We start from the raw sequence: 288,358 nt of genomic DNA on the forward strand, positions 1-288,358 counted from the left end.
GTTATAAAGAGGATTTCGTTATATGCAGGTTCGGCACGAAAATTTAAAAAAGAAACGCTTACCGTATTTCATCATCATCATCATCATCAGCCTATATTTTATGTCCACTGCAGAACGTAGGCCTCTCCCTGCGATCTCCAATTACCCCTGTCTTGCGCTAGCGTATTGCAACTTGCGCCTGCAAATTTCCTAACTTCATCATCCCATCTGGTTTTCTGCCGACCTCGACTGCGCTTCCCTTCTCTTGGTATCCATTCTGTAACTCTAATGGTCCACCGGTTATTCATCCTACGCATTACATGGCCTGCCCAGCTCCATTTTTTCTGCTTAACGTCAACTAGAATATCGGCTATCCCCGTTCGTACTCTGATCCACACCGCTCTCTTCCTGTCTCTTAACGTTAGTCCTAAGATGTTTCGTTCCATCGCTCTTTGTGCGGTCCTTAACTTGTTCTCGAGCTTCTTTGTTAACCTCCAAGTTTCTGCCCTATATGTTAGCACCGGTAGAATGCAATGATTGTACACTTTTCTTTTCAACGACAGTGGTAAGCTCCCAGTCAGGATTTGGTAATGCCTGCCGTATGCACTCCAACCCAATTTTATTCTTCTGTAAATTTCTTTCTCATGATCAGGATCCCCTGTGAGTAATTGACCTAGACAAACATACTGCTTTACAGATTCTAGAGGCTGACTGGCGATCCTGAATTCTTGTTCCCTTGCCAGGCTATTGAACATTATCTTTGTCTTCTGCATATTCATTTTCAACCCATTTCTTACACTTTCTCAATTAAGGTCCTCAATCATTTCTTGTAATTTGTCTCCATTGTTGCTGAATAGGACAATGTCATCTGCAAACCGAAGGTTGCTGAGATATTCGCCGTTGATCCTCACTCCTAAGCCTTCCCAGTCTAAGAGCTTGAATACTTCTTCTAAGCATGCTGTGAATAGCATTGGAGAGATTGTGTCTCCTTGCCTGACCCCTTTCATGATAGGTAACTTTCTGCTTTTCTTGTGGAGAGCCAAGGTAGCTGTGGAATCCTTGTAGATGTTTGCTAAGATATTCACGTATGCCTCCTGTACTCCTTGATTACGCAATGCCTCTATCACTGCTGGTATCTCTACTGAATCAAATGCTTTTTCATAATCTATGAAAGCCATGTAGAGAGGTTGATTGTACTCCGCAGATTTCTCGATTACCTGATTTATGACATGGATATGATCCATCGTAGAATATCCCTTCCTGAAGCCAGCCTCTTCTCATGGTTGGCTGAAGTCAAGTGTTGCCCTGATTCTATTGGAAATTATCTTGGTGAATATTTTATACAATACTGAAAGCAAGCTAATGGGTCTATAATTCTTCAGTTCTTTAACGTCTCCCTTCTTATGGATTAGTATAATGTTGGCGTTCTTCCAGCTCTCTGGTACACATGAAGTTGTGAGGCATTGGGTATAAAGGGCCGCAAGCTTTTCAAGCATGATATGTCCTCCATATTTGATTAAATGTACTGTTATTTCATCTTCTCCAGCAGCTTTTGCACTGGTCATGTCTTTGAAGGCCCTTCTAACTTCAGCGCTAGTTATAGAAGGAGCCTCTGTATCCGGTTCATCACTATTTTGAATGAAAGTAGCTTGGCTGTTTTGGGCACTGTACAGGTCAGTATAGAATTCTTCAGCTGCTTTTACTATGTTATCCAAATTGCTGATGATATTACTATGCTTATCTTTCAGTGCATACATCTTGCCGTGTCCTATGCCAAGCTTTCGTCTTAGTCATTTAATGCTGCGTTCATATTTTACGGCTTCCTCAATCTTTCCCACGTTATAATTTTGAATATCCCTTACTTTTTTCTTGTTGATTAGTTTTGACAGTTCAGCGAATTCTATCTGATCTCTTGAGTTGGACATTACCGTATTTACTCGATTCTAAGTCATCCTCAATTGTAACGCGCACCAGTTTTCCGTTTTCGTCGAAGCCCTCATCCTTGGAATGTCACACCAGGTACCGGATGCGTGGATGCGTGTCGTTTCGCACAAGCGCGAGGCATCGGAAACGAAGAGCGAGCATCACTAGGGCGTCGTAACGTCGTATAGTGTTACAGTAGAACCCCACTGTTATGTTCCCGAGGGCTGTGTTTTCCCAGCTGTTACGTAGTTTTCGGCCGGTCCCCCTCATCCCGCGCCGGCCCGAGCGGCCATTTTGACTTTTCATGTCGCGTGGCTTGGTGGCTTGACGATGGCATTGGCAGCCCAAAGTGTCGGGGGCGACAACTATAAGGTATTTTCGGTTTGCGCCAGCAAAAGTATGGCCTTTGAGATCCATATTTGCTATATAAAGATGGTGTCTATGACGCGTTGTGGCCCTAAAATTGGTTTTCGCTCATAGATATTGTTACGGGGAGTATTAAATTAACCGTAAACGGCTAGCGCTTGCCTAGTCAAGACTGCACAGAGCGCACAGGTTCCAGCAGGTTTCAGTCCGACAAGAGAGCCTCTGACCCAGCCCCACTACAATGTCTTTGTCTTTGCTATTGCTCGTGACATTATCCCCGGCCGATGAAGCACTGTCCCGGTGCTTGTTGGGATCAAAATGGATTGTCACAGTTGTAAAGTTTGAGGCGGGAAACATGTACGATGTCACTTCGCGGCGCGGCAGTCGATGAGGTGGATGCCATGGGAGATATCTCATAGGTGACAGGAGTCACCTGGCGCAGCACGCAGTAGGGTCCGACGTACCACGACAATATTCCGTATAATGTCCAAGGGCGATAACGCAGTCGCCGCGTGCCGTGTGCTGTATGTGCGAGTGAAATCGTGCGAGGGGAGCTGACGACCGCGTGTAAATCTCGCGCGCGCAAGAAAAGCAGGGAGGAAGCGCGCCTTCCTCCGTTGCGCTCGAGGCAGCGGCGAGGGAGCGAGGGTGGGGGGATAGCGGGGCCGTGTTCTACTGTACTCTGGCATCAACTGCGTACTGCGCGGCGGCGTGCGGCCGTATCTTGAAAACGATCTGCGTTGGGGCAGAGTCTAGCAGTGTAGGTGCGTCGGCGGGTCGTAGCTATGTGCGTGTTGTGTGTTCTCGGCGTTCAGTTTACGTTGAAGCGATAGACAACATCACAGGACGAAGGTCACTTCGCTCGCTTCTCGAGAAGCGCTTCCACACACATCCAGCGTTTGACAGCGTGTTTCCGCGCTCATCGAGTGTGATGTGTCACAGCGTGTGATTGCTAGTTCGTCGTCGTCGTCAGTATGTGGGCCCTGGTCTCCCACTTGGCAGGCCGGATGGTCTTATTGGCTTGCAGCGTCTAATGAATTTAACGGCTCACTCGCTCTTTGTAGGCATCATGAGTGCAGTCGATGAGACGGATAACTCTCCGTAGAAGATCTTAGTCAAAACACCCTTTTTTGTGTCTGTTTAGCCCAGCTCTGATGACCATGATACACCACTGTGCCATGGGTGAACTTCTTTCGGAGCTTTGTTTTAAACAAGTTCACGGGGCTGAGCTATTCAGCTTCAGCATTCTAGTCCAGTTACGGTACAGCATGAGACGGGGAAGTCTGCTTGAGGGGGTCTTCACCAGAACAGTCATGATAATCATTTATTTCATACCAGGAATTCTGTGTCATTGATGCCTTTACTACAGTCGTGATGCTGGTTTATTCGCTTTCTATGATGCCAATTCTTGTACAAGGCGAGGCTATGCACGGTTTAGTTTCGGATAAGCTGCTCACCTAAATATCCAGTCGAATATGCTAAAAAATGCAGTCCGCTAAAGGTTAGCTTAAGTTCCGCTAAAACGTCCGCCAACGCATACTTAACCATTAAAAAGGACATAGAACCCACTACATCTAGCCGATAATCCTCTAAGATGGCACTGGTTGCAGCGTGCCGTTGAAAGCAGTATGTGCTAATCATTTGGCTATCGAACAACTCTTTCGTTGCACAGTTTGTCCAAAAACAGACTCGAAGAATGGTTGTGTCTGTGCATGAGTTTTAGAGGGGACAGCAGGCTGTATTCATAGCGTTGCTTTTCAACTCAGCAGTCATCCTATGTCGTTCTCTCTCTTGCAGAAAAAGGAGGGAGCAAATGAGGAAGAGCATATTCAGTAATGTTTCATATGAGCGAACTACATTGCAGCAGCCAGGTACAGATGCCAATAACATCCTGGTCATGTCTCAAATAGAAAAAAAGGCAAGCTACTCATGAATGTGAACATAGTGCAGTCCTTTTGAAAACGAAATCAACATGTTAGCCGGGCTGTCGGCACTACAGTCATTCACAAATCAGGTAAAAAAACACTCCGAGGGCTACCTTCCATTTTTTTTATTGCGATAGCAATTATATGGACACTCCAAAGCAGATTTCTGCCGTCGGCGTCGCCGTCGCCGTGAGGTTCCGTATGACGTCAATGGAGATGAAATCGTCGCCGCGCGCCGCCGAACGCTGTATGTGCAAGTGAAAGGGCGCGAGGGACTCGCGCTTTCACGGGGAGTGAACGCACGGCGGAGAACAAACGCGCGTTCTGTGCCGTGCTCCCTTAAGGGCTGCAGAAGTAGGCGTCTCTTTCCTCCTTTACAATCACCATATATGTAGAACAAACGCGCCTTCTTCTGAGGCACGAAAGGCCGCGGGAGGGGGGAGGGCAGGGAAGGGAGGCGACGTTTAGCTGCGGCACCAAGTGCCTATTTATATCAGAGGCTCCGGCAACAGTCACCAACGCCGCACGCATTTTGTGCGAACGCGGGCAAAACGCCGATGGCGTCGACAACAGTGCTGTGTGTTGCCGGTGCTGCTGCATGTCCAAGTTTGAACAGCGGATAAAACTACTATCCTTACTCCGTATAGCTCTCTACTAAGTTGCTATCGCAATTGATGCTTCGCCTTTCGGGTGAAACTGCGACAACTTTTTAACCTTGCGAGGACTCAAACGTGTTTATGGCCATAGCCTCTTGTTTCTTTCTGCAATAAACACAAAAATATAGCATGTAGAAATGAGCTATTCTTGGCAAAAGTATTATTAAAAAATGTCACAGTTTCGCCCTAAGGGCGAAGCAATGAATGCGATAGCAACACAGCAATGTCATACGAAGTAAGGTGAGCGGCTTTGGTAGCAACAACACGCAGAACTGTTGTCGACGCCATCGGCGTTTTGCCCGCGTTAGCTCAAAATGCGTGCGGCGTTGGTGACTGTTGCTGGAGCCTCTCATATAAATAGGCACTTGGTGCCGCAGCTAAACGTCGCGTCCCTTCCTTCCCCCTCCCCCACGGCCTCTCGCGCGTCTGAAGAAGGCGCGTTTGCTCTACATATATGGTGATTGTAAAGGAGGAAAGAGACGCCTACTTCTGCAGCCCTTAAGGAAGCACGGCGCAGAACGCGCGTTTGTTCTCCGCCGTGCGTTCACTCCCCGTGAAAGAGCGCGTCCCTCGCGCCCTTTCACTCGCACATACAGCGTTCGGCGGCGCGCGGCCACGATTTCATCTCCATTGACGTCATACGGAACCTCACGGCGACGGCGACGGCGACGGCGACGGCGACGGCGACGCCGACGGCGACGGCGACGCCGACGGCAGAAATCTGCTTTTGAGTGTCCATATAATTGCTATCGCAATAAAATTTCTGCTAAGTTTAGCCCTTGCTTATGAGTTGAAGGTCTAGTAAGTGGTGTGGGAAATATGGAGAAAATGTGCATGTACTTGTTAAGCATCTGTGACATCTGCTATTACATCTTTGACATCATTTATCATGTGTGTAGTGTGCAATGGCATCGCACCTGGTTACAACAGCGCAATCATCTAAGGTCTCATGTTTGAAAGCAATTGCTTAGATTGCAACTGGAGAAAATCGGAAAATGCAACCTTACCATTTAATGTCTCTTCTGCAGAATCCACTTTTCGGTTATGGTTAATGAGAATCGTAGAGAATGGCCTTGTCAGAAAGAAAATGGCATTGTCAAAAGCTGACTTAAATGCATTTTGTTATATTGGAGGCCGTCGTTCTAATATTGAACTAGTATTTACTTGCAGCAATGAGCCATGTGGCCAATACCTTTAGTATAACGTGAGGAGAAGCTAGGGACTGGGAAATTACCGGCGGAAGAGAAATTGATATACTTGTAATGTAAAGAAACAGAAAGGCAATGGTGTATATATTAGCGAGCAGACATGAATAAAGTATAGCCTAGTTAAAATTAAAAGGAACGCGTGTGGTTGGGCAGACCATTTAATGCATAGATTAGATATGTTGTCTATTGGTCACAGAATTGATGCCAAGTGAAGTTAGAGGCATACGTGCACACGGTCCCAAATTTTGGATAAAGCTTGTAAATTTGGGCTTGTTCTACGATTTGACTGTTTCAACAGTTTTACAAAAATAACGTAATGTTTGATCAGTTGGTTGATCCGACGGGAATGTGTTGGCATTGACCTTTCGCCAGCCTCAGCACGACTTTCCGTATCGCTCGTTGATGCCACTGCATCAGTTTTAAACTGTATTCAGACACGTGCTTCACAATACTTCTGAACCTGTTGAAGTGCAACGTCGCTAGCCACCTGTATTCCTATTGGTTCCTGTCCCTCCTTCACAGACCCTCTCTCCTCCTCTCCACTTGTGAGGTCACTCATTTTCCTCCTTTTCTCCACTCTTTTCTCTTCTCGCACACCACGAGCTGACCGATGGATGCAGGCGTGTTCTTGTACGCATTTGCGTCCTAGTCCTGATGTATTAAAATTAAGTGTGTTAGCACAAAAAAAAACTGCTTTTTGGTTTTTATCCATACTCTTGGAAGACATCTGATTGTAAAGTGACACCAGAGAGGCACCTGCTTCCAGCAAGTTTATTCAGACAAGTTCCTGGAGGATGCAAAATCGGCAACAGCAAAGTTAATGAAAAAAGTCGCTGTGATCTAAAAGCTAATGTTTTTCTATTTCGTTTTTGCTATTCTGTGTTTGCTACTGCTGCTGTTGTTTGTGGGCCGAGTATAAAGTTAAATAATCATCTATAAACTGCATATGCACATATTCCGCAAAAGGTGTGTGCTCAAGGAATACCTTTTTAAAAAATGCCCATTATATTCCCTCTTCTGTTGTGTCCGTGGGGATGCTACAACTTTTTGTTTTTATTTCACGGGTTGGCAGTAGCAGCTGGAAAAAGATTACCATCGTCTGTCAGGGTTAGGGAATCTGCAGGTAAATTATGGAGCCAGCTGACACACTGCGGGGTAATATGAGATCACTAGATGCGGCTTTTATTGTGCAGTGGGCATAATAGGCTGCTGATGATGATGATGACGTGACAAATCTTTTCCCCCTGTCCAGCTGTACAACTTTGGTGAGACGGTGTCCATCGTCATGTGGACCGGCACGTGGCGGCAGCGCAGCTACTACGACAAGATCGCAGCCAACCGCAAGCGGGGTCTCCACACACTCTGCCTGCTTGGTAAGAAGAGTTCTGCCTGTTCAGAACTGCAAGCCACACTAAACTACTGTGCGGTATTCTTGTCGTTGCTTATTAGCTGTCGAGGGCATGCGGTCACAGGCTCGATTCCCAGCCATAGTGGCCACATTTCAATGAAGGACGAGATGGAAGAACGCTGGTGCACCTAATTTAGATGCACGTTAACCAAGCACCAATTTGATAGAATCAATATGGAGGATCCTCCACTGCAGCATCCCTCATAACCCACTGTGCACCATTCCTAAATAGTTACTCTATTTGCAAGCGGTGACCAGCATTTCCTGGGAGGATTTTTGACAGGGTGCCGACCTAGCGTAAGGCAGCCTAATGGCTACTCACTGAAGCCTTGAGCTGTGCTCAGGCTGCTATGCAGAATCACGCGACCCCTAGCAGCTATGAACGCTGTTTAACAGACGTCTTCGTCAGTTCTGCTGCTCTTGAACAAATCTATAGGTCTCAAATGAAACTGCACACAAAATCCACACTCATACTTCATGCAGAAATGCTCTCTTAATGCACTCAAAACCACAATGCCAGGTAAACCTGCTGAAGAATATGCCTTAGCACATCTGATACCCTAAAACACGCTGGATCTATGCTACGCTATGCCGTGTTGTCATGATCCGGCTGGATATGGTGACAACATTGCCATTGTCACCAAGATGGTAGCTAGTGCCATCCAGTAGCAGCTTGCAGAAATTAACCAGCATGTGGACGTGACCTCTCAGATGGCAGCAGTTGCACAGTTGCCAAAGCGTGACGTTTTAACGAGCATTTTTTTAGAATTTCACACTGTAAAGCGGGAGTGCATATCTTGCATGTGAGCGGACGTTTCAGGAGGAAATGCAGCAGTTGCAGCACCTTTCCTCAACAGTTGGAAACCCCACAATTTACAAACTGTTCAAGAGCAGTAAGGTAGGCTTTATGGGAGCTGACTATCCAAGGCACATTTGAGAAATTGAGGCTACCCTTTTTCTCATACAGTTCAGTTCCGCCACAACAAAATGTATGGCGCACTCGAAAAAATTCGTTGTAAACTTCACAAGAAAATAGCTAACCTGAACGGTAGACCGTAGAAACTTTTATTTCCAAAATTCAAGCAATGTCGACTGCTTCTATGTTATTGCTAGGAGCATCATGTCATGATTTTCACGTTCGGCGAATGCTGTATTTACTCGATTCTAACGCGCTCCCGTTTTCCGTGAGTGAAAAAAAAAGAAAATCCTTTACAGAACTGCGCACCTCATGCTTTCATACAGAAATACAACTATTCCTCATTTGGAAAAAACAAAGATTTACTCCTGGTGCACTGAAGTTGGGATGAATAAAAAAAAGGCTGTTTCACCCGAAAGGCGAAGCATTGATTGAGATAGCAAATTAGTAGAAAGCTATGCGAAGTAAGGATGACAGTTTTATTGGCCATATAAACTTGGAAACATTCGCTTCCTAACTAAGTTAACAAACACGGTGTCACGTGCGCACGAGCAAACATGAATGAGTCTTGCTTGTTGACCGCGGAAACTCGCTGTCAAGACTGGAGTGACGAAGCGCGGCAAGAGAATTGACCTTCGTGCTAACACGCCTCTTGCTTCAATGCGAACTATAAGTGGCGAAAAGACAGCGTGCGGCTGACTCACTTGTCGCATCTCGCTTTCAAGATAGGGCCAAGTCGATTGTATTGCTGATGTGAATCGTCGCAGAATACGTCCTGCTTTGGTCCACTGAAACCCTTCCGCGTTGCTTTGCTGGTAAAAACCTTCTCCTTCGGTTGGTGCCAGTCTCGCACGCAAGTTTTGGATTCTCCGAACGCTCGTGATGCAGCCCGATTTATGTCCGTCTCCGCACACATGATAACTTTTCTTTTAGATGTGGCATCATGATGAACTCGGCACTTCATGCTGATAGAGCAAACGCAGAAAACGGGAAGACGGGACAGTAGACTAATGCCTAAGCACACATACTGCAGCACATGCAGAAAGTTACGGCAGCTAGGCTCGAACCGCGTATGAGACGGCCATTTTAAAATGCTAATGGCTATATGGTAACGCAGATTTAGGGTTGTACTCGATTCTAACGCACACATAATTTTTGGACCTGTTTTATCGGAAAAAAAGTGCGCATTAGATTCGAGTAAATATGGTAGTTGCATGGCGATGTCGTCATGCACAGCCACGCAGTTTCTCACGACGTCGAACGCATCCGGTTCGCGTGCTGTGGCCAGTGGAGGCTGCAAGTTCAGTGCTTCGCCTTCATCTCACTGTCCCTCGTTGTGGACACTTTTTATAATTTCCTCATCACTCAGTTTTTAGAGGGCGATCACATCGATGTCAGCATCAATGAAATCTTCCAGCTCGACACCGGTTAGCACATTTCCGGCATCTTGAAGGGCCGCTCACGACACAATTGCCTCTGCCTGCCGATGCACTGCTTCGTTGCAGTCGGCAGGATCCCCTCGGCAAAGTCGGCGTCTGCGTCTACGAGCTTGAAGCCCTCATGCGTGTAACAGTTGGCGATGATTGGACATCCGGTTGCAGCCCGTGTAGCAGCCATCATCTGCAGTGCCATGTACAGGTCCAATTTTGTTTCTCAACCGGTCTCCACGTTCAGTAGGAGAAGCTGTATCCCTCGCTGACGGTCGACCCACTTCATGCTTCTTATTACACCTTGGTCAGTTGGCTGGACTGTAGAAGTGCAATTGGGCGGAAAGTACAGTGCAGTCTACTTATAACAATGCCACATATAATGGTATATCGTTTATAACGATGAGACATCGTAATAGTGTCAACACATACATTAGACTATTAGAACAAAATGAGAAACAAGCCCAATCCTTGACTTAGGTGTCTACTAGTGGCACTCGCACCTCGGCATTGGTGTACTCTGTTGTAAGGTGGGAAATTGAATTCGGAGGAGCGACCGAACGTAACTGGCGGGAAACCGCCTTGACAGAGGAGTGGGTGAAGGAGCGAAGGAGGGCGTGACATGTAGCCTCCTAGCGGACGGCGGACGAAGCGCACCTTACATGCCCCTTCGTCGCTGACGTGAGAGCATGTTACGAACGCCTGCGCGCAGCTGGCGTGCATGCATGAGCGAGCGACGGAGCAGGTGCCCACCGGGAGAGAAGTGAGAGAGAGAGGGGGGTGACGTCACCCCTCCTTTGATATTGATTCTTTTTGATATTGTTATAAGTGGACTGCATTGTACTTAGCTCCACATTTGCGAGCTTCGCATCCGGAATATGACGAGTGGAGAAATTGTCCTGCAACAAGCACACCCGCCGGCCCTGCCTCCCCATGTCGCAATCAAATTCTACGACCCATTCCACAAAAAAAGTCCGCGTCATCCAAGATCGGCTGTGGACCACATATTTTACGGGAAGGCTCCTATTGCCTTTGAAGGAAGGGAGGTTGCACTCATCTCGATAGCCAGCAGTGGGTGCTTGTCCGATCTATCCGCGTTGGCACAGAGCAGCATGGTCATGTGCTTTTCACTGTGTTTTCCATCATGACAACGCTGACCTTTCATCTCGAGGGTTTTCGACGGCAGCATCTCAACAAAAAATGTTTGTCTCGCCAGCTGCCCTTGGTGTCCTTGTTTGTTGGCTTCTTATGATATGACTAATAAAAAAGTTGTCGCAGTTTCACCCGAAAGGCGAAGCATCAATTGCGATAGCAACTTAGTAGAGAGCTTTACGGAGTAAGGATAGTAGTTTTATCCGCTGTTCAAACTTGGACATGCAGCAGCACCGGCAACACACAGCACTGTTGTCGACGCCGTCGGCGTTTTGCCCGCGTTCGCACAAAATGCGTGCGGCGTTGGTGACTGTTGCCGGAGCCTCTGATATAAATAGGCACTTGGTGCCGCAGCTAAACGTCGCCTCCCTTCCCTGCCCTCCCCCTTCCCGCGGCCTTTCGTGCCTCAGAAGAAGGCGCGTTTGCTCTACATATATGGTGATTGTAAAGGAGGAAAGAGACGCCTACTTCTGCAGCCCTTAAGGGAGCACGGCACAGAACGCGCGTTTGTTCTCCGCCGTGCGTTCACTCCCCGTGAAAGCGCGCGTCCCTCGCGCCCTTTCACTTGCACATACAGCGTTCGGCGGCGCGCGGCGACGATTTCATCTCCATTGACGTCATACGGAACCTCACGGCGACGGCGACGGCGACGGCGACGCCGACGGCAGAAATCTGCTTTGGAGTGTCCATATAATTGCTATCGCAATAAAATCTTAGCCTTGTAGATGTTACACATGGTGTAGTCCTTCATCAACGATGAAATGTTTGTTGACATTCAGGCGGATGCACTGCCCGTGTCTGCTGATGCCGACGTGTTTCGTAGAAAGTCTGTCGGATCGTGCCTTGCGCGCTGTGTGCTTTAGGTGCGAGTGAAAATGTGCGAGGGTGAGGAGAGAAAGATGGTGGCGTGATGAGCACAGTCGCGGGAGCAAGGGGAAGCCCAATTTTTTTGGCTTGTTCAATAATTTGGGCCCTAGCCAGAGCATCACTGCTCAGTACATAGACCAAACATATACGGTATAGACCACTTATAACGTAACCGTTTATAGTGCAGGACCGGATATAGTACGGTCTTTTCAAACTCCCGTTAATTATCCCATAGAACTCCATGTATACGCATACCGCTTACATACAGTGCAGCCGCGTGAGACGAAATACTGGTTATAATGCAGCTTCCGCGGGAAAATCTCACCAACACGGGCGTCAGCGAGCAACAAGGTGCGTGCTCTCGGCCGACGTGTGCATTATTCAATGCAATCAAACTCTCGTTAATTCGGACTTATTTGGCCGCACATCAGTTAATTCGGACTACTTTCGGAGCTCAAGGAGCGCCGCAAATGTGCGACGCAAAAGAGCAAGAACGGCGCTATCGTCCAACCGAAACGAAGCGGCGGAGTCTGCATCGCCACGGCCATCAGTTGAAAACGTACGTGAATGACAGCAACGCCGGTACACTTCGAGCCTATTTGTGTCTTTAAAGCCTCTATGCTTGCGTTTACCGCTGCGCATAACACCGCGTTGGCCACGGGCTTTCGTAACTGCGTGGTCGACATCCACGATCGCGTCGATAGCGGCCGCGGTTTTCTCCGCAGCAGTTGTGGCGAACAGTAGTTTCATTTTTACTCGGTACGCGCGCGCGTCGGCCGCGTGCCAAAAAAACTGCGTGGTCGCTATCGATGATCGCATAGATAGCGACCGCGGTTTCGACTGCAGTTGCAGCGAATGGTAGTTAATTCGTCCAGACTTGGTGCGTGCGTCGGGCGCGTGCCTTCAGCACCGCAAAGTCGCCGTTCATAATCGCGTCGATAGCGGTCACGGTTTTTTCCGCAGTGGTTGCGGCAAACTGTTGTTTCGTTTTGACTAGGTGCAAGGCTGTCGAACTTAAAGAGTCCCGGCTACATCGCGATTATGTTTTCGCCAGCTTACTGACGAAAACGTAATTGCGATGTGCGCGTGATTGTACAAAGCGTGTCTACATGCTTGGCCTACATGTTTTGCATACGTGGAGGGCTTTAAAATCGTTGTTTTGGTTATGGTGCGGTACCGCTTATAGTGCAGATATTCGAGACTCCGGCGACTTACGTTATAAGCGGTCTACACTGTAATGAAAATAAAAATTTTGTGCCCTCAATAATGATTATTTTCTGACTAAGCTTCATTAATATTGTGACGGGGCGTCAAATAGATAAAAGAGGGACAGTATTTATATACAGGCACTGTTGGCAGAGATGGCCAAGATGGCTGAACACGCGCAGCGTTCCCCGGCGATCGTCGTCTTCCTCAATGCAAGGAGGCGGCCTGTAACATCTAACCACCCGGCGGGCTGAGCGCCGTCTCAGCGCAGACTAATTACACGAGGAGGCGACGGAAACGTACGGCTTCAGTCGGGAGACATGCACAACGTCACGAGATGGCAGGGTAGATGGTGGAGAACTGTTCAGTGGGGTGATTTCATAGCTCACGTCACTAAGTTGCAGTAAAACCTTATAAGGTCCGGTGTAACGCGATAACAGCTTTTCGGAGAGACCGACGTGACGAGAAGAAGTCGAGAGAAGCACAAGAGATCCCGGAGAAAAGCAGAGGTGCCGGTGGCTGCGGTCGTAACGGTCCTTTTGGCGTAATTGTGAGTCGGATAGTTGCTCATGAGCTATCTGACGTGCCAGATGGGCTCGCGCGGCAGCATCGTAGGCATACTCTGTGGTATGTTGTAGAACAGCAGGTAGGAGCGTGTCAAAAGGCAATGCAGGGTGGTGGCCATACAGGAGGTAAAATGGCGAAAAACCGGCGGTGTCGTGACAGGAGGAGTTGTACGCGAACGTGACGTATGGCAAAGCGCTGTCCCAATCGCAATGATCCTCAGACACGTACATCAACAGCATATCGGTTAAGGTGCGGTTCAGCCTTTCGGTGAGCCCATTGGTCTGCAGGTAGTACGCAGTAGTGAGCTTGTGCTCTACAGAACAGGATCGAAGGAGGTCATCGACAACTTTTGACAAGAAGTAGCGGCCTCGGTCTGTGAGCTGTTGCCGAGGAGCACCATGACGAAGGATGACGTCATAAGGGAGGCAATCGGCGATATCAGTGGCTCAACTAATCGGCAAAGCTCGCGTCATGGAAAAAAAACGCGTAGCGTAGTCAATCGCAACTGCGATCCACTTGTTCCCTGAAGCAGACGAAGGAAATCGACCGCGGAGGTCGAGACCGACATGGTAGAATGGCTCCTGGATTATGGTAATAGGATGCAGAAGGCCTGCAGGCAAGCCTGAGGGCCGTTTACGTCGCTGACAAAGGTCACACGCAGCAACGTAGCGTCGAACAGATAGGTACAGACCAGGCCAGAAAAACCGGAGCCGCACGCGATCGTATGTGCGGGATATGCCAAGATGGCCAGCGGTCGGAGCATCGTGGAGTTCTTGGAGAACAGTAGCACGAAGATGCTTGAGGAGAACAAGCAGAAGCTCTGGGCCGTCGGGAGTGGTACCGTATAGTGCGGAATATAGGTCGAGGTTTTTTCCAAAAAATGTTACTAAAAAGTCACCCCTCGACTTATATACCGGTCCTTGGCACAATCGCAATTGTCGTGTGGCAACATGTGGGAGCCGCGGACCTTTTGGCATCCGCATCGTTATCGCCTCCATCTTGACCGACGCCCGACGCTGTTTGACCGACGCCATCTTCTCTTTTTGGTCTTTATTCTATGGTGCAGCTATCGTTCTTGGAATTGATTTCACGACCACCTACAGAATGAGTACTAGTACTCGACGTCAGTTCACCGTGGCGTTCAAAATGAAAGTGATTGAATACGCGGAAGCTAACGGAAACATGTCTGCGCAGCGGCACTTCGGCGTTTCCGAAAAAAGCGTCCGATACTGGCGGACGCAAAAAGGCAAGTTATCTACGTGCAACGCTCGGAAGACTTTCTTTCGCGGGCGCCGCGCGGTGCACCCTGAACTTGAAGATAAGGTGGCGGATTTCGTCCACGCACATCGCGCCAGATCCTTGCCAGTGACTTCGGAACTGATACGCATCAACGCGATCGAGCTTGCCTATGAATCAGGCCTAACGCGAGAGCAGTTCAAGCGCTCCATCTACTGGGTTCACAGTTCGCCAGTGCACATCTATCTGTCAGAAGCTGCCGGAGGCATACGAGGACAAGCTGGATGAATTCCAGCGCTATGTCATCTGTCTCCGGCAGCAGCATGGCTACATGCTTGGACAGATAGGCAACGCCGATGAAATGCTGGTATGGTTCGACATGCCGTCGTCCACCACAGTGTGCGAACGTGGCGCAAAGGAAGTGAAACTGCTTTCGACGGGGAACGAGCATTCGCGCTTCACAGTGATGTTTGCCTGCACTGCTGACAGCAGAAAGCTGCCCCCCCCCTTTATAATATTCAAGAGGAAGATGTTGCCGAAAAAGGCATTCCCACGGGACGTTGTCGTTCGTGTGAACGAAAAGGGATATATGGACGAGACTCTCATGGTCAACTGGATACAAACGGTGTGGAATTGGCGGCCCGGTGCACTCCTGCGGTGTCGGAACATGCTCATTTTGGATGCGTTTCGCGGGCACTTGACCGCAGGTGTGAAGCAGGTGCTCCACGAAGGGAGGACGGAGTTCGCCGTCATTCCGGGAGGCATGACCTAAACGCTTCAGCTGCTCGACGTCGTGTTCAATAAGCCCTTTAAAGACCGGGTTCGTGAACTCTATAACCAGTGGATAGCCGGCGACAACCCCAAAACCCCAACCGGCCGGCTGGGCAGGCCGCCCCTCGCCACTGTGGCCACATGGGTGTCGCAGGCTTGGCGCTCGCCCGACGATATGGTGGTGACGGCATTAAAAAAATGCTGCATCAGCAACTCTTTGGACGGCACCGCGGACGACATGTTGTGGGACGCAGATAGTAACAAGCAGTCGTCTTCAGACGAGAGTGCAGACAGCTCCAGCGAACGAGCAGTGACGGTACACGCGGACGGTGCCATGAATAAAACGGAAGTTTTGTGCCTAATAATTTGTATGTCGACTTTTTTGCTTCAAGGTAAGGGGGTCAACCTATATTCCGCCTCGGCCTATATTTCGCACTATACGGTACTACGACGGTAAAGAATATCGTCGTGAAGCTCAAACAGACGAAGTGATGGGTCGGGTTGACGAGAATGGAGGCGGCCAATGATAGATCGTAACATGTCGTCGCTTTGCTGTTCAGCGCATATGTTGGCCAGATCTGCAATAGCCATGACGAAGTCACCGGTAACACGTTCGGCGGTGTCGGGAGGGTCGACTGGGTAGCGGGATAAACAGTCAGTATCTTGGTGCATCCGGCCATATTTGTAGCGCATGTCAAAGGTGTACTCCTGTAGTTGTAATGTCCAGCGGTGAAGCCTTCCTGTAGGATCCTTCAGCGACGAGAGCCAGCAAAGGGCATGGTGGCCCGTGACAACGGAGACAAGTTCGGCCGTACATATAAGGGCGGAATTTTGCCACAGCCCAGACCAAAGCCAGGCGTTTACGCTCAGTTATCGAATAATTCCGCTCCGACGACGAGAGAAGGCGGCTGGTGTAGGCAATGAAACGGTCCTGGTCGTTCTGGCGTTGGGCGAGTACTGCACCTATGCCGTGGCCACTAGTGTTGGTGCGAACTTCTGTAGGGGCCGACGGGTCATAATGCGCCAAAATGGGCGGTGAAGTCAGTAAACTCACAAGGGGGGTGAATGCGGCAGCTTGTGCACGACCCCAGGAAAAAGATGTCCTTCTTGAGTAGGTCAGTAAGGGGCCGGGCAATGTCGGCAAAATTCCTGACAAAGCGGCGGCAGTAGGAACACAAGCCGACAAAGCTCAGTACATCGCTAACTGAGCGAGAAACAGGAAAGTCTCGGACGGCACGCACCTTGTCGGGGTCAGGTTGGACACCGCTAGCACTAACAAGGTGACCGAGAACGGTGATGTGACACCGAGCGAAACGACACTAGGAGGAGTTAATTTGTAGGTCAGCGCGCCGAAACACATCAAGAATGGCCGACAGGCGGGCTAGGTAGTCCTCAAAAGTAGGCGAAAAGACAATCACATCATCTAGATAGCACATACACGTAGACCACTTATAGCCCCGAAGGAGAGAATCCATCATTCGCTCGAAGGTCACAGGCGCATTACACAATCCAAAAGGCATAACCTTGAATTGGTAAAGTCCATCTGGTGTGACGAACGGAGTCTTTTCATGGTCCATGGCATCAACGGTAATCTGCCAGTATCCGTAGCGTAGGTCGATGGAGGAAAAGTACGTGGTGCAGTGGAGGCAGTCCAAGGCGTCATCGATTCGGGGCAGGGGGTAGACGTCTTTGCGTATGATCTTGTTCAAGTGTCGGTAGTCCACACAAAAGCGCCAGCTGCCATCTTTCTTTTTTACTAGCACCACAGGGGACGCCCACGGACTGGAAGAAGGTTCGATAACGCCTTTTGTGAGCATTTTGTCAACCTCGCTTTGGACCACACGACGTTTGGCGAGGGAGACATGATATGGACGGCGACGAATAGGGCTCACATTCCCTGTGTCGATGCGATGTTGGACAACAGACGTTTGGCTCAGAGAAGGATCGTCGAAGTCGAAAGTGTCGTGGTAAGACTCGAGGAGGCGGCGAAGGTCAGTAGCTTGATCAGGAAGGAAGGTCATCAGGGATCATTCCGACAAAGACATCGTGCGGCGAACTGCTTGCGGTGCAAAGGTAGGACGAACTGGAGGGACTGGGGGGATCTAACACGCAAATTTTGCATTCTTCGGCAGCAGTGATGGGGGTGAGTGACATGCCTGCAGGAATCAGTTGAGGAGAGGCGCTGAAGTTTAAAATAGGAATGGCGATGGGGTTGCCGGTGACAGTCACGAGGGTGTTAGGCACGGCGACGTTCTTCGCGAGCAGAAGGTCTGTTACCGGGGATAGCGCGTAATTGCCATCAGCGACAGGAGGGGTCGAGACCATGGCGACATACATGGCGGCTTGCGGGGGCATGCGCACATAGTCGAGAGAGCAGAGAGGGGCCGAAAGCGTGGTTGGGGCATCGGCTACGTGAGGTAGTTCTAGCTGCAGGAGGCCAGTTGCACAGTCAATTAGGGCAGAATGAGTTGCGAGAAAGTCCAGACCAAGAATAACGTTGTACGGACATTGTTCAAGAATGGCAAATAAAACAGTAGTTGAGTGACTGGCGATTGTGACGCGGGTGGTGCACATGCCAAGGATGGTGGGAGTTCCTCCATCGGCCACTCTTACAATGTGGGAAACAGCAGGTGTGACACCTTTAGGCAACGGCGAAGACCAGAGCTCATGACAGAAATATAAGCTCCAGTGTCGACAAGTGCAGAAATCATCACGCCATCAACGTCTACGTCCAACACACAGCATCGAGTCGGCAGAGTAACTAGAGGGTTTTGGGGCAGAGTCGTAGATGCAGCGTTACCTGCGGGCGCTGCATCGTTTAGTTTTCCAGAGTGAAGGAGCCAAAGGTTGCTCAGCGATGGGGCGCGTCTAGGTGGCGGGGAGCGGGAAGACGGACGGCGGTACGGTTGCAAACGCGACTGGTGACCTCTAGGTCACGGCGAGCGGCTGGACCATGTCGTGGCAGCGTCGGGATTGTAGGGGTGTGCCGCAGGATAGTGGCTCAAAAGGGCTGCGATCAAGGCGGGCATGGCCAAAGGATGGAGTACGTGGCGGGAACGACCAGCGGTCGTGACAGTAGTGAGCAACGTGCCCGACACGGCGGCAGTTAAAGTAGATAGGCCGATCGTCTTCAGTTCGCCAATCAGCAGGGTTTCGAAATCGTGGAGCGAACCGTGGATACCGAGGGAACGATATCGGGGCCCCGGAAGCAGATGTAGGGCTGACAACGGCGCCAACAGCGGGAACCCCGAGATTCGCGAGTTTGTTTCGCACGATGGCTTGGACGAGTGAAACCGCTGGTGTGCTCAAGTCGCCGGCGTTAGAGCTCGTAAAGAGGCTAGTGGGAGCCATTGCCTCAATTTCACGGCGGACAATCCTCGTCAATTCGGCCGACTGCGGCGAAAGGTTAGATTGCGGCCACTCTTCACAACAAGACGTTGCAGCATTGTTGGGAAGCCTGGCGAATGGTCGTTGAATACGGCGGCTCTTAGCCTGCTCGAAGCGCTGACTCTCCTCGATCATGGCATCAACGGTAGCACAATTTCTGCACACGAGCAGATTGAATGCGTTGTCCGCTATCCCTTTCAGGACGTGGCCAATCTTGTCAGACTCTGGCATGTTACTGTCAGCTTTACGGCACAGCGCCAGCACATCCTGTATGTACGACAAATATGATTCCGTGGACATCTGGGCGTGAGTTGACAGCTGTTGCTTCGCAGCGATTTTCCGACTGGAGTCCTGACCGAACAGGTCACGGAGCTTTGGTTTGAATGTATCCCAGCTCCCAAAGTCGGCCTTGTGATTGTCATACCACAACTTAGTCGTTCCACTAAGATAAAACACGACATTGGCCAGCATGACTATCAGGTCCCAGTGGTTGGAGTCGTTCACACGTTCGTATAGTGTGAGCCATTTCTCAACGTCGATACCATCGGTGTCGTTGAACGTTCCAGGGTCTCGAGGTTGGACCACTACAATCGATGTCTGCGGCGCAGAAGCAGATTCCGGTTGGTGTGCCATGGTGGTCGCACCGCAGCGTCGACTGCTTCGGAGCTCCGTCGTCTGGCGAGAATAGCTAGCACCTCGCACCAATGTGTGACGAGGCGTCAAATAGATAAGAGGGACAATATTTATATACAGGGACTGTTGGCAGATATAGCCAAGATGGCTGAACACGTGCAGCGTTTCCCGGCGATCGTCGTCTTCTTACTTAATGCAAGGAGGCAGCCCGTAACAATATTTGTTTTTTAGTGGTACAGATTATTTTCCTGCGGCTATAGAGTCGACTCCTGTTATTACAATGTTCATGGCAACCACATAAAACTTCAAATTAGATGAACTACCAATTAGTTTGCAAAAAGCAAAAATAACGGCAATTTTACTAGTCTCAAAGCTGACAGTTCTTTAGAAAAAATAATCTGTCATTTTGGTTTGCTTCTGCTTGTTGAATCTAGCTGCGGAAAGAAAGTTTTACAAGCAGTAGACGTGTCGAAGTGCTGCTTCTTCAGTGTTATTTTCAACAAAAGACCGTTGTGCGAGACCAAGGCCCACAGCTACATCGGTAGCCCCGGTTGTGGCTCGTTTTCAACATCGTCGTTGACGTCGCTTTCATTGTTGGAATCATGGGGTCATATAATCTGCACAATTTGCTGCCCACGCTGACATACTCTTCAAAACGGGCGGCACCGAGAGTGGCGACAGAACTACTGTTGTCGAGCTCGCTTGTATGTGCTTCCTCTGGTGGACAAGAAGCATCCCCTGAAGAAGTTGCCGCCATGAAACCGCAAGCCCCGAAGCAGTTGGCAGCGGTTTCTTCTTTCACGAGACCCCAAGCTTGTGCTAGCATGTTGATGGCACTGAGTAAACTCGCCTCATCCTGTGAGAAGTTGTCCATGCACAAATTCATGTGCTAGAGGAGATGCTTCCTGTACAGGTCCTTAGCATTTTTCATTTTACCCTGGTCCATGGGCTGCAACAGTGATGTTGTGTTTGCAGGCAAGTATGCTAGACGGATAGCACTCAAGGCTCGTACAGTCATCTGGGCACTGCACTGATCCACAAGAAACAGCACCTTGCGGTTTGATGACACGAACTTGCGATTCAGTTTCGGGATCTAATATCTGAAAAGTTCGGATGTCATCAATGCCTTTCTGTTCGATGCATAATCCACAGGAAATGTCTTCACGCCTTTAAAACATCTTGGCTTAGTGGCCTCCCTGATCACAAGCAGGCGACACCGTTGATTGGCATTCATGTTTGTCACGATCATAAATGACACACTTTCTTTGCTCCGTTTGCCCCAGTGCATTCGTCGTCTTTGAATGTCAGTCTTCTCTGGTCATCATCATCATCATCAGCGTATATTTATGTCCACTGCAGGACGAAGGCCCCTCCCTGTGACCTCCAATTACCCCTGTCTTGCGCTAGCCGATTCCAACTTGCGCCTGCAGATTTCCTAACTTCATTATCTCACCTAGTTTTCTGCCATCCTCGACTGCGCTTCCCTTCTCTTGGTATCCATTCTGTAACTCTAATGGTCCACCGGTTATCCATCCTACACATTGATGATGATGATGATTTATTGGCATCCCCTTTGAAACGGGGCGGTGACAAATAGTCACCTAGCCTGCTTGATTTAATCAGGTATACTATACATGTTGTTTATCTAGCATTGTTGTATACCTCTCATTATTCTTTTTCTTTTTCAGAAGTTTACCTTGTACCTGTACCTATAACTTTAAGAGATCAGGTCGTATCCGTCTTTTCCCTGCTTTTTTTCCACCAGTACTCTAATCGTCTCTTATCTCTATGGCTGATCTGTTGATGTTTCCTTCCACTTTAAACCCAAGCGCTTCTGGGAGTTGCACGTTACCTACGGTTCTCGCTGGGTGGATCCCGTCGCATTCCATTAGGATGTACTGAGTGGTCTCTGGATCTCTACTGCAGCATACACATGCCTCATCTAGTTCCGAATATTTGCTCCGGTATGTTTTGGTCCTTAGGCAACTGGCTCGAGCCTCAAATAGCAAGGCACTGCCCTTTGTGTTAACGTGCAGATTTTCCCTTGCCCAGCTCCATTTTTTTCCTCTTTAATATCAACTAGAATATCGGCTATCCCCATTTGTTCTCTGATCTACACTGCTCTCTTCCCGTCTCTTAACGTTAGGTCCAAAATTTCTCGTTTCATTGCTATTTGTACTTGTTCTTGGGATCCTTTGTTAACCTCGAAGTTTATGCCCCATATGTTAGCACCGGTAGAATTTTCTTTTCAACGACAGTGGTAAGCTCCCAGTTGGGATTCGCCGATGCTTGCCGTGTGCACTCCAACCCAATTTCATTCTTCTGTAGTCTTCTCTGGTAGCAGCCGATAAAATAAGTGCAGTCTTGTCTGTGGTAGAAATGTCTACTGGCTGATGGTCAGTCAGGTACCCACAAACCTTTTCTGCTTTCCATGTCACACATGTTTCCTGTTTGAATGACACCTTTTCTCCACGCACACTTTAAATCAGGTCATACGATGATGTTTGAAGTGTGCCAGCCATCCATTAGAAGACACAAAGTCGTGGATCCCCAACATTGCTGCAAGTGTTAAGGCTATTGCCGCAGTGACCTCACTGCTGAGAAGGAACTCTGTTGCTCCGTGCTTCTCTGATCCAAAGCGGCAGCACCTTCTCTAACTCCGGGTAGGTGCCGGTGCGCATTTGCTTCCCCGACATCTTGCATTTGTCATTCTCAAGAGCATCCAATATCGAGTGCTTATTCTTGATGAAATTCGAGAGCATGTTAGGCTTAATGGACTACTTTCGCGCGATGTCTTGCTTGGCGGTGCCTCCCTTGTCAACATCTTTCAAGACCTCGACTGTCGTCGCCAGGTCAAGCTTGCAGTAGGAGCCGTGAGTTGCCAATATTAAACGTCGTGACTACACTCAGAATCAGAAGTGTGGGAAAACCTGCAGAATAAACCCAACGCGTGGCTGACACACACTCTACAAAAGATGAAGAAAGAGATGAGCTGACGCGCCAGCGTTGACTGAACAGTCTTGTCGTTTCATGAGCTATGGTGCTGCGGTCAGCTGCGATGGCGACAACACCAGTGTGGTACAGAAAGCTTTTTTGGCACTGTGTATTTTAATATGGGCAATTGTCAAATTATGGTCGCCTCGACGCTCTACATTGAAAAGTAACACCTAATTACCCGATATTATGGGCTTTAACTTAGAATTATCGAGGAACTTTTTCTACAGGATTGCATGCAAAACTAGCGAGACCACTTCTTCGTTTCCAATTAATTGAAAATACCAATTAAGTGACTTCAAATTATCGGGAGTTGAATTTAGTGCCCATAACTGTGGCTGCAGGAGTGCCAGTTCACAACGTCCTACAAAACTCAGTCTGTGCAAGTTATTTTAATTTTAAAGCACCATCTTTTTATTTTGATTTTTTATCAAATTTGAGTATTTTCTTGGCCCTGACACTAATATTTTTATTATTATTAGTTTGAAGCCTGGCAAGTCTGTGCATTGTTGAGGACCCTAAATATATATTTTTTTAAAGCTGTCCAATGCAAATTTCCCATGGTCCCCGATAATGCTTTTCTGTTTCTTTGATGTTCCGGCTGTGGCGTGGTGTTTGAACTTTTCGGGGTTGGGAAACATCATGAAGCTGACTGGAGAATGGGTGTAAAATGTTGCCTGACGATACGGTGAGGCTGCCACCAGTATTGTCACAGGCAAAGAAGGTGAGACCCGCTGTGGCAACCCATTGGCTGTGGCATCGCGCTGCTTAGCTCAAGGTTGCAAACTCGATCCTGGCCGCATTTCAATTGAGGCACAATGCAAAAATACTCGTGTACTGTGCAATGGGTGTACATTGAATATCCTCTGGTAGTCAAAATGACTCCTGAACCCCGCCCCCTACTACAACAAGCCTCATAATCAGATAGTGATTTTGGCGCGTAGAACCCTAGCATTTAGGTAATTAATGAAATATTTTAAATTTCCATACGATTCAAAATTGGTTGTAGCACAGATGGCAGGTGCTCTCAAGCTGTGAATCTTGCTGATATTCTTGAAGAGAGGATCATGCAATTCTTACATTCTACTGGTATTAACATATCGGGCTGAGACTTGGGAACCCTCCTAAGTCTCAGCCCGAAAGAAGCTTGAGCTATGGACTGTGCAGTGAGTGATGGAATGGAAAACGGCCAGCGTAATGTTGGGAGACAGGGATGACAAGAGCGTGGGTAGGTGATAATCTAGTTGACATTGCAAGGAATGAATAGAGTTGGGCTGGGCACGTTATGTGTTGAGTCAAATGCAATTGTCAGCGATTTATTAGAGTTCCAGAATGAATGCCAAAAAAGGGAAGTGCAGTCAAGAAGCATAGAGAAATTTGGAGTCTGACAGGACTAGGGAATTTACAGGCATAATTTGGAGTTAGCTGGTGCAAGATAGGGATAATTTGACGTCCTCCTCATCCTCCAGCAAACATAAAATGGGCTGATCAGAAAGATGACGAATAAACATTGTTTTGTTGAGCTGGTTTGTACTGAAGCAACGTCGCTGCACAGACCAAAACACTGCATCTAAGGCTGGCAAGGAAACGCCAAAGTACCTTTTCAGATGTGATCGCAATTGCCTTCTTGCCTACTTTGAGCAGGTTCCTCTTGGTTTTTTGTTGTCTTTGTTGTTTTTCCTTGCATCTTTTTCGTTTGCCTCAGCGTAAACGAAACTGCACCACCTGTTTAATGAGTATGCCAAACTTCTAGCACGGCAACAGTTTGGGTGAGCTGTTTTGGATTCATTATCAAATGAAACTGCAGGAAACAACAAAGGAGTAAGGGAAAGCTAGTGCACAAGAATGATGGCTTGCTGATCAAGATTTACTTGACACAAGTGAACGCATACCATATATGCAAGCGGGTTGTCTAGTTTCAGCTGCAGAGATATAATTGAAACAACATAACAACAAAGGAAAAGTACACGTCAAAGCACCAGTCTGCAATTTCAAGGTCACTGTTTAGAGCAATGAGCAGTGTAAGCAAATAATTTTCTACGCATTTGGGTTAGGGTGGCAGTTTGAACAAGGTGGCATTCTGTAACATTTCGTTGGCATTAGCACAACTTAGAATGAGTGAAACAAAGAATGAACTAGAGGCGGGGGGTGCATTGTAACTAGGGCTGCCCCTGTCTTCTATTTTTTTGTCATATTTTTGTTTTCTATCACTAAGAGAGTTGCACTAATCTCATCAGAATAGTTTTGATGTTTTTTTTTCTTGTTTTGTTTCATCATTTGGCTAGAAGTAAAAAGTGCTTCTAGGACTTAATAAGTCAGTAATTGCTCCTGTTAGCATCCCAACAGTTTCAACAAAATTGTGAGTCTTGGCATGCTGCAGTACCAAGGTCTCTCTTAGCAATCTTTAGTGACCCTGTCCTGTGAAGCTCAAGCTTGTGCTTTAGGATGATTGCATCGCCTGATGTTAATTCTCTCAATTGCATTTGCCTTCCCTTGGCACCTGTTTAGCTGCTCTGACAGATTGCAGGTTATCAGCTGCACGCATTGCAAGCCCTACCAAACCATCTTTATCTTTACTAGAATGTCAACTACCTGCATTTGTTCTCTAAGCCTAGCTGTCAGGAAGAAAGCGCTTTCAGCATAGTTTCACGCATTGAGTAAAAGTGTATAGATGTAAACCTCTTTCTAACGAACCTCCATATTACGAATTACTGGATATAACAAAGTTTTTCTATACCCTGCCGTTATCCCATAGAAGCAAATCTATGTGAGACCTCTACATAACGAAGTGGCACCCCTCGAAGGGACCCCCTTGAAATGACGAATTTTCCTCGCCGACACAACCTAGAGATTTCGCCCCAAATTTTGTCATTTTTGCGCGAGCAGCAACCGGAAGCACCTTCTCTGCCGCGACGGAATGCGAAGTGGCGGTGTCGCACTTGGCGCGGCGACTGTGATGACTGTGTAAATTCACGGCGACTGTGAGGCGAGAGCGAGCGCACGTGTGCGTGCATGCGAGTGCGCACGAGGCGGGCCTGCATCTCTCGACCCGGCGATGTTGCCACCGTGGGCGTGACCTTTCCCCCTCCCTTTATTTAAACCTGATCCCGCCGCTTGCTGCAGGTGGCCTAGCCTGCCAAGCCGGCACTCTCCTTGTACAGTTGATGTTGCCGAAGGAAACAAAAAAAAAGTTTATTTTTTTTTTCAACATGCTGGCAGCGCCACTCTTTGGTTACTGCGCAAGTCTCTGCGCTTCACTTCACTAACCAGACACTAGATGACATTATACGACGCTACGACGCCACCGTGTCGCTCGCTCTTCGTTTCGGACGCCTCGCGCTTGTTCGAAACGGGACGGGTCCACACATCCAGTACCTGGTGTGACATTCCAAGGATGAGTGCTTCGATGAATAAACGCAAGTTATTGACTTTCGAGGACAAAATGGCCATCTTGGACGCCGTTTTTGGAGGCCAAAAAAAAAGAAGGATGTTGCCAAATTTGGCATCCCAGCTATTCAATATGGGCGCCTCCTACGCGCTTCGAGCCTAGCTCCCGTAGCTTTGACCATGTGCTGTAGTACGTGTGCTTAGGCATTGGTCTACCAATTTAGTTAAACACCGAATGTTTACAAGTTTATACGGCCGATAAACCTACTATCCTTACTTCGTATAGGTGTCTGCTAATTTGCTGTTGCATACGATGCTTTTCCTTTCGGGAAAAACTGGGACTTTTTTGTTCATCGCAACTTTTGTGTATTGGGAGTAACTGTTGAGCGATAGTTGTATTTCTGTATGAAAGCATGAGGTGCGCGGTACTGTAAAGGGTTTTTTTCCCTTTCTTTTGGTCACGGAAAACGGGTGCGCGCTACAATCTAGGGCGCGTCAGAATTGAGTAAATACGGTAAGCGTTTCTTTTTCGAATTTTCTAGTCGAACCTGCATATAATGAAATCCTCTTTATAACAAAGTTTTTCGGGAATTTGTCAATTTATTTATATCCAGGTTTGACTGTACTTTTGAGTGTCAGCTGAAGAACAGCAGTGCCGGTGTTGGAATCTTGCCTCACTCAACGTTGGATCTTGATCCATTATGAATTTTGTGAAAAACATTTGTATGCATTGGTGATGCATGCTTGGCACTCTGTGGTTTCCTTGCAGATATCAAGATGAAAGATAAGTCGCTAGATAACCTCATCAAGTGAGTGCAGCCCACCTGTCATCCCTCCTCTCGTGTGTCATAGGGTGACTGCAAAGGGCGACGTGACACTTGTGACAGTGACAGTGTTTCTGTTAAAGACAGTTGAGCCTCTTTGTAGCCAAGTCGCATGCGACATAAAATTATGTTCATTAAACGGCAGGCTTCTATTAAGACAAAGCTTTTGCCCGGGAACTTCTATTATATGGGAACAAAGAAATCGTTTTTCTCTGCAACGACTGCACTGAATTTGATGAGGCTTGTGTTGAAAAGACGAAGTTAGAATCTAGTGACTATACGAAGGAGATTATTTATTAAGGCTGTGAATATTTTAAGAAACATTTAGGAAAGTCGCAAATATCTCAACTATGAAGTTCACACCTGTGTTAACTAAACAAAGAAAAGTTATACAACGATTCTGTAAACTGCACCTAATACCATCACAGTACGGCTAAAATGAACAAAATTGATGTATTATACAACACTCTGAGTTGTACCGCTGAGTTGTACTGCTAATTTGAGCTGGACTTCTGTGAAACCCTCGTAAAAATTGTAATGAATTTCATGTAAGCTGAAAGTCCCTATATATCAAGTTTCACTGCTTTAGGTTCTCGAACAGATGCAGTTTGCAAAACTGCGATATGTGTTTCTAGTGCCGAGTTAAAAATTTGTCATCTTCATGCTTCTACTTTTGTTTACACTTGCCAATATTTGCAATTTCTGTGAAAAAATAAAATTAGCCTTCCTACAGCCCGCTAGAATTAAACTTTCTCTCTCAAATGCAGCAAACTTCATTTGCATCCGTTGAGCTGTTGTCTGATAAAAGCATTGCTGCATTTTACATGTATTTGAACAGGTAAATTGTAGCTAGTCCCGAGCTAAAGCTGTATGTGCAATTTATACAGATAGCTTTTGTGAGATGTGGAATGGAGTTGTGCATAGAATTTTCTATACATTACCTGCTTGGTTCGATTGCAGCCAGGTATTTTAGATTGGTAGTTCTCCTCTGTCTGTGCTTTCAAAAGAAAGCGAATTCTTTCACCAAACTTGTTTCTTGTCCGCTATTCCTAATCTAATCCGACAAATGGTCCTTGCTGCCTGTCATTCAGTGTTGGCCAAAAACATTGAGCCAGAAACTGTACTCAAACCAAAAGTTGTGAAGAGAGAGAAAGAGAGAAGTAACATTTATTTCCGGCAATCAATTAACACCACAAAAGATGGTCTTCCTCCGCAGTGCCTCTATCCGTCGGCCGGGATACCGAAGGACTCAGTCGCAGCTAGAGCGTGAAAAAATTCATATTTTTTAGTATTTTACTGTAAGAAACAAACGTCCATTTAGGGACTTTTTGAAAACTTTGCCAACCAACTTCGTTTCGTAACCGCAGGTTTTAAATGGCAATAATTAATGCAACCAGTGCCGCTATTCTGATTATCCTGCTGGCTTGAAACATGCTCTCACTCCAAGTCTCGGGCAGCTGTAACTAGCCATAGTCATTTGTGTTAGGCTGCATGGTGTGTGGTGGTTTTGCTTCTGTTCTGTTGTATGCTTTGCCACAGTAGGGCTAACTGCTTTGATAATTGCTACCAAACTACCTGCTGTTCAGTGCCATGATTTCTTTTAATGGATTCGTTGTTGTCAGCAATGGCGCCGATCGCTTCGAAGTGTGGAAAACACTATCAATGGTTGCGGGTGTGTTTGTATTACCACTGAAATTACATTTGAGAGAGTTGCCAATTCTGACAATGAGCTCGACCTCTGAGTGGTAATAACCAACGATGATATTGTTTTTCAAGTGACAGCAGATTCGGATGACTTGGACATCAAAAATGAGGAGCCAGCACCTGCGCTGCTGATGAACTCTGAATTCGCATGTTAAAGATAAAACAAAGCAATACACTGGACGGAGAGCAAGATGAGACGACACGACGGCTGACTTGTAACTGAACATGCACTTGAATGTTGTATACAGTTGCTAGGCTTTCCCAGTGTATGTGTGTGCATGTGGGCGGGTTTTTCAGTGTGCGTATGTGCATGTGCATTTGTGCACAGGGTGTAAGCAATGCATAGAGTTTCCTCAGCAATTATACATTTACTCGAGTTGGAGAAGCTTTAGAGTGCACTAGATCATCTGGCAAATTTTGCTCCATAGAGATCGTAGGAGACAGCTAAGCCAGGAAGCTCTTGTTCTTCACTGGTAACCCATCTGGGATGCATCGCGGATTAGTTACAAAGGTGTGCGAATATTTGGAACTTTTGTATAATCAATCGAATAGTGCGGTATTTGATCCGGTGTTCGAATCGAATAGTCACTATTTTGTGAATGCGAAGGTTTGTCTAATACTTTTCCAATATTTCTAAATGTCAGCTGCGCCCAAATAAACATACAATTTGAGCAAATTAAAGTACGGTAAATTTTGACCACCGCGGGCATATTATAGACATGAAACGTGAGAACTTGCATAGTGCAGCCGGCTACGTTGCTTAGGTAGCTATACTTTATAGGCTATACAGGGATCATTCGCACTCTCCGAAGAGCCATGTGCCTGCGAAGAAACTACTTGTTTGCTTCTAATGCTCCATTTGCCCTTTTAACAAACAACGCTTCATGGCGTACTTGCTAACTTTAAGAATACTAAGATGCGTACATTGTTTCATAATAATTGTGATAACGGCTGTTCAGTATTCAAAAACTATTTGATGTTCAGCTTGCTTCCGGCACCATTTCGGTTTGGTCTCCAAAATCGTATCCACACAACCCTAGTTAGTTAGGAAGGCAGCCTGCAGTGCATAACATAGCCAACATGTTAGTGCAATCACAATCTGCTGAGGGTAAAATAAATGGCAAAGACATGTGCATTGCTCACTGTCTGCCCAGGGGCCGGGACATCTACGAGCCCCCACGCTTCATGACAGTCGCAGAAGCAGCCGCCCAGTTGCTCGAATACTCCAAGTCAAGAAATCTGAAGGGTTTCCTGCGTCAGAGTTGGGTGAGTTCATGTTATCTTCTGAGGTGGTTAATTACTGTAGTTTATCACGTATAACCCGCTCCAAAAATTCAAAAAATTGAACAGTACTGTCGGGGTGCAGATTCTATGCGAATTTCGCCTTAAGGTCGGCTTTATGGCACCGTGCGCCACCGTGCCGTCAGGCCGCAGCTCAAGGCAGCATGGCACGCCCTGTTGTGAAGCCACACCTCAAGGTTCTCCACCATTCAAAGTTTCCTTATCTCCTAGGGAACCCCACCTTTCCCCTCCCCTGGGTGTTGAGGCTCCCTTCTCCTTTTGTTCAGGGTCGCCATATTGCGTTTGGTAGTTAGCAAATAGTGCAAGCGGCGCCGGCGAACTGTAACGCAGCTCATGATGAGCTGCTCTCAACGGATGTCCATTACAGCGTAGCAGAAACTGAAGATTAACAGCATTGCTGAGGATGGGAGGGGGGGGACCGATTTTCTTGCTGAACATACGACGTGGACGAGTCGTGTATCCGCGAATGGAGACTGTTATTGTAGAGATGTGAGCGTCGTTGTGTGCTGTTAATACTGCAATTTATGCACATTGTTTGGACTTGGCGTTGGCTGACGGTTCCATTTCACCGTAGTCAACCACCAGTTGCGGCTCGTGTCCGAGCGGTCATTACGAGTTTTCCTAGCTGGTGATGTACCATAGTGCCGGGTGATCAGGAGGTCTGGGGCCGGCGTACAAGAGATGCAAAAAGGGGTTTATTTACAGCATTTACATTTTGAGAGTTTTCAATGTACGAGCACGAACGAGCATACTTGCAGCACTCAAGGTCCGATTTTTAAGCCCTTACTTTTCCCCCTTTCTCTCATAGGGGAACTCACTGTTGTTCTCGTCCAATCACAATCACTGAAACGTTGGTGAAATCCTGCCCCTGATGTTGCACCGTTTCACCTGTTTACGCCTCCAAGGTTGCGCAACCGCCCCCACATACGGGCAATCGCCTAGCAACTTGGGAACCTCAACTGTGATCTGTTCCCCCGGAAATTCTTGCTGTTGGCCCCTTGCAAGAATGAAGGGGCTTTTCATGAAGATCAGCTTGACAGAGAGATGGGCCTTCACGCTAGATAGCGTTTCCACGAAGGGCGGCGTTGTCGTCGTCTGAAGTGAGCTTTTTTGTTTGACTGTCATGGTCTATACCGTGACGCAAAAGAGAGACAATGTCATTTAACGACGCACGAGATCGATCACTCAGAATTCGTCTCGCCCATCAGCTCTGAGCTGTCGGAGAGCCGAAGGTACGAAACGTAATGGCATGTTCATTAGTCTCAGGAGACGCTGGTCAAGTCGTCAGCGCCCCGGCCTCGCAAGGCACCGAAGTGGCCTGCTACTTCTTGCAAACTTACGAGAAGATTGTGACTTGCAGGTCGCGCTCAGCCGAGCTTGCTGGTGTGAGCATTTTGGTCAGCCAGTCACAACAAATGGTCGCGCGACCTCCTCAAGTTGCCGGTGTGATTGAGCCTTAAGACCTCAGAGGAGCCGTGTCGCTGCAATTGGTAGCAATGCACATTTTTAAATTTTTTTAGTGAATTGGACACTTCACGTGGAGTGCTTAAATCTGTATCTTAATGACGAGAAGGACCTACGCTAGTGATTCAGTATGTTTGTACGCAATCGTCGAAATCATTTCAGGGTCCCTTTAAATGTTGTTTTCATCAGTTTGGTTGCTTTTGATTCAATATCGTGCCACGCACAATTGTTCGCACAGTGCCCGAAGGGAATATGCTTGGAGGTTATCTTTTCTTGAGCCCACACTAGATCCCGCTGGGAGAGGTTACCTTTGGTGAAGCCTTCCGTCTGTCTGCTGTCACCCCAAGCGTACAGATACCGTTTACTTCTGAGCAGCCTTCTAGATGGCCTGGATGCCTCTTGAACTGTTGTGTTCTGTGGCATATCAAAGTGCAGTGGCATTTCTCCAGCATTGTCAATTTGCGAGAACACGAAGATCTTACTACATTCTTATCGCGAACTTATGAAAATTCAGAATTCCATCCTCATTGTCATCATCCTCCTCCTCTAAAGAGGAAGACCAGACCATAATGTATGGCTCACACATTTCTGGTTATCCCCTTTTGCGCACTCATGAGTTGAAGCACCGTTGTAAGCGGCATCACTCCGCAAAAGCCATGTAGGCAACAACAATCACGTTCTTTTATTCAAGGTAACGGTGACTGTAAGTTGCTGAAGCGATCGTATGGGTGAATAACGTATTTGCACGAAAATAACATAAGCGTTTGTTTTTTCCAAAATTCTCGCGTTCAAAACTCTCCTCGCACCATATTCGGGTTCGTGACCCGAATATAACACATTTTTTTTTCTTTTTTTTTCTTTTTCGTCCAAATATTTCGTCCTTAGAACGTGACTCACACTGTTTTCGGGTCTGTGATGCGATATAGCGGGGTTTTTTCTGATCTGTGCTTTAAACTGCAATGACTGCACGTAGGAAGGCACTGTGGTGCCGATGCCCATGCGCATCGCAGTCAACACTGGCGCCGCTAGAGCATGCTGCGGCCATCACATTATGTCACGGCAGCAATTCAAAACCATGGAAAAAAACTACCCAAAACAGCTTCGCTCTTCGTTATGCTCTCATGAATTTCATCGTGCTTACACTCCCGCATTGCACAAGTCACTAAGCCAGAACAGGAGAACTCTGTATGCTGCTTCATTTAAGAGACAGGTGATTCTGTTGTCCGAAGAGAGGGGGAATTCAAGTGTGTCGTGGCATCTCGGACTGAGCGGATGAACAGTTGAAGGCTGGAGGAAGTACCGTGATTGCATCTTTGAAGCCGCACCTACTCGGAAAGCATTCCGTAAACCCAAGAATGGCCGTTACCCAACAATCGAGAAGGACCTGACAGAATTCGTTCGCGAACATTGCAGCCAGTTTCTGCCTGTGCACGCTGAACTCATGCAGCTCATGCAAGAGAGCTTTCACGTGAGGCCGGCATGCCTCGCAACACATTTAAGGCCAGTCGCTCCTGGGTACAGAAGTTTATGTGTCGCGCCAGATTCTTGTTTCGCCTATCTGCCTGAAGCTCCCGGCCGAGTATGAGGAAAACCTACTGGAGTTTCAACGCTATGTTATTAAGATGCGTAGGGATCGCAACTGCCCCATAGGCCAGATAGGAAATGTGTAAGAGATGCCAATCTTTTTGGACATTCCAGGCGGCTACGTTGTTGATAACCGCGGTACCGAGGAGGTATGTGTTTGCGCAAGGGGCAACGAGGAGACCTGAGTAATGGTACTGCCCGACGGGCGTAAGCTGCCGCCATTCTTTATATTCAAAGAGAGACTCTCCCCAAAAACTAAGCTTTCCCGCCCCGGACGCACATCAGGTGCAATGATAAAGGTTGGATAGACACATCATGATGATGAATGGCTCCGTGTTGTGAGGCGAAGGACGCGCTCGCTAGGGCCAACACCGACCTCATTGTTATTCCTGGAGGCGTGATGTCGTAGCTTCAGTTATTAGACGTCTGTATAAACAAACCGTTCAAAGATCTTGTACGAAAGGAATACAAGCAGTGGCTTGCAGACAACAATCGTCAACTGATGCCATTGGGTCGCATCAAGTGAGCGTCAGTCTGCGAAGTCGCGAGATGGATCAGCATTTAGTGGGAGGCTTCGCAATCTTCGATAGTGTGGCGGGCATTCCTCAAGTGCTGCCTATCGAATAATCTTGATGGCACGGATGACGACGCTGTTCTTGCCGAGAGTGACAAATACGTGAGCAGTGACGACGAGTAATTGTGCATGCACTTATTTCCCATTATTTTCCAACGGCTGCAATGATAAAGAAAGCCCTGCGGGCATCTACTTTTCTTTTGCTGTTTCTAATTGTATCCCTTTGGGTTATAGTCGTAATATAGTTTTTTTTTTCTTTTTCGTAGAGACTGAAAGTACTACTGCCCTCTCGTTATATTCGCGGTCACGTTATTTATGTGCAAATATGGTGCTCTTATGCTTGCGAGGCGAGACTTCGGACACGCTAGATGACCACATGAGATCACTAAAGCAGTAAATGTTTTTTCATTTTTTATTTTTTCTTTGTGCTGACACACATGTTAAAAGAATGAAGGGCATTTGCTGCAGATGCAGGAACAGAGCACTTGAGAAATTGGACATTGTCTTCATATGGTTGACCCCAGGTGCAAGTGATGATTGGCATAAGGGCTGCCCAAGCCCGAAGTCTCCAGAGAGACACTTCCTCTACCTGAGGATAGATGAACAATTAAGTTGTCACCGCATGAAGCATTTCTTGGTTTGCTCCCCCCTTTTTCTGTGGTTTTCTCTGGTGGAATTCGGAATGACGTAAGACTGTGCAAAGAAGTTGTAGCTCTTGTCGAAGCCTGTCCATGTCACCGATCTTGCTTTGAGGGTGAACGATGCACTCATGGTGCAAATGCAGAAGCATGCCAAGACCTCCGACCCATGCCGTTGCGAAGAATGCAGTTGGCGTTTTTTGGGCCTGTGTGATGCTGTGAGAAGGCTATGTATGTGAAAACACCACAACAAACTCAATAAAATGGAGTGCGTGCAGCTCCTGAGCAGCTTCCAATCTTGTCGTGCACTCACATGCACATTTACCTTTCACAATGATCTTGCAAGTCAATGTTGCAGTGTTGTTGGCATCGCAAAAAAAGAGTTCATAAATAAGATTTTTTTTCCTTCATAAAATTGTCATTTTTGAGTGTAGCGCTTGTGTCGTCCTCTTTGCCCGGGCCTTGTCCCGCTTTTATGCAAGTCTACACAAGCACTTGTGTTGTATAGCCATCTTCTCTAGTGCCTTGCTTCACAAAGCTGCACCTTATCATCATACAAAGTCGCGTAGCAGTCTATCTTTCACAATTATGCCTGCCCATTGTTACAATTATGAGTAGATTGTCCCAATGCTAATTGCAACGTAACTTTTTTTTGCTAAATTAGTTATAAATGAACAACGTATACCATTGAGGCAACTTTGGGAAAGCTGAAGGGCTGGTCTGATTTTTTTATTAACAGAATTTTAAATGCGTTTGGTCAGACTACATATACAACTGGTGGTCAGTGGATGTGACGCATATCCCAGCTCCTCCGAGTGGCAGTGGTGACATTTTTTCAGTTTTGGTATAACAGAATTGAGTTTTTGAAGCCTTTTGTGATGCATCGGGACTCGTATTTCAATCGTAAAATTTTGCGCTGAAGCTGCTCGTATCTACACTGTCTCTAAAACTAGACTTTTTACGTGGTCTGAGATTTTCTTGGAACTAGCCTTATTAAGAGCTGCTTTGCAGTAATACTACTACCAATGGTGCTATTGCTAGGGTAGTACTGTTCTAAAAAAAATTCTGAGCATCTTCACGTGTGTCACCTTTTGGTAGACACCTAAACTTCCTCCGAAAAAAAGCAGCATATTTACTTTTCTTTTTTCTGAGATTTGCTGTGTGTTGCATTTCCGTTGCATTCTTCATTTCAGCCTACAATGAAGACAGTGCCTGCGTCGGTTTGGCTCGCGTTGGCATGGAAACGCAGCAGATCACATGCTGTTCACTGAAAGACATGTCAAGCTGTGACTTGGGAAGCCCCCTGCACAGCTTGGTGATTCCTGGGAAACTTCATCCGATGGAAATCGACATGCTGAGGCTCTTTGCGACCAATCGGACTTGGTTCGACACTGTCTGCAAAGGTGGAAGCTGATATATGGGCTGCGAGTAAATATGTGATCTCTCGAGAATTTCTCTTGTCATTGATTTTGCTGATGTTGTCCAAGAAACGTTGGGCTCTGTGCACTACCACACTATGAAAAAATTTCCGCCATCTTTTGTCCGAACACTAACTGTCAGTCATCACGTGTGCCTTTCCTCTCTTTAGCACAGTGTGCCCTGTGCTGTGGGGTATGAAAGGCATGTGTGCATCAACATGACAGCGTTCTTGACAGGAAAGTTGCAAGGGCAGATTGTTAAATAAAATGCATGCTAGATAGAAGGCGATTATTTCTTTGTGGCAAGATAAGCCTCCCACCTCCGAAAACAAAAATGTGTTATTGGAAAAACAGTATGTGTTAACCGTTTGCAGGACAGCAAATATTTTATACAACACTACTGAAATTTCTTGTGTAGTATAAGTAAATGAGGTCCATAATAGTTTACAGCAAATTTCACTTCTCTACGCCAAGCTGCCAATTTAAATAAAGTGGTATGTATTTGTCCAACTGCCACTAAATGGTCTTTCAAAAAAGTGGAATGCATATTACCCATTGACCCTCTAGGGTCCTTCCTCCCTTGCGAGCCACAACTCTTCGAAATTTTTTGTGTGGTATAAGCAAATGGGGTGCTTAGAAGTAGTTTGCAACCATTTTCACTTATGTAGAAGTAGTTTATTTTTAAAAGTGGCACGTATATAATTCCCACATCGATTAATTTGTTACGGAACATGTAGGACCCAATAAAAAAACGTTTTTCCCGTATGTCTTACGGTGTTATTGGATATAGAAGTTATGGGGAATACCTTGTTCTTTTTCCAGTGGGACGTTATTCGTGGCACCTGCTAAATTATGACTGCAGTAGTCACACATAGCTGTTACTGAGCTGTAATAGTTGGAGCAAACGCTTACACTATAGACCCGACAGGTCCATTCTACCGTCTGTCAGCCTGAAACGCAAGCCACATCGATTGAGGTGTATAGAGAAGGTGCCGTTATTTTTCTTTTTTTGTACTGACTGTGGAGCCTTGAAACTAGATGTGAGTTCATTACGTGCAATGTCAAAGGTCCGTAGAATAAAAGAAAATCTTGATGACTTGAAAGTTTTTAATTAGTTCATTCGGTAAGTAAAAGACACAGAATTTTTTTTCACTTAACAAGTGAACTGTTTTGATATTTTCTAATTAGTAGCTGAATATTTACATCAGAACAATAATGTATGCAACCTGATAGGGTTTCATTCACAGATTGCCGTATTTCAGTGCCGTGTTGTGATAGCAACTGTGATGTCAGTGCTTCTATTGTTTGATTGATATTTTCACGTTCCGTTGCTGAACAAAACGGAAACAGAACAAAAAGGAATATGAATATATACAACGATTTCTAGCTGAAGGATGATAACATTTTTAGGAGTCAATAAATTGGCATTACTGTTGCAGGAAAAACTATCGGGACTGGTCACCAAATGTTTCAGTGGAATGTCAAAAATGTAGTGCTTTAACAAAATAAGCCGCAGCTGTAGACATTATTAACGTACTGTGTTAATTAAGCAACCTGAGTCCATGAGCATGGAAACAGCAAATGATATCCTGGCTAGACGCATCGTGTTAAACGTTCAAAACGTGGATTTTTTTCAGCTCCTTACTGAATGGTGTGAGCATAATTCAGGTGCAGTCAAACTGCCATAGCGCCTGCTGGCCAGCGATGATTTTATAAATAAAACATTGCCTACGTTTTACACTAAATTTTTACAACAGGTGTATTAGAGTCAATCAATAGTGCAGCAATCGAGAATCACAACTGTAGGCAAAACTGTTAAATGCGTGCGACACTTAGCACTTTTGACAAAAATTTAGGTACCTCTTCAATGCGTTGACACGAAGGGTATTCTGTGATCAGTTGTCTTTGAGTACTTTATTGGGATAGCAGTTATACGGGCGCTAGTGCCGCGTTTTTCTATCGCCGTCGTGGCCGCCGTGCCGTTACGGTAATGTATTGCGTAACCTCCAGGTAAGCGGCCCTGACCTTTAGGTCCTTGTTGCGTGCGTTGATGATTTGTAAAGAAAATTTAGAAGCTACCTCTACTAAATGGCACACTCCGGTTATCCTGCTATCAGGACAGCCGCACATGGCAAATGCATGTGAACACATCGAGTTCAGGATTCTCTGGCAAAAAAAAGGCCGCAACATTGCATGCCTATACGGAAATACTTTGTCGTTACTTCTTGGTCACAGGAGCCGTTCTAGGACCAATAAGTGATGAGTAGATACCGGATTTTAGGCAAATGCCTTTTTTGTTCATTGGGCTCCTATCGCCACACTTTGATATATGAGCACGAATTAGAGGTGAAGAAGGGCGTTTGTAGTGTTTTATAGTGCCTATAAATGCCTATTTTGGCGTTTGTGCCTAAATGCCTATAAATTCCTATAAATGCCTATTTTCATTATCGGCGCCTGTATAAACACTATTTAGCCTCAAGTTTCGCTTTTGAGTGCAGTTAGAGACCGTTATTCATGTTACCGGGCAACATTGACTGTTCAGAACTCTATGGGGTTCAACCTAGTCCTTTAGTTCAACTAACTCCCGGAAAACAACTGCTAGCAGCATTGAAATGGGACGCGCCGGCCAGCATACGCCACCGTGCTGACATTGCGCGAGCGGTTAGCGAATGCAAAACCGCGGAGAGCCCTCAGGGGAAAGGAGAGTGAAGAGCAAAAGAAGAAACGTGTGATGTGCACGCGGCTTTTGTTATGTTTGTAATTTACTTTTTAAGGTGTTCACCACCGTCGGGCGTTCCTTCTCAGCATATGAGATCATCCTCAGTGACTAGAGGCACAATTTTGCATCCAAAAATCTGGAGATGGTGGTAGTTTGCTATTGTTTCCACAATCCTCACAGTGATTCTTAGCCTACGTTCTGCTTACTCTCCAAACAGATTTCTTCAAACGTGCACTTCAAATGGGCGGAAGTGTATTTGGCAGTGTTGGGACGTCTTGCCTGTACAATTCGGATAATGTCATTGTATATGAGAAAATTGCGAAGAGTTGTACCTAACAGTCCTCATGTAATAACATGCTAATTTCTTAATAAATCATAGTCTCTCTTGCATTTGTTATTGGTCTGTTTTTGTTGTGTCTTAATTTAATTGTGCCAGGCAGACATAAAGTATCGCTTTTTTTAATCAGTATTCCCAGCTTTCAAGTATTCTTTTTCGTGCCTATTTCACTATATGCGACGCTCGAGTACAGTGGCCATTGAACATGAATATATGCAGTGTGCTTATTGAATTAAGCCAATTGATCGTCATTAGTTCAGCAGTCTTATGGAACAATTGCACGGCTATGTTCAACTGTTGGCGCCTTTGTGCCATCGTAGACAATAACATTTCTTGTTTTCCTATCGTAGATATAAGCCACACACGTCTTCGTTTGAAATTATTTGCATTTATGTAAAAATTTATTGTGCCTATATTTACGACGTTGGAGGCCTAAAACATTGTTTTTCCTGCCTATTTTGGCGCCTGAAACGCACTTTTTTAATGCCTAAAATCCGGCCTCTAGTGATGAGCTTACCTCATTTGCTTGACTGCATATCGAATATTGCTCTTCAACCTACACAAAGATTACTGCACTACGTTCTTCCACGCCTAACATATCCATTCACATTGGGACTAACTAATACCGGGAAATGCACTGCTGGTCTTCGGTAGAACTGCATGGATGTCCGTAAGAAGATGATGGGCTTTGGTACTGGACACGCTTTGGGGTTTTTGTACCCACCCATTGCAAGAAAAGTCCTGCAAATTTTGAATCTTCGAAGAGCACTACGAGATATTCAAAATAACGCCCCATCTATCCACTTTCCGCAAATTGCCGTCTGCCTTCTTGGAAATAGCTTGGCAAAACAAAACTGCAGGTTTGACAACATAGCGACACACGCAACTGCTGCTTTCACCCGCATTCTGTAGTGTCCTACCACTGCTGTTCGCTGCTAAAGTAAAACAAGCGATCTGTGGCAACGTCATCAACAATCTAATGTTTTTTTTTCGCTAGTGGGCACAACAAAATGAGCGAATCAAATCAAACCCGCATACTAAACAGTGTTACGTTGACGACGACGACCATGATGAACGCACTAACGGTTGAGATAGACATGGCCCATGTGCCCTACTCCCAAGTTGACGACTCTTCAACTCGCACAATGCTGTTTAATTGCGTGTTCATTTCGGCCACCCTCGTCTGCTGCATTAAAGGTCTGGAGATATTGAGCTGATAAGCACAGTGCATAAAAATTTGGAGGACACTTAAGCTTCGCCTTTAAGAGTGGAACGCAATAGCATTCAAACATCTCCAAGTATTTGTCAGGCTTCCCGGCAATTACAGCTTTCTTTTTTCTCCACCTTCCCCTCTGCACGCCGCTACCGTTTTACGCTGCCGAGGAGGCGAGCGCCATCTAGATGGCGTTTGCGCAAGTAACCTACTCAGGCGTGCCTCTGTTGGTATGGTAGAAATGCTGGAAAAGTGGTTTGTGTTTGTTTACTCGTCACAGAATTATGTTTTCTCGTACATTAAAATTACAACCCGACACCATCATGTCTGTAGGTTCTAGTGAAGTCGTAATTTACGATTTTTCTGACGGATTTTACTTTGATAAATTCAATTCTGCTCACTAATGCCTCTGCGCCACGCGGAGGGCCTGCGTGGTCAGGGTGGTTCGGGATGATATTCTCCGCCACCGACTCCGGCGCTTACGCCGACACCGACACCGACGTCGGATTTTCTGGGACACGGGGCCCTAACGCTGTCGCGTTAAAATGCGCGCTCACGATCGTGTCTGCTAAGAGTTACATCGCCACGCGCTGCGGAAGAAGAGCTGAAATTTCAAACTAAACGGTGTTTGCCCTTCTCTTCGCGCGTGGTGGTGGTGAAAAACATTTATTGGGCTATATTTTTTATGTATTTATTTATTTTTACATACTGCAGCCCTGTTAGGGCTATGGCAGGAGTGGGGAATTATACAGTTGTAGAGCGTACACAAATTGCAAATATAAGCAGCACGAAGCAAGAACAAACAACACAAAAGATAAATCAACAACAGTCAAGCTTGAGCAAGAAATCGTCCAGAGGAAGGGAGCGAATGGCACCAGGCAGAGAGTTCCAATAATCAATGGTTAAAGGAAAAAAGCTATATTTAAACGCATCTGTTCGTGACCGATAAGGTACAATATTAAGATGGTGATATCTCCTAGATGAGGAAGGTTCCACAAATTTTATGTATTTGCTAAGGCAAGAATTGTTCGATGAGTTAATTAGTGAATGCAATAGCTTTAGGGATTCTATGTTGCAACGGGTGCTGAGAGTTGTTAGATTTAACTCTGAAAGTTTAGAAGACGAAGAAAAGTTGCTGTCATAACGACGGTAGATAAACCGGATAGCTTTTTTCTGGACCATTTCCAATTTCATGGTGTCTGATTTCTTATGCGGATTCCATACCACACAAGCATACTCCATAAGTGGCCGGATAACTGATTTGTAAGCGACTACTTTAGTATTTAAAGGAGCTGTGCGCAAAGTACGCCGTAAGTAGCCCAGCTTCTTAAGTGCTTTGTTGCAAATATAATTTATATGATGAGACCAAGACATGTTATTAGTAAAATAAAGACCCAGGTATTTATATTCGAACACTCTTTCCAGTGCGCAACCGTTAAATGCATAAGAAAATGTGGATGGAAACAAACGCCTACAGAATGACATGTACACGGATTTCTTGAAATTTATAGTCATTTGCCAGGTTTTACACCGTTGGCAGAAATAGTCAAAAGAATCATTCAGAAGAATATGATCTTTAGGTGAGTTTATAGTTTGATAAAGCACGCAGTCGTCTGCGTATAAGCGTATGTTGACAGGTATGCTGGAAGGTAAATCATTAATATACAGCAAAAAGAGTAAGGGTCCCAGGACAGAACCCTGCGGCAAACCGGAAGTTACGTCAACAGCGGCAGAGTTGGTGCTCCTGAAACGAACGCTTTGTGAACGGTCACTGAGAAAACTAGTGATCCAGTTAACAAGAGAGGAATTGTTAAATATCGAGTCAAGCTTGTATAAAAGTTTGGAGTGGGTAACTGTACCAAAAGCTTTTGAGAGGTCGATAAAGATAGAATCAATTTGGTAACCTAAATCAAGTGTACTGACAATGTCGTGACTAAATTCTATCAACTGAGTAATAGTACTGTAACCACGCCGAAAACCGTGTTGAAAGTTAGATAAAATATTGTTATTAGCAAGGTAGTCAGAAATATGCCTGTGTAGTATGTGCTCCAACATTTTGCAGGAGTACGATGTTAGAGAGATCGGCCTGTAATTTGACAGACACTGTTTGTCGCCAGATTTATATAACGGAATAACTATTGCTGTTTTCCACAACGAAGGAACTGTGCTAGTTGATAGTGATTTCTTGAATATAAGCGTTAGGTAGCGACAACACCAAAGAGAATAACGACGCAGAAAAGTATTGGGAATCCCATCTGGGCCGCAGCTCTTTTTCATGTCAAGGTTCAAGATCATGTTAAGAACACCTTCCTCAGAGACAAAGGCATCTTCAATAGGAGGATACACATCACTGCTGTAAGGAGGAGTTTCGAGGTTGTCTGTCGCGAAAACAGATTGAAAATGCGCGTTAAATGCGGTGGCGATTACCTTAGGATCACTAGAGGACACATTGTTAACCATAAAAGTATTGCTAGAACTTACGTTAGGAAAAATTGCGGTCCAGAATTTTCTAGGGTTACTGTGCAATAAGTTAGTTAAGGTAACATTATAGTAAAAATCGCTGGCTTTCTTTGCCTTGGTGCTATATTCATCCTTAAGAAGAAGAAACTGTGCTGTAGCATGGATGTCACCCGCACGCTTTAGGCGTCGCAGTCCGGAAATGCGGCGGGACATGTGAAGTAATTCTCTAGTCATCCAAGGGACCGTTGGGTTTTGTTTCTTAGTTTTCAGAGGAACAAAGCTTCGGATGCACCTGAGGACAATGTCTTGAAAAAACGAGACTAATGCATTAACATCGCAGGACGCGTTAAGTTGTTTGAACTGCTCGAAAGAATTACATAACACATCAGTAATTGAGTCATCATCAGCCCGATTGAAATCGTGAAAAGTAGTATAAATATAATTAGACGCAGGGACACTTAAGGAAATTGACACTAGTACAGCTTTGTGATCCGACAGACCATCTACTACTTCACACTCATACTGGTCATCAGGAAAACACGCACTGACGAACACAAGGTCCAAAACGGCTGCCCCTCGGGTACTGCAATCGATCTGCTTGATACCAAATGAAAGTGAAAGGTCGACAAGCTCTTTGCACAATAGGACATCGTGACCGGATACGGATAAGCTTGGCCATGTTATACCAGGAGCATTGAAGTCGCCCATTAATATAACATTAGCAGAAGAAGCATTATGTGCGTTCATGAAATTGCTTAACGTATGAAGATCTGTAGCGGCTGATCCAGGAGGGCGATAGAAAACACCAATTAAAAGAGTTTTCTTATGAAGGTCTCAAGCTCACGAGGCCCCTCAAGCACAGAGAAGTTGAGGTCAGACCTCAGAAACAATGCGACACCACCGCCTCTTCTTCCATCTTTACGATCGCTCCAAACTACATTAAAACCGGGTGGAGATAATTCAGAGTCACAGATTTCGTCATCTAGCTACGTTTCAGTGACTCTGACAATATGAGGCGAGTAAGTAGTGGTTAAGGATACGAAATCAGAAAACTTATTTATTAAACTTCTGGCATTAGTATTCAAAAGCCGAAGGTTGTCGTGAGAATCTTGGAAAAGTCAGTGTGAACCAGCTCGTTTAACAGTTGAGTGACTCTTTGAAGAAGTAGTAGAAGTATTTATCAAGGTTTTTGTACTGACGTCCCAGGTGTATTTCACATTGTCAATGAAGGCATGATCATAGCGCAAACGGACTATGTGACCATTATTCCTGTAGGAAGTGGTAGCTTCCCACAGACTTTTTCTGATAGAGCGTATGCAAGCGGAGAAATCTTCAGCTATGTGAGTATCAGTGCCTTTCAGTCTAAATGCATTCTTAGGAACAACCAATTTGGTGCGGTAGTCCAGAAGCTTAATGATGATGGGGCGCGGTCGATCACCATTCCTTTTACCTATCCTATGACAGCGCTCGATTGGGGGGCATTCAATTTTAAGCTGTCCTGTAAATAATTGTGAGACCTGACTTAGCAAAGCTTCGTTAGTTTCTTCTGCCAGTTGAGAAACTCCATGCAAAATAAGATTATTTCTACGTGACCGGTTATCGAGATCATCGTTCCAAGACAAAAGTTTGTTTACTGTATCATTCAATGATTGGATTTCAACACGGGTAGCACTATCACTCGATGTACTAATTTGAGAAGCGGAAGACAAGGACTCAAGATCGCATACACGTTTTTCAAGTGCATCAAAGCGAGAGTTAACTGTATGTTGAAACTGCTTAATGTCGCTTATATCTTGTGCCATTCTATTTTGTCCTTCAAGCAGCTTAGCAAGCATATTGGCTATGTTAGGATCTACACCGACAGAAGCCATATCGTCAGATTTGCCGTCCGAAGATCCAGAGTATGTTAGGTCTGCAGTACAAGTACCTCTAGAACGAGTGGCCTTTTCGGAGTTATCTTTACAAGGTTTAGGAGGGCCTGGATTCAACTCAACGTCACCGCTCAGAAGCAGTGTGCTGAAGCAATACATGACATAAGAGTGCAAAGAAATAAGCGAAAAACCATGACCATGTGGGCGAGGAAACAACAGCAGACAACAATCATCTGAGCGAACAGTGGTAGCTTCTTCAAGATAACATACCTGCGCAAAAAGCAGAGTGCGGATGAGCATACTGTCGTCACTGCTGTTGCCTCGCCCACTGAAGCCAGAAGCGGATGGTGCGGGTTTTATATCCTGGCTCGAAGATGTCACGGGACCATGCTGACCGGTATCAGAAACATCCAGAACAATGTCATCGATGACGTAGGCATACGGATCGCTTGGAGCGCAAGTAGACAAGCCATGACTATCGTCCACCAGGGAGATAGGGCTGTCCAGGCGCAAGCAGAAGCTGTCCACGTGCTGAACGCGTTTCCGTGAAGCTTGTAGGCCAGCTTGTAGGTCCACATCCAGCGCAGCGCAGTAGATGGCTCGATCAGCAAGGCAGAGGAAAGACTGTGCAAAAAGCAGAGTGCGGATGAGCATACTGTCGTCACTGCTGTTGCCTCGCCCACTCAGAGAGGTACTCAGAGAGGTACTCAGAGAGGTATATACAAAGAGGTACTCGGGGAGAGGCCCCTAGTAGGTCTCGCCCCCTTCCAATACTGGGCGGAGTCCCTCATTCCGGGACCCCATTGGCCTTGACCACTGCGCATGTCCGCCGAACTAGGGCTTGTTGGGCCGATAGTTCCGGCAGTCGAGCAGGGCCCTCTCCCAGTCCTCTCGGGTAGGGGGAGGGGGGAAAGGGTGGAGAGGAGGATTTTGCCTGCATGCCGAAACCATTTGTAAGGTGTCGGCCACCTCCCTACAGAATGAGCAGCGACCGTCAAAAGAAGGATCAAAGTGCTTGAGAACTGCCGGGCGCAGCAGGGTGTTTGTAAAGAGACTAAGGAGAGTTCGTTCTCAAGCTTTAACCAGTCCCTACATAGGAATCTGGTAGCATAGGCGTATCTACCAGGGGGGAGTGGAGGGGCAAAGTATGCCATTTGCCCCCCCCCCCCCCCCACACTTTCGAAAGCGGGTACTTTCGGCTACACACTGGAAAGTCCCACAAAACAACAGCTGAAGCTAAATTTTATTTCTTAATAGAGTCACCACGTTAATAATGCCTTTCTTTATTACGTATCCCCGGTTTGGGCAGCGAGTATTGTGCTTCCTCGTGACACGCTGTAGCGGATGACGTGCGAGATTCGCCATACACGCTTGCATTGCGCAGAAGTCCTGGCGCTGGACAGTTCCCGCAGTTACAAATTACCGCCTAACCATACTTGAAAATTAAAAAAAAAAACAATCGGCTTCATATATTTAAACTTCAAGCGAGGGGAGAGGTCCGGATAAAGTATTTTAATCAGCTGCGCCCAACGATGGGTGTGCCTTACTGCATGAAATGGTTGGATTATTAAATGCTGAAACTACTTAATATCAATCCAGAGAAAGTATACGTAGCGTTGCAGTATAAATATATATCTTATCACCATGAAAAATCTAATCAAACCACTTACAGGTCTAACTGCCAAATTTCTTTGTGTTATCACGACTTATCGTATATTTATTTATTTGTTCATTTATTCATGATATCTCAAAGGTCTCAGAACGGGACATTACATGAAGGGTGGGTATGTAGAAAAATGGCGGGACAGGTTAGCTGGCGTGACTTGAAAGGTAGTCTTCAATATCAGTTTTGAAACGGGAAATGTCGGTGATGAGGGCGATGTCAGAAGGAAGGGTATTCCATTCTCGGGCTGTGTGCAGAAAAAAATAACGTTGATACCTAGTGGAATGGGCGTGTGGTAGATACACAACATTTGGATGCGTATAGCGAGAGAAACGATGCTCTGGAATGATGATTTGGTTATACCTGCGGGCCGCGAATGAAAGAACCTAACAAATAAAAAAAAGACGGAGCATTTTTGCGGCGGGAAGTGGGCGAGGGAAGACACAACCGGGATTTTAAGGCTCAGATACTTGTATTAGAGGAGTAGTATCAGAGGGAATGAACCTGGCAGCGCGGTTCTGAACCGATTCAAGGGAATTAATCATATTAATCTGGTAGTTGTCTGACATATTCTAGCTTAGAACGGATTAGGATTTTATATGCAAGTTCATTTATTCATTATACCTCAAAGGTACCAGAACGGGACATTACATGAGGGTCTGCGAGGTGGTATGTTCGTGAAAGTGACCTCGGTCGAACGTGCAGAGCCATTTCAGTGCCAATAGAACACTTAACTGAATTTTTTGTAAAGACCTGTATCATTTCTGCTTTTATTGATTTCATTTTCAGGACGTTTCTGAATAAGGGCCACCCTACTACTTGTTTCCCGGCAGGAGCGAGAAAAGTAGATGTTCTATATTTTGAAGAAATGAAGATCATCTTATTGTGACGCATTCCGAAAACTTGAACTGTGGTGGTTGCTTACGTACTCGAAAAACTGCTACTGAATACTGGCTTTCCCCCAGTTTTTATGCTTTATACACGGTATTTAGTTGTTGATCCCGGTATCCTCAGTAAACTATGCGGGGCACGGTGTTAATATTTATTCGAAGTGCGAAACAATATCCTGAGCGACGAGCGTTAATCTTTTTTTCTGTGTAGGTTCATTGCAAGCCTTTGTGTTCCAGGGTGCCACACAGCCGCTTTCCCTAACTCTTAAAATAATTGCATGAGATTTAGACTTGAAATTCCATGAAAATAGGGAGAATTTTAAGCGCAATGCGTTGCGAAAATCTCACTTTCCTGCTTTAAATGCAAGTTTTGTGGATAATTACTAAACCCCTGTTTTCCCATTTGTTCCCGTGCACCTTACGGGATGCGTATGGGTTGCCTAATTCTCCGGTTTCCCCGGTGAGCTAAACAAGGCATCTTGTTTATATCTGGGGATAATGAAATTTTCTGACGAAGTAAGATGGTGTATTGATGAATTACTGTTTTTTTTAAATTTCCAGCAAGAATTGATTGAAAGCATTAAATGGGGACAAGGATTAAAACAGAGCACTAATATAAGGGTAACTTTTCAAAGTAAGCGATGTAAATGCAGGAAACTGAAACATATATTGCAACTGTTGGAAAAAAAAAACAGCTTTACTAAAAATCGGGTTGTAGTTCGCCAAGTACGCACACCTCTGCCGTCTTATTATTTTTAGTATTGACAGTAATTTATGTTGATTGTACTTTGATCGTTCTGTATAACTTCTACAGTACCATAACCTTAACTAGCGATACATTTACGCTGTAGACTTAAACACGTACCACGTAAAATTATTTGTTTAATTAGTAAAATTGACGGCAACAAATGTGCGTTTTTTTTGTGAGCTGCACTGCTGCTACTGGGTCCGATCAGGGACCTCTGGGCACTCAATGCCATTTGTCCCTGCATCACATATAGATTTCGTAGCGACAAGAAATAAATGCAAATTAAAATAAATTTTCGGGCCTGGATGGTTCACCATGTGTTATTAAGAAATAGATCTACTGTTATCTCTCCCCATATATATATATATATATATATATATGGAGAGAGAGAGAGAGTTAGATCTGCGGTTTGCCCCCTCCCCCCCCCCACTTGAGCAATAGTTGGTACGCCTCTGCCGGGTAGCGCTGGTGTTTGGCACGATAGTGCTCAGTAATCTCTTTAAACGAAATAAGAGGGCTGTAATCTGGCTTCAAGTCCTCCCAAGTAACGCCTGGTGTCCGGGAAGTGAGTGCACGGGCTGCTTCATGGGCGGCTCCGTTACCTGGCATGCCTTGGTGGCGGGCGCCGCGTTCCAAGACGGGGGTGGGGGATGACATATATGAGCAAGTGCACCTAGGTACAGGTATATGCTGTGACGTCGCTCACAGTGACACGTGACACTTCGACAATTAGTCGAGGCAACAGCAGTTAATAAGGAGAAATCCTTCTATGTCTCATAGTGAGATCTCCGTTTCAAGGCCGGTTCAACACCGTGTCGTCGTCACGAAATGGTCCTCTTAGGATAAGAGGCGATAATGCGCACAAAACCGCGATTAAAGGTGGAAGAATCGTTAAGCAAGTGAACAGAAGTGATAATGAGTATACAGAGAGGTGAATGAGGTGAATTAAGGGTGAATTAATGGTGTAATAAAGGGGTTTAGTTGGGTAATAGGAGTCAAATGAAAGGTAAGGATGAGATAGAGTGAGCTAACGAGACAAACGCAACAGCTCGCGCGCGCCACCGTCAACGGAAATGCGCAGCTGAGGGGAAAAAAAAAACGAAAAAAACGGAAAGAAAACAAGGCGGGGCCTGTGACGTACGTGTCACGTGATCCTCCAGCTCCGGTATGGGAGAACGCAGGGAAGGAATTTCGCTTGCGGAGGCTAGGCGGGGCAAGTGGAGAAAGTGTCCTTGTTGGCGGTGACGCTCGCCTTCTGAAACCATAGGGTCGCAACACTGAAATATTTAGATCTCGGCTATTATTGGAGCCAATTTGAAAAATTTTTGCGGTAGAACACTCCGAAGAGGGCACGGAACAAATCTCAGCGCATAACCAAGATTTGATATGTGGCTTGGTGAGGGGCCTTTTGAGCAGTCGTTTTGGGACGCTGCGCTAGTGGGTGCCGTTGCCAAGATGGTAGCGAGAGTCGGCGTTGACAGCAGTGGCGCACCGAAGGGGGGGGGGGGAGGTTTCGGGGGTTGTAACCCCCCCCCCCCCCTGAGGCCGACTTAACCTCCCTCTTTTGTTTAACCCCTTTGCTTTCTTTGCGCATTTGAGTACTGCAACTAAGATGTAAGACGCCCAATCGTCTGCACACTCACAAAAAGCGCATTTTGTGACAATTTCCCATGAAGAAATTGAAATTAGTGCTATTTAGATGGTATTGGCAAACTGTCAACCCCCCCCCCCCCCCCCCCCCCCCTGGCAGAGATCCTGGGTACGCTACTGGTTGACAGGTCACTCCGCATTTTCTATATCTCCTATTCATTCCTTCCAGGTAAGGACATGCAGCACGCTTGTTCTTTACACTAACACCGTCTGTCTCTTGTCGATGGTTTTGCCGTGGTCTTGTCTGTTGACGCAATACGTTGCTGAAGTGATGAAGCACAGTCATTAGGTAAACGACAAATAGCGCATGCCAATTGTTGAACCTATGTCAGACAGACAGACATGAACTTTATTTGGTCCTGAGGAACTACGTGGGGAACCCCTGTGGGAAGTCCGTAGCAGTTGCTGGCCGCGTCCACGTAGGCGCAAGAAGACCGTGGTCCTCTGCCCTTTCGCAGGCCCTCTGGACAGCCTGGAGTTGAACTGAGAGTACTCCGCTTTTAAGGGCATTGTCCCAGTCTGCTTCTTTGTTGAACGGTGTGTTACGTAACGCAGGGCATTGCCAGAGCATGTGAGCCAATGTACAGAAATGCACACGACAATCTGGACAGTGTGGTTCTATATTTGGGGCGATGAGACTTAGAAAGCCCCTCGAAGGAAAGAACGCTGTTTGCAGCTATCTTCCGCCCTAACTGGTAGTGAGAAACTATTTTGTGGAAAGTAAGTAATGGGTTGGTGTACCTAATTTTGTCCGGCCCCCCCAAAAGTTTCCATACCGCCGCGGCGGGTAAGATCTCGCGCACGGTTATGAGGAAGCTCATTGGGGTTTGGGAGATTTATAAGAATATGGGGACCCATGTGGGCCGGAGAAACCACATAATGGAGTGAAAACCAGTAACCACCCTATTTCTGAGGATGGCCGCAGCCTCCCGGGAGACCGAACCCGACGCATAGGTATGTATGGCCGCACGAGAGTCTGTGTATGTATTGGGACGCGCAGGGTCCCTCATTGCCAAAGCTATGGCTATCTGTTCTGCTACATGGATGGAGATCTGACGGACAGAAGCCGCGTTGATAAGTTTACCGTTCGTGTCAACTACTGCCAAAACAAAGTTGCTGGTCTGTTGACACTGGGCCGCAGCTACGAATGCTGCCAAGCTTGGGCTATATGCTACTGTCTTTAAAATAGCCCGGGCGCGAGCCTTGCGTCGCCCAACGTGGGTGACCATACCCATACTGTGGGTGACCATTCCAAGGAAAAGGACTAACAGCGAATGACGCCCTGATTGTTTCCGAGAGTGATGTCTCGTGGTCGTTAATTAAGCTTGGAGCTAAGTTGACTGAGTCTAGTAAACGTCTTCCGGCTTTGGATGCTGTTCTTTGGGCCTCTATCACCTCCGAGACGGTATTGTACATGCCCAGCTGCATAAGCTTCTCAGTACGAGTGGTGACTGGTAATCCCAGTACTCTTTTAATGCTCTTGCGCATGAGCGTGTCTATTTTGTTCCTTTCTGACCTCTTAGTCCAATGTAAGGCAGATGCCACGTAAATGATGTGGCTCATCACGAACGTGTGATATATCCTGAGAATATTGTCCTCTCTGAGTCCCCCTTTTCGATTTGAGACTCTAGAGATGAGCCGGAGCATACTTTCCGTTTTGGGGGTGATGTGTGGTTTGGAGGTATTTGCATTACAGCCTCTGGCGTCCAGTAACATGCCCAATATCCTGATCGAGCTGACTCGAAACCTATGTCAGCGTTCTCGTTTTTGACAGACCGCGTAAAGGGAGCAGAAGTGTTGCCGGTGCATGACGATGCATCGGAAACGATGGGTGCAGCCATAACCTGATACGTTTGAATACGACCTATTTCTGCGTTTGCACCTCTGCGCGATTGATAATTATTTGGCAGCATTTTTAATGGCGATTCTAATGCACGGAAGCGCCTAATCGCGTGGCACCTTTTGTAATCTCGCGCACTTTTGTTGCTGCATGAAAGAAATTCAAGCGAGAGCAACTGTTTTCACGAAAGCTCTTTGGATATTAGCCAGCAATTATGCTTGAAGCTCTTGACAACGCTGCATTAACGGACACACTAAAAGTAGCATCGTGAAGTCGCATAGGTGGCATCAACACTAAAGTACCTAAAAGTACCAACCATTTCACCAGTGCCATTCTTTCATGCGCATTCCTGCAGATCTGTTTCTACGGGTATCGTTTCACATGACGGGAAGGTGGGCAAGGATATTGCAGTTTGAAAAAAAAAGTAATCTATCTTCACCTGAGAAGTATCGTCCCTTCTATCTTACAAGTGTATTTTCGAAATTATTACAACACATTCTGTATTCCACCTTGCATTCACACCTTGTAACCGGCACAAGAAGCGTATGTTGGAAAACCAAACAAAGCAGCACGGACAAATGAGGGCCTATGCGGACACCTATGTCTAGCACTACGCCGGGCAAAGCGGTCGTGGTGCTAAATAGCGCATGTATGCAAAATGTAAAAAAAGAAAAGGTTCGAAAAGCCAGAGGAACTCGTACTTATCAACGTATATTCACTAGTTTACTCAACAACGGTTATTAGAACAATGAAGTGTTTCTATTCCGGTCTTCGTTTTAAACGTTGTTGAATAAAACCAGTGCAAAGAAGTTGACTTGTATATTAAAATTTACTTAGAACTCCCTCATAGCCATAGCCAAAATAGCCTAGGACAGAGTCTCATTGGTCATGTTTGGCGAGTTTTGCCTTAGAGGAAGGATGAAAATTAGCCGCGCATTTTCGTGCTTCTGAAAATGACGCAAAAGCGCATAAGTATAGCTCAGTCAGTTAGTACGAACATGGTTATAAAAATGTTATTGGCAACTTTAACATTGGTGTCGTGAAGAAATGCAGTCTTTCGGCATCTTTACATCAAACACGGCACCTATTTTTTACAAGTTGTATAAGGTTTCATATAATGTGGGCACTTCGGAATCGGGGCAAAAAATCTTTGGACAACAAAGTATGAACATGCTGACGGCTTCTGCGAACATATTTATGCAAGAGAAATTTGCTCATTCTGGCAGCGGAAGCAAAGACCGACAGTCGTGACTAATGCCAATATGTAAACCCAGGTCCTAAAACGGTTACGCTTACTGCCTGGTTCCTTGACGGCATTTCCGTGGCTGTCGCCTGGCTGCATGCGTAATCGCTGCCTGCTTGAAATTACCCACTCTCACGTGCAACACCCCTCGAGCATCTGACGTCACCCATTTTCTTTGACTGTGCATTAGAATCTTTCCGTGGAAGATCAAACGTCTTTCGAATTGCAGCCATATCAGCCCTGTGATGCCTCAGCTGCCGGGACTGTGATTGGGCTGCACCACAGGAGCATCGTCCTCAAAAGGTGTCCTCGGACGCCTACTGCGCTCATTTGGCAGCAGCAGGAAATGCCGACAGTTGTGCGTGCCGCCAATTTGTTAACACAAGTTAGTGAAAGAACCTAGCGGTTTTTGTGCGTTGTGCTATTGTTATTATTTAATGCTGCTGCCTGCACTGAGCTATGTCATAATTCTGCTCTGCTGTAAACATTCCCAATTTTTCTAAGCTGCAGAAGGACCCTTGGAAGGTAATGAAGGATTGGTGAACGACAGAAACAGGCGGAGGTATGTTGGCAACGAAAAAATTTGAAATTTGATATAATTGAAGAATTAGCTCAAAATACCAATGATTTAAAAATAATAAAGGTAACTTGCGGTCACATTGAGTTTTATGTAATTTACCCCCCCCCCCCTCCCCAAGTTTCCATTGGAGGGGGGCGGGCGGTAAATTACATGCCCTGTTCCGTACGAGCATTGCTCCCGTACGAGCATAAACCTTACGTAAAACTTACATTGAATTTCGAATTAAATTGCATAAATTACAAGCATTCTTAGACTTAATGGTTGGATTAATATTGCTACGTTACGGGGGGACGCTTTGAACTGAAGGAAGACGTGAGTTCGGACTGTCATCTCCTCGGTCCCTATGCCTCTCGCATTCATCATTTTCATTAATAAACGCATCTCACCTTAACAGCATTGGTGGAGGTGGTGGATAACGAAGAGGAATCCAGGATGAACGATTACTGAAGCGCAACATCTGGAACTACGCCGAAGCCACCGGCTGGCCGCCCTACCACCGCTTTCAATGGAGGCGATTCCTGACGGCGACAACACGCAGTCTTCGCTTGGCGCTACGTGGCAAGATCACATGGCGCCACGAACCTTCTCCGGAAAGATCGGAGAAGACGTTGAAGAGTGGCTGAACCACTACAGTCGGGTACGTGAGTCGATACAACCGTTGGGATTTGGACACCCGGCTGACTAACGTGCCACTGCTTCTAGAAGGCACGGCGCTCGTGTGGTTTGAAAACCACGAAGAAACTCTAGCCATATGGGAAGACTTCGTGGATGAAATAAAGCGCTGCTTTGGGGACCTATCTCTGAAGAAGAATCGCGCTGAGCATACTTTGATTCAGCTTGCTCAAGTGCCTGGCAAGACTTGCACAATTTACACTGAGGAAATCTTGAAACTGTGCAAGTGTGTAGACCCTCGCTTGAAAGAAGAAGACAAGGTCGGACATCTTCTGAAAGGGATTTCCGAGGTCGTTTACAACTTCCTCATAGGAAAGGACACCTTGGAGTCTGTAGCCGACGTGATCAAACAGTGGCGCACGTTTGAGACTATGAATGCTAGGCGCATTACACCTAAGTTTTGTAGACTCGCCAATGTCACCACCGTTGCGAGTGTTGACGTCGGTCCTATACCTTCCTGCGATCTCGCGTGAATGATAAGACAAATCATACGCGAAGAATTTGATCGACGTGAAGCTGTCGCTGTGACAAGGGCACGTGTCAGCGATGCCTATTTGCCTTACGACGCAAGGTGTGCGTCCGTTCATGCCACGGTATACGATGACATGCCCCGCTCAAGAACACCGGAACGACCAACCTATGACTTGCATCGTGGCGATGGCCTGCAGAACGCCTTGAACCAACCACATACCATGGTGTAATCATGGCACGATCATCACGAATACACGGAGTGTAGTGGAAGGTTTCGTGATGTGCGTGAAGCACCTGTGTGCTTCCAGTGCAGTGTCCGTGGACACGTGGCTCGATTCTGCCCCTGAGCGCCGCCGCGTACAACCACGGTTTTACGAGAAACCGCCGGCGTCTCCTCGACGGAGCAGTCGGCGGGGTAGTGCTCGCTGGACACGGGACACGTACTTCGGAAACAGCTTCCAACAGAAATCGCGTGGTGATACGTTCGTTCGCAACAACTTCGACAGAACTCCCTCAGCGACTCGCTCGCCTCCGTACGAAGCTTGACGCCCCCAACTGCACGCCAGCGCCGTTCTCCATCTCCTGGTAACCGTGTCACTTCCCCACCACCGGGAAACTAGGTGGTGCGGCCGATGAGGTCGCCGAACATTTGTCACTACACACAGGCATGCTTACACCAGTTCATATGATGCAGAACGAGGTTCACGTCCTCGTAGACGGACTTCATACGATGGCTGTAATAGACACTGGAGCAGCTGTTTCAGTTATGAGTTTAAACTTTAAATCACGGCTAGGACACCAAGTGGTGTTTTGCTGGAACAACTGTGCCGCATTTCGTGCAGTGAGTGGGGAGTCGCTGTACCGTGTCGGGGTGTGTGTTGTGAGTGTAGCTTTAGGTCACTGAGTGTCCAAGCTGGAATTTGCTGTTGGGACTAGCTCCACACACAACGTAATCTTAGGGATCGATTTTATGCCAGAGTGCGGTGCCACTGCAGATTGCGGCGCTGGTGAAATTATGTTATCTGCTTTCACTGGGGGGTCTCCGCGCTGTCAAGGAACCCTCGCCGTCACCGACGATATTTTCTTGCCGCCCCACTCGATGAAGAAAGTTCCCGTTGATACCCCTGCTGTAGACGCTGGAACGTTTGAAATCCATGTGGAGCCGGTCCCCCTCAACTGCGCCAAGGAAAATGTACTCGTGCCGCATTGCGCCCTTTCTATTACCGATGGGCGATCCTCATTATGGGTGCTGAATTGTTCTAGTGAGCCTGTCGTGCTACCCAGCGGTATGTGGCTCGCCGTGTTCGAATAAAATGCGTGCAGTTGTATTGCAGCCCTAAGCGACGAGACAGTAGACCACATTGCAGTTACCCTACAGAGGCTAAGTTTCCGAGTACGGCAAACAAGTCGTTGCCGTCAGAGAAGCGCCGCGCCTTGGTCCACGTCCTGGCAAAGCATGCCGCAGTCTTTGATTTTGCGCAGAGCGAGGAACAATTTCACGTGCCAGAGTCACGTACTCGTCACGTGATTGACACGGGATCCGCTCATCCTATCCGGCAGAAACCGTACCGCGTCTCACCTGCAGAGCGCAAAATCATTGCGCAACGTGTGGAATAAATGCTAAATAAGTTCATTCAGGAGTCATGCAGCCCTTGGGCTGCACCTGTGATCCTGCTAAGGAAGAAAGATGGTTTTGAGAGATTCTGTGTGGATTACCGATGTCTCAACTCTATCACAAAAAATGACGTATACCCGCTTCCCAGGATCGATGACATAATTGACTGCTTGCACTCTGCCTCGTATTTCTCCTCCGTGGATCTAAGGTCTGGTTATTGGCAAATTCCCATGCATTCGGATGACAAGGCGAAAACGGCCTTTATAACCCCAAACGGTCTGTTTGAATTCATTGTAATGCTGTTTGGCATGTGTCACGCCCCAGCCACGTTTGCGCAGTTCACGGATGCTATTCTGCGTGCACAGACGTGGGGAATTCGTGCATGTTATCTTGATGACGTTGTAATTTTTGGCAGTACATTTGACGAGCACAATCGCCATCTTGTCATCGTTCTTACATCTCTTAAGAGAGCTTCGCTCACCTTAAATTCTAATAAGTGTCACTTCGGCAACCGTGAGACTCTGGTTCTTGGTCACTTTGTCGACAAGCACGGCGTTCGGCCTGACCCTCAAAAGGTAGCTGCAGTTAGCAGCTTCAAACAACCGCAGTCACGACGAGAGTTACGAAGTTTCTTGGGCTTGTGCTCGTACTTCCGTCGCTTCGTGCCTAAGTTTGCCGATCTGGCTTACCTCCTGATATGTCTACTCAACAAGGAAGTGCCTTTTCAATGGTCAGCAGAAAGCGAGTTATCGTTTAAGCAGCTCAAGTTTGTACTAACTTCAGGGTCCGTACTTCGGCCACTATGACCCATCTGCTGCCACCGAAGTACGCACCAACGCCAGTGGTGTAGGCTTCGGGGCCATCTTGGTTCAACAGCATGACACCATAGAGCATGTGGTCGCATATGCCAGTCGTTGTTAAAGCAAACCTGAGTGCAACTGTACGGTGACGGAGCAAGAATGTCTCGCAGTCGTCTTCGCCGTCCACAAGTTTCGCCCCTATATCTACTGACGCCGATTCTCAATTGTCACCGACCATCACTCGTTAGGTTGGCTCACCGGACAACGCGACCCACCCGGCCGCCTTGCTCGTTGGGCCATACGATTACAAGAATATGACTTTGAATTGTTATAAGAGCGGTCGTCGTCACGCTGACGCTGATTGTTTATCACGGATTCCCCTTCCGACGACCGAATGTGACGCAGACAATTTCGATGAATATCTAGCAGCTGTTCACTCTCTATTTCCCGTCCTTACCACCTTTCGCACGGATCAACGCAGCGACAGCAGTCTGGCTCCTCTATTTCTCTCCGAAACGAATGGTCAACGCCGTTTCGTTGTAAAGGATGGCATTCTTTACAAGCATCTGGGTAGGGCGCCCGTTTGCTTCTAGTCGTGCCGACAAGCTTGCGCCGTGAAGTGCTCTAAGCAATGGGATTTTGCAGGACGCTTCAGCGCGCACAAAAAGGCTTCTTCTCACTGAAGATGCGCAAAAGTGTAGCAGTGCACGTTGCGTGCTTTGAATTGTGTCAACGCTACAAGCGTCCAACTAGCGGCCCTCCAGGGCTTCTGCATCCCATCGAGCACCCTGCTTCAGCGTTTGAGGCAGTTGGTGTTGACCTGCTCGGCCCTTTGCCGCGATCAACGACAAACGACCGGTGGATTATAGTATGCGTCGATCACCTGGCACGCTATGCATAAAATACGGCAATTCGTGTGGCAATGGCTGCTGAAGTTTCACACTTCATGCTGTCATTCGTCATATTACGCCATGGATCTCCTCGTGCTTTCAGTGATCATGGCCGGCTATTTATTGCCGATGTGGTTGAAGAGCTTCTCCGCATTTCTACGGCTCATTTTCGTCACGCCACCCCGTACTATCCGCAGACTAGCGGTTTAACTGAACGGACCAACAGAACTCTCATAAACATGCTTGCCATGTATGTGATTCCGCTCACAAAACTTGGGACACTGTGTTACCTTTCATAATTTTCGCATACAATACCACAAAACACGAGACCACCGGATACAGCCCACTTTATCTCTTACACTCTAAAAAAAATTGGGGCAGCTTCATACTAGAGTGGTGCGAAGTCTCAGAAAACAGACTCCGCACCACTTGAGAAGTCTGTTTTTGCGAGGTTATGCTTCGAGACTCGACCACGTTTTGCGCAAGATCGCCCCGGAATCATCGACAGCCCAAGGAGCAACGAACACTCTGTCATTAAAGTATATTGACGCTTCTGGACGCTTAAATACTTTTGCTTGGTTTCGCGGGCTCGTAACTCCGCATCTTCTGCTAATCGCCGACGTTTGGCCGCAGCTTCGGCGGCGCGATACTCGGGATCGGATCGAAGTCGTCTAACTCGCTCTCGAGTAGCGGCGCGGCGGCTTTCGCGCTGCGCTTCCTCTTATTCGGGAGGGATGCCCTTCTTCGGCCGCCCCTTCTTCGCGGCGATGTGCTCGGCGCGGAGACGGCGGGGCTTTTGTGTTGCCGCGGTGGCGACGCGGAACTATATTGTTACCCAGCTAGTACAAGCTAAAATAATACTCAAGAATGTGTACCAACTGACCCAGATCGCTACTCTACTTCTATGGCTGCTTGCCGGTTCTAAGTTTCGCAATTCAAGGTACACGAAGGTTCTTGGCCTGCTGGTACGTGTGAAGGCTGACACCGGGCTCCCTTGCATATGTCCGACACTGCGACACCCAAGGAGGTTTAAAAAAGATGCTGGAGTGGCAGCCCCCGCAGTTTCTTAGCAGCAGAGGTGAAGCCATAGTTTGCTTATACTTCTACTCTGAATGAGGGCCGTAACAGCTGAAATCGGCCCAGAGCTCACGTACGTTTGGTCAGTTATTGTAAATGCTAGGCTAATTTGAAATTAAAAGCTCGGAGTTTTCGCTCAAAATGTTTACTTTGGCTGCTTATTAACATCATGATATGCATCAAATTTGTAAGAAGTTAAGGCTTTCTTCTGAAACCAGTGACAGATAGAAAGACGTCGACCGATATCTGCACGGCCAAATTAACCATCTTAAAACAGCACGGAGTGGGAAGAAAGCGTTTCGTTATTCCGCACTATTTCCTAACGTTATAGCTTGCCTATGGTAAGATGGTGGCGGTCCAGCGTCACTTTTGAGACGGCAGCTCCACTCCAGGATTTTTTTAAACCTCCTTGGAGACACCGAGCAGTAGCCTACCATTTCGGACGCCTTCAAAGGCAACCATTACCTATTATACTGCTTTCAAGTGTTTTCAATTAGACACTCGAAGCGGGAAAACATCCCTACTTAATCAGAACCGCAGTGCAGGTGGGACTTCAAACTTTCGATTTCAGCTCGCTTCGGCGCTTCCGATGGAGACAATGCGGCCGCTGTGTCCACGTGGTCCCTCATATACGTCGCGCCGACGGTGGCGCGAGCTTTTCCAGTGGTGGAGCTCGTCCCCAATAGTACAACACTCGCAGAGCAGAACTCGAAGGACCGCTCAGATGCGTTCAATTGGACATTATTGCTTTTGCATTCAAAACTAATAAGAATGGCTTATGTGTTGGATTTCCCCCCGAAATACTTTTGCGAAAACTAAGCATGTGATTCAATTGCTTATCAACAGAAAGTATATTGAAGTCGACGAAACGTCAAGAGAAAGACAGCATCATTTGTACAACTTTTGTAAGGATAGGCCACACACAATTAACTGCGCCATAGTAGAGAAATACTGTAAAAATCCACGACGTCTCGGCAAACTTGTTTCGGAACTGCTGGCGAACGTCGCCACTCACCTTTTTTCGCTTCTTTTATGCCTTGCGAAGCTTCCTGTCAAGATAAGGCGGTGGCTGTTTTGCCGTTGCAGTAGCGTAACCTAAATGCAGGAATCCCTAATAATCCTGCTTTGCATCCCCTTAAAAACTCGCATTGCGAAGGAAATACGTTGCAAATAAAATACGCACACTCGCATTACAAATGAAACTGAAAAAGCTTTGAAGATGAAATACGCACACGGGAACACACAGACCACGGGTTTTCTACTGGCGAGCAAGCACATCACCATGAAGATTACAGTCGTGCGAGGTGGAAGCTGAGCTGCTCCTGCGCTTCAAGTACGTTGTGGTCGTATGACGCGCGTGGCAGCCCTCTGCTCAAGTGCAGTTCTACCATCAAATAGGACGCGGCAGGGAGGTTTGAGCACTTCGCTGTGGAAGTTAGAATGTTTATTTATGGTTATCGTATTTATTTATCTCGTGTTAGCATGTCAGGATGCTTAGTTTGTTAGCATATTTATCGATGCCGCATTTCGATGGGGGCGAAATGCGAAAAAACCCGTGTACTTGGATTTAGGTGCACGTTAAAGAACCCCAGGTGGTCCAAATTTCCGGAGTCCCCCACTACGGTGTGCCTCATAATCAGATCGTGGTTTTGGCACGTGAAACCCCATAATTAGATTTTTTTGCGTGATATTGAATATACGCTTCGTATTTAAGAATCCTAACGCATTTGCGCAAATTCCTTACGAGAAAACGCACCCATCTGGCACAGCATGAGGAGAGAAGGTCACCTGGCAAAGGTTAAGCGCGACAACCCCTCAACATCCAAACAGTCGTTTTTGACAACAGCCTTCAAGGACGACAGGACGAACGCTTTCAACGTAGACTTGCGCGAGGCCCTAGTGGCGTCAATTTTTCCTTGGGTCAAGATTGAAAATCCCGTATTGAAACAATTCCTACAGGAAGATTCCAACCACAACGTGCCGTCTGAGTCTACGTTGTGGAAGAACTACCTCCGGCCTTTTTATGAAGAAACATTAGGGAGAATCAGAGAAGAGCTTGGCGATTCCTGCATTTGGATTTCCGTAGACGAAACAACAGACGTTAAGGGGAGCTTTGTCGCTCACTTTCCAGCTGGGAAGCTTGCAGCACACGAGAACACAAGGGCTTTCCTTGTGTGTTCGAAGCCTTTGGAGGGAACAAATGGGGAGTCTATAAGTTACTTTGTAAACGAATCCTTGAAAGTTCTGTACCCTGCAGGAGTCGAGGACATCAAGGTTCTGTTGCTCTACACAGACGCCGCAGCCTACAGGCACAAGGCTGCTCTTCGGCTGAAGACCGTCTACCCGCAGATGGTGCATGTGGCATATGCCTAGCGCATGCCCTCCACCGTGTTTGGGAAGAACTGAGGAAGCACTTCAGTGACGTCAACGAGCTTATTGCTCCGGCCAACGCCGTCTTCCTGAAGGCACTAATCGCGTGCCTTCATTCAAGGAGAAGTTACCGGACGTACCCCTTCCGCCAGAGCCTATCATCACACGTTGGGGAACATGGCTAGAAGCTGTTGAGTGTTACAACTGCTACTTTTCGGACATCAAGATCGTGATTAACATCTTTTCAGGTGACGATAGTGCGGCAGTCAGGAAGGCTCAAGCTGTCCTCTCTGTGGATAGCCTCCAAGGAGGCCTCTCGTGCTTGTGCGCCAACTTCAGGTTTCTTGCAAGCACTATATCAAGAAACTGGAAAGTTTTGGAGAAACTCTAATTCCGAACGTTGTGCTAATTCTCCATGTAAGGTAACGAATCGGCGCCGTTGCTGAAGGACGTAGCCGAAAAGGCACGTGCAAAGTTACAATCGGCATTGTACAAGAACGAGGAATTTTCTGTCCTTAAGAAGTTTCAAGACTCCTTGCTGGTGAGCACTCTAGGATCCCAGTGTCAGTTAAGTCACTGAATGTTCTCAAGTACAACTACGCTCCAATAACATGTGTCGATGTCGAGCATTCCTTCTCAACGTACAAGTTCACTCTCAGTGACAAGAGGCACAAATTTGAATTTAAAAATCTGAAGATTATTGTAGTTTGCTATCGTTTCCACAATTTTCACAGTGATTCTAAGACTACGTTCTGCGTCCTCTCCAAACAGATTTCTTCTGACATGTGCACTTCAAATGGGCGGAAGTGCATTTTGCAGTGTTGGGACGTCTTGCCAGTACAATTCGGACAATGTCATTGTATTTGAGAAAATTGCCAGAGTTGTCGTCTCTCTTGCATTTATTATTTGTCTGTTTTTATTGTGTCTTAATTGAATTACGTCAGGAAGACATAAGTAGTGCTTTTTTTAATCAGTATTCCCACCTTTTAAGTACTTTTTTTTTCATGCCTGTTTCACTATATGCGACGCTTGACTACGCGGCAGTGGCCATTGGACATGAATATGAGCAGCGTGTTTGTGGAATAAAGCCAATTGATCGTCCTTAGTCCATACATTTTAGGGGGCAATTGCACGGGTATGTTACACTGTTGGCGCCTTTGTGCCGTCATGAACAATAAATTTTTTTTTCCTGTCGTAGATACAGATCACGCACGTCTTCGTTTGATATTATTTGCATTTATGTAAAAATTTATAGCGGCTCTATTTACGACGTTGGAGGCCTAAAACGTTGCTTTACCTGCCTATATTTGGCACCTAAAACGCACTTTCTTAATGCCTTAAAATCCGGCTTCTTATCATGAGCATGACTCAGAAAAAATGGCAGTGACTCAGCTAAAATAGTGTCACGTAGTAGTGACGCTGAAGAAACAGTCGTAAAACTGTGTACAACGAAACTGGTTGTTTATTGGGCGAACCTGTGCCCACAAAAGCCAGGTACACTCAAAGCACAACGATAGCGGCGAACACAGTCGGCGATCGTCGAAAATCTCATCAGCGGCGAAACGCGTCGGCTTTTATACCTGAGTCATCGAAGGCTCTAGATTAATCCCTGATGCCCGCGTGTCTTCCAAAAAGTTCTAGACAATTCGCCTCAGTCATGCAATCAGATAACAGAAGTGTCGGTGAAAACAGGCAATGGAAAGAAGCATCGATAACGTTCTAGAAACTTCCGATACAGGCGCGTCCTGCGCCGAGCGATAACGTTTAACATTTGTTAGCCGGTGGAAAGCGGCCACCGGTGAAAGATAAACATGTATACGTGTCAATACCCTCCCCTTAAAAAGCATCGTCCCGATGCTACAAACAAATGTGAAAGCGTAAGCAAAACTACGCGTAATAAAGAAAAAAAAATAAAGTAACAAAGTACCTAAGTTCGTCAGCGGGCGTAGAAAGGCTTAAGACGCACCACATGGATGACTTCGGGTCGTGCGCGGCGCCGCTGTGATTGCGAAATGCCGTCTGGCACGACCTCATAGTCCAGTGCGCCAATACGTCGGATGATCTTATATGGTCCGAAATAGCGACGTAAGAGTTTCTCGCTAAGTCCTCGTCGGCGTATCGGAGTCCAGACCCAAACACGGTCTCCGGGCTGGTACTCGACGTAGCGTCGTCGAAGATTGTAGTGTCGGCTGTCGGTTCTCTGCTGGTTCTTGATGCGCAGGCGGGCGAGCTGTCGACCTTCTTCGGCACGCTGCAAATAGGTGGCAACGTCGAGATTTTCTTCGTCAGCGACGTCTGGTAGCATGGCGTCAAGCGTCGTTGCCGGGTTCCTTCCGTAGACCAGTTTGAACGGCGCCATGTGCGTCGTTTCTTGCACGGCCGTGTTGTATGCGAAGGTCACGTACGGAAGGATGGCATCCCACGTCTTGTGTTCGACGTCGACGTACATTGCCAGCATGTCGGCGATGGTCTTATTTAGGCGCTCGGTGAGGCCATTCGTCTGCGGGTGGTAGGCGGTGGTGCGGCGATGGCTTGTCTGGCTGTATCGCAGGATGGCTTGAGTTAGTTCAGCCGTGAAGGCCGTACCTCTGTCGGTGATGAGGACTTCCGGGGCACCGTGACGCAGGAGGATGTTCTCAACGAAGAATCGGGCTACCTCGTCGGCACTGCCTTTGGGCAAGGCTTTTGTTTCGGCGTAGCGGGTGAGGTAGTCTGTAGCTACGATGATCCATTTATTCCCGGACGTCGACGTCGGAAAAGGCCCTAGTAAGTCCATCCCGATCTGCTGGAACGGTCGGCGAGGTGGCTCGATCGGCTGTAGAAGTCCGGCTGGCCTTGTCGGCGGTGTTTTGCGTCGCTGACAGTCTCGGCATGTCCTTACGTAATGGGCGACGTCAGCAGAGAGGCGAGGCCAGTAGTATTTTTCTTGTATCCTCGCGAGAGTGCGGGAAAAACCGAGATGTCCAGCCGTTGGGTCGTCATGGAGAGCTTGCAGAACCTCTGGACGCAATGCTGAGGGTACCACGAGGAGGTAGTTGGCTCGGAGAGGCGAGAAGTTCTTCTTTAGGAGAATGTTGTTTTGCAAGAAGAACGACGCCAATCCTCGCCTGAACGCCTTCGGCACAATGACGGTCTTGCCTTCCAGGTAGTCTACAAGGCTCCTTAGTTCCGGGTCGGCTCGCTGTTGTTCGGCGAATTCGTCGGCACTAATGGGTCCCAAGAAAGTGTCGTCATCCTGGTCGTCTTGTGGCGGCGGTTCGACGGGGGCGCGAGACAAGCAATCGGCGTCAGCGTGCTTTCGCCCGGATTTGTAAACGACGGTGATGTCGAATGCTTGAAGTCTCAGGCTCCATCGTGCGAGGCGACCTGAAGGATCCTTCAAGTTAGCTAGCCAACACAAGGCGTGGTGGTCGCTTACAACTTTAAAGGGCCTGCCATAGAGGTAGGGGCGAAACTTTGATGTAGCCCAGATGATGGCGAGGCACTCCTTTTCTGTTGTGGAATAATTTGCTTCCGCCTTCGATAGCGACCGGCTAGCGTAACTTACAACCCTTTCTAGTCCGTCAGTCCTCTGCACAAGCACGGCGCCGAGTCCTACGCTGCTTGCGTCGGTGTGGACTTCGGTATCGGCATTTTCGTCGAAATGCGCAAGTATTGGCGGCGATTGCAGGCGTCGCTTCAGTTCTTCAAATGCTTCGACTTGCGGCGTCTCCCACTTGAACTCGACGTCGGCCTTCGTGAGATACGTCAGTGGCTCAGCGATCCGTGAAAAATTCTTGACGAAGCGCCTGTAATAGGCGCACAGTTCAAGAAATCTACGCACTGCCTTCTTGTCAGCGGGCGGAGGAAAGTTGGAGATGGCCGCAGTTTTCTGAGGGTCGGGGCGCACTCCAGACTTGTTGATGACGTGGCCCAAAAACAAGAGCTCCTCATATGCGAAGCGGCACTTTTCTGGCTTCAACGTGAGTCCGGAGGTCTTGATTGCTTGAAGAACTGTTTCAAGGCGCCGGAGGTGTTCCTCGAAGCTTGAGGCAAACACAACGACGTCGTCCAAATAGGCGAGGCAAGTCTGCCACTTCAAGCCTGCCAGTACTGTATCCATGACACGTTGGAAAGTGGCAGGCGCCGAGCAAAGACCAAACGGCATGACCTTGAACTCGAACAGTCCGTCTGGTGTTATAAACGCCGTCTTCTCCCGGTCCCTCTCGTCGACTTCGATTTGCCAGTAGCCGGTTTTGAGGTCCATCGACGAAAAATACTTTGCGTTGTAGAGTCGATCCAAGGCGTCGTCAATCCCTGGGATGGGGTATACGTCCTTCTTCGTGATTTTGTTGAGGTGACGATAATCGACGCAGAAACGTAGGGTTCCATCCTTCTTCTTCACTAACACCACGGGGGACGCCCACGGACTCTTGGACGGCTGGATGATGTCATCGCGTAGCATTTCGTCGACTTGTTGCCTTATGGCCTCGCGTTCGCGCGCCGAAACTCGGTACGGGCTCTGACGGAGTGGCCGGACATTTTCGTCGGTTATGATGCGGTGCTTGGCGACAGGGGTTTGTCGAACTTTTGACGACGACGAGAAGCAGTCCTCGTATTGCAGGAGCAGAGCCTTTAGTTGTTCTTTCTTGTGCCTGGGAAGGTTCTGATTGACGTCGAAAGTTGGTTCAGGTACTATAGTCGTCGTTGCAGGTGCACTGGAATCCGTGAAGGCGAAAACACTGCTGGCTCGTACTATTTCGTCGATGTAGGCGACCGTGGTGCCTTTGTTAATGCGCTTGTATTCGGGGCTGAAGTTCGTGAGCATCACCCTTGCTTTCCCTGCACGTAGCTCAGCTATGCCTCTAGCGACGCAAATTTCACGGTCGAGCAGTAAGTGATGATCGCCCTCGATGACGCCCTCCATGTCTGCAGGCACTTCGGTACCGACGGAAATCATTACGCTGGAGGGAGGCGGAACGGTGACTTGTTCTTCAAGCACATTCAAGGCATGGTAACTTATGCTTGTATCCGGTGGTATCGCGTTGTGCGTTGAAAGCGTTATCGACTTGGACCTTAAGTCGATGACTGCACCGTGTTGATTTAGAAAGTCCATGCCTAGGATGACATCCCTGGAGCAGTGCTGCAGGATTACGAAGCTCGCCGGGTAAGTGCGGTTGTTTACCGTGACTCGCGCTGTGCAGATTCCAGTCGGCGTTATCAGGTGGCCTCCCGCTGTCCGGATATCGGGTCCTTGCCAGGCTGTTTTCACCTTCTTCAACTTGGCGGCGAACGGGCCACTGAAGACGGAATAGTCGGCTCCAGTGTCGACGAGAGCGGTGACGTTATGGCCATCGATGAGCACGTCTAGATCGGTAGACCGGCGTCTGGCGTTGCGGTTAATTCGTGGCGTCGGATCACGGCTGCGTCGGCTTGCTCTGCTGCTGCTACGTCGCGTCGGAAGGTCTTCTTTCGGCGGCGAAGTGCTGTCAAGGCTGTTGCTAGGCGGCGTGCTGATATCTCGTCGTGATGAATCGCGAATCGTCGTCGTCGGCGGCGTTGGAGGATCTTCGGCATTGCGTCGTACAGCAACCGCACCTCCATCGGTTGCTGCCTTTAGTTTCCCGGGTAATGGCTGGGAGATCGGCCCCGGGTGGGACCGTTGTACTGACGGCGATGCGGCGAGATGTAGCGGCCTGGTGACGGCGAGCGTGAGGATCGTCGTGGTTGCCACTGGGCTCCGGCGAGGTAGTCGGCGATGTCACGCGGTCGTTGACCTCGATCGGGACGCGGCGCGTTGACGGAGAACCCTCGTAGGCCCATTTCGCGGTATGGGCATCGGCGGTAGACATGGGCGGCTTCCCTGCAGTGATAGCAGAGCGGGCGGTGGTCGGGGGCGCGCCAAATGTCCGTCTTCCTCTGGTAGCTGCGCTGGGCGACGGGCGGGCGTGCTGGCGGCGGCGGCGGTGGACGACGGAACTGCGGCGTTACGGGGCCCTGGCGCGAGCGCGGAGGGGGCCCTTGACGACGGGCGACGGCGGCGTAGGTCAGCGCTTCCGGCTGGGTTTGCGGCGATTGTGGCTGCACATCGGGAACTCCAAGTGAGCGCTTAACTTCGTGTTTGACGACGTCGGCGATAGATGCCACGTGAGGCTGCGACCCGGGAAAGAGCTTCTGCAGCTCCTCGCGGACGACTGCTCGGATGGTCTCGCGCAGGTCGTCGGCGCCTAGTGCTTGAGCATCGGCGTAGTTGGTCAGGGCACGGCGGTTGTATTGCCTGGCGCGCATTTCAAGCGTCTTCTCGATCGTTGTGGCCTTGGAAAGAAATTCGGCGACACTCTTGGGCGGGTTGCGCATCAATCCGGCGAATATTTGCTCGTTGACACCCCGCATCAAGAACCGAACTTTCTTTTCCTCAGACATATCGGGGTCGGCGTGGCGGAAGAGGCGAGTCATCTCCTCCGTGAAGATTGCGATGTTCTCGTTCGGCAATTGCACATTGGTTTCTAATAAAACTTCAGCCCTTTCTTTTCGCACGACATTCGTGAAGGTCCTGACGAAGTTCTCACGAAATAGGTCCCACGCCACCAGGGTGGGCTCTCTGTTCTCAAACCAGGTCCGAGCAGCATCATCCAATGAAAAATAAACATGGCGCAGCTTGTCGTCGTCGCTCCATTTGTTGAACGTCGCGGTCCTCTCGTATGTCTCCAGCCAGGTTTCAGGGTCTTCAGCCGATGATCCACGGAAGGTCGGTGGCTCCCGAGGTTGTTGCAGCAGGATGGGGGACGCTGGGGCTGCCATTAGGGTGTTTGACTTGGCCTTGATCGCTGTGGTCTTCTCGGAGAGAAGTCCGTACTCCGGCAGAAGTCCTTGCTGCCTACGGCTAGCTCGCTGGTCCTTGGTGACGTTGGCGTTGTAATCCGGTTTCGGGCTTGGATCGCGGCTTTGCGGGAGCGTTCGCTGCATGAACGCACTAGCACCTCCACCAGATGTCACGTAGTAGTGACGCTGAAGAAACAGTCGTAAAACTGTGTACAACGAAACTAGTTGTTTATTGGGCGAACCTGTGCCCACAAAAGCCAGGTACACTCAAAGCACAACGATAGCGGCGAACACAGTCGGCGATCGTCGAAAATCTCATCAGCGGCGAAACGCGTCGGCTTTTATACCTGAGTCATCGAAGGTTCTAGATTAATCCCTGATGCCCGCGTGTCTTCCAAAAAGTTCTAGACAATTCGCCTCAGTCATGCAATCAGATAACAGAAGCGTCGGTGAAAACAGGCAATGGAAAGAAGCATCGATAACGTTCTAGAAACTTCCGATACAGGCGCGTCCTGCGCCGAGCGATAACGTTTAACATTTGTTAGCCGGTGGAAAGCGGCCACCGGTGAAAGATAAACATGTATACGTGTCAATAGATTAACACTCAAAAACCAATGGACTGAGTTCGGATGGGGTACTAAGAGAAGGATAAAGGCTAAAGGTTGATGGTCGAAGCCATCGTCATGATCATGACTAAGGCTTTCTCCTTAAGGAACCCAGGCGTAGCTAAAGGGACTCCTGAGGACAAATGACATGAATGTCATGACATGCGTGTCATCTAGGTCATGAAACGGCCGCCTACGTCTTGGTTCTCTCATGGTCGTTTCGTTAGCTTGGTAGGCTCCCAACAGTGCTTCACATGACAATGATTTCTACAGGGCGTAGGATCTGCGGACTTGTCCTGTTTAGCGCTGTTGAGGTGCCCTCACAGCGATAGACAGTTACGAGGCTGCACTTTTCTATTCAATTTGTTTCCCATAAAACTGACTTGCTGCTTCTACGAGTTACTACCCTCGGGGAGGGACATTCTGCATTGGAGCCACATTTTCTTTTTTTTTTTATTTCAGGTCTTGCCTGAGGAGACAAGCTAAATTTTTGAATCGCCTGATGGTGGCCTCTGCCCCTCACAGTTTGCAAGTGCAATACAAGAAAGAATTCACAAATAAAACGTTCAGAGCTACACACAAACGAAAAAATTATCCAAAGATTCCTTCCTTATTCCTTCCTCATTCCGAGCAAAGTCTAACAATTGCTTTCTTGTCAAAGTTTCTTATCAATAGTTATTCAATATGAGGGCAAAATGAATCGCAAAAATGGCTTTTTGATGGGGTCGGCCAGCAAGAAGAGCCTTTTAGTCTGAAATTTCTCAAAGCCCAATTAACGAAGTGCAATAAGGTGATAGTACAGCTCACATTACCGTATACTGTATAACGCACTTTGGAGAGCATACTCGATCGATTAGCATGTTTTGGCTGACTTTACGAAACGAATTACATGTTTGGTTTTAGAAGGGCGCCACAAGGAAGACGACAGACGAAAGAACACACGTACACAAGCGCCGACTCACAACTAAGGTTTATTCCACATCACAGAGCAGATTTATACACACACGTGGCCACACACAACGCGAATTACATGTTATTATTTACATGTAATTACTTATACTTTATGTGCCGCAGTGATTGTACAGACACTCGAAGCGCCATAAAATCCGTCGGCGCCGCCGTTGTTGGTTAGAGCAATGCCTCCTATACATAATAAGTAACACAAAGAGCCGTTTGGCTGAGAAAACGACGAAGTCAAAGCACCATCAACGCTACGCTCGCAATCGTCTGGGTAGCGGAGCCACGGCGGCGTTCTGCCTTCAGCTGCTCGCATAAGCATTGTGCGCGCGCCACTGTATAAGCGCAACTAGTGTACCGTCTCAACTGCTTTGAGCGGAACGGGACGTAGACCTCAAGCTAACGTTACCTAATACTTCACTTGACACTGAATAACGCTGATAGTCTCATGCAACGCCCCCGTGGCGACGATTCTTATCACCACAACGTTGTGAGACGCCTGGTAGCGGCCAGGGGGCTGCTTCTCCTACGCAGCTGGTGGTCGACGTGAGTGCTGCGCAGCGCCAGCATGTCTCACCCGCGTGTAGATAGAACACCGTCTTGAGAAGTTGAAGCGCATCGGTAAACTTTGCTATCGCTGTCAATGCATCGCTTTTCATTTCTACTATTTTGTTTCGCAAATTCGTTACATCCAATCTAACTGTAAAACGTAACGAACTCGACTTTGTAAGCCAACATCAAACCCCCAAAATGATATTCCAAGCTTAGTTAATTTGTGACCTTTATTTGCCATTGTAAACGCATAAAAAAAAACTCGCGCAGCAAGCGCCATCTAAAGGAACGCTGGTTTAAAAATCACCCAAGAAAATTTTGCAGCAACCAAATAATATATGCAATTTTTCACCATTTTGTTCTAAGAAATTACGACGCCGCATCTGAGAAAACTAAACTGGCGGCCACAGACCGCACAATTCCTTTTTTCCTTTTGACCTACGGACGCACTGGTCACTCATTTGAGATGGATCACGATTTCTTATCGAGAAATCGGAGATGGTCAAGCTCAATTTCTCGTGCGTTTAACGCGTATCCAATGACATAAATACACTCCGTGAGATTAGTCGTCTAGTAGGAAGAAAGTAAACTAAATTGTATGCAGCACCGTTAGTTGTAAAGCATTTAATTAACCGCTTTACTGAAGGTTCGCTTCACACAGATTCCAACATGGTCTTTGGATCTGCGCAATTCTCTTTTTCTTGCACTTTAACACTCAAGGTTAACGACTGCCATTAACACAGTCAGTAAAAACTTGGAAAGATGGGGGCATTTCAAGGTGCCCCGGGGTAGACTAACCGACACGTGATTAGCTTGGCTCGTTCTCCTCTTTGGGCACAGCTGCGCACGCTGCTTGAGTACATCGAGCATGGCGGCTCTAGTGAAGGTGGTGGCTCAGGGGTTATGGCGTAGTGCTGCTGATTAACACCAGGTCGTGGGCTCGATACCCGGCCGCGTGGTGGACGCGCAATTCCGATGCGGGCTCAAGGTAAAAAAAAAAATGTGCAGATCTCGTGCACTGTGAGCACAGACGTTATGCTCCGTATAACGTTGATTGTCACAGTGCGTGGGATCTGCAATTTTTTTTTTTTACATTGAGCAAGAGCACAGTGCAGTCCGCGAATATTGTCTAATATATGGTGTGCATGCGGCCGGTGAGTGCTTGCCTAACCATGTTTATCACAACCTGTTAATTGCTTATTGAAATTGACTCCCACCTGGACATTTGAAACGATTAAGCTAAAACTATATCGGAAGTAAACTAAGCAGAAACAGAATGGGTATTGTGGAAAGTGTATTTAAGAAATTTCCTAGTTTCGTCGTTGGGAAAGGTTGCGGTAAATAGAAGAAAATCTCATTTGCTTGGAGATCGTGGCACAGGCCACGAAGAGGCTTAATAGACAACACCGCATGAAAGGGCAAGTAAAAACAGAAATACACCTGTCAGAAATACGTCAGCATTGCTTAGTACTAGTGGGGCAGCTCTAAAGGGTATTTTGAATTAGGGAAGGCCGAAGAAAAAGCTAGTTCCTGCGATGCTCTCTTAAATGTCTTAAAAGACTTCATAAGCAGCTCAATAAACATTTCAAGCTGGAATATTCGAAATAGGAAAATTTGAATGCCTATCGAACTGATTTGGCATGGTACTTGAAAACTGTTAACGGAATCGGAAATCGGAATCGGAAATACAAGTTGATCACACACGGCGCACTTATCCAGGGGGAGAGAACGCGGCAGCTCGCAATGTATGGTGAGGAAACAAAATTACGCCCAGAGGGCCTGGTGCGTCACGGCATTCTGGAGATGATTCGTACACTTGCCGGTTTTCTTTCGGCGTTCTAACTGTTTTCCCACCGACTTGGGTTGCTGGGTAATCTATTCTCTAATGGGTATAGAGCGTCGGACTGCTATGTTGAGGCAGCCGTGTCTGAAATGAACCGTTGGACCAACTTGGGTCAATGGGTGCGTGACACTCCTCAGTAAACGTCTTTCACGCCAGCGTTGGTCACTGAGTGCGGGCCACGTTGAATGTTTCGCATTTCATGAACCTCTCTGCCGCCAACTTGGATCACCTGTGAGTTAAGGTTCAAGGCGTATAAATCAACAGTCAGAGCCTCTCTTGAATACGCCATCATAATCTGGGACCTCCACACAGCAGCCAATGTAAATGAGCTGGAAAAGAATTGAACGGCTAGCATCCCGCTTTGTATCGTTGAAGGATTGTTGAAGGATATACGTAAATCAGCAAGGCCTACGTTCTTCAATCAACTCTATTCTGCAATGTTGGGTAGAAAACCAGAAGCCCATTTGATGAAGCATACGCTAGAGCATCTTGTCACAAGCACATCTAGAAAGTGAAACCTGTCTTTGCACGCACAAACAGCTTCAGATACTCCTTCCCCAGAACAATAGATGACTGGAATTCCCTGCCTCATAATTCTAAGTTTCTAGACTCAGTGGAATAGTTAATGTGTTCGCGTATTCTTTTTTTGTGATCCGGATAAAACATTTCCAATGTTCTTCTATTTTAGAACTTCATAACCATTTCATAGCAGTGGTTGTACTTATCGGTATTTGCCCTCTCCTGCTTTGACCCATTGTGGTGCACAGTACTCAACAACTAATTAAAATAAAATGTGCTGCTCTTCAATGAATAGTTTTGACGGCAGCTCGGGTCTCTGCAGCCTGCAGATATGTGCCGCGTTCCAACCACAAAAACTGTATTTTTGCAAATATGTCTTGTGCTGGCCGGAATCGAACTCGCCTAATATAAGACAGTCTTTTTTAATCCATACAGATTTTTTTATAAAGCGGCTTTGAGCGTGTCGTCCTGCAGATTCGTTCTTCGGCAGGACGGATATATTTTGCAGCATAACGTGAGTAGCAGAAAGTTCATCAACAAAACATCAATTAACGTGTTTATTTGAACCCTACGGGCAGTTTTTTACATGGCAAATTTGGATGCAGTCACATTTTAACGTCCCTCCATATTTTAAAATCTTAAAAATCGTACCTAAATCATCTCGTAGCACGAAAATAGAACGCATGCGCAATCAGTGACAGAATTTTCACGTTCGTGCCATGTTTAGAAGCGTTGTAAATCTATACGGAACCCTCGTTTTTAAATACTTACCCAAGGAGAAAACTCTGTGCGTCCGTCCTTAATTCCCGTTAAGGTGCATTCACACGACCGGACGGAGGAGAAATTTTCGCAGCGGATGGCGTGTCACGTGACGTGCGCGTCATCAAAACGTGCTGCTCTCGCCTAGTCCGGCTTCCTTAGCTCGCGGTCCGGATTGAAAATCCTCGCCCGTATTTCCATCCGTCCGTTTGGCGGTCGTCTGACGTCATTTTAGCGTAGTCAGCGTCAAATGTGTCCACATTGGTCAGATTGGCGTGGCTACGATGGCGTGTTGTCGGCTTCAAGCAACGTGTGTTGTTCTACTCCCTCTTGCGAGCGATCTGGGAAGTGGAAAAAATGCGCGCCCGCGCGGGCCTTACCTCCACAGCGATCTGCGATGTGGACAAAGTGCAACTAGTGGAGGTATATTTGGATGCGCTATGCGTCGCTGTCAAAAGCTGTAATCTTCTGAGGAGGCGCGGCAGCATCAGTAAGCGAATTGACCTTCGTGCCGTTGCTCGCTTCAACGCGAACTAAATTTCTTTCGAGATTTAGTTCGCGTTGACGCGAGCAACGGCACGAAGGTCAATTTGCTCACTGTTGCTGCCGCGCCTTCTCAGAAGATTACAGCTTTTGACAGCGAGTTTCCGCGGTCATCGAGCGAGATGCGTATATGTTTACCTGTGGACGCGTGACACCGGGTTTCACAATTTAGTAAGCAAATGTGTACAAGTTTATACAGCCGATAAAACTACTATCCTTAGTTCGTAAAGTTGTCTACTAATTTGTTCTCGCAATCGATGCTTCGCCTTTCGGCGAAACTGCGCTCTTTCTATTTATTTATTTTACCCGCCGGGCTAGGTACATTATAGGGGAAGTGGTACTGAGGTAGAAACACATGATTTCATGTAGGCTTTGATAGGTTCCTGTTAATACAATATTAGTAGAGTAACAGAAACGCAGAGAGCGACTAACGAGGAACAAAATGTTTAACAAGTTAACGCAAGTGTGAATACGGACTCCTCTTTAAGTTACCGGAAATGCAGTGTTTGAAGCAATTCGAAACAGGAATGGACCCGAAGTTGACGACAATTCTTCTGAAAGGTGGTACCACTTCGGGGAGGACCGGGTCATGAATAATTGGGAGACGGTTCGCATTTTAGGCATGATACGATTTCAATCTTTTCTGCACGATCCAAACGAGGTGAAATACACATTGGTGGAAAAATAAGGTCGCTTTGTAGAATGCGATTGTAGGTCTTCTTCTTTTCTTTTTTGTTGTTGTTGCGAAACGCGCAGAGATAAGTATATTTACGATGACAGGCGAGGGAAGCAAGCTGTAGAGATTGATAAGTTATCTTTCATCCTGCCGGCGAGTTTCTGCCGCACAGGAACAATTTTGGTGAATTCGCTTACATCATCATTTTGGGCTGAATTTATGCAGTACTTCTTCTGTACCCTCAATCGGAGCGTAGGTGGCCGCGGCTACAGTCATATGGAAACATATGTGATGCTGTCCTTGATTATCTAGGGAAGGAAGATTATTTTAATGTTTTATTTCAGCGCTTTGATACCATATTTCCCAGACATACATATTCTTCATCAAATTATCATATATACACGTAAATTCCGACAAAAAAACTCGAAATATGCGAGAGTCCCTTTAACACATTGTATTTCTGCAACAGACTGGTCGGACTGACTAATGGTGACAAATTCGTGACGTGAAAAGAGACGCTTAGGTGGAGAATTCAGCGGTCACTGTTTGTACCGCGCCGCGTTGTACAGGTGTGGAAGGTCGAACTGCACACTGCGTCAAATATTAAATGCACTGGCGTCACACGCAAGTAATTTGGATTACTTGCTTCGCACATTGCTTACTGCTAAGGGTCCAGTGCACAGTTAGATAAAAGCCTTACTCTCCGCCTGAATATCTTGCAGGTGTGCTCTTAATTCGCAAGTCCGTGACGCATTCTGAAAGTTACATTGAGAAACATCATCCAGAAAAGTAGTCCGAGAACGGTGTTTGCTTTAGACAACACAAAGGTATAATACGTGAAACTTGGCTCCAATGACACTGGACGAGGCTGGAAGTGTACATCCCTTAAACGGGATAATATTGTATGAAAAATGTCCCTCCTGCTTTAAACCGTATCGTGAGGCCACGTAGGCGTCGTCTACACCTTTTCACACAGAACTGCTGCATACTAAATCTGAAATAAGAACGAGCAGGAACAAAACATATCTGGCATGCGCAGACAGTTGCGCCGCGCCCGCGCCTATCACCTCGAGAGACGCGTGGTACAAGCACATACGCCCTCGCAGAAGCGTGACGCCAAGACAGGCGCGAACGACGTAAACGGTGCAGTCGGGCATTGTACAGCGTCGCGGCCCCTAATCATGCATAAGGCGAGCAGTGCGACATAGCTTTAAAGCGTTTTGCGTGAACAATATCGGTGCTCCTTCTGGACCTATTGCATATATTTGAGTGCGAATACTTCCATTTATAAACTGCATGAAACGTACCTTACAACTCTGCAGGACTCACGAACGAAACTAAGATGTCGTGATATAACATATGTTACGGGGATGTTAGGAGTAAGAGTGGATGTATTTACAATATATACACAAGTAGGGTTAGCGTGGTCAAGATGGCTGACCAGCAACAACACGCAGCAGCCAGTGTTTCTCGATCTTCTTCTTGTTCTCTTGCCTCCTATCCTTCCGTAACAGGACTCCCGGGTGCTGAAGCGCCGTCTCGGCGCATGTCAGGCGAAGAACTGCGAGAGAAGTGTGGCTTCAACCGCGAAACGTGCACGATGTCAACTGGCGTCGGACTTGAGGACGGATCAAACTGTAACGGCGAGATCTCGTAATTGACGTCGTTAACTTGACGTAGGACTTCATAAGGCCCTGTGTAGCGAGAGAGAAGCTTCTGGGAGAGACCGACACGACGACATGGTGACCAGAGGAGCACCCAAGCGCCTGGGGCGAACTTAACATCGCGATGGCGCCGATCGTACCGCTCCTTTTGGGTATCCTGAGAGGCCAACAGACGAGATCGGGCGACTTGACGCGCCATGTGAGCGCGATCGATGACTTCACGAGCGTACTCAGTTGCAACACGTGGCACAGAAGGTAGGATGGTGTCAAAAGGCAATGTAGGGTCGTGACCATACAAAAGATAAAAGGGTGAATATTCTGCGGTGTCATGTCTGGACGAGTTATACTCGAAAGTGACGTAGGCCAGCATGGCGTCCCAGTCGCGGTGATCATTGGAGACGTACATCGACATCATCTCTGTGAGTGTTCGGTTGAGACGTTCCGTAAGACCGTTCGTTTGTGGGTGATAGGCGGTGGACAGCTTATGCTCTGTGGCACAAGAGCGGAGGAGGTCGTCAACAACTCGAGACAAGAACGAGCGGCCGCGGTCGGCAAGTAACTGTCGAGGTGCACCGTGCTGGAGGATGACGTCATGGAGGAGAAAATCTGCGACGTCAGTTGCGCAACTAGTCGGCAACGCCTTGGTTATCGCGTAGCGTGTCGCGTAATCGTAGCGACGGCGATCCACTTATTCCCTCTAGTCGTCGTCGGAAAAGGGCCAAGCAGGTCAAGGCCCACGTGATAGAAAGGTTCAGAGGGAACTTCAATTGGATGGAGTCGGCCGAAAGGTGGCAGGGGAGGTTTTTTCCGGCGCTGACACAATTCGCAAGTTGCCACATAACGACGCACAGAGCGGTAGAGTCCCGGCCAGAAGAACCGGCGTCGTACGCGGTCGTACGTGCGCAAAACTCCAAGGTGTCCCGCCGTTGGTGCATCGTGAAGTTGTTCGAGAACGACGGATCGTAGATGACGAGGAAGGACAAGGAGAAACTAAGGGCCCTCAGGGTTGATATTGCGGCGGTAGAGGATGCCGTCGTGCAGCACGAACATGCGGCACGGGCCGTCGGTGCTGCCAGATTGCACTCCGGCGATGATGGCCAGCAAGGACTCGTCGCGATGTTGTTCAGCGCTCATGTCGCACATGTCAGTGAAAGCCAACACGCAGGTCTCCGGATCATGTGCAACAGGATCAGGAGGATCCACGGGATGACGAGAGAGGCAGTCAGCGTCCTTGTGCAGACCTCGAGACTTGTAGATGGCAATAAAAGAAAATTCCTGGAGCCGCAAAGCCCAGCGACCAAGCCGTCCCGTCGGGTCCCGGAGGGAAGACAGCCAGCAGAGGGCATGGTGGTCTGTAATGACCGAAAACGTACGGCCGTACAAATATGGCCGGAACTTGGCGACAGCCCACACTAAAGCCAAGCACTCACGCTCGGTGATGGAGTAATTTTTCTCAGAAGGTGACTGCAGGCAGCTGGCGCAAGCTATCACGCACTCGGTACCATTCTGCTGCTGGGCGAGAACAGCACCGATGCCGTGGCCGCTGGCGTCAGTGTGGACTTCGGTCGGTGCAGATGGATCAAAGTGGGCAAGTATGGGAGGGGTGGTCAGAAAGCCGATGAGAGCGGCGAACGCGTGAGCCTGCTCCGGGCCCCATGAGAAAGGAGTGTTCTTCTGTAGAAGATCTGTCAAAGGGCGAGCAACGTCGGCGAAGTTTTTGACGAAACGTCGAAAGTAAGAACACAGGCCGAGGAAGCAGCGCACGTCAGAAGCAGAACGAGGCACAGAAAAACTGCGAACGGTGCCACCTTTATCCGGATCTGGTTGTACACCGGTTGCATTAACGAGATGTCCCAACACTGTAATCTGACGGCTCCCCGAATTGGCATTTCGTGGAGTTCAGCTGAAGGCCGGCTTTTCGGAAGACCGCAAGAATTGCAGCGAGTCGCGTAAGGTGGCTGCTGAACGTGGGAGAAAAAACAATAACGTCGTCAAGATAGCAAAGACAGGTGGTCCATTTGTAGCCTCGCAGAAGAGAGTCCAGAGAGAGAATAAACATCTTTAATGTCTAAATGCAGCTTTGGAGTCCATCATTCGTTCAAATGTCCCAGGAGCATTGCATAGGCCAAAGGGCATGACTTTGAACTGATATAAACCATCAGTTGTTATGAAGGCAGTCTTCTCGCGGTCCATTTCATCAACAGAAATCTGCCAGTAGCCGGATCTAAGATCAATGGACGAGAAGTATGTAGCTCCGTGCAAGCAGTCCAAGGCGTCATCGATGCGTGGTAATGGGTAGACGTCCTTGCACGTGATCTTGTTTGGATAGCGATAGTCGACGCAAAAACGCCAGGTACCGTGCTTTTTCTTTACAAGGACGACCGGCGAAGCCCAAGGACTGGCTGATGGTTCGATGACCCTTTTTTGGAGCATTTTGGCCACTTCTGATTGGATTACTCTACGTTTAGCATGTGATACATGCCCCCTCGTCGCCGACGAATAGGATTCATGTCTCCAGTGTTAATACGGTGGTGAACAACAGATGTTTGGCCGAAAGGGCGGTCACGGAAATCAAAGATGTCGCCGTACGATTCGAGCAGGAGACGGAGGTCCTTGGCCTAAGCAGAGGTGAGGTCACGTGCAATCATTTTGGCGAAGTCATCCATTGAAGAACCAGATCTGTGAGCTGCAATTGGTGCTAATAATCCACTCTCGGCATCCATACTCTCAATGTCAAATTCGGACGTGCTAGAAACGCTGGCCAAGAACATGCCAGCCGGAAGCACTTGAGGGCACAGGCTGAAGTTCAGAAGCGGGAGAACGACGTCATTATTAGTAACCATGATCAGCGTATGCGGAACAGCAACGTTTCGGTTCAAAAGCACGTCGACGATGGGGCGAAGCACATATTCACCGTCAGGAACCTGTGGCTGTGCGGTCAAAGCGACGTAAGTGACTGCCTCGGGTGACAGACGCACATCTTGAAGCGAGCACAGGCGTGGTGGCGGCGCGGTGCTAGGAGCATCGGCGAGTTGAGGCAGTTCCAACTGAAGGACGCCGGTTGCGCAGTCGATGAAAGCATAATGGTTGTATAAAAAGTCCAACCCAAGGATAACGTCGTGAGGGCAGTTGTCGATCACAGCTAAGAGAACAGAAGTAGGGCGGCCGGCTATACTTAAACGTGCAGTACACATTCCGAGAACAACCAGCATGCCACCGTCGGCCACACGAAGCACTTGTGCAGCTGCTGGGGTGAGGACCTTCTTTAAACGTCTACGTAGGCTAGCACTCATCACAGATATGTGGGCTCCAGTGTCGACGAGTGCTTGGACAGGTACGCCGTCTACTTTGACGTCAATTAGACTTCGCTTTGTGGGCACAGACAGAGGATTTGTTGCAGTAGTTGTCAATGCAGCACCACCTCCGAGGGCTGCAGTTCTTAGTTTTCCGAAGGAACGCGGTCGAAAGCCACAGGGGACGAAAGGCGACGTGGCTGCGGCGAACGGGAAGATGGAAGACGTGTTTGTGGTGAACGAGACTGGTGTCCGCGAGGCGATGGTGAGCAACCGTACCACGTGTTCCTGGCAGAGTTGTCGGCACTGTTAGACTCGGCGGGGGGCGAAACACGGCGGGAATTTCCATCAAAACAGTTCAGGTTGGTGGGCGTGCGATGTGCTGAGGGCCACGAGTTGCGACAGTATCGGGCGACATGACCAATACGGCGACAGGTGAAACATATCGGCTGGTCATCCGCAGTTCTCCACTCAGTCGGGTTGCGATAACGCGGAGAGAAGCGTCGTGGTGGGTCAAACAGACAGGGTCGTTGGCTCTGGGGTTGGCGACAGCACAGACAGAACGTTAACCAATGCTTTCAAGTTCCTGGCGAACGATGGCTTGAACGAGAGGAACTGAAAGAGGGGTAGCGTCAGGGCGACGTGAACAGTAAGCTGTGGGCGCCATCGCTTCCAGTTCACGTTGAACGATTCGCACCACGTCCTCTGATGGCGACGCATGCTGCTGTGTAGGCCGATCTTCAAACGTCGACGTTGCGGCAGTATTGGAGAGTCTGGCGAATGGTTGCAGGACGCGGCGGTTTTTGGCCTGCTCGAATTGTCGGCACTCTTTTAGGATAGCATCAACTCAAGAACAGCCTTTACACATGATTAAAGGCGTCGTCAGCGATTCCCTTCAGCACGTACCGGACCTTCTCAGCTTCAGTCATGTCGCGATCGGCTTTACGACAAAGCGCCAACACGTCCTGGATATACGAAACATAGGACTATGTGGGGGATTGGGCACGGGAGGCGAGTTTCTGCTTTGCGGTAATCTTACGGCCGGCTGGTTGGCCAAACAACTCTTTTAGCTTCTCTTTGCCTTGGTGCCAGCTGGTCAGCTCCTCTTCATGGTTTTCGTAATACACCTTTGCCGTGCCTCTTAGGTACAACAACACGTTAGCTAGCATAAGCGTAGGGTCCCATCTGCTGACTCCACTCACGCGTTCGTACATGGCCAGCCACTCTTCAACGTCGGCGCCATCGGTCCCACAGAAAGTTCCGGGATCCTTGGCTTGTACAACAACAACCGAGGGGGCGACGACGTAGCTGGCGACGGTGACATTGGAGGCGGCAACGACGTTGAACCCGCGTGCTCACCGTCAGTCATGGTGGGGACGGTGATGCGACGTCCACTGCGGAGCTCCGTTTCCAGCCTTGGTACCCCGCACCTCTCACCAATATGTTACGGGGATGTTGGCACTAAGACTGGATGTATTGTAAGGAAGAAGAAGTGCCGGTTAGTCAGGTGCATCTCCGGTGTATGAACTACGACGAAGAAGTGCCGGTCGGTCAGGCGCATCACCAGCGCTTTTACGCACGGGGCTTGTCCTGACTGCTCGCAGGGTTCTGACTGCCGCACCGAGTTCGACCTCTCAATCCTGTCAATAAACACCTTGACATTTGGTGGAGAGTGCTGGGTACGACTCCATCAACGCTGGAACTTCGCAGCCGAACCCTTCAATCATCTCGGCCCATGCCGGACGATCCAGCCCAGTCTTCTCGAACCATGCCTGACGATCCAGCCCAAGAAGCAGCAGTCACGGCACCAACTGTCATCTGTCCTGGCGTGCAGCGTCAGCGGGATCGTGCGATTTTTGCGGGTACCGGTGATCAGGACGTCGAGGACTGGCTCACCTCGTACGACAGAGTCAGCAGGCACAACCACTGGGACGATAGGGAGAAGCTCAACAACGTAATTTTCTACTTGAGCCACGTTGCGCACTTGTGGTATCGGAACCAGGAATCCGACATCTCGACATGGTCGGCGTTCAAGACCAACTTCACGGAAATCTTTGGTTGCCCTGCCGTACGTAAACTTCAGGCCGAACAACGCCTGCGCGGACGCGCCCAGCAACCAGGTGAGAATTTCACCAGCTATATCGAAGACGTCGTTAATCTGTGCAACAGAGTTGACGCAACGATGCCAGACGCCGATAAGATCCGGCATATCCTCAAGGGAATTGAGGACGACGCCTTCCAGATGTTGGTCGCCCGGAACCCGACCACAGTGTCTGTCGTCATTGCGCTGTGTCAAAGTTACGACGAACTTCGAAGGCAGCGAGTTGTCACACGACACCCGCCCTCAGAATTTGCCCCTGTCTCAGGTCTGACGCTAGGTGTTGACGAGTCGCCTCTAATGCACCAGATAAAGGAGTTCGTGCGCGAAGAAGTTGCTCGGCAGCTTTCCCTGGTGCCCTTTACTAACGCGCAACCACACTCCCCACTGACACGGGGGTTACAGACCGTCATCAAGGAGCAAGTCGCTGAGTGCCTGCCAGCTGCTATTCCACCGCCTACAGTCGCGGCGCCCTAGACATACGCTGACGTCGCTGCAAGGCCGCCCTTCGCTCCACGTCCACCTCGCCAAGCTGTTGCGCGACCGCCCCCGATTCCCTTCTCGCCGCCTGCACCACAGCTACCACGCCAGCCAAATCCTTGGCGCACAGCCGACAACCGCCCGATTTGCTACCATTGTGGTATTCCGGGACAGGTTGCCCGCTTTTGTCGACGCCTGATGCAGCCTACTTATGATTACCGCCGACCCATGAACAGTTACGCCCCTCGACAGCTACAATCCCCTGTGCCACCAGATGAAACCCCTGTTCCCTACACTACTCGTCGTTCGCCATCCCCACGCCGCCGTTCCATCTCACCGATGAGACGCCGGCCAAGCCCTCTGCCTCAGGGAAACTAAGTGTCGCAGTTCCCGAGGCGAGAACTGCGTCCCCTTCGCTTTACCCAAGGCCTCGAAATCACCCCTGCAACGTAATTGAGGTATACGTCGAAGGGATTCCAACATTCGCACTGGTCGATACGGGCGCAGCAATCTCGGTTTTAAGCGCAGGACTTTGCTGACGGATGGGAAAAGTAACGACGTCGCTTTCCGGACTGTATTTGAGTTCTGCGAGCGCACAGCCTGTAGAACCTTTGGGAGCCTGCACTGCTCGTGTTGTCATCGCGGAATCTCTTCATGTCATTGAGTTCGTTGTCCTGCCATCCTGCTCCCACGATGTCATTCTAGGCTGGGATTTCCTATCGTCTAACAATGCCATCATTGACTGCGCCCGCGCCGAGGTGGAGTTGTTCCCTTCCGCTGCAGCCATGGACCACGATCCTGTGACGCCTCCAAAAATGATTGTGGCCGAAGTTACCGATATCCCTCCTCAGTCCGCCGCCGTCGTCTCTGTGTCTTGCGTATCTGGACGTGACGCAACCGTCTTATTCACGCCATGTGACTTGTTTGCCCGTCGCCGTTCCCTTCCGCTGCCCTTTGCCGTCATCGCCATCAGTGCTGGCCGTGGTGTGATGTGTGTGGCAATGTGTCTTTCCTGCCGGTTACTTTGCATCGCGGAGAGTGCCTCGGTTATGCTGAAATTGTGGATTCTTCGATGCTCTTCGATGCTCCCGACACCGCGCATTCGACATACCTCGCCGCGCTCGACAATGCGACTCGACCGCCGTTGGAGTGCTTCCAACCATCAATCTCCGGTGATTTGACAACCACACAACGCGCGCAACTTGTCAGCCTGCTACGCGAATTTGCCGCCTCCTTCGACTGCCATCAACCTTCTCTCGGCCGCACCACCACAGTGTCGCACAGCATCGACACCGGTTCGCACGCCCCACTCCGGCAGCGTCCTTACCGTGTCTCAGCTTCTGAACGCCGCGTCATCGACGAACAAGTGAGCGATATGCTTCGGCGTGGCGTGATTCAGCCGTCCCATAGCCCGTGGGCATCACCTATTGTCCTCGTAAAAAAGAAAGATGGTTCTATTCGATTCTCCGTTGATTACAGACGTCTTAACAAAATTACGCGCAAAGACGTATATCCCCTACCGCGCATAGACGATGCTCTTGACTGTTTGCAAGGTGCCGAGTTCTTTTCCTCTTTGGACATGCGGTCTGGATATTGGCAAGTCCCCATGGCAGAGTCTGACCGCTCCAAAACCGCCTTCGTTACACCGGACGGATTATACGAATTTAATGTCATGCCATTCGGCCTATGTAATGCGCCCGCTACGTACGAGCGTATGATGGACAGTCTCTTGCGCGGTCTCAAGTGGCACACGTGTTTGTGCTACCTAGATGATGTCGTTGTCTTCTCACCTGATTTCTCGACTCACCTCCAACGACTAAGAGAGGTATTAAGCTGTCTGACTAAGGCTCGCCTGCAACTTAACATCAAAAAATGCTTCTTTGCTGCTCGTAAGCTTACCATCTTAGGCCACGTGGTATCCAAAGACGGCGTGCTTCCGGATCCTGCAAAACTCCGTGCAGTTGCCGAGTTCCCCAAGCCCACTAATCTGAAGACACTACGCAGTTTCGTCGGCCTCTGCTCCTATTTTCGCCGCTTTGTGAAGAACTTCGCCATGATCATCGCCCCTTTGACTCAACTGCTGGCTGGAGACAACGCCCTATCCGCCTGGTCGAAAGCATGCGATGACGCGTTCACGACCCTTCGCCATCTGCTCACCTCTCCTCCTATTCTGCGGCATTTTGACCCCGATGCCCCAACTGAAGTCCATACCGATGCTAGTGGAGTCGGCCTTGGGGCGGTTCTTGCCCAACGCAAAAGTGGTCTTGTGGAATACGTCGTTGCTTATGCTAGCCGCACGCTGACAAAGTCGGAGCTAAACTACTCTGTTACAGACAAGGAGTGTTTAGCAATACTGTGGGCCCTTACGAAATTTCGACCTTATTTATACGGCCGCCAATTTGATGTAGTAACGGACCACCATGCGCTGTGCTGGCTCTCCTCATTGAAAGACCCCTCTGGCCGCCTCGCACGCTGGGCACTCCGTTTGCAAGAGTACGACATCCGGGTTGTGTACCGCTCTGGACGCAAGCACACCGATGCCGACGCTCTCTCCCGCTCGCCACTATCACCTGACCCTGATCCTGACAGTCTTTGCCCACTCAACTTTGTCCTCTCAGCACTTGCCATCGATGACATGCGCTCTGAGCAGAGCAAGGACCCGTGGATTTCTTCGCTTTTGGCGTTTCTATCTGATCCTACCACTGTTACGGCGTCTAGGACTCTACGGCGGCAGGCGCATCACTTTGTTATTCGCGACCAACTCCTATACCGTCGCAATTATCTCCCCGAGGGTCGGCAATGGCTCCTAGTAATACCGCGTCATCTTCGGGCTGATTTATGCGCATCGTTTCACGCTGATCCCCAATGTGCACACGGTGGCGTGTTAAAGACCTACACCCGCCTTAGGCTCCGGTATTACTGGCCTGGCATGTACAAGTTCGTTCGGAAGTACGTCCGCTGCTGCCTCGACTGCCAGCGCCGAAAGTCGGGCCCTGCTTCCACGGCCGCACCCTTGCAGCCGCTTCCTTGCCCATCCCGTCCTTTTGATCGGGTCGGAATCGACCTTTACGGCCCGCTTCCTTGTACTGGTGCTGGCAACCGCTGGATTATCGTTGCAGTTGATCACCTCACACGCTATGCAGAAACCGCTCCACTTCCATCTGCAACTGCCCAAGATGTTGCATCCTTCATACTGCGGCGTTTTGTTCTTCGTCACGGAGCCCCTCGGGAACTTCTCAGTGATCGAGGCCGCGCATTTCTATCTGAAGTTGTGACGTCGCTTCTGAAGGAGTGTCACATCATCCACAGGACCACTAGCGCATACCATCCACAGACGAACGGGCTGACGGAGCGTTTCAACCGTACTCTTGGCGACATGCTCGCCATGTACCTCGCGTCCGACCATTCCAACTGGGACGCTGTGCTTCCGTTCGTCACGTTCGCCTATAATACTGCCACTCAAGCTACCACTGGTTTTTCTCCGTTTTTCTTTCTGTACGGCCGTGAACCTTCCTGCACCATCGATACCATGCTCCCCTACCAGCCTGTTTCATCGGAATGTGTTCCTGTGTCTCAAGCTGCGCAGCATGCTGAAGAATGCAGACAACTCGCCCGTTGTCTTACCACCGCAGATCAGACACAACAGAAGCTCCGTCGTGGTGGCTCTGTTCCACCAAGCTTCCCTTCCGATTCGTTGGTTTGGCTGTGGGTTCCACCTGTAGCTCCCGGCCTTTCTTCTAAGTTGCTCCCAAGATATCACGGACCTTACCGTGTAATTGCACAAACTTCCCCCGTGAATTATGTCGTCGAGCCTGTGTCACCGTCCTCTGATCAGCGCCGTCGCGGTCGCGAAACGGTTCACGTAGATCGGCTCAAGCCCTTCTACGATCCCTCTATGTTACCGTATGCTTAGATCGCCAGGATGGCGTCTTTTTCTCCGGGGGACAAATGTAAGGAAGAAGAAGTGCCGGTTAGTCAGGTGCATCTCCGGTGTATGAACTACGACGAAGAAGTGCCGGTCCGTCAGGCGCATCACCAGCGCTTTTACGCACGGGGCTTGTCCTGACTGCTCGCAGGGTTCTGACTGCCGCACCGAGTTCGACCTCTCAATCCTGTCAATAAACACCTTGACAGTATTTACAATATATACACAAGTAGGGTTAGCGTGGTCAAGATGGCTGACCAGCAACAACACGCAGCAGCCAGTGTTTCTCGATCTTCTTCTTCTTCTCTTGCCTCCTACCCTTCCGTAACAATATGAAATTGCTTCATGGTTCACGTGGGACACACCATGCACAAGCTGCATTGCGTTGGAGCATGCGTCTCTTGCAATAACATAAACACCGTTTCTTCGCGTTGCAGACGAAGCCAGCTTTGTCGTCTGCATCCCAGGCCGACAATCCTTGATAATTTAAAGTGCCGCCTTGATAATTTAAAGCACCGCCACTCTTTGTACTCTGCCGGCCGCGCGCGACCTCCTCGCCTCCTCCTCGCCCCTCGCGAGTCCCCTTCGCGGCAGACGGTCTTGTACCCGTTTTCCTGCACGATGATTGGTCTCCGTGCCGTTGCGCTTGGAAACAAGAAGAGCTTGCGTTTTGCTTGTGTTTTGCTTTTTCGTTTGCGCCATTTTGCGCCTTAGCTTGGTTGGCTCGGCGTAAAGAGAACGGCGCACTAACATTGCACTCTGTTTCGTGCACTGTCTGCTAGCGCTATGCCGTGCTGCTGTGCATATAACTGCAGCAAGAAACGTGATGATGGTTATGCAGTTTTTACGATACCGCAAGGAAAGCGTGATGGCTTGCGCAAGAAGCAGTGGCTTCACAACATTGGCCGAAAGAACTTAGTTCCGACAAGGAACAGTATTGTTTTGCGAGGTAAGGCGCCTTTCTTATTGCTCATATCAAAGCATCCCCTAATGCTGCATTTTTTTAATTCATCCGGCCTGCTCATTAGCGTTTTTGTTGTGGCAATTTGTACGTTGCATAAAAATGGGGTTCTCCTCAGAATGCTGAATATTCTGCTGGGACTCCATCACCTCGCACGTAGTCAACTGTTATTCAATCGGAAATGCAGCATTATAGATTCTGCTTTCCACTGAACAAATATACCCGAAGATCCAGCCTCTCAAATGCACTTTTCGTGATTGTTAGGATCCGTTGCCTGTTTTACTGAAAATCGGAATAGCAGCTTGTAGAGGAGCTATTTTCAGCTTCGTTGTGTTTGTCAGTCACTCGAATACAATGTATGCAGGGCCTGAAAAAATTAGCGGGAACTATGCCCGTGGTTTTGCAGGTGTTGAGCACCAGCTAGTCCACATTTTAAGGCGAGACCCTTAGTTGGATATGTTTCAAGGTGAGTGTTTGCGGTACAGAAAGTAACGTGACCTTATGAAGGCCAGAAGCGAGCCAAATCAAGTCCAGCCGTCTATAATAGATAATTGATTATTAGGAAAGTAAATTCATGAATGATTATTAAATGGATTAAGGTGCTTTAATGACGAATAATGTGGATTAAGGTTAAATAAGGAGGGCTAGGGTCGATTAAGGAGGATTAAGTTGGATTAGGGTGGTTTAGGGTGTATCAAGATGTAATAAGAAGGATTAGGGTGGTTTAACGCCGATTAACGTGCATGAATGAGGATTAGGATGAATTAAGGTCGATTAAAATGTACTAAGGAGGATTAGGGTGGATTAAGGAGGATTAAGGTCGATCAAGGTGTATTATGAGGATTAAGGTTGAATAAGACTTATTAAGGAGGATTAGGCTGCATTGAGGTGGATTAAGGTGTATTAAGGAGGACTAGAGTGGATTAAGGTCGAATAAGGTGCGTGAAGGTGGATTAGTGTGGATTGAGGGGAATTACAGTAGATCTTACAAGACTCGCGTTCGCGTCTCTCAGGCGATTTTCTCTTTTTCAGTTCTTGAATTTGCTTTGAACTGGGCTGCCATGCACACATGAGTGGGTGGCGATTATTATTTGGCTTTCCCACGGATACAGGCAATCTGCAGCAGGCGACCGCGCACGCTTGCTGTTGACTTTTAGGCTCAGGCCGGTAATCTTCGCTTTAATAGCGAATGCGTTACAATCATCTTCAGTTTTGTTCTGTGGGTAAACCTTTTCCATCCATGTAACACGAGCCGATGTCATTGTATCAATGCGCTTTGATTACGAAGGTTGAGCAATAAATAATGGTTATGGTTATGGTGTGGCAGTGCAAGGAATATTATGTAGGCAAAAATGTTTAGCACTGCAGCATATTAGCCACTTGTACTAGTATAAAGGACGGTTTATTCACCCTGCCTGAGTGATTAACTCTTAGATAAATGTTCTAGCTACATTTCACTGAAGAACAATTTGAGCCGCGCATATTACAGGGACTTGGCAAAAAAGTTGATGCCCAACGCAGTTCCAACAATTTTCTCCCACCGACCTGTCGGGAAGCACAAGCAGCCCCCTCGCCAGCGGCATGAACCTCGAACTGACAGTAGTGAGTGATTGCTGCTGCTTGCTCCTTGTCCCGCTTCTAATAATTTCAGCAATGATGATCTCGGTCGCTTAACGACCTAGCCAACGACACTATGATCCTTTATGCAGAGCCTGTCGCCACCGCATGCTTCCCCGCAATCTACAATGCGTCGGCAATAGACCCCCGCTAATCAAAATCACAATTTTAAGTATCCTACTACATAATTTAACGGTATGTCGGTGTGAACTATCAAAATACCTTATCCAGAGGCGTTTCTTTTGCCTAAAAATGTAGAATGTCCTCTACCGAGTATTTTTTAACCATCATTGACACCCACGCCTAAAGAACAATCTGTAAATACCTTTCCTCAGCTTCTGTTGTTGTGTGCAATGAGTGGTTGCCGGCACCGCTTCATCGCAATGAAATTGTGCAACCGTCCTATTCAATGCAAAACCACAGCACAAAAGCTACTTTGACATTGAGACAAACACATATGGACGGATGATGCACTCGCCAGTAATTCATTATAAGAAGGCACGCCGAATATAATACCTGCGGTGCCCATGCGCGCACATGCAAGAAAGATCTGCCAAACACAGAGCGAGTTGCCACAAGCAATACTAAATCAGATGCCCAAAGTAAAGCAGCGTACCATGTGGCAGAAAACATTACTGGAGTATAGAACTCGCCTCAAAGCTCCTTTTACATCAGCGTGTGTCATTCATACGGCTTTAAGATGAAACCAACCTCCTCATAAACGTTGCCTTCAGGATTCTCCATGCTGTTACCACCATTTTTCAAAATTTTCAATGCCACTGGGGCGCGCAACTGACCCAATATCATGCGCCTCCATCGAATTCTGCGGCCCGTTCGCGGGAGCCCAGGCGCAATAGCGTGCCGTGCGCAGCGCCTGCACCCGGCGGGCGAGGAGAATCGAGGAGCAAAGCGCGGCGGGGAGGAGGGTGTCGCTAATTTGAAATTATCAAGGGGTTTTAGTTTAGTCTAAAGTCCCTATATAAGAAAAGTACCGCCATCTACTCTTTCCTCCGCCACCTCCTCTCCTAAAGCGCTTGCTTTTTTCTTTACTTTTTGCTTGCGAAAGCAAGTGAGAGAGAAGCGGCGTTGATCAAAGGATGGCGGTGCTTTTCTTGTATAGGAACTTTAGTCGCCGCTACCGTGGTCTCTAAAATTTTGCACTTGACTGTACGCAGTGGCCCTGTAGGTTCAAGCGAACCAGTTTGCATTACTGGAAATGCTTGAATGCGCACATTGCGTGGTTACCTCAATGAGTGCGCAGTTGGTGCATCGGTTGTTATCGACGTCCCTGAGTTATTGCCGTTCATAGTGTTTCCATATAGTTGTGGTTCCTCTGCACGCGAGCCGATGTTGTGCAGCTCTCGCAGGTAAACTCCATTGTCAGCAGCGTATTTGAATACTGACTTGTATATCGTCTGATGTTGATGTTTATGAGGTGTCATTCTCTTGACCTTGAATGAACAATGCACGAAAGGGTCAAGGCAGGTCCGAACATTCGAGCCGACTGGGGCCTATAATCTTAGTGTCGTGTGTATTTGAGAGTGCCCGAAGCCGACGCTCGTTAAGGCTTCACACAGAGCGAGAGAGCGAAGCTAGAAGAAAACCTGAAGCACAATGAGAGCGTTTTTATTGTGGACGACGTCGGCGCCATCACACTGTTATAACCCATCTTCGCGATGCGCGCGAGCTGAAGCTCCTGCAAGACAAGGGTGCGCACTATGGAGAATGCGCCACCAGATAGCGGGACGAGTCCAAACGGCAGTGGTATACCATCGCAATTGCAAAACCCTGTATTTAGCTGATAGCCTTCGGGAAGGCACTTGGCGCTGTGTACGATCGCGTGTGTCATTTCAGCCCCGTGTATTTCCAAAGAGGAACAACGAAACGTTGCACGCAACCAGCAGGGATCGAGGACCTTGGGTGAGGACACCCAGAGACAGCGGCTTGGCCAGTCGAGCCAGAGGTCAGAATACAGCATTTAACTGGCTGTACGATACTTTAACCCCACTCCCCCTTTCCCCCTATCGGCTCGAGCCGCAAGGTGACAGGAGACACGAAATGCCGTCCACACAAGCAGTTGGGGGTGAGCGCCCTTGGTCCACTGGGTGATGGACTGCATTTAGCGTTTTACGATTCCGGCGCAGAACCAACATGAAACATGAAGCATGAAAGATAGCTTGAACGCAGACAGAAAGAACCGAGATGCGACAGGAACCAACTTGCGGCCGGTTTTGTGATAAATGCAATTGTAGACCACCATCGTTAAACTTTTAGTGGTAAAATCACATCACAAGCGATGTTTGTTAGCGTAATGTAGAACCACTCGTGCGGCCAATGAACATTATAGTATGGGTCGGCTGAATCGTGCGAGGGCAGATCTGGCGCGTGGCTGGTTGACATGTTCTCTGGCACGACAGGTAGGCTGCCTGCACCTGCGGCCGCCTTGCTAACACGGAGTGCGGGTTTACGGTGAAGTAACGGCCACAAAAGTTCTGGGATATAGATCTGTGTCGTCTCAAAACTACAAGACACTCTTGTTCTCTTACAAAGTATATTTCATTTGTTTATTAATAAGAGAATGAAAGGGCGTAAGTGCGCCGAATGGAAGCTCCGGCAAACAGGATTTTAGGGGGCAATTGGATATCCAGTTCATGGGGTAGTAGCAAAAAAACAGTATGACGACGATGATAGTAATGATGATGATGAGTACTTGTGAACGGCGTGTTGCATGAATACAAAAATTGCATGACATGAAAGTTGAGAGCTCTGCGCTTCGTAAGCATTAACATTGCACAATGTTAAATGATGTGTAGGATTAAAATAAAAATGGTTGTTAGCATCGCTGTTGTATAGCCTTTAATTACCCGCTTCACGCCAGATACATTGATACATTCGCGTTCGATCTGCTTATATTTTTAATGTGTAATGCTTATATTTTAAACCCTGGAGCACATTTAACATTTTTCTTTTCTCGCACAAGGCATGTCAAATGCCAGTGTGGGTCTTAGGATGTGGCGGAAGGTTGACGTGGTGGTACATGCAGCGAGTCAGGTAAAGGGCGTCACCTCCTGAGATGTGCAATGTACAGCGTTCTTCGATGGTAGCAGAGTTGAATGCCCAAACCGATGAACGGAGGCCAAGTGCGCGGCGCAGTTTCTCTATGCTGTTACGCCAACGTCATTAAGTTTCTGCGAAGGGAACGTTGCCGTTGCGGGCAACTGGCGCGTCAATGCGTCATACTGGACAGGTATTTGAGAAAAAAACGGGATGATTTCACTGGCCAAATTCCTTATAGCTGCTCACTCCTGAAATCCTTCCGGCATCTTGCTGCGACCGTTCGTGACGTCACCAGGTTTGTTTTTATGTATACCGAACTCGTTTATTATGCACTAGCCTTTATACTTTTGCCAGAATTCTTAAAAAGATTAGGAATAACAACAATGGTGATAATGAGCACATTAGTGGTTAGTGCGTTATTCCCTGCCGCGAATATAAGTTAAAGTTGTTGGTTGGGAAAGTGGCGCAATGGATATACTTAGCAACATAGAGCGGGAAACAAATGAGAATGGTACTTACGGCATCACGATCGGAAATTCCCCTTAAGAGACGCCAAATAGATACCGCAGATCGGTTGTGGTATTTCAAGGTATAGTTTCGAACTTGGTTTTGGTTCCTTTTGCGATAAAAGGTCAATTCTCATGAATAAAACTAAAGCCTATACTTTATTTTATTGAAATTCGGGGTCAAATATGAGCGCTTGCGCGTTTTGGTGACCTCGTAATCTTTGAAGTGTTCTTGAAGGTCGTTCGTGTTGGTGCAATAAAATATGTGTCCAAATAGCTCAAATTAGCCTTGTGCTCCTATCAAATGCACCGCACGATGTTTCTTTTCCTTTCTTTATTTTTTTTATTCTAAAGCGTCAAATGGCCCATAAAGTGAAAAAGCCGGCGTCTGTAGCTTTAGCAGCCAAAGTGCACCGGAAGGTTCATGGATGGTGACGCCGCGTCCCGAGTGCGTCTCGACAAATTCCCATTGGCTGCGATGCCATGTCACGAGCCTCGAAGCCTCGACGGAGCAGAGCGCGCGAAAGGGACATCACTACGACGCCACGTCTACCTACCTCGCTCTCGGAAGCCGGCGGGTGGGCCGTATGTCTCTCTCTCTCTCACCCCCACTGGGCTTAACTGCCGAGCGCGTAGGACGGCCCTGGCGGCCGCTGCTGCTTCTTCGGTGCCTCCCCGCGCAGGACTTCGGTGGCATGCGGCGTTGGCACCGCAGGCGTTATCACCGCGTTATCCCTCACACTACGTAAGCAAGTCGCAACTTACGTACTGTGAGGGATAACGGGGCGCGCTCAGGTAGCAGATGCAGATGGACCATTTGTATCCACGAAGGAGAGAGTCAATCATGCGTTCGAATGTTCCGGGGGATTTGCACAGTCCAAAGGGAATAACTTTGAACTGATAGAGGCCGTCCGGCGTGATGAAGGCGTTTTCTCGGTCCAAGTCATCAACAGAAATCTGCCAGTAACCCGAGCGCAGGTCTATGGATGAGAAGTATTTCTCAACGTGAACACAGTCCAGGGCATCATCGATCCGTGGCAGCGTATAAGCGTCTTTGCGCGTTATTTCGTTTAAGGCACGATAGTCGACGCAAAACCTTCAGCCGCCACCTTCTTTTAGGGGCGAAGCACCTTAGGGCCGAGCCGTGTCCCTCGTAGTTGTCCGTTGTCCGTAGCTCCGGTTTACATGTATACTGTGTATACCAGTGCATGTACATGTGTACTGCACAAATGTACAATATATATATATATATATATATATATATATATATATATATATTGTAGCGAAGAGAGACGCTAGTGGGTCCGGCTCTAGGGGGTCCAGACGCTATAGTGGGTCTAGCCCTTTAGCTCGCAACGGCGCTCGTGCTTGAAAGTTGTGTCTCGTTTGACTGTCGACGTTGCGCTGCTCCGATCTATAATAAACCCTTTACAATTAGTGGAGCGTGCTGCGCCCTCAAAACCTGCACACTGGAACTTCGTTCTCGCACCGTACCTTCGACCATGCCTGAAGAAGCCTCCCAACAAGTGCCTCCCCCTGCACCGGCACCGTGCTCTCGTGTGCCTCGCCACAGGAACCCTGCCATCTTCACAGGCGCTGATGACACCGACGTTGAGGATTGGCTAACGATCTACGAGTGGGTAAGCGCCCACAATAAATGGGACTAAGCCGCTAAGCTCAGCAACGTGCTCTTCTACCTCGCGGGTGTGGCGAGCTTATGGTACAACAACCATGAAACGGATTTTGCGACGTGGTCCGACTTCAAGTCGTCTTTTGTGGATGTTTTTGGTCGCCCTGCTGTTCATAAGCTGCGCGCCGAACAGCGTTTTCGGAAACGAGCTCAGCAAGTCGGTGAATCCTTCACAAGCTACATCTAAGACATCCTGGACTTATGCAGGAAAGTCAACGTGACCATGTCGGAGTCAGATAAGATCAGGAATGTAATGAAAGGCACAGAAGACGATGCCATAAACATGCTGCTTGCCAAAAATCATCGCACGGTGGCAGAGATAATTACACTGTGCCAAAGGTACGAGGAGCTACGCAGGCAGCGGTCATTGACCCGTCGCCCTACATCGCGCGACGAACACCTCGCTGGCTTGACGGCCATTTCTGAGCTGTCAGCGTTGATGGCAGAAATGAAGGCGTTCGTGTGAGAGGAAATCGCACGCCAGCTCTCCTTGATATCCTTTGCACAAGCGCAACCCGTACAAGAGCCCACGTCGAGTTTTGAGCCCCCGCTCTGCCGCGCCATTGCGCACGAACTCAACGAGGTTTTGCCTGAGCGCTGCCAACATGTTCCTGCGGCCGCACCTCTCCACTACGCGGAAGTCGTCGCCAGGCCCCAACAGATCCCTCCGGCTAGCCACTCAGCTATGCGGAAGTATAACCAGGCCCGACCCCTTCCCTCAAGGTGGGCCTCTCACTTACGCCGACGTCTTGGCTCTGCCCCGACCACAGCCCGCCATGCCACCATATCACCAGCCACTCCGCACAGGGCGTCCTCCTACATGGACGGTGCCCACCACAGCGAATCGGTGGCGTACGTCTGACAACCGGCCTATCTGTTTTGCGTGCGGCTACGCAGGCCACGTCGCTCGCTACTGTAATCGCGTGCAGTATATATGCGCCAAGTCGTATGGTCGGTTCTCCCCGCCAATATTACGACGACCCTTCGGCATCGTCACCTACGTTCCACCCAACGCCCAATACCCGCCGCTCACATTCTCCACGCCGATGCTCGCTATCATCGATGCGGCCTCGTCCTGCAGCTCGGGAAGAGGAAAACTAATCGTCTCAGTCCACGAGGCAAGGGCTGCGGCGCCGGCGAAACGCGAAAGTCCTCAGGATAGCCCGACGAATGTGATAGACGTGTTTGTTGATGGTGTTCACACATCTGCACTCGTGGACACCGGCGCCGCCGTATCAGTTATGGACGCAAAACTTTGTCGCTTGATTCGGAAAGTTACGATGCCCGTTACCAGACTGTCCCTCCGCACAGCCGGCTCACAGCGTATTCACCCGTTAGCGGCATGCACAGCTCGTGTTGTTATTGAGGACGTTGTATACGCCATCGAATTTATTGTAATTTCGTCGTGCTCCCATGACGTTATCCTCGGCTGGGATTTTCTCTCCCGCCACAATGCCGTCATTCATTGCGCACGGGCCGAACTAGAACTGTCGCCACTCTCAGATTTGACGCTCGCCGACAACGCTTCACTTCCGAACAAACACGACACCACCGTTCCTCCCAACTCGTCAGTGGTTGTCTCTATGTATTGCAGCAGCCTCTCCGACGCCGTCGCACTACTTTCTCCGTCTGGCAGCTTTTTCACTCGAAAAGGTCTACTGCTACCTTTTGCCACGGTGAACATCACACGGGGCTCTACTGTTATATTTATTTGTAACCCGTTCCCGTACCCTGTGTTGCTACTCCAAGGAGAATGTCTGGGCAGTGTCTGGGCAGTGTCTGGGCAGTGTCTGGGAGAATGTCTGGGCAGTGGGAATGTCTGGGTAGCTATCGCAGACGTACAAATTGCGGACGTTCCCGAAGACCCATACTGTGCCCGTTACAGTACGCTCGGCTCGATTTCTACGTCTGGCCCATTGCCTATCGATGTGTTCGATTCTTCTATTGCCGATGAATTTGCACCGGGCCAGCGATCGCAGCTACTGTGCATCTTACAAGATGCACAGTAGCTGTGATACACAGTAGCTTCGTGCTTCTTTCGACATCGGGCAACCTTCCCTGGGCCGGACGTCAACTGTTACGCACCACATCGATACAGGCTCCCAATCGCCATTGCGGCAACGCCCATATCGTGTATCGGGTACTGAACGTCGCGTGATTAATGAACAAGTGGCCAATATGCTCCGCCGCGATGTGATCCGACCTTCCCACAGTCCATGGGCATCTCCCGTCGTCCTACGAAGAAAGACGGTTCTGTACGGTTCTGTGTGGACTATCGGCGCCTCAACAAGATCACTCGTAAGGACGTTTACCCGCTTCCGCGAATCGACGACGTTATTGACAGCCTACAAGGGGCAGAATTTTTTTCATCTCTTGATCTGCGCTCAGTGTATTGGCAAGTACCTATGGCAGATGACGATCGACCGAAGACAACCTTTGTCACGCCCGACGGCTTATACGAAATTAACGTCATGCCGTTTGGACTTTGTAATGCGCCAGCAACTTTTGAGCGCATGATGGATACCGTTCTGCGCGGCTTGAAATGGCACACGTGCTTGTGCTACCTTGATGACGTCGTTGTTTTTGCTCCGGACTTCTCCACGCACCTTCAACGCCTCCGGCGTGTCTTGACGTGTTTGCGAAACGCCGGCCTACAACTAAATTTAAAGAAGTCCCGATTTGCAGCGCGGCAGCTGACGATACTGGGTTACGTCGTTTCCAAGGATGGAATTCTCCCCGATCCAGCCAAGCTTTGTGCCGTCGCCGAATTCCCTAAACCTATGTCCATCAAAGAACTGTGAAGTTTCGTAGGTTTGTGTTCCTACTTCCGACGCTTCATTCGCAATATCGCCGCCATCAAATCACCTCTGACGAAGCTCCTTAGAACAAACGGACCACTTCATTCGTGGTCGTCAGAGTGCGAGGAAGCGTTCGCAAATCTCCGTCGTTTGCTGACGACTCTCCCATTTTTGCGCCACTACGACCCGACGGCCCCTACAGAGGTACACACAGATGCCAGCGGTGTTGGCCTTGGCGCTGTCCTTGCGCAGCGCAAACCTGGCTTTCCTTAATATGTCGTGGCCTATGCCAGTCGCACCCTTACGAAAGCCGAGACCAATTACACTGTCACGGAAAAAGAATGTCTGGCGATCATCTGGGCTCTTACTAAGTTCCGGCCTTATTTGTATGGCCGCCCATTTGATGTCGTCACGGACCACCACGCACTATGTTGGCTGTCATCGTTGAAGGATCCTTCAGGTCGGCTTGCCCGCTATGCACTTCGCCTGCAGGACTACGATATCCGCGTGCTGTACCGCAACGAACGCCAACATTCTGACGCCGACGCCCTATCACACTCTCCCTTGCCTGACGACAATACCTGCTACTCACTATCCCAGCTCGCTGTTTCTTCAATAAACCTTGAGACTATCGCTTCCGAGCAGCGCAAGGACCCGTGGATTGCTTCGATTATAGACTTGCTTGCTGAGCCATCACCACAGTCAACCACTCGTACGTTGCGTCGTGAGGCTCGTCATGTCGCGGTTCGCGACAACATGCTTCACCGACGCAGTTATGCCGTAGACGGCCGCTAGTGCTTGTAAGTAGTTCCAAGCAGTCTGCGCTCCGAAATATGCGCATCCTTTCACGCCGATCTACAGTGCGCACACTCGGGAGTTTTCAAAACCTACCAGCGCCTTCGAAAGCGCTACTACTGGCGAGGAATGTAGAAGTACGTTGAACAGTTCGTTCGCTCCTGCCCCGACTGCCAGCGCCGGAAATCTTCACCCCAGCTCTCGCCGGCTGGTCTGCAGCCTCTAACCCTGCCCTACCCGGCCGTTCGGGCGCGTTGGAATTGATTTGTGCGGGCCACTTCCCTTAACGTCAGCTGGTAACCGCTGGGCCATTGTGGCAGTAGATCACCTCACACGATACGCCGAAACCGCCGCTCTCCCAGCAGCTACAGCGCGCGATGTTGCCTCATTCCTGCTTCGCCGATTCATCCTGCGGCATGGTCCACCCCAGGAATCGCTCAGTGATCGCGGACGTGTCTTCCTGTCGGAAGTGGTTGAAGCCATTCTTAAAGAGTGCCACGTTATTCATCGCACAACTACGGCGTACCACCCCCAAACCAATGGCCTCCCAGAACGCTTCAACCACACGCTCGGCGACATGCTTTCCATGTACGTCGTCTCCGACCACACGAACTGGGACGCCATTCTGCCCTTCGTCACCTACGCGTACAACACCGCTACTCAGAGCACCACTGGCTTTTCGCCCTTTTTCTTACTATACGGTCAGCACCCGTCGCACACCATCGACACAATTTTACCTTACCGGCCGGATGCATCCGAGGGCTCGCCTATTTCTGCCACAGCAAGGCATGCTGAAGAATTCCGTGACCTCGCACGTGCGTTTACTTCCAACGACCAAGAGCGCCAGAAGAGCACTCGCGGCTACTCCACTTCCGCGGTCACCTTGCTTCCTGGCGTGATTGTGTGGCTCTCTGTCCCGTTCACCGCCCCTGGCCTCTCATCGAAACTACTCCCGAAGTATAAAGGCTCTTACCGCATCGTCGAACGCGCATCTCCCGTGAATTTTGTCATCGAACCAGTTGAACCGTCTTCGGACCAGCGCCGTCGTGGACGAGACAGTGTCCACGTCTACCGCCTCAAGCCATACTGCGATCCTGTCATCCTGACCAGCTGTTAGGTCGCCAGACGGCTCCCTTTTCACCCCCGGGGTAATTGTAGCGAAGAGAGACGCTAATGGGTCCGGCTCTAGTGGGTACCAGACGCTAGTGGGTCTAGCGCTTTAGCTCGCAACGGCGCTCGTGCTTGAAAGCTGTGTCTCGTTTGACTGTCAACGCTGCGCTGCTCCGATCTCTAATAAACCCTTTACAATATATATATATATATATATATATATATATATATATATATAAGTACAGTATAGGTACGGCAACTCCGGCTTCTGGTTCTGGCTCCGCTTCCGGAGAACGCTTCCGGCGTTTTGCCCGAATGATCCCCCGGTGCTTCGCCCACTCATCATCATTCACTTCGTGGATATGCGGTGTTTTTTTGACCAAGACGACAGGTGACGCCCACGTACTTGAGGAAGCCTCTATGGCGCATTTGGAGAGCATCTTGTCCACTTCTCGTTATATGACCAGGCGTTCCGAATGGGACACACGATATGGTCGCCGTCTGATACGACTAGCATCGCCGGTACGTATTCGAGGACTTACGAGAGATGTTTGACCTAGAGGGCGGTCATCGAAGTCGAAGATGTCCCTATAGGTCGTTAGCAGGAGGTGGAGTTTAGCGGTTTGACAAGGCGGAAGATCAGGGGCAATCATCGCAGTAATTTCGTCGGGGAGTGGACTTGCCGTGTCGGTTGCGAGAAAGGACGAACAAGTGTCGGCGGCTAGTGCCGCGACGTCGCATTCATCAAGCGCTGACACGTTGGCCACTAAGATGCCTTGTGGGAGAGCTTGGGTCGGGTTGCTGAAGTTGAGACGTGGGAGCTGGACGTGGTTGTCGACAACAGTCACGAGGGTGTGCGGCACAGCAATATTTCTGGTCAACAGCACTTCAACTAGTGCAGACACTATGTAGTCGCCGTCTGGAACTGTTGATGTCGTCGTCAAGGCAACCCACGTGGCGGCTTGCGGTGATAACCGAACATCATCGACAAAGCATAAGCGGTGTGACGGTAAAGCTGGAACATCAGCAAGTTCAGAAAGCTCATATTGAAGGACGTCGATTTCACAGTCAATGAGAGCGGCACGGGCCGACAAGAAATCAAGTCCGAGAATGACGTCGTTGGGGCATTGCTCGAGAAAGGTAAACAAACCAGATATATGGTGACTGGCGATCGTGATGCGAGCTATGCACATTCCAATGACGGCGGGACTTGTTCCATCAGCGACGCGAATAATACCAGCAGCTGCGGGGGTAAGTACTTTCTTGAGGCGGCGACGAAGGTGATTACTCTTCAGGGAAATTTGTGCCCCAGTATCGACGAGCGCGGGAACAGTTACGCTGTCAACGTCGATCAAGTTTCGTCGTGTTGGCAATACGAGCAGAGGATTTGAGGTGGAAGTCAAAGAGGCAGCGTCACCTCTAAGAGCTGCATCCCTTAGTTTCCCTGTCGAAGGTTGAGCGGCGATGTCGGACGTCATGGTAGAGGCGAAGGAGACGTTGGCCGACGTACTGGAGGCGAACGGGACTGATGTCCTCGGGGCGACGGGGAACGGCTGTGCGGCGTATGGGTGGCATCGACGTTATACGGCTCAAAAGGCTGGAAGCGGCGGTAGCTATCACTGTTGTATGGCTGGTATGGCTGAGCGGGCTCAAAACGGCGGGACTTGTCGGTGCGGCTAGTAGTGTCATCCCGGGATTACGGCAACACCCAACGGTTGTTGCAATGGCGCGTGACGTGCCCGATACGGTGGCAGTGGAAGCAAATCGGCCGATCAACGGCCATCTGCCGGATTACGAGACCGCGGATAAAACCATTGTTCCTGTGCTGACGATCTCGGGCGAGGCGGCGACCTAGACTGAGCAACGGTGCAGACGGCGAAACTCAAGTTGCCGAGTTCCTCCCGCACAATGGCTGGACCAGGGAAACGGCCGGCACGTGATAGTCGCCGTTGCCGTTGTTGGGGAGAGCAGGAGCAATTGCTTCGAGTTCCCGACGGACGATTTGTGTAAGTTCCGATGGTGGTGACGACTGCAGACGAGTGGCCTGTCCATCTTCGCATGATGACGTCGGGGCGGTGTTCGGTAGCCGAGCGAATGACCTAGCAATATGCCGACTTCAGGCCTGCTCAAAACGCCGGCATTCTTCAATAATTGCGTCGATGTTCGCACAATTTCGGCGCAGTAATAGGTTGAACGCATCGTCTGCGATTCCCTTCAGTACGTGACTAACCTTGTCCGACTTCATCATGTCCATGTCCACTTCACGGCAAAGAACCAAGACGTCCTGAATGTAGGATATGTATGGTTCAGTGAATGGATAGCTCTTTCGTTGCGGCTGCCTTTCCACCCGTGGGCTTCCCAAACAAGGCACCAAGTTTTGCTTTGAAAGTGTACCAACTTCCAATCTCTGGCTCATGGTTACCGAACCACACCTTTGCCGCTCCTTTGAGGTAAAACAGCACGTTCTCCAGCATCATCGTCGGGTCCCAACGACTGATCTCACTGATGCGTTCGTAATTGGCAATCCAATCTTCGACGTCAACTTCATCCGCACCACAGAACGTTCCCGGGTCTTTAGGACGCGTAAGGACGATCGTATATATATACGATCGTCCTTACGATCGTATATCGTAACGATCGTATATATATATATATATATATATATATATATATATATTGTAGCGAAGAGAGACGCTAGTGGGTCCGGCTCTAGGGGGTCCAGACGCTATAGTGGGTCTAGCCCTTTAGCTCGCAACGGCGCTCGTGCTTGAAAGTTGTGTCTCGTTTGACTGTCGACGTTGCGCTGCTCCGATCTATAATAAACCCTTTACAATTAGTGGAGCGTGCTGCGCCCTCAAAACCTGCACACTGGAACTTCGTTCTCGCACCGTACCTTCGACCATGCCTGAAGAAGCCTCCCAACAAGTGCCTCCCCCTGCACCGGCACCGTGCTCTCGTGTGCCTCGCCACAGGAACCCTGCCATCTTCACAGGCGCTGATGACACCGACGTTGAGGATTGGCTAACGATCTACGAGTGGGTAAGCGCCCACAATAAATGGGACGAAGCCGCTAAGCTCAGCAACGTGCTCTTCTACCTCGCGGGTGTGGCGAGCTTATGGTACAACAACCATGAAACGGATTTTGCGACGTGGTCCGACTTCAAGTCGTCTTTTGTGGATGTTTTTGGTCGCCCTGCTGTTCATAAGCTGCGCGCCGAACAGCGTTTTCGGAAACGAGCTCAGCAAGTCGGTGAATCCTTCACAAGCTACATCTAAGACATCCTGGACTTATGCAGGAAAGTCAACGTGACCATGTCGGAGTCAGATAAGATCAGGAATGTAATGAAAGGCACAGAAGACGATGCCATCAACATGCTGCTTGCCAAAAATCATCGCACGGTGGCAGAGATAATTACACTGTGCCAAAGGTACGAGGAGCTACGCAGGCAGCGGTCATTGACCCGTCGCCCTACATCGCGCGACGAACACCTCGCTGGCTTGACGGCCATTTCTGAGCTGTCAGCGTTGATGGCAGAAATGAAGGCGTTCGTGTGAGAGGAAATCGCACGCCAGCTCTCCTTGATATCCTTTGCACAAGCGCAACCCGTACAAGAGCCCACGTCGAGTTTTGAGCCCCCGCTCTGCCGCGCCATTGCGCACGAACTCAACGAGGTTTTGCCTGAGCGCTGCCAACATGTTCCTGCGGCCGCACCTCTCCACTACGCGGAAGTCGTCGCCAGGCCCCAACAGATCCCTCCGGCTCACCACTCAGCTATGCGGAAGTATAACCAGGCCCGACCCCTTCCCTCAAGGTGGGCCTCTCACTTACGCCGACGTCTTGGCTCTGCCCCGACCACAGCCCGCCATGCCACCATATCACCAGCCACTCCGCACAGGGCGTCCTCCTACATGGACGGTGCCCACCACAGCGAATCGGTGGCGTACGTCTGACAACCGGCCTATCTGTTTTGCGTGCGGCTACGCAGGCCACGTCGCTCGCTACTGTAATCGCGTGCAGTATATATGCGCCAAGTCGTATGGTCGGTTCTCCCCGCCAATATTACGACGACCCTTCGGCATCGTCACCTACGTTCCACCCAACGCCCAATACCCGCCGCTCACATTCTCCACGCCGATGCTCGCTATCATCGATGCGGCCTCGTCCCGCAGCTCGGGAAGAGGAAAACTAATCGTCTCAGTCCACGAGGCAAGGGCTGCGGCGCCGGCGAAACGCGAAAGTCCTCAGGATAGCCCGACGAATGTGATAGACGTGTTTGTTGATGGTGTTCACACATCTGCACTCGTGGACACCGGCGCCGCCGTATCAGTTATGGACGCAAAACTTTGTCGCTTGATTCGGAAAGTTACGATGCCCGTTACCGGACTGTCCCTCCGCACAGCCGGCTCACAGCGTATTCACCCGTTAGCGGCATGCACAGCTCGTGTTGTTATTGAGGACGTTGTATACGCCATCGAATTTATTGTAATTTCGTCGTGCTCCCATGACGTTATCCTCGGCTGGGATTTTCTCTCCCGCCACAATGCCGTCATTCATTGCGCACGGGCCGAACTAGAACTGTCGCCACTCTCAGATTTGACGCTCGCCGACAACGCTTCACTTCCGAACAAACACGACACCACCGTTCCTCCCAACTCGTCAGTGGTTGTCTCTATGTATTGCAGCAGCCTCTCCGACGCCGTCGCACTACTTTCTCCGTCTGGCAGCTTTTTCACTCGAAAAGGTCTACTGCTACCTTTTGCCACGGTGAACATCACACGGGGCTCTACTGTTATATTTATTTGTAACCCGTTCCCGTACCCTGTGTTGCTACTCCAAGGAGAATGTCTGGGCAGTGTCTGGGCAGTGTCTGGGCAGTGTCTGGGAGAATGTCTGGGCAGTGGGAATGTCTGGGTAGCTATCGCAGACGTACAAATTGCGGACGTTCCCGAAGACCCATACTGTGCCCGTTACAGTACGCTCGGCTCGATTTCTACGTCTGGCCCATTGCCTATCGATGTGTTCGATTCTTCTATTGCCGATGAATTTGCACCGGGCCAGCGATCGCAGCTACTGTGCATCTTACAAGATGCACAGTAGCTGTGATACACAGTAGCTTCGTGCTTCTTTCGACATCGGGCAACCTTCCCTGGGCCGGACGTCAACTGTTACGCACCACATCGATACAGGCTCCCAATCGCCATTGCGGCAACGCCCATATCGTGTATCGGGTACTGAACGTCGCGTGATTAATGAACAAGTGGCCAATATGCTCCGCCGCGATGTGATCCGACCTTCCCACAGTCCATGGGCATCTCCCGTCGTCCTACGAAGAAAGACGGTTCTGTACGGTTCTGTGTGGACTATCGGCGCCTCAACAAGATCACTCGTAAGGACGTTTACCCGCTTCCGCGAATCGACGACGTTATTGACAGCCTACAAGGGGCAGAATTTTTTTCATCTCTTGATCTGCGCTCAGTGTATTGGCAAGTACCTATGGCAGATGACGATCGACCGAAGACAACCTTTGTCACGCCCGACGGCTTATACGAATTTAACGTCATGCCGTTTGGACTTTGTAATGCGCCAGCAACTTTTGAGCGCATGATGGATACCGTTCTGCGCGGCTTGAAATGGCACACGTGCTTGTGCTACCTTGATGACGTCGTTGTTTTTGCTCCGGACTTCTCCACGCACCTTCAACGCCTCCGGCGTGTCTTGACGTGTTTGCGAAACGCCGGCCTACAACTAAATTTAAAGAAGTCCCGATTTGCAGCGCGGCAGCTGACGATACTGGGTTACGTCGTTTCCAAGGATGGAATTCTCCCCGATCCAGCCAAGCTTTGTGCCGTCGCCGAATTCCCTAAACCCATGTCCATCAAAGAACTGTGAAGTTTCGTAGGTTTGTGTTCCTACTTCCGACGCTTCATTCGCAATATCGCCGCCATCAAATCACCTCTGACGAAGCTCCTTAGAACAAACGGACCACTTCATTCGTGGTCGTCAGAGTGCGAGGAAGCGTTCGCAAATCTCCGTCGTTTGCTGACGACTCTCCCATTTTTGCGCCACTACGACCCGACGGCCCCTACAGAGGTACACACAGATGCCAGCGGTGTTGGCCTTGGCGCTGTCCTTGCGCAGCGCAAACCTGGCTTTCCTTAATATGTCGTGGCCTATGCCAGTCGCACCCTTACGAAAGCCGAGACCAATTACACTGTCACGGAAAAAGAATGTCTGGCGATCATCTGGGCTCTTACTAAGTTCCGGCCTTATTTGTATGGCCGCCCATTTGATGTCGTCACGGACCACCACGCACTATGTTGGCTGTCATCGTTGAAGGATCCTTCAGGTCGGCTTGCCCGCTGGGCACTTCGCCTGCAGGACTACGATATCCGCGTGCTGTACCGCAACGGACGCCAACATTCTGACGCCGACGCCCTATCACACTCTCCCTTGCCTGACGACAATACCTGCTACTCACTATCCCAGCTCGCTGTTTCTTCAATAAACCTTGAGACTATCGCTTCCGAGCAGCGCAAGGACCCGTGGATTGCTTCGATTATAGACTTGCTTGCTGAGCCATCACCACAGTCAACCACTCGTACGTTGCGTCGTGAGGCTCGTCATGTCGCGGTTCGCGACAACATGCTTCACCGACGCAGTTATGCCGTAGACGGCCGCTAGTGCTTGTAAGTAGTTCCAAGCAGTCTGCGCTCCGAAATATGCGCATCCTTTCACGCCGATCTACAGTGCGCACACTCGGGAGTTTTCAAAACCTACCAGCGCCTTCGAAAGCGCTACTACTGGCGAGGAATGTAGAAGTACGTTCAACAGTTCGTTCGCTCCTGCCCCGACTGCCAGCGCCGGAAATCTTCACCCCAGCTCTCGCCGGCTGGTCTGCAGCCTCTAACCCTGCCCTACCCGGCCGTTCGGGCGCGTTGGAATTGATTTGTGTGGGCCACTTCCCTTAACGTCAGCTGGTAACCGCTGGGCCATTGTGGCAGTAGATCACCTCACACGATACGCCGAAACCGCCGCTCTCCCAGCAGCTACAGCGCGCGATGCTGCCTCATTCCTGCTTCGCCGATTCATCCTGCGGCATGGTCCACCCCAGGAATCGCTCAGTGATCGCGGACGTGTCTTCCTGTCGGAAGTGGTTGAAGCCATTCTTAAAGAGTGCCACGTTATTCATCGCACAACTACGGCGTACCACCCCCAAACCAATGGCCTCCCAGAACGCTTCAACCGCACGCTCGGCGACATGCTTTCCATGTACGTCGTCTCCGACCACACGAACTGGGACGCCATTCTGCCCTTCGTCACCTACGCGTACAACACCGCTACTCAGAGCACCACTGGCTTTTCGCCCTTTTTCTTACTATACGGTCAGCACCCGTCGCACACCATCGACACAATTTTACCTTACCGGCCGGATGCATCCGAGGGCTCGCCTATTTCTGCCACAGCAAGGCATGCTGAAGAATGCCGTGACCTCGCACGTGCGTTTACTTCCAACGACCAAGAGCGCCAGAAGAGCACTCGCGGCTACTCCACTTCCGCGGTCACCTTGCTTCCTGGCGCGATTGTGTGGCTCTCTGTCCCGTTCACCGCCCCTGGCCTCTCATCGAAACTACTCCCGAAGTATAAAGGCTCTTACCGCATCGTCGAACGCGCATCTCCCGTGAATTTTGTCATCGAACCAGTTGAACCGTCTTCGGACCAGCGCCGTCGTGGACGAGACAGTGTCCACGTCTACCGCCTCAAGCCATACTGCGATCCTGTCATCCTGACCAGCTGTTAAGTCGCCAGACGGCTCCCTTTTCACCCCCGGGGTAATTGTAGTGAAGAGAGACGCTAATGGGTCCGGCTCTAGTGGGCCCAGACGCTAGTGGGTCTAGCGCTTTAGCTCGCAACGGCGCTCGTGCTTGAAAGCTGTGTTTCGTTTGACTGTCAACGCTGCGCTGCTCCGATCTCTAATAAACCCTTTACAATATATATATATATATATATATATATATATAAGTACAGTATAGGTACGGCAACTCCGGCTTCTGGTTCTGGCTCCGCTTCCGGAGAACGCTTCCGGCGTTTTGCCCAAATGATCCCCCGGTGCTTCGCCCACTCATCATCATTCACTTCGTGGATATGCGGTGTTTTTTTGACCAAGACGACAGGTGACGCCCACGTACTTGAGGAAGCCTCTATGGCGCATTTGGAGAGCATCTTGTCGACTTCTCGTTATATGACCAGGCGTTCCGAATGGGACACACGATATGGTCGCCGTCTGATACGACTAGCATCGCCGGTACGTATTCGAGGACTTACGAGAGATGTTTGACCTAGAGGGCGGTCATCGAAGTCGAAGATGTCCCTATAGGTCGTTAGCAGGAGGTGGAGTTTAGCGGTTTGACAAGGCGGAAGATCAGGGGCAATCATCGCAGTAATTTCGTCGGGGAGTGGACTTGCCGTGTCGGTTGCGAGAAAGGACGAACAAGTGTCGGCGGCTAGTGCCACGACGTCGCATTCATCAAGCGCTGACACGTTGGCCACTAAGATGCCTTGTGGGAGAGCTTGGGTCGGGTTGCTGAAGTTGAGACGTGGGAGCTGGACGTGGTTGTCGACAACAGTCACGAGGGTGTGCGGCACAGCAATATTTCTGGTCAACAGCACTTCAACTAGTGCAGACACTATGTAGTCGCCGTCTGGAACTGTTGATGTCGTCGTCAAGGCAACCCACGTGGCGGCTTGCGGTGATAACCGAACATCATCGACAAAGCATAAGCGGTGTGACGGTAAAGCTGGAACATCAGCAAGTTCAGAAAGCTCAAATTGAAGGACGTCGATTTCACAGTCAATGAGAGCGGCACGGGCCGACAAGAAATCAGGTCCGAGAATGACGTCGTTGGGGCATTGCTCGAGAAAGGTAAACAAACCAGATATATGGTGACTGGCGATCGTGATGCGAGCTATGCACATTCCAATGACGGCGGGACTTGTTCCATCAGCGACGCGAATAATACCAGCAGCTGCGGGGGTAAGTACTTTCTTGAGGCGGCGACGAAGGTGATTACTCTTCAGGGAAATTTGTGCCCCAGTATCGACGAGCGCGGGAACAGTTACGCTGTCAACGTCGATCAAGTTTCGTCGTGTTGGCAATACGAGCAGAGGATTTGAGGTGGAAGTCAAAGAGGCAGCGTCACCTCTAAGAGCTGCATCCCTTAGTTTCCCTGTCGAAGGTTGAGCGGCGATGTCGGACGTCATGGTAGAGGCGAAGGAGACGTTGGCCGACGTACTGGAGGCGAACGGGACTGATGTCCTCGGGGCGACGGGGAACGGCTGTGCGGCGTATGGGTGGCATCGACGTTATACGGCTCAAAAGGCTGGAAGCGGCGGTAGCTATCACTGTTGTATGGCTGGTATGGCTGAGCGGGCTCAAAACGGCGGGACTTGTCGGTGCGGCTAGTAGTGTCATCCCGGGATTACGGCGACACCCAATGGTTGTTGCAATGGCGCGTGACGTGCCCGATACGGTGGCAGTGGAAGCAAATCGGCCGATCAACGGCCATCTGCCGGATTACGAGACCGCGGATAAAACCATTGTTCCTGTGCTGACGATCTCGGGCGAGGCGGCGACCTAGACTGAGCAACGGTGCAGACGGCGAAACTCAAGTTGCCGAGTTCCTCCCGCACAATGGCTGGACCAGGGAAACGGCCGGCACGTGAAAGTCGCCGTTGCCGTTGTTGGGGAGAGCAGGAGCAATTGCTTCGAGTTCCCGACGGACGATTTGTGTAAGTTCCGATGGCGGTGACGACTGCAGACGAGTGGCCAGTCCATCTTCGTATGATGACGTCGGGGCGGCGTTCGGTAGCCGAGCGAATGACCTAGCAATATGCCGACTTCAGGCCTGCTCAAAACGCCGGCATTCTTCAATAATTGCGTCGATGTTCGCACAATTTCGGCGCAGTAATAGGTTGAACGCATCGTCTGCGATTCCCTTCAGTACGTGACTAACCTTGTCCGACTTCATCATGTCCATGTCCACTTCACGGCAAAGAACCAAGACGTCCTGAATGTAGGATATGTATGGTTCAGTGGATGGATAGCTCTTTCGTTGCGGCTGCCTTTCCACCCGTGGGCTTCCCAAACAAGGCACCAAGTTTTGCTTTGAAAGTGTACCAACTTCCAATCTCTGGCTCATGGTTACCGAACCACACCTTTGCCGCTCCTTTGAGGTAAAACAGCACGTTCTCCAGCATCATCGTCGGGTCCCAACGACTGATCTCACTGATGCGTTCGTAATTGGCAATCCAATCTTCGACGTCAACTTCATCCGCACCACAGAACGTTCCCGGGTCTTTAGGACGCGTAAGGACGATCGTATATATATACGATCGTCCTTACGATCGTATATCGTAACGATCGTATATATATATATATATATATATATATATATTGTAGCGAAGAGAGACGCTAGTGGGTCCGGCTCTAGGGGGTCCAGACGCTATAGTGGGTCTAGCCCTTTAGCTCGCAACGGCGCTCGTGCTTGAAAGTTGTGTCTCGTTTGACTGTCGACGTTGCGCTGCTCCGATCTATAATAAACCCTTTACAATTAGTGGAGCGTGCTGCGCCCTCAAAACCTGCACACTGGAACTTCGTTCTCGCACCGTACCTTCGACCATGCCTGAAGAAGCCTCCCAACAAGTGCCTCCCCCTGCACCGGCACCGTGCTCTCGTGTGCCTCGCGACAGGAACCCTGCCATCTTCACAGGCGCTGATGACACCGACGTTGAGGATTGGCTAACGATCTACGAGTGGGTAAGCGCCCACAATAAATGGGACGAAGCCGCTAAGCTCAGCAACGTGCTCTTCTACCTCGCGGGTGTGGCGAGCTTATGGTACAACAACCATGAAACGGATTTTGCGACGTGGTCCGACTTCAAGTCGTCTTTTGTGGATGTTTTTGGTCGCCCTGCTGTTCATAAGCTGCGCGCCGAACAGCGTTTTCGGAAACGAGCTCAGCAAGTCGGTGAATCCTTCACAAGCTACATCTAAGACATCCTGGACTTATGCAGGAAAGTCAACGTGACCATGTCGGAGTCAGATAAGATCAGGAATGTAATGAAAGGCACAGAAGACGATGCCATCAACATGCTGCTTGCCAAAAATCATCGCACGGTGGCAGAGATAATTACACTGTGCCAAAGGTACGAGGAGCTACGCAGGCAGCGGTCATTGACCCGTCGTCCTACATCGCGCGACGAACACCTCGCTGGCTTGACGGCCATTTCTGAGCTGTCAGCGTTGATGGCAGAAATGAAGGCGTTCGTGTGAGAGGAAATCGCACGCCAGCTCTCCTTGATATCCTTTGCACAAGCGCAACCCGTACAAGAGCCCACGTCGAGTTTTGAGCCCCCGCTCTGCCGCGCCATTGCGCACGAACTCAACGAGGTTTTGCCTGAGCGCTGCCAACATCTTCCTGCGGCCGCACCTCTCCACTACGCGGAAGTCGTCGCCAGGCCCCAACAGATCCCTCCGGCTCACCACTCAGCTATGCGGAAGTATAACCAGGCCCGACCCCTTCCCTCAAGGTGGGCCTCTCACTTACGCCGACGTCTTGGCTCTGCCCCGACCACAGCCCGCCATGCAACCATATCACCAGCCACTCCGCACAGGGCGTCCTCCTACATGGACGGTGCCCACCACAGCGAATCGGTGGCGTACGCCTGACAACCGGCCTATCTGTTTTGCGTGCGGCTACGCAGGCCACGTCGCTCGCTACTGTAATCGCGTGCAGTATATATGCGCCAAGTCGTATGGTCGGTTCTCCCCGCCAATATTACGACGACCCTTCGGCATCGTCACCTACGTTCCACCCAACGCCCAATACCCGCCGCTCACATTCTCCACGCCGATGCTCGCTATCATCGATGCGGCCTCGTCCCGCAGCTCGGGAAGAGGAAAACTAATCGTCTCAGTCCACGAGGCAAGGGCTGCGGCGCCGGCGAAACGCGAAAGTCCTCAGGATAGCCCGACGAATGTGATAGACGTGTTTGTTGATGGTGTTCACACATCTGCACTCGTGGACACCGGCGCCGCCGTATCAGTTATGGACGCAAAACTTTGTCGCTTGATTCGGAAAGTTACGATGCCCGTTACCGGACTGTCCCTCCGCACAGCCGGCTCACAGCGTATTCACCCGTTAGCGGCATGCACAGCTCGTGTTGTTATTGAGGACGTTGTATACGCCATCGAATTTATTGTAATTTCGTCGTGCTCCCATGACGTTATCCTCGGCTGGGATTTTCTCTCCCGCCACAATGCCGTCATTCATTGCGCACGGGCCGAACTAGAACTGTCGCCACTCTCAGATTTGACGCTCGCCGACAACGCTTCACTTCCGAACAAACACGACACCACCGTTCCTCCCAACTCGTCAGTGGTTGTCTCTATGTATTGCAGCAGCCTCTCCGACGCCGTCGCACTACTTTCTCCGTCTGGCAGCTTTTTCACTCGAAAAGGTCTACTGCTACCTTTTGCCACGGTGAACATCACACGGGGCTCTACTGTTATATTTATTTGTAACCCGTTCCCGTACCCTGTGTTGCTACTCCAAGGAGAATGTCTGGGCAGTGTCTGGGCAGTGTCTGGGCAGTGTCTGGGAGAATGTCTGGGCAGTGGGAATGTCTGGGTAGCTATCGCAGACGTACAAATTGCGGACGTTCCCGAAGACCCATACTGTGCCCGTTACAGTACGCTCGGCTCGATTTCTACGTCTGGCCCATTGCCTATCGATGTGTTCGATTCTTCTATTGCCGATGAATTTGCACCGGGCCAGCGATCGCAGCTACTGTGCATCTTACAAGATGCACAGTAGCTGTGATACACAGTAGCTTCGTGCTTCTTTCGACATCGGGCAACCTTCCCTGGGCCGGACGTCAACTGTTACGCACCACATCGATACAGGCTCCCAATCGCCATTGCGGCAACGCCCATATCGTGTATCGGGTACTGAACGTCGCGTGATTAATGAACAAGTGGCCAATATGCTCCGCCGCGATGTGATCCGACCTTCCCACAGTCCATGGGCATCTCCCGTCGTCCTACGAAGAAAGACGGTTCTGTACGGTTCTGTGTGGACTATCGGCGCCTCAACAAGATCACTCGTAAGGACGTTTACCCGCTTCCGCGAATCGACGACGTTATTGACAGCCTACAAGGGGCAGAATTTTTTTCATCTCTTGATCTGCGCTCAGTGTATTGGCAAGTACCTATGGCAGATGACGATCGACCGAAGACAACCTTTGTCACGCCCGACGGCTTATACGAATTTAACGTCATGCCGTTTGGACTTTGTAATGCGCCAGCAACTTTTGAGCGCATGATGGATACCGTTCTGCGCGGCTTGAAATGGCACACGTGCTTGTGCTACCTTGATGACGTTGTTGTTTTTGCTCCGGACTTCTCCACGCACCTTCAACGCCTCCGGCGTGTCTTGACGTGTTTGCGAAACGCCGGCCTACAACTAAATTTAAAGAAGTCCCGATTTGCAGCGCGGCAGCTGACGATACTGGGTTACGTCGTTTCCAAGGATGGAATTCTCCCCGATCCAGCCAAGCTTTGTGCCGTCGCCGAATTCCCTAAACCTATGTCCATCAAAGAACTGTGAAGTTTCGTAGGTTTGTGTTCCTACTTCCGACGCTTCATTCGCAATATCGCCGCCATCAAATCACCTCTGACGAAGCTCCTTAGAACAAACGGACCACTTCATTCGTGGTCGTCAGAGTGCGAGGAAGCGTTCGCAAATCTCCGTCGTTTGCTGACGACTCTCCCATTTTTGCGCCACTACGACCCGACGGCCCCTACAGAGGTACACACAGATGCCAGCGGTGTTGGCCTTGGCGCTGTCCTTGCGCAGCGCAAACCTGGCTTTCCTTAATATGTCGTGGCCTATGCCAGTCGCACCCTTACGAAAGCCGAGACCAATTACACTGTCACGGAAAAAGAATGTCTGGCGATCATCTGGGCTCTTACTAAGTTCCGGCCTTATTTGTATGGCCGCCCATTTGATGTCGTCACGGACCACCACGCACTATGTTGGCTGTCATCGTTGAAGGATCCTTCAGGTCGGCTTGCCCGCTGGGCACTTCGCCTGCAGGACTACGATATCCGCGTGCTGTACCGCAACGGACGCCAACATTCTGACGCCGACGCCCTATCACACTCTCCCTTGCCTGACGACAATACCTGCTACTCACTATCCCAGCTCGCTGTTTCTTCAATAAACCTTGAGACTATCGCTTCCGAGCAGCGCAAGGACCCGTGGATTGCTTCGATTATAGACTTGCTTGCTGAGCCATCACCACAGTCAACCACTCGTACGTTGCGTCGTGAGGCTCGTCATGTCGCGGTTCGCGACAACATGCTTCACCGACGCAGTTATGCCGTAGACGGCCGCTAGTGCTTGTAAGTAGTTCCAAGCAGTCTGCGCTCCGAAATATGCGCATCCTTTCACGCCGATCTACAGTGCGCACACTCGGGAGTTTTCAAAACCTACCAGCGCCTTCGAAAGCGCTACTACTGGCGAGGAATGTAGAAGTACGTTCAACAGTTCGTTCGCTCCTGCCCCGACTGCCAGCGCCGGAAATCTTCACCCCAGCTCTCGCCGGCTGGTCTGCAGCCTCTAACCCTGCCCTACCCGGCCGTTCGGGCGCGTTGGAATTGATTTGTGTGGGCCACTTCCCTTAACGTCAGCTGGTAACCGCTGGGCCATTGTGGCAGTAGATCACCTCACACGATACGCCGAAACCGCCGCTCTCCCAGCAGCTACAGCGCGCGATGTTGCCTCATTCCTGCTTCGCCGATTCATCCTGCGGCATGGTCCACCCCAGGAATCGCTCAGTGATCGCGGACGTGTCTTCCTGTCGGAAGTGGTTGAAGCCATTCTTAAAGAGTGCCACGTTATTCATCGCACAACTACGGCGTACCACCCCCAAACCAATGGCCTCCCAGAACGCTTCAACCGCACGCTCGGCGACATGCTTTCCATGTACGTCGTCTCCGACCACACGAACTGGGACGCCATTCTGCCCTTCGTCACCTACGCGTACAACACCGCTACTCAGAGCACCACTGGCTTTTCGCCCTTTTTCTTACTATACGGTCAGCACCCGTCGCACACCATCGACACAATTTTACCTTACCGGCCGGATGCATCCGAGGGCTCGCCTATTTCTGCCACAGCAAGGCATGCTGAAGAATGCCGTGACCTCGCACGTGCGTTTACTTCCAACGACCAAGAGCGCCAGAAGAGCACTCGCGGCTACTCCACTTCCGCGGTCACCTTGCTTCCTGGCGCGATTGTGTGGCTCTCTGTCCCGTTCACCGCCCCTGGCCTCTCATCGAAACTACTCCCGAAGTATAAAGGCTCTTACCGCATCGTCGAACGCGCATCTCCCGTGAATTTTGTCATCGAACCAGTTGAACCGTCTTCGGACCAGCGCCGTCGTGGACGAGACAGTGTCCACGTCTACCGCCTCAAGCCATACTGCGATCCTGTCATCCTGACCAGCTGTTAAGTCGCCAGACGGCTCCCTTTTCACCCCCGGGGTAATTGTAGTGAAGAGAGACGCTAATGGGTCCGGCTCTAGTGGGCCCAGACGCTAGTGGGTCTAGCGCTTTAGCTCGCAACGGCGCTCGTGCTTGAAAGCTGTGTCTCGTTGGACTGTCAACGCTGCGCTGCTCCGATCTCTAATAAACCCTTTACAATATATATATATATATATATATATATATATATATATATATATAAGTACAGTATAGGTACGGCAACTCCGGCTTCTGGTTCTGGCTCCGCTTCCGGAGAACGCTTCCGGCGTTTTGCCCGAATGATCCCCCGGTGCTTCGCCCACTCATCATCATTCACTTCGTGGATATGCGGTGTTTTTTTGACCAAGACGACAGGTGACGCCCACGTACTTGAGGAAGCCTCTATGGCGCATTTGGAGAGCATCTTGTCGACTTCTCGTTATATGACCAGGCGTTCCGAATGGGACACACGATATGGTCGCCGTCTGATACGACTAGCATCGCCGGTACGTATTCGAGGACTTACGAGAGATGTTTGACCTAGAGGGCGGTCATCGAAGTCGAAGATGTCCCTATAGGTCGTTAGCAGGAGGTGGAGTTTAGCGGTTTGACAAGGCGGAAGATCAGGGGCAATCATCGCAGTAATTTCGTCGGGGAGTGGACTTGCCGTGTCGGTTGCGAGAAAGGACGAACAAGTGTCGGCGGCTAGTGCCGCGACGTCGCATTCATCAAGCGCTGACACGTTGGCCACTAAGATGCCTTGTGGGAGAGCTTGGGTCGGGTTGCTGAAGTTGAGACGTGGGAGCTGGACGTGGTTGTCGACAACAGTCACGAGGGTGTGCGGCACAGCAATATTTCTGGTCAACAGCACTTCAACTAGTGCAGACACTATGTAGTCGCCGTCTGGAACTGTTGATGTCGTCGTCAAGGCAACCCACGTGGCGGCTTGCGGTGACAACCGAACATCATCGACAAAGCATAAGCGGTGTGACGGTAAAGCTGGAACATCAGCAAGTTCAGAAAGCTCAAATTGAAGGACGTCGATTTCACAGTCAATGAGAGCGGCACGGGCCGACAAGAAATCAAGTCCGAGAATGACGTCGTTGGGGCATTGCTCGAGAAAGGTAAACAAACCAGATATATGGTGACTGGCGATCGTGATGCGAGCTATGCACATTCCAATGACGGCGGGACTTGTTCCATCAGCGACGCGAATAATACCAGCAGCTGCGGGGGTAAGTACTTTCTTGAGGCGGCGACGAAGGTGATTACTCTTCAGGGAAATTTGTGCCCCAGTATCGACGAGCGCGGGAACAGTTACGCTGTCAACGTCGATCAAGTTTCGTCGTGTTGGCAATACGAGCCGAGGATTTGAGGTGGAAGTCAAAGAGGCAGCGTCACCTCTAAGAGCTGCATCCCTTAGTTTCCCTGTCGAAGGTTGAGCGGCGATGTCGGACGTCATGGTAGAGGCGAAGGAGACGTTGGCCGACGTACTGGAGGCGAACGGGACTGATGTCCTCGGGGCGACGGGGAACGGCTGTGCGGCGTATGGGTGGCATCGACGTTATACGGCTCAAAAGGCTGGAAGCGGCGGTAGCTATCACTGTTGTATGGCTGGTATGGCTGAGCGGGCTCAAAACGGCGGGACTTGTCGGTGCGGCTAGTAGTGTCATCCCGGGATTACGGCGACACCCAACGGTTGTTGCAATGGCGCGTGACGTGCCCGATACGGTGGCAGTGGAAGCAAATCGGCCGATCAACGGCCATCTGCCGGATTACGAGACCGCGGATAAAACCATTGTTCCTGTGCTGACGATCTCGGGCGAGGCGGCGACCTAGACTGAGCAACGGTGCAGACGGCGAAACTCAAGTTGCCGAGTTCCTCCCGCACAATGGCTGGACCAGGGAAACGGCCGGCACGTGAAAGTCGCCGTTGCCGCTGTTGGGGAGAGCAGGAGCAATTGCTTCGAGTTCCCGACGGACGATTTGTGTAAGTTCCGATGGCGGTGACGACTGCAGACGAGTGGCCAGTCCATCTTCGCATGATGACGTCGGGGCGGTGTTCGGTAGCCGAGCGAATGACCTAGCAATATGCCGACTTCAGGCCTGCTCAAAACGCCGGCATTCTTCAATAATTGCGTCGATGTTCGCACAATTTCGGCGCAGTAATAGGTTGAACGCATCGTCTGCGATTCCCTTCAGTACGTGACTAACCTTGTCCGACTTCATCATGTCCATGTCCACTTCACGGCAAAGAACCAAGACGTCCTGAATGTAGGATATGTATGGTTCAGTGGATGGATAGCTCTTTCGTTGCGGCTGCCTTTCCACCCGTGGGCTTCCCAAACAAGGCACCAAGTTTTGCTTTGAAAGTGTACCAACTTCCAATCTCTGGCTCATGGTTACCGAACCACACCTTTGCCGCTCCTTTGAGGTAAAACAGCACGTTCTCCAGCATCATCGTCGGGTCCCAACGACTGATCTCACTGATGCGTTCGTAATTGGCAATCCAATCTTCGACGTCAACTTCATCCGCACCACAGAACGTTCCCGGGTCTTTAGGACGCGTAAGGACGATCGTAGACGTTGTGATCGTCGGTGAAGCAGGCGTAGCACTGGCCGGCGCAGGCGGCGTGATCGTGGTCGCGTCGGTTATCATGATGACCCGACTCGACGACCACTGTGGAGCTCCGTTGTACAGCGCTTCTTCTGGTACCCCGTAACTCCATGAAATTGTCACGGGGACTTTATTTGCCATTGTCACCTTTATTTGCCATTGTAAACGCATAAAAAATAAAAGAAAACTCACGCAGCAAGCGCCATCTAAAGGAACGCTGGTTTAAAAATCACCCAATAAAATTTTGCAGCAACCAAATAATATGTGCAATTTTTCACCATTTTGTTCTAAGAAATTACGACGCCGCATCTGAGAAAACTAAACTGGCGGCCACAGACCGCACAATTCCTTTCTTTCCTTTTGACCTACGGACGCACTGGTCACTCATTTGAGATGGATCACGATTTCTTATCGAGAAATCGGAGATGGTCAAGCTCAATGTCTGGTGCGTTTAACGCTTATCGAATGACATAATAACACTCCGTGAGATTACATGTCTGTGAGGATGAAAGTAAACTAAATTGTATGCATCACCCTTACTTGTAAAGCATTTAATTAACCGCTGTACTGAAGGTTCGCTTCACACAGATTCCAACATGGTCGTTGGATCTGCGCAATTGCCTTTTCCTTGCTTGCACTTTAACACGCAAGGTTAACGACTACCATGAACACAGTCAGTAAAAACTTGGAAAGATGGGGGCATTTCAAAGTGCCCCGGGGTAGACGAACCGACACGTGCTTACCTTGGCTCGTTCTCCTCTTTGGGCACAGCTGCGCACGCTGCTTGAGTACATCGAGCATGGCGGCTCTAGTGAAGGTGGTGGCTCAGTGGTTATGGCGTAGTGCTGCTGATTAACACCAGGTCGTGGGCTGGATTCCCGGCCGCGTGGTGGACGCTCAATTCCGATGCGGGCTAAATGTGTAGATCTCGTGCACTGTGAGCATCGACGTTATGCTCCGTATAACGTCCACTTTCACAGTGCGCGGGATCTGCACTTTTTTTTTTTACATTGAGCCAGAGCACAGTGCGTCCGCGAATATTGTCTAATACATGGTGTGCATGCGGCCGGTGAGTGCTTGCCTAACCATGTTTATCACAAACTGTTACATTGCTTATTGAAATTCACTCCCACCTGGACATTTGAAACGATTAAGCTAAAACTATATCGGAACTAAACTAACCAGAAACAGAATGGGTATTGTGGAAAGTGTATTTAAGAAATTTACTAGTTTCGTCGTTGGGAAAGGTTGCGGTAAATAGAAGAAAATCTCATTTGCTTGGAGATCGTGGCACAGGCCACGAAGAGGCTTAATAGACAACACCGCATGAAAGGGCAAGTAGAAACGGAAATACACCTGTCAGAAATACGTCAGCATTGCTTAGTACTAGTGGGGCAGCTCTAAAGGGTATTTTGAATTAGGGAAGGCCTAAGAAAAAGCTAGTTCCTGCGATGCTCGCTTAAATGTCTTAAAAGACTTCATAAGCAGCTAAATAAACATTTCAAGCTGGAATATCCGAAGTAGGAAAATGTGAATCCCCCTCGAACTGATTTGGCATGGTACTTGAAAACTGTTAACGGAATCGGAAATCGGAATCGGAAATACAACAAGTTGATCACACACGGCGCACTTATCCAGGGGGAGAGAACGCGGCAGCTCGCAATGCATGGTGAGGAAACAAAATTACGTCCAGAGGGCCTGGTGCGTCACGGCATTCTGGAGATGATTCGTACACTTGCCGGTTTTCTTTCGGCGTTCTAACTGTTTTCCCACCGACTTGGGTCGCGGGGTAATCTATTCTCTAATGGGTATAGAGCGTCGGGCTGCTATGTTGAGGAAGCCGGGTCTGAAATGAACCGTGGGACCAACTTGGGACAATGGGTACCGTGACACTCCTCAGTAAACCTCTTTCACGCCAGCGTTGGTCACTGAGTGCGGGCCACGTTGAATGTTTCGCATTTCATGAACCTCTCTGCCGCCAACTTGGATCACCTGTGAGTTAAGGTTCAAGGCGTATAAATCAACAGTCAGAGCCTCTCTTGAATACGCCATCATAATCTGGGACCTCCACGCAGCAACCAATGTAAATGAGCTGGAAAAGAATTGAACGGCTAGCATCCCGCTTTGTATCGTTGAAGGATTGTTGAAGGATATACGTAAATCAGCAAGGCCTACGTTCTTTAAACAACTCTATTCTGCAATGTTCGGTAGAAAACCAGAAGCCCATTTGATGAAGCATACGCTAGAGCATCTTGTCACAAGCACATCTAGAAAGTGAAACCTGTCTTTGCACGCACAAACAGCTTCAGATACTCCTTCCCAAGAACAATAGATGACTGGAATTCCCTGCCTCATAATTCTAAGTTTCTAGACTCAGTGGAATAGTTAATGTGTTCGCGTATTCTTTTTTTGTGATCCGGATAAAACATTTCCAATGTTCTGCTATTTTAGAACTTCATAACCATTTCATAGCAGCGGTTGTACATATCGGTATTTGCCCTCTCCTGCTTTGACCCATTGTGGTGCACAGTACTGAACAACTAATTAAAATAAAATGTGCTGCTCTTCAATTAATAGTTTTGACGGCAGCTCGGGTCTCTGCAGCCTGCAGGTATGTGCCGCGTTCCAACCACAAAAACTGTATTTTTGCAAATATGTCTTGTGCTGGCCGGAATCGAACTCGCCTAATATAAGACAGTCTTTTTTAATCCATACAGATTTTTTTATAAAGCGGCTTTGAGCGTGTCGTCCTGCAGATTCGTTCTTCGGCAGGACGGATATATTTTGCAGCATAACGTGAGTAGCAGAAAGTTCATCAACAAAACATCAATTAACGTGTTTATTTGAACCCTACGGGCAGTTTTTTACATGGCAAATTTGGATGCAGTCACATTTTAACGTCCCTCCATATTTTAAAATCTTAAAAATCGTACCTAAATCATCTCGTAGCACGAAAATAGAACGTATGCGCAATCAGTGACAGAATTTTCACGTTCGTGCCATGTTTAGAAGCGTTGTAAATCTATACGGAACCCTCGTTTTTAAATACTTACCCAAGGAGAAAACTCTGTGCGTCCGTCCTTAATTCCCGTTAAGGTGCATTCACACGACCGGACGGAGGAGAAATTTTCGCAGCGGATGGCGTGTCACGTGACGTGCGCGTCATCAAAACGTGCTGCTCTCGCCTAGTCCGGCTTCCTTAGCTCGCGGTCCGGATTGAAAATCCTCGCCCGTATTTCCATCCGTCCGTTTGGCGGTCGTCTGACGTCATTTTAGCGTAGTCAGCGTCAAATGTGTCCACATTGGTCAGATTGGCGTGGCTACGATGGCGTGTTGTCGGCTTCAAGCAACGTGTGTTGTTCTACTCCCTCTTGCGAGCGATCTGGGAAGTGGAAAAAATGCGCGCCCGCGCGGGCCTTACCTCCACAGTGATCTGCGATGTGGACAAAGTGCAACTAGTGGAGATATATTTGGATGCGCTATGCGTCGCTGTCAAAAGCTGTAATCTTCTGAGGAGGTGCGGCAGCAACAGTAAGCGAATTGACCTTCGTGCCGTTGCTCGCTTCAACGCGAACTAAATTTCTTTCGAGATTTAGTTCGCGTTGACGCGAGCAACGGCACATAGGTCAATTTGCTCACTGTTGCTGCCGCGCCTTCTCAGAAGATTACAGCTTTTGACAGCGAGTTTCCGCGGTCATCGAGCGAGATGCGTACATGTTTACCTGTGGACGCGTGACACCGGGTTTCACAATTTAGTAAGCAAATGTGTACAAGTTTATACAGCCGATAAAACTACTATCCTTAGTTCGTAAAGTTGTCTACTAATTTGTTCTCGCAATCGATGCTTCGCCTTTCGGCGAAACTGCGCTCTTTCTATTTATTTATTTTACCCGCCGGGCTAGGTACATTATAGGGGAAGTGGTACTGAGGTAGAAACACATGATTTCATGTAGGCTTTGATAGGTTCCTGTTAATACAATATTGGTAGAGTAACAGAAACGCAGAGAGCGACTAACGAGGAACAAAATGTTTAACAAGTTAACGCAAGTGTGAATACGGACTCCTCTTTAAGTTACCGGAAATGCAGTGTTTGAAGCAATTCGAAACAGGAATGGACCCGAAGTTGACGACAATTCTTCTGAAAGGTGGTACCACTTCGGGGAGGACCGGGTCATGAGTAATTGGGAGACGGTTCGCATTTTAGGCATGATACGATTTCAATCTTTTCTGCACGATCCAAACGAGGTGAAATACACATTGGTGGAAAAATAAGGTCGCTTTGTAGAATGCGATTGTAGGTCTTCTTCTTTTCTTTTTTGTTGTTGTTGCGAAACGCGCAGAGATAAGTATATTTACGATGACAGGCGAGGGAAGCAAGCTGTAGAGATTGATAAGTTATCTTTCATCCTGCCGGCGAGTTTCTGCCGCACAGGAACAATTTTGGTGAATTCGCTTACATCATCATTTTGGGCTGAATTTATGCAGTACTTCTTCTGTACCCTCAATCGGAGCGTAGGTGGCCGCGGCTACAGTCATATGGAAACATATATGCGATGCTGTCCTTGATTATCTAGGGAAGGAAGATTATTTTAATGTTTTATTTCAGCGCTTTGATACCATATTTCCCAGACATACATATTCTTCATCAAATTATCATATATACACGTAAATTCCGACAAAAAACTCGAAATATGCGAGAGTCCCTTTAACACATTGTATTTCTGCAACAGACTGGTCGGACTGACTAATGGTGACAAATTCGTGACGTGGAAAGAGACGCTTAGGTGGAGAATTCAGCGGTCACTGTTTGTACCGCGCCGCGTTGTACAGGTGTGGAAGGTCGAACTGCACACTGCGTCAAATATTAAATGCACTGGCGTCACACGCAAGTAATTTGGATTACTTGCTTCGCACATTGCTTACTGCTAAGGGTCCAGTGCACAGTTAGATAAAAGCCTTACTCTCCGCCTGAATATCTTGCAGGTGTGCTCTTAATTCGCAAGTCCGTGACGCATTCTGAAAGTTACATTGAGAAACATCATCCAGAAAAGTAGTCCGAGAACGGTGTTTGCTTTAGACAACACAAAGGTATAATACGTGAAACTTGGCTCCAATGACACTGGACGAGGCTGGAAGTGTACATCCCTTAAACGGGATAATATTGTATGAAAAATGTCCCTCCTGCTTTAAACCGTATCGTGAGGCCACGTAGGCGTCGTCTACACCTTTTCACACAGAACTGCTGCATACTAAATCTGAAATAAGAACGAGCAGGAACAAAACATATCTGGCATGCGCAGACAGTTGCGCCGCGCCCGCGCCTATCACCTCGAGAGACGCGTGGTACAAGCACATACGCCCTCGCAGAAGCGTGACGCCAAGACAGGCGCGAACGACGTAAACGGTGCAGTCGGGCATTGTACAGCGTCGCGGCCCCTAATCATGCATAAGGCGAGCAGTGCGACATAGCTTTAAAGCGTTTTGCGTGAACGATATCGGTGCTCCTTCTGGACCTATTGCATATATTTGAGTGCGAATACTTCCATTTATAAACTGCATGAAACGTACCTTACAACTCTGCAGGACTCACGAACGAAACTAAGATGTCGTGATATAACATATGTTACGGGGATGTTAGGAGTAAGAGTGGATGTATTTACAATATATACACAAGTAGGGTTAGCGTGGTCAAGATGGCTGACCAGCAACAACACGCAGCAGCCAGTGTTTCTCGATCTTCTTCTTGTTCTCTTGCCTCCTATCCTTCCGTAACAGGACTCCCGGGTGCTGAAGCGCCGTCTCGGCGCATGTCAGGCGAAGAACTGCGAGAGAAGTGTGGCTTCAACCGCGAAACGTGCACGATGTCAACTGGCGTCGGACTTGAGGACGGATCAAACTGTAACGGCGAGATCTCGTAATTGACGTCGTTAACTTGACGTAGGACTTCATAAGGCCCTGTGTAGCGAGAGAGAAGCTTCTGGGAGAGACCGACACGACGACATGGTGACCTGAGGAGCACCCAAGCGCTTGGGGCGAACTTAACATCGCGATGGCGCCGATCGTACCGCTCCTTTTGGGTATCCTGAGAGGCCAACAGACGAGATCGGGCGACTTGACGCGCCATGTGAGCGCGATCGATGACTTCACGAGCGTACTCAGTTGCAACACGTGGCACAGAAGGTAGGATGGTGTCAAAAGGCAATGTAGGGTCGCGACCATACAAAAGATAAAAGGGTGAATATCCTGCGGTGTCATGTCTGGACGAGTTATACTCGAAAGTGACGTAGGCCAGCATGGCGTCCCAGTCGCGGTGATCATTGGAGACGTACATCGACATCATCTCTGTGAGTGTTCGGTTGAGACGTTCCGTAAGACCGTTCGTTTGTGGGTGATAGGCGGTGGACAGCTTATGCTCTGTGGCACAAGAGCGGAGGAGGTCGTCAACAACTCGAGACAAGAACGAGCGGCCGCGGTCGGCAAGTAACTGTCGAGGTGCACCGTGCTGGAGGATGACGTCATGGAGGAGAAAATCTGCGACGTCAGTTGCGCAACTAGTCGGCAACGCCTTGGTTATCGCGTAGCGTGTCGCGTAATCGTAGCGACGGCGATCCACTTATTCCCTCTAGTCGTCGTCGGAAAAGGGCCAAGCAGGTCAAGGCCCACGTGATAGAAAGGTTCAGAGGGAACTTCAATTGGATGGAGTCGGCCGACAGGTGGCAGGGGAGGTTTTTTCCGGCGCTGACACAATTCGCAAGTTGCCACATAACGAGGCACAGAGCGGTAGAGTCCCGGCCAGAAGAACCGGCGTCGTACGCGGTCGTATGTGCGCAAAACTCCAAGGTGTCCCGCCGTTGCTGCATCGTGAAGTTGTTCGAGAACGACGGATCGTAGATGACGAGGAAGGACAAGGAGAAACTAAGGGCCCTCAGGGTTGATATTGCGGCGGTAGAGGATGTCGTCGTGCAGCACGAACATGCGGCACGGGCCGTCGGTGCTGCCAGATTGCACTCCGGCGATGATGGCCAGCAAGGACTCGTCGCGATGTTGTTCAGCGCGCATGTCGCACCTGTCAGTGAAAGCCAACACGCAGGTCTCCGGATCATGTGCAACAGGATCAGGAGGATCCACGGGATGACGAGAGAGGCAGTCAGCGTCCTTGTGCAGACCTCGAGACTTGTAGATGGCAATAAAAGAAAATTCCTGGAGCCGCAAAGCCCAGCGACCAAGCCGTCCCGTCGGGTCCCGGAGGGAAGACAGCCAGCAGAGGGCATGGTGGTCTGTAATGACCGAAAACGTACGGCCGTACAAATATGGCCGGAACTTGGCGACAGCCCACACTAAAGCCAAGCACTCACGCTCGGTGATGGAGTAATTTTTCTCAGAAGGTGACAGCAGGCAGCTGGCGCAAGCTATCACGCACTCGGTACCATTCTGCTGCTGGGCGAGAACAGCACCGATGCCGTGGCCGCTGGCGTCAGTGTGGACTTCGGTCGGTGCAGATGGATCAAAGTGGGCAAGTATGGGAGGGGTGGTCAGAAAGCCGATGAGAGCGGCGAACGCGTGAGCCTGCTCCGGGCCCCATGAGAAAGGAGTGTTCTTCTGTAGAAGATCTGTCAAAGGGCGAGCAACGTCGGCGAAGTTTTTGACGAAACGTCGAAAGTAAGAACACAGGCCGAGGAAGCAGCGCACGTCAGAAGCAGAACGAGGCACAGAAAAACTGCGAACGGTGCCACCTTTATCCGGATCTGGTTGTACACCGGTTGCATTAACGAGATGTCCCAACACTGTAATCTGACGGCGCCCGAATTGGCATTTCGTGGAGTTCAGCTGAAGGCCGGCTTTTCGGAAGACCGCAAGAATTGCAGCGAGTCGCGTAAGGTGGCTGCTGAACGTGGGAGAAAAAACAATAACGTCGTCAAGATAGCAAAGACAGGTGGTCCATTTGTAGCCTCGCAGAAGAGAGTCCAGAGAGAGAATAAACATCTTTAATGTCTAAATGCAGCTTTGGAGTCCATCATTCGTTCAAATGTCGCAGGAGCATTGCATAGGCCAAAGGGCATGACTTTGAACTGATATAAACCATCAGTTGTTATGAAGGCAGTCTTCTCGCGGTCCATTTCATCAACAGAAATCTGCCAGTAGCCGGATCTAAGATCAATGGACGAGAAGTATGTAGCTCCGTGCAAGCAGTCCAAGGCGTCATCGATGCGTGGTAATGGGTAGACGTCCTTGCACGTGATCTTGTTTGGATAGTGATAGTCGACGCAAAAACGCCAGGTACCGTGCTTTTTCTTTACAAGGACGACCGGCGAAGCCCAAGGACTGGCTGATGGTTCGATGACCCTTTTTTGGAGCATTTTGGCCACTTCTGATTGGATTACTCTACGTTTAGCATGTGATACATGCCCCCTCGTCGCCGACGAATAGGATTCATGTCTCCAGTGTTAATACGGTGGTGAACAACAGATGTTTGGCCGAAAGGGCGGTCACGGAAATCAAAGATGTCGCCGTACGATTCGAGCTGGAGACGGAGGTCCTTGGCCTAAGCAGAGGTGAGGTCACGTGCAATCATTTTGGCGAAGTCATCCATTGAAGAACCAGATCTGTGAGCTGCAATTGGTGCTAATAATCCACTCTCGGCATCCATACTATCAATGTCAAATTCGGACGTGCTAGAAACGCTGGCCAAGAACATGCCAGCCGGAAGCACTTGAGGGCACAGGCTGAAGTTCAGAAGCGGAAGAACGACGTCATTATTAGTAACCATGATCAGCGTATGCGGAACAGCAACGTTTCGGTTCAAAAGCACGTCGACGATGGGGCGAAGCACATATTCACCGTCAGGAACCTGTGGCTGTGCGGTCGAAGCGACGTAAGTGACTGCCTCGGGTGACAGACGCACATCTTGAAGCGAGCACAGGCGTGGTGGCGGCGCGGTGCTAGGAGCATCGGCGAGTTGAGGCAGTTCCAACTGAAGGACGCCGGTTGCGCAGTCGATGAAAGCATAATGGTTGTATAAAAAGTCCAACCCAAGGATAACGTCGTGAGGGCAGTTGTCGATCACAGCTAAGAGAACAGAAGTAGGGCGGCCGGCTATACTTAAACGTGCAGTACACATTCCGAGAACAACCAGCATGCCACCGTCGGCCACACGAAGCACTTGTGCAGCTGCTGGGGTGAGGACCTTCTTTAAACGTCTACGTAGGCTAGCACTCATCACAGATATGTGGCTCCAGTGTCGACGAGTGCTTGGACAGGTACGCCGTCTACTTTGACGTCAATTAGACTTCGCTTTGTGGGCACAGACAGAGGATTTGTTGCAGTAGTTGTCAATGCAGCACCACCTCCGAGGGCTGCAGTTCTTAGTTTTCCGAAGGAACGCGGTCGAAAGCCACAGGGCACGAAAGGCGACGTGGCTGCGGCGAACGGGAAGATGGAAGACGTGTTTGTGGTGAACGAGACTGGTGTCCGCGACGCGATGGTGAGCAACCGTACCACGTGTTCCTGGCAGAGTTGTCGGCACTGTTAGACTCGGCGGGGGGCGAAACACGGCGGGAATTTCCATCAAAACAGCTCAGGTTGGTGGGCGTGCGATGTGCTGAGGGCCACGAGTTGCGACAGTATCGGGCGACATGACCAATACGGCGACAGGTGAAACATATCGGCTGGTCATCCGCAGTTCTCCACTCAGTCGGGTTGCGATAACGCGGAGAGAAGCGTCGTGGTGGGTCAAACAGACAGGGTCGTTGGCTCTGGGGTTGGCGACAGCACAGACAGAACGTAAACCAATGCTTTCAAGTTCCTGGCGAACGATGGCTTGAACGAGAGGAACTGAAAGAGGGGTAGCGTCAGGGCGACGTGAACAGAAAGCTGTGGGCGCCATCGCTTCCAGTTCACGTTGAACGATTCGCACCACGTCCTCTGATGGCGACGCATGCTGCTGTGTAGGCCGATCTTCAAACGTCGACGTTGCGGCAGTATTGGAGAGTCTGGCGAATGGTTGCAGGACGCGGCGGTTTTTGGCCTGCTCGAATTGTCGGCACTCTTTTAGGATAGCATCAACTGAAGAACAGCCTTTACACATGATTAAAGGCGTCGTCAGCGATTCCCTTCAGCACGTACCGGACCTTCTCAGCTTCAGTCATGTCGCGATCGGCTTTACGACAAAGCGCCAACACGTCCTGGATATACGAAACATAGGACTATGTGGGGGATTGGGCACGGGAGGCGAGTTTCTGCTTTGCGGCAATCTTACGGCCGGCTGGTTGGCCAAACAACTCTTTTAGCTTCTATTTGCCTTGGTGCCAGCTGGTCAGCTCCTCTTCATGGTTTTCGTAATACACCTTTGCCGTGCCTCTTAGGTACAACAACACGTTAGCTAGCATAAGCGTAGGGTCCCATCTGCTGACTCCACTCACGCGTTCGTACATGGCCAGCCACTCTTCAACGTCGGCGCCATCGGTCCCACAGAAAGTTCCGGGATCCTTGGCAGGTACAACAACAACCGAGGGGGCGACGACGTAGCTGGCGACGGTGACATTGGAGGCGGCAACGACGTTGAACCCGCGTGCTCACCGTCAGTCATGGTGGGGACGGTGATGCGACGTCCACTGCGGAGCTCCGTTTCCAGCCTTGGTACCCCGCACCTCTCACCAATATGTTACGGGGATGTTGGCACTAAGACTGGATGTATTGTAAGGAAGAAGAAGTGCCGGTTAGTCAGGTGCATCTCCGGTGTATGAACTACGACGAAGAAGTGCCGGTCGGTCAGGCGCATCACCAGCGCTTTTACGCACGGAGCTTGTCCTGACTGCTCGCAGGGTTCTGACTGCCGCACCGAGTTCGACCTCTCAATCCTGTCAATAAACACCTTGACATTTGGTGGAGAGTGCTGGGTACGACTCCATCAACGCTGGAACTTCGCAGCCGAACCCTTCAATCATCTCGGCCCATGCCGGACGATCCAGCCCAGTCTTCTCGAACTATGCCTGACGATCCAGCCCAAGAAGCAGCAGTCACGGCACCAACTGTCATCTGTCCTGGCGTGCAGCGTCAGCGGGATCGTGCGATTTTTGCGGGTACCGGTGATCAGGACGTCGAGGACTGGCTCGCCTCGTACGACAGAGTCAGCAGGCACAACCACTGGGACGATAGGGAGAAGCTCAACAACGTAATTTTCTACTTGAGCCACGTTGCGCACTTGTGGTATCGGAACCAGGAATCCGACATCTCGACATGGTCGGCGTTCAAGACCAACTTCACGGAAATCTTTGGTCGCCCTGCCGTACGTAAACTTCAGGCCGAACAACGCCTGCGCGGACGCGCCCAGCAACCAGGTGAGAATTTCACCAGCTATATCGAAGACGTCGTTAATCTGTGCAACAGAGTTGACGCAACGATGCCAGACGCCGATAAGATCCGGCATATCCTCAAGGGAATTGAGGACGACGCCTTCCAGATGTTGGTCACCCGGAACCCGACCACAGTGTCTGTCGTCATTGCGCTGTGTCAAAGTTACGACGAACTTCGAAGGCAGCGAGTTGTCACACGACACCCGCCCTCAGAATTTGCCCCTGTCTCAGGTCTGACGCTAGGTGTTGACGAGTCGCCTCTAATGCACCAGATAAAGGAGTTCGTGCGCGAAGAAGTTGCTCGGCAGCTTTCCCTGGTGCCCTTTACTAACGCGCAACCACACTCCCCACTGACACGGGGGTTACAGACCGTCATCAAGGAGCAAGTCGCTGAGTGCCTGCCAGCTGCTATTCCACCGCCTACAGTCGCGGCGCCCTAGACATACGCTGACGTCGCTGCAAGGCCGCCCTTCGCTCCACGTCCACCTCGCCAAGCTGTTGCGCGACCGCCCCCGATTCCCTTCTCGCCGCCTGCACCACAGCTACCACGTCAGCCAAATCCTTGGCGCACAGCCGACAACCGCCCGATTTGCTACCATTGTGGTATTCCGGGACACGTTGCCCGCTTTTGTCGACGCCTGATGCAGCCTACTTATGATTACCGCCGACCCATGAACAGTTACGCCCCTCGACAGCTACAATCCCCTGTGCCACCAGATGAAACCCCTGTTCCCTACACTACTCGTCGTTCGCCATCCCCACGCCGCCGTTCCATCTCACCGATGAGACGCCGGCCAAGCCCTCTGCCTCAGGGAAACTAAGTGTCGCAGTTCCCGAGGCGAGAACTGCGTCCCCTTCGCTTTACCCAAGGCCTCGAAATCACCCCTGCAACGTAATTGAGGTATACGTCGAAGGGATTCCAACATTCGCACTGGTCGATACGGGCGCAGCAATCTCGGTGTTAAGCGCAGGACTTTGCTGACGGATGGGAAAAGTAACGACGTCGCTTTCCGGACTGTATTTGAGTACTGCGAGCGCACAGCCTGTAGAACCTTTGGGAGCCTGCACTGCTCGTGTTGTCATCGCGGAATCTCTTCATGTCATTGAGTTCGTTGTCCTGCCGTCCTGCTCCCACGATGTCATTCTAGGCTGGGATTTCCTATCGTCTAACAATGCCATCATTGACTGCGCCCGCGCCGAGGTGGAGTTGTTCCCTTCCGCTGCAGCCATGGACCACGATCCTGTGACGCCTCCAAAAATGATTGTGGCCGAAGTTACCGATATCCCTCCTCAGTCCGCCGCCGTCGTCTCTGTGTCTTGCGTATCTGGACGTGACGCAACCGTCTTATTCACGCCATGTGACTTGTTTGCCCGTCGCCGTTCCCTTCCGCTGCCCTTTGCCGTCATCGCCATCAGTGCTGGCCGTGGTGTGATGTGTGTGGCAATGTGTCTTTCCTGCCGGTTACTTTGCATCGCGGAGAGTGCCTCGGTTATGCTGAAATTGTGGATTCTTCGATGCTCTTCGATGCTCCCGACACCGCGCATTCGACATACCTCGCCGCGCTCGACAATGCGACTCGACCGCCGTTGGAGTGCTTCCAACCGTCAATCTCCGGTGATTTGACAACCACACAACGCGCGCAACTTGTCAGCCTGCTACGCGAATTTGCCGCCTCCTTCGACTGCCATCAACCTTCTCTCGGCCGCACCACCACAGTGTCGCACAGCATCGACACCGGTTCGCACGCCCCACTCCGGCAGCGTCCTTACCGTGTCTCAGCTTCTGAACGCCGCGTCATCGACGAACAAGTGAGCGATATGCTTCGGCGTGGCGTGATTCAGCCGTCCCATAGCCCGTGGGCATCACCTATTGTCCTCGTAAAAAAGAAAGATGGTTCTATTCGATTCTCCGTTGATTACAGACGTCTTAACAAAATTACGCGCAAAGACGTATATCCCCTACCGCGCATAGACGATGCTCTTGACTGTTTGCGAGGTGCCGAGTTCTTTTCCTCTTTGGACATGCGGTCTGGATATTGGCAAGTCCCCATGGCAGAGTCTGACCGCTCCAAAACCGCCTTCGTTACACCGGACGGATTATACGAATTTAATGTCATGCCATTCGGCCTATGTAATGCGCCCGCTACGTTCGAGCGTATGATGGACAGTCTCTTGCGCGGTCTCAAGTGGCACACGTGTTTGTGCTACCTAGATGATGTCGTTGTCTTCTCACCTGATTTCTCGACTCACCTCCAACGACTAAGAGAGGTATTAAGCTGTCTGACTAAGGCTCGCCTGCAACTTAACATCAAAAAATGCTTCTTTGCTGCTCGTAAGCTTACCATCTTAGGCCACGTGGTATCCAAAGACGGCGTGCTTCCGGATCCTGCAAAACTCCGTGCAGTTGCCGAGTTCCCCAAGCCCACTAATCTGAAGACACTACGCAGTTTCGTCGGCCTCTGCTCCTATTTTCGCCGCTTTGTGAAGAACTTCGCCATGATCATCGCCCCTTTGACTCAACTGCTGGCTGGAGACAACGCCCTATCCGCCTGGTCGAAAGCATGCGATGACGCGTTCACGACCCTTCGCCATCTGCTCACCTCTCCTCCTATTCTGCGGCATTTTGACCCCGATGCCCCAACTGAAGTCCATACCGATGCTAGTGGAGTCGGCCTTGGGGCGGTTCTTGCCCAACGCAAAAGTGGTCTTGTGGAATACGTCGTTGCTTATGCTAGCCGCACGCTGACAAAGTCGGAGCTAAACTACTCTGTTACAGACAAGGAGTGTTTAGCAATACTGTGGGCCCTTACGAAATTTCGACCTTATTTATACGGCCGCCAATTTGATGTAGTAACGGACCACCATGCGCTGTGCTGGCTCTCCTCATTGAAAGACCCCTCTGGCCGCCTCGCACGCTGGGCACTCCGTTTGCAAGAGTACGACATCCGGGTTGTGTACCGCTCTGGACGCAAGCACACCGATGCCGACGCTCTCTCCCGCTCGCCACTATCACCTGACCCTGATCCTGACAGTCTTTGCCCACTCAACTTTGTCCTCTCAGCACTTGCCATCGATGACATGCGCTCTGAGCAGAGCAAGGACCCGTGGATTTCTTCGCTTTTGGCGTTTCTATCTGATCCTACCACTGTTACGGCGTCTAGGACTCTACGGCGGCAGGCGCATCACTTTGTTATTCGCGACCAACTCCTATACCGTCGCAATTATCTCCCCGAGGGTCGGCAATGGCTCCTAGTAATACCGCGTCATCTTCGGGCTGATTTATGCGCATCGTTTCACGCTGATCCCCAATGTGCACACGGTGGCGTGTTAAAGACCTACACCCGCCTTAGGCTCCGGTATTACTGGCCTGGCATGTACAAGTTCGTTCGGAAGTACGTCCGCTGCTGCCTCGACTGCCAGCGCCGAAAGTCGGGCCCTGCTTCCACGGCCGCACCCTTGCAGCCGCTTCCTTGCCCATCCCGTCCTTTTGATCGGGTCGGAATCGACCTTTACGGCCCGCTTCCTTGTACTGGTGCTGGCAACCGCTGGATTATCGTTGCAGTTGATCACCTCACACGCTATGCAGAAACCGCTCCACTTCCATCTGCAACTGCCCAAGATGTTGCATCCTTCATACTGCGGCGTTTTGTTCTTCGTCACGGAGCCCCTCGGGAACTTCTCAGTGATCGAGGCCGCGCATTTCTATCTGAAGTTGTGACGTCGCTTCTGAAGGAGTGTCACATCATCCACAGGACCACTAGCGCATACCATCCACAGACGAACGGGCTGACGGAGCGTTTCAACCGTACTCTTGGCGACATGCTCGCCATGTACCTCGCGTCCGACCATTCCAACTGGGACGCTGTGCTTCCGTTCGTCACGTTCGCCTATAATACTGCCACTCAAGCTACCACTGGTTTTTCTCCGTTTTTCTTTCTGTACGGCCGTGAACCTTCCTGCACCATCGATACCATGCTCCCCTACCAGCCTGTTTCATCGGAATGTGTTCCTGTGTCTCAAGCTGCGCAGCATGCTGAAGAATGCAGACAACTCGCCCGTTGTCTTACCACCGCAGATCAGACACAACAGAAGCTCCGTCGTGGTGGCTCTGTTCCACCAAGCTTCCCTTCCGATTCGTTGGTTTGGCTGTGGGTTCCACCTGTAGCTCCCGGCCTTTCTTCTAAGCTGCTCCCAAGATATCACGGACCTTACCGTGTAATTGCACAAACTTCCCCCGTGAATTATGTCGTCGAGCCTGTGTCACCGTCCTCTGATCAGCGCCGTCGCGGTCGCGAAACGGTTCACGTAGATCGGCTCAAGCCCTTCTACGATCCCTCTATGTTACCGTATGCTTAGATCGCCAGGATGGCGTCTTTTTCTCCGGGGGACAAATGTAAGGAAGAAGAAGTGCCGGTTAGTCAGGTGCATCTCCGGTGTATGAACTACGACGAAGAAGTGCCGGTCCGTCAGGCGCATCACCAGCGCTTTTACGCACGGGGCTTGTCCTGACTGCTCGCAGGGTTCTGACTGCCGCACCGAGTTCGACCTCTCAATCCTGTCAATAAACACCTTGACAGTATTTACAATATATACACAAGTAGGGTTAGCGTGGTCAAGATGGCTGACCAGCAACAACACGCAGCAGCCAGTGTTTCTCGATCTTCTTCTTCTTCTCTTGCCTCCTACCCTTCCGTAACAATATGAAATTGCTTCATGGTTCACGTGGGACACACCATGCACAAGCTGCATTGCGTTGGAGCATGCGTCTCTTGCAATAACATAAACACCGTTTCTTCGCGTTGCAGACGAAGCCAGCTTTGTCGTCTGCATCCCAGGCCGACAATCCTTGATAATTTAAAGTGCCGCCTTGATAATTTAAAGCACCGCCACTCTTTGTACTCTGCCGGCCGCGCGCGACCTCCTCGCCTCCTCCTCGCCCCTCGCGAGTCCCCTTCGCGGCAGACGGTCTTGTACCCGTTTTCCTGCACGATGATTGGTCTCCGTGCCGTTGCGCTTGGAAACAAGAAGAGCTTGCGTTTTGCTTGTGTTTTGCTTTTTCGTTTGCGCCATTTTGCGCCTTAGCTTGGTTGGCTCGGCGTAAAGAGAACGGCGCACTAACATTGCACTCTGTTTCGTGCACTGTCTGCTAGCGCTATGCCGTGCTGCTGTGCATATAACTGCAGCAAGAAACGTGATGATGGTTATGCAGTTTTTACGATACCGCAAGGAAAGCGTGATGGCTTGCGCAAGAAGCAGTGGCTTCACAACATTGGCCGAAAGAACTTAGTTCCGACAAGGAACAGTATTGTTTTGCGAGGTAAGGCGCCTTTCTTATTGCTCATATCAAAGCATCCCCTAATGCTGCATTTTTTAAATTCATCCGGCCTGCTCATTAGCGTTTTTGTTGTGGCAATTTGTACGTTGCATAAAAATGGGGTTCTCCTCAGAATGCTGAATATTCTGCTGGGACTCCATCACCTCGCACGTAGTCAACTGTTATTCAATCGGAAATGCAGCATTATAGATTCTGCTTTCCACTGAACAAATATACCCGAAGATCCAGCCTCTCAAATGCACTTTTCGTGATTGTTAGGATCCGTTGCCTGTTTTACTGAAAATCGGAATAGCAGCTTGTAGAGGAGCTATTTTCAGCTTCGTTGTGTTTGTCAGTCACTCGAATACAATGTATGCAGGGCCTGAAAAAATTAGCGGGAACTATGCCCGTGGTTTTGCAGGTGTTGAGCACCAGCTAGTCCACATTTTAAGGCGAGACCCTTAGTTGGATATGTTTCAAGGTGAGTTTTTGCGGTACAGAAAGTAACGTGACCTTATGAAGGCCAGAAGCGAGCCAAATCAAGTCCAGCCGTCTATAATAGATAATTGATTATTAGCAAAGTAAATTCATGAATGATTATTAAATGGATTAAGGTGCTTTAATGACGAATAATGTGGATTAAGGTTAAATAAGGAGGGCTAGGGTCGATTAAGGAGGATTAAGTTGGATTAGGGTGGTTTAGGGTGTATCAAGATGTAATAAGAAGGATTAGGGTGGTTTAACGCCGATTAACGTGCATGAATGAGGATTAGGATGAATTAAGGTCGATTAAAATGTACTAAGGAGGATTAGGGTGGATTAAGGAGGATTAAGGTCGATTAAGGTGTATTATGAGGATTAAGGTTGAATAAGACTTATTAAGGAGGATTAGGCTGCATTGAGGTGGATTAAGGTGTATTAAGGAGGATTAGAGTGGATTAAGGTCGAATAAGGTGCGTGAAGGTGGATTAGTGTGGATTGAGGGGAATTACAGTAGATCTTACAAGACTCGCGTTCGCGTCTCTCAGGCGATTTTCTCTTTTTCAGTTCTTGAATTTGCTTTGAACTGGGCTGCCATGCACGCATGAGTGGGTGGCGATTATTATTTGGCTTTCCCACGGATACAGGCAATCTGCAGCAGGCGACCGCGCACGCTTGCTGTTGACTTTTAGGCTCAGGCCGGGAATCTTCGCTTTAATAGCGAATGCGTTACAATCATCTTCAGTTTTGTTCTGTGGGTAAACCTTTTCCATCCATGTAACACGAGCCGATGTCATTGTATCAATGCGCTTTGATTACGAAGGTTGAGCAATAAATAATGGTTATGGTTATGGTGTGGCAGTGCAGGGAATATTATGTAGGCAAAAATGTTTAGCACTGCAGCATATTAGCCACTTGTACTAGTATAAAGGACGGTTTATTCACCCTGCCTGAGTGATTAACTCTTAGATAAATGTTCTAGCTACATTTCACTGAAGAACAATTTGAGCCGCGCATATTACAGGGACTTGGCAAAAAAGTTGATGCCCAACGCAGTTCCAACAATTTTCTCCCACCGACCTGTCGGGAAGCACAAGCAGCCCCCTCGCCAGCGGCATGAACCTCGAACTGACAGTAGTGAGTGATTGCTGCTGCTTGCTCCTTGTCCCGCTTCTAATAATTTCAGCAATGATGATCTCGGTCGCTTAACGACCTAGCCAACGACACTATGATCCTTTATGCAGAGCCTGTCGCCACCGCATGCTTCCCCGCAATCTACAATGTGTCGGCAATAGACCCCCGCTAATCAAAATCACAATTTTAAGTATCCTACTACATAATTTAACGGTATGTCGGTGTGAACTATCAAAATACCTTATCCAGAGGCGTTTCTTTTGCCTAAAAATGTAGAATGTCCTCTACCGAGTATTTTTTAACCATCATTGACACCCACGCCTAAAGAACAATCTGTAAATACCTTTCCTCAGCTTCTGTTGTTGTGTGCAATGAGTGGTTGCCGGCACCGCTTCATCGCAATGAAATTGTGCAACCGTCCTATTCAATGCAAAACCACAGCACAAAAGCTACTTTGACATTGAGACAAACACATATGGACGGATGATGCACTCGCCAGTAATTCATTATAAGAAGGCACGCCGAATATAATACCTGCGGTGCCCATGCGCGCACATGCAAGAAAGATCTGCCAAACACAGAGCGAGTTGCCACAAGCAATACTAAATCAGATGCCCAAAGTAAAGCAGCGTACCATGTGGCAGAAAACATTACTGGAGTATAGAACTCGCCTCAAAGCTCCTTTTACATCAGCGTGTGTCATTCATACGGCTTTAAGATGAAACCAACCTCCTCATAAACGTTGCCTTCAGGATTCTCCATGCTGTTACCACCATTTTTCAAAATTTTCAATGCCACTGTGGCGCGCAACTGACCCAATATCATGCGCCTCTATCGAATTCTGCGGCCCGTTCGCGGGAGCCCAGGCGCAATAGCGTGCCGTGCGCAGCGCCTGCACCCGGCGGGCGAGGAGAATCGAGGAGGAAAGCGCGGCGGGGAGGAGGGTGTCGCTAATTTGAAATTATCAAGGGGTTTTAGTTTAGTCTAAAGTCCCTATATAAGAAAAGTACCGCCATCTACTCTTTCCTCCGCCACCTCCTCTCCTAAAGCGCTTGCTTTTTTCTTTACTTTTTGCTTGCGAAAGCAAGTGAGAGAGAAGCGGCGTTGATCAAAGGATGGCGGTGCTTTTCTTGTATAGGAACTTTAGTCGCCGCTACCTTGGTCTCTAAAATTTTGCACTTGACTGTACGCAGTGGCCCTGTAGGTTCAAGCGAATCAGTTTGCATTACTGGAAATGCTTGAATGCGCACATTGCGTGGTTACCTCAATGAGTGCGCAGTTGGTGCATCGGTTGTTATCGACGTCCCTGAGTTATTGCCGTTCATAGTGTTTCCATATAGTTGTGGTTCCTCTGCACGCGAGCCGATGTTGTGCAGCTCTCGCAGGTAAACTCCATTGTCAGCAGCGTATTTGAATACTGACTTGTATATCGTCTGATGTTGACGTTTATGAGGTGTCATTCTCTTGACCTTGAATGAACAATGCACGAAAGGGTCAAGGCAGGTCCGAAGATTCGAGCCGACTGGGGCCTATAATCTTAGTGTCGTGTGTATTTGAGAGTGCCCGAAGCCGACGCTCGTTAAGGCTTCACACATAGCGAGAGAGCGAAGCTAGAAGAAGACCTGAAGCACAATGAGAGCGTTTTTATTGTGGACGACGTCGGCGCCATCACACTGTTATAACCCATCTTCGCGATGCGCGCGAGCTGAAGCTCCTGCAAGACAAGGGTGCGTACTATGGAGAATGCGCCGCCAGATAGCGGGACGAGTCCAAACGGCAGTGGTATACCATCGCAATTGAAGGACCCTGTATTTAGCTGATAGCCTTCCGGAAGGCACTTGGCGCAGTGTACGATCGCGTGTGTCATTTCAGCCCCGTGTATTTCCAAAGAGGAACAACGAAACGTTGCACGCAACCAGCAGGGATCGAGGACCTTGGATGAGGACACCCAGAGACAGCGGGTTGGCCAGTCGAGCCAGAGGTCAGAATAGAGCATTTAACTGGCTGTACGATACTTTAACCCCACTCCCCCCTTTCCCCCTATCGGCTCGAGCCGCAAGGTGACAGGAGACACGAAATGCCGTCCACACAAACAGTTGGGGGTGAGCACCCTTGGTCCACTGGGTGATGGACTGCATTTAGCGTTTTACGATTCCGGCGCAGAACCAACATGAAACATGAAGCATGAAAGATAGCTTGAACGCAGACAGAAAGAACCGAGATGCGACAGGAACCAACTTGCGGCCGGTTTTGTGATAAATGCAATTGTAGACCACCATCGTTAAACTTTTAGTGGTAAAATCACATCACAAGCGATGTTTGTTAGCGTAATGTAGAACCACTCGTGCGGCCAATGAACATTATAGTATGGGTCGGCTGAATCGTGCGAGGGCAGATCTGGCGCGTGGCTGGTTGACATGTTCTCTGGCACGACAGGTAGGTTGCCTGCGCCTGCGGCCGCCTTGCTAACACAGAGTGTGGGTTTACGGTGAAGTAACGGCCACAAAGTTTTGGGTTAAATTTCTGTGTCGTCTCAAAATTACAAGACACTCTTGCTCTCTTACAAGGTATCTTTGATTTGTGTATTAATAAGTGAACGAAAGGACGTAAACGTTGCATAAGTGCGCCGAATGCAAGCTCCAGCAAACAGGATTTTAGGGGGCAATTCAATATCCAGTTCATGGTGCAGTAGGCAAAAAAATAGTGTGACGATGATGATAGTAATGATGATGATGAGTACTTGTGAACGGCGTGTTGCATGAATACAAAAATTGCATGACATGAAAGTTGAGAGCTCTGCGCTTCGTAAGCATTAACATTGCACAATGTTAAATGATGCGTAGGATTAAAATAAAAATGGTTGTTAGCATCGCTGTTGTACGTATAGCCTTTAATTACCCGCTTCACGCCAGATACATTGATACATTCGCGTTCGATCTGCTTATATTTTCAATGTGTAATGCTTATATTTTAAACGCTGGAGCACATTTAACATTTTTCTTTTCTCGCACAAGGCATGTCAAATGCCAGTGTGGGTCTTAGGAAGTGGCGGAAGGTTGACGTGGTGGTACATGCAGCGAGTCAGGTAAAGGGCGTCACCTCCTGAGATGTGCAATGTACAGCGTTCTTCGATGGTAGCAGAGTTGAATACCCAAACCGATGAACGGAGGCCAAGTGCGCGACGCAGTTTCTTCATGCTGTTAAGCCAGCGTCATTAAGTTTCTGCGAAGGGAACGTTGCCGTTGCGGGCAACTGGCGCGTCAATGCGTCGGGGCTATACTGGACAGGTATTGGAGAAAAAAACGGGATGATTTCACTGGCCAAAATCCTTATAGCTGCTGTCTCCTGAAATCCTTCCGGCATCTTGCTGCGACCGTTCCTGACGTCACCAGGTTTGTTTTTATGTATACCGAACTCGTTTATTATGCACTAGCCTTTATACTTTTGCCAGAATTCTTAAAAAGATTAGGAATAACAACAATGGTGATAATGAGCTCATTAGTGGTTAGTGCGTTAATCCCTGCCGCGAATATAAGTTAAAGTTGTTGGTTGGGAAAGTGGCGCAATGGATATACTTAGCAACATAGAGCGGGAACAAATGAGAATGGTACTTACGGCATCACGATCGGAAATTCCCCTTAAGAGACGCCAAATAGATACCGCAGATCGGTTGTGGTATTTCAAGGTATAGTTTCGAACTTGGTTTTGGTTCCTTTTGCGATAAAAGGTCAATTCTCATGAATAAAACTAAAGCCTATACTTTATTTTATTGAAATTCGGGGTCAAATATGAGCGCTTGCGCGTTTTGGTGACCTCCTAATCTTTGAAGTGTTCTTGAAGGTCGTTCGTGTTGGTGCAATAAAATATGTGTCCAAATAGCTCAAATTAGCCTTGTGCTCCTATAAAATGCACCGCACGATGTTTCTTTTTCTTTCTTTATTTTTTTATGCTAAAGCGTCAAATGGCCCATAAAGTGAAAAAGCCGGCGTCTGTAGCTTTAGCAGCCAAAGTGCACCGGAAGGTTCATGGATGGTGACGCCGCGTCCCGAGTGCGTCTCGACAAATTCCCATTGGCTGCGATGCCATGTCACGAGCCTCGAAGCCTCGGCGGAGCAGAGCGCGCGAAAGGGGCATCACTACGACGCCACGTCTACCTACCTCGCTCTCGGAAGCCGGCGGGTGGTCCGTATGTCCCTCTCTCTCTCACCCCCACTGGGCTTAACTGCCGAGCGCGTAGGACGGCCCTGGCGGCCGCTGCTGCTTCTTCGGTGCCTCCTCGCGCAGGACTTCGGTGGCATGCGGCGTTGGCACCGCAGGCGTTATCACCGCGTTATCCCTCACACTACGTAAGCGAGTCGCAACTTACGTAGTGTGAGGGATAACGGGGCGCGCTCAGGTAGCAGATGCAGATGGACCATTTGTATCCACAAAGGAGAGAGTCAATCATGCGTTCGAATGTTGCGGGGGCTTTGCACAGTCCAAAGGGCATAACTTTGAACTGATAGAGGCCGTCCGGCGTGATGAAGGCGTTTTCTCGGTCCAAGTCATCAACATAAATCTGGCAGTAACCCGAGCGCAGGTCTATGGATGAGAAGTATTTCTCAACGTGAACACAGTCCAGGGCACCATCGATCCGTGGCAGCGTATAAGCGTCTTTGCGCGTTATTTTGTTTAAGGCACGATAGTCGACGCAAAACCTTCAGCCGCCACCTTCTTTTAGGGGCGAAGCACCTCAGGGCCGAGCCGTGTCCCTCGTAGTTGTCCGTTGTCTGTAGCTCCGGTTTACATGTATACTGTGTATACCAGTGCATGTACATGTGTACTGCACAAATGCACAATATATATATATATATATATATATATATATATATATATATATATTGTAGCGAAGAGAGACGCTAGTGGGTCCGGCTCTAGGGGGCCCCGACGCTATAGTGGGTCTAGCCCTTTAGCTCGCAACGGCGCTCGTGCTTGAAAGTTGTGTCTCGTTTGACTGTCGACGTTGCGCTGCTCCGATCTATAATAAACCCTTTACAATTAGTGGAGCGTGCTGCGCCCTCAAAACCTGCACACTGGAACTTCGTTCTCGCACCGTACCTTCGACCATGCCTGAAGAAGCCTCCCAACAAGTGCCTCCCAACAAGTGCCTCCCCCTGCACCGGCACCGTGCTCTCGTGTGCCTCGCCACAGGAACCCTGCCATCTTCACAGGCGCTGATGACACCGACGTTGAGGATTGGCTAACGACCTACGAGCGGGTAAGCGCCCACAATAAATGGGACGAAGCCGCTAAGCTCAGCAACGTGCTCTTCTACCTCGCGGGTGTGGCGAGCTTATGGTACAACAACCATGAAACGGATTTTGCGACGTGGTCCGACTTCAAGTCGTCTTTTGTGGATGTTTTTGGTCGCCCTGCTGTTCATAAGCTGCGCGCCGAACAGCGTTTTCGGAAACGAGCTCAGCAAGTTGATGAATCCTTCACAAGCTACATCGAGGACATCCTGGACTTATGCAGGAAAGTCAACGTGACCATGTCGGAGTCAGATAAGATCAGGAATGTAATGAAAGGCACAGAAGACGATGCCATCAACATGCTGCTTGCGAAAAATACTCGCACGGTGGCAGAGATAATTACACTGTGCCAAAGTTAAGAGGAGCTACGCAGGCAGCGGTCATTGACCCGTCGCCCTACATCGCGCGACGAACACCTCGCTGGCTTGACGGCCATTTCTGAGCAGTCAGCGTTGATGGCAGAAATGAAGGCGTTCGTGTGAGAGGAAATCGCACGCCAGCTCTCCTTGATATCCTTTGCACAAGCGCAACCCGTACAAGAGCCCACGTCGAGTTTTGAGCCCCCGCTCTGCCGCGCCATTGCGCACGAACTCAACGAGGTCTTGCCTGAGCGCCGCCAACATGTTCCTGCGGCCGCACCTCTCCACTACGCGGAAGTCGTCGCCAGGCCCCAACAGATCCCTCCGGCTGCGCCACTCAGCTACGCGGAAGTATAACCAGGCCCGTCCCCTTCCCTCAAGGTGGGCCTCTCACTTACGCCGACGTCTTGGCTCTGCCCCGACCACAGCCCGCCATGCCACCATATCACCAGCCACTCCGCACAGGGCGTCCTCCTACATGGACGGTGCCCACCACAGCGAATCGGTGGCGTACGTCTGACAACCGGCCTATCTGTTTTGCGTGCGGCTACGCAGGCCACGTCGCTCGCTACTGTAATCGCGTGCAGTTTATATGCGCCAAGTCGTATGGTCGGTTCTCCCCGCCAATATTACGACGACCCTTCGGCATCGTCACCTACGTTCCACCCAACGCCCAATACCCGCCGCTCACATTCTCCACGCCGATGCTCGCTATCATCGATGCGGCCTCGTCCCGCAACTCGGGAAGAGAAAAACTAATCGTCTCAGTCCACGAGGCAAGGGCTGCGGCGCCGGCGAAACGCGAAAGTCCTCAAGATATATAGCCCGACGAATGTGATAGACGTGTTTGTTGATGGTGTTCACACATCTGCACTCGTGGACACCGGCGCCGCCGTATCAGTTATGGACGGAAAACTTTGTCGCTTGATTCGGAAAGTTACGATGCCCGTTACCGGACTGTGCCTCCGCACAGCCGGCTCACAGCGATTTCACCCGTTAGCGGCATGCACAGCTCGTGTTGTTATTGAGGACGTTGTATACGCCATCGAATTTATTGTAATTTCGTCGTGCTCCCATGACGTTATCCTCGGCTGGGATTTTCTCTCCCGCCACAATGCCGTCATTCATTGCGCACGGGCCGAACTAGAACTGTCGCCACTCTCAGATTTGACGCTCGCCGACAACGCTTCACTTCCGAACCAACACGACACCACCGTTCCTCCCAACTCGTCAGTGGTTGTCTCTATGTATTGCAGCAGCCTCTCCGACGCCGTCGCACTACTTTCTCCGTCTGGCCGCTTTTTCACTCGAAAAGGTCTACTGCTAACTTTTGCGACGGTGAACATCACACGGGGCTCTACTGTTATATTTATTTGTAACCCGTTCCCGTACCCTGTGTTGCTACTCCAAGGAGAATGTCTGGGCAGTGTCTGGGCAGTGTCTGGGCAGTGTCTGGGAGAATGTCTGGGCAGTGGGAATGTCTGGGTAGCTATCGCAGACGTACAAATTGCGGACGTTCCCGAAGACCCATACTGTGCCCGTTACAGTACGCTCGGCTCGATTTCTACGTCTGGCCCATTGCCTATCGATGTGTTCGATTCTTCTATTGCCGATGAATTTGCACCGGGCCAGCGATCGCAGCTACTGTGCATCTTACAAGATGCACAGTAGCTGTGATACACAGTAGCTTCGTGCTTCTTTCGACATCGGGCAACCTTCCCTGGGCCGGACGTCAACTGTTACGCACCACATCGATACAGGCTCCCAATCGCCATTGCGGCAACGCCCATATCGTGTATCGGGTACTGAACGTCGCGTGATTAATGAACAAGTGGCCAATATGCTCCGCCGCGATGTGATCCGACCTTCCCACAGTCCATGGGCATCTCCCGTCGTCCTACGAAGAAAGAAGGTTCTGTACGGTTCTGTGTGGACTATCGGCGCCTCAACAAGATCACTCGTAAGGACGTTTACCCGCTTCCGCGAATCGACGACGTTATTGACAGCCTACAAGGGGCAGAATTTTTTTCATCTCTTGATCGGCGCTCAGTGTATTGGCAAGTACCTATGGCAGATGACGATCGACCGAAGACAACCTTTGTCACGCCCGACGGCTTATACGAATTTAACGTCATGCCGTTTGGACTTTGTAATGCGCCAGCAACTTTTGAGCGCATGATGGATACCGTTCTGCGCGGCTTGAAATGGCACACGTGCTTGTGCTACCTTGATGACGTCGTTGTTTTTGCTCCGGACTTCTCCACGCACCTTCAACGCCTCCGGCGTGTCTTGACGTGTTTGCGAAACGCCGGCCTATAACTAAATTTAAAGAAGTCCCGATTTGCAGCGCGGCAGCTGACGATACCGGGTTACGTCGTTTCCAAGGATGGAATTCTCCCCGATCCAGCCAAGCTTTGTGCCGTCGCCGAATTCCCTAAACCTATGTCCATCAAAGAACTGCGAAGTTTCGTAGGTTTGTGTTCCTACTTCCGACGCTTCATTCGCAATATCGCCGCCATCAAATCACCTCTGACGAAGCTCCTTAGAACAAACGGACCACTTCATTCGTGGTCGTCAGAGTGCGAGGAAGCGTTCGCAAATCTCCGTCGTTTGCTGACGACTCTCCCATTTTTGCGCCACTACAACTCGACGGCCCCTACAGAGGTACACACAGATGCCAGCGGTGTTGGCCTTGGCGCTGTCCTTGCGCAGCGCAAACCTGGCTTTCCTTAATATGTCGTGGCCTATGCCAGTCGCACCCTTACGAAAGCCGAGACCAATTACACTGTCACGGAAAAAGAATGTCTGGCGATCATCTGGGCTCTTACTAAGTTCCGGCCTTATTTGTATGGCCGCCCATTTGACGTCGTCACGGACCACCACGCACTATGTTGGCTGTCATCGTTGAAGGATCCTTCAGGTCGGCTTGCCCGCTGGGTACTTCGCCTGCAGGACTACGATATCCGCGTGCTGTACCGCAACGGACGCCAACATTCTGACGCCGACGCCCTATCACGCTCTCCCTTGCCTGACGACAATACCTGCTGCTCACTATCCCAGCTCGCTGTTTCTTCAATAAACCTTGAGACTAATGCTTCCGAGCAGCGCAAGGACCCGTAGATTGCTTCGATTATAGACTTGCTTGCTGAGCCATCACCACAGTCAACCACTCGTACGTTGCGTCGTGAGGCTCGTCATTTCGCGGTTCGCGACAACATGCTTCACCGACGCAGTTATGCCGTAGACGGCCGCTAGTGGTTGTAAGTAGTTCCAAGCAGTCTGCGCTCCGAAATATGCGCATCCTTTCACGCCGATCTACAGTGCGCACACTCGGGAGTTTTCAAAACCTACCAGCGCCTTCGAAAGCGCTACTACTTCGCAACAGTTCGTTCGCTCCTGCCCCGACTGCCAGCGCCGGAAATCTTCACCCCAGCTCTCGCCGGCTGGTCTGCAGCCTCTAACCCTGCCATACCCGGCCGTTCGGGCGCGTTGGAATAGATTTGTGCGGGCCACATCCCTTAACGTCAGCTGGTAACCGCTGGACCATTGTGGCAGTAGATCACCTCACACGATACGCCGAAACCGCCGCTCTCCCAGCAGCTACAGCGCGCGATGTTGCCTCATTCCTGCTTCGCCGATTCATCCTGCGGCATGGTCCACCCCAGGAATTGCTCAGTGATCGCGGACGTGTCTTCTTGTCGGAAGTGGTTGAAGCCATTCTTAAAGAGTGCCACGTTATTCATCGCACAACTACGGCGTACCACCCCCAAACCAATGGCCTCCCAGAACACTTCAACCGCACGCTCGGCGACATGCTTTCCATGTACGTCGTCTCCGACCACACGAACTGGGACGCCATTCTGCCCTTCGTCACCTACGCGTACAACACCGCTACTTAGAGCACCACTGGCTTTTCGCCCTTTTTCTTACTAAACGGTCGGCACCCGTCGCACACCATCGACACAATTTTACCTTACCGGCCGGATGCATCCGAGGGCTCGCCTATTTCTGCCACAGCAAGGCATGCTGAAGAATGCCGTGACCTCGCACGTTCGTTTACTTCCAACGACCAAGAGCGCCAGAAGAGCACTCGCGGCTACTCCACTTCCGCGGTCACCTTGCTTCCTGGCGCGATTGTGTGGCTCTCTGTCCCGTTCACCGCCCCTGGCCTCTCATCGAAACTACTCCCGAAGTATAAAGGCTCTTACCGCATCGTCGAACGCGCATCTCCCGTGAATTTTGTCATCGAACCAGTTGAACCGTCTTCGGACCAGCGCCGTCGTGGACGAGACAGTGTCCACGTCTACCGCCTCAAGCCATACTGCGATCCTGTCATCCTGACCAGCTGTTAGGTCGCCAGACGGCTCCCTTTTCACCCCCGGGGTAATTGTAGCGAAGAGAGACGCTAATGGGTCCGGCTCTAGTGAGCTCAGACGCTAGTGGGTCTAGCGCTTTAGTTCGCAACGGCGCTCGTGCGTGAAAGCTGTGTCTCGTTTGACTGTCAACGCTGCGCTGCTCCGATCTCCAATAAACCCTTTACAATATATATATATATATATATATATAAGTACAGTATAGGTACGGCAACTCCGGCTTCCGGTTCTGGCTCCGCTTCTGGAGAACGCTACCGGCGTTTTGCCCGAATGATCCCCCGGTGCTTCGCCCACTCATCATCATTCACTTCGTGGATATGCGGTGTTTTTTTGACCAAGACGACAGGTGACGCCCACGTACTTGAGGAAGCCTCTATGGCGCATTTGGAGAGCATCTTGTCGACTTCTCGTTATATGACCAGGCGTTCAGAATGGGACACACGATATGGTCGCCGTCTGATACGACTAGCATCGCCGGTACGTATTCGAGGACTTACGAGAGATGTTTGACCTAGAGGGCGGTCATCGAAGTCGAAGATGTCCCTATAGGTCGTTAGCAGGAGGTGGAGTTCAGCGGTTTGACAAGGCGGAAGATCAGGGGCAATCATCGCAGTAATTTCGTCGGGGAGTGGACTTGCCGAGTCGGTTGCGAGAAAGGACGAACAATTGTCGGCGGCTAGTGCCGCGACGTCGCATTCATCAAGCGCTGACACGTTGGCCACTAAGATGCCTTGTGGGAGAGCTTGGGTTGGGTTGCTGAAGTTGAGACGTGGGAGCTGGACGTGGTTGTCGACAACAGTCACGAGGGTGTGCGGCACAGCAATATTTCTGGTCAACAGCACTTCAACTAGTGCAGACACTATGTAGTCGCCGTCTGGAACTGTTGATGTCGTCGTCAAGGTAACCCACGTGGCGGCTTGCGGTGACAACCGAACATCATCGACAAAGCATAAGCGGTGTGACGGTAAAGCTGGAACATCAAGTTCAGAAAGCTCAAATTGAAGGACGCCGATTTCACAGTCAATGAGAGCGGCACGGGCCGACAAGAAATCAAGTCCGAGAATGACGTCGTTGGGGCATTGCTCGAGAAAGGTAAACCAACCAGATATATGGTGACTGGCGATCGTGATGCGAGCTATGCACATTCCAATGACGGCGGGACTTGTTGCATCTGCGACGCGAATAATACCAGCAGCGGCGGGGGTAAGTACTTTCTTGAGGCGGCGACGAAGGTGATTACTCTTGAGGGAAATTTGTGCCCCAGTATCGACGAGCGCGGGAACAGTTACGCTGTCAACGTCGATCAAGTTTCGTCGTGTTGGCAATACGAGCAGAGGATTTGAGGTGGAAGTCAAAGAGGCAGCGTCACCTCTAAGAGCTGCATCCCTTAGTTTCCCTGTCGAAGGTTGAGCGGCGATGTCGGACGTCATGGTAGAGGCGAAGGAGACGATGGCCGACGTACTGGAGGCGAACGGGACTGATGTCCTCGGGGCGACGGGGAACGGCTGTGCGGCGTATGGGTGGCATCGACGTTATACGGCTCAAAAGGCTGGAAGCGGCGGTAGCTATCACTGTTGTATGGCTGGTATGGCTGAGCGGGCTCAAAACGGCGGGAGTTGTCGGTGCGACTAGTAGTGTCATCCCGGGATTACGGCGACACCCAACGGTTGTTGCAATGGCGCGTGACGTGCCCGATACGGTGGCAGTGGAAGCAAATCGGCCGATCAACGGCCATCTGCCGGATTACGAGAGCGCGGATAAAACCATTGTTCCTGTGCTGACGATCTCGGGCGAGGCGGCGACCTAGACTGAGCAACGGTGCAGACGGCGAAACTCAAGTTGCCGAGTTCCTCCCGCACAATGGCTGGACCAGGGAAACGGCCGGCACGTGAAAGTCGCCGTTGTCGTTGTTGGGGGGAGCAGGAGCAATTGCTTCGAGTTCCCGACGGACGATTTGTGTAAGTTCCGATGGCGGTGACGACTGCAGACGAGTGGCCAGTCCATCTTCGCATGATGACGTCGGGGCGGTGTTCGGTAGCCGAGCGAATGACCTAGCAATATGCCGACTTCAGACCTGCTCAAAACGCCGGCATTCTTCAATAATTGCGTCGATGTTCGCACAATTTCGGCGCAGTAATAGGTTGAACGCATCGTCTGCGATTCCCTTCAGTACGTGACTAACCTTGTCCGACTTCGTCATGTCCATGTCCACTTCACGGCAAAGAACCGAGACGTCCTGAATGTAGGATATGTATGGTTCAGTGGATGGATAGCTCTTTCGTTGCGGCTGCCTTTCCACCCGTGGGCTTCCCAAACAAGGCTCCAAGTTTTGCTTTGAAAGTGTACCAACTTCCAATCTCTGGCTCATGGTTACCGAACCACACCTTTGCCGCTCCTTTGAGGTAAAACAGCACGTTCTCCAGCATCATCGTCGGGTCCCAACGACTGATCTCACTGATGCGTTCGTAATTGGCAATCCAATCTTCGACGTCAACTTCATCCGCACCACAGAACGTTCCCGGGTCTTTAGGACGCGTAAGGACGATCGTAGACGTTGTGATCGTCGGTGAAGCAGGCGTAGCACTGGCCGGCGCAGGCGGCGTGATCGTGGTCGCGTCTGTTATCATGATGACCCCGACTCGACGACCACTGTGGAGCTCCGTTGTACAGCGCTTCTTCTGGTACCCCGTAACTCCATGAAATTGTCACGGGGACTCACAAGTACACGGGAGAGACGGAATCGTATATAACAATATATACAGGCTGCTGTTACCACAGAATGGCTGACAGCATCTCACGCGGCATGTACCGTTTTCTCTCTCTTCGCGTAGCACAGCGGTCCTTCAACAGCAGGCTCATACTCAATGCCTGGTAACAGTATGTTAGCATGTTCGTCGAGGCTGTGACATTGAATATACGCTACGTATTGAAGAAATCTTAACGAATTTGCGCCGATTCCTCGCGAGAAAACGTACCCATGTGGCACAGAATGAGAAGACAGAAGGTCACCTGGCAAAGGTTAAGCGCGACAAGCCCTCAACATCCAAACAGTCGTTTTTGACAACAGCCTTCGAGGATGACAGGACGAACGATTTCAACGTACCCATGTGGCACAGAATGAGAAGACAGAAGGTCACCTGGCAAAGGTTAAGCGCGACAAGCCCTCAACATCCAAACAGTCGTTTTTGACAACAGCCTTCGAGGATGACAGGACGAACGATTTCAACGTAGATTTGCGTGCGGCCCTAGTGGCATCAATTATTCCTTAGGTTCAAGATTCCTACAGAAATTTGCTGAAAGTTGCTGAAACAATTCCTACAGAAATTTTGCAACCACAACGTACCGTCTGAGCCTACGTTGCTGATGAACAACCTCCGGCCTTTCTATGAAGAAACAATAGGAAGGACCAGAGAATAGCTTGGCGACTCCTGCTTTCGGATTTCCGTAGACGAAACAACAGACGTCAAGGGGCGCTTTGTGGCTCACTTTCTAGCTGGGAAGCTTGCAGCACACCAGAAGACAACGGCTTTCATTGTGTGTTCGAAGCCTTTGGAGAGAGCAAATTCGGAGTCTATAGCATACTTTGTAAAGGAGTCCCTGAAGGTTCTGTACCCTGCAGGCGTCGATCACACCAAGGTTCTGTTGCTCTACACAGACGCCGCAGCCGACATGCCCAAGGAATCTCATCAGCTGAATACCTTCTAAGGATTGTAATTTGAATACACGAGAAAAAAGTCAGATATGCCGCCAGGGATCTTTGAATGCTATCGTGTTCCACTATTAAAGGCGAAGCTTAAGCGTCCTCTAGTTGTGATGGTGTTTCGCTGTACTTTGGTTCTAGACAACATTGAGGGGAATGTTAAAAACCGAGCTTTACAAATTTTCATCGGGCCCCATGTCGCAGAAAATACGGTGTCAAATGGCGTCCAATAACGCTATCCCGTTCCACTTCTAAAGGCGAAGCAGCGCACTCCAAGTGTTTCAGTTCCCTCGCCCCTGCCCTTACAACAATGAACAGTTACGGGGCTGCACTTTTCTATTCAGTTTCTTTCCTATAAAAATAACTTGCTGCGGCTACAAAGAACGAAGGGACACTGTGCATTAGAGCCCCATTCGATGTGTGAACCTCTTCCTTATTCCGAACAAAGCCGGAACAATTGCTTTCTTATCAAAGTTTCTAGTTAATTGTTATTCAATATGAAGGCAAAATAATCGCAAAAATGGCTTTTTGATCGGGTCCGACAACAACAAGAGCCTTTTAGTGTGAAATGTGTCAAAGCCCAATTAAAGAACTGCAATAAGGTGATAGTACAGCTCATATTATCGTATGCAGTATAACGCACTTTGGAGAGCATACTCGATCGATTAGCATGCATTGGGAGACTTTACGAAACAAATAACATCTTATTATTGACGTGTAATTACCTATATTTTATGTGCGGCAGCGATTGTACAGACACTCGAAGCGCCATAAAAGCCGTCGGCGCCGCCGTTGTTGGTTAGAGCGATACCTCCTTCATGAGTAACACAACGTACCGTTTGGCTGAAAAAACGACGAAGTCAGCGCACCGTCAACGCTACGCTCGCAATCGCCTGGGTGGCGGAGCCACGGCGGCGTTCCTCCTTCAGCTGCTAGCATAAGCATTGTGCGCGCGCCACTGCATAAGCGCAACCATCGTACCGGCTGAACTGCTCTGATCGGAAGGGGACGTAGACCTCAAGCTAACGTTATACAATGCTTCACTGGACACTGAATAACGCTGATAGTCTCATGCAACGCCCCCGTGGCGACGATTCTTATCACCACAACGTTGTGAGACGCCTGGTAGCGGCCAGGGTGCTGCTTCTCCTAGGCAGCTGGTGGTCGACGTGAGTGCTGCGCAGCGGCAGCATGTCTCACCCGCGTGTAGATAGAACACCGTCTTGAGAAGTTGAAGCGCATCGGTAAACTTTGCTATCACTGTCAATGCATCGCTTTTCATTTCTACTATTTTGTTTCGCAACTTCGTTACATCCAATATAACTGTAAACATAATGAACTCGTCTTTGCAAGAAAACATCAAATACCAAAATGATATTCCAAGCTTAGTTAATTTGTGACCTTTATTTGCCATTGTAAACGCATAAAAAATAAAAGAAAACTCACGCAGCAAGCGCCATCTAAAGGAACGCTGGTTTAAAAATCACCCAATAAAATTTTGCAGCAACCAAATAATATGTGCAATTTTTCACCATTTTGTTCTAAGAAATTACGACGCCGCATCTGAGAAAACTAAACTGGCGGCCACAGACCGCACAATTCCTTTCTTTCATTTTGACCTACGGACGCACTGGTCACTCATTTGAGATGGATCACGATTTCTTATCGAGAAATCGGAGATGGTCAAGCTCAATGTCTGGTGCGTTTAACGCTTATCGAATGACATAATAACACTCCGTGAGATTACATGTCTGTGAGGATGAAAGTAAACTAAATTGTATGCATCACCCTTAATTGTAAAGCATTTAATTAGCCGCTGTACTGAAGGTTCGCTTCACACAGATTCCAACATGGCCGTTGGATCTGCGCAATTGCCTTTTCCTTGCTTGCACTTTAACACGCAAGGTTAACGACTACCATGAACACAGTCAGTAAAAACTATGAAAGATGGGGGCATTTCAAAGTGCCCCGGGGTAGACGAACCGACACGTGCTTACCTTGGCTCGTTCTCCTCTTTGGGCACAGCTGCGCACGCTGCTTGAGTACATCGAGCATGGCGGCTCTAGTGAAGGTGGTGGCTCAGTGGTTATGGCGTAGTGCTGCTGATTAACACCAGGTCGTGGGCTGGATTCCCGGCCGCGTGGTGGACGCTCAATTCCGATGCGGGCTAAAGGTAAAAAAAAAAAATGTGCAGATCTCGTGCACTGTGAGCATCGACGTTATGCTCCGTATAACGTCCTCTCTCACAGTGCGCGGGATCTGCACTTTTTTTTTTACATTGAACCAGAGCACAGTGCGTCCGCGAATATTGTCTAATACATGGTGTGCATGCGGCCGGTGAGTGCTTGCCTAACCATGTTTATCACAAACTGTTACATTGCTTATTGAAATTCACCCCCACCTGGACATTTGAAACGATTAAGCTAAAACTATATCGGAACTAAACTAACCAGAAACAGAATGGGTATTGTGGAAAGTGTATTTAAGAAATTTCCTAGTTTCGTCGTTGGGAAAGGTTGCGGTAAATAGAAGAAAATCTCATTTGCTTGGAGATCGTGGCACAGGCCACGAAGAGGCTTAATAGACAACACCGCATGAAAGGGCAAGTAAAAACGGAAATACACCTGTCAGAAATACGTCAGCATTGCTTAGTACTAGTGGGGCAGCTCTAAAGGGTATTTTGAATTAGGGAAGGCCTAAGAAAAAGCTAGTTCCTGCGATGCCCGCTTAAATGTCTTAAAAGACTTCATAAGCAGCTAAATAAACATTTCAAGCTGGAATATCCGAAGTAGGAAAATGTGAATCCCTCTCGAACTGATTTGGCATGGTACTCGAAAACTGTTAACGGAATCGGAAATCGGAATCGGAAATGCAAGTTGATCACACACGGCGCACTTATCCAGGGGAAGAGAACGCGGCAGCTCGCAATGTATGGTGAGGAAACAAAATTACGCCCAGAGGGCCTGGTGCGTCACGGCATTCTGGAGATGATTCGTACACTTGCCGGTTTTCTTTCGGCGTTCTAACTGTTTTCCCACCGACTTGGGTCGCGGGGTAATCTATTCTCTAATGGGTATAGAGCGTCGGGCTGCTATGTTGAGGAAGCCGGGTCTGAAATGAACCGTGGGACCAACTTGGGACAATGGGTACCGTGACACTCCTCAGTAAACCTCTTTCACGCCAGCGTTGGTCACTGAGTGCGGGCCACGTTGAATGTTTCGCATTTCATGAACCTCTCTGCCGCCAACTTGGATCACCTGTGAGTTAATGTTCAAGGCGTATAAATCAACAGTCGGAGCCTCTCTTGTATACGCCATCATAATCTGGGACCTCCACACAGCAACCAATGTAAATGAGCTGGAAAAGAATTCAACGGCTAGCATCCCGCTTTGTATCGTTGAAGGATTGTTGAAGGATATACGTAAATAAGCAAGACCTACGTTCTTCAATCAACTCTATTCTGCAATGTTGGGTAGAAAACCAGAAGCCCATTTGATGAAGCATACGCTAGAGCATCTTGTCACAAGCACAACTAGAAAGTGAAACCTGCCTTTGCGCGCACAAACAGCTTCAGATACTCCTTCCCAAGAACAATAGATGACTGGAATTCCCTGCCTCATAATTCTAAGTTTCTAGACTCAGTGGAATAGTTAATGTGTTCGCGTATTCTTTTTTTGTGATCCGGATAAAACATTTCCAATGTTCTTCTATTTTAGAACTTCATTACCATTTCATAGCAGCGGTTGTACATATCGGTATTTGCCCTCTCCTGCTTTTACCCATTGTGGTGCACAGTACTGAACAACTAATTAAAATAAAATGTGCTGCTCTTCAATGAATAGTTTTGACGGCAGCTCGGGTCTCTGCAGCCTGCAGGTATGTGCCGCTTTCCAACCACAAAAACTGTATTTTTGCAAATATATCTTGTGCTGGCCGGAATCGAACTCGCCTAATATAAGACAGTCTTTTTTTTTTAGTACATACAGATTTTTTTATAAAGCGGCTTTGAGCGTGTCGTCCTGCAGATTCGTTCTTCGGCAGGACGGATATATTTTGCAGCATAACGTGAGTAGCAGAAAGTTCATCAACAAAATATCAATTAACGTGTTTATTTGAACCCTACGGGCAGTTTTTTACATGGCAAATTTGGATGCAGTCACATTTTAACGTCCCTCCATATTTTAAAATCTTAAAAATCGTACCTAAATCATCTGGTAGCACCAAAATAGAACGTATGCGCAATCAGTGACAGAATTTTCACGTTCGTGCCATGTTTAGAAGCGTTGTAAATCTATACGGAACCCTCGTTTTTAAATACTTACCCAAGGAGAAAACTCTGTGCGTCCGTCCTTAATTCCCGTAAAGGTGCATTCACACGACCGGACGGACGAGAAATTTTCGCAGCGGATGCCGTATCACGTGAAGTGCGCGTCATCAAAACGTGCTGTTCTCGCCTAGTCCGGCTTCCTTAGCTCGCGGTCCGGATTGAAAATCCTCGCCCGTATTTCCATCCGTCCGTTTGGCGGTCGTCTGACGTCATTTTAGCGTAGTCCGTCAAATGTGTCCACATTGGTCAGATTGGCGTGGCTACGATGGCGTGTTGTCGGCTTCAAGCAACGTGTGTTGTTCTACTCCCTCTTGCGAGCGATCTGGGAAGTGGAAAAAATGCGCGCCCGCGCGGGCCTTACCTCCTCAGCGATCTGCGATGTGGACAAAGTGCAACTAGTGGAGGTATATTCGGATGCGCTATGCGTCGCTGTCAAAAGCTGTAATCTTCTGAGGAGGCGCGGCAGCAACAGTAAGCGAATTGACCTTCGTGCCGTTGCTCGCTTCAACGCGAACTAAATTTCTTTCGAGATTTAGTTCGCGTTGACGCGAGCAACGGCACGAAGGTAAATTTGCTCACTGTTGCTGCCGCGCCTTCTCAGAAGATTACAGCTTTTGACAGCGAGTTTCCGCGGTCATCGAGCGAGATGCGTACATGTTTACCTGTGGACGCGTGACACCGGGTTTTACAATTTAGTAAGCAAATGTGTACAAGTTTATACAGCCGATAAAACTACTATCCTTAGTTCGTAAAGTTGTCTACTAATTTGTTCTCGCAATCGATGCTTCGCCTTTCGGCGAAACTGCGCTCTTTCTATTTATTTATTTTACCCGCCGGGCTAGATACATTATAGGGGAAGTGGTACTGATGTAGAAACACATGATTTCATGTAGGCTTTGATAGGTTCCTGTTAATACAATATTAGTAGAGTAATAGAAACGCAGAGAGCGACTAACGAGGAACAAAATGTTTAACAAGTTAACGCAAGTGTGAATACGGACTCCTCTTTAAGTTACCGGAAATGCAGTATTTGAAGCAATTCGAAACAGGAATGGACCCGAAGTTGACGACAATTCTTCTGAAAGGTGGTACCACTTCGGGGAGGACCGGGTCATGAATAATTGGGAGACGGTTCGCATTTTAGGCATGATACGATTTCAATCTTTTCTGCACGATCCAAACGAGGTGAAATACACATTGGTGGAAAAATAAGGTCGCTTTGTAGAATGCGATTGTAGGTCTTCTTTTTTGTTGTTGTTGCGAAACGCGGAGAGATAAGTATATTTACGATGACAGGCGAGGGAAGCAAGCTGTAGAGATTGATAAGTTATCTTTCATCCTGCCGGCGAGTTTCTGCCGCACAGGAACAATTTTGGTGAATTCGCTTACATCATCATTTTGGGCTGAATTTATGCAGTACTTCTTCTGTACCCTCAATCGGAGCGTAGGTGGCCGCGGCTACAGTCATATGGAAACATATATGCGATGCTGTCCTTGATTATCTAGGGAAGGAAGATTATTTTAATGTTTTATTTCAGCGCTTTGATACCATATTTCCCAGACATACATATTCTTCATCAAATTATCATATATACACGTAAATTCCGACAAAAAAACTCGAAATATGCGAGAGTCCCTTTAACACATTGTATTTCTGCAACAGACTGGTCGGACTGACTAATGGTGACAAATTCGTGACGGGAAAAGAGACGCTTAGGTGGAGAATTCAGCGGTCACTGTTTGTACCGCGCCGCGTTGTACAGGTGTGGAAGGTCGAACTGCACACTGCGTCAAATATTAAATGCACTGGCGTCACACGCAAGTAATTTGGATTACTTGCTTCGCACATTGCTTACTACTAAGGGTCCAGTGCACAGTTAGATAAAAGCCATACTCTCCGCCTGAATATCTTGCAGGTGTGCTCTTAATTCGCAAGTCCGTGACGCATTCTGAAAGTTACATTGAAAAACATCGTCCAGAAAAGTAGTCCGAGAACGGTGTTTGCTTTAGACAACACAAAGGTATAATACGTGAAACTTGGCTCCAATGACAGTGGACGAGGCTGGAAGTGTACATCCCTTAAACGGGATAATATTGTATGAAAAATGTCCCTCCTGCTTTAAACCGTATCGTGAGGCCACGTAGGCGTCGTCTACACATTTTCACACAGAACTGCTGCATACTAAATCTGAAATAAGAACGAGCAGGAACAAAACATATCTGGCATGCGCAGACAGTTGCGCCGCGCCCGCGCCTATCACCTCGATGATGATGATGATAAGTGGTTCTTGAGGGAAAGGGAAAGGTTGGCGCTATCTTCTGCAGCCCTTGAGGGAGCACGGCTCAGCGCCAAAATCACCTCGAGACACGCGTGGTACAAGCACATACGCCATCGCAGAAGCGTGACACCAAGACAGGCGCGAACGACGTAAACGGTCCAGTCGGGCATTGTACAGCGTCGCGGCCCCTAATCATGCATAAGGCGAGCAGTGCGACATAGCTTTAAAGCGTTTTGCGTGAACGATATCGGTGCTCCTTCTGGACCTATTGCATATATTTGAGTGCGAATACTTCCATTTATAAACTGCATGAAACGTACCTTACAACTCTGCAGGACTCACGAACGAAACTAAGATGTCCTGATATAACATATGTTACAGGGATGTTAGGAGTAAGAGTGGATGTATTTACAATATATTGACACGTATACATGTTTATCTTTAACCGGTGGCCGCTTTCCACCGACTAACAAATGTTAAACGTTATCGCTCGGCGCAGGACGCGCCTGTATCGGAAGTTTCTAGAACGTTATCGATGCTTCTTTCCATTGCCTGTTTTCACCGACGCTTATGTTATCTGATTGCATGACCGACGCGAATTATCTAGAACTTTCAGGAAGACACGCGGGCATCAGGGATTAATCTAGAACCTTCGATGACTCAGGTATAAAAGCCGACGCGTTTCGCCGCTGATCAGATTTTCGACGATCGCCGACTGTGTTCGCCGCTATCGTTGTGCTTTGAGTGTAGCTTGCTTTTGTGGGCACAGGTTCGCTCCATAAACAACCAGTTTCGTCATACACAGTTTTGCGACTGTTTTCTCTACCGTCACTACTATGTGACAATATACACCAGTAGGGTTAGCGTGGTCAAGATGGCTGACCAGCAACAACACGCAGCAGCCAGTGTTTCTCGATCTTCTTCTTCTTCTCTTGCCTCCTATCCTTCCGTAACAGGACTCCCGGGTGCTGAAGCGCCGTCTCGGCGCATGTCAGGCGAAGAACTGCGAGAGAAGTGTGGCTTCAACCGCGAAACGTGCACGATGTCAACTGGCGTCGGACTTGAGGACGGATCAAACTGTAACGGCGAGATCTCGTAATTGACGTCGTTAACTTGACGTAGGACTTCATAAGGCCCTGTGTAGCGAGAGAGAAGCTTCTGGGAGAGACCGACACGACGACATGGTGACCAGAGGAGCACCCAAGCGCCTGGGGCGAACTTAACATCGCGATGGCGCCGATCGTACCGCTCCCTTTGGGTATCCTGAGAGGCCAACAGACGAGATCGGGCGACTTGACGCGCCATGTGAGCGCGATCGATGACTTCACGAGCGTACTCAGTTGCAACACGTGGCACAGAAGGTAGGATGGTGTCAAAAGGCAATGTAGGGTCGCGACCATACAAAAGATAAAAGGGTGAATATCCTGCGGTGTCATGTCTGGACGAGTTATACTCGAAAGTGACGTAGGCCAGCATGGCGTCCCAGTCGCGGTGATCATTGGAGACGTACATCGACATCATCTCTGTGAGTGTTCGGTTGAGACGTTCCGTAAGACCGTTCGTTTGTGGGTGATAGGCGGTGGACAGCTTATGCTCTGTGGCACAAGAGCGGAGGAGGTCGTCAACAACTCGAGACAAGAACGAGCGGCCGCGGTCGGCAAGTAACTGTCGAGGTGCACCGTGGTGGAGGATGACGTCATGGAGGAGAAAATCTGCGACGTCAGTTGCGCAACTAGTCGGCAACGCCTTGGTTATCGCGTAGCGTGTCGCGTAATCGTAGCGACGGCGATCCACTTATTCCCTCTAGTCGTCGTCGGAAAAGGGCCAAGCAGGTCAAGGCCCACGTGATAGAAAGGTTCAGAGGGAACTTCAATTGGATGGAGTCGGCCGACAGGTGGCAGGGGAGGTTTTTTCCGGCGCTGACACAATTCGCAAGTTGCCACATAACGACGCACAGAGCGGTAGAGTCCCGGCCAGAAGAACCGGCGTCGTACGCGGTCGTATGTGCGCAAAACTCCAAGGTGTCCCGCCGTTGGTGCATCGTGAAGTTGTTCGAGAACGACGGATCGTAGATGACGAGGAAGGACAAGGAGAAACTGAGGGCCCTCAGGGTTGATATTGCGGCGGTAGAGGATGCCGTCGTGCAGCACGAACATGCGGCACGGGCCGTCGGTGCTGCCAGATTGCACTCCGGCGATGATGGCCTGCAAGGACTCGTCGCGATGTTGTTCAGCGCGCATGTCGCACATGTCAGTGAAAGCCAACACGCAGGTCTCCGGATCATGTGCAACAGGATCAGGAGGATCCACGGGATGACGAGAGAGGCAGTCAGCGTCCTTGTGCAGACGTCGAGACTTGTAGATGGCAATAAAAGAAAATTCCTGGAGCCGCAAAGCCCAGCGACCAAGCCGTCCCGTCGGGTCCCGGAGGGAAGACAGCCAGCAGAGGGCATGGTGGTCTGTAATGACCGAAAACGTACGGCCGTACAAATATGGCCGGAACTTGGCGACAGCCCACACTAAAGCCAAGCACTCACGCTCGGTGATGGAGTAATTTTTCTCAGAAGGTGACAGCAGGCAGCTGGCGTAAGCTATCACGCACTCGGTACCATTTGCTGCTGGGCGAGAACAGCACCGATGCCGTGGCCGCTGGCGTCAGTGTGGACTTCGGTCGGTGCAGATGGATCAAAGTGGGCAAGTATGGGAGGGGTGGTCAGAAAGCCGATGAGAGCGGCGAACGCGTGAGCCTGCTCCGGGCCCCATGAGAAAGGCGTGTTCTTCTGTAGAAGATCTGTCAAAGGGCGAGCAACGTCGGCGAAGTTTTTGACGAAACGTCGAAAGTAAGAACACAGGCCGAGGAAGCAGCGCACGTCAGAAGTAGAACGAGGCACAGAAAAACTGCGAACGGTGCCACCTTTATCCGGATCTGGTTGTACACCGGTTGCATTAACGAGATGTCCCAACACGGTAATCTGACGGCGCCCGAATTGGCATTTCGTGGAGTTCAGCTGAAGGCCGGCTTTTCGAAAGACCGCAAGAATTGCAGCGAGTCGCGTAAGGTGGCTGCTGAACGTGGGAGAAAAATCAATAACGTCGTCAAGATAGCAAAGACAGGTGGTCCATTTGTAGCCTCGCAGAAGAGAGTCCAGAGAGAGAATAAACATCTTTAATGTCTAAATGCAGCTTTGGAGTTCATCATTCGTTCAAATGTCGCAGGAGCATTGCATAGGCCAAAGGGCATGACTTTGAACTGATATAAACCATCAGTTGTTATGAAGGCAGTCTTCTCGCGGTCCATTTCATCAACAGAAATCTGCCAGTTGCCGGATCTAAGATCAATGGACGAGAAGTATGTAGCTCCGTGCTAGCAGTCCAAGGCGTCATCGATGCGTGGTAATAGGTAGACGTCCTTGCACGTGATCTTGTTTGGATGGCGATAGTCGACGCAAAAACGCCAGGTACCGTGTTTTTCTTTACAAGGACGACCGGCGAAGCCCAAGGACTGGCTGATGGTTCGATGACCCTTTTTTGGAGCATTTTGGCCACTTCTGATTGGATTACTCTACGTTTAGCATGTGATACATGCCCCCTCGTCGCCGACGAATAGGATTCATGTCTCCAGTGTTGATACGGTGGTGAACAACAGATGTTTGGCCGAAAGGGCGGTCACGGAAATCAAAGATGTCGCCGTACGATTCGAGCAGGAGACGGAGGTTCTTGGCCTGAGCAGAGGTGAGGTCAGGAGCAATCATTTTGGCGAAATCATCCATTGAAGAACCAGATCTGTGAGCTGCAATTGGTGCTAATAATCTACTCTCGGCATCCATACTCTCAATGTCAAATTCGGACGTGCTAGAAACGCTGGCCAAGAACATGCCAGCCGGAAGCACTTGAGGGCACAGGCTGAAGTTCAGAAGCGGGAGAACGACGTCATTATTAGTAACCGTGATCAGCGTATGCGGAACAGCAACGTTTCGGTTCAAAAGCACGTCGACGATGGGGCGAAGCACATATTCACCGTCAGGAACCTGTGGCTGTGCGGTCAAAGCGACGTAAGTGACTGCCTCGGGTGACAGACGCACATCTTGAAGCGAGCACAGGCGTGGTGGCGGCGCGGTGCTAGGAGCATCGGCGAGTTGAGGCAGTTCCAACTGAAGGACGCCGGTTGCGCAGTCGATGAAAGCATAATGGTTGTATAAAAAGTCCAACCCAAGGATAACGTCGTGAGGGCAGTTGTCGATCACAGCTAAGAGAACAGAAGTAGGGCGGCCGGCTATACTTAAACGTGCAGTACACATTCCGAGAACAACCAGCACGCCACCGTCGGCCACACGAAGCACTTGTGCAGCTGCTGGGGTGAGGACCTTCTTTAAACGTCTACGTAGGCTAGCACTCATCACAGATATGTGGGCTCCAGTGTCGACGAGTGCTTGGACAGGTACGCCGTCTACTTTGACGTCAATTAGACTTCGCTTTGTGGGTACAGACAGAGGATTTGCTGCAGTAGTTGTCAATGCAGCACCACCTCCGAGGGCTGCAGTTCTTAGTTTTCCGAAGGAACGCGGTCGAAAGCCACAGGGGACGAAAGGCGACGTGGCTGCGGCGAACGGGAAGATGGAAGACGTGTTTGTGGTGAACGAGACTGGTGTCCGCGAGGCGATGGTGAGCAACCGTACCACGTTTTCCTGGCAGAGTTGTCGGCACTGTTAGACTCGGCGGGGGGCGAAACACGGCGGGAATTTCCATCAAAACAGTTCAGGTTGGTGGGCGTGCGATGTGCTGAGGGCCACGAGTTGCGACAGTATCGGGCGACATGACCAATACGGCGACAGGTGAAACATATCGGCTGGTCATCCGCAGTTCTCCACTCAGTCGGGTTGCGATAACGCGGAGAGAAGCGTCGTGGTGGGTCAAACAGACAGGGTCGTTGGCTCTGGGGTTGGCGACAGCACAGACAGAACGTAAACCAATGCTTTCAAGTTCCTGGCGAACGATGGCTTGAACGAGAGGAACTGAAAGAGGGGTAGCGTCAGGGCGACGTGAACAGAAAGCTGTGGGCGCCATCGCTTCCAGTTCACGTTGAACGATTCGCACCACGTCCTCTGATGGCGACGCATGCTGCTGTGTAGGCCGATCTTCAAACGTCGACGTTGCGGCAGTATTGGAGAGTCTGGCGAATGGTTGCAGGACGCGGCGGCTTTTGGCCTGCTCGAATTGTCGGCACTCTTTTAGGATAGCATCAACTGAAGAACAGCCTTTGCACATGATTAAAGGCGTCGTCAGCGATTCCCTTCAGCACGTGCCGGACCCTCTCAGCGTCAGTCATGTCACGATCGGCTTTACGACAAAGCGCCAACACGTCCTGGATATACGAAACATAGGACTCTGTGGGGGATTGGGCACGGGAGGCGAGTTTCTGCTTTGCGGCAATCTTACGGCCGGCTGGTTGGCCAAACAACTCTTTTAGCTTCTCTTTGCCTTGGTGCCAGCTGGTCAGCTCCTCTTCATGGTTTTCGTACCACACCTTTGCCGTGCCTCTTAGGTACAACAACACGTTAGCTAGCATAAGCGTAGGATCCCATCTGCTGACTCCACTCACGCGTTCGTACATGGCCAGCCACTCTTCAACGTCGGCGCCATCGGTCCCACAGAAAGTTCCGGGATCCCTGGCTTGTACAGCAACAACCGAGGGGGCGACGACGTAGCTGGCGACGGTGACATTGGAGGCGGCAACGACGTTGAACCCGCGTGCTCACCGTCAGTCATGGTGGGGACGGTGATGCGACGTCCACTGCGGAGCTCCGTTTCCAGCCTTGGTACCCCGCACCTCTCACCAATATGTTACGGGGATGTTGGCAGTAAGACTGGATGTATTTACAATATATACACAAGTAGGGTTAGCGTGGTCAAGATGGCTGACCAGCAACAACACGCAGCAGCCAGTGTTTCTCGATCTTCTTCTTCTCTTGCCTCCTACCCTTCCGTAACAATATGAAATTGCTTCATGGTTCACGTGGGACACACCATGCACAAGCTGCATTGCGTTGGAGCATGCGTCTCTTGCAATAACATTAACACCGTTTCTTCGCGTTGCAGACGAAGCCAGCTTTGTCGTCTGCATCCCAGGCCGACAATCCTTGATAATTTAAAGTACCGCCTTGATAATTTAAAGCACCGCCACTCTTTGTACTCTGCCGGCCGCGCGCGACCTCCTCGCCTCCTCCTCGCCCCTCGCGAGTCCCCTTCGCGGCAGACGGTCTTGTACCCGTTTTCCTGCACGATGATTGGTCTCCGTGCCGTTGCGCTTGGAAACAAGAAGAGCTTGCGTTTTGCTTGTGTTTTGCTTTTTCGTTTGCGCCATTTTGGGCCTTAGCTCGGTTGGCTCGGCGTAAAGAGAACGGCGCACTAACATTGCACTCTGTTTCGTGCACTGTCTGCTAGCGCTATGCCGTGCTGCTGCGCATATAACTGCAGCAAGAAACGTGATGGTGGTTATGCAGTTTTTACGATACCGCAAGGAAAGCGTGATGGCTTGCGCAAGAAGCAGTGGCTTCACACCATTGGCCGAAAGAACTTAGTTCCGACAAGGAACAGTATTGTTTTGCGAGGTAAGGCGCCTTTCTTATTGCTCATATCAAAGCATCCCCTAATGCTGCATTTTTTTATTCATCCGGCCTGCTCATTAGCGTTTTTGTTGTGGCAATTTGTACGTTGCATAAAAATGGGGTTCTCCTCAGAATGCTGAATATTCTGCTGGGACTCCATCACCTCGCACGTAGTCAACTGTTATTCAATCGGAAATGCAGCATTATAGATTCTGCTTTCCACTGAACAAATATACCCGAAGATCCAGCCTCTCAAATGCACTTTTCGTGATTGTTAGGATCCGTTGCCTGTTTTACGGAAAATCGGAATAGCAGCTTGTAGAGGAGCTATTTACAGCTTCGTTGTGTTTGTCAGTCACTCGAATACAATGTATGCAGGGCCTGAAAAAATTAGCGGGAACTATGCCCGTGGTTTTGCAGGTGTTGAGCACCAGCTAGTCCACATTTTAAGGCGAGACCCTTAGTTGGATATGTTTCAAGGTGAGTGTTTGCGGTACAGAAAGTAACGTGACCTTATGAAGGCCAGAAGCGAGCCAAATCAAGTCCAGCCGTCTATAATAGATAATTGATTATTAGCAAAGTAAATTCATGAATGATTATTAAATGGATTAAGGTGCTTTATTGACGAATAATGTGGATTAAGGTTAAATAAGGAGGGCTAGGGTCGATTAAGGAGGATTAAGTTGGATTAGGGTGGTTTAGGGTGTATCAAGATGTAATAAGAAGGATTAGGGTGGTTTAACGTCGATTAACGTGCATGAATGAGGATTAGGATGAATTAAGGTCGATTAAATTGTACTAAGGAGGATTAGGGTGGATTAAGGTCGAATAAGGAGGATTAAGGTCGATTAAGGTGTATTATGAGGATTAAGGTTGAATAAGACTTATCAAGGAGGATTAGGCTGCATTGAGGTGGATTATGGTGTATTAAGGAGGATTAGAGTGGATTAAGGTCGAATAAGGTGCGTGAAGGTGGATTAGTGTGGATTGAGGGGAATTACAGTAGATCTTACAAGACTCGCGTTCGCGTCTCTCAGGCGATTTTCTCTTTTTCAGTTGTTGAATTTGCTTTGAACTGGGCTGCCATGCACACATGAGTGGGTGGCGATTATTATTTGGCTTTCCCACGGATACAGGCAATCTGCAGCAGGCGACCGCGCACGCTTGCTGTTGACTTTTAGGCTCAGGCCGGGAATCTTCGCTTTAATAGCGAATGCGTTACAATCATCTTCAGTTTTGTTCTGTGGGTAAACCTTTTCCATCCATGTAACACGAGCCGATGTCATTGTATCAATGCGCTTTGATTACGAAGGTTGAGCAATAAATAATGGTTATGGTGTGGCAGTGCAGGGAATATTATGTAGGCAAAAATGTTTAGCACTGCAGCATATTAGCCACTTGTACTAGTATAAAGGACGGTTTATTCACCCTGCCTGAGTGATTAACCCTTAGATAAATGTTCTAGCTACATTTCACTGAAGAACAATTTGAGCCGCGCATATTACAGGGACTTGGCAAAAAAGTTGATGCCCAACGCAGTTCCAACAATTTTCTCCCACCGACCTGTCGGGAAGCACAAGCAGCCCCCTCGACAGCGGCATGAACCTCGAACTGACAGTAGTGAGTGATTGCTGCTGCTTGCTCCTTGTCCCGCTTCTAATAATTTCAGCAATGATGATCTCGGTCGCTTAACGACCTAGCCAACGACACTATGATCCTTTATGCAGAGCCTGTCGCCACCGCATGCTTCCCCGCAATCTACAATGCGTCGGCAATAGACCGCCGCTAATCAAAATCACAATTTTAAGTATCCTACTACATAATTTAACGGTATGTCGGTGTGAACTATCAAAATACCTTATCCAGAGGCGTTTCTTTTGCCTAAAAATGTAGAATGTCCTCTACCGAGTATTTTTTAACCATCATTGACACCGACGCCTAAAGAACAATCTGTAAATGCCTTTCCTCAGCTTCTGTTGTTGTGTGCAATGAGTGGTTGCCGGCACCGCTTCATCGCAATGAAATTATGCAACCGTCCTATTCAATGCAAAACCACAGCACAAAAGCTACTTTGACATTCAGACAAACACATATGGACGGACGATGCACTCGCCAGTAATTCATTATAAGAAGGCACGCCGAATATAAAACCTGCGGTGCCCATGCGCGCACATGCAAGAAAGATCTGCCAAACACAGAGCGAGTTGCCACAAGCAATACTAAATGAGATGCCCAAAGTAAAGCAGCGTACCATGTGGCAGAAAACATTACTGGAGTATAGAACTCGCCTCAAAGCTCCTTTTACATCAGCGTGTGTCATTCATACGGCTTTAAGATGAAACCAACCTCCTCATAAACGTTGCCTTCAGGATTCTCCATGCTGTTACCACCATTTTTCAAAATTTTCAACGCCACTGGGGCGCGCAACTGGCCCAATATCATGCGCCTCCATCGAATTCTGCGGCCCGTTCGCGGGAGCCCAGGCGCAATAGCGTGCCGTGCGCAGCGCGTGCACCCGGCGGGCAAGGAGAATCGAGGAGGAAAGCGCGGCGGGGAGGAGGGTGTCGCTAATTTGAAATTATCAAGGGGTTTTAGTTTAGTCTAAAGTCCCTATATAAGAAAAGTACTGCCATCTACTCTTTCCTCCGCCACCTCCTCTCCTAAAGCGCTTACTTTTTTCTTTACTTTTTGCTTGCGAAAGCAAGTGAGAGAGAAGCGGCGTTGATCAAAGGATGGCGGTGCTTTTCTTGTATAGGAACTTTAGTCGCCGCTCCCGTGGTCTCTAAAATTTTGCACTTGACTGTATGCAGTGACCCTGTAGGTTCAAGCGAACCAGTTTGCATTACTGGAAATGCTTGAATGCGCACATTGCGTGGTTACCTCAATGAGTGCGCAGTTGGTGCATCGGTTGTTATCGACGTCCCTGAGTTATTGCCGTTCATAGTGTTTCCATATAGTTGTGGTTCCTCTGCACGCGAGCCGATGTTGTGCAGCTCTCACAGGTAAACTCCATTGTCATCAGCGTATTTGAATACTGACTTGTATATCGTCTGATGTTGATGTTTATGAGGTGTCACTCTCTTGACCTTGAATCAACAATGCACGAAAGGGTCAAGGCAGGTCCGAGGATTCGAGCCGACTGGGGCCTATAATCTCAGTGTCGTGTGTATTTGAGAGTGCCCGAAGCCGACGCTCGTTAAGGCTTCACACAGAGCGAGAGAGCGAAGCTAGAAGAAAACCTGAAGCACAATGAGAGCGTTTTTATTGTGGACGACGTCGGCGCCATCACACTGTTATAACCCATCTTCGCGATGCGCGCGAGCTGAAGCTCCTGCAAGACAAGGGTGCGCACTATGGAGAATGCGCCGCCAGATAGCGGGACGAGTCCAAACGGCAGTGGTATACCATCGCAATTGAAGGACCCTGTATTTAGCTGATAGCCTTCGGGAAGGCACTTGGCGCAGTGTACGATCGCGTGTGTCATTTCAGCCACGTGTATTTCCAAAGAGGAACAACGAAACGTTGCACGCAACCAGCAGGGATCGAGGACCTTGGGTGAGGACACCCAGAGACAGCGGGTTGGCCAGTCGAGCCAGAGGTCAGAATACAGCATTTAACTGGCTGTACGATACTTTAACCCCACTCCCCCCTTTCCCCCTATCGGCTCGAGCCGCAAGGTGACAGGAGACACGAAATGCCGTCCACACAAACAGTTGGGGGTGAGCGCCCTTGGTCCACTGGGTGATGGACTGCATTTAGCGTTTTACGATTCCTGCGCAGAACCAACATTAAACATGAAGCATGAAAGATAGCTTGAACGCAGACAGAAAGAACCGAGATGCGACAGGAACCAACTTGCGGCCGGTTTTGTGATAAATGCAATTGTAGACCACCATCGTTAAACTTTTAGTGGTAAAATCACATCACAAGCGATGTTTGTTAGCGTAATGTAGAACCACTCGTGCGGCCAATGAACATTATAGTACGGGTCGACTGAATCGTGCGAGGGCAGATCTGGCGCGTGGCTGGTTGACATGTTCTCTGGCACGACAGGTAGGTTGCCTGCACCTGCCCCCGCCTTGCTAACACGGAGTGCGGGTTTGCGGGGAAGTAACGGCCACAAAAGTTCTGGGTTAAATTTCTGTGTCGTCTCAAAATTACAAGACACTCTTGCTCTCTTACAAGGTATCTTTGATTTGTTTATTAATAAGTGAACGAAAGGACGTAAACGTTGCATAAGTGCGCCGAATGCAAGCTCCAGCAAACAGGATTTTAGGGGGCAATTCAATATCCAGTTCATGGTGCAGTAGGCAAAAAAATAGTGTGACGATGATGATAATAATAATGATGATGAGTATTTGTGAACGCCGAGGTGCGTGAATACAAAAATTGCACGACATGAAAGTTTTAAACTCTGCGCTTCGTAAGCATTAACATTGCACAATGTTAAATGATGCGTAGGATTAAAATAAAAATGGTTGTTTGTACCGCTACTGTATAGCCTTTAATTACCCGCTTCACGCCAGATGCATTGATACATTCGCGTTCGATCTGCTTATATTTTTAATGTGTAATGCTTATATTTTAAACGCTGGAGCACATTTAACATTTTTCTATTCTCGCACAAGGCATGTCAAATGGCACTGTGGGTCTTAGGAAGTGGCGGAAGATGGACGTGGTGGTACATGCAGCGAGTCAGGTAAAGGGCGTCACCTCCTGAGATGTGTAATGTACAGCGTTCTTCGATGGTAGCAGAGTTGAATGCCCAAACCGATGAACGGAGGCCAAGTGCGCGACGCAGTTTCTCCTTGGTGTTATGCCAACGTCATTAAGTTTCTGCGAAGGGAACGTTGCCGTTGCGGGCAACTGGCGCGTCAATGCGTCGGGACTATACTGGACAAGTATTGGAGAAAAAAACGGGATGATTTCACTGGCCAAATTCCTTATAGCTGCTGACTCCTGAAATCCTTCCCGCATCTTGCTGCGACCGTTCCTGACGTCACCAGGTTTGTTTTTATGCATACCAAACTCGTTTATTATGCACTAGCCTTTATACTTTTGCCAGAATTCTTAAAAAGATTAGGAATAACAACAATGGTGATAATGAGCTCATTAGTGGTTAGTGCGTTATTCCCTGCCGCGAATATAAGTTAAAGTTGTTGGTTGGGAAAGTGGCGCAATGGATATACTTAGCAACATAGAGCGGGAAACAAATGAGAATGGTACTTACGGCATCACGATCGGAAATTCCCCTTAAGAGACGCCAAATAGATACCGCAGATCGGTTGTGGTATTTCAAGGTATAGTTTCGAACTTGGTTTTGGTTCCTTTTGCGATAAAAGGTCAATTCTCATGAATAAAACTAAAGCCTATACTTTATTTTATTGAAATTCGGTGTCAAATATGAGCGCTTGCGCGCTTTGGTGACCTCCTAATCTTTGAAGTGTTCTTGAAGGTCGTTCGTGTTGGTGCAATAAAATATGTGTCCAAATAGCTCAAATTAGCCTTGTGCTCCTATCAAATGCACCGCACGATGTTTCTTTTCCTTTCTTTATTTTTTTATGCTAAAGCGTCAAATGGCCCATAAAGTGAAAAAGCCGGCGTCTGTAGCTTTGGCAGCCAAAGTGCACCGCAAGGTTCATGGATGGTGACGCCGCGTCCCGAGTGCGTCTCGACAAATTCCCATTGGCTGCGATGCCATGTCACGAGCCTCGAAGCCTCGACGGAGCAGAGCGCGCGAAAGGGGCATCACTACGACGCCGGCGGGTGGTCCGTATGTCTCTCTCTCTCTCACCCCCACTGGGCTTAACTGCCGAGCGCGTAGGACGGCCCTGGCGGCCGCTGCTGCTTCTTCGGTGCCTCCTCGCGCAGGACTTCGGTGGCATGCGGCGTTGGCACCGCAGGCGTTATCACCGCGTTATCCCTCACACTACGTAAGCGAGTCGCAACTTACGTAGTGTGAGGGATAACGGGGCGCGCTCAGGTAGCAGATGCAGATGGACCATTTGTATCCACGAAGGAGAGAGTCAATCATGCGTTCGAATGTTGCGGGGGCTTTGCACAGTCCAAAGGGCATAACTTTGAACTGATAGAGGCCGTCCGGCGTGATGAAGGCGTTTTCTCGGTCCAAGTCATCAACAGAAATCTGCCAGTAACCCGAGCGCAGGTCTATGGATGAGAAGTATTTCTCAACGTGAAGACAGTCCAGGGCATCATCGATCCGTGGCAGCGTATAAGCGTCTTTGCGCGTTATTTCGTTTAAGGCACGATAGTCGACGCAAAACCTTCAGCCGCCACCTTCTTTTAGGGGCGAAGCACCTTAGGGCCGAGCCGTGTCCCTCGTAGTTGTCCGTTGTCCGTAGCTCCGGTTTACATGTATACTGTGTATACCAGTGCATGTACATGTGTACTGCACAAATGTACAATATATATATATATATATATATATATATATATTGTAGCGAAGAGAGACGCTAGTGGGTCCGGCTCTAGGGGGCCCAGAGGCTATAGTGGGTCTAGCCCTTTAGCTCGCAACGGCGCTCGTGCTTGAAAGTTGTGTCTCGTTTGACGTCGACGTTGCGCTGCTCCGATCTATAATAAACCCTTTACAATTAGTGGAGCGTGCTGCGCCCTCAAAACCTGCACACTGGAACTTCGTTCTCGCACCGTACCTTCGACCATGCCTGAAGAAGCCTCCCAACAAGTGCCTCCCCCTGCACCGGCACCGTGCTCTCGTGTGCCTCGCCACAGGAACCCTGCCATCTTCACAGGCGCTGATGCCACCGACGTTGAGGATTGGCTAACGACCTACGAGCGGGTAAGCGCCCACAATAAATGGGACGAAGCCGCTAAGATCAGCAACGTGCTCTTCTACCTCGCGGGTGTGGCGAGCTTATGGTACAACAACCATGAAACGGATTTTGCGACGTGGTCCGACTTCAAGTCGTCTTTTGTGGATGTTTTTGGTCGCCCTGCTGTTCATAAGCTGCGCGCCGAACAGCGTTTTCGGAAACGAGCTCAGCAAGTCGGTGAATCCTTCACAAGCTACATCGAAGACATCCTGGACTTATGCAGGAAAGTCAACGTGACCATGTCGGAGTCAGATAAGATCATGAATGTAATGAAAGGCACAGAAGACGATGCCATCATCATGCTGCTTGCCAAAAATCCTCGCACGGTGGCAGAGATAATTACACTGTGCCAAAGTTACGAGGAACTACGCAGGCAGCGGTCATTGACCCGTCGCCCTACATCGCGCGACGAACACCTCGCTGGCTTGACGGCCATTTCTGAGCAGTCAGCGTTGATGGCAGAAATGAAGGCGTTCGTGTGAGAGGAAATCGCACGCCAGCTCTCCTTGATATCCTTTGCACAAGCGCAACCCGCACAAGAGCCCACGTCGAGTTTTGAGCCCCCGCTCTGCCGCGCCATTGCGCACGAACTCAACGAGGTTTTGCCTGAGCGCCGCCAACATGTTCCTGCGGCCGCACCTCTCCACTACGCGGAAGTCGTCGCCAGGCCCCAACAGATCCCTCCGGCTGCGCCACTCAGCTACGCGGAAGTATAACCAGGCCCGACCCCTTCCCTCAAGGTAGGCCTCTCACTTACGCCGACGTCTTGGCTCTGCCCCGACCACAGCCCGCCATGCCACCATATCACCAGCCACTCCGCACAGGGCGTCCTCCTACATGGACGGTGCCCACCACAGCGAATCGGTGGCGTACGCCTGACAACCGGCCTATCTGTTTTGCGTGCGGCTACGCAGGCCACGTCGCTCGCTACTGTAATCGCGTGCAGTATATATGCGCCAAGTCGTATGGTCGGTTCTCCCCGCCAATATTACGACGACCCTTCGGCATCGTCACCTACGTTCCACCCAACGCCCAATACCCGCCGCTCACATTCTCCACGCCGATGCTCGCTATCATCGATGCGGCCTCGTCCCGCAGCTTGGGAAGAGGAAAACTAATCGTCTCTGTCCACGAGGCAAGGGCTGCGGCGCCGGCGAAACGCGAAAGTCCTCAAGATATATAGCCCGACGAATGTGATAGACGTGTTTGTTGATGGTGTTCACACATCTGCACTCGTGGACACCGGCGCCGCCGTATCAGTTATGGACGCAAAACTTTGTCGCTTGATTCAGAAAGTTACGATGCCCGTTACCGGACTGTCCCTCCGCACAGCCGGCTCACAGCGTATTCACCCGTTAGCGGCATGCACAGCTCGTGTTGTTATTGAGGACGTTGTATACGCCATCGAATTTATTGTAATTTCATCGTGCTCCCATGACGTTATCCTCGGCTGGGATTTTCTCTCCCGCCACAATGCCGTCATTCATTGCGCACGGGCCGAACTAGAACTGTCGCCACTCTCAGATTTGACGCTCGCCGACAACGCTTCACTTCCGAACAAACACGACACCACCGTTCCTCCCAACTCGTCAGTGGTTGTCTGTATGTATTGCAGCAGCCTCTCCGACGCCGTCGCACTACTTTCTCCGTCTGGCCGCTTTTTCACTCGAAAAGGTCTACTGCTACCTTTTGCGACGGTGAACATCACACGGGGCTCTACCGTTATATTTATTTGTAACCCGTTCCCGTACCCTGTGTTGCTACTCCAAGGAGAATGTCTGGGCAGTGGGAATGTCTGGGTAGCTATCGCAGACGTACAAATTGCGGACGTTCCCGAAGACCCATACTGTGCCCGTTACAGTACGCTCGGCTCGATTTCTGCGTCTGGCCCATTGCCTATCGATGTGTTCGATTCTTCTTTTGCCGATGAATTTGCACCGGGCCAGCGATCGCAGCTACTGTGCATCTTACAAGATGCACAGTAGCTGTGATACACAGTAGCTTCGTGCTTCTTTCGACATCGGGCAACCTTCCCTGGGCCGGACGTCAACTGTTACGCACCACATCGATACAGGCTCCCAATCGCCATTGCGGCAACGCCCATATCGTGTATCGGCTACTGAACGTCGCGTGATTAATGAACAAGTGGCCGATATGCTCCGCCGCGATGTGATCCGACCTTCCCACAGTCCATGGGCATCTCCCGTCGTTCTACGAAGAAAGACGGTTCTGTACGGTTCTGTGTGGACTATCGGCGCCTCAACAAGATCACTCGTAAGGACGTTTACCCGCTTCCGCGAATCGACGACGTTATTGACAGCCTACAAGGGGCAGAATTTTTTTCATCTCTTGATCTGCGCTCAGTGTATTGGCAAGTAGCTATGGCTTAGTTTGTCCCCCGCAGAGAAAAATAACCGAAAAAGAAAGTGGGGGAAAGCCCGCACCACCCGAAGGTATAACGGGCATAAAAACTAATAAAACATAAATGAAATGGGGTTGACGTTATCGGCAACCCAAAATAACTTTGTAGAAAGCCAATTAGGAGAAAAAAAACGGAGGCCAAGCCCACAAGGTAAAATAGGAATAACGGTGTTCTAAAGAAAATTGACCTGACAATGAAGGAAGTCGTCTGCGGAAAGTTAGGCATACCAAGGCTCCATTAAAAGGTTAGATGCTTACGGCAGTGATCCGAGGTGTCGCAGACTTTATTAAAAACAAGAAAAACGAAAGAAAGAATGTGTTCGTAGTTGTAGCGATGGCTGGTGGCCGGCACACTGCAGGACTCCAAGGCACTGCAAGGACGCTGAGCCCAGAGACAAGCGCCCGACACGTGTCTAGCCAGCCTGTAGGGAAAAGCTGAATGCGGGCCATACAATTATGCAGGGCAAAGAATACATGAAAAAGCAAAGAAACGGGAGGATGAGAGGGATGAGGCATGTAGTTAGGGCCATGTAGCACGGGGAAGACCCCGCCTTGGACGGCAAACTGTGCAGATGACACATAACACACATGCAAAAATATCGTGAGAATAATGAGAGAGGCAGAGCAGATAAGGGAGGCTGTACTGAGAAGAAGAGCTTTAATGCGCATCCGGGAGGGGGTCAAGTTGGGGGGCTAGTGGAACAGACTCAACTATGGCATGTGCCAGCTGCAGGAGCAGGGCTCTGGCGCGCCGCGAGTCCAATAACTTGGGATAGACTGCGGGAGTCACTGCAGCAACCCCACAAATCGCCCCCAACCGGGCCGCAATGTGCGCAGTGCGCGGGCACGAAGTGAGGTAATGAGCTACCCCCTCGCATACCGCGCCACACGCGCACAGGTTAGAGTCAAGCAAGTGAAAGCGGTGCAAATAAAATGGGTAATGGCCATGGCCGCTGAACAGGCGCACGAGATGCCGGCCGGGAGGAAACCAGGGCAGGATCGCGTGCACAATATTTACCCAGTGATATAGGCTTGTACCCTCCCCTTCGCGTCGCCAGTAGCCATGCCACAGGTTCTGTGAGATGGCATAAAGGCGCCCGCGAATTGTTCTTATAGACGCGGCACACGGCCGCAGCATGCCACGGGAACGCGCCGACGACGCGGCTCCGTCAGCCAGCTCAGGTCAGGTGACCTACTTTGGCCCTAGCTCCTTTTTTCCGACTCAAATCGAGTACCCTTGCGACCCCTGGTTGGACCATCCACGGGACCGCCTCCGGTTTGCATTCACGCGCCTGTCCCCTGCACAAGCGGAGTCCCTATCGCATGAACAGGCATATCATATATCGGACGGGTCATTTGCTAACGGTGCGGCCGGAGCTGCATTCGAGGTGTTTGACCCGTCCGGTCGTCTTCATCAGGTTCGACGCTTTTGCCTTCTGAACGCCACCGGTGCGTACGCTGCGGAGGCGTGTGCCGTTTCGGACGCCGTGACTTATGCGGCGACTTTGCGTGGCGCCGCTCCAGTCCATGTATACAGTGACTGCTTATCGCTTCTGTCTTCTCTAGCAAGCTTGCGGGGTACAGACGCACGCGTGCGTGTCATAAAACGCGCCCTTCTTGACGCACCGGTGGCGTTCAGAAGGCAAAAGCGTCGAACCTGATGAAGACGACCGGACGGGTCAAACACCACGAATGCAGCTCCGGCCGCACCGTTAGCAAATGAACCGTCCGTATAAATATGATATGCCTGTTCATGCGATAGGGACTCCACTTGTGCAGGGGACAGGCGCGTGAATGCAAACCGGAGGCTGTCCCGTGGATGGTCCAACCAGGGGTCGCAAGGGCACTCGATTTGAGTCGGAAAAAAGGAGCTAGGGCCAAAGTAGGTCACCTGACCTGAGCTGGCTGACGGAGCCGCGTCGTCGGCGCGTTCCCGTGGCATGCTGCGGCCGTGTGCCGCGTCTATAAGAACAATTCGCGGGCGCCTTTATGCCATCTCAAAGAACCTATGCGGACGACACCGTCATTCTAGTCACCGGCGAGTCGCGACTGCAACTGCAGGCTGTGGCAGAGGCTGTCCTCACCTTGGTCTGTAATTGGGCAACACAGAACAAGGTCCAAATTTGAGTCGGAAAAAAGGAGCTAGGGCCAAAGTAGGTCACCTGACCTGAGCTGGCTGACGGAGCCGCGTCGTCGGAAGTACCTATGGCAGATGACGATCGACCGAAGACAACCTTTGTCACGCCCGACGGCTTATACGAATTTAACGTCATGCCGTTTGGACTTTGTAATGCGCCAGCAACTTTTGAGCGCGTGATGGATACCGTTCTGCGTGGCTTGAAATGGCACACGTGCTTGTGCTACCTTGATGACGTCGTTGTTTTTGCTCCGGACTTCTCCACGCACCTTCAACGCCTCCGGCGTGTCTTGACGTGTTTGCGAAACGCCGGCCTACAACTAAATTTAAAGAAGTCCCGATTTGCAGCGCGGCAGCTGACGATACTGGGTTACGTCGTTTCCAAGGATGGAATTCTCCCCGATCCAGCCAAGCTTTGTGCCGTCGCCGAATTCCCTAAACCTATATCCATCAAAGAACTGCGAGGTTTCGTAGGTTTGTGTTCCTACTTCCGACGCTTCATTCGCAATAACGCCGCCATCAAATCACCTCTGACGAAGCTCCTTAGAACAAACGGACCACTTCATTCGTGGTCGTCAGAGTGCGAGGAAGCGTTCGCAAATCTCCGTCGTTTGCTGACGACTCTCCCATTTTTGCGCCACTAAGACCCGACGGCCCCTACAGAGGTACACACAGATGCCAGCGGTGTTGGCCTTTGCGCTGTCCTTGCGCAGCGCAAACCTGGCTTTCCTGAATATGTCGTGGCCTATGCCAGTCGCACCCTTACGAAAGCCGAGACCAATTACACTGTCACGGAAAAAGAATGTCTGGCGTTCATCGGGGCTCTTACAAAGTTCCGGCCTTATTTGTATGACCGCCCATTTTATGTCGTCACGGACCACCACGCACTATGTTGGCTGCCATCGTTGAAGGATCCTTCAGGTCGGCTTGCCCGCTGGGCACTTCGCCTGCAGGACTACGATATCCGCGTGCTGTACCGCAACGGACGCCAACATTCTGACGCCGACGCCCTATCACGCTCTCCCTTGCCTGACGACAATACCTGCTGCTCACTATCCCAGCTCGCTGTTTCTTCAATAAACCTTGAGACTATCGCTTCCGAGCAGCGCAAGGACCCGTGGATTGCTTCGATTATAGACTTGCTTGCTGAGCCATCACCACAGTCAACCACTCGTACGTTGCGTCGTGAGGCTCGTCATTTCGCGGTTCGCGACAACATGCTTCACCGACGCAGTTATGCCGTAGACGGCCGCTAGTGGTTGTAAGTAGTTCCAAGCAGTCTGCGCTCCGAAATATGCGCATCCTTTCACGCCGATCTACAGTGCGCACACTCGGGAGTTTTCAAAACCTACCAGCGCCTTCGAAAGCGCTACTACTGGCGAGGAATGTACAAGTACGTTAAACAGTTCGTTCGCTCCTGCCCCGACTGCCAGCGCCGGAAATCTTCACCCCAGCTCTCGCCGGCTGGTCTGCAGCCTCTAACGCTGCCCTACCCGGCCGTTCGGGCGCGTTGGAATTGATTTGTGCGGGCCACTTCCCTTAACGTCAGCTGGTAACCGCTGGACCATTGTGGCAGTAGATCACCTCACACGATACGCCGAAACCACCGCTCTCCCAGCAGCTACAGCGCGCGATGTTGCCTCATTCCTGCTTCGCCGATTCATCCTGCGGCATGGTCCACCCCAGGAATTGCTCAGTGATCGCGGACGTGTCTTCCTGTCGGAAGTGGTTGAAGCCATTCTTAAAGAGTGCCACGTTATTCATCGCACAACTACGGCGTACCACCCCCAAACCAATGGCCTCCCAGAACGCTTCAACCGCACGCTCGGCGACATGCATTCCATGTACGTCGTCTCCGACCACACGAACTGGGACGCCATTCTGCCCTTAGTCACCTACGCGTACAACACCGCTACTCAGAGCACCACTGGCTTTTCGCCCTTTTTCTTACTATACGGTCAGCACCCGTCGCACACCATCCACACAATTTTACCTTACCGGCCGGATGCATCCGAGGGCTCGCCTATTTCTGCCACAGCAAGGCACGCTGAAGAATGCCGTGACCTCGCACGTGCGTTTACTTCCAACGACCAAGAGCGCCAGAAGAGCACTCGCGGCTACTCCACTTCCGCGGTCACCTTGCTTCCTGGCGCGATTGTGTGGCTCTCTGGCCCGTTCACCGCCCCTGGCCTCTCATCGAAACTACTCCCGAAGTATAAAGGCTCTTACCGCATCGTCGAACGCGCATCTCCCGTGAATTTTGTCATCGAACCAGTTGAACCAGCTTCGGACCAGCACCGTCGTGGACGAGACAGTGTCCACGTCTACCGCCTCAAGCCATACTGCGATCCTGTCATCCTGACCAGCTGTTAGGTCAACAGACGGCTCCCTTTTCACCCCCGGGGTAATTGTAGCGAAGAGAGACGCTAATGGGTCCGGCTCTAGTGGGCCCAGACGCTAGTGGGTCTAGCGCTTTAGCTCGCAACGGCGCTCGTGCTTGAAAGCTGTGTCTCGTTTGACTGTCAACGCTGCGCTGCTCCGATCTCTAATAAACCCTTTACAATATATATATATATATATATATATATATATATATATATATAAGTACAGTATAGGTACGGCAACTCCGGCTTCCGGTTCTGGCTCCGCTTCCGGAGAACGCTTCCGGCGTTTTGCCCGAATGATCCCCCGGTGCTTCGCCCACTCATCATCATTCACTTCGTGGATATGCGGTGTTTTTTTGACCAAGACGACAGGTGACGCCCACGTACTTGAGGAAGCCTCTATGGCGCCTTTGGAGAGCATTTTATCGACTTCTCGTTATATGACCAGGCGTTCCGAATGAGACACACGATATGGTCGCCCTCTGATACGACTAGCATCGCCGGTACGTATTCGAGGACTTACGAGAGATGTTTGACCTAGAGGGCGGTCATCGAAGTCGAAGATGTCCCTATAGGTCGTTAGCAGGAGGTGGAGTTCAGCGGTTTGACAAGGCGGAAGATCAGGGGCAATCATCGCAGTAATTTCGTCGGGGAGTGGACTTGCCGAGTCGGTTGCGAGAAAGGACGAACAATTGTCGGCGGCTAGTGCCGCGACGTCGCATTCATCAAGCGCTGACACGTTGGCCACTAAGATGCCTTGTGGGAGAGCTTGGGTCGGGTTGCTGAAGTTGAGACGTGGGAGCTGGACGTGGTTGTCGACAACAGTCACGAGGGTGTGCGGCACAGCAATATTTCTGGTCAACAGCACTTCAACTAGTGCAAACACTATGTAGTCGCCGTCTGGAACTGTTGATGTCGTCGTCAAGGCAACCCACGTGGCGGCTTGCGGTGACAACCGAACATCATCGACAAAGCATAAGCGGTGTGACGGTAAAGCTGGAACATCAGCAAGTTCAGAAAGCTCAAATTGAAGGACGCCGATTTCACAGTCAATGAGAGCGGCACGGGCCGACAAGAAATCAAGTCCGAGAATGACGTCGTTGGGGCATTGCTCGAGAAAGGTAAACAAACCAGATATATGGTGACTGGCGATCGTGATGCGAGCTATGCACATTCCAATGACGGCGGGACTTGTTCCATCAGCGACGCGAATAATACCAGCAGCGGCGGGGGTAAGTACTTTCTTGAGGCGGCGACGAAGGTGATTACTCTTCAGGGAAATTTGTGCCCCAGTATCGACGAGCGCGGGAACAGTTACGCTGTCAACGTCGATCAAGTTTCGTCGTGTTGGCAATACGAACAGAGGATTTGAGGTGGAAGTCAAAGAGGCAGCGTCACCTCTAAGAGCTGCATCCCTTAGTTTCCCTGTCGAAGGTTGAGCAGCGATGTCGGACGTCATGGTAGAGGCGAAGGAGACGATGGCCGACGTACTGGAGGCGAACGGGACTGATGTCCTCGGGGCGTCGGGGAACGGCTGTGCGGTGTATGGGTGGCATCGACGTTATACGGCTCAAAAGGCTGGAAGCGGCGGTAGCTATCACTGTTGTATGGCTGGTATGGCTGAGCGGGCTCAAAACGGCGGGAGTTGTCGGTGCGGCTAGTAGTGTCATCCCGGGATTACGGCGACACCCAACGGTTGTTGCAATGGCGCGTGACGTGCCCGATACGGTGGCAGTGGAAGCAAATCGGCCGATCAACGGCCATCTGCCGGATTACGAGAGCGCGGATAAAACCATTGTTCCTGTGCTGACGATCTCGGGCGAGGCGGCGACCTAGACTGAGCAACGGTGCAGACGGCGAAACTCAAGTTGCCGAGTTCCTCCCGCACAATGGCTGGACCAGGGAAACGGCCGGCACGTGAAAGTCGCCGTTGCCGTTGTTGGGGAGAGCAGGAGCAATTGCTTCGAGTTCCCGACGGACGATTTGTGTAAGTTCCGATGGTGGTGACGACTGCAGACGAGTGGCCAGTCCATCTTCGCATGATGACGTCGGGGCGGTGTTCGGTAGCCGAGCGAATGACCTAGCAATATGCCGACTTCAGGCCTGCTCGAAACGCCGGCATTCTTCAAAAATTGCGTCGATGTTCGCACAATTTCGGCGCAGTAATAGGTTGAACGCATCGTCTGCGATTCCCTTCAGTACGTGACTAACCTTGTCCGACTTCGTCATGTCCATGTCCACTTCACGGCAAAGAACCAAGACGTCCTTAATGTAGGATATGTATGGTTCAGTGGATGGATAGCTCTTTCGGTGCGGCTGCCTTTCCACCCGTGGGCTTCCCAAACAAGGCACCAAGTTTTGCTTTGAAAGTGTACCAACTTCCAATCTCTGGCTCATGGTTACCGAACCACACCTTTGCCGCTCCTTTGAGGTAAAACAGCACGTTCTCCAGCATCATCGTCGGGTCCCAACGACTGATCTCACTGATGCGTTCGTAATTGGCAATCCAATCTTCGACGTCAACTTCATCCGCACCACAGAACGTTCCCGGGTCTTTAGGACGCGTAAGGACGATCGTAGACGTTGTGATCGTCCGTGAAGCAGGCGTAGCACTGGCCGGCGCAGGCGGCGTGATCATGGTCGCGTCTGTTATCATGATGACCCCGACTCGACGACCACTGTGGAGCTCCGTTGTACAACGCTTCTTCTGGTACCCCGTAACTCCATGAAATTGTCACGGGGACTCACAAGTACACGGGAGAGACGGAATCGTATATAACAATATATACAGGCTGCTGCTACCACAGAATGGCTGACAGCATCTCACGCGGCATGTACCGTCTTCTCTCTCTTCGCGTAGCACAGCGGTCCTTTAACGGCAGGCTCATACGCAATGCCTGTTAACAGTATGTTAGCATGTTCGTCGAGGCTGTGACATTGAATATACGCTACGTATTGAAGAAATCTTAACGCATTTGCGCCGATTCCTCGCGAGAAAACGTACCCATGTGGCACAGAATGAGAAGACAGAAGGCCACCTGGCAAAGGTTAAGCGCGAAAAGCCCTCAACATCCAAACAGTCGTTTTTGACAACAGCCTTCGAGGATGACAGGACGAACGATTTCAACGTAGATTTGCGTGCGGCCCTAGTGGCGTCAATTATTCCTTAGGTTCTAGATTCCTACAGAAATTTGCTGAAAGTTGCTGAAACAATTCCTACAGAAATTTTGCAACCACAACGTACCGTCTGAGCCTACATTGCTGATGAACAACCTCCGGCCTTTCTATGAAGAAACAATAGGAAGGACCAGAGAATAGCTTGGCGACTCCTGCTTTCGGATTTCCGTAGACGAAACAACAGACGTCAAGGGGCGCTTTGTGGCTCACTTTCTAGCTGGGAAGCTTGCAGCACACCAGAAGACAACGGCTTTCATTGTGTGTTCGAAGCCTTTGGAGACAGCAAATTCGGAGTCTATAGCATACTTTGTAAAGGAGTCCCTGAAGGTTCTGTACCCTGCAGGAGTCGATCACACCAAGGTTCTGTTGCTCTACACAGACGCCGCCGCCGACATGCCCAAGGAATCTCATCAGCTGAATACCTTCTAAGGATTGTAATTTGAATACACGAGAAAAAAGTCAGATATGCCTCCACGGATCTTTGAATGCTATCGTGTTCCACTATTAAAGGCGAAGCTTAAGCGTCCTCTAGTTGTGATGGTGTTTCGCTGTACTTTGGTTCTAGACAACATTGAGGGGAATGTTGAAAACCGAGCTTTACAAATTTTCATCGGGCCCCATGTCGCAGAAAATACGGTGTCAAATGGCGTCCAATAACGCTATCCCGTTCCACTTCTAAAGGCGAAGCAGCGCACTCCAAGTGTTTCAGTTCCCTCGCCCCTGCCCTAACAACAATGAACAGTTACGGGGCTGCACTTTTCTATTCAGTTTCTTTCCTATAAAAATAACTTGCTGCGGCTACAAAGAATGAAGGGACACTGTGCATTAGAGCCCCATTCGATGTGTGAACCTCTTCCTTATTCCGAACAAAGCCGGAACAATTGCTTTCTTACCAAAGTTTCTAGTTAATTGTTATTCAATATGAAGGCAAAATAATCGCAAAAATGGCTTTTTGATCCGGTCCGACAACAACAAGAGCCTTTTAGTGTGAAATGTGTCAAAGCCCAATTAAAGAACTGCAATAAGGTGATAGTACAGCTCATATTACCGTATGCAGTATAACGCACTTTGGAGAGCATACTTGATCGATTAGCATGCATTGGGAGACTTTACGAAACAAATAACATCTTATTATTGACGTGTAATTACCTATATTTTATGTGCGGCAGCGATTGTACAGACACTCGAAGCGCAATAAAAGCCGTCGGCGCCGCCGTTGTTGGTTAGAGCGATACCTCCTTCATGAGTAACACAACGTACCGTTTGGCTGAAAAAACGACGAAGTCAGCGCACCGTCAACGCTACGCTCGCAATCGTGTGGGTGGCGGAGCCACGGCGGCGTTCCTCCTTCAGCTGCTAGCATAAGCATTGTGCGCGCGCCACTGCATAAGCGCAACCATCGTACCGGCTGAACTGCTCTGATCGGAAGGGGACGTAGACCTCAAGCTAACGTTATATAATGCTTCACTGGACACTGAATAACGCTGATAGTCTCATGCAACGCCCCCGTGGCGACGATTCTTATCACCACAACGTTGTGAGACGCCTGGTAGCGGCCAGGGTGCTGCTTCTCCTACGCAGCTGGTGGTCGACGTGAGTGCTGCGCAGCGCCAGTATGTCTCACCCGCGTGTAGATAGAACACCGTCTTGAGAAGTTGAAGCGCATCGGTAAACTTTGCTATCGCTGTCAATGCATCGCTTTTCATTTCTACTATTTTGTTTCGCAACTTCGTTACATCCAATATAACGACCCGCCGCGGTAGCTCAGTCAGCTAAGGCGTTGCGCTGCTGAGCTCGAGATCGCGGGATCGAATCCCGGCCGCGGCGGCCGCATTTCGATGGAGGCGAAATGCAAAAACGCCCGTGTGCTTGCGTTGTAGTGCACGTTAAAGAACCCCAGGTGGTCAAAATTAATCCGGAGCCCTCCACTACGGCGTGCCTCATAATCAGAACTGGTTTTGGCACGTGAAACCCCAGAAAGAAGAAGAATATAACTGTAAACATAATGAACTCGTCTTTGCAAGACATCAAATACTTAAATGATATTCCAAGCTTAGTTAATTTGTGACCTTTATTTGCCATTGTAAACGCATAAAAAATAAAAGAAAAATCACGCAGCAAGCGCCATCTAAAGGAACGCTGGTTTAAAAATCACCCAATAAAATTTTGCAGCAACCAAATAATATATGGAATTTTTCACCATTTTGTTCTAAGAAATTACGACGCCGCATCTGAGAAAACTAAACTGGCGGCCACAGACCGCACAATTCCTTTCTTTTCTTTTGACCTACGGACGCACTGGTCACTCATTTGAGATGGATCACGATTTCTTATCGAGAAATCGGAGATGGTCAAGCTCAATGTCTGGTGCGTTTAACGCTTATCGAATGACATAATAACACTCCGTGAGATTACATGTCTGTGAGGATGAAAGTAAACTAAATTGTATGCATCACCCTTAATTGTAAAGCATTTAATTAACCGCTGTACTGAAGGTTCGCTTCACACAGATTCAAACATGGTCGTTGGATCTGCGCAATTGCCTTTTCCTTGCTTGCACTTTAACACGCAATGTTGACGACTGCCATTAACACAGTCAGTAAAAACTTGAAAAGATGGGGGCATTTCAAAGTGCCCCGGGGTAGACGAACCGACACGTGCTTACCTTGGCTCGTTCTCCTCTTTGGGCACAGCTGCGCACGCTGCTTGAGTACATCGAGCATGGCGGCTCTAGTGAAGGTGGTGGCTCAGTGGTTATGGCGTAGTGCTGCTGATTAACACCAGGTCGTGGGCTGGATTCCCGGCCGCGTGGTGGACGCTCAATTCCGATGCGGGCTAAAGGTAAAAAAAAAAAAAATGTGCAGATCTCGTGCACTGTGAGCATCGACGTTATGCTCCGTATAACGTCCACTCTCACAGTGCGCGGGATCTGCACTTTTTTTTTTTTTACATTGAGCCAGAGCACAGTGCGTCCGCGAATATTGTCTAATACATGGTGTGCATGCGGCCGGTGAGTGCTTGCCTAACCATGTTTATCACAAACTGTTACATTGCTTATTGAAATTCACTCCCACCTGGACATTTGAAACGATTAAGCTAAAACTATATCGGAAGTAAACTAAGCAGAAACAGATTGGGTATTGTGGAAAGTGTACTTAAGAAATTTCCTAGTTTCGTCGTTGGGAAAGGTTGCGGTAAATAGAAGAAAATCTCATTTGCTTGGAGATCGTGGCACAGGCCACGAAGAGGCTTAATAGACAACACCGCATGAAAGGGCAAGTAAAAACGGAAATACACTTGTCAGAAATACGTCAGCATTGCTTAGTACTAGTGGGGCAGCTCTAAAGGGTATTTTGAATTAGGGAAGGCCTAAGAAAAAGCTAGTTCCTGCGATGCTCGCTTAAATGTCTTAAAAGACTTCATAAGCAGCTAAATAAACATTTCAAGCTGGAATATTCGAAGTAGGAAAATGTGAATCCCTCTCGAACTGATTTGGCATGGTACTTGAAAACTGTTAACGGAATCGGAAATCGGAATCGGAAATGCAAGTTGATCACACACGGCGCACTTATCCAGGGGGAGAGAACGCGGCAGCTCGCAATGTATGGTGAGGAAACAAAATTACGCCCAGAGGGCCTGGTGCGTCACGGCATTCTGGAGATGATTCGTACACTAGCCGGTTTTCTTTCGGCGTTCTGTTTTCCCACCGACTTGGGTCGCGGGGTAATCTATTCTCTAATGGGTATAGAGCGTCGGGCTGCTATGTTGAGGAAGCCGGGTCTGAAATGAACCGTGGGACCAACTTGGGACAATGGGTACCGTGACACTCCTCAGTAAACCTCTTTCACGCCAGCGTTGGTCACTGAGTGCGGGCCACGTTGAATGTTTCGCATTTCATGAACCTCTCTGCCGCCAACTTGGATCACCTGTGAGTTAATGTTCAAGGCGTATAAATCAACAGTCGGAGCCTCTCTTGAATACGCCATCATAATCTGGGACCTCCACACAGCAACCAATGTAAATGAGCTGGAAAAGAATTCAACGGCTAGCATCCCGCTTTGTATCGTTGAAGGATTGTTGAAGGATATACGTAAATAAGCAAGGCCTGCGTTCTTCAATCAACTCTATTCTGCAATGTTGGGTAGAAAACCAGAAGCCCATTTGATGAAGCATACGCTAGAGCATCTTGTCACAAGCACAACTAGAAAGTGAAACCTGCCTTTGCGCGCACAAACAGCTTCAGATACTCCTTCCCAAGAACAATAGATGACTGGAATTCCCTGCCTCATAATTCTAAGTTTCTAGACTCAGTGGAATAGTTAATGTGTTCGCATATTCTTTTTTTGTGATCCGGATAAAACATTTCCAATGTTCTTCTATTTTAGAACTTCATTACCATTTCATAGCAGCGGTTGTACATATCGGTATTTGCCCTCTCCTGCTTTTACCCATTGTGGTGCACAGTACTGAACAACTAATTAAAATAAAATGTGCTGCTCTTCAATTAATAGTTTTGACGGCAGCTCGGGTCTCTGCAGCCTGCAGGTATGTGCCGCTTTCCAACCACAAAAACTGTATTTTTGCAAATATATCTTGTGCTGGCCGGAATCGAACTCGCCTAATATAAGACAGTCTTTTTTTTTTTAGTACATACAGATTTTTTTATAAAGCGGCTTTGAGCGTGTCGTCCTGCAGATTCGTTCTTCGGCAGGACGGATATATTTTGCAGCATAACGTGAGTAGCAGAAAGTTCATCAACAAAACATCAATTAACGTGTTTATTGGAACCCTACGGGCAGTTTTTTACATGGCAAATTTGGATGCAGTCACATTTTAACGTCCCTCCATATTTTGAAATCTTAAAAATCGTACCTAAATCATCTCGTAGCACGAAAATAGAACGCATGCGCAATCAGTGACAGAATTTTCACGTTCGTGCCATGTTTAGAAGCGTTGTAAATCTATACGGAACCCTCGTTTTTAAATACTTACCCAAGGAGAAAACTCTGTGCGTCCGTCCTTAATTCCCGTAAAGGTGCATTCACACGACCGGACGGACGAGAAATTTTCGCAGCGGATGCCGTATCACGTGACGTGCGCGTCATCAAAACGTGCTGTTCTCGCCTAGTCCGGCTTCCTTAGCTCGCGGTCCGGATTGAAAATCCTCGCCCGTATTTCCATCCGTCCGTTTGGCGGTCGTCTGACGTCATTTTAGCGTAGTCAGCGTCAAATGTGTCCACATTGGTCAGATTGGCGTGGCTACGATGGCGTGTTGTCGGCTTCAAGCAACGTGTGTTGTTCTACTCCCTCTTGCGAGCGATCTGGGAAGTGGAAAAAATGCGCGCCCGCGCGGGCCTTACCTCCACAGCGATCTGCGATGTGGACAAAGTGCAACTAGTGGAGGTATATTCGGATGCGCTATGCCTCGCTGTCAAAAGCTGTAATCTTCTGAGGAGGTGCGGCAGCAACAGTAAGCGAATTGACCTTCGTGCCGTTGCTCGCTTCAACGCGAACTAAATTTCTTTCGAGATTTAGTTCGCGTTGACGCGAGCAACTGCACGAAGGTCAATTTGCTCACTGTTGCTGCCGCGCCTCCTCAGAAGATTACAGCTTTTGACAGCGAGTTTCCGCGGTCATCGAGCGAAATGCGTACATGTTTACCTGTGGACGCGTGACACCGGGTTTCACAATTTAGTAAGCAAATGTGTACAAGTTTATACAGCCGATAAAACTACTATCCTTAGTTCGTAAAGTTGCCTACTAATTTGTTCTCGCAATCGATGCTTCGCCTTTCGGCGAAACTGCGCTCTTTCTATTTATTTATTTTACCCGCCGGGCTAGATACATTATAGGGGAAGTGGTACTGATGTAGAAACACATGATTTCATGTAGGCTTTGATAGGTTCCTGTTAATACAATATTAGTAGAGTAATAGAAACGCAGAGAGCGACTAACGAGGAACAAAATGTTTAACAAGTTAACGCAAGTGTGAATACGGACTCCTCTTTAAGTTACCGGAAATGCAGTGTTTGAAGCAATTCGAAACAGGAATGGACCCGAAGTTGACGACAATTCTTCTGAAAGGTGGTACCACTTCGGGGAGGACCGGGTCATGAATAATTGGGAGACGGTTCGCATTTTAGGCATGATACGATTTCAATCTTTTCTGCACGATCCAAACGAGGTGAAATACACATTGGTGGAAAAAAAGTTGTCGCAGTTTCACCTGAAAGGTGAAGCATCAATTGCGATAGCAAATTTGAAGACAGCTATACGGAGTAATGATAGCAGCTTTATCAGCTGTATAAACTTGGACATGCAGCAGCACCGGCAACACACAGAACTGTTGTCGACGCCGTCGGCGTTTTGCCCGCGTTCGCTCAAAATGCTTGCGGCGTTGGTGACTGTTGCCGGAGCCTCTGATATAAATAGGCACTTGGTGCCGCAGCTAAACGTCGCCTCCCTTCCCTTCCCCTCCCCCGCACGGCGTTTCGTGCGTCGGAAGAAGGCACGTTTGAGAGACGCCTACTTCTGCAGCCCTTAAGGGAGCACAGAGCAGAACGCGCGTTTGTTCTCCGCCGTGCGTTCACTCCCCGTGAAAGCGCGCGTCCCTCGCGCCCTTTCACTCGCACATACAGCGTTCTGCACGCGGCGACGATTTCATCTCCATTGACGTCATACGGAACCTCACGGCGACGGCGACGGCGACGGCTACGGCGACGGCGACGGCGACGCCGACGGCAGAAATCTGCTTTTGAGTGTCCATATAATTGCTATCGCAATAATAAGGTCGCTTTGTAGAATGCGATTGTAGGTCTTCTTCTTTTCTTTTTTGTTGTTCTTGCGAAACGCGCAGAGATAAGTATATTTACGATGACAGGCGAGGGAAGCAAGCTGTAGAGATTGATAAGTTATCTTTCATACTGCCGGCGAGTTTCTGCCGCACAGGAACAATTTTGGTGAATTCGCTTACATCATCATTTTGGGCTGAATTTATGCAGTACTTCTTCTGTACCCTCAATCGGAGCGTAGGTGGCCGCGGCTACAGTCATTTGGAAACATATATGCGATGCTGTCCTTGATTATCTAGGGAAGGAAGATTATTAGGGGCGAAGCTCCTTAGGGTGTGGGTCTGTCCCTACTCTGTAGTAGTAGTCGTCGTAGTCGTCGTAGTAGGTAGCCACGTCTACTTTTATGAGAAAAAAATGTCACAGTTTCGCCCTCAGGGCGAAGCAATGAATGCGATAGCAACACAGCAATGTCATACGAAGTAAGGTGAGCGGCTTTGGTAGCAACAACACGCAGAACTGTTGTCGACGCCATCGGCGTTTTGCCCGCGTTAGCTCAAAATGCGTGCGGCGTTGGTGACTGTTGCTGGAGCCTCTGATATAAATAGGCACTTGGTGGTGGTAAGTGGTTCTTGAGGGAAAGGGAAAGGTTGGCGCTATCTTCTGCAGCCCTTGAGGGAGCACGGCTCAGCGCCATTGGTGCCGCAGCTAAACGACGCCTCCCTTCACTCCCCCTCCCCCATGGCCTCTCGCGCGTATGAAGAAGGCGCGTTTGCTCTACATATATGGTGATTGTAAAGGAGAAAAGAGACGCCTACTTCTGCAGCCCTTAAGCGAGCACGGCGCAGAACGCGCGTTTGTTCTCCGCCGTGCGTTCACTCCCCGTGAAAGACGCGCCCCTCGCGCCCTTTCACTCGCACATACAGCGTTCCGCGCGCGGCGACGATTTCATCTCCAAATTACGTCATACGGAACCTCACGGTGACGGCGACGGCGACGCCGACGGCAGAAATCTGCTTTTGAGTGTCCATATAATTGCTATCGCAATAAAAAAATTCCGAGAGTTGTGGCCGTAGCGGAATCGAACCAGGGACCCCTCGCTTCTGAACGCGTGGCGCTAACCACTACGCCACGAAGCGCACATGGACAGACGCACCTAGATGGCAATAAATAGCCAACATTAACGAAAGACTGCGCGTTTCTAACGCGTTTGTGATAGCGCGTTACGGCCCGTGCAAGAAGCTGGTGTAAGACGCCGTGGCCTCTCCGCCTTACCCCCGTATTCATAAACGCTGATGGCGTCGGCAAACGCGGTGCACGTTCCGGCTTGTGTAAACGGCTGCGTAAGACGCTGTGGCCTCTTCCCCTTAGAGGATGCACGTTTCTAACGCGTTTGTGCTAGCGTCCCCTTAAGCGGGAGATGGTGCAATTATAATGAAGGGCGCTGTTATAAAATAGGAATGACGTCACATATGGCGCGTGTCATTGGTGGAAGTCAATCGTTCGATTTAGTGCGGCGAGACTGGGCGAATTACACGGAAGATTCACGGTTTACCGATGACTCCCTTCGGAGCTTCGCCCACTCATCATCATTCACCCCGTGGATATGCGGTGTTTTTTTTATGTTTTATTTCAGCGCTTTGATACCATATTTCCCAGACATACATATTCTTCATCAAATTATCATATATACACGTAAATTCCGACAAAAAATGTGGTTGATCCCTCTTATATAGGAATCGGTATAGAACACGAAAGTGAAACGTGTCTTCACAGAAGTAGTGTAATGTTTATTGCACATTGATATATAATGTCTATTGGTGTTTTGTGGCTAAAGCGCCCTTAGGCGTTGATGCACCCACGCTGACGCCTGGTGGCACGCCTCCTCCATCACGACTACCAACGTCGATGACCATGAGCAACCGCCGTGCATATGGAAGCTGCACTACGCTGCACACGCTAGCACAACGCGAAAGACGAAGCACGTAACTGACACACTAATACAACGCGCAAGACAAAGCACGTAACTGAATCGTCACCGAGTCAAATCAGCGCGTACAGCGCGTCGTAATTGCAGCCTCCGCGATCAACTTCAGAAACATTTTCAGAGCTAATTGCGGAGGCAACGCTCCGCTGTGCTGAGTACGGTGAACGCCACCTAGGTAGCGTTGGTAGTGCTTCTTGATGCCAGCGTTCCTTCGAATGCTGGCATCGAGGCGTCGTAGTGCTGAGACCACCGAAGCGTTCACTGTCGGTGCGCGTTAGTGTCATAATGCAGTACTTCTCTTTTCTGCTCGTAGGCGGCGGCACGGCCCCGAGCAAGAGCGCGGGTACACGGAGGAGTGTTAGATATATAAGGCGCGTCTGTGTAGCTCTCTGCAAATGCGTTTGTGGCGCAATGGGTTAAACGCTCGGCGATCTATCGTCGCGGACCGAGAGGTCGTGGGTTCGATTTCCAAATTTTGCATGTTTGTGGAACTTTTTCTTCTGGTTTCTTTCTTTGTATTATGTTCGTGTACGTTCGTGTGACGTATTTCCGTGACGGAAATACGTCAGTGAAGTCTTGGTGGACCCCGGCATAAAACACTTTCGTGTTAAAAAACTCGAAATATGCGAGAGTCCCTTTAACACATTGTATTTCTGCAACAGACTGGTCGGACTGACTAATGGTGACAAATTCGTGACGTGAAAAGAGACGCTTAGGTGGAGAATTCAGCGGTCACTGTTTGTACCGCGCCGCGTTGTACAGGTGTGGAAGGTCGAACTGCACACTGCGTCAAATATTAAATGCACTGGCGTCACACGCAAGTAATTTGGATTACTTGCTTCGCACATTGCTTACTGCTAAGGGTCCAGTGCACAGTTAGATAAAAGCCTTACTCTCCGCCTGAATATCTTGCAGGTGTGCTCTTAATTCGCAAGTCCGTGACGCATTCTGAAAGTTACATTGAGAAACATCATCCAGAAAAGTAGTCCGAGAACGGTGTTTGCTTTAGACAACACAAAGGTATAATACGTGAAACTTTGGCTCCAATGACAGTGGACGAGGCTGGAAGTGTACATCCCTTGAACGGGATAATATTGTATGAAAAATGTCCCTCCTGCTTTAAACCGTATCGTGAGGCCACGTAGGCGTCGTCTACACCTTTTCACACAGAACTGCTGCATACTAAATCTGAAATAAGAACGAGCAGGAACAAAACATATCTGGCATGCGCAGACAGTTGCGCCGCGCCCGCGCCTATCACCTCGATGATGATGATGATAAGTGGTTCTTGAGGGAAAGGGAAAGGTTGGCGCTATCTTCTGCAGCCCTTGATGGAGCACGGCTCAGCGCCAAAATCACCTCGAGAGACGCGTGGTACAAGCACATACGCCCTCGCAGAAGCGTGACGCCAAGACAGGCGCGAACGACGTAAACGGTCCAGTCGGGCATTGTACAGCGTCGTGGCCCCTATTCATGCATAAGGCGAACAGAGCGACATAGCTTTAAAGCGTTTTGCGTGAACGATATCGGTGCTCCTTCTGGACCTATTGCATATATTTGAGTGCGAATACTTCCATTTATAAACTGCATGAAACGTACCTTACAACTCTGCAGGACTCACGAACGAAACTAAGATGTCGTGATATAACATATGTTACGGGGATGTTAGGAGTAAGAGTGGATGTATTTACAATATATACACAAGTAGGGTTAGCGTGGTCAAGATGGTTGACCAGCAACAACACGCAGCAGCCAGTGTTTCTCGATCTTCTTCTTGTTTTTATGCCTCCTATATATCCTTCCGTAACAGGACTCCCGGGTGCTGAAGCGCCGTCTCGGCGCATGTCAGGCGAAGAACTGCGACAGAAGTGTGGCTTCAACCGCGAAACGTGCACGATGTCAACTGGCGTCGGACTTGAGGACGGATCAAACTGTAACGGCGAGATCTCGTAATTGACGTCGTTAACTTGACGTAGGACTTCATAAGGCCCTGTGTAGCGAGAGAGAAGCTTCTGGGAGAGACCGACACGACGACATGGTGACCAGAGGAGCACCCAAGCGCCTGGGGCGAACTTAACATCGCGATGGCGCCGATCGTACCGCTCCTTTTGGGTATCCTGAGAGGCCAACAGACGAGATCGGGCGACTTGACGCGCCATGTGAGCGCGATCGATGACTTCACGAGCGTACTCAGTTGTAACACGTGGCACAGAAGGTAGGATGGTGTCAAAAGGCAATGTAGGGTCGCGATCATACAAAAGATAAAAGGGCGAATATCCTGCGGTGTCATGTCTGGACGAGTTATACTCGAAAGTGACGTAGGCCAGCATGGCGTCCCAGTCGCGGTGATCATTGGAGACGTACATCGACATCATCTGTGTGAGTGTTCGGTTGAGACGTTCCGTAAGACCGTTCGTTTGTGGGTGATAGGCGGTGGACAGCTTATGCTCTGTGGCACAAGAGCGGAGGAGGTCGTCAACAACTCGAGACAAGAACGAGCGGCCGCGGTCGGCAAGTAACTGTCGAGGTGCACCGTGGTGGAGGATGACGTCATGGAGGAGAAAATCTGCGACGTCAGTTGCGCAACTATTCGGCAACGCCTTGGTTATCGCGTAGCGTGTCGCGTAATCGTAGCGACGGCGATCCACTTATTCCCTCTAGTCGTCGTCGGAAAAGGGCCAAGCAGGTCAAGACCCACGTGATAGAAAGGTTCAGAGGGAACTTCAATTGGATGGAGTCGGCCGACAGGTGGCAGGGGACGTTTTTTCCGGCGCTGACACAATTCGCAAGTTGCCACATAACGACGCACAGAGCGGTAGAGTCCCGGCCAGAAGAACCGGCGTCGTACGCGGTCGTATGTGCGCAAAACTCCAAGGTGTCCCGCCGTTGGTGCATCGTGAAGTTGTTCGAGAACGACGGATCGTAGATGACGAGGAAGGACAAGGAGAAACTAAGGGCCCTCAGGGTTGATATTGCGGCGGTAGAGGATGCCGTCGTGCAGCACGAACATGCGGCACGGGCCGTCGGTGCTGCCAGATTGCACTCCGGCGATGATGGCCTGCAAGGACTCGTCGCGATGTTGTTCAGCGCGCATGTCGCACATGTCAGTGAAAGCCAACACGCAGGTCTCCGGATCATGTGCAACAGGATCAGGAGGATCCACGGGATGACGAGAGAGGCAGTCAGCGTCCTTGTGCAGACGTCGAGACTTGTAGATGGCAATAAAAGAAAATTCCTGGAGCCGCAAAGCCCAGCGACCAAGCCGTCCCGTCGGGTCCCGGAGGGAAGACAGCCAGCAGAGGGCATGGTGTTCTGTAATGACCGAAAACGTACGGCCGTACAAATATGGCCGGAACTTGGCGACAGCCCACACTAAAGCCAAGCACTCACGCTCGGTGATGGAGTAATTTTTCTCAGAAGGTGACAGCAGGCAGCTGGCGTAAGCTATCACGCACTCGGTGCCATTCTGCTGCTGGGCGAGAACAGCACCGATGCCGTGGCCGCTGGCGTCAGTGTGGACTTTGGTCGGTGCAGATGGATCAAAGTGGGCAAGTATGGGAGGGGTGGTCAGAAAGCCGATGAGAGCGGCGAACACGTGAGCCTGCTCCGCGCCCCACGAGAAAGGCGTGTTCTTCTGTAGAAGATCTGTCAAAGGGCGAGCAACGTCGGCGAAGTTTTTGACGAAACGTCGAAAGTAAGAACACAGGCCGAGAAGCAGCGCACGTCAGAAGCAGAACGAGGCACAGAAAAACTGCGAACGGTGCCACCTTTATCCGGATCTGGTTGTACACCGGTTGCATTAACGAGATGTCCCAACACGGTAATCTGACGGCGCCCGAATTGGCATTTCGTGGAGTTCAGCTGAAGGCCGGCTTTTCGGAAGACCGCAAGAATTGCAGCGAGTCGCGTAAGGTGGCTGCTGAACGTGGGAGAAAAAACAATAACGTCGTCAAGATAGCAAAGACAGGTGGTCCATTTGTAGCCTAGCACAAGAGAGTCCAGAGAGAGAATAAACATCTTTAATGTCAAAATGCAGCTTTGGAGTACATCATTCGTTCAAATGTCGCAGGAGCATTGGATAGGCCAAAGGGCATGACTTTGAACTGATATAAACCATCAGTTGTTATGAAGGCAGTCTTCTCGCGGTCCATTTCATCAACAGAAATCTGCCAGTAGCCGGATCTAAGATCAATGGACGAGAAGTATGTAGCTAGGTGCAAGCAGTCCAAGGCGTCATCGATGCGTGGTAATGGGTAGACGTCCTTGCACGTGATCTTGTTTGGATTGCGATAGTCGACGCAAAAACGCCAGGTACCGTGCTTTTTCTTTACAAGGACGACCGGCGAAGCCCAAGGACTGGCTGATGGTTCGATGACCCTTTTTTGGAGCATTTTGGCCACTTCTGATTGGATTACTCTACGTTTAGCATGTGATACATGCCCCCTCGTCGCCGACGAATAGGATTCATGTCTCCAGTGTTGATACGGTGGTGAACAACAGATGTTTGGCCGAAAGGGCGGTCACGGAAATCAAAGATGTCGCCGTACGATTCGAGCAGGAGACGGAGGTCCTTGGCCTAAGCAGAGGTGAGGTCAGGTGCAATCATTTTGGCGAAGTCATACATTGAAGAACCAGATCTGTGAGCTGCAATTGGTGCTAATAATCTACTCTCGGCATCCATACTCTCAATGTCAAATTCGGACGTGCTAGAAACGCTGGCCAAGAACATGCCAGCCGGAAGCACTTGAGGGCACAGGCTGAAGTTCAGAAGCGGGAGAACGACGTCATTATTAGTAACCGTGATCAGCGTATGCGGAACAGCAACGTTTCGGTTCAAAAGCACGTCGACGATGGGGCGAAGCACATATTCACCGTCAGGAACCTGAGGCTGTGCGGTCAAAGCGACGTAAGTGACTGCCTCGGGTGACAGACGCACATCTTGAAGCGAGCACAGGCGTGGTGGCGGCGCGGTGCTAGGAGCATCGGCGAGTTGAGGCAGTTCCAACTGAAGGACGCCGGTTGCGCAGTCGATGAAAGCATAATGGTTGTATAAAAAGGCCAACCCAAGGATAACGTCGTGAGGGCAGTTGTCGATCACAGCTAAGAGAACAGAAGTAGGGAGGCCGGCTATACTTAAACGTGCAGTACACATTCCGAGAACAACCAGCACGCCACCGTCGGCCACACGAAGCACTTGTGCTGCTGCTGGGGTGAGGACCTTCTTTAAACGTCTACGTAGGCTAGCACTCATCACAGATATGTAGGCTCCAGTGTCGACGAGTGCTTGGACAGGTATGCCGTCTACTTTGACGTCAATTAGATTTCGCTTTGTGGGCACAGACAGAGGATTTGCTGCAGTAGTTGTCAATGCAGCACCACCTCCGAGGGCTGCAGTTCTTAGTTTTCCGAAGGAACGCGGTCGAAAGCCACAGGCGACGAAAGGCGACGTGGCTGCGGCGAACGGGAAGATGGAAGACGTGTTTGTGGTGAACGAGACTGGTGTCCGCGAGGCGATGGTGAGCAACCGTACCACGTGTTCCTGGCAGAGTTGTCGGCACTGTTAGACTCGGCGGGGGGCGAAACACGGCGGGAATTTCCATCAAAACAGTTCAGGTTGGTGGGCGTGCGATGTGCTGAGGGCCACGAGTTGCGACAGTATCGGGCGACATGACCAATACGGCGACAGGTGAAACATATCGGCTGGTCATCCGCAGTTCTCCACTCAGTCGGGTTGCGATAACGCGGAGAGAAGCGTCGTGGTGGGTCAAACAGACAGGGTCGTTGGCTCTGGGGTTGGCGACAGCACAGACAGAACGTAAACCAATGCTTTCAAGTTCCCGGCGAACGATGGCTTGAACGAGAGGAACTGAAAGAGGGGTAGCGTCAGGGCGACGTGAACAGAAAGCTGTGGGCGCCATCGCTTCCAGTTCACGTTGAACGATTCGCACCACGTCCTCTGATGGCGACGCATGCTGCTGTGTAGGCCGATCTTCAAACGTCGACGTTGCGGCAGTATTGGAGAGTCTGGCGAATGGTTGCAGGACGCGGCGGCTTTTGGCCTGCTCGAATTGTCGGCACTCTTTTAGGATAGCATCAACTGAAGAACAGCCTTTGCACATGATTAAAGGCGTCGTCAGCGATTCCCTTCAGCACGTGCCGGACCTTCTCAGCTTCAGTCATGTCGCGATCGGCTTTACGACAAAGCGCCAACACGTCCTGGATTTACGAAACATAGGACTCTGTGGGGGATTGGGCACGGGAGGCGAGTTTCTGCTTTGCGGCAATCTTACGGCCGGCTGGTTGGCCAAACAACTCTTTTAGCTTCTCTTTGCCTTGGTGCCAGCTGGTCAGCTCCTCTTCATGGTTTTCGTACCACACCTTTGCCGTGCCTCTTAGGTACAACAACACGTTAGCTAGCATAAGCGTAGGGTCCCATCTGCTGACTCCACTCACGCGTTCGTACATGGCCAGCCACTCTTCAACGTCGGCGCCATCGGTCCCACAGAAAGTTCCGGGATCCTTGGCTTGTACAACAACAACCGAGGGGGCGACGACGTAGCTGGCGACGGTGACATTGGAGGCGGCAACGACGTTGAACCCGCGTGCTCACCGTCAGTCATGGTGGGGACGGTGATGCGACGTCCACTGCGGAGCTCCGTTTCCAGCCTTGGTACCCCGCACCTCTCACCAATATGTTACGGGGATGTTGGCAGTAAGACTGGATGTATTTACAATATATACACAAGTAGGGTTAGCGTGGTCAAGATGGCTGACCAGCAACAACACGCAGCAGCCAGTGTTTCTCGATCTTCTTCTTCTTCTCTTGCCTCCTACCCTTCCGTAACAATATGAAATTGCTTCATGGTTCACGTGGGACACACCATGCACAAGCTGCATTGCGTTGGAGCATGCGTCTCTTGCAATAACATTAACGCCGTTTCTTCGCGTTGCAGACGAAGCCAGCTTTGTCGTCTGCATCCCAGGCCGACAATCCTTGATAATTTAAAGTACCGCCTTGATAATTTAAAGCACCGCCACTCTTTGTACTCTGCCGGCCGGGCGCGACCTCCTCGCCCCTCGCGAGTCCCCTTCGCGGCAGACGGTCTTGTACCCGTTTTCCTGCACGACGATTGGTCTCCGTGCCGTTGCGCTTGGAAACAAGAAGAGCTTGCGTTTTGCTTGTGTTTTGCTTTTTCATTTGCGCCATTTTGCGCCTTAGCTTGGTTGGCTCGGCGTAAAGAGAACGGCGCACTAACATTGCACTCTGTTTCGTGCACTGTCTGCTAGCGCTATGCCGTGCTGCTGCGCATATAACTGCAGCAAGAAACGTGATGATGGTTATGCAGTTTTTACGATACCGCAAGGAAAGCGTGATGGCTTGCGCAAGAAGCAGTGGCTTCACAACATTGGCCGAAAGAACTTAGTTTCGACAAGGAACAGTATTGTTTTGCGAGGTAAGGCGCCTTTCTTATTCCTCATATCAAAGCATCCCCTAATGCTGCATTTTTTAAATTCATCCGGCCTGCTCATTAGCGTTTTTGTTGTGGCAATTTCTACGTTGCATAAAAATGGGGTTCTCCTCAGAATGCTGAATATTCTGCTGGGACTCCATCACCTCGCACGTAGTCAACTGTTATTCAATCGGAAATGCAGCATTATAGATTCTGCTTTCCACTGAACAAATATACCCGAAGATCCAGCCTCTCAAATGCACTTTTCGTGATTGTTAGGATCCGTTGCCTGTTTTACGGAAAATCGGAATAGCAGCTTGTAGAGGAGCTATTTACAGCTTCGTTGTGTTTGTCAGTCACTCGAATACAATGTATGCAGGGCCTGAAAAAATTAGCGGGAACTATGCCCGTGGTTTTGCAGGTGTTGAGCACCAGCTAGTCCACATTTTAAGGCGATACCCTTAGTTGGATATGTTTCAAGGTGAGTGTTTGCGGTACAGAAAGTAACGTGACCTTATGAAGGCCAGAAGCGAGCCAAATCAAGTCCAGCCGTCTATAATAGATAATTGATTATTAGCAAAGTAAATTCATGAATGATTATTAAATGGATTAAGGTGCTTTGTTGACGAATAATGTGGATTAAGGTTAAATAAGGAGGGCTAGGGTCGATTAAGGAGGATTAAGTTGGATTAGGATGGTTTAGGGTGTATCAAGATGTAATAAGAAGGATTAGGGTGGTTTAACGTCGATTAACGTGCATGAATGAGGATTAGGATGAATTAAGGTCGATTAAATTGTACTAAGGAGGATTAGGGTGGATTAAGGTCGAATAAGGAGGATTAAGGTCGATTAAGGTGTATTATGAGGATTAAGGTTGAATAAAACTTATTAAGGAGGATTAGGCTGCATTGAGGTGGATTATGGTGTATTAAGGAGGATTAGAGTGGATTAAGGTCGAATAAGGTGCGTGAAGGTGGATTAGTGTGGATTGAGGGGAATTACAGTAGATCTTACAAGACTCGCGTTCGCGTCTCTCAGGCGATTTTCTCTTTTTCAGTTGTTGAATTTGCTTTGAACTGGGCTGCCATGCACACATGAGTGGGTGGCGATTATTATTTGGCTTTCCCACGGATACAGGCAATCTGCAGCAGGCGACCGCGCACGCTTGCTGTTGACTTTTAGGCTCAGGCCGGGAATCTTCGCTTTAATAGCGAATGCGTTACAATCATCTTCAGTTTTGTTCTGTGGGTAAACCTTTTCCATCCATGTAACACGAGCCGATGTCATTGTATCAATGCGCTTTGATTACGAAGGTTGAGCAATAAATAATGGTTATGGTGTGGCAGTGCAGGGAATATTATGTAGGCAAAAATGTTTAGCACTGCAGCATATTAGCCACTTGTACTAGTATAAAGGACGGTTTATTCACCCTGCCTGAGTGATTAACCCTTAGATAAATGTTCTAGCTACATTTCACTGAAGAACAATTTGAGCCGCGCATATTACAGGGACTTGGCAAAAAAGTTGATGCCCAACGCAGTTCCAACAATTTTCTCCCACCGACCTGTCGGGAAGCACAAGCAGCCCCCTCGACAGCGGCATGAACCTCGAACTGACAGTAGTGAGTGATTGCTGCTGCTTGCTCCTTGTCCCGCTTCTAATAATTTCAGCAATGATGATCTCGGTCGCTTAACGACCTAGCCAACGACACTATGATCCTTTATGCAGAGCCTGTCGCCACCGCATGCTTCCCCGCAATCTACAATGCGTCGGCAATAGACCGCCGCTAATCAAAATCACAATTTTAAGTATCCTACTACATAATTTAACGGTATGTCGGTGTGAACTATCAAAATACCTTATCCAGAGGCGTTTCTTTTGCCTAAAAATGTAGAATGTCCTCTACCGAGTATTTTTTAACCATCATTGACACCGACGCCTAAAGAACAATCTGTAAATGCCTTTCCTCAGCTTCTGTTGTTGTGTGCAATGAGTGGTTGCCGGCACCGCTTCATCGCAATGAAATTATGCAACCATCCTATTCAATGCAAAACCACAGCACAAAAGCTACTTTGACATTCAGACAAACACATATGGACGGACGATGCACTCGCCAGTAATTCATTATAAGAAGGCACGCCGAATATAATACCTGTGGTGCCCATGCGCGCACATGCAAGAAAGATCTGCCAAACACAGAGCGAGTTGCCACAAGCAATACTAAATGAGATGCCCAAAGTAAAGCAGCGTACCATGTGGCAGAAAACATTACTGGAGTATAGAACTCGCCTCAAAGCTCCTTTTACATCAGCGTGTGTCATTCATACGGCTTTAAGATGAAACCAACCTCCTCATAAACGTTGCCTTCAGGATTCTCCATGCTGTTACTACCATTTTTCAAAATTTTCAACGCCACTGGGGCGCGCAACTGGCCCAATATCATGCGCCTCCATCGAATTCTGCGGCCCGTTCGCGGGAGCCCAGGCGCAATAGCGTGCCGTGCGCAGCGCGTGCACCCGGCGGGCGAGGAGAATCGAGGAGGAAAGCGCGGCGGGGAGGAGGGTGTCGCTAATTTGAAATTATCAAGGGGTTTTAGTTTAGTCTAAAGTCCCTATATAAGAAAAGTACCGCCATCTACTCTTTCCTCCGCCACCTCCTCTCCTAAAGCGCTTGCTTTTATTGCGATAGCAATTATATGGACACTTCAACCGGATTTCTGCCGTCGGCGTCGTCGTCGCCGTCGTCGTCGCCGTCGCCGTCGCCGTGAGGTTCCGTATAGATAAAATCTGCGCCGCGCGCCGTATGCCCCAGAGGAAACGGGGGGGGGGGACGCGCGCTGTCACGGAGAGCAAACGCACTCAATCTCCCACGCGCAAGCAAGGAAGCGGAAAGCCAGCGCCGGAGGGAGCATGGGGGGGGGGGGGGCACTTCTCTGCCAACAACCGCGCTCGTCGCTCGTCCGCACAGTCTCTTATCTCTCCCACGGGCAAGCCAGGAAGCGGGAAGCCAGCGCCGGAGGGAGCATGGGGGGGGGGGGGGGGGGGGCGCACTTCTACGCTTCCAACAACCGCGCTCGTCGTTCGTTCGACCGCACCGTCTCTTATCTCCACACGGCTCTGACCTTTATGCACTGTGCATTCGCCGCTCAGTTTCTGTTGAAGCGATAGACCACACGTACCTTCGCCCGCTGCAGCGTATGGGCTTGCTGCCAGCGTTTTGACAGTCGTTGGCTGCAGTCATTCAGTGTGATCTATTCATGTTTGTTTGTGCGCGCTCACACCACGCTTGTTCATTCAGTTAGTAATAGTCGGGCCACATTTCCCAACGCACGCTACACATGCAATGCTGCCCAGATCGGCAGTGCAGCACTACAGGTGTGTCCCTTCGCACGCGCTGCCCACGGTAAGCGCTTCTCATCAACACCACCGTTTCACACGCGCCTTCTCGTGGTCATCGAGTCTCTCTTCATATCGGTCTACTTACGCCGCAGCACACCTGCTTACTTAATCAGCTCATGTTTACTACAATTCATATTGCTACCAAGGCCGCTCACCTTACTTCGTATGACATTGCTGTGTTGCTATCGCATTCATTGCTGATCAAAGGATGGCGGTGCTTTTCTTGTATAGGAACTTTAGTCGCCGCTCCCGTGGTCTCTAAAATTTTGCACTTGACTGTACGCAGTGGCCCTGTAGGTTCAAGCGAACCAGTTTGCATTACTGGAAATGCTTGAATGCGCACATTGCGTGGTTACCTCAATGAGTGCGCAGTTGGTGCATCGGTTGTTATCGACGTCCCTGAGTTATTGCCGTTCATAGTGTTTCCATATAGTTGTGGTTCCTCTGCACGCGAGCCGATGTTGTGCAGCTCTCACAGGTAAACTCCATTGTCAGCAGCGTATTTGAATACTGACTTGTATATCGTCTGATGTTGACGTTTATGAGGTGTCACTCTCTTGACCTTGAATCAACAATGCACGAAAGGGTCAAGGCAGGTCCGAGGATTCGAGCCGACTGGGGCCTATAATCTCAGTGTCGTGTGTATTTGAGAGTGCCCGAAGCCGACGCTCGTTAAGGCTTCACACAGAGCGAGAGAGCGAAGCTAGAAGAAAACCTAAAGCACAATGAGAGCGTTTTTATTGTGGACGACGTCGGCGCCATCACACTGTTATAACCCATCTTCGCGATGCGCGCGAGCTGAAGCTCCTGCAAGACAAGGGTGCGCACTATGGAGAATGCGCCGCCAGATAGCGGGACGAGTCCAAACGGCAGTGGTATACCATCGCAATTGAAGGACCCTGTATTTAGCTGATAGCCTTCCGGAAGGCACTTGGCGCAGTGTACGATCGCGTGTGTCATTTCAGCCCCGTGTATTTCCAAAGAGGAACAACGAGACGTTGCACGCAACCAGCAGGGATCGAGGACCTTGGGTGAGGACACCCAGAGACAGCGGGTTGGCCAGTCGAGCCAGAGGTCAGAATACAGCATTTAACTGGCTGTACGATACTTTAACCCCACTCCCCCCTTTCCCCCTATCGGCTCGAGCCGCAAGGTGACAGGAGACACGAAATGCCGTCCACACAAACAGTTGGGGGTGAGCGCCCTTGGTCCACTGGGCGATGGACTGCATTTAGCGTTTTACGATTCCGGCGCAGAACCAACATGAAACATGAAGCATGAAAGATAGCTTGAACGCAGACAGAAAGAACCGAGATGCGACAGGAACCAACTTGCGGCCGGTTTTGTGATAAATGCAATTGTAGACCACCATCGTTAAACTTTTAGTGGTAAAATCACATCACAAGCGATGTTTGTTAGCGTAATGTAGAACCACTCGTGCGGCCAATGAACATTATAGTATGGGTCGGCTGAATCGTGCGAGGGCAGGTCTGGCGCGTGGCTGGTTGACATGTTCTCTGGCACGACAGGTAGGTTGCCTGCGCCTGCGGCCGCCTTGCTAACACAGAGTGTGGGTTTACGGTGAAGTAACGGCCACAAAGTTCTGGGTTAAATTTCTGTGTCGTCTCAAAATTACAAGACACTCTTGCTCTCTTACAAGGTATCTTTGATTTGTTTATTAATAAGTGAACGAAAGGACGTAAACGTTGCATAAGTGCGCCGAATGCAAGCTCCAGCAAACAGGATTTTAGGGGGCAATTCAATATCCAGTTCATGGTGCAGTAGGCAAAAAAATAGTGTGACGATGATGATAGTAATGATGATGATGAGTACTTGTGAACGGCATGTTGCATGAATACAAAAATTGCATGACATGAAAGTTGAGAGCTCTGCGCTTCGTAAGCATTAACATTGCACAATGTTAAATGATGTGTAGGATTAAAATAAAAATGGTTGTTAGCATCGCTGTTGTATAGCCTTTAATTACCCGCTTCACGCCAGATACATTGATACATTCGCGTTCGATCTGCTTATATTTTCAATGTGTAATGCTTATATTTTAAACGCTGGAGCACATTTAACATTTTTCTTTTCTCGCACAAGGCATGTCAAATGCCAGTGTGGGTCTTAGGATGTGGCGGAAGGTTGACGTGGTGGTACATGCAGCGAGTCAGGTAAAGGGCGTCACCTCCTGAGATGTGCAATGTACAGCGTTCTTCGATGGTAGCAGAGTTGAATGCCCAAACCGATGAACGGAGGCCAAGTGCGCGACGCAGTTTCTCCTTGGTGTTATGCCAACGTCATTAAGTTTCTGCGAAGGGAACGTTGCCGTTGCGGGAAACTGGCGCGTCAATGCGTCGGGGCTATACTGGACAGGTATTGGAGAAAAAAACGGGATGATTTCACTGGCAAAATTCCTTATAGCTGCTGTCTCCTGAAATCCTTCCGGCATCTTGCCGCGACCGTTCCTGACGTCACCAGGTTTGTTTTTATGTATACCGAACTCGTTTATTATGCACTAGCCTTTATACTTTTGCCAGAATTCTTAAAAAGATTAGGAATAACAACAATGGTGATAATGAGCTCATGAGTGGTTAGTGCGTTATTCCCTGCCGCGAATATAAGTTAAAGTTGTTGGTTGGGAAAGTGGCGCAATGGATATACTTAGCAACATAGAGCGGGAAACAAATGAGAATGGTACTTACGGCATCACGATCGGAAATTCCCCTTAAGAGACGCCAAATAGATACCGCAGATCGGTTGTGGTATTTCAAGGTATAGTTTCGAACTTGGTTTTGGTTCCTTTTGCGATAAAAGGTCAATTCTCATGAATAAAACTAAAGCCTATACTTTATTTTACTGAAATTCGGGGTCAAATATGAGCGCTTGCGCGTTTTGGTGACCTCCTAATCTTTGAAGTGTTCTTGAAGGCCTCGAATATCACAGCTGCAAAAGGCCACAAAAGCGCTGCTGCGATTTTTAAAAACTACAGGACTGAGTGACCGTCTATGACCCGGACTGATTGATAATCAGTGATAGAACAGAGATCTGTTGCTATGTCGGCGATATCAACAGTTGACTTTCTATTCTTCTCTTAATCTCTCTCTCCCCTTTTTCCTTCCCCCAGTGTGGGGTAGCCAACCGGGCTCAGTCCTGGTTAACTTCCCTGCCTTTCATTAAATCATTTTCTCTCTCTCTCTCTCTTGAAGGTCGTTCGTGTTGGTGCAATAAAATATGTGTCCAAATAGCTCAAATTAGCCTTGTGCTCCTATCAAATGCACCGCACGATGTTTCTTTTCCTTTCTTTATTTTTTTATGCTAAAGCGTCAAATGGCCCATAAAGTGAAAAAGCCGGCATCTGTAGCTTTAGCAGCCAAAGTGCACCGGAAGGTTCATGGATGGTGACGCCGCATCCCGAGTGCGTCTCGACAAATTCCCATTGGCTGCGATGCCATGTCACGAGCCACGAAGCCTCGACGCAGCAGAGCGCGCGAAAGGGGCATCACTACGACGCCACGTCTACCTACCTCGCTCTCGGAAGCCGGCGGGTGGCCCGTATGTCACTCTCTCTCTCACCCCCACTGGGCTTAACTGCCGAGCGCGTAGGACGGCCCTGGCGGCCGCTGCTGCTTCTTCGGTGCCTCCTCGCGCAGGACTTCGGTGGCATGCGGCGTTGGCACCGCAGGCGTTATCACCGCGTTATCCCTCACACTACGTAAGCGAGTCGCAACTTACGTAGTGTGAGGGATAACGGGGCGCGCTCAGGTAGCAGATGCAGATGGACCATTTGTATCCACGAAGGAGAGAGTCAATCATGCGTTCGAATGTTGCGGGGGCTTTGCACAGTCCAAAGGGCATAACTTTGAACTGATAGAGGCCATCCGGCGTGATGAAGGCGTTTTCTCGGTCCAAGTCATCAACATAAATCTGCCAGTAACCCGAGCGCAGCTCTATGGATGAGAAGTATTTCTCAACGTGAACACAGTCCAGGGCATCATCGATCCGTGGCAGCGTATAAGCGTCTTTGCGCGTTATTTTGTTTAAGGCACGATAGTCGACGCAAAACCTTCAGCCGCCACCTTCTTTTAGGGGCGAAGCACCTTAGGGCCGAGCCGTGTCCCTCGTAGTTGTCCGTTGTCCGTAGCTCCGGTTTACATGTATACTGTGTATACCAGTGCATGTACATGTGTACTGCACAAATGTACAATATATATATATATATATATATATATATATATATATATATATATATATATATATATATTGTAGCGAAGAGAGACGCTAGTGGGTCCGGCTCTAGGGGGCCCCGACGCTATAGTGGGTCTAGCCCTTTAGCTCGCAACGGCGCTCGTGCTTGAAAGTTGTGTCTCGTTTGACTGTCGACGTTGCGCTGCTCCGATCTATAATAAACCCTTTACAATTAGTAGAGCGTGCTGCGCCCTCAAAACCTGCACACTGGAACTTCGTTCTCGCACCGTACCTTCGACCATGCCTGAAGAAGCCTCCCAACAAGTGCCTCCCCCTGCACCGGCACCGTGCTCTCGTGTGCCTCGCCACAGGAACCCTGCCATCTTCACAGGCGCTGATGACACCGACGTTGAGGATTGGCTAACGACCTACGAGCGGGTAAGCGCCCACAATAAATGGGACGAAGCCGCTAAGCTCAGCAACGTGCTCTTCTACCTCGCGGGTGTGGCGAGCTTATGGTACAACAACCATGAAACGGATTTTGCGACGTGGTCCGACTTCAAGTCGTCTTTTGTGGATGTTTTTGGTCGCCCTGCTGTTGATAAGCTGCGCGCCGAACAGCGTTTTCGGAAACGAGCTCAGCAAGTCGATGAATCCTTCACAAGCTACATCGAGGACATTCTGGACTTATGCAGGAAAGTCAACGTGACCATGTCGGAGTCAGATAAGATCAGGAATATAATGAAAGGCACAGAAGACGATGCCATCAACATGCTGCTTGCCAAAAATCCTCGCACGGTGGCAGAGATAATTACACTGTGCCAAAGTTACGAGGAGCTACGCAGGCAGCGGTCATTGACCCGTCGCCCTACATCGCGCGACGAACACCTCGCTGGCTTGACGGCCATTTCTGAGCAGTCAGCGTTGATGGCAGAAATGAAGGCGTTCGTGTGAGAGGAAATCGCACGCCAGCTCTCCTTGATATCCTTTGCACAAGCGCAACCCGTACAAGAGCCCACGTCAAGTTTTGAGCCCCCGCTCTGCCGCGCCATTGCGCACGAACTCAACGAGGTTTTGCCTGAGCGCCGCCAACATGTTCCTGCGGCCGCACCTCTCCACTACGCGGAAGTCGTCGCCAGGCCCCAACAGATCCCTCCGGCTGCGCCACTCAGCTACGCGGAAGTATAACCAGGCCCGACCCCTTCACTCAAGGTGGGCCTCTCACTTACGCCGACGTCTTGGCTCTCCCCCGACCACAGCCCGCCATGCCACCATATCACCAGCCACTCCGCACAGGGCGTCCTCCTACATGGAAGGTGCCCACCACAGCGAATCGGTGGCGTACGTCTGACAACCGGCCTATCTGTTTTGCGTGCGGCTACGCAGGCCACGTCGCTCGCTACTGTAATCGCGTGCAGTATATATGCGCCAAGTCGTATGGTCGGTTCTCCACGCCAATATTACGACGACCCTTCGGCATCGTCACCTACGTTCCACCCAACGCCCAATACCCGCCGCTCACATTCTCCACGCCGATGCTCGCTATCATCGATGCGGCCTCGTCCCGCAGCTCGCGAAGAGGAAAACTAATCGTCTCAGTCCACGAGGCAAGGGCTGCGGCGCCGGCGAAACGCGAAAGTCCTCAAGATATATAGCCCGACGAATGTGATAGACGTGTTTGTTGATGGTGTTCACACATCTGCACTCGTGGACACCGGCGCCGCCGTATCAGTTATGGACGGAAAACTTTGTCGCTTGATTCGGAAAGTTACGATGCCCGTTACCGGACTGTGCCTCCGCACAGCCGGCTCACAGCGATTTCACCCGTTAGCGGCATGCACAGCTCGTGTTGTTATTGAGGACGTTGTATACGCCATCGAATTTATTGTAATTTCGTCGTGCTCCCATGACGCTATCCTCGGCTGGGATTTTCTCTCCCGCCACAATGCCGTCATTCATTGCGAACGGGCCGAACTAGAACTGTCGCCACTCTCAGATTTGACGCTCGCCGACAACGCTTCACTTCCGAACAAACACGACACCACCGTTCCTCCCAACTCGTCAGTGGTTGTCTCTATGTATTGCAGCAGCCTCTCCGACGCCGTCGCACTACTTTCTCCGTCTGGCCGCTTTTTCACTCGAAAAGGTCTACTGCTACCTTTTGCGACGGTGAACATCACACGGGGCTCTACTGTTATATTTATTTGTAACCCGTTCCCGTACCCTGTGTTGCTACTCCAAGGAGAATGTCTGGGCAGTGTCTGGGCAGTGTCTGGGCAGTGTCTGGGAGAATGTCTGGGCAGTGGGAATGTCTGGGTAGCTATCGCAGACGTACAAATTGCGGACGTTCCCGAAGACCCATACTGTGCCCGTTACAGTACGCTCGGCTCGATTTCTACGTCTGGCCCATTGCCTATCGATGTGTTCGATTCTTCTATTGCCGATGAATTTGCACCGGGCCAGCGATCGCAGCTACTGTGCATCTTACAAGATGCACAGTAGCTGTGATACACAGTAGCTTCGTGCTTCTTTCGACATCGGGCAACCTTCCCTGGGCCGGACGTCAACTGTTACGCACCACATCGATACAGGCTCCCAATCGCCATTGCGGCAACGCCCATATCGTGTATCGGCTACTGAACGTCGCGTGATTAATGAACAAGTGGCCGATATGCTCCGCCGCGATGTGATCCGACCTTCCCACAGTCCATGGGCATCTCCCGTCGTCCTACGAAGAAAGAAGGTTCTGTACGGTTCTGTGTGGACTATCGGCGCCTCAACAAGATCACTCGTAAGGACGTTTACCCGCTTCCGCGAATCGACGACGTTATTGACAGCCTACAAGGGGCAGAATTTTTTTCATCTCTTGATCTGCGCTCAGTGTATTGGCAAGTACCTATGGCAGATGACGATCGACCGAAGACAACCTTTGTCACGCCCGACGGCTTATACGAATTTAACGTCATGCCGTTTGGACTTTGTAATGCGCCAGCAACTTTTAAGCGCATGATGGATACCGTTCTGCGCGGCTTGAAATGGCACACGTGCTTGTGCTACCTTGATGACGTCGTTGTTTTATTGCGATAGCAATTATATGGACAGTCCAAAGCAGATTTCTGCCGTCGGCGTCGCCGTCGCCGTTGCCGTCGCCGTCGCCGTGAGGTTCCGTATGACGTCAATGGAGATGAAATCGTCGCCGCGCGCCGCCGAACGCTGTATGTGCGAGTGAAAGGGCGCGAGGGACGCGCTTTCACGGGGAGTGAACGCACGGCGGAGAACAAACGCGCGTTCTGTGCCGTGCTCCCATAAGGGCTGGAGAAGTAGGCGTCTCTTTCCTCCTTTACAATCACCATATATGTAGAGCAAACGCGCCTTCTTCTGACGCACGAAAGGCCGTGAAGGGGGGGGGGGAGGGAGGGGACGTTTAGCTGCGGCACCAAGTACCTATTTATATCAGTGGCTCCGGCAACAGTCACCAACGCCGCACCAATTTTGTGCGAACGTGGGCAAAACGCTGACGGCGTCGACAACAGTTCTGCGTGTTGCCGGTGCTGCTGCATGTCCAAGTTTATACAGATGATAAAGCTACTATCATTACTCCGTATAGCTCGCTACAAATTTGCTATCGCAATTGATGCTTCGCCTTTCAGGTGAAACTGCGACAACTTTTTTTTTGCTCCGGACTTCTCCACGCACCTTCAACGCGTCCGGCGTGTCTTGACGTGTTTGCGAAACGCCGGTCTACAACTAAATTTAAAGAAGTCCCGATTTGCAGCGCGGCAGCTGACGATTCTGGGTTACGTCGTTTCCAAGGATGGAATTCTCCCCGATCCAGCCAAGCTTTGTGCCATCGCCTAATTCCCTAAACCTATGTCCATCAAAGAACTGCGAAGTTTCGTAGGTTTGTGTTCCTACTTCCGACGCTTCATTCGCAATATCGCCGCCATCAAATCACCTCTGACGAAGCTCCTTAGAACAAACGGACCACTTCATTCGTGGTCGTCAGAGTGCGAGGAAGCGTTCGCAATTCTCCGTCGTTTGCTGACGACTCTCCCATTTTTGCGCCACTAAGACCCGACGGCCCCTACAGAGGTACACACAGATGCCAGCGGTGTTGGCCTTTGCGCTGTCCTTGCGCAGCGCAAACCTGGCTTTCCTGAATATGTCTTGGCCTATGCCAGTCGCACCCTTACGAAAGCCGAGACCAATTACACTGTCACGGAAAAAGAATGTCTGGCGATCATCTGGGCTCTTACTAAGTTCCGGCCTTATTTGTATGACCGCCCATTTTATGTCGTCACGGACCACCACGCACTATGTTGGCTGTCATCGTTGAAGGATCCTTCAGGTCGGCTTGCCCGCTGGGCACTTCGCCTGCAGGACTACGATATCCGCGTGCTGTACCGCAACGGACGCCAACATTCTGACGCCGACGCCCTATCACGCTCTCCCTTGCCTGACGACAATACCTGCTGCTCACTATCCCAGCTCGCTGTTTCTTCAATAAACCTTGAGACTATCGCTTCCGAGCAGCGCAAGGACCCGTGGATTGCTTCGATTATAGACTTGCTTGCTGAGCCATCACCACAGTCAACCACTCGTACGTTGCGTCGTGAGGCTCGTCATTTCGCGGTTCGCGACAACATGCTTCACCGACGCAGTTATGCCGTAGACGGCCGCTAGTGGTTGTAAGTAGTTCCAAGCAGTCTGCGCTCCGAAATATGCGCATCCTTTCACGCCGATCTACAGTGCGCACACTCGGGAGTTTTCAAAACCTACCAGCGCCTTCGAAAGCGCTACTACTGGCGAGGAATGTACAAGTACGTTCAACAGTTCGTTCGCTCCTGCCCCGACTGCCAGCGCCGAAAATCTTCACCCCAGCTCTCGCCGGCTGGTCTGCAGCCTCTAACCCTGCCCTACCCGGCCGTTCGGGCGCGTTGGAATTGATTTGTGCGGGCCACTTCCCTTAACGTCAGCTGGTAACCGCTGGGCCATTGTGGCAGTAGATCACCTCACACGATACGCCGAAACCGCCGCTCTCCCAGCAGCTACAGCGCGCGATGTTGCCTCATTCCTGCTTCGCCGATTCATCCTGCGGCATGGTCCACCCCAGGAATTGCTCAGTGATCGCGGACGTGTCTTCCTGTCGGAAGTGGTTGAAGCCATTCTTAAAGAGTGCCACGTTATTCATCGCTCAACTACGGCGTACCACCCCCAAACCAATGGCCTCCCAGAACGCTTCAACCGCACGCTCGGCGACATGCTTGCCATGTACGTCGTCTCCGACCACACGAACTGGGACGCCATTCTGCCCTTCGTCACCTACGCGTACAACACCGCTACTCAGAGCACCACTGGCTTTTCGCCCTTTTTCTTACTAAACGGTCGGCACCCGTCGCACACCATCGACACAATTTTACCTTACCGGCCGGATGCATCCGAGGGCTCGCCTATTTCTGCCACAGCAAGGCATGCTGAAGAATGCCGTGACCTCGCACGTTCGTTTACTTCCAACGACCAAGAGCGCCAGAAGAGCACTCGCGGTTACTCCACTTCCGCGGTCACCTTCCTTCCTGGCGCGATTGTGTGGCTCTCTGTCCCGTTCACCGCCCCTGGCCTCTCATCGAAACTACTCCCGAAGTATAAAGGCTCTTACCGCATCGTCGAACGCGCATCTCCCGTGAATTTTGTCATCGAACCAGTTGAACCGTCTTCGGACCAGCGCCGTCGTGGACGAGACAGTGTCCACGTCTACCGCCTCAAGCCATACTGCGATCCTGTCATCCTGACCAGCTGTTAGGTCGCCAGACGGCTCCCTTTTCACCCCCGGGGTAATTGTAGCGAAGAGAGACGCTAATGGGTCCGGCTCTAGTGGGCCCAGACGCTAGGGTCTAGCGCTTTAGCTCGCAACGGCGCTCGTGCTTGAAAGCTGTGTCTCGTTTGACTGTCAACGCTGCGCTGCTCCGATCTCCAATAAACCCTTTACAATATATATATATATATATATATATATATATATATATATATATATATATATAAGTACAGTATAGGTACGGCAACTCCAGCTTCCGGTTCTGGCTCCGCTTCTGGAGAACGCTTCCGGCGTTTTGCCCGAATGATCCCCCGGTGCTTCGCCCACTCATCATCATTCACTTCGTGGATATGCGGTGTTTTTTTTACCAAGACGACAGGTGACGCCCACGTACTTGAGGAAGCCTCTATGGCGCATTTGGAGAGCATCTTGTCGACTTCTCGTTATATGACCAGGCGTTCCGAATGGGACACACGATATGGTCGCCGTCTGATACGACTAGCATCGCCGGTACGTATTCGAGGACTTACGAGAGATGTTTGACCTAGAGGGCGGTCATCGAAGTCGAAGATGTCCCTATAGGTCGTTAGCAGGAGGTGGAGCTCAGCGGTTTGACAAGGCGGAAGATCAGGGGCAATCATCGCAGTAATTTCGTCGGGGAGTGGACTTGCCGAGTCGCTTGCGAGAAAGGACGAACAATTGTCGGCGGCTAGTGACGCGACGTCGCATTCATCAAGCGCTGACACGTTGGCCACTAAGATGCCTTGTGGGAGAGCTTGGGTCGGGTTGCTGAAGTTGAGACGTGGGAGCTGGATGTGGTTGTCGACAACAGTCACGAGGGTGTGCGGCACAGCAATATTTCTGGTCAACAGCACTTCAACTAGTGCAGACACTATGTAGTCGGCGTCTGGAACTGTTGATGTCGTCGTCAAGGCAACCCACGTGGCGGCTTGCGGTGACAACCGAACATCATCGACAAAGCATAAGCGGTGTGACGGTAAAGCTGGAACATCAGCAAGTTCAGAAAGCTCAACCTGAAGGACGCCGATTTCACAGTCAATGAGAGCGGCACGGGCCGACAAGAAATCAAGTCCGAGAATGACGTCGTTGGGGCATTGCTCGAGAAAGGTAAACAAACCAGATATATGGTGACTGGCGATCGTGATGCGAGCTATGCACATTCCAATGACGGCGGGACTTGTTCCATCAGCGACGCGAATAATACCAGCAGCGGCGGGGGTAAGTACTTTCTTGAGGCGGCGACGAAGGTGATTACTCTTCAGGGAAATTTGTGCCCCAGTATCGACGAGCGCGGGAACAGTTACGCTGTCAACGTCGATCAAGTTTCGTCGTGTTGGCAATACGAGCAGAGGATTTGAGGTGGAAGTCAAAGAGGCAGCGTCACCTCTAAGAGCTGCATCCCTTAGTTTCCCTGTCGAAGGTTGAGCGGCGATGTCGGACGTATTGGTAGAGGCGAAGGAGACGATGGCCGACGTACTGGAGGCGAACGGGACTGATGTCCTCGGGGCGACGGGGAACGGCTGTGCGGCGTATGGGTGGCATCGACGTTATACGGCTCAAAAGGCTGGAAGCGGCGGTAGCTATCACTGTTGTACGGCTGGTATGGCTGAGCGGGCTCAAAACGGCGGGAGTTGTCGGTGCGGCTAGTAGTGTCATCCCGGGATTACGGCGACACCCAACGGTTGTTGCAATGGCGCGTGACGTGCCCGATACGGTGGCAGTGGAAGCAAATCGGCCGATCAACGGCCATCTGCCGGATTACGAGAGCGCGGATAAAACCATTGTTCCTGTGCAGACGATCTCGGGCGAGGCGGCGACCTAGACTGAGCAACGGTGCAGACGGCGAAACTCAAGTTGCCGAGTTCCTCCCGCACAATGGCTGGACCAGGGAAACGGCCGGCACGTGAAAGTCGCCGTTGTCGTTGTTGGGGAGAGCAGGAGCAATTGCTTCGAGTTCCCGACGGACGATTTGTGTAAGTTCCGATGGCGGTGACGACTGCAGACGAGTGGCCAGTCCATCTTCGCATGATGACGTCGGGGCGGTGTTCGGTAGCCGAGCGAATGACCTAGCAATATGCCGACTTCAGGCCTGCTCAAAACGCCGGCATTCTTCAATAATTGCGTCGATGTTCGCACAATTTCGGCGCAGTAATAGGTTGAACGCATCGTCTGCGATTCCCTTCAGTACGTGACTAACCTTGTCCGACTTCGTCATGTCCATGTCCACTTCACGGCAAAGAACCAAGACGTCTTGAATGTAGGATATGTATGGTTCAGTGGATGGATAGCTCTTTCGGTGCGGCTGCCTTTCCACCCGTGGGCTTCCCGAACAAGGCACCAAGTTTTGCTTTGAAAGTGTACCAACTTCCGATCTCTGGCTCATGGTTACCGAACCACACCTTTGCCGCTCCTTTGAGGTAAAACAGAACGTTCTCCAGCATCATCGTCGGGTCCCAACGACTAATCTCACTGATGCGTTCGTAATTGGCAATCCAATCTTCGACGTCAACTTCATCCGCACCACAGAACGTTCCCGGGTCTTTAGGACGCGTAAGGACGATCGTAGACGTTGTGATCGTCGGTGAAGCAGGCGTAGCACTGGCCGGCGTAGGCGGCGTGATCGTGGTCGCGTCTGTTGTCATGATGACCCCGACTCGACGACCACTGTGGAGCTCCGTTGTACAGCGCTTCTTCTGGTACCCCGTAACTCCATGAAATTGTCACGGGGACTCACAAGTACACGGGAGAGACGGAATCGTATATAACAATATATACAGGCTGCTGCTACCACAGAATGGCTGACAGCATCTCACGCGGCATGTACCGTCTTCTCTCTCTTCGCGTAGCACAGCGGTCCTTTAACGGCTGCGCAGCGTGTGCTGCGCAGCCGTTAAAGGACATGCTGCGTGCTGCGCAGCGCCAGCATGTCTCACCCGCGTGTAGATAGAACACCGTCTTGAGAAGTTGAAGCGCATCGGTAAACTTTGCTATCGCTGTCAATGCATCGCTTTTCATTTCTACTATTTTGTTTCGCAACTTCGTTACATCCAATATAACTGTAAACATAATGAACTCGTCTTTGCAAGACAACATCAAATACCAAAATGATATTCCAAGCTTAGTTAACTTGTGACCTTTATTTGCCATTGTAAACGCATAAAAAATAAAATAAAACTCACGCAGCAAGCACCATCTAAAGGAACGCTGGTTTAAAAATCACCCAATAAAATTTTACAGCAACCAAATAATATATGCAATTTTTCACCATTTTGTTCTAAGAAATTACGACGCCGCATCTGAGAAAACTAAACTGGCGGCCACAGACCGCACAATTCCTTTCTTTCCTTTTGACCTACGGACGCACTGGTCACTCATTTGAGATGGATCACGATTGCTTATCGAGAAATCGGAGATGGTCAAGCTCAATGTCTGGTGCGTTTAACGCTTATCGAATGACATAATAACACTCCGTGAGATTACATGTCTGTGAGGATGAAAGTAAACTAAATTGTATGCATCACCCTTAATTGTAAAGCATTTAATTAACCGCTGTACTGAATGTTCGCTTCACACAGATTCCAACATGGTCGTTGGATCTGCGCAATTGCCTTTTCCTTGCTTGCACTTTAACACGCAAGGTTAACGACTACCATGAACACAGTCAGTAAAAACTTGGGAAAGATGGGGGCATTTCAAAGTGCCCCGGGGTAGACGAACCGACACGTGCTTACCTTGGCTCGTTCTCCTCTTTGGGCACAGCTGCGCACGCTGCTTGAGTACATCGAGCATGGCGGCTCTAGTGAAGGTGGTGGCTCAGTGGTTATGGCGTAGTGCTGCTGATTAACACCAGGTCGTGGGCTGGTTTCCCGGCCGCGTGGTGGACGCTCAATTCCGATGCGGGATAAAGGTAAAAAAAAATGTGCAGATCTCGTGCACTGTGAGCATCGACGTTATGCTCCGTATAACGTCCACTCTCACAGTGCGCGGGATCTGCACTTTTTTTTTACATTGAGCCAGAGCACAGTGCGTCCGCGAATATTGTCTAATACATGTTGTGCATGCGGCCGGTGAGTGCTTGCCTAACCATGTTTATTACAAACTGTTACATTGCTTATTGAAATTCACTCCCACCTGGACATTTGAAACGATTAAGCTAAAACTATATCGGAAGTAAACTAAGCAGAAACAGATTGGGTATTGTGGAATGTGTATTTAAGAAATTTCCTAGTTTCGTCGTTGGGAAAGGTTGCGGTAAATAGAAGAAAATCTCATTTGCTTGGAGATCGTGGCACAGGCCACGAAGAGGCTTAATAGACAACACCGCATGAAAGGGCAAGTAAAAACGGAAATACACCTGTCAGAAATACGTCAGCATTGCTTAGTACTAGTGGGGCAGCTCTAAAGGGTATTTTGAATTAGGGAAGGCCTAAGAAAAAGCTAGTTCCTGCGATGCTCTCTTAAATGTCTTAAAAGACTTCATAAGCAGCAAAATAAACATTTCAAGCCGGAATATTCGAAATAGGAAAATTTGAATGCCTATCGAACTGATTTGGCATGGTACTTGAAAACTGTCAACGGAATCGGAAATCGGAATCGGAAATACAACAAGTTGATCACACACGGCGCACTTATCCAGGGGGAGAGAACGCGGCAGCTCGCAATGCATGGTGAGGAAACAAAATTACGCCCAGAGGGCCTGGTGCGTCATGGCATTCTGGAGATGATTCGTACACTAGCCGGTTTTCTTTCGGCGTTCTGTTTTCCCACCGACTTGGGTCGCGGGGTAATCTATTCTCTAATGGGTATAGAGCGTCGGGCTGCTATGTTGAGGAAGCCGGGTCTGAAATGAACCGTGGGACCAACTTGGGACAATGGGTACCGTGACACTCCTCAGTAAACCTCTTTCACGCCAGCGTTGGTCACTGAGTGCGGGCCACGTTGAATGTTTCGCATTTCATGAACCTCTCTGCCGCCAACTTGGATCACCTGTGAGTTAAGGTTCAAGGCGTATAAATCAACAGTCAGAGCCTCTCTTGAATACGCCATCATAATCTGGGACCTCCACACAGCAACCAATGTAAATGAGCTGGAAAAGAATTGAACGGCTAGCATCCCGCTTTGTATCGTTGAAGGATTGTTGAAGGATATACGTAAATCAGCAAGGCCTACGTTCTTCAATCAACTCTATTCTGCAATGTTGGGTAGAAAACCAGAAGCCCATTTGATGAAGCATACGCTAGAGCATCTTGTCACAAGCACATCTAGAAAGTGAAACCTGTCTTTGCACGCACAAACAGCTTCAGATACTCCTTCCCAAGAACAATAGATGACTGGAATTCCCTGCCTCATAATTCTAAGTTTCTAGACTCAGTGGAATAGTTAATGTGTTCGCGTATTCTTTTTTTGTGATCCGGATAAAACATTTCCAATGTTCTTCTATTTTAGAACTTCATAACCATTTCATAGCAGTGGTTGTACATATCGGTATTTGCCCTCTCCTGCTTTGACCCATTGTGGTGCACAGTACTCAACAACTAATTAAAATAAAATGTGCTGGTCTTCAATGAATAGTTTTGACGGCAGCTCGGGTCTCTGCAGCCTGCAGGTATGTGCCGCGTTCCAACCACAAAAACTGTATTTTTGCAAATATGTCTTGTGCTGGCCGGAATCGAACTCGCCTAATATAAGACAGTCTTTTTTAATCCATACAGATTTTTTTATAAAGCGGCTTTGAGCGTGTCGTCCTGCAGATTCGTTCTTCGGCAGGACGGATATATTTTGCAGCATAACGTGAGTAGCAGAAAGTTCATCAACAAAATATCAATTAACGTGTTTATTTGAACCCTACGGGCAGTTTTTTACATGGCAAATTTGGATGCAGTCACATTTTAACGTCCCTCCATATTTTAAAATCTTAAAAATCGTACCTAAATCATCTCGTAGCACGAAAATAGAACGTATGCGCAATGAGTGACAGAATTTTCACGTTCGTGCCATGTTTAGAAGCGTTGTAAATCTATACGGAACCCTCGTTTTTAAATACTTACCCAAGGAGAAAACTCTGTGCGTCCGTCCTTAATTCCCGTAAAGGTGCATTCACACGACCGGACGGACGAGAAACTTTCGCAGCGGATGGCGTATCACGTGACGAGCGCGTCATCAAAACGTGCTGCTCTCGCCTAGTCCGACTTCCTTAGCTCGCGGTCCGGATTGAAAATCCTCGCCCGTATTTCCATCCGTCCGTTTGGCGGTCGTCTGACGTCATTTTAGCGTAGTCAGCGTCAAATGTGTCCACATTGGTCAGATTGGCGTGGCTACGATGGCGTGTTGTCGGCTTCAAGCAACGTGTGTTGTTCTACTTCCTCTTGCGAGCGATCTGGGAAGTGGAAAAAATGCGCGCCCGCGCGGGCCTTACCTCCACAGCGATCTGCGATGTGGACAAAGTGCAACTAGTGGAGGTATATTCGGATGCGCTATGCGTCGCTGTCAAAAGCTGTAATCTTCTGAGGAGGTGCGGCAGCAACAGTAAGCGAATTGACCTTCGTGCCGTTGCTCGCTTCAACGCGAACTAAATTTCTTTCGAGATTTAGTTCGCGTTGACGCGAGCAACGGCACGAAGGTCAATTTGCTCACTGTTGCTGCCGCGCCTTCTCAGAAGATTACAGCTTTTGACAGCGAGTTTCCGCGGTCATCGAGCGAGATGCGTACATGTTTACCTGTGGACGCGTGACACCGGGTTTCACAATTTAGTAAGCAAATGTGTACAAGTTTATACAGCCGATAAAACTACTATCCTTAGTTCGTAAAGTTGTCTACTAATTTGTTCTCGCAATCGATGCTTCGCCTTTCGGCGAAACTGCGCTCTTTCTATTTATTTATTTTACCCGCCGGGCTAGATACATTATAGGGGAAGTGGTACTGATGTAGAAACACATGATTTCATGTAGGCTTTGATAGGTTCCTGTTAATACAATATTAGGTAGAGTAATAGAAACGCAGGGAGCGACTACCGAGGAACAAAATGTTTAACAAGTTCACGCAAGTGTGAATACGGACTCCTCTTTAAGTTACCCGGAAATGCAGTATTTGATGCAATGCGAAACAGGAATGGACCAGAAGTTGACGTCAATTCTTCTGAAAGGTGGTACCACTTCGGGGAGGACCGGGTCATGAATAATTGGGAGACGGTTCGCATTTTAGGCATGATACGATTTCAATCTTTTCTGCACGATCCAAACGAGGTGAAATACACATTGGTGGAAAAATAAGGTCGCTTTGTAGAATGCGATTGTAGGTCTTCTTCTTTTCTTTTTTGTTGTTGTTGCGAAACGCGCAGAGATAAGTATATTTACGATGACAGGCGAGGGAAGCAAGCTGTAGAGATTGATAAGTTATCTTTCATCCTGCCGGCGAGTTTCTGCCGCACAGGAACAATTTTGGTGAATTCGCTTACATCATCATTTTGGGCTGAATTTATGCAGTACTTCTTCTGTACCCTCAATCGGAGCGTAGGTGGCCGCGGCTACAGTCATATGGAAACATATATGCGATGCTGTCCTTGATTATCTAGGGAAGGAAGATTATTTTAATGTTTTATTTCAGCGCTTTGATACCATATTTCCCAGACATACATATTCTTCATCAAATTATCATATATACACGTAAATTCCGACAAAAAAACTCGAAATATGCGAGAGTCCCTTTAACACATTGTATTTCTGCAACAGACTGGTCGGACTGACTAATGGTGACAAATTCGTGACGGGAAAAGAGACGCTTAGGTGGAGAATTCAGCGGTCACTGTTTGTACCGCGCCGCGTTGTACAGGTGTGGAAGGTCGAACTGCACACTGCGTCAAATATTAAATGCACTGGCGTCACACGCAAGTAATTTGGATTACTTGCTTCGCACATTGCTTACTGCTAAGGGTCCAGTGCACAGTTAGATAAAAGCCTTACTCTCCGCCTGAATATCTTGCAGGTGTGCTCTTAATTCGCAAGTCCGTGACGCATTCTGAAAGTTACATTGAAAAACATCGTCCAGAAAAGTAGTCCGAGAACGGTGTTTGCTTTAGACAACACAAAGGTATAATACGTGAAACTTGGCTCCAATGACAGTGGACGAGGCTGGAAGTGTACATCCCTTAAACGGGATAATATTGTATGAAAAATGTCCCTCCTGCTTTAAACCGTATCGTGAGGCCACGTAGGCGTCGTCTACACCTTTTCACACAGAACTGCTGCATACTAAATCTGAAATAAGAACGAGCAGGAACAAAACATATCTGGCATGCGCAGACAGTTGCGCCGCGCCCGCGCCTATCACCTCGATGATGATGATGATAAGTGGTTCTTGAGGGAAAGGGAAAGGTTGGCGCTATCTTCTGCAGCCCTTGAGGGAGCACGGCTCAGCGCCAAAATCACCTCGAGACACGCGTGGTACAAGCACATACGCCATCGCAGAAGCGTGACACCAAGACAGGCGCGAACGACGTAAACGGTCCAGTCGGGCATTGTACAGCGTCGCGGCCCCTAATCATGCATAAGGCGAGCAGTGCGACATAGCTTTAAAGCGTTTTGCGTGAACGATATCGGTGCTCCTTCTGGACCTATTGCATATATTTGAGTGCGAATACTTCCATTTATAAACTGCATGAAACGTACCTTACAACTCTGCAGGACTCACGAACGAAACTAAGATGTCGTGATATAACATATGTTACGGGGATGTTAGGAGTAAGAGTGGATGTATTTACAATATATACACAAGTAGGGTTAGCGTGGTCAAGATGGCTGACCAGCAACAACACGCAGCAGCCAGTGTTTCTCGATCTTCTTCTTGTTCTCTTGCCTCCTATATATCCTTCCGTAACAGGACTCCCGGGTGCTGAAGCGCCGTCTCGGCGCATGTCAGGCGAAGAACTGCGAGAGAAGTGTGGCTTCAACCGCGAAACGTGCACGATGTCAACTAGCGTCGGACTTGAGGACGGATCAAACTGTAACGGCGAGATCTCGTAATTGACGTCGTTAACTTGACGTAGGACTTCATAAGGCCCTGTGTAGCGAGAGAGAAGCTTCTGGGAGAGACCGACACGACGACATGGTGACCAGAGGAGCACCCAAGCGCCTGGGGCGAACTTAACATCGCGATGGCGCCGATCGTACCGCTCCTTTTGGGTATCCTGAGAGGCCAACAGACGAGATCGGGCGACTTGACGCGCCATGTGAGCGCGATCGATGACTTCACGAGCGTACTCAGTTGTAACACGTGGCACAGAAGGTAGGATGGTGTCAAAAGGCAATGTAGGGTCGCGACCATACAAAAGATAAAAGGGTGATTATCCTGCGGTGTCATGTCTGGACGAGTTATACTCGAAAGTGACGTAGGCCAGCATGGCGTCCCAGTCGCGGTGATCATTGGAGACGTACATCGACATCATCTCTGTGAGTGTTCGGTTGAGACGTTCCGTAAGACCGTTCGTTTGTGGGTGATAGGCGGTGGACAGCTTATGCTCTGTGGCACAAGAGCGGAGGAGGTCGTCAACAACTCGAGACAAGAACGAGCGGCCGCGGTCGGCAAGTAACTGTCGAGGTGCACCGTGGTGGAAGATGACGTCATGGAGGAGAAAATCTGCGACGTCAGTTGCGCAACTATTCGGCAACGCCTTGGTTATCGCGTAGCGTGTCGCGTAATCGTAGCGACGGCGATCCACTTATTCCGTCTAGTCGTCGTCGGAAAAGGGCCAAGCAGGTCAAGGCCCACGTGATAGAAAGGTTCAGAGGGAACTTCAATTGGATGGAGTCGGCCGACAGGTGGCAGGGGAGGTTTTTTCCGGCGCTGACACAATTCGCAAGTTGCCACATAACGACGCACAGAGCGGTAGAGTCCCGGCCAGAAGAACCGGCATCGTACGCGGTCGTATGTGCGCAAAACTCCAAGGTGTCCCGCCGTTGGTGCATCGTGAAGTTGTTCGAGAACGACGGATCGTAGATGACGAGGAAGGACAAGGAGAAACTAAGGGCCCTCAGGGTTGATATTGCGGCGGTAGAGGATGCCGTCGTGCAGCACGAACATGCGGCACGGGCCGTCGGTGCTGCCAGATTGCACTCCGGCGATGATGGCCTGCAAGGACTCGTCGCGATGTTGTTCAGCGCGCATGTCGCACATGTCAGTGAAAGCCAACACGCAGGTCTCCGGATCATGTGCAACAGGATCAGGAGGATCCACGGGATGACGAGAGAGGCAGTCAGCGTCCTTGTGCAGACGTCGAGACTTGTAGATGGCAATAAAAGAAAATTCCTGGAGCCGCAAAGCCCAGCGACCAAGCCGTCCCGTCGGGTCCCGGAGGGAAGACAGCCAGCAGAGGGCATGGTGGTCTGTAATGACCGAAAACGTACGGCCGTACAAATATGGCCGGAACTTGGCGACAGCCCACACTAAAACCAAGCACTCACGCTCGGTGATGGAGTAATTTTTCTCAGAAGGTGACAGCAGGCAGCTGGCGTAAGCTATCACGCACTCGGTACCATTCTGCTGCTGGGCGAGAACAGCACCGATGCCGTGGCCGCTGGCGTCAGTGTGGACTTCGGTCGGTGCAGATGGATCAAAGTGGGCAAGTATGGGAGGGGTGGTCAGAAAGCCGATGAGAGCGGCGAACGCGTGAGCCTGCTCCGCGCCCACAGAAGATCTGTCAAAGGGCGAGCAACGTCGGCGAAGTTTTTGACGAAACGTCGAAAGTAAGAACACAGGCCGAGGAAGCAGCGCACGTCAGAAGCAGAACGAGGCACAGAAAAACTGCGAACGGTGCCACCTTTATCCTGATCTGGTTGTACACCGGTTGCATTAACGAGATGTCCCAACACGGTAATCTGACGGCGCCCGAATTGGCATTTCGTGGAGTTCAGCTGAAGGCCGGCTTTTCGGAAGACCGCAAGAATTGCAGCGAGTCGCGTAAGGTGGCTGCTGAACGTGGGAGAAAAAAACAATAACGTCGTCAAGATAGCAAAGACAGGTGGTCCATTTGTAGCCTCGCAGAAGAGAGTCCAGAGAGAGAATAAACATCTTTAATGTCTAAATGCAGCTTTGGAGTCCATCATTCATTCAAATGTCGCAGGAGCATTGCATAGGCCAAAGGGCATGACTTTGAACTGATATAAACCATCAGTTGTTATGAAGGCAGTCTTCTCGCGGTCCATTTCATCAACAGAAATCTGCCAGTAGCCGGATCTAAGATCAATGGACGAGAAGTATGTAGCTCCGTGCAAGAAGTCCAAGGCGTCATCGATGCGTGGTAATGGGTAGACGTCCTTGCACGTGATCTTGTTTGGATTGCGATAGTCGACGCAAAAACGCCAGGTACCCTGCTTTTTCTTTACAAGGACGACCGGCGAAGCCCAAGGACTGGCTGATGGTTCGATGACCCTTTTTTGGAGCATTTTGGCCACTTCTGATTGGATTACTCTACGTTTAGCATGTGATACATGCCCCTTCGTCGCCGACGAATAGGATTCATGTCTCCAGTGTTGATACGGTGGTGAACAACAGATGTTTGGCCGAAAGGGCGGTCACGGAAATCAAAGATGTCGCCGTACGATTCGAGCAGGAGACGGAGGTCCTTGGCCTAAGCAGAGGTGAGGTCAGGTGCAATCATTTTGGCGAAGTCATCCATTGAAGAACCAGATCTGTGCGCTGCAATTGGTGCTAATAATCCACTCTCGGCATCCATACTCTCAATGTCAAATTCGGACGTGCTAGAAACGCTGGCCAAGAACGTGCCAGCCGGAAGCACTTGAGGGCACAGGCTGAAGTTCAGAAGCGGGAGAACGACGTCATTATTAGTAACCGTGATCAGCGTATGCGGAACAGCAACGTTTCGGTTCAAAAGCACGTCGACGATGGGGCGAAGCACATATTCACCGTCAGGAACCTGTGGCTGTGCGGTCAAAGCGACGTAAGTGACTGCCTCGGGTGACAGACGCACATCTTGAAGCGAGCACAGGCGTGGTGGCGGCGCGGTGCTAGGAGCATCGGCGAGTTGAGGCAGTTCCAACTGAAGGACGCCGGTTGCGCAGTCGATGAAAGCATAATGGTTGTATAAAAAGGCCAACCCAAGGATAACGTCGTGAGGGCAGTTGTCGATCACAGCTAAGAGAACAGAAGTAGGGAGGCCGGCTATACTTAAACGTGCAGTACACATTCCGAGAACAACCAGCACGCCACCGTCGGCCACACGAAGCACTTGTGCAGCTGCTTGGGTGAGGACCTTCTTTAAACGTCTACGTAGGCTAGCACTCATCACAGATATGTGGGCTCCAGTGTCGACGAGTGCTTGGACAGGTACGCCGTCTACTTTGACGTCAATTAGACTTCGCTTTGTGGGCACAGACAGAGGATTTGCTGCAGTAGTTGTCAATGCAGCACCACCTCCGAGGGCTGCAGTTCTTAGTTTGCCGAAGGAACGCGGTCGAAAGCCACAGGCGACGAAAGGCGACGTGGCTGCGGCGAACGGGAAGATGGAAGACGTGTTTGTGGTGAACGAGACTGGTGTCCGCGAGGCGATGGTGAGCAACCGTACCACGTGTTCCTGGCAGAGTTGTCGGCACTGTTAGACTCGGCGGGGGGCGAAACACGGCGGGAATTTCCATCAAAACAGTTCAGGTTGGTGGGCGTGCGATGTGCTGAGGGCCACGAGTTGTGACAGTATCGGGCGACATGACCAATACGGCGACAGGTGAAACATATCGGCTGGTCATCCGCAGTTCTCCACTCAGTCGGGTTGCGATGACGCGGAGAGAAGCGTCGTGGTGGGTCAAACAGACAGGGTCGTTGGCTCTGGGGTTGGCGACAGCACAGACAGAACGTAAACCAATGCTTTCAAGTTCCTGGCGAACGATGGCTTGAACGAGAGGAACTGAAAGAGGGGTAGCGTCAGGGCGACGTGAACAGAAATCTGTAGGCGCCATCGCTTCCAGTTCACGTTGAACGATTCGCACCACGTCCTCTGATGGCAACGCATGCTGCTGTGTAGGCCGATCTTCAAACGTCGACGTTGCGGCAGTATTGGAGAGTCTGGCGAATGGTTGCAGGACGCGGCGGCTTTTGGCCTGCTCGAATTGTCGGCACTCTTTTAGGATAGCATCAACTGAAGAACAGCCTTTGCACATGATTAAAGGCGTCGTCAGCGATTCCCTTCAGCACGTGCCGGACCTTCTCAGCTTCAGTCATGTCGCGATCGGCTTTACGACAAAGCGCCAACACGTCCTGGATATACGAAACATAGGACTCTGTGGGGGATTGGGCACGGGAGGCGAGTTTCTGCTTTGCGGCAATCTTACGGCCGGCTGGTTGGCCAAACAACTCTTTTAGCTTCTCTTTGCCTTGGTGCCAGCTGGTCAGCTCCTCTTCATGGTTTTCGTACCACACCTTTGCCGTGCCTCTTAGGTACAACAACACGTTAGCTAGCATAAGCGTAGGGTCCCATCTGCTGACTCCACTCACGCGTTCGTACATGTCCAGCCACTCTTCAACGTCGGCGCCATCGGTCCCACAGAAAGTTCCGGGATCCTTGGCTTGTACAACAACAACCGAGGGGGCGACGACGTAGCTGGCGACGGTGACATTGGAGGCGGCAACGACGTTGAACCCGCGTGCTCACCGTCAGTCATGGTGGGGACGGTGATGCGACGTCCACTGCGGAGCTCCGTTTCCAGCCTTGGTACCCCGCACCTCTCACCAATATGTTACGGGGATGTTGGCAGTAAGACTGGATGTATTTACAATATATACACAAGTAGGGTTAGCGTGGTCAATATGGCTGACCAGCAACAACACGCAGCAGCCAGTGTTTCTCGATCTTCTTCTTCTCTTGCCTCCTACCCTTCCGTAACAATATGAAATTGCTTCATGGTTCACGTGGGACACACCATGCGTTAGCGTGGTCAAGATGGCTGACCAGCAACAACACGCAGCAGCCAGTGTTTCTCGATCTTCTTCTTCTTCTCTTGCCTCCTACCCTTCCGTAACAATATGAAATTGCTTCATGGTTCACGTGGGACACGCATGCTGCATTGCGTTGGAGCATGCGTCTCTTGCAATAACATTAACGCCGTTTCTTCGCGTTGCAGACGAAGCCAGCTTTGTCGTCTGCATTCCAGGCCGACAATCCTTGATAATTTAAAGTACCGCCTTGATAATTTAAAGCACCGCCACTCTTTGTACTCTGCCGGCCGCGCGCGACCTCCACGCCTCCTCCTCGCCCCTCGCGAGTCCCCTTCGCGGCAGACGGTCTTGTACCCGTTTTCCTGCACGATGATTGGTCTCCGTGCCGTTGCGCTTGGAAACAAGAAGAGCTTGCGTTTTGCTTGTGTTTTGCTTTTTCGTTTGCGCCATTTTGCGCCTTAGCTTGGTTGGCTCGGCGTAAAGAGAACGGCGCACTAACATTGCACTCTGTTTCGTGCACTGTCTGCTAGCGCTATGCCGTGCTGCTGCGCATATAACTGCAGCAAGAAACGTGATGATGGTTATGCAGTTTTTACGATACCGCAAGGAAAGCGTGATGGCTTGCGCAAGAAGCAGTGGCTTCACAACATTGGCCGAAAGAACTTAGTTCCGACAAGGAACAGTATTGTTTTGCGAGGTAAGGCGCCTTTCTTATTCCTCATATCAAAGCATCCCCTAATGCTGCATTTTTTTAATTCATCCGGCCTGCTCATTAGCGCTTTTGTTGTGGCAATTTGTACGTTGCATAAAAATGGGGTTCTCCTCAGAATGCTGAATATTCTGCTGGGACTCCATCACCTCGCACGTAGTAAACTGTTATTCAATCGGAAATGCAGCATTATAGATTCTGCTTTCCACTGAACAAATATACCCGAAGATCCAGCCTCTCAAATGCACTTTTCGTGATTGTTAGGATCCGTTGCCTGTTTTACTGAAAATCGGAATAGCAGCTTGTAGAGGAGCTATTTACAGCTTCGTTGTGTTTGTCAGTCACTCGAATACAATGTATGCAGGGCCTGAAAAAATTAGCGGGAACTATGCCCGTGGTTTTGCAGGTGTTGAGCACCAGCTAGTCCACATTTTAAGGCGAGACCCTTAGTTGGATATGTTTCAAGGTGAGAGTTTGCGGTACAGAAAGTAACGTGACCTTATGAAGGCCAGAAGCGAGCCAAATCAAGTCCAGCCGTCTATAATAGATAATTGATTATTAGCAAAGTAAATTCATGAATTATTATTAAATGGATTAAGGTGCTTTAATGACGAATAATGTGGATTAAGGTTAAATAAGGAGGGCTAGGGTCGATTAAGGAGGATTAAGTTGGATTAGGGTGGTTTAGGGTGTATCAAGATGTAATAAGAAGGATTAGGGTGGTTTAACGTCGATTAACGTGCATGAATGAGGATTAGGATGAATTAAGGTCGATTAAATTGTACTAAGGAGGATTAGGGTGGATTAAGGAGGATTAAGGTCGATTAAGGTGTATTATGAGGATTAAGGTTGAATAAGACTTATTAAGGAGGATTAGGCTGCATTGAGATGGATTAAGGTGTATTAAGGAGGATTAGAGTGGATTAAGGTCGAATAAGGTGCGTGAAGGTGGATTAGTGTGGATTGAGGGGAATTACAGTAGATCTTACAAGACTCGCGTTCGCGTCTCTCAGGCGATTTTATCTTTTTCAGTTCTTGAATTTGCTTTGAACTTGGCTGCCATGCACACATGAGTGGGTGGCGATTATTATTTGGCTTTCCCACGGATACAGGCAATCTGCAGCAGGCGACCGCGCACGCTTGCTGTTGACTTTTAGGCTCAGGCCGGGAATCTTCGCTTTAATAGCGAATGCGTTACAATCATCTTCAGTTTTGTTCTGTGGGTAAACCTTTTCCATCCATGTAACACGAGCCGATGTCATTGTATCAATGCGCTTTGATTACGAAGGTTGAGCAATAAATAATGGTTATGGTGTGGCAGTGCAAGGAATATTATGTAGGCAAAAATGTTTAGCACTGCAGCATATTAGCCACTTGTACTAGTATAAAGGACGGTTTATTCACCCTGCCTGAGTGATTAACTCTTAGATAAATGTTCTAGCTACATTTCACTGAAGAACAATTTGAGCCGCACATATTACAGGGACTTGGCAAAAAAGTTGATGCCCAACGCAGTTCCAACAATTTTCTCCCACCGACCTGTCGGGAAGCACAAGCAGCCCCCTCGACAGCGGCATGAACCTCGAACTGACAGTAGTGAGTGATTGCTGCTGCTTGCTCCTTGTCCCGCTTCTAATAATTTCAGCAATGATGATCTCGGTCGCTTAACGACCTAGCCAACGACACTATGATCCTTTATGCAGAGCCTGTCGCCACCGCATGCTTCCCCGCAATCTACAATGCGTCGGCAATAGACCCCCGCTAATCAAAATCACAATTTTAAGTATCCTACTACATAATTTAACGGTATGTCGGTGTGAACTATCAAAATACCTTATCCAGAGGCGTTTCTTTTGCCTAAAAATGTAGAATGTCCTCTACCGAGTATTTTTTAACCATCATTGACACCGACGCCTAAAGAACAATCTGTAAATACCTTTCCTCAGCTTCTGTTGTTGTGTGCAATGAGTGGTTGCCGGCGCCGCTTCATCGCAATGAAATTATGCAACCGTCCTATTCAATGCAAAACCACAGCACAAAAGCTACTTTGACATTGAGACAAACACATATGGACGGACGATGCACTCGCCAGTAATTCATTATAAGAAGGCACGCCGAATATAATACCTGCGGTGCCCATGCGCGCACATGCAAGAAAGATCTGCCAAACACAGAGCGAGTTGCCACAAGCAATACTAAATCAGATGCCCAAAGTAAAGCAGCGTACCATGTGGCAGAAAACATTACTGGAGTATCGAACTCGCCTCAAAGCTCCTTTTACATCAGCGTGTGTCATTCATACGGCTTTAAGATGAAACCAACCTCCTCATAAACGTTGCCTTCAGGATTCTCCATGCTGTTACCACCATTTTTCAAAATTTTCAACGCCACTGGGGCGCGCAACTGGCCCAATATCATGCGCCTCCATCGAATTCTGCGGCCCGTTCGCGGGAGCCCAGGCGCAATAGCGTGCCGTGCGCAGCGCGTGCACCCGGCGGGCGAGGAGAATCGAGGAGGAAAGCGCGGCGGGGAGGAGGGTGTCGCTAATTTGAAATTATCAAGGGGTTTTAGTTTAGTCTAAAGTCCCTATATAAGAAAAGTACCGCCATCTACTCTTTCCTCCGCCACCTCCTCTCCTAAAGCGCTTGCTTTTTTCTTTACTTTTTGCTTGCGAAAGCAAGTGAGAGAGAAGCGGCGTTGATCAAAGGATGGCGGTGCTTTTCTTGTATAGGAACTTTAGTCGCCTCTCCCGTGGTCTCTAAAATTTTGCACTTGACTGTACGCAGTGGCCCTGTAGGTTCAAGCGAACCAGTTTGCATTACTGGAAATGCTTGAATGCGCACATTGCGTGGTTACCTCAATGAGTGCGCAGTTGGTGCATCGGTTGTTATCGACGTCCCTGAGTTATTGCCGTTCATAGTGTTTCCATATAGTTGTGGTTCCTCTGCACGCGAGCCGATGTTGTGCAGCTCTCACAGGTAAACTCCATTGTCAGCAGCGTATTTGAATACTGACTTGTATATCGTCTGATGTTGACGTTTATGAGGTGTCATTCTCTTGACCTTGAATGAACAATGCACGAAAGGGTCAAGGCAGGTCCGAAGATTCGAGCCGACTGGGTCCTATAATCTCAGTGTCGTGTGTATTTGAGAGTGCCCGAAGCCGACGCTCGTTAAGGCTTCACACAGAGCGAGAGAGCGAAGCTAGAAAAAACCTGAAGCACAATGAGAGCGTTTTTATTGTGGACGACGTCGGCGCCATCACACTGTTATAACCCATCTTCGCGATGCGCGCGAGCTGAAGCTCCTGCAAGACAAGGGTGCGCACTATGGAGAATGCGCCGCCAGATAGCGGGACGAGTCCAAACGGCAGTGGTATACCATCGCAATTGAAGGACCCTGTATTTAGCTGATAGCCTTCCGGAAGGCACTTGGCGCAGTGTACGATCGCGTGTGTCATTTCAGCCCCGTGTATTTCCAAAGAGGAACAACGAGACGTTGCACGCAACCAGCAGGGATCGAGGACCTTGGGTGAGGACACCCAGAGACAGCGGGTTGGCCAGTCGAGCCAGAGGTCAGAATACAGCATTTAACTGGCTGTACGATACTTTAACCCCACTCCCCCCTTTCCCCCTATCGGCTCGAGCCGCAAGGTGACAGGAGACACGAAATGCCGTCCACACAAACAGTTGGGGGTGAGCGCCCTTGGTCCACTGGGCGATGGACTGCATTTAGCGTTTTACGATTCCGGCGCAGAACCAACATGAAACATGAAGCATGAAAGATAGCTTGAACGCAGACAGAAAGAACCGAGATGCGACAGGAACCAACTTGCGGCCGGTTTTGTGATAAATGCAATTGTAGACCACCATCGTTAAACTTTTAGTGGTAAAATCACATCACAAGCGATGTTTGTTAGCGTAATGTAGAACCACTCGTGCGGCCAATGAACATTATAGTATGGGTCGGCTGAATCGTGCGAGGGCAGGTCTGGCGCGTGGCTGGTTGACATGTTCTCTGGCACGACAGGTAGGTTGCCTGCGCCTGCGGCCGCCTTGCTAACACAGAGTGTGGGTTTACGGTGAAGTAACGGCCACAAAGTTCTGGGTTAAATTTCTGTGTCGTCTCAAAATTACAAGACACTCTTGCTCTCTTACAAGGTATCTTTGATTTGTGTATTAATAAGTGAACGAAAGGACGTAAACGTTGCATAAGTGCGCCGAATGCAAGCTCCAGCAAACAGGATTTTAGGGGGCAATTCAATATCCAGTTCATGGTGCAGTAGGCAAAAAAATAGTGTGACGATGATGATAGTAATGATGATGATGAGTACTTGTGAACGGCGTGTTGCATGAATACAAAAATTGCATGACATGAAAGTTGAGAGCTCTGCGCTTCGTAAGCATTAACATTGCACAATGTTAAATGATGCGTAGGATTAAAATAAAAATGGTTGTTAGCATCGCTGTTGTACGTATAGCCTTTAATTACCCGCTTCACGCCAGATACATTGATACATTCGCGTTCGATCTGCTTATATTTTCAATGTGTAATGCTTATATTTTAAACGCTGGAGCACATTTAACATTTTTCTTTTCTCGCACAAGGCATGTCAAATGCCAGTGTGGGTCTTAGGATGTGGCGGAAGGTTGACGTGGTGGTACATGCAGCGAGTCAGGTAAAGGGCGTCACCTCCTGAGATGTGCAATGTACAGCGTTCTTCGATGGTAGCAGAGTTGAATGCCCAAACCGATGAACGGAGGCCAAGTGCGCGACGCAGTTTCTCCTTGGTGTTATGCCAACGTCATTAAGTTTCTGCGAAGGGAACGTTGCCGTTGCGGGCAACTGGCGCGTCAATGCGTCGGGGCTATACTGGACAGGTATTGGAGAAAAAAACGGGATGATTTCACTGGCCAAATTCCTTATAGCTGCTGTCTCCTGAAATCCTTCCGGCATCTTGCTGCGACCGTTCCTGACGTCACCAGGTGTGTTTTTATGTATACCGAACTCGTTTATTATGCACTAGCCTTTATACTTTTGCCAGAATTCTTAAAAAGATTAGGAATAACAACAATGGTGATAATGAGCTCATTAGTGGTTAGTGCGTTATTCCCTGCCGCGAATATAAGTTAAAGTTGTTGGTTGGGAAAGTGGCGCAATGGATATACTTAGCAACATAGAGCGGGAAACAAATGAGAATGGTACTTACGGCATCACGATCGGAAATTCCCCTTAAGAGACGCCAAATAGATACCGCAGATCGGTTGTGGTATTTCAAGGTATAGTTTCGAACTTGGTTTTGGTTCCTTTTGCGATAAAAGGTCAATTCTCATGAATAAAACTAAAGCCTATACTTTATTTTATTGAAATTCGGGGTTAAATATGAGCGCTTGCGCGTTTTGGTGACCTCCTAATCTTTGAAGTGTTCTTGAAGGTCGTTCGTGTTGGTGCAATAAAATATGTGTCCAAATAGCTCAAATTAGCCTTGTGCTCCTATCAAATGCACCGCACGATGTTTCTTTTCCTTTCTTTATTTTTTTTATGCTAAAGCGTCAAATGGCCCATAAAGTGAAAAAGCCGGCGTCTGTAGCTTTAGCAGCCAAAGTGCACCGGAAGGTTCATGGATGGTGACGCCGCGTCCCGAGTGCGTCTCGACAAATTCCCATTGGCTGCGATGCCATGTCACGAGCCTCGAAGCCTCGACGGAGCAGAGCGCGCGAAAGGGGCATCACTACGACGCCACGTCTACCTACCTCGCTCTCGGAAGCCGGCGGGTGGCCCGTATGTCCCTCTCTCTCTCACCCCCACTGGGCTTAACTGCCGAGCGCGTAGGACGGCCCTGGCGGCCGCTGCTGCTTCTTCGGTGCCTCCTCGCGCAGGACTTCGGTGGCATGCGGCGTTGGCACCGCAGGCGTTATCACCGCGTTATCCCTCACACTACGTAAGCGAGTCGCAACTTACGTAGTGTGAGGGATAACGGGGCGCGCTCAGGTAGCAGATGCAGATGGACCATTTGTATCCACGAAGGAGAGAGTCAATCATGCGTTCGAATGTTGCGGGGGCTTTGCACAGTCCAAAGGGCATAACTTTGAACTGATAGAGGCCGTCCGGCGTGATGAAGGCGTTTTCTCGGTCCAAGTCATCAACAGAAATCTGCCAGTAACCCGAGCGCAGGTCTATGGATGAGAAGTATTTCTCAACGTGAACACAGTCCAGGGCATCATCGATCCGTGGCAGCGTATAAGCGTCTTTGCGCGTTATTTCGTTTAAGGCACGATAGTCGACGCAAAACCTTCAGCCGCCACCTTCTTTTAGGGGCGAAGCACCTTAGGGCCGAGCCGTGTCCCTCGTAGTTGTCCGTTGTCCGTAGCTCCGGTTTACATGTATACTGTGTATACCAGTGCATGTACATGTGTACTGCACAAATGTACAATATATATATATATATATATATATATATATATATATATATATATTGTAGCGAAGAGAGACGCTAGTGGGTCCGGCTCTAGGGGGCCCAGACGCTATAGTGGGTCTAGCCCTTTAGCTCGCAACGGCGCTCGTGCTTGAAAGTTGTGTCTCGTTTGACTGTCGACGTTGCGCTGCTCCGATCTATAATAAACCCTTTACAATTAGTGGAGCGTGCTGCGCCCTCAAAACCTGCACACTGGAACTTCGTTCTCGCACCGTACCTTCAACCATGCCTGAAGAAGCCTCCCAACAAGTGCCTCCCCCTGCACCGGCACCGTGCTCTCGTGTGCCTCGCCACAGGAACCCTGCCATCTTCACAGGCGCTGATGACACCGACGTTGAGGATTGGCTAACGACCTACGAGCGGGTAAGCGCCCACAATAAATGGGACGAAGCCGCTAAGCTCAGCAACGTGCTCTTCTACCTCGCGGGTGTGGCGAGCTTATGGTACAACAACCATGAAATGGATTTTGCGACGTGGTCCGACTTCAAGTCGTCTTTTGTGGATGTTTTTGGTCGCCCTGCTGTTCATAAGCTACGCGCCGAACAGCGTTTTCGGAAACGAGCTCAGCAAGTCGGTGAATCCTTCACAAGCTACATCGAGGACATCCTGGACTTATGCAGGAAAGTCAACGTGACCATGTCGGAGTCAGATAAGATCAGGAATGTAATGAAAGGCACAGAAGACGATGCCATCAACATGCTGCTTGCCAAAAATCCTCGCACGGTGGCAGAGATAATTACACTGTGCCAAAGTTACGAGGAGCTACGCAGGCAGCGGTCATTGACCCGTCGCCCTACATCGCGCGACGAACACCTCGCTGGCTTGACGGCCATTTCTGAGCAGTCAGCGTTGATGGCAGAAATGAAGGCGTTCGTGTGAGAGGAAATCGCACGCCAGCTCTCCTTGATATCCTTTGCACAAGCGCAACCCGCACAAGAGCCCACGTCGAGTTTTGAGCCCCCGCTCTGCCGCGCCATTGCGCACGAACTCAACGAGGTTTTGCCTGAGCGCCGCCAACATGTTCCTGCGGCCGCACCTCTCCACTACGCGGAAGTCGTCGCCAGGCCCCAACAGATCCCTCCGGCTGCGCCACTCAGCTACGCGGAAGTATAACCAGGCCCGACCCCTTCCCTCAAGGTGGGCCTCTCACTTACGCCGACGTCTTGGCTCTGCCCCGACCACAGCCCGCCATGCCACCATATCACCAGCCACTCCGCACAGGGCGTCCTCCTACATGGACGGTGCCCACCACAGCGAATCGGTGGCGTACGTCTGACAACCGGCCTATCTGTTTTGCGTGCGGCTACGCAGGCCACGTCGCTCGCTACTGTAATCGCGTGCAGTATATATGCGCCAAGTCGTATGGTCGGTTCTCCCCGCCAATATTACGACGACCCTTCAGCATCGTCACCTACGTTCCACCCAACGCCCAATACCCGCCGCTCACATTCTCCACGCCGACGCTCGCTATCATCAATGCGGCCTCGTCCCGCAGCTCGGGAAGAGGAAAACTAATCGTCTCAGTCCACGAGGCAAGGGCTGCGGCGCCGGCGAAACGCGAAAGTCCTCAGGATAGCCCGACGAATGTGATAGACGTGTTTGTTGATGGTGTTCACACATCTGCACTCGTGGACACCGGCGCCGCCGTATCAGTTATGGACGCAAAACTTTGTCGCTTGATTCGGAAAGTTACGATACCGGTTACCGGACTGTGCCTCCGCACAGCCGGCTCACAGCGATTTCACCCGTTAGCGGCATGCACAGCTCGTGTTGTTATTGAGGACGTTGTATACGCCATCGAATTTATTGTAATTTCGTCGTGCTCCCATGACGCTATCCTCGGCTGGGATTTTCTCTCCCGCCACAATGCCGTCATTCATTGCGCACGGGCCGAACTAGAACTGTCGCCACTCTCAGATTTGACGCTCGCCGACAACGCTTCACTTCCGAACAAACACGACACCACCGTTCCTCCCAACTCGTCAGTGGTTGTCTCTATGTATTGCAGCACCCTCTCCGACGCCGTCGCACTACTTTCTCCGTCTGGCCGCTTTTTCACTCGAAAAGGTCTACTGCTACCTTTTGCGACGGTGAACATCACACGGGGCTCTACTGTTATATTTATTTGTAACCCGTTCCCGTACCCTGTGTTGCTACTCCAAGGAGAATGTCTGGGCAGTGTCTGGGCATTGTCTGGGCAGTGTCTGGGCAGTGTGTGGGAGAATGTCTGGGCAGTGGGAATGTCTGGGTAGCTATCGCAGACGTACAAATTGCGGACGTTCCCGAAGACCCATAGTGTGCCCGTTACAGTACGCTCGGCTCGATTTCTACGTCTGGCCCATTGCCTATCGATGTGTTCGATTCTTCTATTGCCGATGAATTTGCACCGGGCCAGCGATCGCAGCTACTGTGCATCTTACAAGATGCACAGTAGCTGTGATACACAGTAGCTTCGTGCTTCTTTCGACATCGGGCAACCTTCCCTGGGCCGGACGTCAACTGTTACGCACCACATCGATACAGGCTCCCAATCGCCATTGCGGCAACGCCCATATCGTGTATCGGCTACTGAACGTCGCGTGATTAATGAACAAGTGGCCGATATGCTCCGCGGCGATGTGATCCGACCTTCCCACAGTCCATGGGCATCTCCCGTCGTCCTACGAAGAAAGACGGTTCTGTACGGTTCTGTGTGGACTATCGGCGCCTCAACAAGATCACTCGTAAGGACGTTTACCCGCTTCCGCAAATCGACGATGTTATTGACAGCCTACAAGGGGCAGAATTTTTTTCATCTCTTGATCTGCGCTCAGTGTATTGGCAAGTACCTATGGCAGAAGACGATCGACCGAAGACAACCTTTGTCACGCCCGACGGCTTATACGAATTTAACGTCATGCCGTTTGGACTTTGTAATGCGCCAGCAACTTTTGAGCGCATGATGGATACCGTTCTGCGCGGCTTGAAATGACACACGTGCTTGTGCTACCTTGATGACGTCGTTGTTTTTGCTCCGGACTTCTCCACGCACCTTCAACGCCTCCGGCGTGTCTTGACGTGTTTGCGAAACGCCGGCCTACAACTAAATTTAAAGAAGTCCCGATTTGCAGCGCGGCAGCTGACGATACTGGGTTACGTCATTTCCAAGGATGGAATTCTCCCCGATCCAGCCAAGCTTTGTGCCGTCGCCGAATTCCCTAAACTTATGTCCATCAAAGAACTGCGAAGTTTCGTAGGTTTGTGTTCCTACTTCCGACGCTTCATTCGCAATATCGCCGCCATCAAATCACCTCTGACGAAGCTCCTTAGAACAAACGGACCACTTCATTCGTGGTCGTCAGAGTGCGAGGAAGCGTTCGCAAATCTCCGTCGTTTGCTGACGACTCTCCCATTTTTGCGCCACTACGACCCGACGGCCCCTACAGAGGTACACACAGATGCCAGCGGTGTTGGCCTTGGCGCTGTCCTTGCGCAGCGCAAACCTGGCTTTCCTGAATATATCGTGGCCTATGCCAGTCGCACCCTTACGAAAGCCGAGACCAATTACACTGTCACGGAAAAAAATGTCACAGTTTCGCCCTAAGGGCGAAGCAATGAATGCGATAGCAACACAGCAATGTCATACGAAGTAAGGTGAGCGGCCTTGGTAGCAATATGAATTGTAGTAAACATGAGCTGATTAATTAAGCAGGTGTGCTGCGGCGTAAGTAGACCGACATGAAGAGAGACTCGATGACCACGAGAAGGCGCGTGTGAAACGGTGGTGTTGATGAGAAGCGCTTACCGTGGGCAGCGCGTGCGAAGGGACACACCTGTAGTGCTGCACTGCCGATCTGGGCAGCATTGCATGTGTAGCGTGCGTTGGAAAATGTGGCCCGACTATTACTAACTGAATGAACAAGCGTGGTGTGAGCGCGCACAAACATCACACACACACTGAATGACTGCAGCCAACGACTGTCAAAACGCTGGCAGCGCAACGTACCTTCGCCCGCGCAGCGGGCGATGGTACGTGCGGTCTATCAACGGAAACTGAGCGGCATAAAGGTCAGAGCCGTGTGGTGATAAGAGACGGTGCGGTCGAACGAACGACGAGCGCGGTTGTTGGAAGCGTAGAAGTGCGCCCCCCCCCCCCCCCCCCCGCCATGCTCCCTCCGGCGCTGGCTTCCCGCTTCCTGGCTTGCGCGTGGGAGAGATAAGAGACTGTGCGGACGAGCGACGAGCGCGTTTGTTGGCAGAGAAGTGCCCCCCCCCCCCTGCTCCCTCCGGCGCTGGCTTTCCGCTTCCTTGCTTGCGCGTGGGAGATTGAGTGCGTTCGCTCTCCGTGACAGCGCGCGTCCCCCCACGCTTCCGCTGGGGCATACGGCGCGCGGCGAAGATTTTATCTATACGGAACCTCACGGCGACGGCGACGGCGACGACGACGGCGACGACGACGCCGATGGCAGAAATCCGGTTGAAGTGTCCATATAATTGCTATCGCAATAAAAGAATGTCTGGCGATCATCTGGGCTCTTACTAAGTTCCGGCCTTATTTGTATGGCCGCCCATTTGATGTCGTCACGGACCACCACGCACTATGTTGGCTGTCATCGTTGAAGGATCCTTCAGGTCGGCTTGCCCGCTGGGCACTTCGCCTGCAGGACTACGATATCCGCGTGCTGTACCGCAACGGACGCCAACATTCTGACGCGACGCCCTATCACGCTCTCCCTTGCCTGACGACAATACCTGCTGCTCACTATCCCAGCTCGCTGTTTCTTCAATAAACCTTGAGACTATCGCTTCCGAGCAGCGCAAGGACCCGTGGATTGCTTCGATTATAGACTTGCTTGCTGAGCCATCACCACAGTCAACCACTCGTACGTTGCGTCGTGAGGCTCGTAATTTCGCGGTTCGCGACAACATGCTTCACCGACGCAGTTATGCCGTAGACGGCCGCTAGTGGTTGTAAGTAGTTCCAAGCAGTCTGCGCTCCGAAATATGCGCATCCTTTCACGCCGATCTACAGTGCGCACACTCGGGAGTTTTCAAACCCTACCAGCGCCTTCGAAAGCGCTACTACTGGCGAGGAATGTACAAGTACGTTCAACAGTTCGTTCGCTCCTGCCCCGACTGCCAGCGCCGGAAATCTTCACCCCAGCTCTCGCCGGCTGGTCTGCAGCCTCTACCGCTGCCCTACCCGGCCGTTCGGGCGCGTTGGAATTGATTTGTGCGGGCCACTTCCCTTAAAGTCAGCTGGTAACCGCTGGACCATTGTGGCAGTAGATCACCTCACACGATACGCCGAAACCGCCGCTCTCCCAGCAGCTACAGCGCGCGATGTTGCCTCATTCCTGCTTCGCCGATTCATCCTGCGGCATGGTCCACCCCAGGAATTGCTCAGTGATCGCGGACGTGTCTTCCTGTAGGAAGTGGTTGAAGCCATTCTCAAAGAGTGCCACGTTATTCATCGCACAACTACGGCGTACCACCCTCAAACCAATGGCCTCCCAGAACGCTTCAACCGCACGCTCGTCGACATGCATTCCATGTACGTCGTCTCCGACCACACGAACTGGGACGCCATTCTGCCCTTCGTCACCTACGCGTACAACACCGCTACTCAGAGCACCACTGGCTTTTCGCCCTTTTTCTTACTATACGGTCAGTACCCGTCGCACACCATCCACACAATTTTACCTTACCGGCCGGATGCATCCGAGGGCTCGCCTATTTCTGCCACAGCAAGGCATGCCGAAGAATGCCGTGACCTCGCACGTGCGTTTACTTCCAACTACCAAGAGAGCCAGAAGAGCACTCGCGGATACTCCACTTCCGCGGTCACCTTGCTTCCTGGCGCGATTGTGTGGCTCTCTGTCCCGTTCACCGCCCCTGGCCTCTCATCGAAACTACTCCCGAAGTATAAAGGCTCTTACCGCATCGTCGAACGCGCATCTCCCGTGAATTTTGCCATCGAACCAGTTGAACCGGCTTCGGACCAGCGCCGTCGTGGACGAGACAGTGTCCACGTCTACCGCCTCAAGCCATACTGCGATCCTGTCATCCTGACCAGCTGTTAGGTCAACAGACGGCTCCCTTTTCACCCCCGGGGTAATTGTAGCGAAGAGAGACGCTAATGGGTCCGGCTCTAGTGGGCCCAGACGCTAGTGGGTCTAGCGCTTTAGCTCGCAACGGCGCTCGTGCTTGAAAGCTGTGTCTCGTTTGACTGTCAACGCTGCGCTGCTCCGATCTCTAATAAACCCTTTATAATATATATATATATATATATATATATAAGTACAGTATAGGTACGGCAACTCCGGCTTCCGGTTCTGGCTCCGCTTCCGGAGAACGCTTCCGGCGTTTTGCCCGAATGATCCCCCGGTGCTTCGCCCACTCATCATCATTCACTTCGTGGATATGCGGTGTTTTTTTTGACCAAGACGACAGGTGACGCCCACGTACTTGAGGAAGCCTCTATGGCGCATTTGGAGAGCATCTTGTCGACTTCTCGTTATATGTCCAGGCGTTCCGAATGAGACACACGATATGGTCGCCGTCTGATACGACTAGCATCGCCGGTACGTATTCGAGGACTTACGAGAGATGTTTGACCTAGAGGGCGGTCATCGAAGTCGAAGATGTCCCTATAGGTCGTTAGCAGAAGGTGGAGTTCAGCGGTTTGACAAGGCGGAAGATCAGGGGCAATCATCGCAGTAATTTCGTCGGGGAGTGGACTTGCCGAGTCGGTTGCGAGAAAGGACGAACAATTGTCGGTGGCTAGTGCCGCGACGTCGCATTCATCAAGCGCTGACACGTTGGCCACTAAGATGCCTTGTGGGAGAGCTTGGGTCGGGTTGCTGAAGTTGAGACGTGGGAGCTGGACGTGGTTGTCGACAACAGTCACGAGGGTGTGCGGCACAGCAATATTTCTGGTCAACAGCACTTCAACTAGTGCAGACACTATGTAGTCGCCGTCTGGAACTGTTGATGTCGTCGTCAAGGCAACCCACGTGGCGGCTTGCGGTGACAACCGAACATCATCGACAAAGCATAAGCGGTGTGACGGTAAAGCTGGAACATCAGCAAGTTCAGAAAGCTCAAATTGAAGGACGCCGATTTCACAGTCAATGAGAGCGGCACGGGCCGACAAGAAATCAAGTCCGAGAATGACGTCGTTGGGGCATTGCTCGAGAAAGGTAAACAAACCAGATATATGGTGACTGGCGATCGTGATGCGAGCTATGCACATTCCAATGACGGCGGGACTTGTTCCATCAGCGACGCGAATAATACCAGCAGCGGCGGGGGTAAGTACTTTCTTGAGGCGGCGACGAAGGTGATTACTCTTCAGGGAAATTTGTGCCCCAGTATCGACGAGCGCGGGAACAGTTACGCTGTCAACGTCGATCAAGTTTCGTCGTGTTGGCAATACGAGCAGAAGATTTGAGGTGGAAGTCAAAGAGGCAGCGTCACCTCTAAGAGCTGCATCCCTTAGTTTCCCTGTCGAAGGTTGAGCAGCGATGTCGGACGTCATGGTAGAGGCGAAGGAGACGTCTCGATGGCCGACGTACTGGAGGCGAACGGGACTGATGTCCTCGGGGCGACGGGGAACGGCTGTGCGGCGTATGGGTGGCATCGACGTTATACGGCTGAAAAGGCTGGAAGCGGCGGTAGCTATCACTGTTGTATGGCTGGTATGGCTGAGCGGGCTCAAAACGGCGGGAGTTGTCGGTGCGGCTAGTAGTGTCATCCCGGGATTACGGCGACACCCAACGGTTGTTGCAATGGCGCGTGACGTGCCCGATACGGTGGCAGTGGAAGCAATTCGGCCGATCAACGGCCATCTGCCGGATTACGAGAGCGCGGATAAAACCATTGTTCCTGTGCTGACGATCTCGGGCGAGGCGGCGACCTAGACTGAGCAACGGTGCAGACGGCGAAACTCAAGTTGCCGAGTTCCTCCCGCACAATGGCTGGACCAGGGAAACGGCCGGCACGTGAAAGTCGCCGTTGTCGTTGTTGGGGAGAGCAGGAGCAATTGCTTCGAGTTCCCAACGGACGATTTGTGTAAGTTCCGATGGCGGTGACGACTGCAGACGAGTGGCCAGTCCATCTTCGCATGATGACGTCGGGGCGGTGTTCGGTAGCCGAGCGAATGACCTAGCAATATGCCGACTTCAGGCCTGCTCAAAACGCCGGCATTCTTCAATAATTGCGTCGATGTTCGCACAATTTCGGCGCAGTAATAGGTTGAACGCATCGTCTGCGATTCCCTTCAGTACGTGACTAACCTTGTCCGACTTCGTCATGTCCATGTCCACTTCACGGCAAAGAACCAAGACGTCCTGAATGTAGGATATGTATGGTTCAGTGGATGGATAGCTCTTTCGTTGCGGCTGCCTTTCCACCCGTGGGCTTCCCAAACAAGGCACCAAGTTTTGCTTTGAAAGTGTACCAACTTCCAATCTCTGGCTCATGGTTACCGAACCACACCTTTGCCGCTCCTTTGAGGTAAAACAGCACGTTCTCCAGCATCATCGTCGGGTCCCAACGACTAATCTCACTGATGCGTTCGTAATTGGCAATACAATCTTCGACGTCAACTTCATCCGCACCACAGAACGTTCCCGGGTCTTTAGGACGCGTAAGGACGATCGTAGACGTTGTGATCTTCGGTGAAGCAGGCGTAGCACTGGCCGGCGCAGGCGGCGTGATCGTGGTCGCGTCTGTTATCATGATGACCCCGACTCGACGACCACTGTGGAGCTCCGTTGTACAGCGCTTCTTCTGGTACCCCGTAACTCCATGAAATTGTCACGGGGACTCACAAGTACACGGGAGAGACGGAATCGTATATAACAATATATACAGGCTGCTGCTACCACAGAATGGCTGACAGCATCTCACGCGGCATGTACCGTCTTCTCTCTCTTCGCGTAGCACAGCGGTCCTTCAACGGCAGGATCATACGCAATGCCTGGTAACAGTATGTTAGCATGTTCGTCGAGGCTGTGACATTGAATATACGCTACGTATTGAAGAAATCTTAACGCATTTGCGCCGATTCCTCGCGAGAAAACGTACCCATGTGGCAAAGAATGAGAAGACAGAAGGTCACCTGGCAAAGGTTAAGCGCGACAAGCCCTCAACATCCAAACAGTCGTTTTTGACAACAGCCTTCGAGGATGACAGGACGAACGATTTCAACGTAGATTTGCGTGCGGCCCTAGTGGCGTCAATTATTCCTTAGGTTCAAGATTCCTACAGAAATTTGCTGAAAGTTGCTGAAACAATTCCTACAGAAATTTTGCAACCACGACGTGCCGTCTGAGCCTACGTTGCTGATGAACAACCTCCGGCCTTTCTATGAAGAAACAATAGGAAGGACCAGAGAATAGCTTGGCGACTCCTGCTTTCGGATTTCCGTAGACGAAACAACAGACGTCAAGGGGCGCTTTGTGGCTCACTTTCTAGCTGGGAAGCTTGCAGCACACCAGAAGACAACGGCTTTCATTGTGTGTTCGAAGCCTTTGGAGAGAGCAAATTCGGAGTCTATAGCATACTTTGTAAAGGAGTCCCTGAAGGTTCTGTACCCTGCAGGAGTCGATCACACCAAGGTTCTGTTGCTCTACACAGACGCCGCAGCCGACATGCCCAAGGAATCTCATCAGCTGAATACCTTCTAAGGATTGTAATTTCAATATACGAGAAAAAAGTCAGATATGCCTCCAGGGATCTTTGTATGCTATCGTGTTCCACTATTAAAGGCGAAGCTTAAGCGTCCTCTAGTTGTGATGGTGTTTCGCTGTACTTTGGTTCTAGACAACATTGAGGGGAATGTTGAAAACCGAGCTTTACAAATTTTGATCGGGCCCCATGTCGCAGAAAATACGGTGTCAAATGGCGTCCAATAACGCTATCCCGTTCCAGTTCTAAAGGCGAAGCAGCGCACTCCAAGTGTTTCAGTTCCCTCGCCCCTGCCCTAACAACAATGAACAGTTACGGGGCTGCACTTTTCTATTCAGTTTCTTTCCTATAAAAATAACTTGCTGCGGCTACAAAGAACGAAGGGACACTGTGCATTAGAGCCCCATTCGATGTGTGAACCTCTTCCTTATTCCGAACAAAGCCGGAACAATTGCGTTCTTACCAAAGTTTCTAGTTAATTGTTATTCAATATGAAGGCAAAATAATCGCAAAAATGGCTTTTTGATCGGGTCCGACAACAACAAGAGCCTTTTAGTGTGAAATGTGTCAAATCCCAATTAAAGAACTGCAATAAGGTCATAGTACAGCTCATATGACCGTATGCAGTATAACGCACTTTGGAGAGCCTACTCGATCGATTAGCATGCATTGGGAGACTTTACGAAACAAATAACATCTTATTATTGACGTGTAATTACCTATATTTTATGTGCGGCAGCGATTGTACAGACACTCGAAGCGCAATAAAAGACGTCGGCGCCGCCGTTGTTGGTTAGAGCGATACCTCCTTCATGAGTAACACAACGTACCGTTTGGCTGAAAAAACGACGAAGTCAGCGCACCGTCAACGCGACGCTCGCAATCGCCTGGGTGGCGGAGCCACGGCGGCGTTCCTCCTTCAGCTGCTGGCATAAGCATTGTGCGCGCGCCACTGCATAAGCGCAACCATCGTACCGGCTGAACTGCTCTGATCGGAAGGGGACGTAGACCTCAAGCTAACGTTATATAATGCTTCACTGGACACTGAATAACGCTGATAGTCTCATGCAACGCCCCCGTGGCGACGATTCTTATGACCACAACGTTGTGAGACGCCTGGTAGCGGCCAGGGTGCTGCTTCTCCTACGCAGCTGGTGGTCGACGTGAGTGCTGCGCAGCGCCAGCATGTATCACCCGCGTGTAGATAGAACACCGTCTTGAGAAGTTGAAGCGCATCGGTAAACTTTGCTATCGCTGTCAATGCATCGCTTTTCATTTCTACTATTTTGTTTCGCAACTTCGTTACATCCAATATAACTGTAAACATAATGAACTCGTCTTTGCAAGACAACATCAAATACCAAAATGATATTCCAAGCTTAGTTAATTTGTGACCTTTATTTGCCATTGTAAACGCATAAAAAATAAAAGAAAACTCACGCAGCAAGCGCCATCTAAAGGAACGCTGGTTTAAAATCACCCAATAAAATTTTGCAGCAACCAAATAATATATGCAATTTTTCACCATTTTGTTCTAAGAAATTACGACGCCGCATCTGAGAAAACTAAACTGGCGGCCACAGACCGCACAATTCCTTTCTTTCCTTTTGACCTACGGACGCACTGGTCACTCATTTGAGATGGATCACGGTTTCTTATCGAGAAATCGGAGATGGTCAAGCTCAATGTCTGGTGCGTTTAACGCTTATCGAATGACATAATAACACTCCGTGAGATTACATGTCTGTGAGGATGAAAGTAAACTAAATTGTATGCATCACCCTTAATTGTAAAGCATTTAATTAACCGCTGTACTGAAGGTTCGCTTCACACAGATTCCAACATGGTCGTTGGATCTGCGCAATTGCCTTTTCCTTAGTTGCACTTTAACACGCAATGTTAACGACTGCCATTAACACAGTCAGTAAAAACTTGGAAAGATGGGGGCATTTCAAAGTGCCCCGGGGTAGACGAACCGACACGTGCTTACCTTGGCTCGTTCTCCTCTTTGCGCACAGCTGCGCACGCTGCTTGAGTACATCGAGCATGGCGGCTCTAGTGAAGGTGGTGGCTCAGTGGTTATGGCGTAGTGCTGCTGATTAACACCAGGTCGTGGGCTGGATTCCCGGCCGCGTGGTGGACGCTCAATTCCGATGCGGGCTAAAGGTAAAAAAAAAAAATGTGCAGATCTCGTGCACTGTGAGCATCGACGTTATGCTCCGTATAACGTCCACTCTCACAGTGCGCGGGATCTGCACTTTTTTTTTTACATTGAGCCAGAGCACAGTGCGTCCGCGAATATTGTCTAATACATGGTGTGCATGCGGCCGGTGAGTGCTTGCCTAACCATGTTTATCACATACTGTTACATTGCTTATTGAAATTCACTCCCACCTGGACATTTGAAACGATTAAGCTAAAACTATATCGGAACTAAACTAACCAGAAACAGAATGGGTATTGTGGAAAGTGTATTTAAGAAATTTCCTAGTTTCGTCGTTGGGAAAGGTTGCGGTAAATAGAAGAAAATCTCATTTGCTTGGAGATCGTGGCACAGGCCACGAAGAGGCTTAATAGACAACACCGCATGAAAGGGCAAGTAAAAACGGAAATACACCTGTCAGAAATACGTCAGCATTGCTTAGTACTAGTGGGGAAGCTCTAAAGGGTATTTTGAATTAGGGAAGGCCGAAGAAAAAGCTAGTTCCTGCGATGCTCTCTTAAATGTCTTAAAAGACTTCATAAGCAGCTCATTAAACATTTCAAGCTGGAATATTCGAAATAGGAAAATTTGAATGCCTATCGAACTGATTTGGCATGGTACTTGAAAACTGTTAACGGAATCGGAAATCGGAATCGGAAATACAAGTTGATCACACACGGCGCACTTATCCAGGGGGAGAGAACGCGGCAGCTCGCAATGTATGGTGAGGAAACAAAATTACGCCCAGAGGGCCTGGTGCGTCACGGCATTCTGGAGATGATTCGTACACTTGCCGGTTTTCTTTCGGCGTTCTAACTGTTTTCCCACCGACTTGGGTCGCGGGGTAATCTATTCTCTAATGGGTATAGAGCGTCGGGCTGCTATGTTGAGGAAGCCGGGTCTGAAATGAACCGTGGGACCAACTTGGGACAATGGGTACCGTGACACTCCTCAGTAAACCTCTTTCACGCCAGCGTTGGTCACTGAGTGCGGGCCACGTTGAATGTTTCGCATTTCATGAACCTCTCTGCCGCCAACTTGGATCACCTGTGAGTTAAGGTTCAAGGCGTATAAATCAACAGTCAGAGCCTCTCTTGAATACGCCATCATAATCTGGGACCTCCACACAGCAACCAATGTAAATGAGCTGGAAAAGAATTGAACGGCTAGCATCCCGCTTTGTATCGTTGAAGGATTGTTGAAGGATATACGTAAATCAGCAAGGCCTACGTTCTTCAATCAACTCTATTCTGCAATGTTGGGTAGAAAACCAGAAGCCCATTTGATGAAGCATACGCTAGAGCATCTTGTCACAAGCACATCTAGAAAGTGAAACCTGTCTTTGCACGCACAAACAGCTTCAGATACTCCTTCCCAAGAACAATAGATGACTGGAATTCCCTGCCTCATAATTCTAAGTTTCTAGACTCAGTCGAATAGTTAATGTGTTCGCGTATTCTTTTTTTGTGATCCGGATAAAACATTTCCAATGTTCTTCTATTTTAGAACTTCATTACCAATTCATAGCAGCGGTTGTACATATCGGTATTTGCCCTCTCCTGCTTTTACCCATTGTGGGTAAAATTAAAACTAATTAAAATAAAATGTGCTGCTCTTCAATGAATAGTTTTGACGGCAGCTCGGGTCTCTGCAGCCTGCAGGTATGTGCCGCGTTCCAGCCACAAAAACTGTATTTTTGCAAATATGTCTTGTGCTGGCCGGAATCGAACTCGCCTAATATAAGACAGTCTTTTTTAATCCATACAGATTTTTTTATAAAGCGGCTTTGAGCGTGGCGTCCTGCAGATTCGTTCTTCGGCAGGACGGATATATTTTGCAGCATAACGTGAGTAGCAGAAAGTTCATCAACAAAACATCAATTAACGTGTTTATTTGAACCCTACGGGCAGTTTTTTACATGGCAAATTTGGATGCAGTCACATTTTAACGTCCCTCCATATTTTAAAATCTTAAAAATCGTACCTAAATCATCTCGTAGCACGAAAATAGAACGTATGCGCAATGAGTGACAGAATTTTCACGTTCGTGCCATGTTTAGAAGCGTTGTAAATCTATACGGAACCCTCGTTTTTAAATACTTACCCAAGGAGAAAACTCTGTGCGTCCGTCCTTAATTCCCGTAAAGGTGCATTCACACGACCGGACGGACGAGAAACTTTCGCAGCGGATGGCGTATCACGTGACGAGCGCGTCATCAAAACGTGCTGCTCTCGCCTAGTCCGACTTCCTTAGCTCGCGGTCCGGATTGAAAATCCTCGCCCGTATTTCCATCCGTCCGTTTGGCGGTCGTCTGACGTCATTTTAGCGTAGTCAGCGTCAAATGTGTCCACATTGGTCAGATTGGCGTGGCTACGATGGCGTGTTGTCGGCTTCAAGCAACGTGTGTTGTTCTACTCCCTCTTGCGAGCGATCTGGGAAGTGGAAAAAATGCGCGCCCGCGCGGGCCTTACCTTCACAGCGATCTGCGATGTGGACAAAGTGCAACTAGTGGAGGTATATTCGGATGCGCTATGCGTCGCTGTCAAAAGCTGTAATCTTCTGAGGAGGTGCGGCAGCAACAGTAAGCGAATTGACCTTCGTGCCGTTGCTCGCTTCAACGCGAACTAAATTTCGAAAGCGCTTTCGAAATTTAGTTCGCGTTGAAGCAAGCAACGGCACGAAGGTCAATTCGCTTACTGTTGCTGCCGCGCCTCCTCAGAAGATTACAGCTTTTGGCAGCGAGTTTCCGCGGTCATCGAGCGACATGTGTACATGTTTACCTGTGGACGCGTGACGCCGGTTTCACAATTTAGTAAGCAAATGTGTACAAGTTTATACAGCCGATAAAACTACTATCCTTAGTTCGTAAAGTTGTCTACTAATTTGTTCTTGCAATCGATGCTTCGCCTTTCGGCGAAACTGCGCTCTTTCTATTTATTTATTTTACCCGCCGGGCTAGATACGTTATAGGGGAAGTGGTACTGATGACGAAACACATGATTTCATGTAGGCTTTGATAGGTTCCTGTTAATACAATATTAGGTAGAGTAATAGAAACGCAGGGAGCGACTACCGAGGAACAAAATGTTTAACAAGTTCACGCAAGTGTGAATACGGACTCCTCTTTGAGTTACCCGGAAATGCAGTATTTGATGCAATGCGAAACAGGAATGGACCAGAAGTTGACGTCAATTCTTCTGAAAGGTGGTACCACTTCGGGGAGGACCGGGTTATGAATAATTGGGAGACGGTTCGCATTTTAGGCATGATACGATTTCAATCTTTTCTGCACGATCCAAACGAGGTGAAATACACATTGGTGGAAAAATAAGGTCGCGTTGTAGAATGGGATTGTAGGTCTTCTTCTTTTCTTTTTTGTTGTTGTTGCGAAACGCACAGAGATAATTATATTTACGATGACAGGCAAGGGAAGCGAGCTGTAAAGATTGATAAGTTATCTTTGATCCTGCCGACGAGTTTTTGCCCCACAAGGAGAACTTTTGGTGAATTCGCTTACATCATGATTTTGGGCTGAATATATGCAGTACTTCTTCTGTAGCCTCAATCGAAGTGTAGGTGGCCGTGGCTACAGTCATATGGAAACATATGCGATGCTGTCCTTGATTATCTAGGGAAGGAAGAATATTTTAATGTTTTATTTCAGCATATTCTTGATATAAGCGCGAAGAAGACAAGGACGGAGGCGGAAGAAAACAGGACGAGCGCTCGTCCTGTTTTCTTCCGCCTCCGTCCTTGTCTTCTTCGCGCTTATATCAAGAATATGTTACCGTACCAACTCGCCCAACTATCCATTCTTATGCAGTTTATTTCAGCACTTTGATACCATATTTCCCAGAGATAAATATTCTTCATCAAATTATCATATATACACGTAAATTCCGACAAAAAACTCGAAATATGCGAGAGTCCCTATAACACATTGTATTTCTGCAAGAGACTGGTCGGACTGACTAATGGTGACAAATTCGTGACGTGGAAAGAGACGCTTAGGTGGAGAATTCAGCGGTCACTGTTTGTACCGCGCCGCGTTGTACAGGTGAGGAAGGTCGAACTGCACACTGCGTCAAATATGAAATGCGCTGGTGTCACACGCAAGTAATTTGGATTACTTGCTTCGCACATTGCTTACTACTAAGGGTCCAGTGCACAGTTAGATAAAAGCCTTACTCTCCGCCTGAATATCTTGCAGGTGTGCTCTTAATTCGCAAGTCCGTGACGCATTCTGAAAGTTACATTGAAAAACATCATCCAGAAAAGTAGTCCGAGAGCGGTGTTTGGTTTACACAACGCAAAGGTATAATACGCGAAACTTTGGCTCCAATGACAGTGGACTGTGGCGCATGTGCCGCGCAGGCCTGTGACTTTTTTTATAATTTGGCACTAATTCCGCCCATGCCGTTGGCTTTGCCTACTCGGCGACTACTCCTCGCTTTTACAGCGTAAACTCTTATGGGCTCATTCCAGTAGCCGTTTCTGGTCGCGATGATGCCGCCACCGCCCGCCCCATAGCCGCTATCGCGGGAAATGCGAAAGAAAGTACTCGCTCTCCGCCGGGATCGAGCCCAAGCCCACTGCATGGGAGTCGGATACTTTACCACTGAGCCACCCATGCGCTTGCTCTCAGGCGAAAGAAATGTTTCCTTTATACGTGCCCTACGCCTGTGCACTTGCGCGCAGGAGCAGATGACCCGAGCCTCCGACAGTATGGTGGCACCATCTAGTTAACGTACCTGCAACCGCCGCGTGCGACGAGATGCGATTCAGACGCGATGCGATTCAAACGAGGCGCGCAATCAACGCTATCCCGATGTTTGATGTGCTCCAGGTATTCTGGGTTCCTCTTCGGTACACGTTATGGCGTCTGCTCGCAAGGTACGAACGACTGCTCAAGAAGTGAATCGTAGAGCTAAGTGCGCGGCTACAACCAGGCATCATAGGGCTCAGCAGACTGCTGTGCTAGCCGCAGCTAGCCCTCGACGCCGACGCTGCCCGCACAGTTCAGATCGTTCTCGTCAAAATCCAGGCGAAGACACTTTCCCGCGAAGATCTTGTGCGTGGTGGCGAAATTGGAGCTACTCTTGCGGCGCCCAACCAGCTTACCCTGTGACTGTGCTGCGTGTGCCGCGCAGGCCTGTAACTTTTTGCCTCGTACAGACCTACATTTTGTTATCATCTCTACTCGAAAGAATGCTCTGGGGAAGCAAAATGCTGCTCTTTTTTTCTGGAAGTGATTGCTCGAAACCCACGTCTACCAAACCCGTGTGCAGTCACCTAAAAAGATGTTCCCCGATATTCTCAAACGATCCTCGACCGGAGTCCTTGCTTCAATCCACCGAGCTGAGTGCAGCGCCACCAATCTACTGAAGAACACGCTACGCTTCCAAAAATTACGCCATCTTCCCGTAGGGGAACCTTGAGTAGTATGCGAAGCAGCCATGGGGTCGACTCAAGGTAGTTTTATCAGCTGTATAAACTTGGACATGCAGCAGCACCAGCAATGCGCAGAACTGTTGTCGACGCCGTTGGCGTTTTGCCCGCGTTCGAAAGTGCGCGGCGTTGGTGACTTGCCGGTGCCTCGGGGCGCCTACCGTGGCGCCTCTAACTTGAGCTGCTTCGCATTATCGCGTGCGGAGCTGCAGGTGTTGCCATTCGTTGCGCAATCCAGAGAGGAGAGGAGCGTCGGAGAGGAGGAATGCCGAGAGAAGAGATGAGACAAGGAGAGGAGGGGAGGTGGATGCGCATGCGCAGTAGGGGTATGGACGCATGGCGGATGGATGGATGGAGGGAGGGAGGGAGTGACATAGCCCCGAGCATAAGATGCTTCACATCTATTAATTGACGCGGAGAGTCAATAAACCACCGTGACGCTTCTGTCGATGGGCCGCGCTGCCATCAACTTTCTAGAGTCCAGGCAAGGTCAATCTAAATGGTCGCGAAGCTTCGGGCGAAAAGCGGTTCAGAACGAATTGTCACCGACATCAGCAAGGGTGGTTATGGGAGCAGCGATTGAAGCGCGACTATGTTTGGAGGAAACAAACATCGGGAAAGAAAAAAGCCTTTTTTAATTAAAGCGAGACATAGATTCATTCGACGAAAATAAAATTCATAATAAATTTTATGTACGCATGGCGAAAAAAGAACGACTCTATTTTACTTGATCATTATCAATAAATACCTTTTTTCAGCGCCCACCGTAAGAGCGCCCACCGATAGCGGCGGGCGTTGACACCGCTATCACTTGCAATGCAATGCAATGCAGCTCTTGAAGTGGACAGAAAGGCGCGCTCGTAAAATTCACGCCCCCCTTACAGGTTGTGTTGCTTTGCTTGTCGACGTTTGTCTCAATTTGAGGACGTGGGTAGTTTCATTGTTTCTTAAGTTGTTCAGTCAAAAGTAGTGAGTTGCTACCGCCAGATAGTTGTTTAGTTGCTTTCGTGCGACAGCGCTGGCCGACGGGCTTGGCTTCCGACGAAAGGACGAGCACTCTACGCCCAAAGCGTTCGTCGGCCTCCAAAGAAAGTATGTTACGTGCAGCGATGAGATTTCGACACCCGTATGGCTGAACTTTTCCTGCATCACTTTCCGCGCTGAAAGCTCGAAACGCCCATCAAGTCGAATGGCGGGGCATTTGAATATAGAGCTCTAATGGCCAGCCTTCGAAAACAAATTTCGCGCCTTTGAGAACGAAATGACATCACTTCTGTTTTTAAGGGATATGACGTCACATTAATTTTTTCTTCCGCCGGAAGTGTACCCTCCTCACACAGATGGCGCTAAGCCCCATGAACCGCAGATGAACCGACATGTTTTGAATGTATGGGCTTTTATGGAAGCTTCGCTACCAGGTACATTTACCTTGGTCCAGGTAAAGTGTTGAGTGGAATGCCGTTCTAGGATATGGGGGCTTGCTTTCAAACAGCCACCCTTGTGATGAAAGCCGAGAAATTTGACAAGTGCGGAGGGCAATGAAAAGTCTGAAACGTAAGTCCAGGAGCTTACACTAGGCGTTTACGGTGTCGGCTCAAAGCGCGCGATGGAACGTGCATTGGGTGGCCGTTGTGCGAAGGCCAGACCAGAAGAAACGGTTCTTGACAAATACGTACACCGTGTTGGGAACAAAACGACGAAAATTTGCATAGCCATGAAAGATAGCTTGAACGCAGACAGAAAGAACCCAGATGCGACAGGAACCAACTTGCGGCCGGTTTTGTGATAAATGCAATTGTAGACCACCATCGTTAAACTTATAGTGGTCAAATCACATCACAAGCTATGTTTGTTAGCGTAATGTAGAACCGCTCGTGCGGCCAATGAACATTATAGTATGGGTCGGCTGAATCGTGCGAGGGCAGATCTGGCGCGTGGCTGGTTGACATGTTCTCTGGCACGACAGGTAGGTTGCCTGCACCTGCCCCCGCCTTGCTAACACGGAGTGCGGGTTTGCGGGGAAGTAACGGCCACAAAAGTTCTGGGTTAAATTTCTGTGTCGTCTCAAAATTACAAGATACTCTTGCTCTCTTACAAGGTATCTTTGATTTGTTTATTAATAAGTGAACGAAAGGACGTAAACGTTGCATAAGTGCGCCGAATGCAAGCTCCAGCAAACAGTATTTTAGGGGGCAATTCAATATCCAGTTCATGGTGCAGTAGGCAAAAAAATAGTGTGACGATGATGATAATAATAATGATGATGAGTATTTGTGAACGCCGAGGTGCGTGAATACAAAAATTGCATGACATGAAAGTTTTAAACTCTGCATTTCGTAAGCATTAACATTGCACAATGTTAAATGATGCGTAGGATTAAAATAGACATGGTTGTTAGCATCGCTGTTGTATAGCGTTTAATTACCCGTTCTCGTCACATACATTGATACATTCACGTTCGATCTGCTCATATTTATAATGTGTAATGCTTATATTTTAAACCCTGGAGCACATTTAGCATTTTTCTTTTCTTGCACAAGGCATGTCAAATGGCACTGTGGGTCTTAGGAAGTGGCGGAAGGTTGACGTGGAGGTACATGCAGCGAGTCAGGTAAAGGGCGTCACCTCCTGAGATGTGCAATGTACAGCGTTCTTCGATGGTAGCAGAGTTGAATGCCCAAACCGATGAACAGAGGCCAAGTGCGCGACGCAGTTTCTTCATGCTGTTAAGCCAGCGTCATTAAGTTTCTGCGAAGGGAACGTTGCCGTTGCGGGAACTGGCGCGTCAATGCGTCGGGGCTATACTGGACAGGTATTGGAGAAAAAAAAACGGGATGATTTCACTGGCCAAATTCCTAATAGCTGTTGACTCCTGAAATTCTTCCCGCATCTTGCTGTGACCGTTCCTGACGTCACCAGGTTTATTTTTATATATAACGAACTCGTTTATTATGCAATGGGCAAGACGGCAGCAGCGCCGACGCGATGCGTAATCGCGTCTTATTTCTCGTGCAGTTTATTTGCTGTTTACCTGGAATCTTCAACGCTGTATTTTCCTCGAGATCTTCAAGATTTTCCTCGAGGAACCGTCCGTTGACCATGCGCTGCATTTGAAGCTACAGCCTGTGCCCGCGTATGATGGTCTGCATCCGAACTACCCTGTCACCTCCCCATGTGACAGCTTTGGCAAGTGCGATAGTAGTCCTATCTTCGCGCCACTTGCTTCCAACTTGTATGTGACGTCATCGTATGGACCAATCAAAGCATGCTCTTGGACAGTGACGTTATCGACACAACGCTTAAAAGGCCTGGACCCGGCATCGCTCGTCAGTGGGCAAGACGGAAGCAGCACCGACACGATACTTAATGGCGTCTTATTTTTCGTCCCGGTACTTTATTTTGAACACGCCCATTGTCTTAGATCAGATGATCGTTCTTTGCTGCTGGTCTCTTGCCCACAGAGCTTTCTGTCTTGTTTTATACATGCACTGTACTGCGTCAATAGGCTGGCACTTAGCGGTGATGTAGAATTAAATCCTGGCCCTTTGAGAAAGGGGACTCGTAATACCAGTAACTCAGATAATGCTTCATGCTCATCTGAAACTGATCAGACCGATAACGACTCAAACAATATTTCCGGAATGCTGACCGAACTATTAGCTGGGCAGAAACTGATGGCTCGTGATATCGCTGACATCAAGCTTTTTTAGCAAACTGTCAACAAGCGTTTTGACGTGCTGGAATCCCGTGTGGCCGCCCTTGAAAAGAACACCGCCGATCCTAGTACAGGTGCCCACAAAGTAACTCGGAACGCCGGACCGGTGGTCTTTCGCCGGCGGAGCGCGCCGGTGAAAAACTAGTGCCAGGGTCTGCGCATGCGTGGTCTCCCTAGGAAGCTCGCGCCGCTCCCCATTGCATCTAAATAGGCGTTGCCTTGCTCCAAAAGAATATCGATGGGTGGCTTTTGGCGTTGTCACAGGGGGGCTGTGCGGATGGGGTCTCTAAAACACTGTGTGCACGCGTGTGCACGCGATGGAGCATAAGCTTAGGTGTGCGTGCGCGTTACTGGACATCGGCGCCTTTTAAAGCGAAACGCTTAACTAGCTTCTAAGGCGCCGAAAGTGACCATCGTGGACAGCACTTGGGATAGCCAAAATCAGAAAGTGGCATTCTACACCTCTACCGTTCAATAAAGCATGTAAAAGTAAATTAAGCACCACGTAGCTAAAAGTAATTAACGGTAATTAACCACTCCCAAAGAGTAATTAAATGCAATTAGGGTAATTAACAAGACCAGACCACGGACATCATACGACACCCGTATTAAAGCGTGCTAAAGTGAATTACTAAATAACAAAGAATATTTATGATAAATTAAATGTAATTAAGGGTTGCGAACAGTAATAGAGACTACTTAACATTAATTCGAGGCTCCGTGTTAAGACTGGGTACGCCAAATTATAACTAAGTAAGAGTTTCAAAGAGCAGTTACAAACTAATTAGGATCAATTAAAGACTCCGTAACATCAAGTAAGAAAACAATTAAACCGCATTACGGCCAAATAGTAGTTATTCAATTAAGTACCCTACATAAGCAAACAATCTCAAATGACGTGACGTCAACGCATTAAAGCGTTCGCCGTCAAAGTCGTCTTAGCAATCGATATAAGACCCCAATGAACGTTTTTGTTTTTGTTTAACATTCAATTCGCACAGCTGAACACTCCCTTGATTTGCAACATATCACCACGCTGAACGAAAAATTGAATGTTCGCGCCAACAAACGCAGACACGCGATCAAATGTTAGAGTACTCCCTACTAAAACTGCTGCGAAGCGGCCAGATTTCATAAATATATAGCGCACAACATACATGCGATGTTCATTGTGACTGCGAAGCATTGAAGAGACCTTTATTATAGTGCCGCCTGCATAAAATTAATTCCGGTGCATGAATTTGGCGTGTTGGAATACGCCATTAGATGTCATTTTGAAAACTTTTATTACTGCACGCAGTCATCCTTGTTGAAGGAGCCATCGTGTTCTGTAAAAATCAAAGTTCTGTTCTTAATACCAAGTAGTAAATGCAGCTCGGAATATAATTGCACAAAAAAAAAACATCGACTTAAATACATCGCGCAAAACGATAATCCGGTTGAAAAGTGCGCTATACAGCGCTATTATAGGCGAGCCGAGGCGCTCGGCCACATGAAAGATAACCTATGAATTCATAGTTTCTTTAGGCAAGATATTTGACTCAGATATTGAAGACATTACGTATAATTCAAAGTTATAAACGCTCATGGGGACGACGACGAAGTGTCTTCTTGATAGAACACTTGTCTCTGTGCTCTCTGAATTTTTGTTGAAATCTTCGCCTTTCGAGGTGCCTCACCTCCCCGTCTTGCGGCCCTGGACGCGGAGCATTCCAGAGGCCCGCCTGGCCAGCAGTCATCACGGCCGTCAACCGCAAGGAAGCGAGTTGGCTCCCCCAGTGACACCGAAGACACCGAGCTGTACTCTATGTCGGAAGACGACTCATCCGACGACAGCTTCATACCCGTCCGGAGCAAGAGGGCGAAGAGAAAGATTGTCAACACATCGCCGTCAACTCCTGCCAGTACAACGACTATGAAGTCAAGGCCTGCGCGCTGGCCGCACGTCATCATGTCTATGCCGGAAGAGCCCTCAAGCAACCTACGACTGCTGAAAAGGCAAGCCCTATCCATTTTTCTGGAATGTGCGGTGCCAGATCAAATTAAGAACATCAGAATAAACCCGCGGAAGAATATACTCGCCATAGACGTGTACAACGTGAGTGCGCTTGGAAAACTTCAAGCAATCACGGAGCTAGGCGGCATCAAAACGCGCCCCTTTATCTCGATTGACGATACCTCCATAGCAGGTGTAATTTATGACATCGACATTACCATTCCGAATGATGACTTACCTAGCCTCATCAAGCCGGCAAACGAGGGAACTATCATTACGCAAGTGCGCCGCCTTGGGAATACGCGCTGTGTAAAAGTAATTTTCAAGAGGGATTGTACCCCATCCCACGTTAAAGTCGGACATTTCCGACTTTCGGTTCGACCATTCATCCAGAAGCCTCTTCAATGCCATCAGTGTCTCAGGCTAGGACACGTCAAGGGCGTGTGTCCCAACTCGCTACTGTGTCCCCGTTGCACTGAACCTCATGCAGAAGAGACCTGCGGTGCCATGGTTCTGAAGTGCACCAACTGTAATGGCCCTCACGCTGCCTCGTCGAAAGACTGTCCCCGCGTCTAAAAGGAGCATGCAGTTCTCAAGCAAATGTCCAGAGACCATTCGACCCACAGGGAGGCAGCCGAAGGAGTCCGGCGTCGGCGTCGGCACCATCGTCCGTCTTCAAAGAAGGCGCATGCTCGAAGTGATAGTGCTCATTCCACTGCGGCACCATTTAGTCGCGCCGCGAAAGGGCCCACCACTTCCACGAAGGAAGCGGATAAGACTCTTTCTTTATAGGAATGACCTATGCTACCGAGCCGCTCCCTTGCCAAGGAAACTCAGAAGGTCGTCGTGCCACCAGAGCCTTCTCCAGCCATGGATAATGCACCTATATATTTATATATGCACGCGTCATATAAAACGAAAGAATCAGTCCTGTCTAACGGCCGCAAACTGAAAGGCACAAATTATAGCGTGAGCGAAGATTTTTCACCTGCAGTTCGGAACGCCCGCAAACATCTTATTGCCTACGCTAAAACTCAATCTATGCCCTTTTCCATGCGTTTCAAGACGCTCGTCATGGGTTCCCAGCGCTATGAATATGACGAAATCAGTAAAAAAGATTCAATAGCAACCATTGCGCAAAAAACATGCAGTTAATAACCGCCCTTCACCCCCTAGGAAGAACCTTTCCTTATCTGTTGTTTATACTAATGCCCGAAGTTTCATTCCCAAACGTGACGCAATATCAAATCTCGTGACGTCATCTAACAGCAACTTGCTAGTTCTAACGGAAACGTGGCTCACAAGTGAAATTAGGGACGAAGAAGTAGGTCAAGACTTGCCAAACTTTGATGTTTATCGCTGTGACCGTCAAGGTGCACGCGGGGGTGGAGTTCTTATCGCTTCCAGTAATGAATTATCCTGTAAGCCAATTACTATCTCTTCCAACTTAGAAACACTATGGCTTCTTATTCGCTCTTCCCCTCGTTGTGTCATTCTAGGCGTGTGCTACAGGTCACCTACCAGTAATCCAAAATTCTCACCAGAACTTAACAGTGCTTTATGCCAGATTACAGCAAGCCATCCTAACGCTCATATACTCCTGTTCGGTGACTTCAACTTCCCCATTATTAATTGAAATAACCTGACTTCCGCAATAAACAACGCAGAAGCGAAAGAATTTGTCGACATCTGTTTGAATTTTAACTTATCGCAACTTATCTCAGAGCCGACACGTGTAACGCGCGACTGCGCAAACATTTTGGACCTTTTACTTACTAACCATCCAGAAACCTTATCATCGGTTAACTATCTTCGTGCTATAAGTGACCACAGTGTGATTCATGCCACATTTGACTTTGCCCCAGCACCGCGTGTTCTTTCCAGCAAAACTATCAAACTATACGATAAAGCAAACTTCGAAGCTATAAATGAATAATTGTGCACTTTTTTTACCAGTCTTTGAAACATCATTCAATGAACGATCTGTTGAAGACAACTGGGAACTGTTTAAAAATAAAATTAATGAACTCGCAAACAAGTATATCCCGAAAATAACATTCCGTGAGAATCATCAGAACCCTTGGTTTAATAACAATGTAAAGAGGTTGGAAAATAAGAAAAAAAGACTTTCGTAATGCCAAGCAGAACTTAAGCCCAACTTCATGGGAAAAATACTACGCCGCTGAGGGAGAATACTTACGTGCTGTCCGCAATGCCAAATGGTCCTTTTTCAACAATGACTTACCTAAAATGTTAACAGACAACCCCAAGAAATTTTCGAAGGTTATCAACCCAGGGAACACACGCACTATAACTCTTGTTAATGATACCGGAGAAATCATGCCTGAAACTGAGTACGCACTAATATTTAACAACGCATTTTCGTCAGTATTTTCGAATGATAATAACGTTCCATTGTCTACTGTCCCCTGCAACATAGCTCCTAGCATGCCGAGCGTGGTGTTTTATCCTGATGGTGTTTTGCGCATTATTGAAAACCTTAAACTTTCATCCTCAGCAGGTATAGATGATATAAACGCTAAACTGCTAAAAAATACAAAATATATTTCTTCATCATTTTTGTGTCTTATATTCTCTCAGTAACTTTCTACAGCCTCCATGCCTCACGACTGGAAGGTGGGGAAGGTCGTTCCCATCTACAAGTCTGGTAATAAGAACACACCGCTAAATTATCGACCAATCTCTCTCACTAGCCTTCCGTGCAAAATCATGGAACATGTCGTCTACTCCCTGATCATGAATCACTTGGACGCCAATCATTTTTTTTTCATTCGGCACAGCATGGGTTCCGTAAGGGCTTCTCTACCGAAACGCAACTAGCTTTGTTTCTACACGACTTGCATATAAACCTTGACTCTAACCCACAAACTGACGCTATTTTTCTGGACTATGAAAAGGCTTTTGACAAAGTTTCTCACCGCCACTTACTACTAAAACTTTCTTCTTTGAACTTGCACAGTGACGTACTCAAATGGCTCGAAGCATTCCTTACTGATCGCTACCAATTCGTTTCTATAAATGACAAATCATCCACTCTTCTCCCTGTAACTTCTGTTGTCCCGCAGGGATCAGTTCTCGGTCCTCTTCTCTTTTTAATTTATATTAATGACTTACCCCTACATGTATCTTGCAAGATACGAATTTTTGCTGATGACTGCGTGATTTACCATCCAGTTTCTAATGCTACTGACGAAAACACCTTACAACAAAGTCTTAACAACGTGCAGTCTCGGAGTGAACAATGGTTAATGACTCTTAATCCCAACAAATGTAAGTATATATCTTTTACCCGCCGCCGTAACCCTTTCCTGTCCTCTTATACAATAGTAAACGTTCCCATAGAATCAGTAGAATCATTTAATTACTTGGGCGTAACACTTTCTCATGATCTTAGTTGGGGTACGCCTATTTCCAACATACTTTCATCAGCTAACAGAACTTTTGGCTTCATGAGACGACACTTGCATGGCGCCCCGCAGAACGTGAAACTCCTAGCTTTCAAATCGCTTATCCGACCGAAAGTTGAACACGCATCACCCATCTGGAATCCATATCAAGTCTATCTTGTTAATGCGCTCGAGTCCTTTCAAAACCGCGTCGTCAGATACATCCATTCATCATACTCATATGACGTAAGCGTACCATCCTTAAGAGCAAAATGTGATCTCCAGCCCCTTGCACGTCGTCGCGCTACAGCCAGCCTTTGCCTCTTTCTTAAGTTTTTTTTTACAGTTCCCTAATTCACGAGCCATATATCACACCACCCACACGCATATCGCTACGAACAGGGCACACATTACAAGTCTTACGGCCATGCTCCCATACAACTACTTTTTCTTCGTCTTTTTTTTTCCCGCACAGCATCAGACTGGAACGCCCTTCCCCACCACGTCGCTGAAATCACTTGCCCGACATCGTTCTTCGAAAATGTGGCTTTGTTGGCTGAAAAATAATCAGCTTTTTTTCACCGCGTCATTTTCCCCCCTTCTTTCTCTTTTTATGCACTTGCGAAATGTAGCTTTCTTGTAGTTTTCTGAATACCTGTGTTTCTGTTGCATCAACTGTACCCACCCCTTATGTAATACCCCTAGCAAAGGGGTCTTTAAGGAAATAAAACTGAACTGAACAGATCGTCAGGTCATTTCAGTTCTGCGTTCCCTCATGGAAGCCATCCGAGCGCTTTTGGTGGATATGGGGACATCTGCTCGAAGCGCGCTTAAAGTGCTGGGCACCTTAAGCCCAGTGCTTGAATCCCTCAACTAGAAAGATGGCTACCCATACCCCATCCTTCCGAAAAGAAGTCAAGGCAGCGTTCGTCATCCAGTGGAACGCCACAGGGCTAAAATCACGCCTTTCAGATTTTCGTCAGTTTGTGTACACCAATGTGTTTCCACTCATCGTCATTTGTGAGCCCAACTTGTCGAAACCAATCAGACTGTCAGGGTACGAAGTTATCATGTCTTCAACAAATGGTGCATGCAGTAAAATCATCGTTTTTGTTCGTCATGAACTTACCTATGTTTTGCAACCAATTGTGCCCCACGACGACAATCAATATATATGCATCACAGTTAAAAAGAACAAAACTCTTATTTACTCTCATAGGCGTGTATATATCGCCTTCAAGCAATTTTGATACGAAAAGATTAGCCGATATCTTGAGTATGTGTCCTGCCCCATGGGTCATCATAGGAGATTTCAATGCACATCATCCGGCATGGGAAGTAGAAGAACAAATGCAAAAGGACGAATATTAGCAAGCATCGCCTACAACTATGACCTTACTCTCCTGAACGATGGTAGCCCCACCTTTCTTCGAGGCGTGACATACGGCAGCGGCCTCGACCTTGCTTTCGCCTCCAACTCTCTCGCCAGATGTGTGAAGTGGTTTCCAGATATTGAGACGCATGGGAGTGATCACATTCCCACTTATCTTAACATCAAAGGCTTGTCATCTAGATCTGGTCCACGGAAGACCATTCGGACGATTCAATGGGCCGCCTTCAAATCTGATATGGAAGATGCTTGCCGCGAGGGCCTACCATCTCGGTTAGAGCAAACAATTAAAAGTACGATGCAAAGTACTAAAGTACGGCACTAGCTCTCTGCAGGCGCTCTTCATCTCCGGGTCCAGATGATATATCATACCGAGCCTTGTGCTATCTTGGAGAATCCGCACGGAAAGAATTGTTGAGTCTTTAGAACTCCTTATGGCAGGAAGGACACGTTCCTGGCGAATGGAAAGTAAGCCGCCTGGTGCCACTCTTGAAGCGGGGCAAATCCCAACTCGAGCTCACCTCTTACCGCCCAATAGCGCTGGCCAGCTGTGTAGGAAAGATAACGGAACGGATGATCCTTGGCCGCCAGGAGCGGTACCTTGAGCACTACAAGATTTATCCGAATTCCATGGCTGGTTTCCGACGTGACCACTCTTCCATCGACAATATAGTTGATCTCGTTTGATATGTTCAGCACGAAAGGTCCCGTAAGCGTTTATCTGCAGCTTTATTGTTAGATGTGAAAGGCGCATACGATAACGTACTACATGAGGCCATTCTCGATGCTCTTGCAACGGTTGGCCTAGGTGGTCGAGTCTTTTTGTGGATTGCAAGCTACCTATCTGCAAGATCATTCTTTGTGTTAACTGACGATGGCCCGACTACGTGACGCTATACCAGCAGAGGCGTTCCCCAAGGCAGTGCTCTCAGCCCGACGCTATTAAACCTCGCTCTTCATGGACTTGCTGAATACTTACCAACTACCATCAAGATTTCAATATACGCAGACGACATCTGTGTCTGGACTTCGGCAGTCACACGTCCACAGATACGTGCGCGGCTTCAAAGAGCAGTAACTTTGACAGCGAGCTACTTGTGTAAACAAGGTCTCAGCATATCACCAGAAAAATGCGCACTAGTGGCATTTACTCGGAAACCAATGACGCCTTATGTCGTCTCAATCAATGGGCGGACTATTTCCTATGTCAGAACCCACAGGTTTCTTAGCGTATTGATTGACCGAGACCTCTGTTAGAGCCCGCACGTGGCCTACATGAAACGGCGCCTGACAGCAATTTCCCAGTTGTTTAAATACTTGACAGGAAAGACGCGGGGATGTCAGTAGAAGCAATGCTGAAAATCTACAGAGCTCTCTTTCTCAGTTTAAGATATAGTCTACCTGTGCTGAACAACACTTGCAAGACAAATATTCGTGTTCTGCAGGCAGAACAAGCTCAATCACTCAAGAGTTTGCATTGGTTTGCCCAGATGCACGTTAACAGAGGCAACTATTGCGATTGCTGGGGACCATCCGATGCAAACTCACATTACGGTGGAAGCCCTGAGAACGCACATCAGACATTTTGCACGTGCCCCCTATCACCACCTTGCAACACTACCTTCAGACAGGCGCCAAGCATGGTTCTATAAAACTATCATCAAGTACAACAACAAACTTCCCTCGAGCTTCACCGCTGCATCTAAACCATCGATGCCCCCTTGGTGTCTTATTAGCCCCACAGTACATCTCAGCGTACCAGGAATTAAGAAAAAAACTGAGCTATCGTCACCTGTGCTGAAACAACTGTCTCTGCTTCTTCTACACGAGGGGTATGCGGACAGTGTACATATTTATACTGATGGCTCCACAAACTTCCAGTGTTCGTCCGGTGCTGTGGTTGTCCCAGCAAGAGCTACTACCATCAGCTTCAGGACTGACCACCCAACGACATCGACATCTGCGGAACTAGCTGCTCTTCGCGCTGCACTTTGTTTCGTCAATCGGGAACCACCTCGACAATGGTCAATCTTCAGTGACTCGAAGGCAGCTCTACAATCTCTGCTATCAGCTCTGCGTCGCGGGCCATACGAACAGTTCGTATTCGATATTAGACACCTACTCCATACATCACATGAGAAAGGACACCACGTGGCATTTCTTTGGCTTCCAAGTCACAGCGGTGTCATAAGGAACGAAGACGCCGATAATGCCACTCGGGCAGCTCTTGACGACACACAGGAAGAGGCCATACCACTCTCACGGTCCGACGCAGCCAGCAGACTTCGAGTGCTTGCACAGGAAATCACGCTCTCTCTATATGCTTGGTGCACACCAAGCGGCCATACTAACCAGAGCAATCGTCAATACCACCTGCCCTCTTTGATGCATCTCTGTATGTCAACTGGACTCTGCCGAAGGCACGCCACTATGCTTTATCGCTTATGGCTAGGGGTGGCATTCACTAAATCTTAATTCTGATTGGAATGGCCGATAACGCTCTTTGCAATGCCTGTCTTTGCGAGGAGACGCTAGAACACATTCTATGCGACTGTCCTGAATATAATGTTCAAAGACAGTCCCTGGCGTCCGTTCTAGCGCACCTTGACAACAGACCAATGTCAGTTGAAGTGATTCTCACATGTCGTCGAAAGAAGACATCGCAGCTGAAGGCGACGAAGGGACTACTTCGGTTTTTAAAAGAAACAAGCTTGGACAAGTGGCTATGACAGTGATGTCACGTACCACGCAAGAGTGACGGACTGTATGACAATGTGTGTGCTGTGTGCTCTCTCTCTCTCTCCTCGCCATCTTTCATTCCCCCTCATCCCGCTCCCATGTGTAGGGTAGCAAACCGGTTGTGCTGAATTGGTTAACCTCCATACCTTTCCTTCTCCACTCTTTCCTTCCTTCCTCTAAACGCTCGTGGATTACATCCACGCAAGCTATCCAGAAAGCATGACTATCTCTTAGAATGAATGCAGATTCCGACGAGCACACGCCACAAGGATTACGCGTGCGTTTAGAGATTACGCTGCATAGCCCGCGAGAACGCTGTAGCCTACAGGTCCTCCCCTCCTCTCCCCCCTGATGTGGGAAAAACCGCAAGTTTTTTGGCATTAGCCAACGCCTATCTAGATGCACTAGGGAGCGAGGCTTGCTAGCTAGGGATGCGGCGCACGCGCAGACCAAGGCTGTATTTTCCGCGGCAAGCGCTGGGTGAACGCGCGTGGCACCAGCGAAATCCAAGTGGAGTGCATGCGCTGCTGCCACGCAACGACGTCACCAAAAAAGAAGGCAGTTTAATAGAAGACATGAAATTCTAATATTATCGTTTTGTTGTTAAATACACTGCGTCTAAATATATAGAGTATATTATTTAATGCCGCGTTTTAAAATCGAAAATGACTGTCGGCGCCTACACATGCGTGCACGGAGCGGGGGAGGGGATCGCAGGAGACGGTCTTTTGATCGCTGTGGTTGCTTGTGGCCGTGTGGTGTGTACTGGGTAGTATCAGCGAGTGCGAATAACGTTTCCCTTGCGAAGATAATAGTGAAGCTTCGAAGGAACTGCACTGCATCGAAAAACGGCACCACATGTCGCCTGCTATGGATTGGCGGTTTCGAAGAGTCGTGGTGACACTAGTGTGCCGCCGACTGCATGGTGCCAACGGAGATAATTTGTGTGTTCCAGCGTGTGTCGTAGATTGTTGCTAGTTTTAGTTGTGAGTGCGTCTTCTGATAAAGCCGGATGCCTGTTTGGCCTTCGACACCACGTCGAGACACTGCTCACGAGTTCGAAAACGCAGATTGATGCGCGCCGCCGTTCACGATCGATGTACGGTGCATAGATTTTTCCAATTATCACTTTACAAAATAGGGGCGCCTTTTGTCGATGAACAAATTGCATTCACGCATTTCGCATCCCTTTGCGCACGCAGGAGCCTACTAAGTCTGGCTAGTGATGTCTGATGACGCGAAAGTTTGAATGAATGAATGTATGAAAAACTTTATTTCATGAGATTTTTAGCGCATTACTGGTGCATTAAGCGCAATTTAAGAAATGTTGTTCAATGAAGGCACATATAAGAAATGTGGGGTCCCTGACGGAATTCCTAATGCATTTTCGTACATTATTCCCAGTGGGCTCCTCAGTATCGCTATTATTTTGCAGCATTCTTTCACGACAGGTATTGTTCCTTAATCTTGAAAACAAACGAAAGTCCTCCCCTTTTTTAATCTGGTAAAAATGTGCTTTTGTAACGATATATATATATATATATATATATATATATATATATATATATATATACATATATACATACATACATATATATATATATATATATATATATATATATATATATTGATCTTCTTTACACTTTAGTCTAGTAAAATGTTAGAATACTTAGTTCATAAGCATATTGTCGAATGCGTTGAATCACATAATGCCTATCTAAGTTTTAACATGGCATTTTGCATGGATTTAGTGCCATCTTGCCATTTATGGAATTCACTCATGGCCTCGCTCATGTTTTTGGCTTTAGAATCCAGTTAGATGCCATTTTTGTTATTTGTTCCATTATTTGTTATAACTACTGAACAAGCTCAGAGAGAGAGAGAGAGAGAAACGTGGTGGGAAAGGCAGGGAGGTTAACCGGAAAAGATTCTGGTTTGCTACCCTGCAATGGGGGAAGGGGAAGGGGAAATGAAAGGCGGAAAGAATAGGGAAGAGAAAAAGCAGTCACAAAAAAAATTAAGGTATTAAAAAAGAAAAAGAAAAGGAGGAGGTTCGAAACGTCTGTGAGAACTATAGTCTGTCAGATAGTCCACTCGATCGCAAAAACTTCAAGAGTGCCTTGACTGACTTGTTGTGTGACGACTGTATAGGCCGGCGTTCCAGGACTGTCTGCTCCGAAAGCGGCCGGTCGTCAAGACGTGCCAGCGCGGTCGCGAATGACTGCCTATGTGCGCTGTATTGGGGACAGTGACAAAGTACGTGCTCGATTGTTTCCTCGTCGCCGCAGTGATCACACGCAGCACTATCCTCCCATCCGATGCGGAAAGCAAACGACTTTGTAAATGCGACACCAAGCCACAATCTGCAAAGTACTGTTGTTTCGGGTCGGGATAGTCCAGGTGGAGGTCGAAGTCGAAGACAGGGGTCCAGTCGATGCAGACGTGTGTGTTGCAAACTAGGTAAGTTCCACAACGATTGTGTGGCATCGTTTGCAAGCACTCGAAGTTTCGTAGCTGCATCTGTTCGTGACAGCGGGATTGGTTCCTGTGCGCCGTCTTCGTGAGCAGATCGAGCAGCTTCATCAGCACATTCGTTGCCCATTACGCCACAGTGGCTAGGGAGCCACTGAAAGGTGACGTCGTGTCCTTGCTCGACGAGGCAATGAAGGAGCTCTCGGATTTCTAGGACTAGTTGTTCGTAGGGTCCACGGTGTAAGGCGGAAAGCAAGCAATGTAGCGCTGCCTTGGAGTCACTGAAAACACTCCATTTGTTAGGTGGTTCCTCACGAATTATGCGAAGTGCGCTACGAAGAGCAGCAAGCTCCGCGGCTGTCGATGTCGTCTGGTGTGATGTCTTGAATTTCAAGGTGGAGACTTTCGCAGGAAAAAACACTGATCCTGCAGAACCGTCCACGGTGGTTGAACCATCAGTGTATAGATGGGTATGATCACTGTATTTTTCGTAGAGCATGATCAGCGAAAGTTGCTTGAGAGCTGGTGATGAGAGTTCGGCTTTCGTTCGAATTCCAGGCACTGTCAGTCGAACTTGTGGCTGAGCCAAGCACCAAGGAGGAAACAAAACTCTCGTTGCAGCTGTGTAACCTGATGGAAGGTATGTACAATAAGGCAGTATTGTCTGACAAAAAGAGACACGTGGTCGGTCTTCTGGCAGTGAGGCTAGATGGTGGGAAGGGGCGCGAGCAAGGTGCCTGACGTGTGCTCTGAGCGCTTCCATAATAATGTGAATCTTGGCTGGGTAGTCATGTGCAATTGCAATGGTTTCTGATGTTGATGTACATCGTGGCAACCCTAGACAGACCCTAAGTGCCTGTGCCTGAGCACTTTCGATTGTACGAATGTTAGTTCTACAGGTATTGGTCAGCACTGCCAAGCTGAACCTCAGATACCCAAGAAACAGCGTCCTGTAGAGTTGCATCATCGCGTGTACTGAAGTACCCCAGGATTTTCCTCCAAGAAACTTGAAGAGATGAGAGATGGCTGTCAGGCGCTTCTTTAGGTTGGTGACATGGGGACTCCAACAAAGGTCACGATCGATGATTACCCCTAAGAACCTGTGCGTTCTGACGTAAGGGATATTTTGTCCATCGATGGTTATGGTGTATGGTGTCATTCGTTTCCGGCTAAATGCGATCAATGCGCATTTTTCTGGGGAAATCTTGAGGCCTTGTTCATTAAGGTACGTCGCTATCAACGCCGCAGATTTTTGGAGCCTAGCACGTACTTGTGGACGCGTCACGCCAGATGCCCAGACGCATATGTCATCCGCATATATTGACAACTTCACCGTATTTGGTAGACATTCTACTAGGGCAATGAGCACAAGATTGAAGAGTGTTGGGCTTAACACACCACCCTGTGGTACTCCACGGTGTGTATAGTGTTGAGAAGTTGGGCCGTCTTCAGTATTCACAAATAGAGACCGCATATGTAAATAACTGCGTGTCCAACGATAAAGCCTACCGCCGAGGCCAACCATTTCCAGAGCCTCTAATATAGCCTCATGAAGAACATTGTCATATGCTCCTTTGATGTCGAGGAACATAGCGACAGATAATCGCTTGCACGTCTTTTGATGTTGAACGTAAGTAACCAAATCGATGACGTTGTCAATGGAACATCGGTGACGTCGAAAGCCAGCCATTGCGTCTGGATAAACTTCATAGCGTTCCAGGTACCATTCAAGTCTGGCGAGGACCATTCGTTCCATCACCTTCCCAATGCAACTAGCCAGCGCGATTGGGCGGTAGGAAGTAATCTCTAGAGGAGACTTGCCAGGTTTGAGGAGTGGTACCAGGCGGCTGGTCTTCCATTCTTGAGGAACGTTTCCATTCTCCCAGGACTCATTGAAGACGTTCAGCAAGGCACTTCGCGCTAGTTCACCGAGGTGGCACAAGGTACAGTAAGAAATACCATCTGGTCCAGGGGACGACGACCGATTACATAGGGCAAGTGCCGCGTCGAGCTCTTGAGTGCTGAACGGCAGATCCATGCGTGAGTCCCGTGTGTCCGGAACGTAGTCAGAGGTAAGGGAACTTGATCCCACTGACTGGCCTGTAATCATGGCACAGAAATCCTCCGCTACGTCGAGGTCTTGTCGGCGTTGGAAAAGTGCTAGTGCCTTGAATGGAAAGCGTTGTTCCGGAACGGAACGTAGGCCTCTCACAGTTCTCCATATTTGAGACAGTGGCTTGCGGGGGTCAAGGGACTCACAATACTTTGTCCATCGCTCCGATTACAGTTTATCTATGCGGCGTTGTATCTTCTTTTGAGTGCGCCGGGCTGTCCTTAGATCGTGAATGGACTTCGTGCGTCGGTATCTTCGTTCGGCGCGACGACGAATAGCACGAAGTCGCTCCAACTCCAGGTCGAATTGCGAGTACTTTGATGAGCACATGAGCGTGCACATAGCGGTCTGCGCCGCTTCTTTAATAGCTTCCTGCAGTCCAGATAAAAGACCTTTCTGACAAGCGTCCTCCAGGTGGTTTTTAAACACAGTCCAATCAATTCTTCGTAGTGTGCTTGGCGGGTGAGTGTTAGACATGCCGTCAATCTTGAGGTAGGTGGGGATGTGATCGCTGCCATGTGTCTCAATGTCCAAAAACCACTTAACGCGCGTGGCAAAGCGGCGTGATACAAAGGTCAAGTCCAGGCAGCTGCTGTACACTGTGCCGCGTAGAAACGTAGGACTTGCGTCATTGAGCAGCAAGAGGTCATGATTGGAGGAAAACGAAGCGAGACTTCGTCCGGTTGCGTTGACTTTTGAGCTTCCCCAAATGGTGTGATGGGCGTTAAAGTCCCCGGTGATAATCCAAGGACCAGGGGACGCTTTTATTATGTCTTCTAGTCTTTTGGTGTCAAACCGGCTTGATGGAGATAGGTACGCGCCTACAAGTGTAAAGGTGAGCTTTCTATTTTTGACGGTTAAGCAGACATACTGATTGTCGTCATGAGGTTGCACAGGCTGGATGACGTAAGTAAGCTCACGGCGAATAAAGACGACTACCTTGCTATTTCCGTTGTTATTTGAGGACGTAATTGACTCGTAGCCGGATAGTCTGATAGGGTGTGTTAAATTTGGTTCACAGATAACGATTATTGGAAATCGGTTAATATGTACAAACTGGCGAAAATCAGCAATGCGAGATCTTAGACCTCTGGCGTTCCACTGAATAATCGATGCTTCTTTGACCTCCTTACGAAATGACTGGTGGTTGTCAGCCATGGTTCACTCGAGGGTTGCTAGGACTGGGCTCAGCGAGTCCAGCACTTGTAGTCCCCTCCGAGCGGATGGAGTTTCCATGCTGGTCAGCATTACTCTGATGACATCAATTATGGACCGCAACATCGGGATGATTTGGCGGTCTACTGTTGGCAGAACATCAACTGAAGGTTGCTTCGATGGAGGCTTCAAACGTGTAGTCTCCTTGGAGGGCTGAGCGCTCGGGAGCGCTGGCCAGTCTTCTACACGGGAAGGATTTTCCGTTGGAGGCCTCCTTGTGATCTCGGGTCTGCTTGTACTCGAAGCTGATCGCGTTGGCACAATCTGTGCATGAACTGCACCTTGAGTTGTACGTTTCCGTCGATGACGTCGACGTCGACGCCGGATCTTTTCAGAAGCTTCACTGTGAGATGAGCTGTCCCTAACCATCTGTTTCAGGATAGCAAATTCTTTTTTGATCCGTGGGCAGGCTTTAGATGTGGCTTCATGAGAACCGTTAAAGTTGCCACATCTAATGTTGGTTGCGCGGCAGACGTCTGCAGTGTGCGACTCCGCACATCGAGGGCACACTACAGATTTTGCACAGGCGCCCTCGACATGTCCAATCTTGAAGCATTTGTGACATTGAAGCGGCTTAGGGACAAACGGCCGAACAACATGTCGGAAGTGACCAACCTTGACATGCGAAGGGATAGAGTCGCCCTTGAAAACTATCTTAACGCAGCGGCTGTTTCCAAGGCGGCATACGTGCGTTATGACTACTCCTTCATACGCCGGTTTAATCAGAATGGGCAGGTCTGAGTTCGTAATTGCCAGGTCAATGTCGTAGATTACGCCGGCAGTGCAGGTTTCTTCCATTGGTATAACCGGTCTTACTTTGATGTTTCCCAATTCTGTTATCTGTCGGAGCTTATCCAGCGCATTTCCCCGGGTCGTGTCGACAGCCAAGACATTCTTGCGCGTGTTTATTCGGACCTCCCTAATTTCATTTGGTGCCATTCCCTCAAGGAAAACGGAGAGAGCTTGCCTGTTTAATCCTCGAAGGCTGATGGAATTATCCACAGGGATGAAAAGGATGGTGTGCGGCCAGCGCTCAGGTTTTGCATGCAGGGTTGATGTACTCCCGGGTGATGACGTCTTGATGAGTCTTCTTTTTGCCTTTCGGCTCCTCACCGATACAAAGCTGTCGTCCGATGAGTCGTCGCCTGTGACCGAGTAAATCTCAGTGTCTTCGCTGGTGCTAGACCAAGTACCTCGCTTCCTTGAGGAGCTTGTCAAAGTAGACCTCTGGCCCGGCGGGATTGCAGGATCCGCATCCATGACCACGAGAGCAGGAGCCTCAGTGGAGTCTTCACTGCTGGTGGACCGGTTGCCCCTTGTCAATGAAGAGCTCGCCGTGGTAGACTTCTGGCCACACAGGACTGCGGGAGGCTCCGCGTCCATAGCCGCAAGGCTGGACACATAAAGCGCCCCGGAAATCGTGGAAAAATGGACGAAATATAGCTAGCCGAGATAGATGCGTTCTAGCAAAGAGCAACTTCGTCGTCGTCGTTCCAACAAGCTCAGCATTAACCTTAAAACTATATTACTTGACCACATTTCTAACTTTCTCTTGAATTGTTTGCAGTTTGTTAGTTTCAAATCGTTTGATTCTGCCACATTAGGCGCCATCACTTACTACTTACTATTTTTACTTTACATAAGTGACCTTCCCAGTAACACAGAAAGTATCGTTTGATTGCATGCTGGCGATTGTTTTCTATATCACGAAATTAATTCTGCTTATGACTGTCAATGCGTGAATTATTCATTTTCCCAATTTTGTGCTTTGTGTGAGGCTTGGCAGGCAGCGAATGATTTCAACAAAATTGCGATATAGTCCTTAGTAAAACATACATCACCAATTATTTCTATCCGTTCAAATAACAGAATAACTTTAGACAGGGTTTTTCAATACAAGTGCTTAGGCTTGATCTTGTCTCATCGTTTATCCTTGTCCAAGCATATTGATATTATGTGTGCTAAAGGTTTTTAAGAACTTCTGTAGCTGCAGCGAATGCTAAACTCATTTACCAACAATGTTAAACTTCTCATATAAATTGGGCTAATATGACTTTTTCTAGAATATGGTGGAGTTGAATATGGAATGCGCACATGCTAGCAGCATTAACAAACTGGAAACCGTCCAGAAGAAGGCCATTTGCATTATTTACAGACAACTCGACCGTTACTTTCACCGTCCAGTCACATTTGCCTTAAATTATCAATGTCTGTTAAACTTGCACTATCTGGATTTGAAAGCTGGTCTTGTTTGTTATGCTTCACTAGCTTTGAAAGGTTAATTGAAAGCTACGTTTAGACCAATAAAAGAAAAGAGATAAACGTTGAGGCTATGTTTATCAGCTTTTATTTGTTTTCTTTGCATGAAATATTCATAATTGCATTGCAAGGCCAACTAGTTTGATAGTGGGTGCTCATTAAACATTCCATGCTACGAAGAAATATTAAAAAAATTATAGTGCTATTCGACTGAAAACTTGTGCTGTCAAATCGAGAAAGACAAAAAAGAGTTTTATGTGCAAAGCTGTCTTTCTCAACGTAATTAAAAAATAATTCAGATTGCAAACTAATTGCATCATAATTATTGTATACAAGCAAGTCTTCATTGCAGATCTTCCTGCACATATTTGCTGTTGTGACATAAGCTACCACAATTGGTCCGTTCGACTATGAACCACTATGAACCAGTTCACAGCGGGGCACAAGAAGTTATAAAAATTGTGCAGCTCGATTAATTTCAGCGATGCACAGGCACAACGTGGCACTCGAAATAAATGCCGAGGTGCAGGCACGATGCAGCCATTATGTTTTGACCGCCTGAAGAGTGCCATTCATGTCAGTTTGAGAGGTCCTAAACTGCAGGTATGGTCGGCTACTGAGGCGTAAGCACACCCCGCGTTGCTTAGGTACAGCAGACATGTGTAAGCATGGTTTCAGCGGTGCTTACGTCCGTGTGCTTCATTGCCTGCTGCTTTGCACCAGCACGCCTGCACCACGTTTCACCACCGTCTGTAGGGAACGTGCAGAAAAATTGTGAACCAGCCCTGCACCTTTTGTGATTCTTTTGAAATTAATGGCATGGTTCATAGGACACCATTACTGCACCTCATGAACTGGTTGAGATAGTGCGAATCGAACAGACATAGTGTCATGGTTATTCGGGACAGTGCATGCACGTTGCATACAAAGTTTGGGTTATTGCACAGCAGCAAACATGGATATTGACCTGTGGTACCATTATGTAACACATTTTAATTATACTTCAAGAATGTGTAATCACTAGTAAAGTACAAAAAGAAAAGTGCTCATGACCCTTCTAGTCATCTTAAATGACCACTCAATTTGTTTCAGGTTCAGCATTGTTTACCAGCGACCACAAGTGCAAATGCAAATACACAGTGCAAATGCAACATCGCGTTTATACCAGATTAAGTGAGCATCAAGATGTTGCTTAGCGAAAAAAAAACCTTTACACTTCTTGCCTCCAGTGTGGTCATTGTGGGTGCAGGCCTATGTTCGAAAAAACAAAGATTCTGCACTGGTGTAAGCGTGTAGGCATGCATAGGTGTCCATTGAAGCGTACCTTTTAAAAAATAATGTGGACATGAGAATCAGTAGAATGTCTATCATGATTAATAGCTGGCACTTCTTTTGCTTGATTTTTTTTCACATTGCCTGATGCGTGCGTATTGTTCTTGTACATATACTTGAATAAAAAAATTCAGTTGCAAGTCAGTGCTCATGTTGCGTTTTCACTGTCCTTCATGCTTTGTGCACTGTCTCTATCTTTCAAAAATGCAACAACTCACCTCGCTCTCAATTCTGCTTGCCTCAGTCTGGAAGTTTAAATTCACGCAATAGAGAAAAAAACACAAGGTAGCGTATCAGTGGATACAGGGCGATTGTGGTATCTACAGAAATGACCGTGCAGATGAGGTTGCCCGGTCTGCTCATGCTGGACTCCACTGTGCTGCTATACCCCTATCCAAAACAGACGCAGCTGCAAGGTTTCGTTCGCACGAACGTGAACTTGCACTTGCACAGTGGAACTCAACGGAATTTACCAACGCTCGCCTCCACAACTTGGATCAGAATCTACAGCTCCATCTTTCGTCAGGAATATCTAGAGCTGAAAAACGCTCCTGTGCCGCTTGTGGCTTGCCAGGGCCTTCACGAATGCTTACTCATTTCGGATCGGAATGGCCAACAGCACTACATGCGATAACTGTAGCTAGGAGGAAGCTATCACCCACCTTCTCTGAGTGTCCTCGCTTCAGTGTTCCTAGGAAAGAACTTTCAAGAGCGTTAGATAGACCTGACAAATGCCCTTTGTCAGAGGAAAGGATCCTGGGACACTGGCCGAGAGCATCCTCAGCACAAAAGGCTTGAAAGCATTGTTGTGCTTCTTACGGTCCTATAGACAGACTGTACCATATTCTTTTTTTCTGTGCTTTTCTTCCCCCCTCCCCTTTTTTCGTAACAACTCCTTTCTGTTATCTTTTATTCTCCTTACGCCCTTTCCCCAGCACAGGGTAGCCAGCCGGTCTGAGAACTGGCTAACTTCCCTGTCTTTCCACCTATTCTTCCTTCCTTCCTTAAAGTAATCTGTTAAAAAGAGAATCCAGTAAACATGAAAATTGTTTGTAGTACAATAACAACACTTTTACTGTTTGAAGCATGCGTTTACACCTGTTGGCACCAGAAGATTTGAAAGAGATGCACAGAGTGTTACAGTGTACAAGGTTGAACGGTCCTGTCTCGGCCATGAATACCGCAATATCATCATAGGCATGCACAGGTCAGGCACTACAAGTCAGAGACCTCCTCCAGGGCTTTTTCATTCTATTAACTTTCAGCCTCTTGCATTCATAACGTGGTTATAAATTCCTTACCTGATTTCGCATCTAAGTTCCTGCATTTATTCTGCTGTGTGTACCGAATTTTTTAAGCACCTTTCTTTAAATGAAAAGGGTTACATTCATTTTGTCTCAAGGTGTTTTCTAATGTGCCAAGATTAAAGTTTCTGCCATGTTTTCAAAGTAGATCCAATGGCAAAAATATAATCTCAGCTATAAAATGTGCTCATTGACATCAATCAGTTTTATTTTTAGATAAAAGCGCATCAGTTCTCGCTTGCCAAGTTACATCTTTACACCAGTAAGCACCACATGGTCTTCCAGAAAAAAAAAGGTTGCACAAATATTTAAATACACACTCAACATTTTTTCTCAAGACCTATGTTTCTTTTCTTTTTTTCAGTTGCAAAATGCAAAGTAGGCAGCAAGAGCTATAGTGCATCTGCTGTTGACAGAGCTGAGCTGACATGAAGGTGAAAAGGCATACCTACACATATCAACACAATGTAAAGATATGGCTTTTTAAAGGCATTTTGCACTGGAAAGATGAATTAAAAGTCGGCAGGATACTCTGGTAATGTGGCACACACAATACAGCTATGATACAATGCAGATTACGTTGCATTTACTCGATTTCTTTCTTGGTGTTGCATGGCAGAAAAGAAACCTGCAGCATAAGTCTGCATGCCCTAGTGTTATTTGTATAATATCATCAAAACTGATGTAACTACAATTCAGTGCTCCACCAAAGGCACCATCAGCCAGCTAAGCCATTCTTGTGAGATAAGGCTTCTAGGACGGGTCTGTACATATGCTAGCTTTGGAAATGTCCTTTCACACAAACTTGTTACAGGAACTGTGTTCAAGAAGGCAACAGAAATTTTTGAAAACTTATTTGTCCAGCCCAGTATTTTTTTATGGTGCTGGCTTTCTCGACGCTAGTTTTACACTTAAGAATTTACATCTCAGCATGCAAGCTGTCAAATTACATGTATTTAAGAGGAGCTGGACATAAAAAGTCATTTCATTATTCCCCACATAGAGGTCCAAAAGGCTCTACATGAAAATTATGAGATAAAATTGTGTAAATCCCATGCAGCATGGAAATTGATGTTATGCAAGGTACTTTGCAGGCTATGCAGGCTACTCTGCAGGCTACTTTGCAGGCTATGCAAAGGTGGAGCATTGCTATCGGGTTTTTCGAAATCAACACTCGTGTGAAACTTGCTTTTGAATCGCTGGTCATATGGAGGCGACCAACAACCGGTGGGTATGCTGCTGCTGGGACACCCGGATCTTTTCATGTGAGCCACCTGGTTTGAGCGCAGATAGTGTGAGATTTGGATGACAGTGCAACGACCACGATGGCATCACGAACACAACCACATGTCTAGTGGCATAAGCTAGGTAATATAAAACTTGGGCCACTGGTTTGGCATAAAAACATGACAAGAGTAACAACCCGCATTATTCAAATCTTTTGATACTAACTATAACAAAAAATTTAATGCGTTGTTGCACCTATAAAATGACCTAAAAATCACGTACTAACATACGCATGCAAATATACACAATAAAAAGCACATCGCAGCATAATCAAAATTGTATTACTTATGCAATCATATTTTATTGCGCAAGCCATGAAAGCAGAAATGCCTGATAACACTTTGTTAAAGCTGAAGCAGATGTCTCGTTTAGTCCATTTCCTTCTTGGTGGAGTTTAATTTGCTGGTCATTGACGCTTGTACATATTCACATATAATTCCTGCCAGTCACGGCAAAAGCTGATGTCATTATTTATTTATTTATTTATTTCAATACCCTAAAGGCCCAGAGGGTGGGGGGGGGGAATTTTTATACAATCATAATGTACAACGAAGTTGCAAATACAAATGAAAACAGCAAAATACTGAAAAAAACTATAAAAATGAAGCGTTTACAAATCAAAACAGGAAAGCACAAGAGATGTGATCTTACAATCAAGGGGTATACAATATAAAATATCGACTTCGTGCACATTTACGAGGTTAGGGTTGCTTCGTGTCAATTCGATCAAGATACAGAAGCAATTCTGTCTTAAAGGACGATATATCAGTAAGGGTAACTATTTGTTCCGATTGTGGCATGTAGTTTTTCAGCTCCAAGTCTTGCTGCTCTTTTTTTGGCATAGCTTCCTTCAGTTGTAGCAATAATATAATGCTAATATGTGCAGGGCCAATGCGTAGAGAGTTCTGAACTCTTGCACGTGATCTATACTTTTAGTTCTCGTATTTCTGCCCAGAATGATGCAGTTGATTTGATTTCCAAGGTTGTTTTTACATTGCTTGGAATTAAGCTTGGAAGGCAGCATTCTGCCCTCTTTTTTTTTTCCTTCCTTGATTAGGCAACAAGTGAGAATACTGCTTCAGGTGGCACAATGGTTGCTTTCTTTTGTTCTCCGAAGTAATAGCAGTTGCGGGTGCTACGAACTTAGCAAGAACGTGGTCCAGATGCCTGCAGTCCTTTCTTAATCTTGGTTACAGATGTTTTACAAAGCAAATAATTGGCAGAGAATGTGCAGGTCATGCACTTCCGGTTGCTCACCAGCTTCAATGCATGCCGTTTTACAACGTTTGCAGCAGTTTGCCTAGATACCATATTCCAGTGTCAACAAAACTTGTGTGTCTATATCAGCATCACTCCTTTCTCTGGCGTTTGGTCGGATGGAGTTCTGCAAGAGAATAATCTGGCTAATCATCGTACGAACTCCTGAGTATACAATAACCAAAAGATTAATTCAATGAGTTTAAGTAAACAATGTAGCTAGTTGGGTGACTTGGTTCATTTGCAGGCATGTAAATGCGCCTAAGATACAAGGACAAAAGAAAGGACAAGACACACATAGCGAGTGCACCATGTGTGTCTTGTCCTGTCTTTCGTCCTTGTATCTTAGGCGTATTTACATGCCTGCAATGGTTTAAGCAGGTTATATCTTAGTTTCAACAGGTATGGCCGACTATATTTTGTGTGGTATTGAGTTTTCCTGCATGGGCTTTTATGTTTGAGAAAGAGAGAAAGAAACAAGAAAAGCTAGAGAGGTTAACCAGACAGACCTCCAGTTGGCTGCATTGCACGGGGGAGAGAGTATGAGGGGTTAAAAGAAAAAAAGGAGGCAGACGAGAGTTCACTCGGATAGAAGACAGAGGGTGTCTATAAGTGTCTTTTCAAATTTGTTTATTTTAGAGTCATTAGAGCATGTATAGCTTTCTTGGTTGATATGGCCAAGCACTCAGAATCTTAGCCTCTGTAAAAGGTGAACTGTACAGTTGGCTGGGTACACTCCAGAAGGGCTGACACTGGACGTCAGAGTGGGCGGGTGCGCTAGCAGAAGAGCTGCTGGATGGTCTTTTCGTGGTTACAGTGGTCACGTTTAATAAAGGACTGTGAATTTGTGAAGGCTACACCGAGTCGTAGGCGGCACAGCAGTGTATTGTCACTCCAGGAGAGGTTTGACATCGTAATTGCAGCTGCAGTGATAGATCAAGCCTGCACAAATGATGGTTAAATACTCTGCAGTCTTCCAAAAAGCCAGCATGATGTCATTAGCAATTCATTGAAGTTCTCTGACTGTGTCCATTCTATATAGCGGGATCGTGGGGGATGATATGGCAGCTTCATCAGTAAGATGCTTGCCAAAAACGCTGCAATGACCACTAGATAATAAGATCACATCCTTTTCCAATTATTGTGATCCTAGATTTCTGGTATGTTTGAAATAAACTGTTCATAATTCCCATGGTGCAGTGCCACCTTGCAGGCTTTCAACAGCTGTTTTGGAATGACTAAACTCTGTCCATTTACATGGGGGGTTTCCGTTAAATATATTCAATAGTGTCATGAAGGGCGGCAAGTTCTGTCCTTGTAGGTGTGGTCATATGCAACATTTGGAATTTAGCTTTGATCGGGCCACAACAACGACAGTGACAACTAAATCAGTGGTGCTTCAATTCTTGTGATTTCACTGAAAGCAAAACCTCATAGATATTGCAGTAAAACACACTTTTCAACATGCTAAATGTCTCGTTAATGGTCGTGCGCTCAAGAGGGTTTTATTTAGAATTATTTGTTCAGCATGCCATATATGTATCCCCCTGTTGTATTGCCATATATGTATCCCCAGAACAAAGACCATTTAGTTGTATTTGCAGATGCTTTGTAATAGAGAGGCCTGTCCTTGGAAATGCAGTAGCCACACAACACATTACTTATTTGTTCAGCATGCCATATATGTATCCCCGTGTTATATTTACCAGAACAAAGACCATTTATTTGTATTTGCAGATGATTCGTAATAGGGAGACCTGTCCTTGGAAATTCAGCAGCCACACAACACAAGAATTGTGTTGCAATTAAAAAAGACGTGTTCTCGGACCATATTGACACGTACACATGTTTATCTTTCACCGGTGGCCGCTTTCAACATTGGCTGACAAATGTTAAACGTTATCGCTCGGCGCAGGACGCGCCTGCATTGGAAGCTTCTCGGACGTTATCAATGCTTCTATCCGTCGTCTGTGGTCACCGACGCCCATGTAATCTGATTGTATGAGCGACGCGAATTGTCTAGAACTTTCTGGAAGACACGCGGGCATCTGGGATTAATCTGGAACCTTCGATGACTCAGGTATAAAAGCCGACGCGTTTCGCCGCTGATCAGATTTCGACGATCGCCGACTGTGTTCGCCGCTATCGTTGTGCTTCAAGTGTAACTTGCTTTTGTGGGCACAGGTTCGCCCAATAAAGAATCAGTTTCGTCATTCCCAGTTTTACGACTGTTTGCTTCATCGTCACTACTACGTGACAATATGCCTGCCACAAAGGAATGACAAAACAACTTTTGTGGTAGTGCATTTCGCTCGCGTGTATGTGTATGTTGGTGTTCTGTTTCTTTTTTTCACTTCCTTGCCATCTCAGATTCAGCAGCAAATTTGCAAAGTCTGTGGCTGGGACTTCTCCAGATGCAATTAAACTTTCTCTCTCGAGAGAGAGGGAGTGGAGCTAAATGTCAAATATGTCACAGCCATCGACAGTCAACCGTAGTCATAGCTCATAGACATCCACACGTGGGCAAGGGTCTTTTGTACGCGTTTCAGAATGGTCGACAAATTTTCATTAATTAGCTTCCCCGCAATGCAGACATGTTGCGGTGAAGCATATTTGACGTGCAGTGAAGCATACCAAATTGAAAGGGCGCACTGTTCAACTGTCACGGGGCCTATAGTAAGAGTTCCTTCATTACAAACGCGCGTAGACGTGGTCTCCGGTCATAGTACGAGCACTGAGCCATCTAATAAGTGTACCGGCATTCATTGAGAGGTGTTTCTTGCGCGGTTGTGGTGTTTTAAGCCGTACGTTGTTTCGTCCTCATGATTGCCCTCTGTTCGCGCCCTCTTTACACACCCAGGCGTTTTTACACACCCACTCGCAGACAACAATAAAACCGACTAATAAGCCCAGCTATTTGCTGTAATGCATAATTGTTGCCTACAAATTGGCTTTACTGTGTTCAAAATGCGCGATAAACATGCATTTTGAATGTGGCTTCGGTTATATGTGAAAAAGGCAGGAACTGCTTTTTGGTTATGTTCTTGTTCGGAGCGAAGGCTGCATAAATATAGCCGATTGTGTAATAGCTTCACGATATCTCTGTGCCACAGTTCTTTGATAGCGCAGAGCCAAACATTAAAAATGCACTATATAGGAATGTCTTTACCGCACTAAACATCTACCCTTTTAACGAGGTGTTTACACCGGCCGTGAAATACAGGAGCTGTTGTAATTTTCGCTGCCCATTTTACGTGTCCGACACTTAAGGCACATTCGCTAGTATAGGAAATAAAGGTGGCAGTCAAGAACTACTCTGCTGTCTTTTTGCGCGATCATGTCAGTGTTCTTTTGCATGTTCTATATGTTTTCGGTATGCTCAGAGTTGTCGATCAGTTTATAGTTCTTTGCCTAGCTGTAATTGAAACCTTCATAGTTTGCCCTTTTGTAATATGAAATTGACGATTTATTTATTTGCAGCATGAAACAGTGACTCAATACAAACGAGTGATTCATGCATATGGAACGAAAAATGTTAGGCCTAATGTTAAGAGACCGGGAGAGCTAGAGCGGTGTGGATCAGAGAACAAACGGGAATAGCCGATATTCTAGTTGTCATTAAGCGGGAAAAATGAAACTGGGCAGGTCATGTAATGAGTAGGATGGATAACCGGTGGACCATTAGAGTTACAGAATGGATACCAAGAGTAGGGAAGCGCAGTCGAGGATGGCAGAAAACTAGGTGGGGTGATGAAGTTAGGAAATTTGCAGGCGCAACTTGGAATCAGCGCAAGACAGGGGTAATTGGAGATCCCAGGGAGAGGCCTACATCTTGCAGTGGACATAGATGATGATGATGATCATGATTCATGCATGTCCGCTTTTCCAACCCAGCGAGCCCACAAAGGCAGCCCTGTCGGAATAACTTATTCTTAGTTGAGAATCAACCAATGTAATTGGCGAAATGTTTTCTTTTATACTCATTTTAACGACTCTGAGATACCCATTCTACTTATGGCTCTGCCAGTACGTGATATAGCTATTCGGTCAGCACAATTGGTCAGGTAATATGGCCTGGCCAACTAAGGTATTATACCACTTAGCCATAAATTAATTGTGGTTTTAAATTAGACCTTACTGTACAAGATTTTGTGTAGAGCAAGTTATTACAAACATAGAAAGACTTGTAAATGCATCCCTTTAACAATTTTGTAATTTTTTAAATCAATACAATACTTTAACGAAATACAACATCGCACAATTAAGTGATTGACAGTGACTGAACAAGATAAGCCTTTGCCTGGAGTCAACGTTTGGGCAAAGGGACTTGCCTTCATTAGGCCAACAACTGATTTCCACATAGCTCATCACTCCCAAGGGTCGAGAGGATAAGCTGGTACGTAAAAGTAAAATGAAGGATATAGGTAGAGGAATGATAGGTGTTTGAAGGCATGGATTAGCTTGGGATAGTAAAAGGGGTGTGCTAAAGGGTCTCCCAAGCAGATTAAAAAAAAAAAAACTAACAGAACTGGAAATGAACCACTGCATGCAAGTAGACATCAACCTATTGTGGCAGCCCTTTAGGAAAACCTTCTAAGGTAAGGCTTGCCCTGTCACCTCTGTGGATAGCTGAAAGTATGTCATAATTGTTGCCCGTGATGTCCTGGCCATGAACAAATATAATCTGGAGGTTCTACTGCTCCACTTGCCTTTTGTATTTATACTATGATATAATGTTACCTGAAAACACATCTGCCTTGATGGACAGCGTTTACACTCACAAAGCCTTTGCTCACTTTAACATACTGAGGATTTTTAAGCACTATGTCAATTTTATGAGCTTTTTGTCGATAAGTAACTGTTCTAAGATTTGTTATGTGCAAAATTCACCTATCTTTTGATGGTGTTTACTTGTACAACATCTCCCGATATTACACAGCATCTAATATTTAAGACAATAGCAGTTATAGTGAACTAAGGATGACTGCAGAGACTGACGAAACTAGCCACATGAAGATATTTCACTTTTAGTACTCCCTTCATACTTTCATTTCATATTTAAGTGCTCAACGAGAGAGTTCAACATTTGAATTGGTGAAACATTAAAATATGGTCAAATACACTGGGTTACAATTATTATTGGATTGTGCCTGCATTGGAAAGAAGAGAATGAAACTGCTGCAGTATAGTACATGGAACACCTGGCTCATAAATGAAGTCATGAACTCAAACCCTTCCTTTTTTTCTACAACAAAGGTTCTTTTGTAAGATCATTTCTGATGACTAACTCAGCCACGCTAGCACCTATGAAAGATATATATGACGGCTAAATTAGTTTGTGGTACGTTTTGATATTTTGAGCTTGTGGTTTTTTAAATATATGCATTTGAACAGACTTGAAAACTTATGGCAGCTTTGTTAATGTTCACTTTAAGAAGTTATTCCGTTTCAAGGGTTCATGGCAACTCTATTTGTAATAATCAGTATGTTGTGGCAAGATAAATGTATCAACGACCATCATCTTGCACTCATTTCTCTCCTTCCAAGTTGAAAAAGACAAAAAAAGAAAGAACCATGCTCACTAATAAAAATGTGTTGCTTTTAGTGTATATTTATAACTGAACCCGTCTTCTAAACATACTAATATGACTAAATACATTACATCATGGAGCCCTTCTGGTTGCCTGAAATTTCAGAGAACCATGTTAATATGAGTGCCCTTTCCTTATTATGTGTTCGAAGTAGTACTTAATGAACAGAATTGTGGAAATTAATAGGCCAGTGTTGATGCTTGTAAGCTAATAAATTTATCAAGAACACATTGCTACCTGATTTGTGCTAAGCCAGTCTGCAACTCCTTTTTATAAATGTAGATGTATAAAAAAGGGTAACATTATGAACCTGATGATAAAGGAGTCATTCTAGAGAGAACCTGGTTCATATTTGTTTGATGGTCTGAACAGGAGCCAGAAATTTCAACTATGTCACTTGCCATTGTTAATGATGTGTGGGCATGTCCTACACACTTTATTCTTAATCTGCAACTGGCACCTTCAAGCATTAAAGATAAAACATGCAGGTGGGTGTGTTAAGACTTGGTCATTATTGCATTTCATTGAAAGCTATGACCTAAACTCTTAACAGTATTTTGTCTAAGCATGTGACTTTGCGTCGATTTCAATTATTAAATGAACTAGTCTACCAAAGGCTTTTTTATTATATTGTACTAAATTATTCATTGTTTCTTTGCAAAAGCTACCCAAAATTTTTCACTGCATGCCTTGCATTCTTAGAATTTTATCCTTGCTGTCTAGTTTTGGAATTGCTGGCATGCATTATTTCAGGGATGCTTTCTAGCAAGATTCGTAGACTTGGTTTTCCTTCAATTGTACAAACAATACTTACCAGACGTGCAGCTTGTGTTCTCCTACTTAATTCTGAAATGAAATCCTTGTACACTTTGTGTGGGGTTTTTAACCCTTTCCATGCCTTCAACGAGCTGAGTTCATCCATAGCTTTTTGGTAAAAAAGGCCAAAGACGAGCTCAGCTTATAAGCAGTACCTTGCATTTTCTAGCAATGCCATGGATAAGCCAAGATTTGTCTCAGTGCTTAATCAGGCTTTTGATTGTTGGCAACGCATAATCCATGAGACAGCGGAAGAAGAAGCAAATTCTTTCCGAGAAGGTAAAACATGTTGGCAACTGGGGTTCTAAAAATATTTTGGTCACCCTTTTGGTCAGAATAAAAAAACATTCTGGGGTTTTACGTGCCAAAACCAGGTTATAATTACGAGGCACACCAAAGTAAGGTACTCTGGGTTAATTTTGACCACCTGGGTTTCTTTAATGTGCACCAAATGTGCAGTACACTGGTGTTTTTGCATTTCACCCCCATCGAAGGTCAGAATTTGGGGCAATAGCGTGGCATGGAAGGGGTTAAAAAGGCGCTAGGTAGCACATACTGCACGAGCGTGCTGAACTGGGCTAGTTAGTGCATGTTTAAAAGGGAATCGAACAGTGCTGAAGATGGGTGGAGAGAAGACAGACAGCACTGTGTTCACTGCTTTGACTTCACCCCATCTTTAGAGGGGAAAAGCCTCAGAACGCCATAAATAATGTAATAGCTTTTCTAGAGCCAGTTTCGTCTTCCAGGAGGATACTATCTCCTGATGTCACGACACAGTATATGGTCACGTGGGAGCAGCACATTGCGATGTTACAACACTCACTCCAGCTCATTCGGTCACCTCCTATACTGTTACATTGGCCTTCACGAGTAGCAGCACACGAGTCGACCGAGCTAGCTGGAGGCCCTGAGAGCATGTCAAAACATCGGAATGTCCTGCTCCCATGTTACCACATACTGTGTCATGACATCACGACACAGTGTCCTTCTAGAAAACAAAACCGAAACCGGCTCCAGAAAAGCTATTATATTAGATTACTTGTAATTACTTGTAAGGCTTGTAATTTCTTCTAGAGCTTTCACAAAAAAAAGAATAGTTCAAAAAATCATGCCAGTACCTCGTTAATAGGAACTGCCCTGCCTGAAATGTATTGGGTGCTTTGAATATGCATGTATAGTCTGAGGAAGTGTTGTAAATGCCAAAGAAAAGTAGAAGAGGGATAGCCCCGGGACACAGTTTTTTTGGTAAAGTACTTTATTTGAAAAATCTGAGGGAGTTAAGTAACATTTTCTCGGTGCAAATATTAGCTTACATAGCTGTAAATGGCAGAGGAGTTGTTGAATCTTGAAGCAGCATCGAATCTGTCTTTACTTTATTGATTCACGAGAGAATCATGTGAGAGGGGGGGAGGGGAGAAAAGGAAGCAGGACAACAATGGGCCCTCGGGCCGCTCTAGATGGCCGGGCACATTTGTGCTTCGGCAACGCCTCTGGCCCAGCCCAGTTTCCGAAGCTGTAACTCCGGTTGCGAGCTGCGCAGAGCTGCCTCCCATCGCTCCTGGTGTTCTGACCCTCGCCACGGGGGCTTGGGCTTGTTCGGGCAATTTAGAAAGACGTGTTCAAAGTCGGCTCTGGTGCTAGGACACAAGTGGCAGTGAGGAGAGGTTTCACCGTGCGTAATAATGGACAGAAGGGAAGGGGTCGTAACTGTGGCCGTCTGAAGTCTGCGCCACAAAGCCTGGTCACTTCTGGGAAAATATTTATGCGGTGGGGGGTAGATTAGGCGGGAATTTCTGTAAAGAAGGGTGAGGTCATGGTAGCTGAGGAGTCGATCTCTGGCACTTCGAGACGAAGGCGGGTCGCTCTCAGCCCAGTTGACGAGTGCTCGGGCCTGGGTGTGAGCGGCCATGTTGCCTGGGTGTTCGCTGTGTGCAGGGATCCCAAGGAGGGTGATAAGGCGATTAGGAGGGGGAGTTGATTCGAGTTGCATTCAGGGGGTTTGAGTTATTTCCTGCAATATTTCTGCATTCGAGTGCATGATTCTGTCTTTCCAAGCTGCCAAGTGAATTCGCTTCATCCTTGTGCCCTTCTTGACGCATTCGGTATGATGTCTGTCCATTTGATCGCACACTAAAATGCAACCTCTCCTTTGACATTATCGTTCTGCTTCTGGTGGCTGATCCTGAATGCTGCACCTTATCTCAAACAATCCTTGTCTCGTTTTTCCACAGACTTCATTTTTTCCTCCTTCATTTCGCTTTTTTGTCTTCGTGACACATGTGTAACACCTCTTTAGCAGTGGTGTCCGATAGATGGATTATCAGTCCCAGTTAAAGGACAGCTGTGGGTGTCTTCAGGGCAGAGACAGCACCCACTGTCCGACACAGCACAGCAGACCAACTGACAGAGAACAGAATTCCACATTGTAAAAGGGCTCTTGTAGCGCAATTATTCAGATTTGTCTCTGGATTTCGGGGCTTTTGGAGCTAGGACTGTTGCCTCTGCCATGCATCTGTTTGCTGTGACAATATCACTACTCAAGTAAGAATTTCTTGCAGCGTTTTTTAGACCGAGTTTCTTAGCTTCGTCATTATCAATCGGTATCCACTCATCATGTGAATAAACCCAGCTCAGTGACCTACTTATTAAAGCCTCTGTTGGCATAGCACATATATACAGTGGTTTCTTGTCTAATTTGGCCAATCGAACCTCCAGCTTCGCTTAAGTGCAGCAGATGTTCTATTCAAGGTATTCACAAGCCTCTACGTCACTCTAGTTGACTAAATAAATAGTGTTATCAATCTGGTGGTCTAGTTCGTTCAACTCCTGTCGCATCAATTCCATATGTAAGCAAACTCAGTTAAACTTACCAACAATTAGTGACATAGATGAAAGTTTTTTATCACTTTTCTTCGTGACTTCTTTGATGTCAGCATGCAAGAACATTCGCATAACTCTCAGATGCTCAATGTCCTGCATTTCAGTCTTCTCTGTTCCTAGAGCACCCGTGAGTCCACAGCCAAGGATGCTACATAGTTCATTTGTAAAAATCAGTAATCGTCATGGTTCCTCTATCTTTAATACTGCTGTGACAGCACTGGCTGCTCGAAGGGCAAAGCTTCCGAAATTCAGATGGGAACACCTCAGCGCAGCGTTCCAGCCTTACAAACCTTGGAGTGGCCGTCAGGCTGAAGGCCTAGAATATCAGCAGGCACACAGATGGTGATTTCAAGGGCTAGGCCTACACGATCAGTCTTCGGATGAGACTCACTATCCCTGCCTTGTGAGCCATGGAGCAGTCATCATTGTGATGGCAAGATACGTCGGCATTATACGTGCTGTTCACTTTGAGGGCTAGGCCAACAGGATGGATGTCAATGAAGGAATTCATCGCCCAAGTCTTGCAAGCTTCGAAGTTGTCATTGCCGTTGTCCTTCACATCAATAGGCAGGGCATCAGCTCCTCTGAGGGCTGGGCCGACAGGTTGTGTCATTCATCTGCGGGGGCATCCCAGCCTTGCGAGCTCGTCATGCTGAAGGCCAAGGTCAGAGAGGAGCTGAAGCAAGCAGAAGGTGCTCCCAACTCACGAACCTGAAGATGACGCCTTCAGCTGCAGTAGGAGTCCTGGGTATTGCGGCACCAAATGTAAGGAACCGAGACAGATGCTATGGCTACCCCAATCTTCCTCCTTTAATGGAACTCTAATGAGAACCATGATGATAGGCGAGAGATGTTACCTTTTTTTGCAACAGGCACAAACGCATGCAAGGCAAGAAAACAGGAAAATTAAGGAACCTAGCTATTATGTACCTTTTAAGTAAGGGACCTATCACTGTGGACCATTGACCTCAAAATAGACTGATCGCTGGGGACCACGAAGTCCCGGAAAAGATTAAGGGGATAGTTGGAACATGGAGGAAAGCCACGTAGCAATAAGGTCGCCCAGCGGAATGTGCTGAAGACATTTTGTCAGTTTTTGGAACCAAGCTGCCGAGACTTCACTGGACCATGGCAACCAGTCATGGCGTTATCCCTGCAGTTAAAAGGATGTTTCACATTTGCCAACACGGCTGTAAGCAGTCCTGGTTAACACTCCCAGGGCTAATCTTGTACACATATGCAAATATGCAAAAAAGTTGACAGGACGGTTGCTAAGGTAACTTAATGGTAAAGCACATGCACGCACAATGTGGAAGATGTGGGTCCGACTCCAAGCTGCGGCACTTCAATTTTACTTATTATTGCGATAGCAATTATATGGACACTCAAAAGCAGATTTCTGCCGTCGGCGTCGCCGTCGCCGTCGCCGTCGCCGTCGCCGTGAGGTTCCGTATGACGTCAATCGAGATGAAATCGTCGCCGCGCGCCGCCGAACGCTGTAGGTGCGAGTGAAAGGGCGCGAAGGACGCGCTCTTTCACGGCGAGTGAATGCACGGCGGAGAACAAACGCGCGTTCTGCGCCGTGCTTCCTTAAGGGCTGCAGAAGTAGGCGTCTCTTTCCTCCTTTACAATCACCATATATGTAGAGCAAACGCGCCTTCTTTCGACGCGCGAGAGGTCGTGGGGGAGGGGGGGAGGGGAGGGAATGGAGGCGACGTTTAGCTGCGGCACCAAATGCCTATTTATATCAGAGGCTCCGGCAACAGTCACCAACGCCGCAGGCATTTTGAGCGAACGCGGGCAAAACGCCGACGGCGTCGACAACAGTTCTGCGCGTTGCCGGTGCTGCTGCATGTCCAAGATTATACAGCTGATAAAGCTAATATCATTACTCCGTATAGCTCTCTACAAATTTGCTATCGCAATTGATGCTTCGCCTTTCAAGTGAAACTGCGACTTTTTATTTATACATTAAAATTAAACACAATTACTTTCTCCTATGCTATCTGGCTTCATTGTCCATTTTCTTTTCATGCGGTTGTAACTAATAAAGAATTGAACTCGATGGATGCCCTTATTGTTCTCTCTTCTTTTGACTAGCATGGAAAGGGGCACCGTACCCTACTGCTCACAATATCAGAAATGTTACACATTGTCTTGGGGCACAAACACAAACATACAAAGGAAGGACACATACAAAGTGTCAACTACCAACTGATTTGTTGATTCAAAGAATGGAACATAGGGAGCAAATTTTGTGCACATGCAGGACACTGATATTGTGACAGTGCTGGTTTATTTACTAATGCTACAAGTTGACCTCAAACAAGTGTACCTCTGTGAAATATAAGGTAATTAAAGTATTACTAACACGTGTAGTATCGTTCTGATAAAATATGCCTCCATGAGCTCACGCACTGCCCAAGATCATAACACACAAGAAGCACGGTTCACATTAGCAGGCCTTGCAAAGTGTGCTAAGACCCGCACCATCAAATTAATTTGATTTGTTTGAGGGCTCCCCTAATATGGCCTTTCAAACACTAGTCCCTCTGACACACATAGGACTTGCCACAGTTGAAAAGTATCACGTAGGTAACCCCCACAGCACAACACACAAAGTGCTTGGCATGGTTCTTCATGCATCCTTGTCTCTCAGTACTTGACACAATGAGGCTAATCTGTTGGGTGTGGGAGAAATCACTGGAACGCCATATCTAGCAGCCAAGTTCTTCAATTTGTGGCTAATTCTGTGCACACATGGCACAAACTCAGGCCTAGTGATGTATGTTCCTTTTACGTCCGATTGGCGAGTCCTAGTCAAGCTGCTCTTCACCTTTCAAAGAACGGGTTTGGTCACAGCATGCATGAAAAATTGAGTGAAACTGACTTTTAAATGCCTGTTCATTTGATGAAATCACATGATTACCCCTAACAAGGCAAATGGCCAATAAACCATTGTATGCTATTTTAGGGCATCAAGGCAGCTGAAGTCGGGGCCCTCGAGCAGTTGCCTGCTCATGTATTACATGACACCTGCAGTTAAAATAATCTTCTACGTCTACTGCCATGGCTGTGAGTGGTACTGGCTAACTCCCAGGGCTGCTATTCTACACACACACACACATACTTAAAGTGGATGGGAGGGCGAGGGCCACAGTAGTTGAATCGGTAAAGCACCCCATGCCTAAAGATGTGGATTCAGCTCCCACCTACAGGAAGTTGTGTTTTCGTCCACTTTCATTTCCCCATTTCATATTATTTATAAATTCCAAATAATCACAATTAATTTACCCTATGCTTTCTCCGAGTTAATTGTCCGTTTTATACATCTGGTCAAAAGAATGATGGCTCAGCTTGATACAGGCTACTTCAGCTTGGAAGATAGGAACGGCTGAGGAGGCCGAAGGAAGTGACCTGCTGGACAATTGTGGATACTGTTCAGAATCAGTTAAAAAAAATAGAAAGTTTTCAGCTAAATGCATAGCACAGACACTTGATTTGTTGTAAAGATACCTAGGGTAAATACTCACTAGTGCACTAAACATGAACGTTATAGCTAAGTGTGCCCCAATTGCTGAAAATAATTGTAAGTATACAGTCCTGACAGTGGAGCTTGCCGGCGAGCATCGCGACACATGTCGCAGCAGAAGCGCAACTATGGGACAGATGGCGAATAGGCACCCTGTCAGACAGCGCAGTTCACGGCTTTGAAAACAGTCGGGGCACAGCATGGTATTGGCGTGTTCAATAAAAGAATGAATCTTTTTGAAAGATGGGCGCTGACGCTTATGCTTTCCATTCTGCGTTGTGGTTCTTGTTAAGTCGTCAGTCCTCAAATCAACGGCGAGTATGTTTTCGGTGCTCGCATGTTCACATTCCTAATGACAGCGCTGGTCATTTGTGTTGTAGTCATCTGCGACATGCGCGCGACGCTATAACTGGCACACGTTTAAATGGCTAGTTTATAGCGCCACTCTTGAACAACCTGTTATGCACCTGAAAGGCAAGTCTGTTGTCTCGTGAGAGAATAAAAAAGTTTAGTCTTTGTTTGGAACTCATCGCTCACGGTCTCATTGCTCTTCGCCCGCACTAGCAATCAACAGTGCCCAGGCAGCACAACAGCACTGGGCCAAGCATGGTCCAATGCTCGCAGAAATTGGTACGAACTTTGGCCCAATCCTGGCATCATGGCAAAGTGCAACCCGATCCAAGGTTCACCCACTGTTCGAGCCAAGATTGGCCTAACAGTTTGCCATTGTAGAATCCAATGTAGTTCGAGCATAGAGCCAGTGTTCAGCCACTTTGTATTTCAAGAATCCAGTGCTCAACCATTCTGTATCCAACGCGTTTCCAGCATATCCAGTGCTCAGCCATTTTCTATCCAACGCGTTTCCAGCATATCCAGTGCTCAGCCATTTTCTATCCAACGCGTTTCCAGCATATCCCAGTGCTCAACCATTCTGTATCCAACGCGTTTCCAGCATATCCAGTGCTCAGCCATTTTCTATCCAACGCGTTTCCAGCATATCCAGTGCTCAGCCATTTTCTATCCAGTGTGTTGCAAGCATAGCCTGTACTCAGCCATTTTGTTGCTTGTATGCTGGCTTACTGCCTATAAAATTAGTAGCTAAGGAAACGTGATGTAAAAAAGGGCAGGAAGGAAACACACAAAGCATAAACGAAAATATAATTTATTTTGCCTATTTTAGGCAATGCCTCAATTGATGCATACAGGGGCAGGGGGAGCAAGGGCAGGAGGAGCGGCAGGAGCAGGAGCAGGGGCAGGAGGAGCGGCAGGAGCAGGGGCAGGAGGAGCGGCAGGAGGAGGGGCTGCAGCAGGGGAAGGAGCATGGGCAGCCGGACAGGAGGGGCCAACGGTGGACTGGCCAGGGCCCTGAGGCCAATGGTGGGGCAGGGAGAGGGCAGCAGTGGGCAGGCAATGATCCCTGCCCCGAAGGCAGGGATCATCGGGCTGCTCTGCTGCTAACGTTTCTGCAAAACGCCTCTTCCTGCCACCACCCCTGTCCACAGACCCTGGCAACCACCTCTTAATGAAGCCCTGAGCTTCTGTCAGGTCGGCCCCCCCTTTTGCACAGATGACATCTGCACACAAACATACAAAGACCACAATTAGTACATTCAACATGCACGCACAATAGAGCAGGCAAACACATTCAACAAAAGAAAACCTTAACATAGTCTTTACACACAGTTCATCTGACATAATTTGCAACCGCAGCCAACCATATTGAATCGAGGTTCACAGCATGCTCAGCAACGAAATGCAGAATACGCAAAGTAATGCTGTGGGGAATCAAATACTGCTATCGCCTTCTCCGCCATGAAAATTCTTGATCCATTTACAGAATCTTCATCCCTGTTGCCTTCGTTGACATTCCTGTTTTTCCACCCTAACATAGCGTTATCATCAGTGATGACCACACCATGTCTTTACCAACCGAGACATATTCAACTATCTCACCCGCTGATGCTAAACGTGTAAGCTGCCTGGTGTGATGCAATTCATCGGCATGCTCGTCAAGCAATTCACCTACACTGCCATTGGCACTAGTGCAGAGCACACCTTCGCAACGCGTTCAAGGGCACTGGTGGCCGAGTGTGGCTTTCATAGTAAAAAATGAAATCAGCCAACAGGGACACCTAAATTTCTTCGTTGTAGAAGTTAACAATTTATATGAAAGACAGGATTTTGGCAAGCCATTTCGCTGTAGAGGAGTTCAGCTGTATACACAATACTTGCAAATGCAAAAGGATGACTAAGGAGGCCTTACCTGTGACTATCCGGCATAACTTCAGATTTATGAAAGCCCTCTTCCCCTTCCTGCCATGAAGGCTGTAAAGCACTTGGACGGGGTGTGCCATTACAGCCTTCATGGCATTCGATGCCACCTCGCGCAGCGACTTCCCTCCTATTTGCAGGAGGTGCTTGCGCTGCAAAAGACAAAAATGTGGTAATGAGCATGGTACGTGACAACGTTTTCAAGTTGAAAAATCTACCCAATACTACTAGAATATAATTTATTGCCAAGAGAAGTGAATTTTTAGCCAAGTGCAAAGCAAGACTTTTTTTGCTGCAAGAGGTTTGTGACGCAATGCTCTTTAATTGTAAATGTGCTCCACAACACCTGGAACGGTGTTGTGGAAGAAACACAAACACGAAGTGCATCAGATCTTCGTCTGTTCTGTGCATTTCATGTTTGTGTTTCGTAACCCTT

The 288,358-nt window shown here is 49.1% G+C and overlaps 1 protein-coding gene across 1 annotated transcript in view; it reads right to left on the minus strand.

Moving 5' to 3' along the window:
- Positions 1-271,491: 271,491 nt before the first annotated feature.
- Positions 271,492-288,358, minus strand: part of LOC125945798 (uncharacterized) — an 18,704-nt gene continuing 1,837 nt past the window's right edge. The window contains exons 2-4 of the mRNA XM_049668088.1: positions 287,915-288,074; positions 287,073-287,225; positions 271,492-271,562 (exon numbers count right to left, since the gene is read on the minus strand). Of these exons, the coding sequence (XP_049524045.1) occupies positions 271,492-271,562; positions 287,073-287,225; positions 287,915-288,074 (384 nt within the window). The remainder of the gene's footprint in view (positions 271,563-287,072; positions 287,226-287,914; positions 288,075-288,358) is intronic.

This window comes from Dermacentor silvarum, chromosome 5 (assembly GCF_013339745.2).
Source record: "Dermacentor silvarum isolate Dsil-2018 chromosome 5, BIME_Dsil_1.4, whole genome shotgun sequence".
NCBI classification, from domain to species: Eukaryota; Metazoa; Arthropoda; class Arachnida; order Ixodida; family Ixodidae; genus Dermacentor; species Dermacentor silvarum.